This window comes from Capricornis sumatraensis, chromosome 11 (assembly GCF_032405125.1).
Source record: "Capricornis sumatraensis isolate serow.1 chromosome 11, serow.2, whole genome shotgun sequence".
In the NCBI taxonomy this organism is placed as follows: Eukaryota; Metazoa; Chordata; class Mammalia; order Artiodactyla; family Bovidae; genus Capricornis; species Capricornis sumatraensis.
In genome coordinates, this window is record NC_091079.1 from 17731050 (window position 1) to 18019407 (window position 288358).

Below are 288358 nucleotides of genomic sequence, written 5' to 3' on the forward strand. Positions count from 1 at the left end.
AAGTCACCTCACTTTTTTAAAACTTTATCAGCTGTATTGATTACTAATATTTCTCCAGTATTGATATCTCTATTTCAAATGTGTTAGATATGAAAACTATTGGTGTCTGATGTGCAACAGAAATCCAACATTTTCCTTATTTTTATTTTCTCAAATTTGGTATAAATATTTCAACATAATTTTTTAAATAATGCATTCATTCCCATTGATTTAGCTTGCTACTTTAACTGAAATAATATTTCTGAAATTTTCAGTCTATTCCAATCAGAATGTCAATTCCTTCTTTTTTTTTCCTTTTTTTTTTCTTTTCTTTAATGGCAACTTAGTTATCTTTGTATTGAAGGATGCTAGTTAAGTGGTATTTTTAATTCTAATCAGTTAATTCATATTTGCAATGATGGTGACAGTAAACATATCCTCAAAGGAGACAGATGCTACAAACACATAAATGAAACTATATAACACTTATTACATACTCGAGGTGATACAACACTCTTTCAATAAAATTGCTTTCTAATGGATTAAAATATTGTCATGTGACATTTAAAATTGTATTGGAAGAAAATATAAATGGATATTGATATAATTGAGAATGAAAATATCTTTAGAAATATGACAAAGGAAAAATAGAAAATACTAAGGAATCTGACTACATAGATTTATAAACATTCTGTGTATCAAGAAACAAACTAACTTTAAAAGCAAAAGAAAAATTAGAAATAATATGATTCATTTTCATAAATTAATAAAAGATTTAAATTGATAATAAAGCAATAACAAAACATGAATAATAACAAAAATTAGCAAAAGCATAAATATTTAAATGCTGGGAAACATAAGGAATATACTGAAAATATATCCAACAATAAGTGATTGGATGCATATGTGCAAATATATACAATGCTCAGTCATTCAGTTGTGTCTGACTCTTTGCAGCTCCAAGGACTGTAGCCCACCAGGATTCTCTGTCCATGAAGTTTTCCAAGCAAGAATACTAGAGTGGATCACCATTTCCTACTACAGATTTTTCCACCCAGGGATTGAACCTGCAACTCTCACATCTCCTGACTTGACCATCAGCTTCTTTACCACTATAGCAACCTGGGGAGTCCATAAGTATATATGTACACATGTGTGTATATGTGTGTACCTACATTTTTACATTGTGTTATACATTTAAGTATATAGTCAGGTGATATTGAATTATTGAATTTTTCTTTTTTTAATTATTTATTTATTTAATTTTACTTTACAACACTGTATCAGTTTTGTGATACATCAACATGAATCCACCATGGGTGTACACGAGTTCCCAGTTCTGAACCCCCCTCCCACCTCCCCCCGCTATACCATCTCTCTGGGTCATCCCAGGACACCAACCCCAAGCATCCTGTATCCTGCATCAAACCTAGACTGGTGATTCATTTCCTACATGATATTATACATGTTTCAATGCCATTCTTCCAAATCATCCCACCCTCTCCCTCTCCCACAGAATCCAAAAGACTGTTCTATACATCTGTGTCTCTTTTCTTTCTCAAATACAAGGTTATTATTACCATCTTTCTAAATTCCATATATATGTGTTAGTATACTGTATTGGTGTTTTTCTTTCCATCTTAATTCACTCAGTGAAATCAGCTCCAGTTTCATCCACCTCATGAGAACTGATTCAAATGTATTCTTTTTAATGGCTGAGTAATACTCTATTGTGTATATGTACCACAGCTTTCTTATCCATTCATCTGCTGATGGACATCTAGGTTGCTTCCATGTCCTGGCTATTATAAACAGTGCTGCGATGAACATTGGGGTACACGTGTCTCTTTCAATTCTGGTTTCCTTGATGTGTATGCCCAGCAGTGGGATTGCTGGGTTTTATGACAGTTCTATTTCCAGTTTTTTAAGGAATCTCCAGACTGTTCTCCGTAGTGGCTGTACTAGTTTGCATCCCCACCAAGAGTGTTAGAGGGTTCCCTTTTCTCCACACCCTCTCCCGTATCTATTGCTTGTAGACTTTTGGATAGCCACCATTTTGACTGGCGTAAAATGGTACCTCATTGTGGTTTTGATGTGCATTACTCTACTAATGAGTGATGTTGAGCATCTTTTCATGTGTACGTTAGCCATCCGCATGTCTTTTTTGGAGAAATGTCTGTTTAGTTCTTCAGCCCATTTTTTGATTGGGTCGTTTATTTTTCTGGAATTGAGCTGCAGAAGTTGCTTCTATATTTTTGAGATTAATTCTTTGTCAGTTGCTTCATTTGCTATTATTTTCTCCCATTCTGTAGGCTGTCTTTTCATCTTGCTTTTAGTTTCCTTTGTTGTGCAGAAGCATTTAATTTTAATTAGGTCCCATTTATTTATTTTTGCTTTTATTTCCAATATTCTGGGAGGTGGGTCATAGAGGATCCTACTGTGATTTATGTTGGAGATTGTTTTGCCTATGTTCTCCTCTGGGAGTTTTATAGTTTCTGGTCTTACCTTTTGATCTTTAACATCTTTTGAGTTTATTTTTGTGTATGATGTTAGAAAGTGTTCTAGTTTCATTCTTTTACAAGTGGTTGACCAGTTTTCCCAGCACCACTTGTTTAAGAGATTTTTTTTTTTTCCATTGTATATTCTTGTCTCCTTTGTCAAAGGCAAGGTGTCCATAGGTATGTGGATTTATCTCTAGGCCTTCTATTTTGTTCCATTGATTTATATTTCTGTCTTTATCCCAGTACCATACTCTCTTGATGACTGTGGCTTTGTAGGAAAGCCTGAAGTCAGGCAGGTTGATTCCTCCAGTTCCAATCTTCTTTCTCAAGATTGCTTTGGCTATTCGAGGTGTTTTTTTTTTTTTTTTCCATAGAAATTGTGAAATTATTTGTTCTAGCTCTGAAAAATACTGCTGGTATCTTGATAGTGGTTGTGTTGAATCTATAGATTGCTTTGAGTATTATCCTCATTTTCACTATATTGATTCTTCTGCTTCATGAACACTGTATATTTCTCCATCTATTACTGTCCTCTTTGATTTCTTTCACCAGTGTTTTATTGTTTTCTATATATAGGTCTTTTATTTCTTTGTAGATATATTCCTAAGTATTTTATTCTTTTCATTGCAATGTGAATGGAATTGTTCCGTCAATTTCTCTATTTTCTCATTATTAGTGTATAGGAATGCAAAGGATTTCTATGTGTTGATTTTACATTCTGCAACTTTACTATGTTCATTGATTAGCTCTAGTAATTTTCTGGTGGAGTCTTTAGGGTTTTCTATGCTTCCAAAACTATGCTGAATAGTAGTGGTGAGAATGGACACCCTTGTCTTGTTCCTCATTTTAGGGAAAATGCTTTCAAATTTTCACCATTGAGGATAATGTTTCCTGTGGGTTTGTCATGTATAGTTTTTATTATGCTGAGGTATGTTCCTTCTATTCCTGTTTTCTGGAGGGTTTTTATCATAAATGCATGTTGAATTCTGTCAAAAGTCTTCCCTGTATCTACTGAGATAATCATATGGCTTTTATTTTTCAATTGGTTAATGTGGTGTATTACATTGATTGATTTGTGGATATTGAAGAATCTTTGCATCCCTGGGATAAAGCCCACTGGTCATGATGTATGATATTTTTAATGTGTTGTTGGATTCTGTTTGCTAGAATTTTGTTAAGGATTTTTTCATCTATGTTCATCAGTGCTATTGGCCTGTAGTTTTCTTTTTTTGTGGCATCTCTGTCAGGTTTTGGTATCAGGATAATGGTGGCCTCGTAGAATGAGTTTGGAAGTTTACCTTCCTCTGCAATTTTCTGGAAGAGTTTGAGTAGTATAGGTGTTCACTCTTCTCTAAAATTTTGGTAGAATTCAGCTGTGAAGCCGTCTGGACCTGGGCTTTTGTTTGCTGGAAGATTTCTGATTACAGTTTCAATTTCTGTGCTTGTGATATGTCTGTTAAGATTTTCTATTTTCATGGTTCAGTTTTGGAAAGTTATACTTTTCTAAGCATTTGTCCATTATTTCCATGTTGTCCATTTTATTGGCATATAATTGCTGATAGTAGTCTCTTATGATACTTTGTATTTCCATGTTGTCTATTGTGATCTCTCCATTTCCATTTCTAGTTTTATTGATTTGATTTTTCTCCCTTTGTTTCTTGATGAGTCTGACTAATGGTTTGTCAATTTTATTTATCCTCTCAAAGAAGCAGCTTTTGGCTTTGTTGATTTTTGCTATGGTCTCTTTTGTTTCTTTTGCATTTATTTCTGCCCTAATTTTTAGGATTTCTTTCCTTCTGCTAAACCTGGGTTCTTCATGTCTTCCTTTTCTAGTTCCTTTATGTGCAGAGTTAGGTTCTTTATTTGACTTTTTCTTGTTTCTTGAGGTAGGCCTGTATTGCTAAGAACCTTCCCCTTAGCACTGTTTTTTACAGGGTCCCACAGGTTTTGGATTGTTGTATTTTCATTTTCCTTCGTTTCTATGCATATTTTGATTTCTTTTCTGATTTCTTCTGTGATTTGTTGTTTATTCAGCAGCGTGTTGTTCAGCCTCCATATGTTGGAATTTTTAATAGTTTTTCTCCTGTCAGTTCAGTCCAGTCGCTCAGCCGTGTCCGACTCTTTGCGACCCCATGAATCGTAGCACGCCAGGCCTCCCTGTCCATCCCCAACTCCCAGAGTTCACTCAGACTCACGTCCATCTAGTCAGTGATGCCATCCAGCCATCTGTCTTCTGTCATCCCCTTCTCCTTCTGCCCCCAATCCCTCCCAGCATCAGAGTCTTTTCCAATGAGTCAACTCTTCCCATGAGGTGGCCAAAGTACTGGAGTTTCAACTTTAGCATCATTCCTTCCCAAGAAATCCCAGGGCTGATTCCCTTCAGAATGGACTGTTTGGATGTCCTTGCAGTACAAGGGACTCTCAAGAGTCTTGTCCAACACCACAGTTCAAAAGGTTCACTTATTTGGCACCCGCCTTTCTTCACAGTCCAACTCTCACATCCATACATGACTAATGGAAAAAACATAGCCTTGACTAAATGGACCTTTGTTGGCAAAGTAATGTCTCTGCTTTTGAATATGCTATCTAGGTTGGTCATAACTTTTCTTCCAAGGAGTAAGCGTCTTTTAATTTCATGGCTGCAATCACCATCTGCAGTGATTTTGGAGCCCCCAAAATAAAGTCTGACACTGTTTCCACTGTTTCCCCATCTATTTCCCATGAAGTTATGGGATCGGATGCCATGACCTTCATTTTCTGAATGTTAAGCTAATCTTTCTGCATTGTGGTCAGAAAAGATGCTTGGAATGATTTCAAATTTTTTGAATTTACCAAGGTTAGATTTATGGCCCAGGATGTGATCTATCCTTGAGAAGGTTCCATGTGCGCTTGAGAAAAAAGGTAAAACACATTGTTTTGGGTTGAAATGACCTATAGATATCAATTAGGTCTAACTGGTCTATTGTATCATTTAAAGTTTGTGTTTTCTTGTTAATTTTCTGTTCAGTTGATCTATCCATAGGTGTGAGTAGGGTATTAAATTCTCCCACTATTATTGTGTTATTCTTAATTTCCCCTTTCATACTTCTTAGCATTTGTCTTACATATTATGGTGCTCCTATGTTGGGTGTATATATATATATATATATATATATATATATATATATATAGTATCTTCTTCTTGGATTGATCCTTCGATCATTATGTAGTGTCCCTCTTTGTCTCTTTTTATAGCCTTTGTTTTAAAGTCTCTTTTATCTGATATGAGTATTGCTCCTCCTGCTTTCTTTTGGTCTCTATTTCACTTTAAGTTTGTATGTGTCCCTTGTTTCAAGGTGGGCCTCCTGTAGACAACATATATAGGGGTCTTGTTTTTGTATCCATGCAGCCAGTCTTTGTCTTTTGGTTGGTGCATTCAACCCATTTACATTCAAGGTAATTATTGATAAGTGTGATCCTGTTGCCATTTACTTTATTGTTTTGGGTTCAAATTTATACACCATTTCTGTTTTTCCTGTCTAGAGAAAATCCTTTAGCATTTGTTGAAGAGCTGGTTTGGAAATGCTGAATTCTCTCTGCATTTGCTTGTCTGTAAAGCTTTTGATTTCTCTTTCATATTTGAATGAGACCCTTGCTGGGTACAATAATCTGGGCTGTAGGTTATTGTCTTTCATCACTTTAAGTATGTCTTGCCATTCCATCCTGGCCTGAAGAGTTTCTATTGAAAGATCAGCTGTTATCCCGATGGGAATCACCTTGTGTGTTATTTGTTGTTTTTCCCTTGCTGCTTTTAATATTTGCTCTTTGTGTTTGAGCCTTGTTAATTTGATTAATATGTGTCTTGGGGTGTTTCGCCTTGGGTTTATCCTGTTTGGGCCACTCTGGGTTTCTTGGACTTGGGTGAATATTTCCTTTCCCATTTTAGGGAAGTTTTCAACTATTATCTCAGGTATTTTCTCATGGTCTTTCTTTTTGTCTTCTTCTTCTTGGATTCTTATGCTTCAAATGTTGGGCATTTAACATTGATCCAGAGGTCTCTGAGGTTGTCCTCATTTCTTTTCTTTTTCTCTTTTTTCCTCTCTATTCCATTTATTTCTGCCATTCTATTTTCTACCTCACTTAATCTATCTACTGCCTCCGTTATTCTACTGTTGGTTCCCTCCAGAGTGTTTTTGATCTCATTTATTGCATTATTCATTATATATTGACTTTTTATTTCTTCTAGGTCCTTGTTAAACCTTTCTTGCATCTTCTCAATCTTTGTCTCCAGGCTATTTATCTGTAACTCCATTTTGTTTCAAAGATTTTGGATAATTTTCACTATCATTATTTGGAATTCTTTATCAGGTAGATTCCCAATCTCATCATCTTTTGTTTATTTTGGTGTGCATTCATCCTGTTCCTTTACCTGCTGGGTATTTCTCAGTCTCTACATCTTGTTTATATTGCTGTGTTTGAGGTGGCCTTTCTGTATTCTGGCAGTTTGTAGAGTTCTCTTTATTGTAGTTTCCTTGCTGTGGGTGGGTTTGGACAGGTGACTTGTAAAGGTTTCCTTATTAGGGAAGCTTATGTTGGTGTTCTGGTGGGTGGAGCTGGATTTCTTCTCTCTGGAGTGCAATGAAGTGTCCAGTAACGAGTTATGAGTTGTCAATGGATTTGGTGTGACTTTAGGCAGCCTGTATATTGAAGCTTAGGGCTATGTTTCTGTGTTGCTGGAGCATTTGCGTGGTTTGTCTTGCTTTGGAACTTGTTGGCCCTTGGGTGGTGTTTGGTTACAGTGTAGGTATGGAGGTATTTTATGAGCTCCTATGGATTAATGTTCCCTGGAGTCAGGAGTTCTCTGGTGTTCTCAGGATTTGGACTTAAGCCTCCTACCTCTGGTTTTCAGTCTTATTCTTGCAGTAGCCTCAAAACTTCTCCATCTATACAGTACTGATGGTAAAGCATCTAGGTTAAAGATGAAAAGTTTCTCCACAGTGAGGAACACCCAGAGAGGTTCACAGAGTTATATGGAGAAGAGAAGAGGGAGGAGGAAGATAGAAGTGACCAGAAGGAGAAGAGGTGGAATCAAAAGAAGAGAGAGCAAGCTAGCCATTAATCACTTCCCTATGTGCTCTCCACAGTCAGGACCACTCAGAGATGTTCATGTAGTTATACAGAGAAGAGAAGAGGGAGGAAGGAGGCAGAGGTGGCCAGGAGGATAAAGGAGGGAATCAACAGGTGATAGACAGATCCAGCCAGTAATCAGTTCCTTAAGTGTTCTCCACAGTCCAGAACACACAAAGAGAGTCACAGAGTTGGGTAGAGAAGAGAAGGGGGAGGGAGGAGATAGAGGCAACCAGGTGGACAAAAAGTAGAGTCCAAAGGGAGAGAGAGCAGTCAAACCAGTAATCTCATTCCTAAGTAAAAATGGTTATGAAGATTGGGTTTTTAAAGGTACAAAATTGATAACAAATACCAAAAAGCAAAGATTAAAAATCTAGAGTAGAGTTTGGATTCTCAAAAATACAATATTAAAAGGAAAAAAAGTCACAAAAATTGTTTTATATATATATATATATATGAAGTTTGCTTTAAAAAATAGGGCTGTGGTTTTGTTTTTTTTGTTTTTGTGTGTGTGTGTGTTTTTTTTTTTTTTTTGCAAAGTAATAGTAGGTTATAAAAATGAAAATTAAAAGGAGTAATAGAGAACAATTTTTTTTTAAATTTAAAAAATGATAATAGTAAAAATATATTTAGGACTTTCTCTGGTGTTGTTGTGGACAGTATGGGGTCAGTTGATTTTCAGATAGTTCCTTGATCTGGCTTATACTTCTCAAGGTCTATAGGCCCCTTCCAATGTAGTTGGTGCTAACAAAAGGGTTTTAATCTATTGCACCTGTCACTTTCAAGGCTGTTTCCCCTGTTTGTTTTAGCTTCTTCTGTTTGCTGGTCTCTTTAGTGTTTAATTTCCACTCTGACACAAGGGAGCAATGGTGGACACTTTTTAAGGCTCACTTGTTCAGTCATGCTGTGAGGAGGGAAGAACACTGCAAACAAATAACACTGGCGTGTGTTCTCAGTATCTTGGCCAGACTGGGTTTGCTCTCACTCACAGTGTGTGTGTTTTTCCTGTCTACACTGCTTAGGCTCTAGGTTGTTCTGCTGGGAACTGTCTGAGGCTGGCCCTGGGTTGTATGCACTTCCCAGGTCTAGGCTGCTCAGATTCATGTACTGGGGTACTCCTCAAAGGCACAAACTCAGATGGGTCTGCGTTTTGTGTCCTTCCCAGGTCTGAGCAGCTCAGGTGACAGGTGCTTGGGTAGCACAGTCTCTGTGACTTATCACCTCCCTCATCCCTGCCGCTCAATTTTCTGGGTGTACAACCAGCACACTTCCTTAGGTGTGCAGTGTGTCATTTCTGGGGAGCTGATTTCTGGCTGTGACCCTCCCGGCAGATGTCAACCATCCAGAATCCCAAGAAGTCTTGGTTAGCAAGGAAGCCTGCTTGCAGTTTGGTAGATGATGCCTCTCTGGGGCTGAGATTGCCAGCTTCGGGCTCTGGCTGCCCTCGCCTGCCTGTCTCCAGTGGGGGATAGACCCAGTCCTTACTCTACGTAATGCAGCCTGCATCTCCCTGCTCAGCCCCCTCTTGCTAGTGGCAAATGCAGGTGTCTGCACTGCTTCTCCCCTGGGAGTTACCGTTGGGCATGTAATCTCCTTTCAAAGACAATGGCTGCTTCTATGGGTGCCTAATGTCCTCTGCTGGCATTCAGAAGTTGTTTTATGGAATTCACTCAGCGTTCAAATGTTCTTTTGATGAATTTGTGGGGAAGAAAGTGGTCTCCCCATCCTATACCTCTGCCATCTTGGGACCATCCCCGAATTCTTGAGTCCTTGTGTACTTTTACTTTTCTCTATATTTTATAAAATAATGTATAATTGTTTATAAGAATATAAGATTATTTTTGAATTGATTTGATTAAAAGATGAATTTAGATGACAAGCTTCCCATATGCCTTTACATCTTTCAATTAAATTATTTGAAAATAAAATATATTTTTTATGATACAGTTTTAACAATGATAGCAATTAAAAATAACAGTTTTTATGACTAAGACATTTTGACAGATTCCTGGGAGGGAAAGCCATGGGTGCCAAAGAGGCAAGAATGACATAAACATTAGCAGGAAAAACACATAGAGTTGAAATCTAGTGCAGAGGCAGCTGCAATTTCAGCAATAATCAAAGCTTGGTGCTTATATGAAGAGAAAAGAACAGTCCAGGCCCAGGAAACTCCAGGCAGTTAAGACACAGTGCTCAAGCAGTCTAGCCCAACTTGCTCATTTTCTGATTAGAGAGTAGTGGTTCTCATCCCAGACAAAAACACCAGGACTATTCTGTAGAAACAGAATGATCAGCCTAGGAAGTCTTTTTAAACAGCAGTGGAGTCTGATATTTAAAGTACACTCAAAAAAAAAAAAAAAACCCTCTGGATTTACAAAATGGAGACTTAAGGGGAACATGAAAGAAAAGACAAGGTGATAAATAGTCAAAAGTGTTCTGTCTTACAGCAAACCACTTGTAATTTTAAAAGCTGGAAAATGGTATGCCCGCCACACTCTTCTCTCTGTATCCACTGAACCTAAATGAACTGTACCACACCATATTAGAAGCAATTTGAAGAAAATGTCCTTGTTAGGTCATGACCCCAGTGAACATCCTCATGCCACTGAAAGCTATGCGGCTGCCAACACTAATGGACAGGTCTTTACAACAAAAGTAAATGACAATCACATGCACAAATTTTGAAAAACCAAAACCATAGAATGGAAGACCCTAGTAAATAAGAGAGCTGGAACAAGAGGGAATATATGAAAGCTTATACCAAAATAAGTGCATGAAAGAAAATAGGTGCATTTTGATAATAAAGACATATTTTTTGTTGTTGTTGCTGTTTAGTCCCTAAGTTGTGTCCAAGTCTTTTGTAAGGCCAATGGACTGTAGCCTGCCAGGCTCCACTCTCCATGGGTTTTCCCAAGCAAAATACTGGAGTGAGTTGTCTTTCCTTCTCCAGGGTTCTTCTCAACCCAGGGGAAAAACAACAATAATCTCAGAAATGTAGATGGTATCACCCTTATGGAAGAAAGCAAAGAGGAATAAAAGAGTCTCTTGATGAAAATGAAAGAGAGTGAAAAAGCTGGCTTAAAATTAAACATTCAAAAAATGAAGATTATGGCATTCAGTCCCATCACTTCATGGCAAATAGATGGGGAAGCAATGGAAACAGTGACAAACTTTTTTTTTTTTTTTGGGGGGGGGGGCTCCAAAATCACTGTAGATGGTGACTGCAGTCAGGAAATTAAAAGACACTTGCTCCTTAGGAGAAAAAAAAAAAAAAAAAAAAAAGCTGTGACACATTTAGACAACATAATAAAAATCAGAGATATAACTTTGCTAACAAAGGTCCATAGGCTGATTCATGATGAGGTTTGACAGAAAACAGCAAAATTCTGTAAAGCAATCATCTTTCAATAAAAATAAAGTAAAAGCCTAAAAAAAAAAAAATCTATGGTTTTTCCAATAGCCATGTATGTATGTGAGAGTTGGGCCAAAAAGAACGCTGAGTGTCCAGGAATTGATGCTTTTGAACTGTGGTTTTGGAGAAGATTCTTGAGAGTCCCTTGAACTTGAAGAAGATCAAACCAGCCAATTCTATAAGAAATTAGTCCTGAATATTCTTTGGAAGGACTGCTGCTGAAGCTGAAACTCCAAAACTTTGGCCACCTGATGTGAAGAGCTGACTCTTTGGAAAAGATCCTGATGCTGGGAAAGACTGAAGGCAGGAGGAGAAAGAGACTTAAGAGGATGGGATGTTTGCATGGCATCACTGACTCAATGGATATGAGTTTGAGCAAACTCTGGGAGATGGTGAAGGACAAGGAAGTCTGGTGTACTGTAGTCCCTGGGGTTGCAAAAAGTCAGACAATATTGAGTGACTGAACAATAACAATGATAAACTAAAATCAATACTGAAATAGTAAAAACTGTGATGTAGACAAAGAGGAAGAAGGAAAATAAGTAGACTTAAATACATATAGTAGAATTTAACAATGAGTTAATATTTATGAATTAAAGTAAGCTAAAGGGAGAAAAGGGACAACAAATTAATTAAGAAATAAATGAAGGAGGCCTTAATCAAGACACAAACAGATATCAGTATTCTAGACTGCAGCGCCAGCAAGAAATAAAGTGACAAGAAAGTTATAGATTTGATCAACAAAACCACAATGTGGTTTGTTGAAGTTTCATGAAGTAAGCAAATAATTGGCAGTTTATAGAGAGGAAGATCACAATAAATATTAGGAATAAAAATGTGAATTTCACTATATAAATAGCAAAAAATTAAAATATAACTAGCATTTGCAAGTATATTACAAAAGTTTGAAAGATCTAGATGAAAGAATTATGTCTATATTGCTATGCAAGAGATATAGGGAAATAATATGTGAAGATGTTTGAAAAGCTGTTAAACAAAGTGGAGACATGGACTGAGATCTATTCTGGGGTCAGAGGGTGGAAACTACAGAGGGGAGTGTCTGCAAGCATTTACTGCCGGGTAAAATTTACACAGGCAAGTGTTCCATCAATGATTGGTTTTAGTAATTTGGAGTTACTTGAGTTGCGATATCTTATACCCATCTGTGTTCTCAGTAACTGTAGGTTTTTGAGTTATGTACAAACTCAAGTAGACTCCTGTGCTGTCTTGGAAGCAATTACCTACAATACATGGGGCCTAAGTGTTATTGCCTCTTTCATTTATCTCTTAATTCCCTTCCTTATAGAAAAGGAAGGGAATATATATATTCCTTTTATATATATATATTCTTTCTATATATATAAAGTCTTATATATATGTTATAATATATGTATTTGAATTATAATATGTAATACATATATATACAGCTATAAATATATAAAGCTGTATACCTACACAGCTTTCAATGCATGTTTTAAAAAAGAAAATAATTGCACAAAAGAAGCAATGTTCAATAATACCTCTTTTATTTATTTATTTTTTGATTACTATAGATTTATTATGAGTTTTATATCATAATACAAGATACTTCCCCCTGATTATTCACCTTTTAAAACATAAATTTTGTTAGCAAATTTCACTCATTTTTTCTTCCACCTAAGTTTTGTGTGTGTGTTTATTTTATTTTTATTTTTTTAATCACTTCACTGCTTTTTTTTTTTTTTTTTAAATTTATAATATTGTATTGGTTCTGTCACACATCGACATGAATCCACCACGGGCCTACATGTGTTCCCCATCCTGAACCCTCCCACCTCCCTCCCCATACCATCCCTCTGGGTCATCCCAATGCACCAGCCCCAAGCATCCTGTATTGAACCTGGACTGGTGATTCGTTTCTTTTATGATATTATACATGTTTCAGTGCCTCTTTTAAAAAATAGCAAACTAATTTATTTACACTACTAAATTAAAAGACACTTGCTCCTTGGAAGGAAAGCTATGACAAACCTAGACAGCATATTAAAAAGCAAAATCATTGCTTTACTGATGAAGTTTCATATAGCCAAAGCTGTGTTTTTCCAAGTACTCATGTATGAATGTGAGAGTTGGATCATAAAGAAGACTGAATGCCAAAGAACAGATGCTTTTGAATTGTACTGCTGAAGAAGACTCTTAAGAGGCCCTTGAACTGCAAGGAGATCAATCCAGTCAATCTTAAAGGAAACCGACACTGAATATTCCCTGGAGTACTCATGCTGAAGCTGAAACTCTAGTACTCATGCTGAAGCTGAAACTCTAAAACTTTAATCACCTGATGGGAACAGCTAATTCATTGGGAAAGACCCCAATGCTGGCAAAGATCGAAGGCAAGTGAGGAAGAGGATAACAGAGGATGAGATGGTTAGATAGTATCACCAACTCAATGGACATGAATTTGGGCAAACTCCAGGATATAGTGAAGGACAGGGAAGTCTGGCATGCTGAAGTTTATGAGGTCACAAAGATTTGAGCACGACTTACCTAACAAACAACAATTTCTTTACAGACTATTTTTTATTTGGTTTGTATCTACATCCACTTTGCATGTGAAATATGTTTATATGATTATTTCAAGAGCAACTCAAAGGAAAATATCCATAGAGTCTGGTCTAAAATAATATCACCAACTCTATTGCATATTTCCCTAATCCTTGTTGAGGATTTATTTATGAAACAATAAATATCAAATAATGCCCAAAAGACCAAGTTACAAGCAGTGATTCTTGTCATCTAAGGTTCAAACTTCATGTCAAGGAATCTAAGGACAAAACTATAGAAAATCAGTTTCTTAGCAAGAATAAACACACGTATTTATAAACATACAAGGCAGAGACTTACACTTTAAGACTACACAGTCATGCTAAAATTAGTTCATCTTTACTCCAATATTTTTAATTCCTTAAACTGGCTTTGCTCTCTTTGACCCTCACTTGGATCCACACACTTTTCTGTCAACTATAGCTGGTACCTCCCACCCTTCCTTCCTGACACAGCTTTGTATTTCCTTCAAGAAGTTTTCCTGAACATATTCAAAACAGTCTGGATATATTTTTTAGGTGATCCTGTCCTTTCGCTATAGCATTTATCACACTATTTTTGATCACCTGATTAGCCATGTAATAGGTCTATTTATCATCTCTAGACTCGCTACAACATAGGTAGGCGAACTATGGAGGCCAAACCCAGACAGACACTTTTTTTTTTTTTTTTGTATTGCTCATGAATAAGGGAAGTTGTTACAAAATTAAAAATTTAAAAACAAAATTTAAAAAGTCATATTTCATGGTACATGAAAATTATATGAACTTAAAATTTCAGTGTCTATGAATAGCTGTATAGGAGTACAACCATGCTCATTCATTTACATATTGGCCCAGGCTACTTTTGACAAAGAATGGCAGAATTCAGTGAAACAGAGACCATCTACAGAGTTAAGATATGTACAATCAGACTCACTAAGAAAATGTTTCTAAAATCTGTCTCCCAGTGTTAACCTACAATCATATCTCAAATCATAACAGCTTTCTCAACTACTGTTTTCACTCAGTACCCAGAGTATTGAGAATGTCTTTATTTTCCTGCTCATTGTCATGGGAAGTCAGATATCACTGCTGTCCTCTCTAATCCCTCAGTTCAGTTCAATTTAGTTCAGTCTCTCAGTCGAACCCGACTCTTTGTGACCCCATGAATCGCAGCATGCCAAGCCTCTCTGTCCATCACCAACTCCCTGAGTTCATTCAAACTTACATCCATTGAGTCAGTGATGCCTTCCAGCCATCTCATCCTCTGTCGCCCTCTTTTCCTCCTGCCCCCAATCCCTCCCAGCATCAGAGTCTTTTCCAATAAGTCAACTCTTAATGTTCCAAAAGTAATGTCCTAAATGATCATCACTGTGGTGAATATCATTGAAACCAACTGGTGTGGGAAAGGGGGCAATATTATAAGTGAGCTGACACCTTGGCCACCTCTTAGAAAGAGCTTAAAAAGCATAAGAAAAATAAATAATTCAGCTTTGAAATAATACCTATCTTGTTAACCAGTAGATCTTTCATCTTGAGTATGACAAGAAAGTAATGCAAGCTTTTATTTGCCTCTAGCAGAATTAGGTCTATTTGGCTGCAATAGTGAGTTTCTGGCATTGTCCTGGAGTACAGTAAACAAGCTATCAGATGATTCAAGGAAGCAGATAGACAAACAGTAGAGTCCAGCTAAGCTGGTCTGGTATTCCCAACTCGTTAAGAATTTTCCAGTTTGTTGTGATCCACACATTTTATGGTTATAAAATAACAAAATGAAATGGTTGTCTGAGGAGGCCTTACAAATAGCTGAAAAAAGAAGCAAAAGGCAAAGGAGAAAATGAAAGATAAACCCATGTGAATGCAGAGTACCAAAGAATACCAATGAGAGATAAGAAATAGATGAAAACAATAGAATGGGAAAGACTGGAGATCTCTTCAAGAAAATTAGATATACCAAGAGCATATTTCATGGAAAGATGGGCACAATAAAGGGCAGGAATAGTATGGGCATAACAGAAGCAGAAGATATTAAGATGAGGTGAGAAAAAGATCTTCATGACCCAGATATCCACGATATTGTGATCACTCACCTAGAGCCAGATATCCTGGAATTCAAAGTCAAGTGGGTCTTTCTTTTGTCTTCTTCTTCTGGGACTCCTATGATTCAAATGTTGGAGCACCTAATATTGTCCTGGAGGTCTCTGAGATTGTCCTCATATCTTTTAATTCATTTTTCTTTTTCTTCTCTGATTTATTTATTTCTACCATTCTATCTTCTAGTTCACTAATCCTATCTTCTGCCTCCACTATTCTACTATTTGTTGCCTCCAGAGTGTTTTTGATCTCATTTATTGCATTATTCATTATATATTGACTCTTTTTTAATTTCTTCTAGGTCCTTGTTAAACCTTTCTGGCATCTTCTCAATCCTTGTCTCCAAGCTATTTATCTGTGATTCCATTTTGATTTCAAGATTTTGGGTCATTTTCACTATCATTATTCAGAATTCTTTATCAGGTAGATTCCCTATCTCTTCCTCTTTTGTTTGGTTTGGTGGGCATTTATCCTGCTCCTTTACCTTCTGGATATTCCTCTGTCTCTTCATCTTGTTTATATTGCTGAGTTTGGGGTGGCCTTTCTGTATTCTGGAAGTTTGTGGAGTTTCCTCACTGTGGGTGGGGTTGTAAGGGTGGCTTGTCAAAGTTTCTTGTTTAGGGAAGCTTGTGTCAGTGTTCTGGTGGTTGGAGCTGGATTTCTTCTCTCTGGAGTGAAATGAAGTGTCCAGTAATGACTTATGAGATGTCAGTGGGTTTGGAGTAACTTTGGGCAAACTGTATATTGAAGCTCAGGGCTGTGTTCCTGTGTTTCTGGAGAATTTGCATGGTTTGTCTAGCTCTGGAACTTGTTGGCCCTTGAGTGGTGCTTGGTTTCAGAGTAGGTAGGGAGGTGTTTGATGAGCTCCTGTCAATTAATGTTCCCTGGAGTGAGGAATTCTCTAGTGTTCTCAGGATTTGGACTTAAGCCTCCTGCTTCTGGTTTTCAGTCTTATTTTTACAGTAGTCACAAGACTTCTTCTACACATCACCTATGATAAAACATCTAGTTTAAAGATGAAAAGTTTCTCCGCAGTGAGGGACACCCAGAGAGGTTCACAGAGTTATATGGAGAGGAGAAGAGGGAGGAGGGAGTTAGAGGTGATCTGAATGAAAAGAGGTGGAATCAAAAGAGAAAAGAATAAGCTAGCTAGTAATCACTTCCTCATGTGCACTCCACAGTCTGCACCACTCAGAGATGTTCACGGAGTTATACAGAGAAGAGAAGAAGGAGGAAGGAGACAGAAGTGGCCAGGAGGATAAAAGGGGGGAAATCAAGAGAGAGACAGATCCAGCCAGTAATCAGTTCCCTAAGTGTTCTCCACCATCTGGAACACATAGAGATTCACAGAGTTGGGTAGACGAGAGAAGGGGGAGGGAGGAGACAGAAGCCACCTGGTGGAGAAAAAGGAGAGTCCAAAGGGGGAAAGAGCAGTCAAGCCAGTAATCTCGCTCCCAAGTAAAAATGGGTACTGAAGATTGGGTTCTTAAGGGTACAAAGTTGATAACAAATACCAAAAAGCATAGATTAAAAATCTAGAGTAGAGGTTGGATTTTAAAAAATACAATATTAAAGAACAGGAGAAAAAAAAAGGAAAAAAGTCACAAAAATTATATATATATATATATATATATATATATATGAAGTCTGCTTAAAAAATAGGCTCTTTTTTTGCAAAGTAATAGTAGGTTATAAAAATGAAAATTAAAGGAGTAATAGAGGACTTAAAATTTAAAAACAAATAAAAGAAAAAAATGATCGTACAAATAGTAAAAATATATCTAGGACTTTCTCTAGTGTTGTTGTGGGCAATGTGGGGTCAGTTCATTTTCTGATAGTTCCTTGGTCCAGCTTATATTTCTCAAGACCTATAGGCCCCTTCCTGTGTAGTCAGTACTAACTACAGAGTTTTAATCTATTGCACCTGTCATTTCCAAGGTGTTTCCCTCTGTTTTAGCTTCTTCTGTTTGCTGGTCTCTTCAGTGTCTGATTTCCACCCTGACACAAGGGTGTTGTGGTGGACATCTTTTTAGGCTCACCTGTTCAGTCGCACTGTGTGGAGGGAGAGACACTGCAAACAAATAACACTGGCATGTTCTCACAGTGTCTCAGCCACACTGGGCCTGCCCCTGCTCACGGTGCGTGTGCCCTCCTGCCCACACTGCTCAGGCTCTGGATTGCTCCGCTGAGAACAGTCCGAGGCCTGCCCTGGGCTACCAGCACCTCGTAGGTCTAAGCAGCTCAGGTTCAGGCACTCGGGTAGTCCTGAGAGGTGCAGACTCCATCAGGCCTGCATTTTGTGCCCTTTAACAGACCCATCACAAGCACAGAAATTGGAACTGTATTCAGAAATCTTCCAGCAAACAAAAGCCCAGGTCCAGATGGCTTCACAGCTGAATTCAAACAAAAATTTAGTGAAGAGCTAACACCTATCTTACTAAAACTCTTCCAGAAAACTGCAGAGGAAGATAAACTTCCAAACTCATTCTATGAGGCCACCATCACCCTAATAGGAAAACCTGACAAAGATGCCTATATATATATATATATATATACACACACCAACATCACTGATGAACATAGATGCAAAAATCCTTAAAATCTTAGCAATCAGAATCCAACAACACATTAAAAAGATTATACACAGTGACCAAGTGGGCTTTATCCCAGGGATGCAAGGATTCTTCGATATCCACAAAGCAATCAATGTAATTCACCACATTAACAAATTGAAAAATAAAAGCCATATGATTATCTCAATAGAGGCAGAGAAAGCCTTTGACAAAATTTAACATACATTTATGATAAAAACTCTCCAGAAAGCAGGAATAGAAGGAATATACCTCAACATAATAAAAGCTACATATGACAAACCCACAGCAAACATTATCCTCAATGGTGAAATATTGAAAGCATTTCCCCTAAAGTGAGGCACAAGACAAGGGTGCCCACTCTCACCACTACTATTCAACATAATTTTGGAAGTTTGGCCACAGTAATCAGAGCCAAACTGGAATCCAAATTGGAATCCAAATTGGAAAAGAAGTAAAACTCTCACTGTTTGCAGATGACATGATCCTCTGCATAGAAAACACTCAAGACTCCACCAGAAAATTACTAGAGCTAATCAATGAATATAGTAAAGTTGCAGGATATAAAATCAACATACAGAAATCCCTTGCATTCCTATACACTAATAATGAGAAAATAGAGAAATTGAGGAAACAATTTAATTCACCATTGCAATGAAAAGAATAAAATACTTAAGAATATATCTACCTAAAGAAACTAAAGACCTATATATAGAAAATTATAAAACACTGGTGAAAGAAATCAAAGAGGACACTAATAGATGGAGAACTATACCATGCTCATGGGTCAGAAGAATCCATATAGTGAAAATTAGTATACTACCCAAAGCAATCTATAGATTCAATGCAATCCCTATCAAGCTACCAACATTATGTTTCACAGAGCTAGAACAAATAATTTCACAATTTTTATGGAAATACCAAAAAAAAAAAAAATTGAATAGCCAAAGCAATCTTGAGAAAGAAGAAGGGAACTGGAGGAATCAACCTGCCTGACTTCAGGCTCTACTACAAGGCCACAGTCATCAAGATAGTATGGTGCTGGCACAAAGACAGAAATATAGATCAATGGAACAAAATAGAAAGCCAAGAAATAAATCCATGTACCTATGGATACCTTCTCTTTGACAAAGGAAGCAAGAATATACAATGAAGAAAAGACAATCTCTTTAATAAGTGGTGCTGGGAAAACTGGTCAACCACTTGTAAAAGAATGAAACTAGAACACTGTAACACCAGTCACAAAATAAACTCAAAATGGGTTAAAGATCTAAACGCAGACCAGAAACTATAAACTCCTATAGGAGAACATAGGCAAAACACTCTCCAATATAAATCACAGCAGGATTCTCTATGACCCACCTCCCAGAATACTGGAAATAAAAGCAAAATAAAGAAATAGGACCTAATTAAAATTAAAAGCTTCTGCACAACAAAGGAAACGATAAGCAAGGTGAAAAGACAGCCTTCAGAATAGGAGAAATAATAGCAAATGAAGCAACTGACAAACAACTAATATAAAAAATACACAAGCAACTCCTGCAGATCAGTTCCAGGAAAATAAATGACCCAATTAAAAAATGGGCCAAATAACTAAATAGACATTTCTCCAAAGAAGACATACAGATGGCTAACAAACACATGAAAACTTCCTCAACATCACTCATTATCAGAGAAATGCAAATCAAAACCACAATGAGGTACCATTTCACACCAGTCAGAATGGTTGCTATCCAAAAGTCTACAAACAATAGATACTGGAGAGGGTGTGGAGAAAAGGGAACCCTCTTACACTGTTGGTGGGAATGCAAACTAGTTCAGCCACTATGGAGAACAGCGTGGAGATTCCTTAAAAAACTGGAAATGAAATTGCCCTATGACCTAGCAATCCCACTGTTGGGCATACACACCAAGGAAACCAGAATTGAAAGAGACATGTGTACCCCACTGTTTATAATATCCAGGACATGGAAGCAACCTAGAGGCCCATCAGCAGAGAAATGGATAAAAAAGCTGTGGTACATATAAACAATGGAGTATTACTCAGCCATTAAAAAGAATACATTTGAATCAGTTCTAATGAGGTGGATGAAAATGTAGCCTATTATACAGAGTGAAGTAAGCCAGAAAGAAAAACACCAATACAGTATATTAAAGCATATATATGGAATTTAGAAAGATGGTAATGATAACCCTATATGCAATATAGCAAAAGAGACACAGATGTATAGAACAGTCTTTTGGACTCTGAGGGAGAGGGAGAGGGTGGGATGATTTGGGAGAATAGCATTGAAATATATATAATATCATATAAGAAATGAATCACCAGTCCAGGTTTGATGCAGGATACAGGATGCTTGGGGCTGGTGCACTGGGATGACCCAGAGGGATGGTACGGGGAGGGATGTGGTGGTGGCAGGGGGCGATGGTTCAGGATGGGGAACATGTGTATACCCACGGTGGATTCATGTTGATGCATGGGAAAACCAATACAATATTGTAAAGCAAAAAAGAATAATAATATTAATAATAATAAATGGTTAAAAATAAATTATATAAGCAATTTGAAGAATTAAAGCTTTAAATAAAAATCAATGATTTTATGTAAAAAAACAAACAAACAAAGTCAAGTGGGCCTTTGCAAGCATCACTAAAACTAAGGCTAGTGGATGTGATTGAATTCTAGCTGAGTTTTTTTCAAATCCTCAAAAGTGATGCTAGGAAAGTGCTGCACTCAATATTTCAGCAAATTTAGAAAACTCAACAGTGGCCACAGGACTGGAAAAGATCACTTTTCACTCCAACCCCAAAGTAAGACAATTTCAAATAATATTCAAACCACCATGCAATCGAACTCATATCACATGCTAGCTAAGTGTGGTAAAAATTCTCCAAGCTAGGCTTCAACAGTACATGAACTGAGAACTTCCAGATGTTCACGCTCGTTTTAAAAAAGGCAGAGGAATCAGAGATCACGTAGCCAACATCCAGTAGATCATAAAGAAAGCAAGAGAGTTCCAGAGAAACTTCTACTTCATTGACTGTGCTAATCAAAACAAACTGTGGAAAATTCTTAAAGAGATGATAATATCACACCACCTTATCTGCTTCCTGAGAAAACTATATAAAAGTCAGGAAGCAACAGTTGGAAGCAGATGTGGAACAATGGACTGGTTCTAAATTGGGAAAGGAGTACTTCAAGGCTATATATTGTCACCTTGTTTATTTAATTTATATGCAGGATACATCATGCAAAACGCTAGACTGGATAAACATGAACTGGAATCAAGGTTGCCAGGAGAAATATCAATAACCTCAGATATGCAGATGACAGTACCCTTATGGCAAAAGTGAAGATGAACTAAAAAATCTTGATGAAGGTTAAAAAGGAAAGTGAAAAAGCTGTCTCAAAACTCAACATTCAAGAAGCAAAAGTCATGGCATCTGATCCCATCACTTCATAGCAAATAGGTGAGGAAACAACGGAAACAGTAACAGACTTTTCTTCTTGGGTGCCAAAATCACTGCAGATCATGACTGCAGCCATGAAATTAAAAGACCCTTGTTCTTTGGAAGAAATGCTATGACAAACCTAGACGGCATTTTAAAGAGCAGAAACATTCCCTTACAGAAAAAGATTGGCATAATGAAAGCTATTTTTCCCCCAGTAGTTATGTATGGATGTGAGAGTTGGACCATAAAGAAAACTGAGCACCAAAGAATTGACGATTTTGAACCATGGTGTTGGAGAAGACTCTTGAGAGTCCCTTGGCCTGCAAGGAAATCAAGCCAGTCAATCCTAAAGGAGATCAGTCATGCATATTCATTGGAAAGACAGATGCTGAAGCTGAAATTCTAATACTTTGGCCACCTGATGCAAAGAACTGACTCATTGGAAAAGACCCTGATGCTGGGAAAGATTGAAGGCTGGAGGAGAAGGGGATGGCAGAGAATGAGATGGTTGTATGGCATCAGTGACTCTATGGAAATTAGTTTGAACCAGCTCGAAGACTTGGTGATTGACAGAGAAGCCTGACAGTCCACATGCAGTCCACAGGAGTCCACAAAGAGTCAGACACGATTGTGCGACTGAACTAAACTGAGTTCAGTTCAAAGGCAGGTGGCAAGCACCTTTTCCGGGCATCATCAAGACTTACAGTGTTCTGCTGCCGTCAGTGTTGATAGCCAAGCTCAAAGAAAGAGAAAACAGAATGGTGGTTTTTAGGAGCTGGAGGGAGGAAGAATAAGGGAGATTGCTGTTCAACAGAGAATAGATATTTATCAATATTATGTAAGATGAATAGGTTCTACAGATCTGTACAACATTGTGCTTCTAGATAACAGTGCTGTATTGCATATTTAAAATTTTGTTTAAATGGAACTTCTCAACTGAAGTGTTTTTACAGCAAATTAAAAAAAATTAAATTGTTATTTTAATAATACTTCACAAACATGAATAATGGCAGGGAAGAAGATGAAATCATAAACAGTAGGTCCTTTGTAGGTAAGGGGTGATCTGGTAGTCAGCGCTTTGTTCATTAAGAGAATTTATGGGAAGTTAGCTTTCCTCAAGCTCCAAGACACCTCAGAGAGAAAGTTTTACTCCTGAACCTTTATAGCTTAAGGGCATATTTTATGGTTACATGTTCATTTAAAGACGTTTTTATTAATTTATAAAATAGCTACCTTGAAGTTATAATAAAACTTTACAATATGATGTAAGACATATTTAAGGAAAATGGTGATGCCTTAAGAAAGAATTCCTCACCAACAAATTTCTACAAAAAAAGGTAACTGACCTTTTTGGGGCTGGTGCACGGGGATGACCCAGAGAGATGTTATGGGGAGGGAGGTGGGAGGGGGGTTCATATTTGGGAACGCATGTACACCTGTGGAGGATTCATGTCAATGTATGACAAAATCAATACAGTATTGCAAAGTAAAATAAAGTAAAAATAAAAATTTAAAAAATAAATAAATAAATAAAAAGAAGTGTGGACTGTCAGATTCTAAGATGCCTCTTTATGACAGACCCAACATGGGATTTAGCAAGGACAGCAGCACTGAGGAAGCTTGGCACTGCTCAAAAGTGCTTCTGTAAAACCTGCTTAATGGAGAAAATAATTGCAAATGCTATGACTGATAAGGGATTAAATTCTAAAATATATAAACTGTGCTTACAACTTGACATAAAAAAAAAAAAAACACCCAAATGAATTTAAAAATCTGCAGAATAAGTAAATAGACATTTTTCCAAAAACAGACAGATGGCCAACAGGCACATGAAAAGATATTCAACATCACTGATCCTTAGGGAAATGCAAATCAAAACCACAATGAGACATCGCTTGGCACCTGTCAGAATGGCTACCATCAAAAAGACCACAAATTACAAATGTTGATGAGGATGTAGTGAAAAGAAACACTCCACCATTTCCACTCCTGGGTATTTATCTAAAGAAAACAAAAACACTGATTTGAAAAGATACATGCACTCCAATATTCACAGTAGCATTATTTATAGTTTCTAAGATATGGAAACAACTGATTTGCACACAAACAGATGAATCAATAAAGAAAATGTTGTATATAGATATACACTGGGATATTATTTGGTCATTAAAAATGAAAATTCACCATTTGCAACAACATGGATGGATTTGGGTGGAGTATTATGCTTAGTGAAGTAAATAAGACAGAGAAAGACAAATACTATATAATATCTCTCATATCTGGAATCTAAAAAATATAAAAAAAACTAATGAATACACAAAAATGAAGCAGACTCATAGAGAACAAACTAGTGGTTACTGCTGAGGAGATGGGGAGAGGGCAAGATAGTGGAAGGGGATTAAGTGGTACAAACTACTGTATATAAAATAAATAAGCTATAAAGCCATATTCTACAGCACAGGGAACACAGACAATATTTTATAATAGCTATAAATGGAGTTGTTCTGTTGCTGGGTTGTGTCTGACACTTCTGTGACCCAGTGGGCTGCAGCCCACCAGTCTCCTCTGTCCACGGAATTTTCCAGGCAAGAAAGCTGGAATAGGTTTCCATGTCCTCCTCCAAGGGGATCTTCCTGACCCAGGTATCGAACCCACATCCTCTGCATTGCAGGCAGATTCTTTATCACTGAGCCAGGGAAGACCCTATGAATGGAGTATAATCCTTTAAAAATGTGAATCACTATGCTGTATACCTGAAACATGCAATATTATATCAACTGTACATCAATGAAAGAAAATAATAAAATTAATAAAAATCATCACAAAAATAAATAAAGAAAAGGAGCATAGCCTACCATCAGCTCTGCTTCAAACATGCTAAGACACTCATAAAACAAAATTTAATGTCCACATTCCTGCACATTTCTCGTGGGTATCCCTTTTGCTAAATATATACATGAAGGCATTGCTATAAATCATTATGAGTATCATCTTTTTAATATATTATATTTTTTAAAATAATATTTTTTTCTAAAATTGTCACATTTTACTTATTTTTAATTAATTTATTTCAATTGGAGAATGATTTCTTTACAATATTGTGGTGGTTCTTGCTATACATTGACATGAGTCAACTACTGGTGCACATGTGTCTCATCATTCTGAACTACCCTTCTACCTCCCACTCTACCCCATCCCCCTGAGTTGTCCCAGAGCACTGGCTTTGAGTGCCTTGCTTCATGCATCAAACTTGCACTGGTCATCTATTTCACATATGGTAATATATATTTCAATGCTATTCACTCAAATCATCCCACCCTTCCTTCTCCCACATAGTCCGAAAGTCTGTTGTTTTCCTCTGTGTCTCTTTTGCTGCATTGCATAAAGGATCATAGTTCAGTTCAGTTCAGACGCTCAGTCCGACTCTTTCTGACCCCATGGAGTGCAGCATGCGAGTCTTCCCTGTCCATTGCCAACTACCAGAACTTGCTCAAATTCATGTCTATCTAGTCGGTGATGCCATCCAACCATCTCATCCACTGTCATCCTCTTCTCCTCCTGCCTTCAATCTTTCCCAGCATCAAGGTCTTCTCCAGTGAATCAGTTCTTCGAATCATGTGGACAAAATGGAGTTTCAGCCTCACCATCAGTCCTTTCAAAGAATATTCACAACTGATTTCCTTTTAGGATTGACTAACTTGATCTCCTTGAAGTCCAAGAGACTCACAAGAGTCTTCTCCAACACCACAGTTCAAAAACATCAATTGTTTGGTGCTCAACTTTCTTTATTCTTCAACTCTCACATCCATATATGAATACTGAAAAAAAAAAAAAAAGCTTTGACTATACACACCTTTTTCAGCTAAGTGATATCTCTGATTTTTAAAATGTTATTTAGGTCTGTCATAGCTTTTCTTCCAAGGATCAAGTGTAATTTAATACCATGGCTGCAGTCATGATCTGCATTGATTCTGGAGCCCAAGAAAATAAAATCTCCCACTATTTCCATTGTTTCCCATCTATTTGCCATGAAGTGAAGGATCATTGTTAGCATCTTCCTTAATTACATATATATATATGGAATAATTATACATATGTATGTATGTATATATATATATATATATATATGTGTGTGTGTGTGTGTTAATATACTGTATTGGTGTTTCTCTTTCTAAATTAATGCACTCTGTATAATAGGCTCCAGTTACATCTACCTCATTTGGACTGATTCAAATGTATTCTTTTTTATAGCTGAGTAATATTCCATAGTGTATATAACCACAACTTCCTTATCCATTTGTCTTCTGATGAACATCAAAATTGCTTCCATGTCCTATCTATTGTAAAGTGTACTACAATGAACATTGTGGTACTTGTGTCTCTTTCACTTCTGGTTTCCTCAGTATGCATGCCCAACAGTAGGGTTGCTGGGTCATATGGCAGTTCTATTTCCAGTTTTTAAAGGAATCCATAAGCCTGTTCTCCTTAGTGGTTGTGTCAGTTTGCATTCCCACCAAGAGTGAAAGAGGTTCCCTTTTCTTCACATCCTCTCCAACATTTATTATTTGTAGATTTTTGACGGTGGCCATTGTGACCAGCGTGAGATGATACCTCATTGTGGTTTTGATTTGCATTCTCTAACAATGAGTGAGGTTGAACATCTTTTCATATCTTTTCATGTGTTTATTAGCTGCCAGGAAGTCTTCTTTGGAGAAATGTCTGTTTAATCCTTTGATCAGTTTTTTGAGTGGGTTGTTCATTTTTTTTTCTGATATTGGGTTACATGAGCTGCTTGTATATTTTGGAGATTAATTCTTTGCCAGTTATTTTGTTTGCTATTATTTTCTCCCATTCTGAAGGCTGCCTTTTTGCCTGGCTTATAGATTCCTTCATTATGTAGAAGCTTTTAAGTTTAATAAGGTTCAAATTGTTCATTTTTGTTTTTATTTCCATTACTCTGGGAGGTGGGTCATAGAGAACCTTGATGTTATTTATGCATGAGAGTGTTCTGCCTAGGTTTTCCTCTAAGAGTTTTATAGACTCTGGCCTTACATTTAGATCTGTAATGCATTTTGAGTTTATTTTTGGGTATGGTGTTATAAAGTGTTCTAGTTTCATCCTTTTGCATGTGTTTGACAAGTTTCCCCAGCACCACTTGATAAAAAGATTGTCTTTTCTCCATTGTATGCTTTTGCCTCCTTTGCCAAAGATAATGTGTCATAGGTGCATGAATTTATCTCTGGTCTTTCCATTTTGTTCCACTCCTCTGTATTTCTGTCTTTGTGCCAGTACCATACTTTGTTGACGACTGCTTCTTTGTAGTATAATCTGAAGTCCGGTAGGTGGATTCCTACAGGTCCATTCTTCTTTCTCAAGATTGCTTTGGCTATTTGAGGTTTTATTTGTTTAAATACAAATTCTGAAATTATTTGTTCTAGTTCTGTGAAAAATACTGTCTGTATCTTGATAGGGATTGCACTGAATCTATAGATTGCTTTGGGTAGTGTATTCATTTTCAGTATATTGATTCTTCCAGTCCACAAACATGGTATGCTTCTCCATCTATTTGTGTCATCTTTGATTTTTTTATCAGTGTTTTATAGTTTTCTATATATAGGTCTTCTGTTTCTTTAAGTAGATTTATTCTTAAATATTTTATTATTTTCATTGCAATGCTGAATGAGACTGTTTCCTTAATTTCTTTTTCTGTTTTTTTTTTTTTTTTTCATTGTCAGTGTATAGAAATGCAAGGGATTTCTGTGTATTAGTTTTATATACTGGAACATTCCTATATTCATTGATTAGTTGTAGTAACTTTCTTGTGATATCTATAGGGTTTTCTATATGGAGGATCTATATTGAATCTATTTCTTGAATAAATTTCTATGTAGAGGATCTATATTGAATTTATTTCTCACTTCCACTGTATAATCATAAGGGACTTGATTTAGGTCATACCTAAATGGTCTAGTGGTTGTCTCTACTTTCTTCAATTTATGTCTGAATTTGGCAATAAAAAGTTCACGATCTGAGTCACAGTCAGATCCTGGTCTTGTTTTTCCTGACTGTTTAGAGCTTTTCCATTTTGGCTGCAAAAAGTATAATCAATCTGATTTCAGTGTTGACTATCTGGTGATGTCCATGTGCAGAGTCTTCTCTTGTGTTGTTGGAAGAGGGTGTTTGCAATGACCAATGCATTCTCTTGGCAAAAGTCAGCTAGCCTTTGACCTGCTTTATTTTATACTTCAAGGCCAAATTTGCCCATTACTTCAGGTATTTCTTGACTTCCTATTTTTGCATTCAAGTCCCCCATAATGAAAAGCACAGCATGGAATCAAGATTGCCTGGAGAAATATCAATAACCTCAGATATATAGATGACACCACCCTTATGGTAGAAAGCAAAGAACAACTAAAGAGCCTCTTGATGACACTGAAACAGGAGGGTGAAAAAGTTGGCTTAAAACTCAATATTCAGAAAACTAAGATCATGGCATCTGGTCCCATCACTTCATGGCAAATAGACAGGAAAATAGTGGAAACAGTGACAGACTTAATTTGGGGGGGGTGGGCTCCTAAATTACTGCAGATGGTGATTGCAGCCATGAAATTAAACTACGTGCAGTCCTTGGAACAAAAGTTGTAACCAACCAATATAGCATATAAAAAAGCAGAGACATTACTTTGCCAACAAAGGTCCATCTTGTCAAAGCTGTGGTTTATACAAGTAGTCATGTATAGGTGTGAGAGTTGGGCTAACAAGAAAGCTGAGCGCCAAAGAACTGATGCTTTTGAACTGTGATGTTGGAGAAGACTCTTGAGAGTCACTTGGACTGTAAGGAGATCCAACCAGGCCACCCTAAGGGAAATCAGTCCTGAATATTTCTTGGAAGGACTGGTGCTGAAGCTGAAACTCCAATACTTTGGCCACCTGATGCAAAGAAATAACTCATTTGAAAAGACCCTGATACTGGGAAAGATTGAAGGTGGGAGGAGAAGGGGATGACCGAAGATGAGATGGTTGGATGCCATCACCAACTCAATGGACATGAGTTTGAGTAAACTCCAGGAGTTCATGATGGATAGGGAGGCCTGGTTTGCTGCAGTTCAAGGGTCAGCAAAATGTTGGACACAACTGAGTGACTGAGCTGAACTGATATAGAGGATCATGCCATCTGCAAGCAGTGAGAGTATTACTTCTTTTCCAATCTGTATACCTTTTATGTATTGTGCTTCTCTGATTGCCCTGGCTAGGACTTCCAAAACTATTTTGAATAGCACTGGTGAGCAAGGGCACCCTTGTCTTGTTCCTGATTTTAGAGGAAATGATTTCAAGTATTTGCCATTGAGGATAATGTTTACTGTGGGTTTGTCATGTATAGCTTTAAGTATGTTGAGGTGTTTTTTTTTTGTTTGTTTGTTTTTTTAATGTGTGCTTTCCAGAGAGTTTTTATTAGAAATTAGTGTTTCATTTTGCCAAAAGCTTTCCTTGCATCTATTGAGATAAATATGTGGTTTTTATCTTTCATTTTGTCTCATGGTGTATCAGTTCAGTTCAGTTGAGTCTCTCACTCATGTCTGACTCTTTGCAACCCCATGAATCGCAGCACGCCAGGCCTCCCTGTCCATCACCAACTCCCAGAGTCCACTCAGATTCATGTCCATCGAGTCAGTGATGCCATCCAGCCTTCTCATATAACATTGATTAATTTGTGAATATTGAAGAATCCTTGCATCCCTGGTATAAAGCCCATGTGGTCATGATGTATGGTCTTTTTAATATGTTGTTGGATTATGTTTGCTAGAATTTTGTTGAAAACTTTTGAATCTATGTTCATCAGTGATATTGGCATGTAGATTTATTTTTCTTTTTTTGTATCTTTGTCTGGTATTAGTATTAGGATGAATGGTGGCCTCATAGAATGAGTTTGAGATATTTTTCTGCAATTTTCTGGAAGTGTTTGAGTGTGATAGGTGCTCAGCTCAGCTCAGTCACTCAATTGTCTCCGACTCTTTGCGACCCCATGAATCGCAGCACGCCAGGTCTCCCTGTTCATCACCATTTCCCAGGTTTCACTCAGACTTATGTCCATCTAGTCCATGATGCCATCCAGCCATCTCATCCTCTGTCGTCCCCTTCTCCTCCTGCCCCCAATCCCTCCCAGCATCAGAGTCTTTTCCAATGAGTCAACTCTTCTCATGAGTTGTCCGAAGTACTGGAGCTTCAGCTTTAGCATCATTCTTTCCAAAGAAATCCCAGGGTTGATCTCCTTCAGAAATTACTGGTCGGATCTCCTTGCAGTCCAAGGGACTCTCAAGAGTCTTCTTCAACACCACAGTTCAAACGCATCAATTCTTCAGCGCTCAGCCTTCTTCACAGTACAACTCTCACATCCATACATGACCACAGGAAAAACCATAGCCTTGAGTAGACGGACCTTAGTCAGCAAAGTAATGTCTCTGCTTTTGAATATACTATCTAGGTTGGTCATAACTCTTCCAAGGAGTAAGGGTCCTTTAATTTCATGGTTGCGGTCACCATCTGCAGTGATTTTGAAGCCCAAAAAATAATGTCTGACACTGTTCAAAGAAAGGCAATGCCAAAGAATGCTCAAACTACCTAACAATTGCACTCATCTCACACGCTAGTAAAGTAATGCTCAAAATTCTCCAAGCCAGACTTCAGCAATACGTGAACCGTGAACTCTCTGATGATCAAGCTGGTTTTAGAAAAGGCAGAGGAATCAGAGATCAAATTGCCAACATCTACTGGATCATGGAAAAAGCAAGATAGTTCCAGAAAAACATCTATTTCTGCTTTATTGACTATGCCAAAGCCTTTGACTGTGTGGATCACAAGAAACTGTGGAAAATTCTGAAAGAGAGGGGAATACTAGACGACCTGACGTGCCTCTTGAGAAATCTGTATGCAGGTCAGGAAGCAACAGTTAGAACTGGACATGGAACAACAGACTGGTTCCAAATAGGAACAGGAGTACATCAAGGCTGTATATTGTCACCCTGCTTATTTAACTTATATACAGAGTACATCATGAGAAACTCTGGACTGAAAGAAACACAAGCGGAATCAAGATTGCTGGGAGAAATATCAATAACCTCAGATATGCAGATGACACCACCCTTATGGCAGAAAGGGAAGAGGAGCTCAAAAGCCTCTTGATGAAAGTGAAAGAGGAGAGTGAAATAGTTGGCTTAAAGCTCAACATTCAGAAAACGAAGATCATGGCATCCGGTCCCATCACTTCATGGGAAATAGATGGGGAAACAGTAGAAACAGTGATAGGTGCTAGCTTTTCTGTAAATTTTCAGTGAAACTCATCTGTGAAGACATCTGGTCCTTTTGTTTGTTGGAAGATTCTTGATTACAATTTCAATTTCTCCGCTTATAATATGTTTGTAAATATTTATTTCCTCCTGGTTCAGTTTTGGTAGGTAATACTTTCCTGAAATTTGTCCGTTTCTTCCAAGTTGTCCATTTTATTGGCATAAAATTGCTCATAGTAGTCTCTTATGATGTTTTGTATTTCTGTGTTGTCTGTTGTGATATCTCCATTTTCATTTCTAATTTTATTGAATTGACACTTCTCCCTTTCTTTCTTGATGAGTCTGGCTAATGGCTTGCCTATTTTATTTATCTTCTCAAAGAATGACTTTTTAGTTTTGTTGCTCCCTTTTGTTTCTTTTTCAATTTTTTCTGCTCTCCTTTTTATGATTTCTTTCCTTCTACTAACTTTAGGGTTCTTCTATTCTTTTTTTCTTAGTTGCTTTAGGTATAAAGTTATGTTGTTTAATGTTTTTTTCTGTGTCTTGCATTACTATAAACCTCTCTCTTAGCACTACTTTTACTGAATCCCATAGGTTTGAATTTGTGTTTTAATTTTCATTTGTTGCTATGCATATTTTTATTTCCTTTTTGATTTCTTCTGTGATCTGTTGTTATTCAGGGGCATGTTAATTAACCTCCATATGTCTATGTTCTTTGTAATTTTTTTTTTTTTCTTCCTGTAGTTGAAATATAATCTTGCCACATTGTGGTCAGAATAGATGCTTGAAAATATTTATTTATTTATTTATTTATTTACTATTTAATTTACCAAGGCTAGATTTATGGCCTAGGATGTGATCTATGCTGGAGAATGTTCTGTGTGCACTTGAGAAAAAAGGGAAATCCACTGTTTCAGGGTGAAATTCCTTGTAGATATCATTTAGGTCTAACTGGCTCATTGTACACATTAAATCTTCTGTTTCCTTGTTAATTTTCTGTTTGGTTGATCTACCCATAGGTGTGATGGGGGAATTACAGACCCCCACTATTATTGTGTTACTGTTAATTTCACCTTTCATACTTGTTAGCATTTGCCTCATGTTTTGAGGTGCTCTTATGTTGGGTGCATATATAGTTATAATTCTTATATCTCCTTCTTGTATTGATACATTGATCATTATGTAGAGTCCTCCTTTTTATCTTATCACTATCTTTATTTCAAAGTCTATTATATCTGATATGAGTATTGGTACTCCTGCTGTCTCTTGGTCTCCATTTTCATGAAATATCTTTCTCCAGCCCCATATTTTAAGTCTGTAAGTGTCCCTAGGTTTGAGGTGTGTATCTTGTAGACAGCGCATATAGGGGTGTTGTTTTTCTATCCATTTGGCCAGTCTTTGTCTTTTGGTTGGAGCTTGTAACCCATTTATATTTAAGGTAATTATTGATAAATATTATTCCATTACTAATTATCTTGTTGTTTTGCGTTCATTTCTATAAACCTTTTCTGGGTTTTCTGACTAGAGAAGATCCTTTCAGTTCAGTTCAGTCACTCAGTCATGTTTGACTCTTTGCAACCCCATGAATAGTAGCATGCCAGGCCTCCCTGTCCATCACCAACATCCAGAGTTCACTCCATCGAGTCAGTGATGCCATTCAGGCATCTCATCCTCTGTCATCCCCTTCTCCTCCTGCCCCCAATCCCTCCCATATCAGAGTCTTTTCCAATGAGTCAACACTTCGCATGAGGTGGCCAAAGTACTGGAGTTTCAGCTTCAGCATCATTCCTTCCAAAGAAATCCTAGGGTTGATCTCCTTCAGAATGGACTGGTTGGATCTCCTTGTAGTCCAAGGGACTTTCAAGAGTCTTCTCCAACACCACAGTTCAAATGCATCAATTCTTCAGTGCTCAGCCTTCTTCACAGTCCAAATTTCACATCCATACATGACCACTGGAAAAACCATAGCCTTGAAAAGATGGACCTTTGTTGGCAAAGTAATCTCGCTGCTTATGAATATGCTATCTAAGTTGGTCATAACTTTTCTTCCAAGGAGTAAGTGTCTTTTAATTTCATGGCTACAGTCACCATCGGCAGTGATTTTGGAGCCCCCCAAAGTAAAGTCTGACACTGTTTCCACTGTTTCCTCATCTATTTCCCATGTAATGATGGGACCTGATGCCATGATCTTCATTTTCTGAATGTTGAGCTTTAAGCCAACTTTTGCACTTTCCTCTTTTACTTTCATCAATAGGCTTTTTAGTTTCTCTTCACTTTCTGCCATAAGGATGGTGTCATCTGCATATCTGAGGTTATTGATATTTCTCCCAGCAATCTTGATTCCAGCTTGTGTTTCTTCCAGTCCAGCATTTATCATGATGTACACCCCATACAAGTTAAATAAGTAGGGTGACAATATACAGCCCTGAGTACTCCTTTTCCTATTTGAAACCAGTCTGTTGTTCCATGTCCAGTTCTAACTGCTGCTTCCTGACCTGCATACAGATTTCTCAAGAGGCAGGTCAGGTAGTCTGGTACTCCCATCTTTTTCAGAATTTTCCACAGTTTATTGTGACCCACACAGTCAAAGGCGTTGGCATAGTCAATAAGGCAGAAATAGTTGTTTTTTCTGGAACTCTCTTGCTTTTTCCATGATTCAGCGGATGTTGGCAATTTGATCTCTGGTTCCTCTGACGTTTCTAAAACCAGCTTGAATATCTGGGAGTTCACAGTTCACGTATTGCTGAAGCCTAGCTTGGAGAATTTTGAGCATTACTTTACTATCATGTGAGATGAGTGCAATTCTGTGGTAGTTTGAGCATTCTTTGGCATTGCCTTTCTCTGGAATTGGAATGAAAACTGACATTTTCCAGTCCTGTGGCCACTGCTGAGTTTTCCAAATTTGCTGGCATATTGAGTGTAGCACTTTCATAGCATCATCTTTCAGGATTTGAAATAGCTCAACTGGAATTCCATCACCTCCACTAGCTTTGTTCATAGTAATGCTTTCTAAGGCCCACTTGATTTCACATTCCAGGATGTCTTGCTCTAGATGAGTGATCACACCATCGTGATTATCCGGGTCGTGAAGATCTTTTTTGTACAGTTTTTCTGGGTATTCTTGCCACCTCTTCTTAATATCTTCTGCTTCTGTTTGGTCTATACCATTTCTGTCCTTTATCAAGCCCATTTTTTGCATGAAATGTCCCCTTGGTATCTCTAATTTTCTTGAAGAGATCTCTAGTCTTTCTGATTCTGTTGTTTTCCTCTATTTCTTTGCATTGATTGCTGAAGAAGGCTTTCTTATCTCTTCTTGCTATTCTTTGGAATTCTGCATTCAGATGCTTATATCTTTCCTTTTCTCCTTTGCTTTTCGCTTCTCTTCTTTTCACAGCTATTTGTAAGGCTTCCTCAGACAGCCATTTTGCTTTTTTGCATTTCTTTTCCATGTGGATGGTCTTGATCCCTGTCTCCTATACAATGTCACAAACCTCATTCCATAGTTCATCAGGCAATCTATGTATCAGATCTAGGCCCTTAAATCTATTTCTTACTTCCACTGTATAATCATAAGGGATTTGATTTAGGTCATACCTGAATGGTCTAGAAGATCCTTTAGCATTTGTTGAAGAGCTGTTTTGGTGGTGCTGAATTTTTTGTTTGTTTGTTTTTTGCTTTTCTATAAGTTTTTGATTGTCTGTAAAGCTTTTGATTTCTCCTACATACCTGAGTAAGATCCTTGGCTGGATAGAGTAATCTTGGTTATAGTTTTGTTTTGTTTTCTTTGTTTTTTTCCTTTTCATCACTTTATGTCCTGCCATTCCCTTCAGATATAAAGAGTTTCCATTGAAAAATCAGCTGTTGTCCTTATGGGGCTCACCTTGTGCTTAATTTGTTGTTTTCCCCTTGCTTCTTTTAATATTTGTTCTTTATGTTTAATTTTGGTTAGTTTGATTAATATGTGTCCTGGTGTGTTTCACCTTGGGTTCATCCTGTTTGGGACTTTCTAGGTTTCTTGGACTTGGGAGGCTATTTTCTGCCTCATTTTAGGGAAGTTTTCAACTATTATCTCCTCAAGTAGTTTCTCATGCCCTTTCTTTTTGTCTTCTTCTGGGACACCTATCATTCAAATATTTATATATTTATCATTGTCCCAGAAGTCTCTGAGGTTGTCCTCATTTATTTTAATTATTTTTTCCTCTCTAGTGCATTTATTTCCACCATTCTATCTTCCACCTCACTTATCATCTCTTTTGCCTCAGTTATTCTACTGTCGGTTCCCTCTTTTAATATCAGTTATTGAATTGTTCATTATTAATTAACTCTTCTTTACTTCTAAGTTGTTAAACATTTCTTGCATCTTTTCAGTCCTTGTCTTTATATTTATCTGTCACTACATTTTTTTTGCCAAGACTTTGGATCACCTTTATTGTCATTATTCTGAATTATTTTTCATGTAGATTCCTTATCTCTTCCTCTTCTGTTCGGTTTGGTCGGTTTTTGTCATGTTCCTTCCCTTGCTCAATACTTTTCTGCCTTTACATATTGTTTAGATTGCTGTGTTTGAGATGCCCTTTCTACAGGCTGAAAGTTTGTGGTTTCTCTTAATTGTGAAGTCTGCTCCCTGTGTGTGGGATTGGAGCAGTGAGTTGTCAAGGTTTTCTGGTTGGGGGAACTTGTGTATATGACCTGGTGGATGGAGCAGAATCTCTTCTCTGGAGTGCAATGAAGTGTTCACTAGTGAGTTTTTCACTTGGCATGGCTTTGGGAAGCCTGTCTTTTAATGTTCAGGGTTGTGTTTCTGTTTTGCTGGAGAATTAGTTTGGTGTGTCTTGCACTGGAACTTGTGGGCTCTTTGGTGGAGTTTTGTTTCAGTGTAGGTATAGAGACTTGGATGAGCTCTTTTCTATTAATTTTCCCTGATGTCAGGAGTTCTCCAATGTTCTAAAGTTCTGAAGTTAAGCCTCCTGCCTCTGGGTTTCAATCTTTCTCTTACAGTAGCCTCAAGTGTTCTCCATCCATACAGCACAGAAGATAAAACCCCTAGGTTAATGTCAAAACAACTCTTTACAGCCAGGAACACCCAGAAATATTTATAGAGTTATATAGAGAAAAGAAGAGAAAGGAGGGAAATAAATGTGGCCAAGAGGAGCAAAGGGAGAGTTATGTTTTATTTTTAAGAAATACTTTGTATAATTTTAATGTGAACTGATCATAAAGTATTTTTAAATAATAGTCTACTCGTTATTCTGAGATATTCATATTGGCAATATATGAATCAAACATAATGTTTTAACACATTGTTGCCCTGATATTTTTTCATTTCTCTATATTACATTAAACTTTGTTCCATCTTAATAATGGCAGTATCACAAGGCTTCAACTATCACTTTACCCGTGAAAGAATGATTTTACCTTTACCTGATTTAGCAGTAAAATGTATTTGCAACTCATGTGAACATAAAATGTCTCTCTGATTACCTTAATATCATCTTATAACATTTCAAAATTTTCTTCAGTTTCTATGCATATCTTTGAATGATATTTAGATTAAAACAACTTTGACTAAATTTTAACTTTTCTGTCACTTAGCTGAACATATTCTTTTCCTCTAGGAATAAATTATTCCTCTGCCTGACTCAGTCATTCTAAAAAACAAACAAACAAACAAAAAAACTCAAAATAATAAAACACTAAATTTGTGCTCAAATGTATAAATTCTTAAACCTTATTATAACACAAAAATAAATATTTTTAAGTAGAGGGCAAATAAAAATGGATTGATAGGATAAGCACAATTAGTATTTTCTTGGATATCTTTTTATGGAAAAAAAAAGGGAAAGGAGGACAAAAGGAAAGGGAGGAAGGAAATATAGCATTAAATATCATAGTATCTCAAGTACTAAGACTGAGAAGGAGTGATGGGTTACATTATACCTTCTACCCTTCCTTATGGTTGTTCTTCAGTTACTCAGTTGGTTCCAACTTTTTGAGACCCCAGGACTGCAGCATAGCAGGCTCCCTGTCCTTCATCATCTCCAGGAGTTTGCTCAAAATCATTTCCATTGAGTAGAGTATGCCATCCAACCATTTCATCCTCTGTCGTCCTGTTCTCTTGCTTTCAATCTTTCCTGCATCAGGGTCTTTCCTAACAAGTTGGCTCTTCACATCAGTACGCCAAAATATTGGAGTTTCAGCTTCAGCATAGCCCTTCCAATGAATATTCAGGACTGATTTCTTTTAGAATTGACTGTTTTGACCTCCTTGCAGTCCAAGGGACTCTCAAGAATCTTCTCTAGCACCACAGTTCAAAAGCATCAATCTTGGACATTCAGCTTTCTTTATGGTCCACCTCTCATACCCATACATAATTACTAGAAAAGCCATTGCTTTGACTATATGGAACTTTGTCTGCAAAGCAATGTATCTCTTTTTTAATATGCTGTCTACATTTGTCATAGCTTTTCTTCCAAGGAGCAACCATATTTTAATTTCGTGGTTGCAGTCAGGATCTGCAAGATTTTGGAGATCAAGAAAATAAAGTCTGTCACTTTCATTGTTTCCTCATCTATTTGCCATGAAGTAATGAGACTGGAAGCTATGATCTTCATTTTTTGAATTTTGAGTTTTAAACCAGTTTTATCACTCTCCTCTTTGGTTTTTATCAAGAGGCTCCTTAGTTCCTCTTTTCTTTCTGCAAAAAGGGTGGTGTCATCTGCATATCTGAGGTTATTTATAATTCTCCTAGTAATCTTGATTCCATCTTGTGCCTCATCCAGCCCAGCACTTTACATGATGTACTCTGCATATACATTAATTATTTATACAGCCTTGATGTACTCCTTTCCTAATTTTGGACCAGTCTGTTGTTCCATGTCTGATTCTAACTCTTGCTTCTTGACCTACATGCAGATTTCACAGGAGGTAGGTAAAATGGTCTGGTATTCCCATGTCTTGAAGAGTCTATAGTTTGTTGTAATCCAATCTGTCAAAGGCTTTATCATAGTCAATGAAGCAGAAATAGATGTTTTTTGTTTCTGTTTTTTAAAATTATCTTGCTTTTTCTATGATCCAACAGATGTTGGCAATTTTATCTCTGGTTCCTCTACATTTTTTTATGCAGCTTGAACATCTGGAAGTTCTCAGTTCATGTACTGTTGAAGTGTAGTTTGGGAATTTTGAACATTATTTTGCTATCCTTTCTGAAATGCTTAATGCTGTGCAAGATATATGTATTATTTTGTATAAAATATATTTTTACGGAAAGTTAGAATTTCAAAACTTTTTTCTAAGCCTAGCTAATATGTCCTAGTTATCTGAAAATAGTGCCAACAGTTTAATAAAATACAACTGGAGGTATGATGACAAATGTTTTTGAAATTTATTAAATCTTAAATATACCCCCAAAGATATTTTTAAAAAATCCAATTTCAGTTTTAAAAATTTATACTTGTAAATTGTAATACTAAATCAAATATGTTGTCTCTTCAAAATAAAGAAACATTAAAGATTTGTTTAAAAATTACTATGGCAAACAAGTCAGTGTTTATTTCATAATGTGTTCTTTTTTAATATAATTTATTTATTTTAATTGGGGGTTAATTACTTTACAATATTGTATTGGTTTTGCCATACATCAACATGAATCTGCCACAAGTATACACGTGTTCCCCATCCTGAACCCCCCTCCCTCCTCCCTCCCCATACCATCCCTCTGGGTCGTCTCAGTGTACCAGTCTCAAGCATCAAGTATCATGCATCAAACCTGGACTGGCGATTCATTTCATATATGATATTATACATGTTTCAGTGCATTCTCTCAAATCATCCCACCCTCTCCCTCTCCCACAGAGTCCAAAAGACTGTTCTATACATCTGTGTCTCTTTTGCTGTCTCACATACAGGGTTATCATTACCATCTTTCTAAATTCCATATATATGCATTAGTATATTGTATTGGCGTTTTTCTTTTTGGCTTACTTCACTCTGTATAATAGACTCCAGTTTCATCGACCTCATTAAAACTGATTCAAATGTATTATTTTTAATGGCTGAGTAATACTCTATTGTGTATATGTACCTCAGCTTTCTTATCCATTCTTCTGTTGATGGACATCTAGATTGCTTCCATGTCCTGACTATTATAATAGTGCTGTGATGAACACTGGGGTACACATGTCTCTTTCAATTCTGGTTTCCTTGGTGTGTATGCCCAGCAGTGGGATTGCTGGGTCATAAGGCAGTTCTATTTCCAGTTTTTTTAAGGAATCTCCACACTGTTCTCCATAGTGGCTGAACTAGTTTGCATTCCGAACAACAGTGTAAGAGGGTTTCCTTTCCTCCCCACCTCTCCAGCATTTATTGCTCGTAGACTTTTGGATAGCAGCCATTCTGATTGGTGTGAAATCGTACCTCATTGTGGTTTTGATTTGCATTTCTCTGATAACGAGTGATGTTGAGCATCTTTTCATGTGTTTGTTAGCCATCTGTATGTCTTCTTTGGAGAAATGTCTATTTAGTTCTTTGGCCCATTTTCTATGTTCTTAATCCCTTTTTAGTGTTGGGCTTTACAATAAATTACTTTAAATGATTTTTTAAAAATATTCTTCTCCATTGAATTCATTTCTAATGTGATATTCCATAACTTGAAGATGGAAATGGCAACCCACTCCAATACTCTTGCCTGGAAAATCCCATGGATGGAGGAGCCTTGTGAACTACAGTCCATGAGGTCTCAAAGGGTCAGCCACGACTGAGCAACTTCACTTTCATGTTTCACTTTCACTTTCATGTTTCATTCATCCTTTGGAGAAGGAAATGGCCACCCACTCCAGTATTCTTGCCTGGAGAATCACAGGGACAGAGGAGCCTGGTGGGCTGCTGTCTATGGAGTTGCACAGGGTTGGACATGATTGAAGCAACTTAGCAGGAGCACTCCATAACTAATTTTCTGAAGTAAATTCCATTTCAGAACTAAAGCAACCAAACCCAAAGGAAACCAGATATAACCAAAAACAAGACACTGTAAATGCATGCTTCTTTTCAAGACAATAAAGCAGTGGTGTATAAAACAGTACAGTCACTCTTGCCTCCCCCCCCCCAAAAAAAAAAAAAAAAAGACTCAAGATACCAAATAAATTTGAGCAATTGTCTATGTAAGGAAAACTGTGTTTGTGTTTCTATGCATACATGCATATATCTGTATATGTGTATATGCACATGTGTGTATTGTAGGTGTTCATTCTCAAATGTATGAAAATAGCATATTTACCTTTGGAACCTACCCATGCACATATCTGCTTCTCTCAGCGTGGAGAAACAGGAAAAAATATAAGAAAAAAAAAAGAAAGAAAGGAAGAATCTTTTGGAGAGATTAATCATACCTTATTCTCATCCGAGGCAGTGGAATTGACCTCAATTCTCTATCATATAACTCTCATGCTGCCCTTTAGAAGAACGTTATAGGTAGTGAAGTCCTCTACAATGAGGAAATTTTTAGGGACCTCATGATTTAATTTCAGTCTTTGGTAGACAAATAATATGCATTGCAGAAACAAGTGAGTCTTTGCCTCCCAGAAATTACTGGATGAGGACTTTCATTAATTTCTTCCTTAAGAAATATCACCAGCCAATTATTACAATACTTACAAAAGCAAGTTTTACATTTTTGTACATGTGATTTGATAAATTAAATAAGAAATATGAGAAGGAGATATCAGGTATTTGCAGTATGTTACATCTGTGGTGATTTTTTCAATTTACTTTTAAGGCCTATATACAGTAATACTACCAATAACAGCATTAAAAACTAATTTTTTGTTAAGCACTTAATATATGCCAGTAATATATACCATTTCTTCTGATCTCTAAAAAAAATTATGAAGATCTAGATATTCTTATTCCCCCCTATTTAAATACGGAGAAATGTATGTGGAGAAATTGAGTCAGTCTCTGAAGACAAGGAAAGTTACATACAATTTTTTAAGTGATAACCAAACTTTGGGTTATCTTCAAACAGATTATTCTTTCCAACCTGACTGAGAAAGTAATCATCTATTCATTCCTCACTGCTCTGTCTTTTTTTTTTTTTCCTCTAAGCCTTAGATCTCTACCTTTCTGAATAAAATTGCAAGTTTGAAATGTAATAGTCTCAATTCACCTGTGCATAAAACTCTTAATTCAATTCAAGTAAAGTCAAGAAATCTCCAAATCCACTGATGGAAGGAAAATGTGACAGAAAATTGTTCAATCATTTCTTCCTCATTCCTGTCTCCTTTAGTAAAATATTCTCCAAAAAATCCTTCTTTTTCTTCTCCCTCTTTCCTCTCCTTGCAAGGTACATCAATGAGTTAAAGAGGATGACTGGTTCGGAGGAGTCCTTTACCCTTACTGGTATGCCCGATATGCTTTAACATGTCTGGTCTCACCAACTGCCTGGGTGTCAGCCTTTGACTTCACAGAGTTTCAACTCAAGCATGCAGTGCTAGTGTAACATGCAGCATTTTTTTTTTTTTGAGGGCGTGTTCCTGTAAATGCACTGCACCCTACAACTGCCAAGCCCCAATGAAAGACTGCTAATTTACTGAAATTCAAGACTGTTTCAAAAAACAGCTTCTTGTTTATCGTCTACAGCCTCTGCAGGACACACTGGCACTTTTTCTCAACCTCCTTTGCTGTGACAATAGGGAATATAGAGGTAGACTGGTTCTCTCCCCCTTTCTGCCTAAAACTGCACTGATGACATTCTGGTTCTAAGACAGCCTTAAGACAGAAGCTGTAATGTGAAGAGCAAACAAGTTGGAAGACCAACCATTCTGATATTACCACCCTGATTTTCTGGGGCTTAAGGAGTTTGTGATATAGGACTTTCAGTGCTAAAATCTGGATGGTTCACATTACATATAAGATAATATCTAAAAATCCTCACCAATCTGGAGTGTGCAGGAGAGACCAGGGCATGTGGTGTGCAGCAACAGAGAAAAAGTGTTCAGAAAGTTTGGATTTGGCATTCTGACAATCATGGGGTATTTTCACACACTATCTCCTTGGCATCCTCAGTGACAGTATGCAAATGTAGGTTAATAAAGAAAAGTGAACTCCAGTAAGATGTGCCGTGTGCTTTTGAGGATGTCGTTTGGATTCAATGTTATAAAAAGTTTTAAATATTACACGAAGGATTTAATTTACTTTGACTAATTTTGACTTTTTGAGTATGTTTACAAATGGATATCATCCATAGTAATTATATGTAGTATTTTATTATCTTAGTACATGCCACACTCCTCATTTTATGCAGTATTCAGTTAGCTTATTTTCAAGATATTTACTCTTAAAAGTTTTCAGTTCATTTCAGTTCAGTGGCTCAGTCATGCCTGACTCTTTGCGACCCTATGAATTGCAGCACGCCAGGCCTCCCTGTCCATCACCAATTCCCAGAATTCACTCAGACTTACGTCCATTGAGTCAGTAATGCCATACAGCCATCTCATCCTCTGTCGTCCCCTTCTCCTCCTGCCCCCAATCCCTCCCAGCATCAGTCTTTTCCAACGAGTCAATTCTCCACATGAGATGGCCAGCGTACTGGAGTTTCAGCTTCAGCATCATTCCTTCCAAAGAAATCGCAGGGCTGATCTCTTTCAGAAAGGACTGGTTGGATCTCCTTGCAGTCCAAGGGACTCTCAAGAGTCTTCTCCAACGCCACAGTTCAAAAGCATCAATTCTTCGGCTTTCAGCCTTCTTCACAGTCCAACTCTCACATCCATACATGGCCACAGGAAAAACCATAGCCTTGACTAGACGGACTTTGTTGGCAAAGTAATGTCTCTGCTTTTGAATATGCTATCTAGGTTTGTCATAACTTTTCTTCCAAGGAGTAAGCGTCTTTTAATTTCATTTTTACTCTTCATTAATTGTCAAAATTTGCTCTTGGTTGTTCCTATTAAAAATAACTCCCAAGTTTTTATCTCAATAATTTGTACATTATTAAATATTTACATCCTGTTTTATCTTTATTTTAAACACAGTTCTCTCTTTACCTGTGAAATGTCTTTAGAAACACTAGTTCATTTTTGCTCTCAATCGTTAAATTTTTCTGTCCTTGCAATGCAACTGATTATATGTTGAAGTGAGATAGTAGAAATGCTATAAAATTATTAGCATTACATGTCCTAAAATAAGATGACTCTTCGTATACATTTCGATTCACTTCACATTTTCATTATTTTCATTGCAACAGTAAGTGAAATGACAAGAAAAATATATTTGGGTAAAACTAAATAGATACAGTTGTCTTTACAGAGGTGTAAAAATAAAATATAAATTGCACTGAATAAAGATAGACTAATAGAAGTGATGAGAATTTGTTCATTATGACACTGAATCCACAAGATAATTACTCTATACAGTTATCAGTGAAAGATGTCATGTTTGAAGCAAAGATCCTTTTCCCAAATTCTTTCTATTTCTCAATATTTACCTATCTAATTGCAAATAGATTAATTTCTACCATAGATTGATGTAAGAACATTTCCCTCCTGTCTACACCAAATGGATTGTCTTCCTTTGCCCAAAATGCAATGCATTTAGTAAAATAGAAGTATACATAGCTCTATCACCCATTTTTTTCAAGCTCAGTGTACAGGAAAAAAGAGAAATCTGTGCAATAAAGTAATGGGATATCATGATTTTTGCTCCTTCCTGTCAGGGTACTGCAAAATCTGTACTGCCAGGGACAGAGAAACTGGGTCTGTGCCCTCATATCAGGGCAATAAAAGTAACTCCAACAGTGCATTTCTTCAAGCATATTAACATAAATATCAACTTTGCACAGATACTGTTTCCCTAGGTTACCACTGAGAGAGGAGTTATGGAATCTTTCCTCTGTCCTTGTTCTAATCAAAAGAACCAAACACTCAAGGGCCAGCTGCTCAAATATTAGTGACCCAACAATATTTTTGTTTTCAACTTACTGACAAAATCCAACCATACTCTTACATTTTGATATTAGCATTCATCCCTGCATAGTGGTCACTGAGGAAGTTGTGAGGATGTCCAGGCTTCCCCAAGGGGGCCCTGGTCTCCCTTAATAGAGCTAGAGCACAGAGTAAGCACAATGTTTGCACTAATCAAAGACCTTGTGAATAACTTTTCTAATAAATTACCTTCTATTTTTGAAATAATTACTCTATTAAATGAGAGAAAGGCCAGAACAGTTGGAGTTCAAAGACATGATATCCACTTAGTTATGGATTTTGTGAGACAATATATTATGCTCTATCTTTTATTCAGAAGATTGTTTTTGTTTTAATTTAAATTTACTGGGATAAAATCATCTGTGGAAGTGATGTATGCATTTTAAATAATACAAGATACTATAGTTATTGGACCAAAGTGTGTGTTCCAATATATAGTCTGGAGGGCAAGAGAGATAAGGAAAAATATATCTTAAGATAAATCCAAGACAGCACAGTGAGTGTTACAATAGAAGTTTTAACAAGATGTTGGGGATAAGAGGAGTGAAATTAGCCCAAGGTTCCTGAGGATCAAAAAAGTGGTGATTGTTTAAGGCAGAGCAGGACTTTTCTATTGAGAATAAAGGATCATCATGCTCTGACAGGTCATATCTTTCTTGGAAAGAGAATTTTATCCTTGTTGTTAGAGATGTGAGAAGCAGGAGATAAGGGTAGATGGTAGGTTGTGACAAGCTACATAGGAAATTCAAGGTTATCTTAATTTTTCTTCTATTCTATAAGTCAGATATTACTCTGATATGTGTGTGTGTGTCATATAAAGATCCGTGTAACATATTTTTTCTTTTTTATTTTCTTTCTTTCTTTTTTTTTTGATAAATTTATTTTATTTATTAATTTTATTGACGTATATTTGGTTTACAATTTTGTGGTAATTTCTGATGTATAGCAAAGTTATATGTATATGTACTTTTAAAAATTATTCTTTGCTATAATGGCTCTATAACTGATGCTTTTTTTTTTAATTTTAAAATCTTTAATTCTTACATGTGTTCCCAAACAAGAACCCCCCCTCCCACCTCCCTCCCCATAACATATCTGTGGGTCATCCCCATGCACCAGCCCCAAGCATGCTGTATCCTGCATCAGACATAGACTTTTTTTTTTTTTTACTTTACAATACCTTATTGGTTTTGCCATACATCAACAAGAATCCACCATGTTTTAAAGAAGTTTTAAATGAGCCTAAGCCATCACTGCAGATGGTGACTGCAGCCATGAAATTAAGACACTTGCTCCTTGGAAGAAAAGTTATGACCAAACTAGATAGCATATTCAAAAGCAGAGACATTACTTTGACAACAAATGTCCATCTAGTCAAGGCTATAGTATTTCCAGTGGTCATGTATGGATGTGAGAGTTGGACTGTGAAGAAAGCTGAGCACCGAAGAATTGACGCTTTTGAACTGTGGTGTTGGAGAAGACTCTTGAGAGTCCCTTGGACTGCAAGGAGATCCAACCAGTCCATTCTGAAGGAGATCAGCCCTGGGATTTCTTTGGAAGGAATGATGCTAAAGCTGAAACTCCAGTACTTTGCCCACCTCATATGAAGAGTTGACTCATTAGAAAAGACTCTGATGCTGGGAAGGATTGGTGGCAGGAAGAGAAGGGGACAATAGAGGATGAGATGGCTGGATGGCATCACCGACTGGATGGATGTGAGTTTGAGTGAACTCTGGGAGTTGGTGATGGACAGGGAGGCCTGGCGTGCTGCAATTCATAGGGTCGCAAAGAGTCAGACACGACTGAGCCACTGAACTGAACTGAACTGAAGCCAACCTGACTTTAAAAATGTTCCTTCCCCCAGGACACCTTCATCAAGAACTGTCACATCTATAGAAAAAACATTGGAGATCTATTTTCTAAACTCATATCTATTAATTTTGATAGTTATTTTCTATAGTTTTTTTCTATTATTTATCTCCTCAGATTTTCAGGATTTTTTTTTTTTCATACATCTACTTGTTGTTCATGTTTATATAAATATCAGTGAGCACCATCCAGGAATATTGATTCTGCTCTGGATAAAGGTGCTGCTTATAGTAGTTTCACACATAGGATATAAACCACAAAGCATTACAATGATGTTTCAAATCCAATGCAACTCTGTTTTCAACTAAAGACTAAAAACAAATTTGAAAAATATAATTGTCTGTGTCCTTACAAGCATAAATAATTATTTAAAGCATACACTTCATTAAAATAAATTTTGTAAATATGTTTGATACATTAACACACTTTAAATTTGTGGAAACAACATTAGATCTAAAGTATTTGGGAAAAGGCTCTGAAACAGTATAGCTTAAATTCTTCCTTGGTCCCATCTTTCATTCTTATTTTATGTGTATCTAATGATTAAAAAGAAAAGTTCTTATTTAAAAGTTTCAAATTGAAAATGAGTAAATGCTCACAAAGATCAATAAATTAAAAATAAAGTTTTGGTGCTCCTGAAGACTAAATATTGCATAAATGAAAGCTAAAAGCCAAAGGAACTTGGGACTGGTGCACTGGGATGACCCAGAGAGATGGTATGGGAAGGGAGGTGGGAGGGGGGTTCAGGATTGGGAACTCATGTACATCCATTGTGGATTGATGTTGATGTATGGCAAAACCAATACAGTATTGTAAAGTAAAATAAAGTAAAATTATATATATATATATATAATGTTTAATACCTGAAGATTTGGGGTCACTTTATGAGTCTATTATGGCAGAATACATGTTTAGATCTGTTTTGGGTAGAAAATAATATTTGTTTAATAATTTGCTAGAAAGATTTTCAAATAAAACAAGCCTCAGTTTAAATTTTATATTGGTATAAGTTTGAATGAAATTTTTTAACTTTTAAAAATTTTATAAGTACATAATATACTTATATAGATAACACAAAATAAACTTTATTTTGATGATTTGTTCTAGATTGCTATTTATAAAATCAGATTAATCCACCTTTATGCAGATACATTTTCAAATGTATAACGTTAGTGCTTATCTTTTATTTTTATTTTAATGAAGTTTTCTTTTGATGATAAATATTATGGTAAAAAAGCATTGAGCTATTTCAACTGCTACTTATTTTTACCACTATTTAGCTATTAGCGATATTCTTTTTGTTAACATTCTAAACTAGAAGCCATGGTTTTATCTGATAATTTTCTACTCTCAGTTTCAGTAATCTAATTACTTCTTAGATTTATAGCCACTACAATAATCTAGGAATTCATCATTCATCATCTGATACCTTAGAAACTGGTCTAGGAGTTTCAAGGTTTTTTGTTTTTTTTTTTAGTATAAATGTATTTATTTTAATTGGAGGTTAAATACTTTACAATCTTGTATTGGTTTTGCCATACACCAACATGAATCTGCCACAGGTATACAGTTCAGGCATGTTCCCCATCCTGAACTGCCCTCCCTCCTCCCTCCCCATACCATCCGTCTGGGTTGTCTCAATGCGCCAGCCCCAAGCATCCAGTATCATGCATTACTCCCTCTTTAGTTATATATTGAACTATCAAAAACATTTTCCAAAAGCACAGCTTTCAAAAAGGTATTCAAGTAATAAAATATTAAACCATTACAATGCATTTTTAAGATAAATGTTATGTTTATATAAAAAGTGTATAAAATGTTTATATAAAGAAATAAATGTTTATGCAGAATGTGGAGTTTTCCAAAGTAAAGCAAAAGACTCAGTGTTTCTTTCCTATAGTAAAATTAATCCCCAAATAGCATAATAGAATACAATTATATAATATTCTAAGAAAATATGAGTCAAATCACTCTAGTATTCAATCACTATCATTATTACAATTTTTTCTATGATGCATTAAGCATTAGACTTTTCTTTTCCTCAACTCCAGCATTTTATATACTCAGCAAAATGTGTGTGGAAGAGAGAAAAAGTGGATAAAGATACGATGTCTATAATTACGTTTCTTAGGGCAGATAACTTGGGTCCCTTGCATCTGCCATCATTGGTCATGAGACTTTGGGCACTTAACATTTTCTAGCTTCACTTACTTCTTTTATAAATAGCATGTATTTCAGTATTATTATTTGCAGACAGTAAAGTCCAATTATAGTAAGAAAAAAGGGATTTGTTAGAGGGTATCAGTTAGTTTGCAGAATTCCGAGGTAAACATTAAAAAAAAAAAAAAAACACAGATTGGTGTGGTATAAAAGGAAGGACAGAACCTGAAGAGAGTCTGACAATGACTTGATGGTCCCCATAGAATCCTCTTCCTGCGTAACATCTAAGCACCAAAGACCGGGTACAACTTCAAATTTGCTCAAATGTGCTTTCCAATTTTTTATGGTACATCTATGTAAAATAATACAGGTTCTTGTGCATACATGCTCAAACAGTTCAGTCATGTCTAACTATTTGTGACCTATGGATTGTAGCCAGCCAGGTGCCTCTGTCCATGGGATTCTCCAGGCAAGAATACTGGAGTGGATTGCCTTGCCATTCTCTAGGGGATCTTCCCACACAGGAATCAAACCCGTATCTCCTGCATTGCAGGCAGGTTCTTTTACCCACTGAGCCCCCTGGGAAGCCCCCAAATTTAGATTCCTGCACCACAGAATGTGTTGTTGTTGTTGAGTCACTAAGTAGTGTCCAACTATGAGATTCCATGGAGTATAGCCCACCAGTCTCCTCTGCCCATGGTGTTTCCCAGACAAGAATACTGGAGTGGGTTGCCAGTTCCTTCTCCGGGAGATATTCCTGACCCAGGGATCAAACTCATGTGTCCTGCATTGGCGGGTGGATTCTCTACCACTGAGCCACCAGGATAGTTTATAGAATCTGGTTTTAAACCTCTTCATTTTTTAACTAAGGAAGACATCCTACAATATTTGTTGAATGCCTATTGGGTCATTTTACTATAATAACAGCAAAATGACTGCTTATGATATTATAACCACTAAAGACTCGAGTATGTCATGTATATTTTACAGGCAGTAAGCTTTAAATATTAGGTTTTCATATATTAGCAAATAGATATTTTCACTTAACTATGCCTTGAACACGTGGGTCCTATTCAGACTTAAAAAAAAAAAAAGAAGAAGAAGTCAACTAGGCCTTTTACCTCCTTAGTTTTATTCCTAGATATTTTGTTCTCTTTGAAGCAATGATAAATGGGGTTGGTTCCTTAATTTCTCTTTGTGACAGTTTGTTCTTATTGTATAGAAATACAGTAGATTTCTGTATATTAATCTTGTATCCTACAAATTCATTAATGAGCTCTAGTAGCTTTTTGATGTTACCTTTAGGATGTTCTATGTATAGTGCTATGTCATCTGTATATAGTGACAGTTTTATTTATTTTTTCTTTCCAGATTGGGTTTCTTGTATTCCTTTTTCTTGTCTGATTGCTGTGGCTAAAAATTCCAATAAGATATATGTGTAGGTTATTTATCTGAGATTTTTCTGATTTCCTGAGGTAGACTTTTATTATAAATTGCTTCTTTAGAAATTATTTTACTACATCCCATAAATTTTGGATTATGTGCTTTCTTTTTCATTTATCTCCAGGTGGTTTTTTTTTTTTTTCATCTTATTTCTTCAGTGATTCATTGGTTGTTTAGTAAATTGTTGTAGTAAATTGTTTAGCCACACATTCTTGTTTCTTGGTGTGTGTGTGTGTGTGTGTGTGTGTGTGTGTGTGTGTGTTTTAGTTGATTTCTAATCTTATAGACAGCAGACAGAAAAGATGCTTGATATGATTCCAATTTTCTTAAATTTGCTGAGGTTTATTTTCTTACTGAGCAGGTGCTCTATCCTGGAGAATATTCTATGTGTACTTAAAAAAGAATGCATATTCAGCTGGTCTGGATAGAGTATGATATGTTTATTTGTTAAGTCCATTTGTTCTAATGCATTATTGGAAGACAGGTCATTTATAAATTTTCTAAGTTGATGACACATTCATTGATGTCAGCAGGTTGCTAGGTCCCTACTATTGTTGGCCATTTCTCCCTTTTTTGTCTCTTATTATTTGCTTCATATGTTTGAATGCTGTTGCTACCATCAATTTCTTCCTTTTTATCTGTTAATATTTGCTTTATGTATTTAAATGATCCCTTGGGTGAATATACATATATCCATATATATATATATATATATATATATATATATATATATATATTTACAATTGTTATATATTTTGCTTTGGTTTGAACCCTTGATCATTATGTAATGTCCTCTCTATCTCTTGTTATAGTCTTTGTTTTAAAGTTTATTTTGTCTGATACAAGTTTTACCCCTTCTGCACGGAATACCTTTTTCTATCCCTTGCCTTTAAATCTGTGTGTATTTATATCTAAATAAAAACCAGAAGAAAAGTATTTCTTCCAGGCAGTGTTTGGTCATATTTTTGTATCCATTCTCACTGTCAGTCTTATTACTGGAACATTTAACAATTTATATAAAGTGATTATGGGCTATATGTATTTGTTGCCATTTTGTTAGTTGTTTGAGGTTATTTTCAGTTCTTTTTAGTTTCTTTATTCGCTTTTTTTTTTTTTTCCTCTTCCCTTGCGATCTGATGACTATCTTTATTATGTTTGGATTCCTTTATCTTGCATACATATGTATATCTACTATAAATTTTTGTCTTTTCATTGCCATGAGATTTATATTTAGCAATCAATACATGATTATTTTAAGTTGTTGATTTCCTAATATCAAACATATTTCAATGTCCCTAAATTTTTAGTCCCTTCTCCCCACACTGTTTTTGCCATCATAATTTGCATAATTTTTGGTTTCTCTCTTAACTGCTTATTGCAGATATATATATATATATATATATATATATATATATATATATATATATATATGTCATGATGGTCATCATCAAAATGTCTACAAATCCTTTGATCATCCTTTACAATAGTTACTCTGAACACTTTTGTGGGAAGATTGCCTATCTCCACTTCACTTAGTTCTTTTAGGGTTTTAGCTTGTTCCTTCTTTTCAAACACATTCCTCTGTTGATTTATTTTTCCTAATTCTCTTGCTTTTATTTCCATATATCTGGTTTTTTTTTTTTGTTTGTTTATTTTTCTTAATCTTAGAGAAGTGGCCTTTTTTAGAGATATGCTATATGTTCCAACAATGCATTCCTATTTGGTCAACAGAGCCATATATTCTGGGGTATCCCTATATGGACTGCATGGGTCCTTCTGTTGTAGCAGCCTGACTACAGTGGTAACCTGGTAGTTGTGGCTACTCTTAGGTCTGGCTAATTGGCAGGACCAAGTTAAGAAGTGGCTGCTTTTGGAATTCCAGTGGCTCCTGGTGTTAGTACTGGCTCACTGGTGGACAGAAATGCATACTGGCATGGCTGGTTGCAGGGCTGTGGTTTCCAGATCTAGGTCAGATTGCTAGTGTACCAGGCTGGATTTTGTAATGGCTAGCTATTGTTTCTGGGCTTTTCAAAAACTGGGGCTTACCCTTGGTTTGTGGGATTTGATTCCAGGTTGATACATTTCCACCAGTAAATGAAGCCAGATTTTAAGCTAGTGCAGGCCCACTGGCAGGCATTCCAAGTCCTGGGGTCTCAGATTACAGGACCATGGTATCCCAGAGCTAGTTTTAAGGTGCTAATTGTGGGACCAAATATCTGGGATCCTTGAAACTGGTGTTGGCTTCCTGTTGGGTGGAGCTGGTTTCTGACACACTGGCTGCAGTATCCAGGGTATCAAAGAGACTGTGTTGGCCTGCTGATGGGCAGGATCAAGGTCCAGTGGGTTGGTATTTTAGGGTCTTCTTGCTTGTGTGTTGGCTGAGTCTTCTAACAACAGGCTAGTAGCTGAGGTAGTCCTGGGGTAATGCCAGCTAACTGATTTGCAGAGCTTGGTCCCAGGGTCTCTGGTTGCAGGGACCTGGTGATTCTGGAGTTTGTACAGGAGCCCATCAGTGGGTAAGACTGAGAAAGAGGACAGTGAAAGTGAACTGGTTTATGGAACCAGATCCTGGGCTCTCTGGTAGACCAAGCCACATCATGAAATGACTGTGAGCTAAGGAAGTCATATAGAAACCTATTGTTACTTGATGAGGCTATATATCCATCCCTATTTGTTTCAGATCAGTTCAGCTCAGACACTCAGCCATGTCTGATTCTCTGATACCCCGTGGCCTGCAGCACGCCAGGATTCTTTGTCATCACCAATTCAGGAGCTTGCTCAAACTCATATGCATTGAGATAATGATGCCATCTAACCAGCTCATTCACCATCATCCCCTTCACCTCCTGCCCCAATCTTTCCCAGCATCAGAGTCTTTTCCAATTCATCAGTTCTTTGAATCAGGTGGCCAAAGCATTGGAGTTTTGGCTTCAGCATCATCAGTCCTTTCAATGAATATTCATGACTGATTTCCTTTAGGATTGACTGGTTTGATTTCCTTGCAGTCCAAGTGACTCTCAACAGTCTTCTCCAACACCACAGTTCAAAAGCATCAGTTCTTCAGTGCTCAGTTTTCTTTAGGGTCCAACACTACTGGAGTTGACTACTGGAAAAAACATGACTTTGATTGACATAATTTTGTTGCCAAAGTAATATCTCTGCTTTTCAGTATGCTGTCTAAGTTGGTTATAACTTTTCTATCAAGGAGTAAACATCTTTTAATGTAATTACTGAAGTCACCATCTGCAGCAAAGTTGAAGTCCAAGAAAACCAATGTCTCACTGTTTTGAGGATTTCCTTTCTATTTACCATGAAGTGATGGGACTGGATGCCATGATCTTAGTTTTTCAAAAAATTTAAGCCAACTTTTTCACTCTCCTCTTTCAATTTCATCACGAGGTTCTTAATTCATCTTCCCTTTCAGTCATAAGAGTGGTGTCATATGCATGTCTGAGGTTATTTATATTTCTCCCAGTAGTCTTGATTCCAGCTTGTGATTTATCCAGCTCAGCATTTCACATGACGTACACTTATTTTAAGTTAAATAAGTAGGGTGACAATATACAGACTTGACATACTCCTTTTCTGATTTGGAACCAGTCCATGACTCCAATTCTGGCTCTAACTGTTGCTTCTTGACCTGAATACAGATTTCTCAGAAGGCAGATAAGGTGATCTCTTATTTCCATCTCTTGAAGACTTTTCCACTGTTAGCTGCCATCCACATAGTCAAAGGCTCTGGCATGTTCAATAAAGGAGAAGTAGATGTTTTTTTCTGGAAATTTCTTGCTTTTTCAATGACCCAACAGATGTTGGCATTTTGATCTCTAGTCCCTCTGTCTTTTCTAAATTCAGCTTGAATATCCTCTCAGTTCACATAATGTTGAAGCCTTGCTTGAAGAATTTTGAACATTCACTTGCTAGCGTGTACTATGAGTGCAATTGTGTGGTAGTTTGAACATTCTTTGTCATTGTCTTTCTTTGTGATTGGAATGAAAACTGAACTTTTCCAGTCCTGTGGCCACTGCTGAGTTTTCCAAATTTGCTGATATATTGAGTGCAGCATTTTCACAGCATCAACTCTTAGGATTTGAAATAGCTCAACTGGAATTCATTCACCTCCACTAGCTTTGTTCATAGTGATGCTTTCTAAGGCCCACTGGATTTCACACTCCAGAATGTCTAGTGCTAGGTGAGTGATCACACCATCGTGGTTATCTGGGTCATTAAGCTCTTTTTTCTATAGTTCTTCTGTATTTCCTTGCCACTTCTTCTTCATCTCTTCTGCTTCTGTTAGGTCTACACCATTTCTGTCCTTCATTGTGCCCATATTTGCATGAAATAGCTTCTTGGTATCTCTAAGTTTCTTCAAGAGATATATAGTATTTCCCATTCTATTGTTTTCCTCTGTTTCTTTGCATTGCATAGTTAATAAGGCTTTCTTATTGCTCCTTGCTTTTCTTTAGAATTCTGCATTCAGAAGGGTGTATCTTTCCTTTTCTCCTTTGCTTTTAGCTTCTCTTCTTTTCTAAACTATTTGCAAGCCCTCCTCCGACAAACACTTTGCCTTTTTACATTTATTTTTCTTAGGCATGGTCTTGACCACTGCCTCTTACACAATCATGATCCTACATCCATAGGTTTTCAGGCTCTCTGTCTATCAAACCTAATCCCTTGAATCTATCTGTCATTTCCACTGTATAATCATAAAGCATTTGGTTTAGATAATACCTGAATGGTCTAGCGGTTTTCCCGGCTTTCTTCAATTTAAATATGAATTTTTCAATAAAGAGTTTATTATCTGAGCCACAGTCAGCTCCCTGTCTTGCTTTTGCTTGCTGTATAGGGCTTCTCCATCTTCACCTGCAAAGAATATAGTCAATTCGATTTCAGTATTGACCATCTGGCGATGTCCATGTGTAGAGCCCTCTCTTGTGTTGTTGGATGAGGGTGCTTGCTATGACCAGTGCATTCTCTTGGCTAAACTCGATTAGCCTCTGGTGTGCATCATTTTGTACTCCAAGGCCTAAATTGCCTGTTACTCCAGCTATCTCTTGACTTAATAATTTTGGATTCCAGGCTTCTGTGTTGAAAAGGATAACTTTTTTGGTGTTAGCTCGAGAAGGTTTTTTAGGTTAACATAGAACCATTCAACCTCTTCAACTTTCAACCTCAAAGAACCATCCAGCTTCTTTTGCATTATGATAGGGGCATACACTTGGATTACTTAGATATTGTATGGTTTGCCTTTGAAATGAACAGAGATCATTCTGTCATTTTTGAGATTGCATCTAAGTACTGCATTTCAGTTAAAGGGCTGCACTCAACGGGCCAGAAAATTTAGAAAACTCAGCAGTGTCCACAGGACTGGAAAAAGTCAGTTTTCATTCCAGTCCCAAAGAAGCGCAATGTCAAAGAATGTTCAGACTACTGCACAGTTGCACTCATCATACATGCTAGCAAAGTAATTCTCAAAATTCTTCAGGCCAGGCTTCAAAAGTACATAAACTGTGAACTTGAAAATATTCAAGCCGGGTATAGAAAAGATAGTGGAATGAGAGATCACATTGCCAACATCTGTTGGATCACAAAAAAAGCAAGAGGTTTCCAGAAAAACATCTACTTCTGCTTTGTTGATTATGCCAATGCCTCTGACTGTGTAGATCACAATAAACTGTGGAAAATTGTACAAGAGATGAAAATACCAGGGCACCTGACTTTCTTTTTGTGAAATCTGTATGCAGGTCAAGAAATAACAGTTAGAATAGGACATGGAAAAACAGACTGGTTCCAAACAGGGAAAGGAGTACGACAAACCTATATATTGAAACCCTGCTTATTTAACTTATATACAAAGTACATCATGCAATATGCCGGGCTGGATGAAGCACAAGCTTGAATCAACATTTCCAGGAGAAACATCAATAACCTCGTATATTCAGACACCACTTTTATGGTAGAAAATGAAGAGTAACTAAAGAGCCTCTCGATGAAAGTGAAAGACGAGAGTGAAAAAGATGACTTAAAACTCAATATTCAAAAACTTAGATCATGGCATCTGGTCCCATCAGTTCAGTTCAGTTTAGTTCAGTTCATTCACTCAGTCGTGTCTGACTCTTTGCGACCCCGTGAATTGCAGCATGCCAGGCCTTCCTGTCCATCACCGATACCCAGAGTTCACTCAGACTCACGTCCATCGAGTCAGTGATGCCATCCAGCCATCTCATTCTCTGTTGTCCCCTTCTCCTCCGGCCCCCAACCCCCGCCCCCCCCCCCCCGCCCTCCAGCATCAGAGTACTTTCCAAAGAGTCAACTCTTCGCATGAGGTGGCCAAAGTACCAGAGCTTCAGCTTCACCATCATTCCCTCCAAAGAAATCCCAGGGCTGATCTCCTTCAGAATGGACTTATTGGATCTCCTTGCAGTCCAAGGGACTCTCAAGGGTCTTCTCCAACACCACAGTTCAAAAGCATCAATTCTTAGGCGCTCAGCTTTCTTCACAGTCCAACACTCACATCCATACATGACCACTGGAAAAATCATAGCCTTGACTAGATGGACCTTTGTTGGCAAAGTAATGTCTCTGCTTTTGAATATGCTATCTAGGTTGGTCATAACTTTTCTTCCAAGGAGTAAGAATTTCATTTTAATTTAATTTCATGGCTGCAATCAACATTTGTAGTGATTTTAGAGCCCCAAAAAATAGTCTGACACTGTTTCCACTGTTTCCCCATCTATTTTCCATGCAGTGATGGGACCAGATGCCATGATCTTCGTTTTCTGAATGTTGAGCTTTAAGCCAACTTTTTCACTCTCCTCTTTCACTTTCATTAAGAGGCTTTTTAGTTCCTCTTCACTTTCTGCCATAAGGGTGGTGTCATCTGCATATATAAGGTTATTGATATTTTTCCTGGCAATCTTGATTGCAGCTTGTGCTTCTTCCAACCCAGCATCACTTCATGGCAAATAAATGAGAAAACTGGATACAGTGGCAGACTTTACTTTCTTGGGCTCCAAAATCACTGCAGATGGTGACTGCAGCCATTGAATTAAAGGATGCTTGCCCCTTAGAAGAAAAGCTGTGACCAACCCAGATAGCATATTAAAAAATGGAGACATTACTTTGCCGACAAAGATCCATCCTTTAAAAGCTATGATTTTTCCAGTAGTCAGGTATGGATGTGAGAGTTGGACTGTGAAGAAAGCTGAGGGCCGAAGAATTGATGCTTTTGAACTGTGATGTTGGAGAAGACTCTTGAGAGTCCCTTGAACTGCAAGGGGATCAAAATAGTCAATCCTAAAAGAAATCAGTCCTGAATATTCATTGGCAGGACTGATGCTAAAGCTGAAACTCCAATGTTTCGGCCACATGTTATGAAGAACTGACTCAATGTAAAAAGGATTTCCCTGATGCTGGGAAAGATTGAAAGCAGGAAGAGAAGGGGACTTCAAAGTATGAGATGGTTGGATGGCATTACTGACTTGATGGACTTGAGTTTGAGCAAACTCCAGGAGTTGGTGACGGCCAGGGAAGCTCAGCATGCTACAGTCCAAGGGGTCACAAAGATGTGGGCTCGACTGAGCACCTGAACTGAACTGACTGCATTTCAGACTATTTTTTTTGATTGTGAGGAATACTCCATTTCATTTAAGGGATTTCTGCCCATAGTAGATATAATGGCCATCTGAATTAAATTCATCCATTCCAGTCCATTTTAATTCACTGATTCCTAAAATGTTGATGTTCACTCTTGTCATCTCCTGGTTGACCACTTCCAATTTGCTTTGATTCATGGACCAGCTTTCCAAGTTCCTATTCAATATTGTCCTTTACAGCACTGGACTTAATTTCCTTTACCAGTCACATCCACAACTGTGCACTGTTTTCTCTTTGGCTCCATCTCTTCATTCTTTCTGTAGTTATGTCTCCACTCTTCTCCAGTAGTATATTGGGCACCTAAATATCTGGGAAGTTCATCTTTCAGTGTAATATCTGTTTGCATTTTCATACTGTTCATTGGGTTCTCAAAGCAAGAGTATCAAAGTGGCTTGCTGTTTCCTTTGCCAGTGTACCACGTTTTGTCAGAACTCTCCACCATGTCCTATCCATATTGGGTGCCCTTACATGACATGCTTATAGTTTCATTTAGTTAGACAAGGCATGTAATCAGTTTTGTTAGTTTTTTGTGATGTGGTTTTTATACTGTCTGCTCTCTGATAGATAAGGATAAGAGGCTTAGGGAAGCTTCCTGTTGGGAGAGACTGACCGAAGGAGAAACTGGGTCTTATTCTGCTGGGCTTGCCATGCTCAGTAAATCTTTCATCAAATTTTCTGTTGATGGGTCGTGGTGTGTTCCCTCCCTGTTGTTTAGCCTAAGGGCAAACTATGGTAGGTGTTATTATGGTACTGGGTTTTAAAAGGACTAAAGCCTGCATTATTGAATTCAGTGCCCCTAACCCCACAGCAGGCCACTGTCAACCCATGCCTCTGCCAGGAACTCCTGGACACTCACAAGCAAGTCTGGCTGAATCTCTTATGGGGACACTGCCCCTTTCTCCTGGCTCCTGGTGTGCACAAAGTTTTGTTTGTGCCCTCCAAGATTCTGTTTCCCCAGTTTTGTGGTAATTCTGTAATCAAATCCCACTGGCCTCCAACATCAAATTCTCTCAGGGTTCTCAGTCCCTTTTCTGAATCCCCAGGTTGGGGAATCTGTTGTGAATCCTAGTTCTTAACTGTGCAAGAATTTCTTTTGTGTAATTGTTCTGCAGTTCATGCATTGTCTGCTCGATCACTTTATGTTTGGGCTAATGGTGACCTCCTCCAAGAGGGCTTATGCCACATGCTTCGTGTCCCACGTCGGCTGTGGCCTGAGCCCCTGTCCTCACAATGGGTCTGTTTGCTTAGCATGAGAGCTCCTAGTACTGGTGCTGCTAGGCAGAGTCAAGTCACAGTTATAGTAAATAAGGAGGACTCCAAAATGGTTCTTGCCTGCATGTGTTCGCATGGTAGAATGAGCTCGCAGAAACAGCTGTCCCAGTGTCTATGTCCTTAGGGTGAGCTCCAGTTGCCTCCTGCCTCTCCAGAAAACTCTTCAGGATCTGCAGGTAGGTCTGACTCAGTCTCCTTTCAAATGACTGCATCTGTACTGCATCTTGGAATGTGAGATTTTGTGAGTGCCCTTTAAGAGTGGAGTCTCTATTTCCAACAGACTTCTGTGTTTCATGAAATTTGGTCTTTCTGTTCTTCAAAGCCAAACATTCTGAGGGCTTGTCTTCCTGGTGCAAGATCCCCAGTCTGGAGAGCCTTTGCTCCTGTGGAGAATATCTGCAGTTGTAATTTTCTCATGACTTGTGATTTACCTAACTGAGGTGGTATTCTTGATTATGCCAATACTTCTCCTCTCCTACACAACACATAGAGGCTACTTCTTTATATCTTTAGTTGTAGAATATATTTTCTTCTAGACTTTGGTCTTTTGCATCAATAGCTGCTCTTTAAATATTTGTAATCTTGGTGTACCCATGGAAGGAAGTGAGCTCAGCATCTATATACACTGCCTAGAGTTTATTTTAAAATCTACTTTAATATGAATATTGCTACCCAATAATACAACAAGTTTTCTACTTGTTTGCATTTGCATGGAATATCTTTTTCTATCCCTTCACTTTCAGTCTATGTGTGCCTTTAAAATAAATCTCTTGTAAGCAGTATATAGATGAGTCTTTTTTTTTCTTTTTCCCAGTCCAATCAGCCACCCTGTGTTTGATAGGAGTTATTAGTTCATTGAAATTTAAATTTATTATTGATAGATATGTAATTGTCATTTTGTTACACGTTTTCATGTTTTTATAGTTCTTTTCTTCTTTTGTAGTCTCTTCCCTCATGCTTTGATAATTTTCTTTAGTAGTATACTTGACTTCCTTCCTCTCTAGTTTTTATGTAGTTACAGTAGGTTTTTGGCTTGTGGTTACCATGAGGTTAATATAAGTTGACCTGTAAATATATCCACTTGTTTTAAAGGATTTAAGCTAAAACACTTTCTAAGAGTTACACTTTTTGTTCTCCTCCTACATTTTTATGTGATTAATGTCTTATTTTGCATCTTAATATATATCCCTTTACTCTTTATTTTATTTATAACTGATTTTACAACTTTTGTCTTTCATGCTAGTTACTTAAGTGGCTTATCTACAGCCTTTACTATATATTTGTCCTTATTGGTGGTATTTTCCCTTTTGCTATATATTCTTGCTTCTTGTTGTAACCTATATTTTGTTCCACTGAAAAAAGGATGCAATAACACTTATAAGCTCAATATATTATTAATTAATTACTTTAGTTTTTGCTTGTCTCAGAACCTATCTCTCCTTTCACTCTAAATGATAATCTTGGTGGACAGAGTGTCTTAGGTTTCAGGTCCCCCCTGTACAGCCCACCCAGCACTTTATGTACATCATGTCAGTTCTTTTTGGCAAATTTTCAGCAGGAAAAATCAGCTTTTAACCTCATGGGGATTCTTTTATACATGGCTCTTTATGTCTTGCTAATCTTTAATATTATTACCTTAATTAAGATATATTTTGGTATGAGTCTGTTTAGATTCATTTTATTTGCAAACCTCTGTACTACCTGTACACAAGAGATAGAAGGAAGAGGGCAGGGCATAGCTGTCAAAAGAATAACACAACTATTAAGAACAGGATATAGCAAAATCGTTAGAACCAGCTAGGCCCAAAATGGTGAAAGAGTTGACTTCTGCTAAACTTTGAGCCTTGTTATATGCTTATTTTAACATTAATTAAATGACTCATCCACAAGCACCATGACAGTTCCAAGGCCTGCCATAAAAGACCAAAAAATGGGTTATGTCCCTGCTCCTGGAAATCCCCACCTCTTCTCTGAGATAATTGGAATAACTGTCCCACTCATTAGCCTATGAAATTTCCCAGTCCATAAAAACTAACCATCCCCACCCTTCAGGGCCTCTCTAACTTTCCAAAGAGATAATCCCATACACTGGGGTCATCTCTCTCACCTTCTGAGATGGCCCACAGTCTGTCTATGAAGTGTGTATCTGTCTAGATAAACCTGCTTTCACTTCACTATGACTTGGTTGAATTCTTTCCTGTATGATGCTAAGGAACCTCACTTGGTGGCTCATCCCAGACACTCACTGGAAAACTGTGACATGACCATTTTCTCATGACACATATTTTCCTACAACACATGGATATCTATTTTTTTTTTTCAGATTAGGGAAATCTTTAGCAGTAATTTTATCAAATACACTTTTCTATTCTTTTTTTTTTTTCCTTTTATCCTTCTAGAACTCTTATAATATGAATACTAGTAGGCTTGTTGTATATGATGTTGTATACCAATCCAGAGTACCTTAAACTAGCCTCATTTTCCAATTTTTTATTTTTGTTTTTGCTATTCTGATTGGTTGGCTTTCAGTATTCTATCTTCTAGATCATTTATTCATTCTGTATCACCTAATATGCTGCTAATTTTTCTAATGTGTTTTTCATTTCAGTTATTGTATCCTTCATCTCTGACTGGTTGTTTTTTATATTTTCAAGTTTTTTCTTAAAACTTTTTTATGGCAGAAGCCAACACAACATTGTAAAACAATTACCTTCTAAAAAAAAAAGAGAGAGAAAGAGAAGATTTTTCTCTGTTCATTTATTCTTTCTCCTAATTTAGTTATTATTCTTATTACAATTGCTTTGGGCTCTTTATCTCTTAAATTGCTTATCTCTCTTTCATTAGGGTTTTTTCAGGGATTCTTTTCCTTGTTCTTTCATTTGAAATAAATTACTCCAACTTTAATTTTTTTAACTTTTTTTTTTTTTTTCTGTGAATCTAAGTAAAACTGTTAGCTACCCCAGTCGTGCAGTGTACTTTTGTGGGAGTGTCCATGTACTGTCTATGTGTGCTCAGCAATTTTTATGGAAGATCTGGATCTGAAGTGAGCAGGGGACACATCTTCCCTCAGGGTGTCCTGTCAGCTATCACCTTGTTGTGAGGTGGGGCTGGAGATGGAGGGGCTGGAGCCATAGACAGGAGGGAGGTGGATTTCTCCTCTGCTCAGTGGACATCCCCACCGTGCTGGGGCAAGAGCAGAACCTAAGAGGCTGGAATAGAAGCCCTGAGACTGCAGAATTTCCTCTGTATGTATAATTGCAGAGTCTGCTTTCACTGGGTTAGTGGCAGAAGCCAGAAGTGTTGATGTTTCACCACTGAGATGGTTACACTCCTGCCAATAACATGAGCCTCTTCCCTGGAGCTACATTCACTCATTCCATGTGTGGACAGGGACTTGCATCCTGGCAAAGGCTATGTCTGCCTTTGTTAGGCAGGTCTAACTGTGTGCTCTCTCTCTGGCACCAGCAGCCTCCATCACAATGGAGAGCAGCATGAGGGGCTGGATCAGGTGCTTGGTATAGGTTGGGATGTGCATTGAGGTGATCTCAGCAAACAGGTCAGAATTCAACAAGCTTTCAATGTGCTGCCTTGGTTCTGTACCAGGAGTAAGTAAGCCTGTGTCTTCATTTCTTACTAATCTTTATTTCTTACAGCCTTACTATTGGTCTCATTTATTTTCAAAGCAGCTAAGGAGACTCACCTTCTTGGTATCAGACCCTAGGGCTAGGGTACCTACTATGTGGCCTGACCTTGATCCCCAGGGAAGGTTTCTAAGCTTGTAACACCCCCCTCCTCTTCTGTGTCCTTGCTAGGAGTATGGGTCTCAAACAAGTCACTTCTCCTGCTTTCTTAACCACTTCTGTGTGGCAGTTTCTTTACAGGATTTGTTGTAGAAGAACATTCTTTCCAGCTTGTTTTGGCAAAAGTTGCCCCACATGTAGATGTATTTTGATGTATTCATGGGGGCAACTGAGCTCAGCTTTGCCCTACTCTGTCATTTTCTCTGCACTGTATCCTTAATGCAATGGATTCTAAACTACTTATCTGGATAAGCATAAATAATTACTATGCGGATAACTTCAAAGAAAAGCAACACTCAACTGATAAAGTTCATCAGCAGGCATATAAAAGAGAAATTTAATCTGAGTGACATGAAATTATCACCCCTAGAATCATCAACTATTCTCTGTTTTTTATATACTCAGTAAAACATAATAAAGAAAATAAATCTAATTTGTGCAAATCCTAAAGCAGAATCCTGTGCAGATTCTGTCAGTGAGGTGACTTCCAATGATAGTCCTGGATAGGCTAAGTCTTCCTTCTGTTCACATGAATGACACAAAGATCATTGAGGATGATGAGGGATCCATCAGTGATTCAGAGATTAGAAAACCGTAAAATCAAAGGTGAGACCAGTGTAAGGGGATCAAAGGGAAGATACGGAGAAGAGAAGAAGGCTTCAGAATACTATTGGAATTGTAAAAAACAAACAAACAAACAAAAACATCATTCTCTGGAAAGTAAAGGTAGTTATATTCAGCCCAAGTCTTATCTCATTAAAGAGTAAAGAAAGATTATCCAGGATATAGAATAGATGACTCTGAGTATCAGGCGTTTTCACTGATCCTCACCAACAATCAAAAGATGGCTTATTTTTAACTCAGAAAATCGAAGCCATGTGTGTATTACTTTTGCTTTACCTGGGAGATAGTTAGAAATAGGCCAGCAGAGCAGCTGTAGAGAGAGAAAAATTATGTTCTCTAGGATGCTGCTTTGAGGAAGACAGCTCCAAGCGAGAGAGCTCTTGGCAGCCCTCCCATGTTTAGGACCAAACAGAGACCATGGCAGGATTAATCAGTCATAGAAAATTGTCCAAATTCTTACAAACTGTAAAAGAGCAGGGAATTGTACTACCATACCAAAGGGCATCAGGCAACCTTCAAGAAGATTCAGAGAATCAGAATGATGAACAAAGGATGAATCAACACAATTTATCCACATAAGAAGCATATTATTTTATATATATGATCTGGACAGATTTTATACACACACACACACACACACACACACACACATACACACACACACTACTGGATCTTGTAATAGAACTGATTAAAAAAATGCCTGAGAAGTATCCATGGAAACAGTATGATGGGTATAGGAAAGCTAATGGGCCTTAAAATTTTTAATGATATTCTTCCAACAATTGTTGTTTAAAAAAAAATATGTAAATGTATGATTGTACTATTTTATCGTTAGCATTTTAAAATATATCACAAATAGAATTTTTGAAATATGATAAATGAATGCTCTAATGTTTACTTCTAACACCCCAGGGGCTCCTGTTTTGTTCCCCTAAGGAACTACTTTAATCCTTGGGAGGCTGCTCCCAAGAATATATGTGAAACTTGCAATGAAATGGAATGAGATGATCAGATGCATATTCCTCTGCTTTCAGTTTAAGACATCAAATTTTATTCTCCCCCATTTAGAAATGTTTTTGAAATATATTCCCAACAGAACAAGCAAGATAATCACAGTATATATGCTTACCCTAAAACTGAGAATACTGTGAATTAAAAATTTGTCAATATATAATCTTCACCATATAAAAAAAAAAAAAAAGAAAAAGTGAAGTTTCTCTCTCATTAACTTTTTTTGTATAGTGGTGCATTTTTTTTTCTGGAACCCAATGACTAATAAGTTTTAAAACATTAGTTCTCAAGTGTGTGTGTCCAATGCATAGAGCATCTTCTTTTGGGGAGAAGAATGTGTTTTGAAACTTGTTAGAGGTGGAATTCACACATTGTTATGAATGTACTAAATGTCGTTTCAATGCACACTTCAAAATAATTCATTTTTTTACAAGTGGTTGACCAGTTTTCCCAGTACCACTTGTTAAAGAGATTATCTTTAATCCATTGTTAAATCTTGCTTCCTTTGTCAAAGATAAGGTATCCATAGGTATGTGGATTTATCTCTGGGCTTTCTATTTTGTTCCACTGGCCTATATTTCTGTCTTTGTGCCAGTACCATACTCTCTTGATGACTGTGGCTTTGTAGTAGAGCTGGAAGTCAGGCAGGTTGATTCCTCCAGTTCCATTCTTCTTTCTCAAGATTGCTTTGGCTATTCGAGGTTTTTTGTATTTCCATACAAACTATGGAATTATTTATTCTAGCTCTGTGAAAACTAGAACACTTTCTAACACCATACACAAAAATAAACTCAAAATGGATTAAAGATCTAAATGTAAGACCAGAAACTATAAAACTCCTAGAGGAGAACATAGGCAAAACACTCTCCAACATACATCACAGCAGGATCCTCTATGACTCACCTCCCAGAATATTGGAAATAAAAGCAAAAATAAATAAATGGGACCTAATTAAACTTAAAAGCTTCTGCACAACAAAGGAAACTATAAGCAAAGTGAAAAGACAGCCTTCAGAATGGGAAAAAAATAATAGCAAATGAAGCAACTGATAAACAACTAATCTCAAAAATATACAAGCAACTCTTGCAGCTTAACTCCAGAAAAATAAACGACCCAATCAAAAAATGGGCCAAAGAACTAAATAGACATTTCTGCAAAGCAGACATACAGATGGCTAACAAACACATGAAAAGATGCTCAACATCACTCATTATCAGAGAAATGCAAATTAAAACCACAATGAGGTACCATTTCACGCCAGTCAGAATGGCTGTGATCTGAAGTTTACAAGCAATAAATGCTGGAGAGGGTGTGGAGAAAAGGGAAACCTCTTACACTGTTGGTGGGAATGCAAACTAGTACAGCCACTATGGAGAACAGTGTGGAGATTCCTTAAAAAACTGGAAACAGAACTGCCTTATGACCCAGCAATCCCACTGCTGGGCATGCACACCAAGGAATCCAGAATTGAAAGAGACACGTGTACCCCAATGTTCATCGCAGCACTGTTTATAATATCCAGGACATGGAAGCAATCTAGATGTCCATCAGCAGACGAATGGATAAGAAAGCTGAGGTACATATACACAATGGAGTATTACTCAGCCATTAAAAAGAATACATTTGAATCAGTTATCATGAGGTGGAGGAAACTGGAGCTGATTATACAGAGTGAAGTAAGCCAGAAAGAAAAACACCAATACAGTATACTAACGCATATATATGGAACTTAGAAAGATGGTAACGATAACCCTGTATGCGAGACAGCAAAAGAGACACAGATGTATAGAACAATCTTTTGGACTCTGTGGGAGAGGGAGAGGGTGGGATGATTTGGGAGAATGGCATTGAAACATGTATATCATATATGAAATGAATCGCTAGTCCAGGTTCAATGCATCATACTGGATGCTTGAGGCTAGTGCACTGAGACAACCCAGAGGAATGGTATGGGGAGGGAGGAGGGAGGGGGGTTCAGGATGGGAAACACGTGTACACCCATGGTGGATTCATGTTGATGTATGGCAAAACCAATATAATATTGTAAGGTAACTAACCTCTAATTAAAATAAATAAATTTATATTTTAAAAAAAGAAAAAAAAATAGTTCATTTTCTGTTCAGATGAATTTTATCTCAATAAAAAATTAAAACACTATTGCTTAATCAAATAAATTCATTGTTTTGCTTTACACATCTTAAATTTCTATTCCCCTACTAACATCATAAATAGTTGATGTTGCATATTTTGACATATATTTACCTAATTTTTAAATCCCTATTTCCCCATTACTTTACTAATACCATGCATTTTATTCTTTCAGAACAACCATTGCAACACTTAAAGATTTTTTCCTAAAGTTTTAGGAAAATTAAGACTTTCTTTTAGAGATAATATGTAAGAAAGAAAGGATGAAACAATAATTTCCTTTTTAAAATTTTGTGAGTCTATTATGAAATATGATGAGTATATATCATCTTTGCATAAGGATAAGGAAGGGCAGTAGAATGATGCATGGCCTTCTGTTTCCTCTTATGTTGCATGTGAGAATATGATTTGTAGGAAAAAAAACAGAAATTTTCTAGTATCTATTTTGAATTTTTAACGGCAAAATTATATCTATTCCCAATAATTTGATAATATTGAACTGAAAATTCTTTCTGACAATACTGTTTAAGAGCCTCTAATATCAGTGTATAGTCAAATATACTTTTTAAATAATTCATATGATTAAAATAGTCATCTATTCAGATGATTAAATAGTCATCTATTCAGATGATTAAAATAGTCATCTATTATTTCTTTCTCTTATTGCTGCTGTTGTTGTTTAGTCACTAAGTCATATCTGATTCTTTGTGACCCCATGGACTGTAGCCTGCTAGGCTCCTCTGTCCATGGGATTTTCCAAGCAAAAATACTGGAGTGGGTTGTCATTTCGTTATTCATCTTTCCCACCTAGGAATCAAACCCATGTCTCCTTCTTGTCAGGTGAGTCTTTACCACTGAGCCACCTGGGAAGCCACAATTCTTTCTTTACTCTTCTTTTAATTTATAATAAATATATTTTCCAAGATAAAAATTTCTGGGTCATAATTTTTTTTCTTCCTCAAAGAACTGGTTTTTACTCATTTATATTTAAAACTAGTATAATTTTAGTCTTCATATATAGTGTTTGTCATTCAGCCATATCCAAGTCTTTGTGACTCCATGAACTTTAGCCCACCAGGCTCCTCTGTTCATCAAATTCTCCAGGCAAAAATATTGGAGTGGGTAGCTATACTCTTCTTCAGGAGACCTTTCTGACCTAGGGCTTGAACCTGGGTCTCCCTCACTGCAGGTAAATTATCTGCAATCTGAGCCACCAGGGAGGCCCTCTTCATATATAATGTATTTGCATTTTATACACATGTACATTTGATAATTGCCACCTCAATTTTAGCTCATTTTAATAAATTATTTTTGATAACTTATTCATTAATGTGCATGGTAGATTAGTTAGATTTTAATATACTTTCATAAATCCCAATACTGGTTTCATGCAAGCAGTGAATTCATTTTCTATCAACAGTGTTGTTTTGACTGTGAGCAATTTTAAGATCTATCCTAACAAACATCCAAAATAGCCCATATTAAGTAGGCAATACAATGTCTTGATTGTGTCACATATATATAGTCTTGGAAGATCTGATAAATGATGATAACTACAAAATGAATGGCAGGTGTTCCTCACTCCAAGTCATAGACAACTTGGGATTTAAATCTCTTTTAACTGGGAAATTCAGTTTATGAATTAGTGTGTGTGACTCTGATGGTTTTCAGCTCATTTTCTGATTTCTTTGCCAACTAGAGGAAAAAAAAAATAATAATTTGATGATGTTGCCAGATGACATGCTTAAGATTTTGTTGTTTCTGAAGCTCATTAAACAGTAGAATGTCTGTTTTATTTTTCTAAATGTTAGAAAATAAGATTCTTCATAACAGTTTCATCTGATCAAAGATAATTAAGCAATATTTCTTATCAGCATTTTCAGTCTATAAAGACATAAATATATGTCAACATGTACTAACAGAATTGTCTCTGCACTATAAAATTGTCTTAGAGTATAGATAGAAAATGATTTAATAGTGTTTGTATCTGTTAGCATGATGTAACAATAAGCAAAATATGATATCAACTACAGGGATATCAACTATGATATGATATCAAAATGTGATATCAACTATAGGGAGCAATATTTTGTTATCTTCTGTTCTTTTTTTCAGTTTATATTGTGCTTTGTTTACTTTGTTTTAAAATGAGAATGATTCTTCACTTATTTCCTGATTCTTCTTTATGATGATTCTAAACATTTCAGCCCTTATACTGTAGACAGAATTTGTAGATCAAATTTCCAGAGTAAAAAAATCAAGTAAATTCTCTAGAAAAATTGTTACTTAAACAATGACCAATTAACACTAGTGTTTTCCACAAATACGCCAAGCCATATACCTTGTGATCTCATGAGACTAAAATAACAATTCCTTTGAAAAACAGAATAAAAACAGACAATTTGATGTAGAGAACATACTAAAATATCAGTAGTTAAGAATGTCATGGACTATTTGAAAAATACTGAAGTTCAACAGCAACATTATCAAAATCTACAGTACACAGAAATAAGAAATTTATGTGGAAGATTTTTGCTTACATAATTTTACCAATTATGAAATTTGGTCAAAAGTAATCAAATTTCTTAAATTTAATCAAATAAAATTTAATCACAAATCAAAAAAGCACTTGTGTTGAACATGATGCATTTCATTTTTAGTCACTTGTGGTTTTGTAGACTTCCCTGGTGGCTCAGACGGTAAAGCGTCTGTCTACAAAGCAGGAGACCCGGGTTCGAGCCCTGGTTTGGGAAAATCCGCTGGAGAAGGAAATGGCAATCCATTCCAGTACTATTTCCTGGAAAATCTCATGGACAGAGAAGCCTGGTAGGCTACAGTCTGTGGGGTTGCAAAGAGTCAAACACGACTGATCAACTACACACTGTGGTTTTGTAGATTCCAAACTCAACTTGGAGTATGGGAAGCTTTGGCAAAACTGGAGAACTCTATGAATGTGATCCACCTCCTTGTGTGTGAATGAATTTATTTTCTCTGAGGTCCTGTAACTATCAAAAGGAGGTTTTCTGATTTTTTCCTAGTCTTTAGGGATGCCTTTTGCATCACACACTTAAAGTACGTTTTCTTTTTCCTTCTCATGAGAATCTCTAACATAAGCTCCTCAAGCAAATGTATAAATCAAAATTGAGGACTAGATGACTGCATTTAATCAATCCCAACCTCAGTCATTAGCTATAAGCTGCAAAGTATTCCTAACTTTGCCATGGGTAATGGAAGCCCTCAGGCTAGATCCAAGTCACTGGATAAAAAAGAAAAGGTAGGGTTTCCCTATTTGAAAATCATATGTAGCCAAAAAAATTAAGCACATTGCACACGTAATACTGCTAAATAGAATCCCATTCATTGGGATATAGTTCTAAAAACAAGATAAAAACTTCTAGTAGAGCTTATGAATTCTCTTTTGTATAAAATTTATATTAGAATTGACTATTTCTCATTAACACAATGTGCCTTGCTTGTAAGTCAGTAACAACAACAACAAAATAGATGTGATATAAGTTCTTTCTTAACAGCTTCTAAACATTTGGCTTTTAGCTGGATCCCCAAAGTTACTGTGTACGATAAACATAAAAGGGCTTCCCTGGTGTCTCAGCAGTAAAGAATCTGCCTGCAACACAAGAGAAAAGGAGGTGTAGATTTGATCCCTGGGCGTGGAAAATACCCTGGAGGAGAAAATGCCAATCCACTCCAGTATTCTAGCCTGCAAAATTCCATGCACAGAGGAAGAGAAAGTGCCCCAAAGCAAGTGAAAGATGACAACCAGAGTGAAGGCATAAACTTCCTGCTGCAGATGCATCTTATCTGCTCTGCTTAATTTTACTGGGATGTACGTTTAATTGCATCCCTAATGGACCTAACAGAAGCAGAAGATATTAAGAAGAGGTGGCAAGAATACACAGAAGAACTGTACAAAAAAGATGTTTATGACCCAGATAATAACGATGGTGTGATCACTCATCTAGAACCAGATATCTTGGAATGTGAAGTCAAGTGGGCCTTAGAAAGCATCACTATGAACAAAGCTAGTGGAGGTGATGGAATTCCAGTTGAGCTATTTCAAATCCTGAAAGATGATGCTGTCAAACTGCTGCACTCACTATGCCAGCAAATTTGGAAAACTCAGCAGTGGCCACAGGACTGGAAAAGGTCACTATTCATTCCAATCCCAAAGAAAGGCAATACAAAAGAATGCTCAAACTACTGCACAATTGCACTCATCTCACATGCTAGTAAAGCAATGCTCAAAATTCTCCAAGCCAGGCTTCAGGAACACGTGAACCGTGAACTCCCTGATGTTCAAGCTGGTTTTAGAAAAGGCAGAAGAACAAGAGATCAAATTGCCAACATCCGCTGGATCATGGAAAAAGCAAGATAATTCGAGAAAAACATCTATTTCTGCTTTATTGACTATGCCGAACCCTTTGACTGTGTGGATCACAATAAACTGTGGGAAATTCTGAGAGAGATGGGAATACCAGACCATCTGACCTTCCTCTTGAGAAATTTGTATGCCGGTCAGGAAGCAACTGTTAGAACTGTACATGGAACAACAGACTGGTTCCAAATAGGAAAAGGAGTATGTCAAGGCTATATATTGTCACCCTGCTTATTTAACTTCTATGCAGAGTACATCATGAGAAACGCTGGACTGGAAGAAACACAAGCTGGAATCAAGATAGCCAGAGAAATATCAATAACCTCAGATACGCAGATGACATCACCCTTATGGCAGAAAGTGAAGAGGAACTAAAAAGCCTCTTGATGAAAGTGAAAGTAGAGAGTACAAAAGTTGGCTTAAAGCTCAACATTCAGAAAACACAGATCACGGCATCCAGTCCCATCACTTCATGGGAAATAGATGGAGAAACAGTGGAAACAGTGTCAGACTTTATTTTAGGGGCTCCAAAATCACTGCACCATATCAATAACCTCAGATATGCAGATGACACCACTCTTATGGCAGAAAGTGAAGAGGAGCTAAAAAACCTCTTGATGAAAGTGAAACAGGAGAGCAAAAAAGTTGGCTTAAAGCTCAACATTCAGAAAACGAAGATCATGGCATCTGGTCCCATCACTTCATGGGAAATAGATGGGGAAACACTGGAAACAGTGTCAGACTTTATTTTTTGCAGCTCCAAAATCACTGCAGATGGTGATTGCAGCCATGAAATTAAAAGACGCTTACTCCTTGGAAGAGAAGTTATGAGCAACCTAGATAGTATATTCAAAAGCAGAGACATTACTTTGCCGACTAAGGTCTGTCTAGTCAAGGCTATGGTTTTTCCTGTGGTCATGTATGGATGTGAGAGTTGGACTGTGAAGAAGGCTGAGGTCCGAAGAATTGATGCTTTTGAACTGTGGTGTTGGAGAAGACTCTTGAGAGTCCCTCAGACTGCAAGGAGATCCAACCAGTCCATTCTGAAGGAGATCAACCCTGGGATTTCTTTGGAAGGAATGATGCTAAAGCTGAAACTCCAGTACTTTGGCCACTTCATGCGAAGAGTTGACTCACTGGAAAACACTCTGATGCTGGGAGGGATTGGGGGCAGGAGGAGAAGGGGACGACAGAGGATGAGATGGCTGGATGGCATCACTGACTCGATGGACGTGAGACTGAGTGAACTCCGGGTGTTGGTGATGGACAGGGAGGCCTGGCGTGCTGCAGTTCATGGGTCTGCAAAGAGTTGGACACAACTGAGCGACTGAACTGAACTGAACTGAACTGAAATAAAACTAAAAGAAAAATTAGAACTGAAAATAACTGACAGAAATGGTATTTTGCTCTGCTTTCATTGATCACCTGTTCCCAAAGATGAGCAGAATTTTAAATATTTAATGAGTGTTAAAAACACAAGCAAACTAATACTCCTTTGTCTTTTAAATTTCATGGCCCTAGACAAATTCTGAGTCTAAATGTCTAAGATAAGTCATTTTCTCTATTTTTCATTTTCTTATGTTGAAAGTATCATCTGACAAATAGTGTGAACTTTGTAGGGGCAAAACCACAACACATTCCAGACCAGAAAAATCATTATTAGACTTCCTCATAAATGTATTTCATTTAAATTTATTGTAGTTTCAGTAGCTTGACGCAGTTTCCAGCAATCATTTTCCCCGTATATAGTTTTCATTAGTCATAAAATGAGACTAAAAAGCATTACTTCTCATTTGATTTTTTTCATAATATCAACATTGCTTATATTTTTCCACTACAAAATAGATTATAGAGCTTTAAATGAGTTAGTCTAGTATCCAAACATTTGTGATAAACTACATTTTGGAACTTTTGAGAATTTGAGGGATGGTGATATATATTTTAAGGACTTTTATTGTACATAGTAACTGTTTAATACTATTCAGGACAGTAATCAAGGCATTATGTTAGAAAGCAAAGTTTCAGTTCCTTCTGGGTGTTGAAAAGTAGTAATTCTTCATGGAAACTTCTGGTAAGCAGCAATAGACTCAACTATTATACAAAGAAAACCTCTTTGAATACTTTGGTGGGTCAGCAATCTGGCAGATATTATCAGTTTTTAGGATACCTAGCTAGCATGAAAAAGGAATATAGAAAGGTGGAACTGATGATCCTATTTGAAGGACAGCAATGGAGACTCAAACATAGAAAAGAGACCTGTGGACACAGTAGGAGAAAGAGAGGGTGGGACAAAGAGAAAGAGTAACATTGAAACATATTGCTGTTGTTCAGCCACTCCGACTCTTTGACAACCCGTGGATTGCAGCATGCCAGGTTTCCCTGTCCTTCACCATCTCCCAGAGCTTGCTCAAACTAATGTTCATTGAGTCAGTGAGGCTATCCAACCATCCCATCCACTGCTGTCCACTTCTCCTTCTGTCTTCAATCTTCTCCAGCATCAGATGACCAAATTAGAGCTCCAGCATCAGATCTTCCAATGAATATTCAGGATTGACTTCCTTTCGAATGGACTGGGTTTTATCTCCTTGCAGTCCAAGGGACTGTCAAGAGTCTTCTCCAACACCACAGTTCAAAAGCATCAATTCTTCAGCACTCGGCCTTCTTTGTGGTCCAACTCTCACATCCATACTTGACTACTGGAAAAACAATTTCTTTGACTGTATGAACATTGGCAGGCAAAGTAATGTCTCTGCTTTTTAATATGCTGTCCAGCTTTGTTATAACTTTTCTTCCCAGGAGCAAGCATCTTCTAATTTCATGGCTGCAGTCACCATATGCAGTGATTTCGGAGTCCAAGAAAATAAAGTCTGTCACTGTTTCCTCTGTTTACCCATCAATTTTCCATGAAAAATGAGACTGGGTGTAATAATCTTAGTTTTTTTTAATGTTTAGCTTAAAGCCAGCTTTTTCACTCTCCTCTTTCACATTCATCAGAAGGCTCTTTATTTCCTCTTTGCTTTCTGCCATAAGGGTAATGTCATCTCCGTATCTGAGATTATTGACATTTCAACTGGAAATCTTGATTCTAGTTTGTGATTCATCCAGCCCAGTATTTTGCATCATGTACTCTGCATATAAGTTGCATCAGCAGGATGACAAAACAAAACCCTGATGTGCTTCTTTCCCAATTTGGAACCAGTCTATTGTTCCACTTCAGTTAAAACTGTTGTTTCATGACCTTCATACAGATTTCTCAGGATGTAAGTCAGGTGGTCTGGCACTCCCATCTCATAAAGAATTTTCCACAGTTTGTTGTGATTCACACAGTCAAAGACTTTAGTGTAGTCAAAAAAGCAAAAGTAGATGTTTTTTTTTTTTTTTTTCTGAAACTATCTTGCTTTTTCAATGATTCAACAAATGTTGGCAATTTGATCTCCAGTTCCTCTGCCTTTCATAAATCCAGTTTGAACATATGGAATTTCATGGTTCACATACTGTTGAAGCCTGGCTTGGAGAATTTTGAGCATTTCTTTGCTAGTATGTGAGATGAGTGCAATTGTGTGGTAGTTTGAGCATTCTTTGGTATTGTCTTTCTTTGTGATTGGAATGAAAACTGACAGTTTCCAGTCCCATGACCTCTGCTGTGTTTTCCAAATTTGCTGGCATAGTTAGTGTTGCACTTTCACAGCATCATCTCTTACAATTGAAATAGATCTGCTGGAATTCCATCACTTCCACTAGCTTTGTTCAAGTGAGTCTTCCTAAGGCCCACTTGACTTTGCACACCAGGATGTCTCGTTCTATTTGAGTGATAAAACCTTTGTGATTATTTGGGTCATTAAAATACTTTTTGTATAATTCTTCTGCCTATTCTTGCTACCTCTTCTTCATCTCTTCTGTTATGTCCATGCCATTCTTGTCCTTTATTGTACCCATCTTTGCATGAAATGTTCCCCTGGTATTTAAAATTTTCTTGAAGTGATCTCTAGTCTTTCCTATTCTATTGTTTTCCTCCATTTCTTTGCATTATTCACTTAGAAAAGCTTTCTTATCTCTCCTTGCTTTTCTTTGGAACTTTACATTCAGATGTGCATAACTTTCCTTTTATCCTCTGCCTTTTGCTCCTCTTTGCTTAGCTCTTTGTAAGGATCTTCTCAAGCCAAGTGAAAGGATGTTGTTGAATCACGATGCCGGGATTCTTGGCCCCTGAAGGAGAAGAATTCAATCCGGGGCCAAAGATGAGGCTTGATCACTCAGAGCTTTTGTGTAATAAAGTTTTATTAAAGTATAAAGGAGATAGAGAAAGCTTCTGACATAGGCATCAGAAGGGGGCAGAAAGAGTACCCCCCTGCTAGTCTTTAGCTGAATGCTATATAGTTATCAGCAGTCTGTTAATGAAAGAAAGGAATGTCTCAAAACTTAGAATGGCACCAGGCCCCTCACCCATAGGATGTATTTTGGGATAATCTTGGCTCCAAATGGTTCATCTTGGGCCATAAAAGGATTAACTTGAATCTTGAAGAAGGGCAGAGCACCATACAAATAGTGTTATTTACATAGATTAGAGGAACAATATTGGAGTATAACTTACTGGTTTATCAAGTAGATTCTGAGCCAAAAGGCGGAACCGACTTGAAGACAGAGTTTGGGGTAAATGCATAGTACATTAGCATAGCCTAAGATAAACATTTCCATAAGAAAAAGGCACTTCCGGTGAAACCAGGTGTCATGGCAACACAGAATTTTAAGAGAAACCTCCTTTTAAATTTGTATAGAGAAGTAAAAAATATTGATACTTTGTTTCCTCTTGCCCCTAAGAGAGATAAAAATGTCTGACACTTGCAGGCTATTTCCTCCATTTGGAGACCCCTGGCCGGCTTCATCAACAGGTGAATTGCGAACTTCCAGACATTCAAGCTGGTTTTAAAAAAGGCAGAGGAACAAGAGATCAAATTGCCAACATCTGCTGGATCATCAAAAAAGCAAGAGAGTTCCAGGAAAACATCTATTTCTGCTTTATTGACTATGCCAAAGCCTCTGACTATGTGGATCACAATAAGCTGTGGAAAATTTTGAAACAGATGGGGATACCAGACCACCTGACCTGCCTCTTGAGAAATCTGTATGCAGGTCAGGAAGCAACAGTAAGAACTGGAGATGGAACAACAGACTGATACCAAATTGGAAAAGGAGTACGTCAAGGCTGTATATTGTCACCCTGCTTATTTAACATATATGCAGAGTACAATATGAGAAACGCTGGGTTGGATGAAGCACAAGCTGGAATCAAGATTGCTGGCAGAAATATCAATAACCTCAGATATTCAGATGATACCACCCTTATGGCAGAAATGGAAGAAGAACTTATGAGCCTCTTGATGAAAATGAAAGAGGAGAGTGAAAAAAAAAAAAAAAAAGGGCTTCAAGCTCAACATTCAGAAAACTAAGATCATGGCATCTGGCACCAACACTTAATGGCAAATAGACTCAGAACCAATGGAAATAGTGTCAGACTTTACCTTCTTGGGCTACAAAATCTCTGCAGATGGTGACTGCAGCCATGAAATAAAAACACATTTACTCCTTGGAAGAAAAGTTTTTGCCAACCTAGAGAATATTAAAAAGCAGAGACACTACTTTGCCAACAGAGGTCCATCTAGTCAAGGCTATGGTTTTTCCAGTAGTCATGTATGGATGTGAGCGTTGTTCTGTAAAGAAGGCTCAGCACCAAATAATTGATATTTTTGAAGTGTAGTATTAGAGAAGACTCTTGAGAGTCTCTTGGACTTCAAGGAGATCCAACCAGTCCATTCTGAAGGAAATCAGTCTTGAGTATTCATTGGCAGGATAAATGTTGAGGCTGAAACGCCAATACTTTGGCCACCTGATGCGAAGAGCTGACTCACTTGAAAAGACCATGATGCTGGGAAATATTGAAGGCAGGAGGAGAAGGGGACAACAGAGGATGAAATGGTTGAATGGCATCACAGACTCAATGGACATGAATTTGAGTAAACTCTGAGAGTTTGTCATGGACAGGGAGGTCTGGTGTGCTGCTGTCCATGGGGTCGCAAAGAGTCAGACGCGACTGAGCAACTGAACTGAAATGAAATGAAGCGTCCCTCAGACAATCATTTTGCCTGTCTACATTTCTTTTTCTTGGGGATGGTTTTGATCTCTGCCTCCTGTACAGTGTTACTTATCTCATTCCATAGGTCTTTAGATACTCCATCAGACTAATCTTTTGAATCTATTTGTCACTTCCACTGTATATCCATAAGGGATGTGATTTAGGTCATACCTGAATGGCCTAATGGTTTTCCATACTTTCCTCAATTTAAGTCTGAATTTGCAACAAGTTGTTCATGATCTGAGTTCCAGTCTACTCTGGTTCTTGTTTTTACTGACTGTGTAAAGCTTCTCCGTCTCTGACTGGAAAGTATATAATAATCTGATTTCATTATTTACCATCTAATCATGTCCATTTAGAATCATCATTTGTCTTGTTGGAAGAGGGTGTTTGCTATGACCAGTGCATTCTCTTGGCAAATATCTGTTAGCATTTGCCCTGCTTCAGTTTGTACTCCAAGTCCAAATTTACCTGTTACTCCTATTATCTCTTGACTTCTGACTTCCCAGTTTTGCATTCCAGTCCCCTATGATGAAAAGGATATCTCTTTCAGTTGTTAGTTTTAGAAGCTCTTGTAGGTCATCATAGAACCATTAAACTTCAGCTTCCTCAGCATTAGTGGTTAGAGCATAGACTTGAATCAATATGCTCTTGAATAATTTTCCTTGGAGACAAACTGAGATCATTCTGTTGTTTTTGAGACTGCATCCAAGTACTGCATTCCAGACTCTTGTTGATTGTGAGGGCTATGCCACTTCTCCTAAGGGATTCTTGTCCACAGTAATAGATATAGTGGCCATCTGAATTAAATTCACCCATTCCTATCCATCTTGGTTCACTGATTCCTGAAATGTCAATATTCACTCTTGCCATCTCCTGTTTGACTATTTCCAATTTGTCTTGATTCACAGAAGTAGCATTGCAGGTTCCTATGCAGTTTTGTTCGTTACATCATCAGACTACTTTCACCACCAGACACATCTGCAGCTGGGTATTTTTCCACTTTGGCTCAGCCTCTTCCTTCCTTTTGGAGCTATTTCTCCTCTCTTCTCCATTAGCATATTAGGCACCTACTAACTGGGAGACTTCATCTTTCAGTGTCATATATTTTTGCCTTTTCATAATGTTTATGAGATTCTCAAGGCAAGAAGGCTAAAGTGTTTTGCCATTCCCATCCCAGTGTTCCACATTTTGTCAGAACTCTCCACTATGACCTGTCTTTCTTTTGTTGTCCTAAATGTCATGATTCATAATTGAAATGAGTTAGACAAATCTGTGATCCACGTGATCAGTTGTTCTGTAATTGTGGTTTTCATTGTTTGTTCTCTGACAGGGGAGGATAAAAGGCTTGTGGAAGCTTCCTGATGGGAGGGATTGTCTGTGGGAAAAACTGGGTCTTGCTCTGGTGGGCAAGGTCATGCTCAGTAGATCTTTAATCCAATTTTCTATTGATACCTGAGGCAAAACTACATTAATCTCTGATGGGTATCAGGTTCGATTTCAAAAGCAATTCCACCCCTCCTACCATCTTGTTGAGGTTTCTCCTTTGCCCTTGGATGTGGGGTATACATTACCAGATATTAAATAAATAGCCAGTGGGAATTTACTGTGTAACACTAGGAGCTCAACCTGATACTCTGTGATTATCTAAAGTGGGGGATGGGGTGGGAGATGGGGGAGGGTTCAAGAGAGAGGATCATATGTATACCTGTGACTGATTCATGTTGATGTATGGCAAAAACCAACACAATATTGTAAAGCAATTAAACTCCAAATTAAAAAAATCAAAGAACAAAACAAAAAATGAATAAAAAAGGAAAACATGAAATTTGCTCTCAAAAGATAATAGCTGTAGTAAAATTAAAACAAAATTTAAAAATTAAAACCAGGAAAAAAATTTCTAGCCAGATCTTTCAGATAATAATACATTTTTATATTAGCACCACATGCATTATTATATGTTGTCATGATAAGTATGTTCATCTTTGACCTTTATAGGAAAATCTATATCTCAGCCCTTAAAGTGTCTATCTTCTTTGGTTGAAATATGTGAACAGTTGCTCTTATGTTTGACCTTTCTTTCTCTCTTGTTTAGAATTAAATTTCTGTATTGAAAGTTCCTCTAAGAAATTTTATTTTTGTAATTTGAGTTAATAGATTTAGCTTTCAAAGACCACACATTGATTATTAAAAGGCTATTGAGATTTTACTGAAGTGATTGCTGTATGACTGACCCCTTCAACTTGAATAATGAGACAGACTATTTGGTTATTTGTAGCTATAGTAGGCCATCATTTCAAAGTGAAAATGCAAGCCACTGATTCAACAGTAGGGGAAACAAAATTGTTTTTAAACTTAACATAATAAAACAATTTTCCTTTTCCCCTAAATCTCTCTCTAAATTTGTCACAACGTTTTTCTTTTTTTCTTTTTTAATTTGTTTTTTTTTTTATTTAATTTTAAAATCTTTAATTCTTACATGTGTTCCCAAACATGAACCCCCCTCCCACCTCCCTCCCCATAACATCTCTGTGGGTCATCCCCATGCACCAGCCCCAAGCATGTTGTATCCTGCGTCAGACATAGACTGGTGATTCAATTCTTACATGATAGTATACATGATAGAATGCCATTCTCCCAAAGCATCCCACCCTCCCCCTCTCCCTCTGAGTCCAAAAGTCCGTTATACACCGCTGTGTCTTTTTTCCTGTCTTGCATACAGGGTCGTCATTGCTGTCTTTCTAAATTCCATATATATGTGTTAGTATACTGTATTGGTGTTTTTCTTTCTGGCTTACTTCACTCTGTATAATCGGCTCCAGTTTCATCCATCTCATCAGAACTGATTCAAATGAATTATTTTTAACGGCTGAGTAATACTCCATTGTGTACATGTACCACAGCTTTCTTATCCATTCATCTGCTGATGGACATCTAGGTTGTTTCCATGTCCTGGCTATTATAAACAGTGCTGCGATGAACATTGGGGTACATGTGTCTCTTTCAATTCTGGTTTCCTCGGTGTGTATGCCCAGCAGTGGGATTGCTGGGTCATAAGTTCTATTTGCAATTTTTTAAGGAATCTCCACACTGTTCTCCATAGTGGCTGTGCTAGTTTGCATTCCCACCAACAGTGTAGGAGGGTTCCCTTTTCTCCACACCCTCTCCAGCATTTATTGCTTGCAGATTTCTGGATATCAGCCATTCTGACTGGTGTGAAGTGGTACCTCATTGTGGTTTTGATTTGCATTTCTCTGATAATGAGTGATGTTGAGCATCTTTTCATGTGTTTGTTAGCCATCCATATGTCTTCTTTGGAGAAATGTCTATTTAGTTCTTTGGCCCATTTTTTGATTGGGTCGTTTATTTTTCTGGAATTGAGCTGCAGAAGTTGCTTGTATATTTTTGAGATTAGTTGTTTGTCAGTTGCTTCATTTGCTATTATTTTCTCCCATTCAGAAGGCTGTCTTTTCACCTTGCTTATATTTTCCTTTGTTGTGCAGAAACTTTTAATTTTAATTAGATCCAATTTGTTTATTTTTGCTTTTATTTCCAGAATTCTGGGAGGTGGATCATAGAGGATCCTGCTGTGATTTATGTCTGAGAGTGCTTTGCCTATGTTCTCCTCTAAGAGTTTTATGTTTTCTGGTCTTACATTTAGATCTTTAACCCATTTTGAGTTTATTTTTGTGTGTGGTGTTAGAAAGTGATCTAGTTTCATTCTTTTACAAGTGGTTGACCAGTTTTCCCAGCACCACTTGTTAAAGAGATTGTCTTTACTCCATTGAATATTCTTGCCTCCTTTGTCAAAGATAAGGTGTCCATATGTGTGTGGATTTATCTCTGGGCTTTCTATTTTGTTCCATTGATCTATATGTCTGTCTTTGTGCCAGTACCATACTGTTTTGATGACTGTGGCTTTGTAGTAGAGCCTGAAGACAGGCAAGTTGATTCCTCCAGCTCCATTCTTCTTTCTCAAGATTGCTTTGACAATTCGAGGTTTTTTGTATTTCCATACAAATCTTGAAATTATTTGTTCTAGTTCTGTGAAAAATATGGCTGGTAGCTTGATAGGGATTGCATTGAATTTGTAAATTGCTTTGGGTAGTATACTCATTTTCACTATATTGATTCTTCCAATCCATGAACATGGTATATTTCTCCATCTATTAGTGTCCTCTTTGATTTCTTTCATCAGTGTTTTATAGTTTTCTATATATAGGTCTTTAGTTTCTTTGGGTAGATATATTCCTAAGTATTTTATTCTTTTCGTTGCAATGGTGAATGGAATTGTTTCCTTAATTTCTTTTTCTACTTTCTCATTATTATTGTATAGGAATGCAAGGGATTTCTGTGTGTTGATTTTATATCCTGCAAATTTACTATATTCATTGATGAGCTCTAGTAATTTTCTGGTGGAGTCTTTAGGGTTTTCCATATAGAGGATCATGTCATCTGCAAACAGAGAGTGTTTTACTTCTTCTTTTCCAATTTGGATTCCTTTTATTTCTTTTTCTGCTCTGATTGCTGTGGCCAAAACTTCCAGAACTATGTTGAATAGTAGCGGTGAAAGTGGACACCCTTGTCTTGCTCCTGACTTTAGGGGAAATGCTTTCAATTTTTCACCATTGAGGATAATGTTTGCTGTGGGTTTGTCATATATAGCTTTTATTATGTTGAGGTATGCTCCTTCTATTCCTGCTTTCTGGAGAGTTTTTATCATAAATGGATGTTGAATTTTGTCAAAGGCCTTCTCTGCATCTATTGAGATAATCATATGGTTTTTATTTTTCAATCTGTTAATGTGGTGAATTACATTGATTGATTTGAGGATATTGAAGAATCCTTGCATCCCTGGGATAAAGCCCACTTGGTCATGGTGTGTGATCTTTTTAATGTGTTGTTGGATTCTGATTGCTAGAATTTTGTTGAGGATTTTTGCATCTATGTTCATCAGTGATATTGGCCTGTAGTTTTCTTTTTTTGTGACATCTTTGTCAGGTTTTGGTATTAGGGTGATGGTGGCCTCATAGAATGAGTTTGGAAGTTTACCTTCCTCGGCAATTTTCTGGAAGATTTTGAGTAAGATAGGTGTTAGCTCTTCTCGAAATTTTTGGTAGAATTCAGCTGTGAAGCCGTCTGGACCTGGGCTTTTGTTTGCTGGAAGATTTCTGATTACAGTTTCAATTTCCGTGCTGGTGACGGGTCTGTTAAGATTTTCTATTTCTTCCTGGTTCAGTTTTGGAAAATTGTACTTTTCTAAGAATTTGTCCATTTCTTCCACGTTGTCCATTTTATTGGCATACAACTGCTGATAGTAGTCTCTTATGATCCTTTGTATTTCTGTGTTGTCTGTTGTGATCTCTCCATTTTCATTTCTAATTTTATTGATTTGATTTTTCTCTCTTTGCTTCTTGATGAGTCTGGCTAGTAGTTTGTTAATTTTATTTATCCTTTCAAAGAACCAGCTTTTGGCCTTGTTGATTTTTGCTATGGTCTCTTTTGTTTCTTTAGCATTTATTTCTGCCCTAATTTTTAAGATTTCTTTCCTTCTACTAACTCTGGGGTTCTCCAATTCTTCCTTTTCTAGTTGTCACAACGTTTTTCAATTGCTAGTATTGTTTTTTAAAATAAAGAAAATTTAATATTTTTCACGTGTTAGCATGAATTTTACTATTGATTTTTACGTAATACAATGTTGATCTTAAATATATATTTTTTCACATTTGAGAATCTCCAAGTCTTCTCAGTAAATATTTCATTCTTACCAGAATAGTAGAAAGGCTATACAAGTAATTCTACTGTTTAGTTCATGTCTTGATCATATGTCCATGCTACCAATGTCTCTATTTTGGCATAATGAGTTCAGAAAGGAATAAAAGTGGAACTGTGACTTTCGGCATAGATGGTTGGCTAATACAGGGAAGTAACACAGATAAGAAAGGATGTGGCAGAGGTCCTTGATGATGCATGTTTCTTAAATCATCAAGGTGTCCTTCCTGAATGTACAGCAAGATTGGTTCAGATGCAAAGTGTGTCCCCCCGAGGTTGTCATGATTCTAGCACAGTTACTCAGTGGAGATGTAAAGGTTTTGAGCCTTGTTGAACTTCTACACACTGTAGGTCTGCAAAGATTGTACACTCACAGGTACGTGGGCATGCTGTACGCAAATGGAGTGGTCTGGCACATGGGCATACAGCACTGTCTTGTCAAACCTCAGACAAAACACAAATTCTAAGATATTAATAAAACCATCAATAATTCCAAGAGAGCAACAGTAGAAAATTAAGCCAAGTTCTGGACATGTTTTTCCCATGATTATTATATTATAAATACAATAAATTTTCCCCTCTACTAGATCAAAGAATGATTGCTACTTTGCTTAAAATTGACTGTTGAGTCATTTTATACATTATATTTTACCCATTAAAATTTGACCTTAAACCAATGTAGAATACATTGAACCTAGACTGGTTATTCATTTCATATATGATATTATACGTGTTTCAATGTCATTCTCTCAAATCACCCGAACCTCTCCCTCTCCCACAGAGTCCAAAAGACTGTTCTATATGTCTATTTCTATTTTGCTGTCTCTCATACAGGGTTATTGTTACCATATTTCTAAATTCCATATATATGCGTTAATATACTGTATTGGTGTTTTTCTTTCTGGCTTACTTCACTCTGTATAATTGGCTCCAGTTTCATCCACCTCATGATAACTGATTCAAATGTATTATTTTTAATGGCTGAGTAATACTCCATTGTGTATATGTACCTAAGCTTTCTTATCCATTCATCTGCTGATAGACATCTAGGTTGCTTCCATGTCCTGGCTGTTATAAACTGTACTGTGATGAATATTGGGGTACACGTGTCTCTTTCAATTCTGGTTTCCTCAGTGTGTATGCCCAGGAGTGGGATTGCTGGGTCATAAGGTAGTTCTATTTCCAGTTTTTTAAGGAATCTCTACACTGTTCTCCATAGTGGCTGTACTAGTTTGCATTCCCACCAACAGTGTAAGAGGGTTCCCTTTTCTCCACACCCTCTTCAGCATTTATTGCTTATAGACTTTTGGATCATTGCCATTCTGACTGGCGTGAAATGGTACCTCATTGTGGTTTTGATTTTCATTGGGTTGGTGCACTGAGATGACCCAGAGGGATGGTACAGGGAGGGAGGAGGGTGGGGGGTTCAGGTTGGGTAACACATCTATACCTGTGGCAGATTCATGTTGATGTATGGCAAAACTAATACAATATTGTAAAGTAATTAGCCTCCAATTAAAATAAATACATTTATATTAAAAAAAAGGAAACAAAGTAGAATACAGAGTGAAAAATCTCAAAAGTATTGAATTAGGAAGAGAGGGGTACTGATATCAACAATTTCTATTAGGCTGTTTTGGTAAAGCAATGAATTATATTTTTATGATGTTTTAAAATCTATAATTCCAGAAGATTGTTGTATCACTCTAGATTAATTTAAAATACATACCGTGATGATCCAGTCTGATTAATGTTAATAAATTGTCATATGCTCCATTCACTTAGATCCAAAGTGATGAATAAAAATAGAACATTATTACATTTTCCCTTCCCAACTTGAGATAGCATACAAAGCAAAAAATTTTTACAAATATGAGAAATACCAGACAATAAAAATCATGGTTTAGTCCCTAAGTCGTGTCTGACTCTTGTGACCTCATGGAATATAGCCTGCCAAGCTCCTCTCTCCATGGTATTCTCCAGGCAAGAATACTGGAGTAGGTTGCCATTTCCTTCTCCAGGGGATCTTCCTGACCCAGGAAACAAACTCAGGTTTCCTGCATTTCAGGAAGATTCTTTACCAACTGAGCTACAAGGGAAGACCATAAAACATCATAAGGTAATATAAAATGTTGAATTGTGCCCTGCAGTTTCCCAGAAAAGGACAATCGAAGATCGTCATAAAATTTCGACTTATAGGATTAATCAAAAACTGATTTTACGTTTCTTTGTGTTACCCCTTCACTCTTGTCAGTGCTTCCCTGGGTGCTCAGACAGTAAAAACCCTGCCTGCAATGCAGGGCTTCTGGGTTCAGTTCCTGGGTCTCGAAGATGTCCTTGGAGAAGGACATGAGTACTCACTCTAGTATTTTTGCCTGAACAATTCCATGATCAGAGGAGTCTGGGGGGCTACAAAACTGTAGAACATTTTCAGAGGCATTTACTGTGAATACTCATTAATCAGTAGGATAAACTGACAGAAGAAAAACATTGCAATTATATGAGAAAAACTTGAAAATTCCAGTAACTAATTTTTGAGCATACAGCTAAATATGAATACTAAATATAATTCATTTTTTATAGAACCACAAGACCAAGCAAGAAGTTTGACCATAGCTGAAACATAAAACTCTCATCAAGCCTTAAAGCAATCTAATTATAACCTTCTAAGACTTTGCCTCATGAAACATGATTCTTCTATATTTCTTAACTTCCACCCTAGCATTGAATAAGAAGTTTTATCTTTGTGTGATCTATCAATGTAAACTACATGTATTACAAAAATGATACCTGCAACTTCATAATAGCCAAATATATATATATATATATATATAGTACTCTATCCAAAATCACTGCAAATGATGATTGCAGCCATGAAATTAAAAGACACTTACTCCTTGGAAGTTATGACCAGCCTAGACAGCATATTAAAAAAAACAGAGACATTACTTTGCCAACAATGGTCCCTCTAGTCAAGATTATGGTTTTTCCAGTAGTCATGTATGGACGTGACAGTTGGAATATAAAAAAAAAAGCTAAGTACAGAAGAATTGATGATTTTTAACTGTGGTGTTGGAGAAGACTCTTGAGTCCCTTGGACTGCAAGGAGATCAAACCAGTCAGTCCTAAAGGAAATCATCGCTGAATATTCAGTGGAAGAACTGATGTTGAAGCTGAGACTCCAATACTTTGGCCACCTGATGTGAATAACTGACTAATTGGAAAAGATCCTGATGCTGAGAAGGATTGAAGGCAGGAGGAGAAAGGGATGACAGAGGAAGAGATGATTAGATGGCATCACCAGCTCAACGGACATGAGCTTGAGCAAATTCTGGAAGCTGGTGATGGACAGGGAACCCTGGCGTGCTGAAGTTCATGGGGTTGCACAGAGTTAGACACGACTGAGAGACTGAACTGAACTGAACTGAATCATCCTATTAATATACTTAAATTCATTTAAATAAACTTCTATGCAATGTTAGCATATGTTAGAGTAACATATAGAAATAATGAATAGCAATAAAGTAATAATCAATATAGAAATCTAATACATTTTTCCTTAGATTATATTTAATGAAATTGCCAGCCTATGTGAACACTCAAAGATACATTAAAATTTAGAAAAAATATATGGTCTTAGTTTGCTCAATGCTTCTGAAAAGGTACTAGTTATAACCATTCCTATTTGAACGTACCTCATCTCCAAATTGCACTCATTTGTAAACACTGAGACACACACACACTAGCAAAGTGATTTTTAGTTTGTTGTTATACAGTCGCTCATTCATATCTGACTACGATCCATAGACTGCAGCACTCCAAGCTTCCCTGTCCTTTACCATCACCCCGAGCTTGCTCAAAATCATGTCTGTTGAGTCAGTGATGCCATCTCACTGTCTCATCCTCTGTCATCCGCTTCTCCTCCCACTTTCAATCTTTCCCAGCATCAGGGTTTTCTACTGAGTCAACATTTTACATCAGGTTGCCAAAGTATTGGAGCTTCAGCTTCAGTGTCAATCCTTCCAATGAATATTCAGGATTGAATTCCTTTAGAATGGAGAAGTTTGACCACCTTGCAGTACAATGACTCTCTAGAGTCTTCTCCACACCACAGTTCAAAAACCTCAATTATTTAGTGTTCAGCCTTCTTTATGGTCCAACTCTCACATCCATGCATGACTACTGGAAAAGCCATAGCTTTAACTGTATGGATCTATGTCAGTTTTGTCTCTCCTTTTTAAAATGTTGTCTAGGTTTGTTATAGCTTTTCTTTCAAGGAGCAAGCATCTTTTACTTTCTTTGGTTTCAGTTATCATCTGCACTGATTTTGGAGCACAAGAAAATAAATTCTGTTACTGTTTCCATTGTTTCCCCATCTATTTGCCATGAAGTGGTGGGATCAAATGCCATTTTCTTAGTTTTCTGAATGTTGAGCTTTAAACCAACTTTTGACTCTCCTTTTACCTTCATCAAGAGACTCTTTAGTTGTCTTTGCTTTCTGCCATAAGGATAGTGTCATCTGCATATCTGAGATTATCGATATTTCTCCTGGCAATCTTGATTTCAGCTTGTGCTTCATCCAGCCTGGCATTTAGCCTGATGTATATAGGTTAAATAAACAGGGTGCAATATATAGCCTTGACATACTCCTTTGCTAATTTAGAAGCAGTCCATTGTTCCTTGTCCAGTTCTGTTGCTTCTTGTCCTGCATACAGGTTTTGCAAGAGGCAAGTAAGATGGTCTGGTATTCCCTTGTCTTGAAAATTTTTCCAGTTTGTTGTGAACCACACAATCGATGGCTTCATCATAGTCAAAAAAGCAGAAGTTGATGTTCTGGAATTATTTTGCCTTTTCTATAATCCAACAGATGTTGGCAATTTGATCTCTGGTTCTTCATCTTATCTAAATCCAGCTTGATCTTCTGGAATTTCTCAGTTCATGTACTGTTGAAGCCTAGTTTGGAAAATTTTGAGCATTGCTTTGCCAGCATGTGAAGTGAGTGTGTTTGTGTGGTAGTTTCTACATTCTTTGGCATTGCTCTTCTTTGGGATTGGAAAGAAAACTGACCTTTTCCAGTCCCATGGCCACTGCTGAGTTTTCCAAATTTGGTGGCATATTGAATGCAGCACTTTAACAGAATCATCTTTTAGGATTTGAAATAGATCAAAGCTGGAATTACACCAGTTCCACTAGCTTGTATATACTGATGTTTCCTAAGAGCCATTTGACTTTGCACTCCAAGATGTCTGGCTCTAGATTATTGATCACACAATATCTGGGTCATTGAGACCATTTTTTGTATAACTGTTCCATGTTTTTTTTTTTTTTCCTTATCACCTCTTACTATTTTCTACTCCTGTTAGATCCATATCTTTTCTGTCCTTTATTGTGTCCTTTGCATGAAATCCTCCCTTGATATCTCTAATTTTCTTGAAGAGATTTCTAGTCTTTCCCATTCTATTGTTTTCCTCTGTTTCTTTGCATTGTTCAGTTTGGAAGGCTTTCTTATCTCTCCTAGCTAGTCGTTGGAACTCTGCATTCAGATGGGGTATATCTTTCTTTTCTTTTTTTTTTTTTTCTTAGCCTTTCACTTCTCTTCTTTTCTTAGCTATTTGTAAGGCCTCCTAAGACAACCATTTCGTCTTTTTGATTTCTTTTCTTGGGGATGATTTGATTACCACCCCCTCTACATTGACATGAACTTCTGTTCACAGTTCCTCAGGCACTCAATCAGATCGAATCCCTTGACTCTATTTGTCACTTCCACTGTGTAATCATAATGGATTTGATTTAGGTCATAATTGAAAAGTTAATATTTATCTTGAGACAAAACTTACAAACATTGAAGTTAAATACTACAATTTTTTTTTGAAAATTTGTAAATGGACATTGAAAACATCTCATAAGACAAATGGTCACACATAGTGTATAACAATTTACAATAGGTTGTCTACACAAACATTCATATTTTCATTAAGTAGGTTAATTGAATTTACACTGGTCTTTGAAAATATATTAGTATTTCCAGGAATGAAAATACAGCCAAACACAGGCAAATGAGAATTATGTCTATTATATACATGAGATATCTATTTTTTCCTTTATAAACAAAAATTGCTAAGAAATACTTCAAGCAAAACTTCAGAGAAAGAAGTGTAAGAATCATATATTTTCTAGAGATAACTCACAGAAAAAGGGTGTGTTCTTGACATTGAAGGTCACAAAGTGTTTATTCTTTCTTCAAAAAGTTCTTCTTGAATGCTGTTACTTTATTGAGAAAATAATTTCTTTTTATGACTATCAGCATATCTACTGATTTTTTTTGCCCTAAATTATTTTTAATGTGGGCAGATGCTTAAAGATTGGATAAGAAGTAAAATAAATCACTATTACTAGAAAATGTGGTTTTCATCTTAGAATTTTCTTTATTTTATTGTTGTGCTAACTGCCACTATCCAAACATTGGCACATTTTGCTTTAAAGAAATATTTTCTCATTACCCTTAAAAATAATTGAGAATAAGTCATGTAATTTATATTCTTGTTATCTTTATGTCTTTTTTTTAAGAAATAGTTATCTTGTTCTTATAGAAAATTAGATTAGTTGATTAAATATTTTGACTCTCTATCTTCCAAGGTGAGTTTGTAACAACTTTACATTGAAAACAAGAAAGCAGAAGTAAATAGTCACTAAACATTAAATTGTCTGCTCCAAAGGAAGCCTTGGTTCTAAGTTAATATCAGATTTTAGAGTAAATGTTACCAAGAAGAAATTAGGATATTTAATAACGTGAATAATATCCAATTTTGGGGAGTTCTGATCTTGTTATTATTATCTATGTTATTGCCACAAATATGTATTGATATTCACAGAAGTATAGAAGAGACTTCCAAGCACAGATGTTCTTAATATTCTTTCCACTGCATCCTTTGGTATACTGAACCAAATGGAACTGAATAGAACAGAAGTTGTTTGTGTTCTATTTGCAGCGAGAAGAAAGTTAAGTAGGTAGATTCATAAAGAGAGAAATGATTTTAAAAAATTATATTATATCAAACATTTCTATAAAATAAAGAATTAATAGGAGATAATCAAAGAAAGTTTCTTGGAGAAAGAATTCAGGTAAACATTAAATGCAATGAAGGGAGAGGGACATTGACATATGTGGAAAATTTTAGAGCAAATACAAAAAAAAAAAACATATTATAAAAGCTTGAACAGAAAATAGCTAGCTCCATAACAGAATAAGGAAGCATATTTCTGCTATTTGTGGGAGGGGTGAATGTTTGCTGAGTCATAGTTTACTGTATATCACTAAAGTAAAATTTGTCCCACGATTCCTGGCTATGATGAAAGGGTGTTGCTTAGCAGAGCCACAGGGCATACTAGTAAGATACAAGCTAGAAGGGAGATGGGAAGTCACTTCTGAGACATCTTCCACCCAAATTAACTCCCTGAAATCTCTTTATCCATTCCAGTCCTCCTAGGCATTGCTTAGACCCAGTTCCTAACGTGAATATATTTTTGTAGATTTGGCTTTTGTTACTTTTCAACAGACATTAAAAAAAATCATTATTATATGTATTTATTTGGCTGCCTTGGGTCTTAGTTGCAGCATGGGAGATCTTTGATCTTTGTTGCAGCATGAGAACTCTTAGCTGTGACATGTGGATTCTAGTTCCCTGACCAGAGATTGAATCTGGGTTCTCTTCACTGAGGATGTGGTATCTTAGCTACTGAACCACTAAGGAAGTCCCCTCAACAGTCATCTTATGTCTATATTTAGAGATAATAAAATTCCTCACAGAAAGTGTTTGTTTTTTCATGCTCAGTCGTGTCCTATTCTTTGCAACCCCATTCTTTGCAACCCGACCAACTGTAGCCCACCAGGCTCCTCTGTCCATGGGATTTTCCAGAAAAAAAATACTGGCATAGGTGAATATTTCCTCCTCCAGGAGATTTCCCTGATCCAGGGATTGAACTGAAATCTCCTGTCTTCCTCACTGGCAGATGGATTCTTTGCCATTGCAATCCCTGGGAAAATTGCAGTGTTTGTAATCTTTCTTCTCCAAATTACTCAATCACACAATCTCCTTATCCAGTAATGGCAAGTATAAGCCATCCAGGTTAGGGACAGTCACTGTCCTTCTTTTCATTTCAAAAATCTAGGGACTTCCTTGGTGGTCCCTAGTGGTAAAGAGTGGTCCCTGGTGGTACAGAGTCCACTTGCCATTGCAGAGGACACATGTTCAATCCCTGGTTTGGGAAAATCCTACAGGCCTGAGAGCAACTAAACCCCTGTGCCACAACCACTGAGCCCTTGCTCTGGAGACTGCACTGCAACTGCTGAAGCCAATACACATAGAACCTATGTTCACAAAACAAGCCACAACAATAAGAAGCCTGCACACACAGTGAAGAGTAGCCCCCACTCACCACAATTGTAGTAAGCCCAAGCACAGCAATAGCGACCCAGTACAGCCAAAAGTAAATAAATAAATAAAAGAAATCTATGGACATGCACCTTTCTCATGGTTTTAGAACTTATCTGCAACATCATTCTTTCCTACCTCACCCCCTTGCCCACATGTTGGAAAAATCAGTCAATAACTTCCTCTCTTGCATTTTAATTCTCATGCTCCATTGATATTTCTTTTGAAATTATAAATATATTTAGAGCATTTCTTTATTTAGATAATAAATAATAAACAACAAATAATAAACAACAATAATAAAAAAGCTTTCTCTCCTCCCTAGTACAGTTTCCAGCATTGGTCTTATTTCTGTTTCTTTAACCAATAAAACTCCTAAGATACATCAATATGAATCAGCTTGGGGTGCACTAAACAAAATGAGAGTACTGAATATGAAAGTGAAAAGGTGAAACAAACCAAATAAAAGTAAAAGATCATCATATAGTCCATTAAAAAAAAAAAAAAAAGACTGCTCACTAGAAACACCTGAAGCTCTGAAGGAAAAAAGCAATACCTGAGTATTTGTATTTTTAAAAAAAATTCCAGAAAATTCTGATATGCATCTGAATAGTCAAAAGTGATTACAGGTTTTTTTATTAGATGCTAGTTTTGGCAATACAGAGTTCTATTATTTTTTTTGTTGTTGACTAATCATGGTACAATGATATTAAGTGAATAATAGTTACATAATCACAATAGTAAAAGATGCTTATCAGTTTTCACAATCAATAGTCAGACAAAAAAATAAAAGAATTGCGATTGCAAGTCATAATGGGAATATGACTAACTTAACTATATAAAATAATTACATACATGAGGGTGCAGGTCAAGCAGAGGGATGTGGTAACCGGAAGTGCATGCATGCATGTGTTATCATTCAGTCAGTCTATGTCTTTTGGTTGGTGCATTGAATCCATTTAACTTTAAGGTAATTACGTATCCTAATTTCTTAATTGTTTTTGGTTTATTTTCTGTGGGTCTTTTCCTTCTCTTGTGTTTCCTGCCTAGAGAAATTCCTTTAGTATTTGCTGTAAAGATTTTTTGGTAGTGCTGAATTCTCTTAATTTTTGCTTGTCTCAGAGTTTCTTATTTCTTCATCATATCTGGAGAGTCTTTTTAGGTAGAATATTCTTGGTTGTAGGTAATTCCCTTTCATCACATTAAATACATCATGCCATTCTCTTCTGGCTTATAGAGTTTCTGTTGAGAAATCAGCTGATAGCTTGATAGGAGTTCCCTTGGCTAGACGAAACTTTGTTGGCAAAGTAATGTCTCTGCTTTTTAATATGCTATCTAGGTTGGTCATAACTTTCTTTTCAAGGAGTAAGTATCTTTTAATTTCATGGCTGCAGTGAACAACTGCAGTGCTTTTAGAACCCTCCAAAAATAAAGTCAGCCACTGTTTCCACTGTTTCCCCATCTATTTCCCATGAAGTGATGGGACCAGATGCAATGATGGTATTTTTCTGAATGTTGAGCTTTAAGCCAACTTTTTCACTCTCCTCTTTCACTTTCATCAAGAAGCTCTTTAGTTCTTCTATCACTTTCTGCCATAAGAGTGGTGTCATCTGCATATCTGTGGTTATTAGTATTTCTCCCAGCAATCTTGATTCCAGCTTGTGCTTCTTCAAGCCTAGCGTTTCTCATGATGTACCCTGCATAAAAGTTATATATATATATATTAGTTCTAGTAGGTCTTTGGTAAGCATTTCCTGCATCTTCTCCATCTTTGCCTCCATTATTTTCCTGAGAAAAATGGTCTTGCTCTGGTGAGCAGGGCCTTGGTCAGTAAAGCTTTAATTAAATTATCTGTTGATGGGTGGGGCTGCACTCCCTCCCTTGAGCTGTTTAGCCTGAGGCAACACAGCCCTGGTGTTTACAGGCTCTCTGGCAGGATTAATGGTGACCTCCAAGAGGTTTATAGCAAGGGGAGCTTCCAGTGCCCCGTCCCTGTGGTAAGCTGCTCATGACCCATGCCTCCACAGAAGGCCCTGCAACACTAGCAGGTATTTTTGGTTCAGTCTCCTGTGGTGTCACTGCACTTTTGTCTGTGTCTTGGTGAATGCAAAATTGTGTTTGTGCCCTCCGAGGCTGGAGTCTTTATTTTCGCCAGTCCTCAGGAAGTTCTATAATCAAATCCTGCTGGCTCTCAAGGCCAGATTCTGTGGGAATTCATAGTTCCTTTGCTGAATCTTTAGGGTGGGAAGCCTGGGGTTCACAACCTTCACAATAGTGAGAGAACTTCTTTGGGATTATTGTTCTCCAGTGGGTGGGTCACCCCCCAGGCAGATATGGGGCTTGATTTTTTGGAGATTGTACCCCTCCTACCATTTTGTTGTAAATTCTTCTGTGTCTTTGAATGTGGGTTATTCTTTTTATGATGGGTTCCAGCATCATCTTGTCAATGTTGTTCAACAACTAGCTGCAATTTTGGTGCTCTCAAAGAAGGAGATGAATGCATGCCCTTCTATCAAGAGACTTTTTAAAATTTTGATTTGCCTTGTATTTTGATGAAACATGTTTCTTCATTAGTGTATGCCAGAGTCCTGCCCCGGTGGATACAGGGTAATTCGAAGGGGAGATGGTGTAGGCAAGGGAAATTTATTTATTTAGAAATATAAAGAGAGATTAGGAAAGAATAGTATAGTACGGAAATTTAGTGGAGAAAAGAGGCTGAATAATTTGGTTTACGTGGAGAACTAATAAAGTTCCAGACAAGGAACTTGCACCATCTACATTAGGCCACTGGCGTCCATTTGAACATCGAAGGGTGCCCTGCCTTGTGCTCCCTCTCTCATGGATCTTAGAAGCCAGGGCAAGTAAGTAGACGTGGTGAGCCTTCCCGCTCCAGATGAGAATTCAGCCAGAAAACAGAGTAAGAGAAGACACGGGGGAAACCAGTCCAGTGACTGACCCATCCTCTATTGTTGTAAAGGCTTTTTATACTTTTTTTTTTTTTGTACATAGAGATCAATGGATAATATAAAATTATGCAGCGTTAGCATCCCTGACTCTTATTGAGACCAGGTTTCTCTCTGTATACCTAATTGTATACACAAGTTTTAGGTGATTTACATCATCTTCTGACCAGAAGACCAATTAACATTTTGCGGACCTTTTCTGATAAGGGTTTGTCAACCAGAAGACTTATTTGTGTTGTTCTTCCCAAAGTCTGGTGCCACTCTCAGAAAGCACTAAATAAAGTTACATTCTTACATAGCAAGGATACAACAATTTATAACAAGGAAAAAGGAGTACAGTGATTTATAACAAAGAGAAAGTTCATTAACTCAAAAGTCTAGTATTGCTAACATCAAAACTACTATATTCCTATTTCTGCATCCCATTTACCTTGATTAATATCCTCCCAGGTGCCTAAAAGCTAAAGGATATGGAGGCCTGGTGGCAAACATTAACTCAACAGACTCTTCACCAACCTAATTCTTAATTCTAAAAGACTCTATACCTTTAAGATGTTTTGAGCTTCGTGCCTCTCACGGTTGGGGGCTGCAAACAATCCACAAATTGTAAAGTCGGGCAGACCAGTCAGATAAGTTAGAAAGCCATCAAAGGGGTTTAAGCCAAGACATTCTTTTTATATGCAGGAGAATGTTAACTGGAGCTCTGACTTGACTCTTTCCAGAGAAAAGGTGGTAATGTCAGAAGAGTATAGTATAGCAGACAGCAAACCGACAGATTTTGGTTTCGAGGTAGATGCTCAGGAAAACCTAGGGGGAACCCCTGAAGCCTGACTCACCTTGCCCATCAGGCCTCTCCACATGACCTTGTCATGGATGGGATCTCCCATGCTGGCTCCCAGCAAGTGTACCAATACTGTATAGTAACAAACATCAAAACTCAGGGGGCTCAGCTAGTATAGACTTGGTTCAGTTGGGTTTTTTTCCTAGCGGTGAATTGAGTTCCTCTGTTTTTCATTATTTTTATTTCTTCAAGCACCTGAGGTATCTTGCTCTTATGGAGAAAGAAGTGCCAAAGGCCAAATCAAATTGGAGAATATGTCAAGTTCTGCTCCCATAATTTGCACTACTATCCCCCCAGTGACATCAAGTCTTATGGCTAAAACCAACATCAATTGGACACCAAAACATGCTCCTCTTGTGGAAGAAAATAGGCATGGATATTTGCTAAGTGATAATCTAACCTACCATCCTTGGGTTTCATGACACTATACAGGCTTGTTTTGTTGCCCTGACTGCTCCATTTTGCAGATAAACTGTTTGTTTTGTTTTGTTTTTTACTTATTTCACAACATCTATGCCTCATATTTGTTTCAATAGACAGAAATCTATGCCTGCTCCACTATCAGGTCATTGTTTCAGTCTCTTCAGATTTGAAGAGATCCTGAGCTAAACTGCTGTTGAATTCAACTCATGGAAACTTTGTAAACAAAAATAGGCCTTACCTGCACATTTTTCCCCATTTTTATTTTTAGTGTTCTAAGATATACATACGGAGAAGGCAATGGCACCCCACTCCAGTACTCTTGCCTGGAAAATCCCATGGACGAAGGAGCCTGGTGGGCTGCAGTCAGTTCATGGGGTCACTAAGAGTCAGACACGACTGAGCGACTTCACTTTCACTTTTCACTTTCATTCACTGGAGAAGGAAATGGCAACCCACTCCAGTATTCTTGCCTAGGGAATCCCAGAGATGGGGGAGCCCAACGGGCTGCCATCTATGGGGTCGCACAGAGTTGGACACGACTGAAGTGACTAGTAGCAAGATATACATAACATAAAAAAATAGTACCTTAATTATTAAGTGTATTTAGTTCAGTGATATTTGGTGATTGTTTAGTTGCAGTCATGTCCAACACTTACAACCACATGGACTGTAGCCTGCCAGGCTACTCTGTTCATGGGATTCTCTAGACAAGAATACTGGAATGGGTTGCCATTTCACTCTCCAGGAGATCTTCCTGACCCAGGAATCGAACCTGGGTCTCCTGTATTGCAGGCAGATTCTTTACCAACTGAGCTACAAGGGAAGCCTCAACTGAGCTACCTCAGTGGTATTCAGTTCAGTTCAGTTCAGTTCAGTCGCTCAGTCATATCCGACTCTTTGCAACCCCATGAATCGCAGCATGCCAGGCCTCCCTGTCCATCACCAACTCCTGGAGTTCACTCAGATTCACGTCCATCGAGATAGTGATGCCATCCAGCCATCTCACCCTCGGTCGTCCCCTTCTCCTCCTGCCACCAATCCCTCCCAGCATCAGAATGTTTTCCAATGAGTCAACTCTTTGCATGAGGTGGCCAAAGTACTGGAGTTTCAGCTTTAGCATCATTCCTTCCAAAGAAATCCCAGAGCTGATCTCCTTCAGAATGCACTGGTTGGATCTCCTTGCAGACCAAGAGTCTCTCAAGAGTCTTCTCCAACACCACAGTTCAAAAGCATCAATTCTTCAGTGCTCAGCCTTCTTCACAGTCCAACTCTCACATCCACACATGACCGCAGGAAAAAACATAGCCTTGACTAGACAGACCTTTGTCGGCAAAGTAATGTCTCTGCTTTTGAATATAGTATCTAGGTTGGTCATAACTTTTCTTCCAAGGAGTAAATGTCTTTTAATTTCATGGCTGCAATCACCATCTGCAGTGATTTTGGAGCCCAAAGGCAGAGGAACCAGAGATCAAATTGCCAACATCCGCTGGATCATGGAAAAAGCAAGAGAGTTCCAATAAAACATATATTTCTGCTTTATTGACTATGCCGAACCCTTTGACTATGTGGATCACAATAAACTGTGGAAAATTCTGAAAGAGATGGGAATACCAGACCACCTGACCTGCCTCTTGAGAAACCTGTATGCAGGTCAGGAAGCAACAGTTAGAACTGGACATGGAACAATGGACTGGTTCCAAATAGGAAAAGGAGTACGTCAAGGCTGTATATTGTCATCCTGCTTATTTTACTTCTATGCAGAGTACATCATGAGAAACGCTGGACTGGAAGAAACACAAGCCAGAATCAAGATTGCCGGGAGAAATATCAATAACCTCAAATATGCAGGTGACACCACCCTTATGGCAGAAAGTGAAGAGGAACTAAAAAGCCTCTTGATGAAAGTGAAAGTGGAGAATGAAAAAGTTGGCCTAAAGCTCAACATTCAGAAAACGAAGATCTTGGCATTCAGTCCCATCACTTCATGGGAAATAGATGTGGAAACAGTGGTATTTAGTACATTCTTATTGTTGTCAAAACCATTGCCAGCATCCATGTCCAGAGCTCTTTTCATCTTGCGAAACTGAACCTCTATACTGATTACACAATAATTCCCCATTCATCTCTTCCCCTAGCCCTTAGTAATCATCCTTTTACTTTCTGTTTTTAGGAATCTGTGTACTCTAGACACCTCGAATAAATGTGATCATGCAATATCTTTCCTTTTGTGACTGACATTTCATTTAGCATAATTTACCCAAGGTTTTTCCATATTAAGCCATTTGTCAGAGTTGTCTTCGTTTTTAAGACTGAATAATATTTCAATATATGTATATACCATGTTCAGGTCATCTAGTCATCAGTCAATGGACACTTGGATTGCTTCTACACTTTGTTGTTTATTAATAATTCTATCAATACTATGAGCATGCATGTAAAAAATATCTGTTTGAGATCTTGCTGTCCATTTTTTTAACTATATACTCTGAAGTGGAATTGATGAATTTTATGGTAGCTGTATTTTTAATTATTTGAGGAAATGTTATACTCTTTTCCACATGGTAAGTCATTTCAGTCCCGTCTGACCCTTTGTGATCCCATGAACTGTATCCTGACAGGCTCCTCTGTTCATGGGATTCTCCAGACAAGAAGACTGCAGGGGGTTTCTATTTCCTTCTCCAGTGGCTGCTAATTTACATTCTCACAGATATCGTTCCATTTATGTCTCTAATTGCTTTCAGAAATGTTTTTAAGTTTTCTTTGTACAATATTTTATGTCATTATTAATAGCTATATTAATTTGTATTATATTAATTTCATGTATTTTGTAAATATTTTTTCTTATTTTACCTTTTTTTATTGCCTAGAAATGCAGCTGATTTTGTGAATTGATTTGTATCCTGCTACTTTACTGAATATATTAATTTCAGCAGTTTCTTAACTGGAATCTTTGAGATTTCTATACATAAGATCATATTATCTATGAACAAAGATTACTTCTTCCTTTCCAGTTTGGATGGCTTTAATTTCTATTTTACCTGCTCTGGCTAGGACTTCCAGCACTTTGTTGAATAAAAGTAAAAAATAGACATCTTGCTTTGCTCTTAATTTAGAGGAAAACTTTCAGTCCTTCACTCAGTATAATATACATCATGAGCTTTCCATAGTCAGCTACTATGTTGAGATAATTTCTGTTCCTAGTTGGTTGAAACCTTTTATTAGGAAACTATATTGATTTTTTATCAAATGCTTTCCCTGTTTCAACTGAGATAATCCTGTGTGTTTTATTTTATATTTTAATATACTGGGTCACACTAATCAAATCTTGCATGCTGAACCATCTTTACATTCCAAGAATACATTTCACTTGGTTATGACATATAATGTTTTCAATATGTTGCTGAAGTTGGTTTGTTACTGTTTTCTTAAGGATGTTGCATAAATATTCAGATGGGGTATCCATATATAGTTGTCTTTTCCTGAAATGTGTTTGCCTGGCTTTGGTTTCGAGGTAATTTCAGAGCACAGAATTACAGAATTCTTCATTTGTTTTTCGTAAAAATGTTTGAGATAGATTGGTTAGAATTTTCTCTAAATGTTTATTAGAGTTAATTGGTGGAATCATCAAAACTAGGGCTTTTCTTTTTTAGGGGATTTTTTAAGTTACTGATTCAATATCCTTACTATAGGTCTAGTCATATTTTCTGTTTCTTCATGGTTTAGTCTTAGTAAGTTTTGTGTTTCCAGAAATTTGTCCATTATATCTAGGTTATCCAATTTGTTAGTATACAATTGATCACAGTAGTCTATTACCAGTTCAGTTCATTCACTCAGTCATGTCTGACTCTTTGTGACCCCATGGACTGCAACACGCCAGGCCTCCCTGTCCATCACCAACTGCCGGAATTTACTCAAATTCATGCCCATTGAGTCAGCGATCCCATCCAACCATCTCATCCTCTGTCGTCTCCTTCTCCTCCTGCCTTCAATCTTTCCCAGCATCAAGGTCCTTTCCAATGAGTCAGTTCTTCACATCAGATGGCCAAAGTATTGGAGTTTTAGCTTCAACATCCGTCCTTCCAATGAACACCCAGGACTGATTTCCTTTAAGATGGACTGGTTGGATCTCCTTGCAGTCCAAGGGACTCTCAAGAGTCTTCTCCAATACCATAGTTCAAAAGCATCAATTCTTTGGCTATCAGCTTTCTTCACAGTCCAACTCCCACATCCATACATGACTACTGGATATACTATAGCTTTGACTAGATGGACCTTCATTGGCAAAGTAATGTTTCTGCTTTTTAATATGCTGTCTAGTTTGGTCATAACTTTCCTTTCAAGGAAGTCTTTTGATTTCATGGCTGCGGTCACCATCTGCAGTGATTTTGGAGCCCCCCAAAATAAAGTCTGTCACTGTTTCCACCTCTTCCCTATCCATTTGCCATGAAGTGATGGGACCAGATGCCATGATCTTAGTTTTCTGAATGTTGAGTTTTAAGCCAAATTTTTCACTCTCCTCTTTCACTGTTATCAAGAGGCCCTTTAATTATTCACTTTCTGCCATAAGAGTGGTGTCAACTGCATATCTGAAGTTATTGATTTTCACCTGGCAGTCTTGATTCCAGTTTGTTCTTCATCCATAATGTACTCTGCATATAAGTTAAATAAGCTAGGTGGCAATATACAGCCTTGACATACTCCTTTTCCTATTTGGAACCAGTCTGTTGTTCCATGCGCAGTTCTAACTGTTGCTTCCTGACCTGCATACAGGTTTCTCAAGAGGCAGGTCAGGTGGTCTGGTGTTCCCATCTCTTTCAGAATTTTCCAGTTTATTGTGATCCGCACAGTCAAAGGCTTTGGCATAGTCAATAAAGTAGAAGATTTTCTGGAAATATTTTGCTTTTTCGATGATCCAGCATATGTTGGCAATTTGATCTCTAGTTCCTCTGCCTTTTCTAAATCCAGCTTTAATATCTGGAAGTTCATGGTTCATGTACTGTTGAAGCTTGGCTTGGAGAATTTTGAGTATTTCTTTACAAGTGTGTGAGATGAGTGCAATCATGCAGTAGTTTGAGCATTATTTGGCATTGCCTATTATATTGCCTAAGTATATTATAATCCTTCTTATTTCATAGATCTGATAATAACATTCTCATTTTTATTTCTGATTTTAGTAATTTGAGTCTATTTTTCTTAGTCCAACTAGCTAGAGGCTTGTCAAACATCTGCTAGCTTTGGGTTTGGTTTATTTTATCTTTCTAGTTCTTGAAGTTTTAAAGTGTCCTTGCAATTTCTTGTTTAGTCCACTGGTTGCTTAAGAGTGTGTTCTTTAAGCTCCAAAACTGTATGTATTTTCCAATTTTCCTTCTGTTATTGATTTTTAACTTCATGTCATTGTGGTCAGATAAGATACTTTGTATAGCATTTATATGTTTAAATCTATTGACTTTTAATTTGTCTTAAAATATATGGCTTGTCTTGAAGAATGACCTATGTGTTCTTGAGAAGAATGTGTACCCAGTTGTTGTTGGGTAAAACGATCAACATATGTCTGTTGGATATAGTTGCTTATTTTTGTTGTTCAACCTCACTCACTCTGTCATTAAACTGATACTTTCATCTTTGCTTACAAGAATGCTGAGGTTTCTTTTTCCACCCTAATAAATACTCATGTAGTTGAGAACTCTAACACATTTAGAAAGGGAGCAGGTATCACCAATATAAATAATAAGTGACAAGTTTGCAGTTTAATGATAGGCTGATGAAAGAAAGTTGAGACGCATGAGAAAAATCATAATCTGCTGGATGGCTTATGGTTTTTCTGTATGCAAATAAGTGAAACAAATTTAAAACCTAATAAATGTTCAAGTGCCAGAATTTAGTGCTTTTAATAAAACGATAAAACTGGGAGTAATAATATCCATAAAACGTATAATTATGCAGTGCAAAAATATGTGTGTGTTTAAGAACAAATGCAGTATTTCTTATATGTATTTAATATGAGAGACCTAGTTTTCTAAGCAGCATATAAATACCTTGATCAAAAGCAAGCCTCAAATTATTTTTTAAAATTATTCAGATAAGAATTAAACAAACAAAACTCAACATATTTATTTAATATTATTTTTTTTTAATATTCTTAACCCTTTGGAGAGAATTTAAGTAACATCAGCATGCATCCCATCTCTTTGTGTTTACTTGGATCTTGGTGACAAATTCCTTTGCTTTTGCTGGAAAATAAGATTAGTGCAAATTATGCATGCTCAGTTGCATTTCTACTCTCTTTGAGGTTCTCTAAGTGTACTCTATTCATTGTTTATGAAATATTTCCTTTGTAAAGCTGTTCTGAAAGCCTGAAATGGAACATGTTGCTTATGTGGAACCCTCTCTTATAGATTTTGCTTTTCCTTCTAGAGGGATTCTATTTTAAATATTAATGTATTTCTGCTGAGATATCTTCCACGCCCTTCTTTAAATTTCAATACATCATCATCACTCATGTGAAACAAACATTTACTTGACTGAACAGAATCACAGCAAAAGAATTTTGCTGGGGTTGAATTAGTCAGGGCTGTATTCTTACATTTATCATAGAATAAAAGTGTCCTTCCCAGGGCATGTCCAATCTGGATCTGTTCTTCCCCTAGTTCAGCATTTTTGTACAAATACAGCATGGCTGAACTTAAAATAGTTTATAATAGCCAGGACATGGAAGCAACCTAGATGTACATCAGCAGATGAATGGATAAGAAAGCTGTGGTACATATACACAATGGAGTATTACTCAGCCATTAAAAATAACCCATTTGAATCAGTTCAAATGAGTTGGATGAAACTTGAGCCAATTATACAGAGTGAAGTAAACCAGAAAGAAAAACACCAATACAGTATACTAACATATATATATATATGGAATTTAGAAAGATGGTAATGATAACCCTGTAGGCGAGACAGCGAAAGAGACACAGATGTATAGAACAGTCTTTTGGAGTCTGTGGGAGAGGGAGAGGGTGGGATGATTTGGGAGAATAGCATTGAAACATGTATGATATCATATAAGAAATGAATCACCAGTCTAGGCTCGATGCAGGGTGCAGGATGCTTGGGGCTGTTGCACTGGGATGACCCAGAGAGATGGTATGGGGAGGGAAGTGAGAGGGGGGTTCAGGATTGGGAACATGTGTACGCCCATGGTGGATTCATGTTGATGTATGGCAAAACCAATACAGTATTGTAAAGTAAAATAAAGTAAATGATAATAATAATAATAATAATAATTTAAAAATAAATTTTAAAAAACTACACACACACACAAAATAGTTGTCTAATATCTATCTATAATTAGGTATGAGTCAAAGGCATGTATAGTTAAAAAAGTTACACAGACCATGTTTGCATAATTGAAAGATTAGGGAATGTTATTTGATTCAATAAATATGAACTCTAATGCAAGGGACTATGCAAAATACTAGGAATTCAAGGAATTAAATATGTGAAATACTTTGAATTCAATTATTTTTTTAGGCTCTCCATAGGCTCATTCATAAGGAATCAGATAAATTGTTAGTAGACGTTCGTCACGCATCAAAGTCACCAAATAATTTCTAAATCATTAAATTTGCCTGTTAAAGGATGGGAAAAATTGATTTAGGGTGAGGTTCAAAAAAAGGGGTGAGATTTGAATTGAGCTCTAGAAGATTAGTTGTATTTTGTCTGGCAGATAAAAAGATGGAAAGTAACTTATAAAGAAGGAGTAGAATGAGAGAAAGTCTTGGAAATTGCCAAGTCACAATATACATTAAAAATGTAAGAGACACCTCAAAACTGTAACATGAAGCATTGATGTTAAATGGAATTTGTTGAAATGGTTCAGTTTACATTACATCATGATACAGGAATTAAATTTTGTAGGCATTAGAGAGTATTTTAGGCATTGGAGGGTCGATTCAAGTGTATAAGCAAGGTGGCATCATGATTAATTTCACGTTTTATTTCCTCATATTGTTTTAATCACTTCCTTATTTTCTCTTCAAGTTTTTATATTCCTCCCCAGAGGAAAAAGATATGAAGTAAAATCTGGTGCCTGTTAACAATGATGGGGCCAGAAGAGAGTGCAGAGAAAGTGTAAAAAGATCACTCAGTTCACACAAAGAGACAGTATCAAAAACACCATTTGTTAAAATGTGATAACAGTCAATTTTTAAAAGTAATATTTAAATTTGAAAATTAAGGTACTTGATAGGTAAAATCTAATATGCTGCTAAGATATCAAACTGCAGATATAAAACTGGTAACTGAAAACCCACTTCTGTATTCTGGGGAATGGAGTCCTAGGCCAAGATACACCCTTTAAACTTTCCTTCCTAGAGCTAACAAAGAATAACTTGAGAACAAATGATATTGCAGGACAAAAATATAAAGAAAGAAGACATGCAAAAAGAAACTTTGGCAAATATAGTCAGTTCTCTACCACAGTAAGAGTCTGTGAAAGAGAAAGGAGAACTAGGAAAACCTACGAGAGTATTTTGTAGAAAAAATTAAAGGGAGAAAAGCCTTAAGACCAGAGATGGTTATGAGAAAGATGCTTTTCAAAGACCAGAAAACGTTAATAAGGTTGCAGTTGAAGTGTGTTGTTAATGAAATGTAGCTTTAGTGGACTGGTGAAGGTAAAATTCAGATTGAATGGAAACAAAATATAATGGCATGTGTGTGGATAATCAGGGCTGGAAGTGATGGTGAGTAGTGTCAATGGTAAGGAGAACCTCTCTTCCAGATTCCTAAGTGGCCGTTGTATAAAGTGGTCATTTTCCCAGTTTAACAATGGAAAGGGACAGCTAATGTCAAAATTCAAGTAAGAACATCTGGATTGACGAAGAGAAGACATGTAAAACTCTTAAAATATATATTTTTTAACCCTCAGGATATAAATCAGTGAGTAGTATAATATCAAAAAGGGAATTTTTTTATAAGTAAAATCTTATATATTTTTATCATCCTGAGCACTTATATGAGAAATTCCTCATGTAATATTAATATTGAAATTATTTTTTTTTCAAATTGGGATAAAGAAACATAAAAATAATTATAACAGAGTTACTTTTAGAAATGTATTTGTCACAAGGAATGAGTCAGATTTACTATTATATTGATAAAAATGGCAAGAACATGAAAATTCTTTGATTATTCAAATTCATTTTTTTTTTGTCTCTAGGAAGATCAGAGAACAGAATCTATAATGATTCATATTGTTATTTCTCTGAATAGGTCAGAAATAAATAAACCAATGAGATAAAAAGCTGCAGGGGATTGGACCCTCTTCTGATGGATGAGACAGAGTAGGGCTGATGGAAAATTTTAGGGAAACAACAATACGCCTGATGGCTTCTCCTTGGTGTGCGGGGTGCACAGCATTAATCAGAGGACAATACTTGATTACCCAGCTCTACCACAGTGACATTCTACTTGCATATAAGCTACTGTAGAAGAGGCCTTAATGTCAGTAAAATCCTAGTCTAACAGGGAACTGATTAATAACAACTCACTTATTGAAAGCCATTTTAGAAAGGATCTCACCTGTACAATTTTCTCATCTGGGACCACGAAAATGAGAAAGAAGAAGCTTATCAAGCTGCTATCTTCTCTTATATTTGTTATTATTTTTAAAAATTTATTTATTTTTTTTAATTGAAGGATAATTGCTTTAAAGAATTTTGTTGTTTTCTGCCAAACATCAACATGAATCTTATTATATCCAATAAATATATTATTTTCTTTTCTGTATTTTGGTTTGGTGGTGGGTTTTACTCTATTTTGTTTTGGTTATATGTCAGTGTTAAGATTATTAATTTTGTCAGCTTATTTGAGCATACTACAAAAGATTTTTTGATAAGTTGTTTTCTCAATAATTTATCAAAGAAAATTTCAAGCATCACTTTAAAATATTTCTACTTAAAAGTATTTTATTGTGTATAATATTTGTGTTCATTTCAATTTAACTTTTGTAAAATGGCCTCATGTCTTAAGTGTTTGTCTGATGATATAAAAATAAGATTTATATGTTAAATATATTGTGAATGTTTCTAACATATAGCTGAATAATTTGTAGTTTCCCCATTAATTATTAATGCTTTGTGCTAGCATATGAAGTTTCAAATGAAATCTGATTTTAAGATATAAACTATGTTTAACTGAAGAATAGGATTGTATGTCTTATCCTTTTTTATTACCACATAGACTTTGGTGGTTTAAACTGATATGTGAAATATATATTAGACCTTGTCTGTAAAATAAGAAAGCTGACATATTTCCACTTACACTCTGGACTTTCTGCTTAAAATTAAAAATCTACAGTTATGATAGAAGATCAAAAGCAATCTAAATTCTCCTTTACCAGCAATGCTAGTGTTTAAGGGAACAGAAACACTGTGCTAGTGTTTAAAGAAACAAAAATGGTCAAAATCATAAAGGCTCTGAGAGACTGGCAGAAAAAAGAAATAGAGCACAAAATCCTGAAGGAATTCTAAGATTAGAGAACTGGTTTCTGCCTAAGTTCAACTCCAATCTCCTAAATCAGTTCCTCAAGTTCACTGTTAAAACAGCACTAAATACATCCTGAAGCGAGGCTCTTTGCATTATGCATTTAGAACAAAAAATAGCAAGAACACTATGAGTGCCAAATAAATCCTCAGTGATTGATTCCTAAGTAGATGGGGGCTGGGAGAGGCAGAACCACCATCAGGTGATAAAGAAGTGGAATGCCACTCTAGCAGGACAGAGCTAGAGTGAGCAAGATTCTTGACCATAAACCCACTGCAGTGACTGGAATGAAATGGTTAAGTCTTATCAGGGCCAGAGAACTCACAAGGCAAGGCTATGACAAAATCTGTAAAAGGTTCACAAGTGGTCATCTAGCATTTCCTCAGAGTACAGAAGGGATAGTGAGCGAGCCCCATATCCAACATCTATGCTCAGACAAGCATAAAGCATCTCATCCTGCAAGAACATCTTCTAGGAGGAAGGCTGTTGATTTATAGGAAATTGGAAATTATATTAGACATAAAGGATAATGATACATAGATCAAAGATGTGCCATCAACATATGGAAGAGTTCTTGCATCAGCAAATAAAAGGGGTCAATAATGTGAAGAGAGCACACATCAGATTTACCAGAGGCTTTAATGCTCTGTGATTTGTGAATCATATGGATAGCAGTGATATTGGATAATATTCACAAATATGATGCAATAAAGATTATGAAAGCTTCTAGCAGTGCCACTTTTAGCTTCAGCTATTAACCTAAAATAACTCTAGGCACTTTGTATTTGACAAAGATGCACAGACATTCTTAATTTTTTGCAGATGGCCACACTAGTTTGATTCTACATTGAGTTTCTTATGGAAGAGTTTTAATATTTGGCTTATTTTTCTGTTTTGAATGCAGATGTGCCTGAAAAGAGTAATGAGTGAATGAGATTTAGCAAGTATGGCTCACAAGTCAGATGTCAAGGACATTATGGCACCAGGCCTGATTGATCGATTTCTTCTGGGAAAAGAGATTCCTCTTTTGAAATCATCAATTATGAACCTCTTACATTTTACTTTTTCCAAATTTTAATATAAGGAATATCTGCTACAAATATATTGATCTATAAAGTATTTAAAATGTGAAGGACATGTATGTTTTCAATGTAAAATTGAGATTTTTGCCCCTGTGATAACAATTCAGAATCTAACACTAGATGAACAATATCAATTACTGAAATGAAATGGGGAATCTGTTATTCAATTCATTTATTTTTTAAAAAAATTCATCACTTTTCAAATTTGCTTAAAATAACAGCAATCATAGTTGGTTTAAATGGCCAAAGAAAGACTAATTTAAATATGTGGTCAAAAGAGCTGCTAAAATATTGAAGTTAGCCTATTTCCTAGGGTTATTTTGGGAAGCGGTATTATTGAAATTTTCTTTCTCTTCCCAGATATGAGAAAATTTGGTTTTCCATTAAGAGATATTATATTATATGGTCTATGTATGTGCATGCTCAGTCACTTCAGTCATATCCAACTCTTTGCGACCCTATAGACTGTATCCCACCAGATTCCTCTATCCATAGGATAAGAATACTGGAGTGGGTTGTCATGCTCTCCTCTAAGGGATCTTCCCAACCCAGGGACAGAAAATGTCTTCTGCCACCTGTGTCTTATAGGCAGATTCTTTACTGCTGAGCCATCGGGGTAGCCCATATTGTATACTCTACAAGTATTTAAATCTAGCCCTGTCATCTTCAAAATGATAACTTTGAATAATTCAGAATTGCAAGCTTCTGTTTAGTTTTTCAAATTACTGAAAATAATTTTTTGTGTGTGATTGTGATAGAATATTGCCCTCGTTAGGTTTTTACTTGCTTTATCCCTGCTCTGCCTCTTTCTTTCATCAAACCTGCTAACACTCCTGTCTGTCTCTCATACTCTGCTGAGTTTGACTGTGAGAAATTAACTATGCATCAATTTAGCACACATTCAACTATGTTTTCTCATCTGTACATCCTGTGATTCTGATTTGTGAACTGTCAGATTTATCCCCTTTCTCATCAAAGTATCTTTTGACTTCACTATATACAGTCCAATCATCTGTCACACGGACAATCCTAATATATGCTCCCTCTTTTAGATCATCTCCATTGTTGAAAATGATGACCTCAAGGCTTTATGTCCTTTCCTATCTAAAGCAGATCTTTTTTTCCCCTCCACCAAAAACTGAAATCTTCAACTCCATTTCTATTCAACTATACTGTTTATTATGTTGAGACACTGACAACTCTTTTGACAATATTTTAGGTTCTCCCAGCTGCTGCTGCTGCTGCTGCTACATTGCTTCATTTGTGTACGATTCTGTGCAACACCATAGATGGAAGCCCACCAGACTTTCCTGTCCCGGGGTTCTCCAGGCAAGAATACTGGAGTGGGTTGCCATTTCCTTCTCCAATGCATGAAAGTGAAAAGTCAAAGTGAAGTCGCTCAGCGTGTCTGACTCTTAGCGACCTCATGGACTGCAGCATACCAGGCTTTTCCGCCCATGGGATTCTCCAGGCAAGAGTACTGGAGTGGGGTGCCATTTCCTTCTCCAAGGTTCTCCCTAAATCCGTGATTTTCTTTATGTGTGCAATATGCGTTACTCTGAAAACTGTGTGACATTTGATTAAACTGCATTTATTGGGTGTTAGACTCTGGGAAATATCTTCATCAAATCAATTTTGCTTTGAATCTTACCTCGTTCCAACTTAGAAACAAATGTAAGCCTTAGATACAATAGAACCAAAATGCAAACAAGCGACTAGAAAACTAAACCAAGATTGTGATCACTGCACAAACTTATTCTTATTAAAAAAAAAAAAAAACATTAAGTATGTTATAATTCCTAACTAAATCTCTAAAAGCACCCTCTTTTAAGATTAGAAAACTAATCTTCTTTCATAAATAGGAAAATTTTTAGGAGCATGGTTTATAATTTTCCCTCATTTTCATAAAGATTATGTGTCAAGTAGAACAAATTCATTTGAAAGAAGGTCATTGCCCCCTGGGAACGTAAGCCCTGTGAAGCTTCTCTGTGTGGGTAGACTATCTGGTCTGCTAGGGCATCAATCAGCGTTGGTCAAAGGATAGAATGAACATTCTCAGAGAATGTCTCATTCGCTGCTCTGAGACTTACCCCTCTTCCTCTTTAATCTAGAAATCCAAATCAAGATTTGATCCCTCATGTCCTTATTCTTTGTTTAGGCGTTACCTTTCCAGCAAGAACTTTTGTGACCACCCATTTAAAAGTGCAGCTTTTCCTGGAACCCATCTTACCCTAGAACCTCCCCCTGTCTTCCCTCATTCTCCTTTAACATTTATAGTTATGATGCTGCTGCTGCTGCTAAGTTGCTTCAGTCGTGTCCGACTCTGTGCAACCCCATAGACGGCAGCCCACCAGGCTCCTCCGCCCCTGGGATTCTCCAGGCAAGAACACTGGAGTGGGTGGCTATTTCCTTCTCCAATGCATGAAGTACAAAGAGAAAGTGAAGTCACTCAGTTGTGTCTGACTCTTAGCGAACCCATGGACTGCAGCCTACCAGGCTCCTCTGCCCATGGGATTTTTCAGGCAAGAGTACTGGAGTGGGGTGCCATTGCCTTCTACTATAGTTATGGTAGATTTTACTTATATGATTGTCCAGCTACCCTACAGAAATATAAGCTCCATAAGGACAGATGCTTGCATCTGTTTTGTCCTTGTTACTGTCTGTGGTACTAAATCAACTATGCTGAGGGCAGTACCTGCCACTCCATAGGCAATTGATAAGTAGTGATAAAATGAAAGGGTAAACTGGAATATTTCACTTACAGAATATTAGAATAATTTATTACATGTTCTTTAGTTTGCATAATGTGCTCTAAAAATGTACTTAATGATATGGAATAAGCTCTCCATATATTATTCATGTGCTCATAAATCATATACAAGTCTTTATACATTTAGGCACTTACATAGAATACAAAAATCATTTAAAAACTTATTTGTACAGATAGAAAATAGATTGATCAATAGACTGATGGAAATAAAGATGAATATAGATTGTGTGTGGGGCGAGGTACAGCTAGCCTTAATATACTGTTTTTCATTTTTTCCTCTCACTAATATGATCTTCTTCTGAAACCTATCCTTCTTTCCTAGCTGATTTTTCTTACTAAAAAAGTCATAACTACTCATGAAACAAAAACAATACATTTTTTTGAAAAGACCTCCATGAGACTGCAAGGAAATACAATTTGGCTGCAATGTAACTGTTTAATAAATTGCAAACTATTATTGCTATTACAGTTATGTTAAAATGTGTATGTTATATTGTAAATATATTAGGCTGTAGTAAGCAGAATAATGGCATTCCAAGAACATCCACATCCTCGTCTCAAAGTGTGTGAATCTGCAAAATGGACTTTGTGAATACAGATAGTTGAGGATCTCAGATGGGGAGAGTGCCAGGTTTTCATTATCCTTAAACTGTAAGATTCAGGACTCACATGAACAACAAATTTTAGTGAAACATAGAAAACTATTGGCGTAATTTGAGGGCAAATGAAGTTTGCCCAAAAGGCCCTTCCCTTCTTCCTAAGGTTTTTTCTCCAGAGGTTTCCTCTGTTCCTTTCCTGCTATACTATTCAAGGTAGTAATTGATGCTATAACATATGAATGCATTCAGATTTGAATGCATATTTAAATGAATCTCTTACATGAAGAAAACTTTTTATGCCCAGAAGCGTTATTTCTCTTAATGACATATGTTAAATGATGGATTTTTTAAATGAGAAATTCAAATGATATATCTTATCCATAGCCAATTTAAAAGGGATAACCCTAAAGAAGGTTTTGTTTAGAAAATATAATTTGGTACCCAATAACAATGTGCTCTCCTATTAGTAAGAACTATAAATGCTTAATAAAAATAGCTATAATAATAATCATAATACCTGCATTAGTTTTCTATTGTTGCCATAATAAATTGCCACAAGTTTTAAAATATCCCAAACATATTATGCCACAACTCAGGAGAAAGGAAGCTAGCTTGAATTCTTTCTTCAGCTTTTTACAAGTTCATAATCATAATGTCAGCTGACTAGGACATGTCTGCAGCAGCCTCTTCCAGTTTATCAACAGAATCCAATTTCTTACAGTTTTCTGGCTGAGCTTTCTACTTCCCTGCTGGCTGTTAGTCTGGGGCCTCCCTTAAAGCTTCCTTCATCCCATTTCACATCCCCCATCTAACTTCCAGTCATCAAGGGTGTGCCAGGTCCTTCTCTTGAACCTCTCTGGATTCTCCCACTACATCTCTCAGGCTCCAGTCTAAGGAAGGTCTCTTCTTTTAAGGGTTCCCATGGTTACACTGGACTCATCTGGATAATCCAGGGTACTCTCCCAATTTGAAGGTAGAAGAGTTAATTATCAATATATCTTCAAAGTCCATTTTTCCACATAGGAAAAGCTATTCCAGGGAAAGTATGTGGACACCTTTGGAGGTTATTCCACCTCCTACAGCATGTAATAGGCATTAAGTGTTATGAGGCACCATGGTCTGTGCTGAAGGCTCAGTGCACATCCTTTTCTTTAATTCTTAAATAGCTCTGTGAGATGGATACTTCTCATTTTCCTTCTTACAGAGAAGAAGCAGCAGTATTGGAGAGGTTTATGTTACCTGGTAAAGTTCAAGCTAGAGTCAATTCTGCTGTGAGGCATGTGTCTTCCTAAAAAGCACTACGTCAGGCAAAATCACACAATAAAAACCACTGGTCTGATGTGAAAGGTGTGGCAAATGGTGCAATATTCAACAGAATAGCATGGAGACATGTTAAAAAAGACAAACTGATAAAAAGTGGTAGTACAGTGATAGGAATATTAATTGATTAATCATATACATGATTAGTGTATAAAGTTTCATAAAATATGATCTTGAACATGAAAAAGGCCCTACGTTTTCTCTTGGAATTGGACACTGAAAGAGTTCTTGAGAAACACTGGCAGAAGTGTTACCTGATATCTGATAGATGATTGTGACTGCAGAGGTTCTTGGGCGAACTGAGATCTAGGAAGATGTTTGAGAGGGGTGTATGTGGGTCTCGGTTCTGCCAAGTGCAGTTTTTTGCATTCTCCTAAGGAGTACCTCAAGGCTGTATATTGTCACCCTGCTTATTTAACTTATATGCAGTGCACATCAGGAGAAACGATGGACCGGAAGAAACACAAGCTGGAATCAAGATTGCTGAGAAAAATATCAATAACCTCAGATATGCAGATGACACCACCCTTATAGCAGAAAGCGAAGAGGAACTAAAGAGCCTCTTGATGAAAGTGAAAGCGGAGAGTGAAAAAGTTGGCTTAAAGCTCAACATTCAGAAAATGAAGATCATAGCATCCAGTCCCATCACTTCATGGGAAATAGATGGGGAAACAGTGTCAGACTTTATTTTGGGGGGCTCCAAAATCACTGCAGATGGTGATTGCAGCCATGAAATTAAAAGATGCTTACTCCTTGGAAGAAAAGTTATGATCAACTTAGTATATTCAAAAGCAGAGACATTACTTTGCCGACTAAGATCCGTCTAGTCAAGGCTATGGTTTTTCCTGTGGTCATGTATGGATGTGAGAGTTGGACTGTGAAGAAGGCTGAGTGCCGAAGAATTGATGCTTTTGAAGTGTGGTGTTGGAGAAGACTCTTGAGAGTCCCTTGGACTGCAAGGAGATCCAACCAATCCATTCTGAAGGGGATCAACCCTGGGATTACTTTTGAAGGAATGATGCTAAAGCTGAAGCTCCAGTACTTTGGCCACCTCATGTGAAGAGTTGACTCATTGGAAAAGACTCTGATCCTGGGAGGGATTGGGGGCAGGAGGAGAAGGGAATTACAGAGGATGAGATGGCTGGATGGCATCAAGGACTCGATGGACGTGAGTCTGAGTGAACTCTGGGAGTTGATGATGGACAGGGAGGCCTGGCGTGCTGTGATTCATGGGGTCGCAAAGAGTCAGACATGACTGAGTGACTGAACTGAACTGAACTGAAGGATTTCTCAGAGAGGAAGACATGCATAAGTGAACACAAAATTCACTTTATCCTCAAATTGTTCTCTAATATGTTAGTTGTTGCTGTTGTTTACTTGCTAAGTCATATTTGATTCTTTTGCAACTCCATGGACTGTAGCCCACCAGGCTCCTCTGTCCATGGAATTTAACAGGCAAGAATACTGGAGTAGTTTGTCATTTCCTTCTCCAGGGGATCTTCCAGACCTTGGAATAGAATCAGTGTCTCCTGCATTGGCAAGCAGATTCTTTAACACTGAGCCACCTGGAAAGCGCCATTATATGAATTACATTGGAATCAATTTGTGTTTACAAAACAAGTGTTATAGCAGAACTGCCTGTATGACAGGCAGACGATCTCAGAGCTATAAACTTCCTGAGCTCATGAAATATGTACACATACCATGTGCATGCATCAAAGAAGTCAAATTAAAAGATAAATACAAAAACTTGTGAGGAATTTCCACTTTGAAATGAAATTTAATATATTGTATAATCCTTTCTCAAGATCTTTTGAGGTAGTGACTCTCAGAATATGGCCAGTAAATCACCACCCTACTGCAATTTCTGGCTTTGCTCTTCTTTCAACATAAGTGTGAAAATCCATAGCAAGAGAACCTTGGAATTCTGAGAAGAGTCGCATCCAGTTCCAGTTCAGTCGCTCAGTGGTGTCCGACTCTTTGCGACCCCATGAATTGCAGCACGCCAGGCCTCCCTGTCCATCACCATCTCCCGGAGTTCACTCAGACTCATGTCCATCGAGTCCATGATGCCATCCAGCCATCTCATCCTCGGTCGTCCCCTTCTCCTCCTTCCCCCAATTCCTCTCAGCATCAGAGTCTTTTCCAATGAGTCAACTCTTTGCATGAGGTGGCCAAAGTACTGGAGCTTCAGCTTTAGCATCATTCCTTTCAAAGAAATCCCAGGGTTGATCTCCTTCAGAATGGACTGGTTGGATCTCCTTGCAGTCCAAGGGACTCTCAAAAGTCTTCTCCAACACCACAGTTCAAAAGCATCAATTCTTCGGCGCTCAGCCTTCTTCACAGTCCAACTCTCACATCCATACGTGAGCATAGCCTTTTCTAAGAGTCTCATATCATAGCTTATCATCATTATTATTATTATTATTATTTATGGAAGGATAATTGCTTTACATAATTTTGTGGTTTTCTGTCAAACCTCAACATGAATCAGCCATAGGTATACATATGTCCACACACTTTTGGAACTCTCTCCCATTTCCCTCCCCATCCCACCCCTCTAGGTTGATACAGAGCCCCTGTTTGATTTTCCTGAGACACACAGCTTAGTTTTAAAGGGCATGCACTTCAATTGGTAATACTCTTTTTGAAGTCAACAGAAAGAACTGTATATTTCTTTAGTTAAAGTTTGTCTCGGTCACTTATACTTTAACACAGATATAAAAAAGGGGGTGGGGTGGAGATCAGATAAACATTTTCAGGGGCTTAATGAGTTCTAGACACCAAATACACAATCTACTTTTGTTCCCCCAACAACCGGAAGGAGATGACTTACTGAACTCATTATTTTATACATTATTAAAATGAATCCCAAGTGAGTCAAATAACCTTCCCCACATCACATATCAGTCAACCACAGAATGAGGATTTTAAGGTATGTCTGTCTATTGCTAATGAAGTCCATTTACTCCAAATTAAAGGTCTGACATAGTCAAAAACTAAAGTATATTTCCATCCCTATCTGAATTTGAAGCCTAAGTTCAATAAATATAAAGATGAACTTGCTATCATATCCCCCAAACTAGCTTTCCTCCTCTTTCTCTCATTAATATCAATATGCTCAGTAAGTTACTCAAGCCTATTATTTTCACCCACCCACCAAAATCAGTAATTTACCAGTTCTTAGTGATTTCTTTAAGCATTTCTAGAATCTATCCGAGGTTTTCTATTTCGTTAACCACCAATCTAATGCAGACTCTATAACTTCAAATCTATATTACTGAAATAATGCTAACTTTTCCACTTTAGAAAGACAATTTCCAGGTTCTACTTTTTAAAACTTATCTTCCAAAATATCAACAGATTTAACTTGCAGTTATGAAATCTGAGTAAATGAACACAATTAGACATCTCGAAATGGACCTTTAAAACAAAGAAAGTAGATAATCTTACATTTGGAATGTAATGCCTACATTCATGCATTTTGTACATTTTTCCCCCACCCCCTTGTTATTTTCACAGAATTTTGCCAAAGTAGAACTCCTTCCAACATCTCTGGAAAAGGAAGGACAGACAGGAAGGCCATTCTTAGCATAGAAATAAGTCTCACAGAGAACGTCATTTAACACACATTGTAGGTGGATAGTACTTAGATCTCACGGAGTCTCCCAGAAATCTCAAGGGCTTTGGTTTTGCTGGCTAGCTCATCTCATTTGCATCCTTGAACATAAGTAAACATATGTATGCAAAATGTAGGTCCATATTTATTTCTGTCTCCTATAGTCTCCAAGCTTCTGCTTCAAGCTGCTGGATTACATGTTTTCAGGAATCTGTACTAGGTGAATAAATAACAAACATCTAAACATATGAAGAAGACCTTCCCTTTTGAATAAGTAAGAGAATAGTAAATCTTTTACTTAAGACTCTATTCAAAAATTATGCCATTTAAAAATCGAGCTTGGGACACAATTTCACTTTCATGCCAGCGATGTCATAAAGAGAATTTTAAAAGCAGTCACATCCCTTGCAGACTACAGTTGATCATTATCCCAATCCAGACTTTGATTGAAAGGAGGTTGGGCTTGGTGAGGGACCAAGTTCAAAGTGAGCATTTTTCCTGCTCCTGCTGCAGTTATGGAAAGCAAGTTCTGAAACCCAAAAGGGAATTCTCCTCAATGTTTCAATTTGTTTGAAGGAATATTTGCTGCTTTGATTTTATATTCATTGCTCATAAAACTGGCATTTTAGGACATAAAGTTACTTTACAAAGTCATTTTAGGTACCCTCGTTTTCAAACTGCATTCCCCTTGGCTATTTTACACATCAAAAGATGGATGGGGACATGTGAGTGCTTGAACCTCATTTGGTTTGGTTTATGAATGTTTCCAGTATGTCAATGTTGTTGTGGATGCATTCAAAATGGCTTGTTCTAACAGTGGTTTTAATGTGTGGTTTTATGAATCTGATCCTTTGGAACACACTGTGCTGCACTACATTGCCTTGCAAAATTTGGCTCTGTTGTTACATAGTTACCTTCTGTTTCCCCATAGAGCCTATCCATTTCTTTTCCAGGACATTGATCCTGAAACACCTTAGCCTTTCCAGTCTTTGAAACGGGTTGTAAGAAAGATGAATAAATTGTTTGTTCAGACAATGTAATGGCACTAGTGGCATTAGTTATGTAATTTGCAACTTTATAGTATAAGAACACTTGCAGAGCCGGGGCTATTTTTGGATAAATTTCCCACAGGACTCAGAAATTTCACCAGGCTCATATTCTGTTTCTGGAATATTAATTTATAGATCTCTATATTTATCTAACTACTATAAAAAGTATTGCCTTAAAACTGCCTTTTTCATGTTCTCTTCCTGCTGTGTCCTAGTTTTTTCTCAATGTGAAATCCCTATCCCCATGCACCACTATGGAGAAGGAAATGGCAACCCACTTCAGTGTTCTTGCCTGGAGAATCCCAGGGATGGGGGAGCCTGGTGGGATGCCATCTCTGGGGTCACACAGAGTTGGACACGACTGAAGCGACTTAGCAGCAGTAGCAGCAGCATGCACCACTACAACCACCATCACTAGCCTTCTCCCCTTTATCATCACCACCATCAAATCATACTCTTATTGTTACTAAAGTTATCTTTCTAGAATAGATGCATCATATTAACACAACCCCCTTCTCTCCTTAATCAAGGTGTGCCATGATGTGTGTTTCACCTGCCCAGTGTACTTTGTATGCTATTGTTTCCATAGAACTCTACTTGAGCCAAATTAATTTTATGTTTTTTTTTTTTTTTTTTGCATCGCATCTACACACATCTTTTTTCTTTTTTTCTTTTTTTTTTTTTTACTTCATATTCAGTTCAGTTCAGTTCAGCTGCTCAGGCATGTCCGACTCTTTGCAAGCCCATGAATCTCAGCACGCCAAGCCTCCCTGTCCATCACCAACTCCCGGAGTTCACTCAAACTCACGTCCATCGAGTCAGTGATGCCATCCAGCCATCTCATCCTCTGTCGTCCCCTTCTCCTTCTGTCCCCAATCCCTCCCAGCATCAGAATGTTTTCCAACGAGTCAACTCTTCACATGAAGTGGCCAAAGTATTGGAGTTTCAGCTTTAGCATCAGTCCTTCCAGTGAGCACCCAGGACTAGTCTCCTTTAGGATGGACTGATTGGACCTCCTTGCCGTCCAAGGGACTCTCAAGAGTCTTCTCCAACACCACAGTTCAAAAGCATCAATTCTTTGGCACGCGGCTTTCTTCCCAGTACAACTCTCACATCCATACATGACCACTGGAAAAACCATAGCCTTGACTAGACGGACATTTGTTGGCAAAGTAATGTCTCTGCTTTTTAATATGCTATCTAGTTTGGTCATAACTTTTCTTCCAAGGAGTAAGTGCCTTTATATTTCATGGCTGAAATCACATCTGCAGTGATTTTGGAGCCCAAATGTATGTACACAATATTTTTCTTCATGTTATGGAGTAACATGTTCAGAATAATTGTTACATTTTTCTTCATGAGCTAAGCTGCTGCTGCTGCTAAGTTGCTTCAGTAGTGTCCGACTCTGTGCGACCCCATAGATGGCAGCCCACTAGGCTCCACCATCCCTGAGATTCTCCAGGCAAGAACACTGGAGTGGGTTGCCATTTCCAAAGTACTGTGCTCCAAATTAAGGGTTAAACATAAGTAAAACACAATAGAGTCTTTAAGCACCTCCATAAGACTTCTCTGGTAATCACCTCCCTGCCCTGACCTGACCATCTATCTATACTTAAACACAGAGGAAATATTCAGTCCAGCCTCTTCTCCCAATTTACTTTATCATTTTTATATTATCTTATACCTAGTATCATACTGTGTGCCAGAATATCCCCTTCATTAATTATTATAACTTTGGGTAAATATTTAGTATTTACCTTATTTTTAAATAATTAAACAGATAACTGAACTGATGTTTTGAAAAGTATTTTCAGCAACACAGCTCCATGCCAAACAGAATGTGTCTCGGTCATGGTCACAGTAGACACCTTTGACAAACTTAATAAGTTTACATTTTGACAAGTACATTATACACAAACCCATGAATTGCAATTATCTGATTATTTTTGTCTCCTTCTAGGGTCTAACTGACAAATTTTGACTCAGTGTAAGTAACAGTGTGCACACATATATGTGTCATAATGTATGAAATCAGGAGTTTAAAATAGAATGCTTTTTAAAAAAATTGTCCACTCTCTTTAATACCAAAGTGTTTTTCTAATTTCTGAAAATAGAGGTTCCTGAGTTTGGCTGTTAAAGATGATTTTTTTTTTTCTTTTTTGGCTTGAACCAGCTGTCTTGAAGCCTTTATCTATTTTCATGTAAATCAAAGACTGTGCAATCAAGTGTTGAAGTAGACAGTCTTTGTAATTATTAGTAATGGAGTGTCTAAATGAACAACTGGTTCAGGTATTGCAGAAATAAGATGAACTTGTCAGAAAATTGTATTTTCTACAGAAATCCCTGTATCTCCATCTTACAGTACAATATTTTTCAAGGCCATATATATTTTCTGTCCTTGGACATCAAGTCCACAAAATCCCTGTGTAACTTTCAGGTTTATTACAGGTGACAGCAACTATATTATTTCATAAAATGAAAACCTGGCTTTGCTTTTGAACTGTAAACCAAGTTATCCCAACCAAAACTCAAGCTAGCAGCTGCATAAATGTTCCATGGAAACATGGACAGCATGAAGTCAAAAACAATGTCCCCAACCATGCCTTGGAGGGAGCCTCTTGTAAGCAAGTGGGATTCTTTCTCATGCTGTACACTATCCTTTTTTCTAAATATCAATTGTCCTGTATTTCCTTGATGGGATAATACTGCTAGGTGACATACCTTAAGTTTAAATTCAGGGATCTCACATTTCCTTGATTGATAGTTTAAGCATAATTTGTTTATTTAATACTCCATTATTTATCATACTGAGTAAATAAGAGGTCCTTTGTGAACAATAAAGAATTATAAATGTCTTTATAAATTTCATGGCCACTGTGTCATATATATATAGATCTTTACTACTGTGCTCTGAAAGTGGCAAAATATGGGCTGCATCTTGAAACTCAGAAATTACGTGAAAGCTGTTCATTTCCCTATTCACTTTTGTTCAAATATCTCAAAATGTCTACTTTCTTTTTCAAAGACATTAAGATCTTTCTTTTTATATTTGAATTAGTCTTTACTAATTAGCCTTTACTAATTTATTTTGCTTTACTTTAAATTATCTTTATCAATTTAAATCAACTTAGTGTTTTATAACTTCTTGAAATAAGCACCAGTACCCATTATTCCCATTAATATAACAAAATATGCTGTATCAAATTTATTTATTTTTATAAAATCAGTGGGAGGAATATGGGAAGTTGTGAGTACTTACAAAATTTTATCTAATTTAACCTAGTTTTGTTTAAATTACCTAAAGGTTAGCATATTTCATGTAAAAATAATATTATGCAGGCTGTGGTTATAAAGAAGCAGAGCTTTCTAGGCATGAAGTATGCAATATTTCTCAATAAATTTTCTGTGCATAGAAAACGATAACGAAACAAAGAAAAGGAAAGTCACATGTGTGTTTGTGTGTGTCCATTTGGTTTAACTGAATACAGAGAAGAGGTGTTTAGGACTAGATACTAGGTAGCTTGAAAGTAAGTCACTCAGTCGTGTCTGACACTTTGTGACCCCATGGACTATACAGTCCATGGAATTCTCCAGGCCAGAATACTGGAGTGGGTAGCTGTTCCCTTCTCTAGAGGATCTTCCCAACCCAGCGGTGGAACCCAGGCCTCCCTCATTACAGGTGGATTCTTTATCAGCTGAGCCTGATGTTCACCACAGAGAAAAAATTCCTGAGCTGAAATTCTTGCCTACATTCAGCATCAGTTGGGATTTGGGAAAATTAATCAGTTTGTTACGGAATTTTCCACTTAAAGAAGAGAGATAACAACAATAAACATTTCATAGGCTTGTACTTAGAATTAAATGATATAATCCTCGTAAAGCCATTAAAATGGTGAGTGTATAGTAAGTTCTAAGCCAATACTTTGTGCACTTGATACGAAGAGCTGACACACTGGAAAAGAAAAGGCCTTGATTCTGAGAAAGACTGAGGGCAGGAGGAGAAGGAGTGGCAGAGGATGAAATAGTTGAATAGAACCAGTGACTCAATAGACATGGGTTTGAGTAAAGCCCAGGAGATAATGAAGGACAGGGAAGCCTGGAGTGCCACAGAGTAAGACACAACTGACTGACTGAACAACAACTAGGCCATGTTGGTAGCAATGACAGGATTTATAGCAGTGACAGGATTTTATTTAGATGAACCAAGACCTATTTCCACATAGTTGCTTCATTTTTCTCACATTCTAACTGCATCATTTATATACAATTCCAGGTTTGATTTTGATTATGCTTCATTAACTTCCACTTGCCTTTTACTCTCCAAAACACCCCTGCATGTTAATTCTGTCACTATGATATTTTTAAAATTGTCTTAGCATGTAATATAAACAATTCTTTAGAGAAGAATTCAGTATTTCAAAAATCATTGGCTCATTATTTCTCAGCAATTCTTGGTCTGGAAAGCTTCATTTCAATATGTTTTCTGAACAAATTCAAGTCTGGTTTACAAGGGATAAGAAACAAGTCAAAATAAAACCATGTTATCATTATACTATTAAAGTTATTAATTTGTGTAATAAGTAAATAGTAATGACTGCTCTGAAACTTTTGATTACCTTTTCACAGTCCTCCAGCATGAAACAGGTATTGAGGCCTTAAAGAAATCACATCACTTGAAACACACATATTATGTATGTATATATATATATATATATATATATATATATATATATATATATATACACACACACACACATTTACATAGAATGGAAATATATCAGAAATTTATAATATAAACCCATTTATTTTACATTCAGTTAACTTGTCATATTATATACTAATATATCTTTGTGCCTAAATCTAATTTTACATATTATACATGTAATAATAGTGTATATTTTCTATACTAAAGTTTTGCTTCTATGCATGAGCAAATGCAAAAGTACAAAGTGAAAGTTTTTGCATATTAAACAATCATTTTAAAAGTGAACTAAAAGCTCTTGTGAACAGTACCTGCTCTGAAATGAAATACCACGTGTAAAATATCTACATAATGATAAGATATGGATTTTTTTCAGCTTTACTGAGGTGTAATTGACAACACTGTCTGAGAAAAGCCCATCAGCAGATGAATGGGTGAAGAAGTTGTGGTACATATATACCATGGAATATTATTCGGCCACTAAAAGTAATGAATTTGAGTCAGTTGTAATGAACTGTATAAATCTGGGGCCTGTTATACAGAGTAAAGTCAGAAAGAGAAACAATTACTGTATATTAACAAATATATATCTAGAATCTAGAAAAATCATACTAAAACAACTATTTACAGAGAAGAAATGTGGACATAGGCAAATATAATGGACGGATGGACACAGCAGTGAAAGGAGAGGGAAGGACAACTTGAGAAAATAGCACTGACTTATATACATTATCCTGTGTAAAATAACCAGTGGGAAGCTGCTCTATAACACAGGGAACACAGTCTAACACTGTGATGACCTGGAAGGGTGAAATGGGGAGGAGAGGAGGGAGGCACAAGAGGAAGGGATATATATATATATGTATATATATATATGTATATATATAATGGCTATTAGAGTTGATGTACAGCAAACACCACTACAACACTGTAAAACAATTATCCTCCAATTAAAAAAAATAGCTTCCCATTCAGTCTTAATATAGAACTTAATTCTTGGTTGTGTCATTTTGTGTATATATATAAAAATTTATTCAGATATAGTAATAAAAATCAGTAAGATTTTAAAAGAAGATTATAACATGATTTGATATATATATTCATTGTGTATAAACATACTCATCAGGGATGCCTTCCCTGATGGCTAAGATGGTAAAAAATCTGCCCAGAATGAGGGAGATCCAAGGTCTGATCCCTGAATTCCGAAGATTCCATGGAAAAGGGAATGGCAACTCACTACAGTATTCTTACCTAGGAAATCCCATAGACAGAGGGGCCAGTGGGCTACAGACCATGGGGTTGCAAAGAGTCAGACACGACTGAGCCACTAAAACTCAGACACACACACACACACACACACATTCATTGTGGAACTATTTCCACCATTATTTATTCAACACATCCATTAAATTTGCATATACATATTTTGTTCAAAACATATATTAATAGGCACTGGAATGGTGTCTGTGCAGCACTGGAGTGTGTATGTGAGATGTCCCACATCCAAGGGCAAAGGAGAAGACCCAGCTAGAGGTAGGAGGGGTGAAATAATGTTTAGAATCAAATTTCATACCCGCCAGAGATGCTCAGGGGGCTCAAACAAACCTTGTGGGCACCAGGACCCAGACGTCCCACAGAGACTGAGACAGAACTGTGTTTGAGTGTCTCCTGCGGAGGTATGGGTCAGTGGTGGACTGTTGCAGGGGCAGGGGCTCTGGGTGCAACAGAAATAGGTATGGCATAAGCACTCTTGGAGGAAATTGCCGTTAACCTCAATGCAGAGCCACCAGAACTTACACAGGACTGGGGAAACAGACTCTTGGAGGGCACAAACAGAACCTGGTGCATGCCAGGACCCAGGAGAAAGGAGCAGTGACCCCAGAAGAGACTGACACAGACTTGTCCATGAGTGTCCAGAGGTCTCTGGCAGAGGGGTGGGTCAGCAGTGGCCTGCTAGATGGCTGGGCCATTGAGTATAGCAGTGCAAGTGAAGGACTATTTGAAGGAGGTCACAATTATCCTCATTAAATCCACCACAGTTTGGCCCCAGGTAAATAACAGGAAGGGCACACAGTCCCACCCATCAACAGAAAATTGGATTAAAGATTTAATTCTGGATATTCAAGCTGATTTTGGAAAAGGCAGAGGAACCAGAGATCAAAGTGCCAACATCCACTGGATCACTGAAAAAATAAGAGAATTCCAGAAAAAAATCTATTTCTGCATTATTGACTATGCCAAAGCTTTTGACTGTGTGGATCACAATAAAGTGTGGAAAATTCTTTAAGAGATGGGACTACTGGACCACCTGATGTGCCTCTTGAGAAATCTGTATTCAGGTCAGGAAGCAACAGGTAGAATTGAACATGGAACAACAGACTGGTTCCAAATAAGCAAAGGACTATGTCAAGCCTCTATATTGTCACCCTGCTTATTTAACTTATATGCAGAGTACATCATGAAAAACACTGGGCTGGATGAAGCACAGCTGGAATCAAGATTGCTGGGTGAAATATCAATAACCTCAGATGTGTAGATGATACCATCCTTATGGCTGAAAGTAAAGAAGAACTGAAGAGCCTCTTGATGAAAGTAAAAGAGGAGAGTGAAAAAGTTGGCTTAAAGCTCAACATTCTGAAAACTAAAATCATGGCTTCTGGTCCCATCATAGCAAACAGATGGCAAAACAGTGGAAACAGTGAAATATTTTATTTTGAGGGGCTGCAAAATCACTGCAGATGGTGACTGCAGTGAAATAAAAAGACACGTACTCCCTGGAAGAAAAGTTATGATCAGCCTAGACAGGATATCAAAAAGCAGAGACATCACTTTGCCAACAAAAATTCATCTAGTCAAAGCAATGGGTTTTCCAGTGGTCATGTATGGATGTGAGAGTTTGACTATAAAAAAGGCTGAGTGGGGAAAAATTGATGTTTTTGAACTGTGGTGTTGGAGAAGACTCTTGAGAGTCCCTTGGACTGCAAGGAGATCAAACCAGTCCATCCTAAAGGATATCTGTCCTAAGTGTTCATTGGAAGGACTGATGCTGAAGCTGAAACTCCAATATTTGGGCCACCTGATATGAAGAGTTGAGTCTGATGTTGGGAAAGATTGAAGGCAGGAGGAGTAGGGGATGACAGAGGATGAGATGGTTGGATGGCAACACTGATTCAACGGTCATGAGTTTGAGTAAACTCCGGGAGTTTTCAATGGACAGGGAGGTGTGGTGTGCTGCATTCGATGGGGTAACCAAAAGTCAGACATGAGTGATTGACTGAACTGAGCATGGCCTCTCCCATGAGAACAAGACCTAGTTTCCCCCTCAGTCAGTTTCTCTCATCAGGAAGCTTGTGTAAGCCTCTTATCCTTCTCCATCTGAGGACAGACAGATTGAAAACCATAATCACAAAAAAGACAAACCAATCTGATCACATGGACCACAGCCTTAGGCCCACCCAAGATAGATGGGTCATGTTGGTGAGTTCTGACAAAATGTGGTCCACTGGAGAAGGGAATGGCAAATCACTTCAGTATTCTTGCCTTGAGAACCTATGAACAGTATGAAAAGGCAAAAAGATATGACACTGAAGGATGTTCTCCCCAGGTCTTTAGGTGCCCAATATACTACTGGAGATCAGTGGATAAATAACTCCAGAAAGAATGAAGAGATGGGACCAAAGTAAAAACAATACCCAGTTGTGAATGTGACTGGTTATGGAAGTGAAGTCCAATGCTGTAAAGAGCAATAATGCATATGAACCTGGAATGTCATGTCCATGAATCAAGGCAAATTGGAAGTGGTCAAACAGGAGATGACAAGAGTAAACATTGACATTTTAGGAATCAGTGAACTAAAATGGGTTGGAATGGGTGAATTTAACTCAGAGGACTTTTATATCTACTACTATGGGTAAGAATCCCTTAGAAGAAAGGGAGTAGTCATCACAGTCAACAAAAAAGTCCAAAATGCACTACTTAGATGCAAAATTAAAAATGACAGAATGGTCTCTGTTCATTTTCAAGGAAAACCATTCAATATCACAGTAATACCAGTCTATACCCCTATCAGTAATCCTGAAGAAGCTGAAGTTGAATGGTTCTATGAAGACCTACAAGACCTTCTAGAACTAACAGCAAAAGAGACACAGATGTAAAGAACAGACTTTTGGACTCTGTGGGAGAGGGAGAGGGAGAGGGTGCGATGATTTGGGAGAATGGCATTGAAACATGTATACTATCTTGTAAGAAACAAATCACTAGTCTAGGTTCAATACAGGATACAGGATGCTTGGGGCTGGTGCACTGGGATGACCCAGAGAGATGATATGAAGAGGGTGGTGGGAGGGAGGTTCAGGGTTGGGAACTCATGTACACCTGTGGTGGATTCATGTCAATGTATGGCAAAACCAATACAGTATTGTAAAGTAAAAAAATAAAATTAAAAAAAAAAATCCCCACCCCCCAAAAAATGTACTTTTCATTATAGGGGACTGAAATGTGAAAGTAGGAAGTCAAGAACTACGTAGAGTACCAGGCAAATGTGGCCTTGGAAAACAGACTAAAGCAGGTCAAAGGCTAACAGAGTTTGCCAAGAGAAGGCACACGTCATAGCAAACACCCTCTTCCAAAAACACGAGACAACTCTACACGTGGACATCACCAGATGGTCAATACCGAAGAAAGACTGATCATATCCTTTGCAGCCAAAGATGGAGATGCTCCATACAGTAACCAAAAACAAGACCATGAGCTGACTGCAGCTCAGATCATGAACTTTTCATGGCCAAATTCAGACTTCAATTGAAGAAAGTAGGGAAAACCATTAGACCATTCAGGTATGACATAAATCAAATCCCTATGACTATACAGTGGGAGTGAGAAATAGATATAAGGGACTAGATCTGATAGACAGAGAGCCTGAAGAACTATGGACTGAGGTTCATGACATTGTAAAGGAGACAGGGATCAAGACCATCCCCAAGAAAAACAAAAAGGTAAAATGGCTGTCTGAAGAGGCCTTACAATTAGCTGTGATAAGAAGAGAAGCAAAAGGCAAAGTAGAAAAGGAAATTCAGTGCAGATTTAAATGCCGTTCAACCCACTTGAATGCAGAATTCCAAAGAATAGCGAAGAGAGATACAAAGCCTTCCTAAGTCATCAATGCAAAGAAATAGAGGAAAACAATAGAATGGGAAAGACTAGAGATCACTTCATGAAAATCTGAGATGCAAAGGGTATATTTCATGCCAAGATGGGCACAATAAAGGACAGAAATGGTATGGACCTAACAGAAGCAGAAGATATTGTGAAGAGGTAGAAAGAATACACAGAACTGTACAAAAAAGATCTTCATGATCCAGATAATCACGAAGAGGTGATCACTCACCTAGAGCCAGACATCCTGGAATGTGAAGTCAAGTGGGCCTTAGGAAGCATCACTGTGAACAAATCTAGTGGAGGTGATGGAATTCCAGTTGAGCTATTTCAAATTCTAAAAGATGATGCCATGAAAGTGCTGCACTCAATAAGCCAGCAAATTTGGTAAATGCAACAGTGGCCACAGGATTGTAAAAAATCAGTTTCAGTCCAATCCCAAGAAAGGCAATGCCAAAGAATACTAAAACTACCACACAATTGCATTCATCTCACATGCCTGTAAAGTAATGCCCAAATTCTCCAAGTCCTGCTTCAACAGTACTTGAACAGTGAACTTCCAGATATTCAAGTTGTATTTAGAAAAGGTGGAGGAACCAGAGGTTAAATTGCCATCATCTGTATCATTGAAAAAGCAAGAGAGTTCCAGAAAATCATGCACTTCTGCTTTATTGACTACGCCAAAGCCTTTGACTGTGTGGATCACAACAAACTGTGGAAAATTCTGAAAGAGTTGGGAATACCAGACAACCAGACAGGACCGAGCTACTGAAGTTAACTGATATATTAATAGTTTCTACTCTCTTAGCAAATGCCAATTATACTTTAAGGTTACATTACAGATCAACAATAGTCACCATGTCATACATTAGACCCTTGGCCTTATTCATTTTAAATTCCTTTTGTATATTTTTACTAGTCTTTATCTACCAGCCTCTTTCTCTATTCCCAACAATCACTTTTCTACTGTCTACTTCTATGAGTTCAACTTTATTTTGTTGTTGTTGTTTTATCTTTCAGATGTAAGTTAACCATACAATATTTTCATTTATTTGTGTGGTTTATATCATGACTTAGCATAGTGCCTCCAAGATTATCCATGTTATCTCAACATGAGAATTTCCTTCTTTTTTAAGGCTAAATAATATTACTGTATTTATTTTTATTTATGCATTTATATGCATTTCACATTTTCTCCATCCATTTACTCACTGGTGGACACAAGGTGGCTCTTGTAAATAGTGCTGAAGTAAACACAGAAGCACACACATATCTTCAATATCTTTTTCTTATTTCCTTTAGATATATGCCCTGGAGTGGGACTGCTGGATCAAATGGTTGTCTATTTTTAGTTTTTTGAGCAAGCTTCATATTTGTTTCCATAATTGCTGTACCAATTACATTTCCATCAGTAGTGAACAAAGATCTATTTTCTTCACATCCTCACCTCCACTTATTACCTCTTGCCTTGTTGAGTATAGCCATCCTAAATAGTGTGAATTGATATCTCATTGTGGTTTTGATTTGAATTTCCTTATTGTTTGGTTGAACACTTTTTCATATATCTATTGGCCATCCATACGTCTTCTTTGGAAAACATCTCTTCAGGTACTTTGCCCATTTTTAAATTGTATTATTTGTTTGTTTTGAGTTCTGTGAGTTCTTTTATATATTATGTGTATCAACATCTTATCAGAAATTTGGTTTGTAAGTATTTTCTCCTATTTAAGACAGACTTTTTCCTTTCCTTTTATTTTTTTTGTCTTTGATGGTTTCCTTTGCTGAGGATAAGCTTTTTAGTTTGTTGTAGTCTCATTTATTTTTTGTTCTTTTTGGTTTTGTTTTGGTGTCAGTCAAATCCAAAAAATCATGTCCAAGACAAATGTCTTATCAACTATGCTTCTTTCTAGGAGTTTTATGGTTTTTGGTTTATTTTCAAGATTTTAGTCCATTCAGGTACAGCGTAAGATAGTGGATTTGATTTTTGATCCATTTACTTGTTAGCTGACCAAACTTGGGTTAATTACTCAATTTTTCTGTATCTAAGATTTTCCACTGTACAATGAGATTGTCAACACTAGATGAAGGAAATAATTGTGTTCCCTTTTATAAGATATATTTGTTAGCATATTTCCTTTCCCCTCATTTTCAAATGAAAATATATACTTTTGGAAGCATATGTCCTACAATATATTTATATTTTATTAGTTCTTCATATTTTTAATGAATTGAACAGTCTAACAATGGGTGTAACAATTATGAAAATATTTAATAATAAACCACACAATAGATTCCTAGATTGTTAGTTTAAGAGCACATGCACACACAGATGTACACACAACACACACACACACACACACAGATAGTAGGTTAAAAATATATTTTTGAAATTAACCTAAAGAAAATGCCACCAGCAAGATTACTAGTTTGTAGTCACTCATGACATTAATTTTCAAGGTGTGAAATTAAAATGAATGGTCTATATTATTAAGGATTAGCTCACATTTTAATAAGAACAATATTTTACTGCATCCTACCCCTCTAGGACAAATTTTCATACCTGACATCTGGCATATTCACTGGACCTAGCTTCTTATCTTTTATTTCAAAGGTCTACATAATTTATGTCTAATGATGACATTATTCCCTTCATTGTTTCAGGAACAACTAGAGGTTATTTAGGGGAAATGATCTTATTTTCCTAACATAGGTATACATATGGGCAAAGATATTGTGTTTAAAGTAATTAGATAGCTTAATGAATATAAATTATCTATATAAAAATTTAAATGTGGATAAATTTACAGATTTATAAAATGGGAAGAGGAAAACAAAATGAAAATATTTATATGAAGAAGACAGAAATGTCATCTAACTAGATATAAATAAAATGCTCAGAATGAATTCCCCCAACTGCTATTTTCAAGTTTAGAATGTAACTGATATTTAGATGCTGCAGGTTATTTTTAAAATATTTTTGCATATTAATCAAGAAAAAGTTTGCAGAGTTTGATTTCTGAAAACACTGTGACCATTAAAATTTCTTTTATAATGAATAATGTTATGGATTTCATATTTTCATTTGTAAAAATGTTATTAAAAAGTGCATATTCATTAGGAAAAACAAATTCAATAAGGAAAAGAAACATAACAAAGAAATATTCTAACATTCAAGCATAATTGTGGTTGGCATTTGGTCATTACTTTTCCAGATATATGTTTAAATATTATTATCTATATTTCCTGAATTGTGCAAAGACAACTTGTTGAATAGCTTATTGCTCTGAGTGTATGACTAATCTTCAGCCTCTACATGAATTAACTAACACAGCATTTAAAATAAACATGACATAGCAACAACTATGAAAAGTCTGTGTTTTCATCTTTCTTGCAAGGTTGAAAGTTAGACTTCCACAGTTTCATAAATGCTGGCAGAATATTCTCTGGGCAATGTTTAGCACATTTGTGAGCAACTACTTCATAAAATACTCCTTCAAAATTTTAATGTTTCCAGCTGTGTTGAAAACCTACTGCACGCACACCACTCATATAGAATGTTCTTCACTGGGTCATGGATTTGAGAGACTGGGAGTTAGAACAAACCTGAATTTCATAATTTCTGCTGTGCCAGGAGAAAGCAAGTCCACTGGCTCTGATTCAGATGTCCATGGTATTCATTTCCTGCTTCCTACCATTCCACAAAACTCAGATATGAACTTTACCCTGGAGAAAGACAAACATCCTTGTAAAGATAGTTTGGGACAAAAGTCATCAATGCCTCTGTGCACATGGCATGGAGAAGTTGTCTACCAGCACAGTGATGTAGTTTTAACAAAGTGGTATCTGAGGATCAGATACTGTTCCTCAGAAGTTGGAAACTGGGAGTAAGAGGATTAAGTTATTCAGATATAATTTATTTAATAAAATAAACAAACAAAATAGAGAGCTTTAATTGTCCACATTTATCTTTATATGTTGAAATAAGCCAAATATCAGAATAAGCTGTTTGGGATAGAACAGCCTTCACAGTAAACACATTACACTTCATTGTTGAGTATAACACTAACATTTGCTGGTACATTTTTGCACATTTGTTCATTTTTCAAATGAGATTTCAAGGGAAAATCTGGGTTTACAAGATCTGAGAGCCCCCATGTCTTCAGGCCAGCACTCCTTGTGCTTGCAGCTTGTACTTGACATGTGTTGACTAGACCCAATGGGAATTTGAATTTGGGTTTCTTGAATAGAACTTCCTCAGTTATGCCTCTGTGTGCTCCTCCTAGATTTCCCAAGCTTTTTGCTTTATATATTTCTATTTTTTGTAATTCCATACATTAGAGTTCATGAGATGCCTCACAATATTTTATAATCTGTTTTATTTAATAATTAAACTTCACTTTCTATTGTATTCAGCAGAGGAAATGTGAGCTGCTTTAACAGAGAGGCCAAAATAATTTAACCAAAAGAATGTAAATGATTTTCTATCATAAACATGTTTTGGTCATCTGATATTTAAACCTTGCAGAGCATCTCTGCCTTATGAAATCATCCAATCGCTGCTCTCTCATTCTGTCCTTTTTTTTTTTTTTTTAACAATCATGTTATTGCTGCCAAATCCAGGAGTTACAGTAGATATTTTACCTGCTAGCTTCAGAAGTAAAATCATGCCCCAAATAAATTATATCTTCACCTATCCAAGATTGACTGCACTAAAGATTTGGAAATTATAATCTACTTATAATATTAAAATTAAATTCATTAACATTGAAAAGGTATAGATATATTGAAATTCAGCAATCAACGCAAAGAAATAGAGGAAAACAATAGAATGGGAAAAACTAGACATCTCTTCAAGAAAATTACAGATACCAAGGGAAGATTTCATGCAAAGATGGGATCAATCAAGGACAGAAATGGTATGGACCTAACAGAAGCAGAAGATATTAAGAAGAGGTGGCTAGAACACACGGAAGAACTGCACAAAAAAGATCTTCATGACACAGTTAATCACGATGGTGTGATCACTGAGGTAGAGACAGACATCTTTGAATGTGAAGTCCAGTGGGCCTTAGGAAGCATCACTACAAACAAAGCTAGCGGAGGTGATGGAATTCCAGTTGAGCTCTTTCAAATCCTAAAGGATGATGGTGTGAAAGTGCTGCACTCAATATGCCAGCAAATTTGGAAAACTCAGCAGTGGCCACAGGACTGGAAAAGGTCAGTTTTCATTCCAGTCATAAAGAAAGGCAATAGCAAAGAATGCTCAAACTATCGCACAATTGCACTCATCTCATATGCTAGTAAAGTAATGCTCAAAATTCTCCAAGCCAGGCTTCAGCAATACATGATCTGCAAATTTCCAGATGTTCAAGCTGGATTTAGAAAAGGCAGAGGAACCAGACACCAAATTGCCAACATCCGTTGGATCATCGAAAAAGCAAGAGAGTTCCAGAAAAACTTCTATTTCTGCTTTATTGACTATGCCAAAGCCTTTGACTGTGTGGATCACAATCAACTATAGAAAATTCTGAAAGAGATGGGAATATCAAACAACCTGGCCTGCCTCTTGAGGAACCTATATGCATGTCAGAAAGCAAAAGTTAGACCTGGACAAGGAACAACAGACTGGTTCCATATAGGAAAAGGAGTACGTCAAGGCTGTATAATGTCACCCTGCTTATTTAACCTATATGCAGAGTACATCATGAGAAATGCTGGGCTGGAAGAAGCACAAGCTGGAATCAAGACTGCTGGGTGAAATATCAATAACCTCAGATATGCAGATGACATCACCCTTTTGGCAGAAAGTGAAGAGGAACTAAAGAGCCTCTTGATGAAAGTGAAAGAGGAGAGTGAAAAAGTTGGCTTAAAGCTCAGCATTCAGAAAAATAAGATCATGGTGTCTGGTCCCATCACTTAGTGGCGAATAGATGGGGAAACAGTGGAAACAGTGGCTGACTTAATTTTTTGTGCTCCAAAATTACTGCAGATGGTAATTCCAGCCATGAAATTATAAGACGCTTATTCCTTGGAAGGAAGGATATGATTAAATTAGACAGCATATTAATAAACAGAAACATTACATAGTCAAGGCTATGGTTTTCCCATGGTTATGTATGGATATGAGAGTTGGACTATGAAGAAAGTTGAGCACCGGAAAATTGATGCTTTTGTGCTGTGGTGTTGGAGAAGGCTCATGAGAGTCCCTTGGACTGAAAAGATATCCAACCAGTCCATCCTAAGGGAGATCAGTCTTGGGTGCTCATTGGAAGGATTGATGCTGAAGCTGAAACTCCAATACTTTGGCCACCTCATGCTAAGAACTGACTCATTTGAAAACATCCTGATGCTGGGAAAGATTGAGGGCAGGATGAGAAGGAGACGACAGAGGATGAGATAATTGGATGGCATCACCAACTAAAGGTCATGGGTTTGAGTGGACTCTGGGAGTTGATGTTGGACAGGGAGGCCTGGTGTGCTGTGGTTCATGGGGTCGCAAAGAGACAGATACAACTGAGCAACTGAACTGAACTGAAAGATATGTGTGATTTTAATAAAGATAAATTTCAACTTCTTCAAAATATATTTTTTAAAGGTTTTCAACATTAGTATATACATTTAAGCTCCATTGTCCAAATGACTGCAGTGTGTTACAATGATAATATTTCAGAATTTTGCTGCCACAAATAATTTTTTCAGTGAATAACCTTGTGTAATGTTGGAGCTATATCCATGGGATTCCTTTCCAAAGGTAAAATTATTTAGGCAATTGAGTAAACTTCGAGGCATATTAAATCACATTGTGTATTGTTACTTAAAAGAATATACACCAGTGTTTACTATTCCTCATACTCTGTTCAGGAAAAGATAAGATAATTAATTACCACTTGTTTTCTTCTGCCTCCTCACAACCAACTAATTAGCTACATTATGTTTTGCTTCATTTTTCATTCAATGTTGATATCCACCTATACATTTAAAATGTGATGTTTTAATGATTTTTTTCATAATTTATAGCATACATAATAATAATTACATGTATTACCACAATTTGCAGATTCAGTTCAGTTCAGTCGCTCAGTCACGTCCAACTCTTTGTAACCCCATGAATCGCAGCACGCCAAGCCTCCCTGTCCATCACCAACTCCTGGAGTTAACTCAGACTCGTGTTCATCGAGTCAGTGATGCCATCCAGCCATCTCATCCTCGGTCGTCCCCTTCTTCTCCTGCCCCCAATCCCTCCCAGCACCAAAGTCTTTTCCAATGAGTCAGTTCATCACATGAGGTGGCCAAAGTACTGGAGTTTCAGCTTTAGCATCATTCCTTCAAAAGAAATTCCAGGGGTGATCTCCTTCAGAATGGACTGGTTGGATCTCCTTGCAGTCCAAGGGACTCTCAAGAGTCTTCTCCAATACCACAGTTCAAAAGCATCAATTCTTCAGCGCTCAGCCTTCTTCACAGTCCAAATCTCACATCCATACATGACTACTGGAAAAACTATAGCCTTGACTAGATGGACCTTTGTTGGCAAATTAATGTCTCTGCTTTTGAATATGCTATCTAGGTTGGTCATAACTTTTCTTCCAAGGAGTAAGTGTCTATTAATTTCATGGCTGCAATCACCATCTGCAGTGATTTTGGAGCCCAAAAAAATAAAGTCTGACACTGTTTCCACTGTTTCCCCATCTATTTCCCATGGAGTGATGGGACCGGATGCCATGATCTTCGTTTTCTGAATGTTGAGCTTTAAGCCAACTTTTTCACTCTCCTCTTTTACTTTCATCAAGAGGCGTTTTAGTTCCTCTTTACTTTGCAGGTTATATATTTAAATTAATCACTAATAATTGCAGGACTTTGACCATGAGGATTCCCTATTCATAAACGTGAAAGAGCAGAGTGAAAAAGTTGGCTTAAAACTCAACATTCAGAAAACTAAGATCACGGCATCCAGTCCCATAACTTTATGGCAAATAGATGGGAAAACAATGGAAACAGTGACATACTTTATTTTCTGGGGCTCCAAAATCACAGCAGATTGTGCCTGCAGCCATGAAATTAAAAGACTCTTACTCCTTGGAAGAAAACTTATGACCAACCTAGATAGCATATCAAAAAGCAGAGACATTACTTTGCCAACAAAGATCCATTTAGTCAAAGCTATGGCTTTTCCAGTAGTCATGTATGGATGTGAGAGTTGGACTATAAAGAAAGCTGAGCTCTGATGAATTGATGCTTTTGAATTGTGGTGTTGGAGAAGACTTTTGAGTCTCCCTTGGACTGGAAGGACAGCAAACCAATCAATCCTAAAGGAAATCAGTCCTGAATATTCATTGGAAGGACTGATACTGAAGCTGAAACTCCAATACTTTGGTCACCTGATGGGAAGAACTGACTCATTGGAAAAGACCCTGATGCTGGGAAAGATTGAAGGCAGAGGAGAAAGGGACGGCAGAGGATGAGATGGTTGGATGACATCACATGTGATGGACATGAGTATGAATAAACTCCGGAAGTTGGTGATGGACAGGGAGACCTGGTGTGCTGCAGTCCATGGGGATGTAAAGAATCAGACACGACTGAGTGACTAAACTGAACGAACTAAAATGTTCTCCTTATAACAATCTAGTGATTAGCTAAATTATATATTCAACTATAATTTGATAGAATGATGCAGGTGTTATAGTTCCAAAATCTTTATGTGTTTGAGATACTTTCCAATTCTTTTTTGGAAAGAAAAGCAATGTTCAGTCAAACTTGTTTACCCTTAAGTATAGGAAAATTTCTTTTTTTTTTTTTCCCCCACATATGTTCTCCATTGTAGTAGGAATGCTGGGTTAAATAAGGGGAAAAGGCTTTACATGATTTAATATATGTCTTCTATCTCATTGGCATATTTAATGTGCAGAGTAGGTAGAAGTTGCAGTCAGTTTTTCTAGCCTTGTGTGATCAAACATTCCTCTTCTCTTGCTTCTCCAAAAAAGAGACATTTATGAAGCTTTCAGTATCTCCTCTGCTGCTTCATAACAACATCATATTGCATTTCAAATTAATAAGTTTTATGTTTTCTCCTTTAGTGCTTTTTCAGAGTGGTTCAAATTGAATTTTATACAATAGATACTATTTAAAAATAAATGTGGCAATTTTAAGCACATATTAAATTTTCTTCCTTTTGTTGAGTTTTCAGAACCAATATGCTCTCAAAGTGGCATGTTTCTGATAGTACATGAAATAAATTCATGGAACTTTTATCATTATAAAAATGCTCAAGAGAAGGGATTTATTTAATTGAAATAATGATACATATCAGATTAGTTCAATTCAGTCCAGTCATTCAGTCGTGTCTGGCTCTTTCCGACCCCATGAATCGCAGCATGCCAGGCCTCTCTGTCCATCACAAACTCCTGGAATTCACTCAGACTTGCGTCCATCAAGTCAGTGATGCCATCCAGCCATCTCATCCTCTGTCATCCCCTTCTCTTCCTGCCCCCAATCCCTCCCAGCATCAGAGTCTTTTCCGATGAGTCAACTCTTCACATGAGATGGCCAAAGTCCTGGAGTTTCAGCTTTAGCATCATTCCTTCAAAAGAAATCCTGGGGCTGATCTCCTTCAGAATGGACTGGTTGGATCTCCTTGCAGTCCAAGGGACTCTCAAGAGTCTTCTCCAACACCACAGTTCAAAAGCATCAATTATTCGGCACTCAGCCTTCTTCACAGTCCAACTCTCACATCCATACATGACCACTGGAAAAACCATAGCCTTGACTAGATGGACCTTTGTTGGCAAAGTGATGTCTCTGCTTTTCAATATGCTATCTAGGTTGGTCATAACTTTTCTTGCAAGGAGTAAACGTCTTTTAATTTCATGGCTGCAGTCAATATCTGCAGTGATTTTGGAGCCCCAAAAAATAAAAAGTCTGGCACTGTTTCCACTGTTTCCCCATCTATTCACCATGAAGTGATGGGACCAGATGCCATGATCTTCGTTTTCTGAATGTTGAGCTTTATGCCAACTTTTTCACACTCCACTTTCACTTTCATCAAGAAGCTATTTAGTTCCTCTTCACTTTCTTCCATAAGGGTGGTGTCATCTGCATATCTGAAGTTAAGGATATTTCTCCCAGAAATCTTGATTCTAGCTTGTGCTTCTTCCAGCCCAGCGTTTCTCATGATGCACTCTGCATATAAGTTAGATAAGCTGGATGACAATATACAGCCTTGACGTACTCCTTTTCCTATTTGGAACCAGTCTGTTGTTCCATGTCCAGTTCTAACTGTTGCTTTCTGACCTGCATACAGATCAGAGGCAGATCTGTATGGTCTGGTATTCTCATCTCTTTCAGAATTTTCCACAGTTTATGTGATCTACACAGTAAAAGGTTTGGCATAGTCAATAAAGCAGAAAGAGATGTTTTTCTGGAACTCTTTTGCTTTTTCCATGATCCAGCGGATGTTGGCAATTTAATCTGCGGTTCCTCTGCCTTTTCTAAAACCAGCTTGACCATCAGGAAGCTCACGGTTCACGTATTGCTGAAGACTGGCTTGAAGAATTTTGAGCATTACTTTACTAGTGTGTGAGATGAGTGCAATTGTGGGGTAGTTTGAGCATTCTTTGGCATTGCCTTTCTTTGAGATTGGAATGAAAACTGACCTTTTCCAGTCCTGCGGCCACTGATGAGCTTTCCAAATTTGCTGGCATATTGAGTGCAGCACTTTCACAGCATCATCTTTCAGGATTTGAAAGAGCTCAACTGGAATTCCATCACCTCCTCTAGCTTTGTTCGTATTGATGCTTTCTAAGGGCCACTTGACTTCGCAATCTAGGATGTCTGGCTTTAGGTGAGTGATCACACCATCATGATATCTTGGTCATGAAGATCTTTTTTTATAGTTCTTCTGTGTATTCTTGAAACCTCTTCTTAATATCTTCTGCTTCTGTTAAGTCCATACCATTTCTGTCCTTTATCGAACCCATCTTTGCATGAAATGATCCCTTGGTGTCTCTAATTTTCTTGAAGAGATCTCTAGTCTTTTCCATTCTGTTGTTTTCTTCTATTTCTTTGCATTGATTGCTGAGGAAGGCTTTCTTATCTCTTCTTGCTATTCTTTGGCACTCTGCATTCAGATGCTTGTATCTCCTTTTCTCCTTTGCTTTTTGCTTTTCTTCTTTTCACAGCTATTTGTAAGGCCTCCTCAGACAGCCATTTTGCTTTTTTGCATTTCTTTTCCATGCAGATGGCCTTGATCCCTGTCTCCTTTACAATGTCACAAACCTGTGTCCATAGTTCATCAGGCACTCTATCTATCAGATCTAGGCCCTTAAATCTATTTCTCACTTCCACTGTATAATCATAAGGGATTTGATTTAGGTCATACCTGAGTGGTCTAGTGGTTTTCCCTACTTTCTTCAATTTGAGTCTGAATTTGGTAATAAGGAGTTCATGATCTGAGCCACAGTCAGCTCCTGGTCTTGTTTTTGTTGACTGTATAGAGCTTCTCCATCTTTGGCTGCAAAGAATATAATCAATCTGATTTTGGTGTTAACCATCTGGTGATGTCCATGTGTAGAGTCTTCTCTTGTGTTATTGGAAGAGGGTGTTTGCTATGACCAGTGCATTTTCTTGTCAAAACTCTATTAGTCTTTGCCCTACTTCATTCTACATTCCAAGGCCAAATTTGCCTGTTACTCCAGGTGTTTCTTGACTTCCTACTTTTGCATTCCAGTCCCCTGTAATGAAAAGGACATCTTTTTTTGGGTGTTAGCTCTAAAAGGTCTTGTAGGTCTTCATAGAACCACTGAACTTCAGCTTCTTTAGAGTTGCTGGTTGGGGCATAGACTTGGATAACTGTGAATTGTTTGCCTTGGAAACAAATAGAGATCATTTTGTCATTTTTGAGATTGCATCCAAGTACTGCATATCAGACTTTTTTGCTGACCATGATGGCTACTCCATTTCTTCTAAGGGATCCTGCCTGCAGTAGTAGATATAATGGTCATCTGAGTTAAATTCAGCCATTCCAGTCCATTTTAGTTTATCATACATATAAACATAGCTAAATGTTATTTTATTAGTATATTTGTATATATAGTACCAAAATAAGTAATATCTAGATTTGCCACATTTTTCAGATGTTGATGTTTATTAATATATTTTATTTCTAATGTGTAAATGTTGTTAAATATGAAAAACTTAATGACATTAAACTTTTTGTTCAAATTAAACTTTAATAAACAAAATCCATTATCAAAAATTTTTAAAACGCTTAGCTTTTTAAAATTTCATATTTAAAATAATTTCCTTCTAAGGTGTGTGTTGGAAGAGACTTTTTTGTGGATTCCTCAAGTGTTTGCAAATCTTGCCAACTGACTCCCTTTGCCTTTTCTAGAATGTAGACAGAGTGTCTCTCTCAGGAAAGAAGAACCACTTTGTTTACTGTTCAGTGTAATAAGAAAATGCCACCATTAGGGCAGCCATAAGGCAGTTTTACAGGCCTCACACAAGACCGGCACTTCCAAGCACAGGGTTCCTGCCTCACCACAAACCCACTCACATGAGGTCTACCCCACTGACTCACTCCACATCTTCCAGAGGGACTAGCAGGGGAAGAAAAATATGAAGCCCACAGGGCCTGCTGAGACTTGGGTACCCAAGATCTTTTTTTTTTTTTATCCTCATCTTTTTTTTAAAAATTTTATATAAATTTATTTATTTTAATTGAAGGTTAATTACTTTACAATATTGTATTGGTTTTGCTATACATTAACATGAATCTGCCACGGACGTACACATGTTCCCCATCCTGAACCCCTCTCCCACTTTCCTCCGCATACCATCCCTCTGGGTCATCCCAGTGCACCAGCCCTGAGCATCCTGTATCATGCATCAAACCTGGACTGGTATTCATTTAACATATGATATTATACATGTTTCAATGCCATTCTCCCAAATTATCCCACTCTCGCCCTCTCCCACAAAGTCCAAAAGATTGGTCTATACATCTGTGTCTCCTTTACTGTCTCACATACAAGGTTATCATTACCACCTTTCTAAATTCCATATATATGCGTTAGTACACTGTATTGGTGTTTTTCTTTCTGGCTTACTTCACTCTGTATAATAGGTTCCAGTTCCATCGACCTCATTAGAACTTATTCAAATGTATTATTTTTAATGGCTGAGTAATACTCCATTGTGTATATGTACCTCAGCTTTCTTATCCATTCATCTGCTGATGGACATCTAGGTTGCTTCCATGTCCTGGCCATTGTAAACAATGTTGCGATGAACATTGAGATACAGGTGTTTCTTTCAATTCTGGTTTCCTTGGTGTGTATGCCCAGCAGTGGGATTGCTGGGTTGTATGGTGGTTCTACAGAGAAGTCAATGGCACCTTACTCCAGTACTCTTGCCTGGAAAATCCCAGGGATGGCAGAGCCTGGTGGGCTGCCGTCTATAGGGTCACAGAGAGTCGGACACGACTGAAGCAACTTAGCAGCAGCAGCAGCAGCAGCAGCATGGCAGTTCTCTTTCCAGTTTTTTAAGGAATCTCCACACTATTCTCCAGAGTGACTGTACTAGTTTGCATTCCCACAAACAGTGTAAGAGGGTTTCCTTTTCTCCACACCCTCTCCAGCATTTATTGCTTGTAGACTTTTGGATAGCAGCCATTCTGACAGGCGTGAAGTGGCACCTCATTGTGGTTTTGATTTGCATTTCTCTGATAATGAGTGATGTAGAGCATCTTTTCATGTGTTTGTTAGCCATCTGTATATCTTCTTTGGAGAAATGTCTGTTTAGTTTTTCTGCCCGTTTTTTGATTGGGTCCTTTATTTTTCTGGAATTGAGCTGCAGGAGTTGCTTGTATATTTTTGAGATTAACCCTTTGTCAGTTGCTTCATTTGCTGTTATTTTCTCCCATTCTGAAGGCTGTCTTTTCACCTTGCTTATAGTTTCCTTTATTGTGTGCAGAAGCTTTTAATTTTAATTAGGTCCCATTTGTTTATTTTTGCTTTTATTTCCAATATTCTGAGTGGTGGGTCATAGAGAAATCTGCTGTGATTTATGTCGGAGAGTGTTTCGCTTATGTTCTCCTCTAGGAGTTTTATAGTTTCTGGTCCTACATTTAGATTTTTAATCCATTTTGAGTTTATTTTTGTGTATGGTGTTAGAAAGTGTTTTAGTTTCATCATTTTGCAAGTGGTTGACAAGTTTTCCCAGCTCCATTTGTTAAAGAGATTGTCTTCTCCATTCTTCTGCTTTCCTGCCAGAGACTTGGAATGTTGGCAACTTAGCTTGTGAGCAGAGCAAAGTTTCAGAAACTCCATAGTTATTAAGCACAGGATTATTTAATCATATATTTCATACTAATGAATAGTAATATGTTTTCTTCTCCCTATTTTATCTATCAGTAAGTTTTTTTTTTTTTTTTTCCCCTCAAGCCTTGCTTAAAGCACTGCTTTAGTCATTAAGGATTTTCCTACACCCTGAAGCATTTTATTCTCCATGGAACTGATTAGTAATTCTTCAAATATTTCTTTACAGAAATACTTGAAACTATGTTTTTAAATATTTATGTACACAGTACAGTGTAGGGCATTAAATATTTAATAAACCAAATAAATAAGTGAATAGCAAATGTCCTTTCTGACGCCTTTGTATGGCCCTTAATAATATAAATTTGAATGAGCAGAGAATTTAACAATAAGGTCTTTGGAAAGGGTTATAGCATGGAAATACTTGCAGTGTTCCTGATGGTGGTACCTTTTTCCCATATCTGTTTAAATATCTCACTTAAATATCTGATTGACCTTTTTATCTCTGAAATGATTACCTAAATTGATCAATTTAAGTATGTGTGTGCATGTGTGTTTATACATATGCTATACATTTATATCTATACATACATATATTTTCAAAATTTTAAAGTTAGCTGCTAATGTGCACTCCATTATCAAATTAATTGTTAGATATACCAAATCAAATTAAACAAAATTGAACATTGTAGTTTTGAAAGATAAATCAGCTATTCACATCTGTTTTTATTTTAATATTCAGCTACTATCATTTAACTTTCTGACAGAATAAGCCATTTTCTACAGAAAAAAATCATGTCAGAACATGATTTCATACTTTGCTTAATTGATGCTATAAAATTGTAAGGTGTTTAAACAATTATGAAGCTTCTATTCAAGTCTTCTCCCCATTAAAAAAAAATTGTCTTTTTATCATTTAGGAAATATATAGATAAAATTCTAGGTATAATCTTTGTCTTAGGGTTGTTTTTAAAATTTTCCCATCTGTATCTTTTCTATCCATTTTATATACTATTCATTTTGATGAAAAGGATATTTTAATTTTATAGTCATTTCTTGATTTGTTTAGATTTAATGTATATGCTATTCACTAAATATAAAGAAGATTTGCCAATCATCAGGTCATGAAGACTTTTTTTTTTTATCATTTCCATTAGGAAATTCATCTTTAGGTTTATAAAATTTTAATTTAATTTTTATATGACATGAATTAAAATTATTCAAAGTTCATTTTTTCCCCTATCATAATATTCACTTGTACCAGTACAATTTACTGACAAGGCTTTATATTACTGTTGAATTACTTTGGCACCCTTACAAAACAAAGAAACAAATATAAAGCTCAATTGACCTATGGTAGATTTATTTATGGTCTTTGTGTTGCCTTAGTCTATTTCTCTTTCTTTATTGCATCTCATTATATTTATGATAGTATAAAATCTAAAATAAATCTTAAATTACTCAATGTATTTCCTCCAATATTACAATAAATTTTCAAAAGCAGTTTGCTTTTTCACATAAATTTTAGAATTTGCTTTTCAGTTTCCATTTTTAATGCTTAAAGTAATATCAGAATATGTTGAATATCTAAGTCAATCTTAAAATTTGAAGCCTTCCAATTAATCAATATGGTAAAATTTCTCATTTATTTAGATTTTTCAAAGACACTTTTAGCAGCATTCTGTAGTTTCCAGCATATAATTGTTTCACTTTTTTTTTTCTAAAATCAATTCTTATTTATTTTAAGGATTTTAAAAGTTTGACTTAAATATATTTTTCCTAAGTTTTATTGTCACACGTTTATATATATATATATATATATATATGAATTAAAATGAATTATATGTGTGGGAACTATACCTTGAAAAATTACTAAGCTTATGTATGATTTTTCATAGTTCTATAAATTTCAAAGCACTTCTATAAATAATTTTTGTTCTCCATGAATAGAGACTTTGATTTTTTTTTCTATCCAAAATTCATGGTTTATACCAACTAAAACCAGTAAAATGTTAAATAAATACAGAAAGTGGGTATCCTTTTCTTGTTCTTTATCTTAAGAGGCATGTTTTCTAATATTTCACTATGAATTATGTCACTATGCAAAACAGCATGTAGGTTTCCCAAAAAGTTAGAACTCTCATCTGATCTATTAATCACACTTCTAGATGCATATTGATAGTGATTGAACTCAGGAGCTCAAAGAGATATCTGCAATTCCATGTTTACCACATAAATATTTCCAGTGCCAAGACATGAAAGCAACCCAAATATCCATCAATGGATGACTGAATAAAGAAAATGTTGTACATGCATACAAAAAATAGCATTCAGTCTTTAAAAAAAAGAAAAACTCTTGCTCTTCAGCAACATGTATGGAACTGAAGGACATAATGCTAAATGAAATAAGCCATATATAGAAAGACAAGTAGTACAAAATACCATTTTTCTGAGGAATTTGAAATAGTCAAACTTAAGGCTTCCCTGGTGGCTCAGACGGTAAAGCGTCTGCCTACAATGTGGGAGACCTGGGTTCGATCCCTGGGGTTGGGAAAATCCTCTGGAGAAGGCAATGGCAACCCACTCCAGTACTCTTGCCTGGAAAATCCCATGGACCGAGCCTGGTAGGCTACAGTCTATGGGGTCGCAAAGAGTCGAACACGACTGAATGACTTAACTTTCACTTTCATAGAAGCCAAGCGTACAAAGGTGGTATCCAGGAGCTGATGAGGGGAGGAAGCAGAGGGACGTTAGTTAAAGAGCACAAAGTTTCAATTATACAAAAGAAGTTATAGAGACATGTAGTATGGAATAATATTTGTAGCTAATAATATAGATAGTTTAGCCCATGTATTTATGTCATTATTGAATTTTCAAGTGTGCTTAAAAATACTTAAAAGCAAATTTTATTTATGAGTGTTGATTTGATTCTCTATTTTTAGGTGCATTTATGCCTAGGATTGTTATCTCATCCTGATACATTGTTGATTACGTTATTTTGAAATCCTTTACCTCTAGTCATACTCCTTATACTGAAGTGCTTTTGCCGGATATTAATATAGCAACTTCCATTTTTCCACTTTTGCTTTCAACTCATCTGTGTCTTTAGAGTTCAAGTGCATCTCTTTATTAGGCTATAGTTGGACATTATTTTTATCTATCTTGATAATTTTCTGCCTTTAGGTTGGATTTAGGTTTACTATTTTATTAGTTTTTTTTTTTTTAATTCAATCTGATTTTGATCTCTTTTCATCTTCAGTTCATGGAGGGTTTTAATATATCAGTTTAATTTTTTATCAACTGTATCTCTGCACTACATTTTTATTGTTTCTCTAGTGAGTGAATTGCTAATGCATTCCACTCTACCTAAAATTAATATTGTAACACCATACATAAAAATGTAAAAATCTTGTCATACTGCTATCAGACTTCTGTGCTATTGCTCTTATATAGACATAATATGTATATATATCCAAGAACAAATCTTTATAATTTTTGATTAAAGAATCATGTAGTTTAAGAAAAGAATAAAGTTTTTATATTTGTGTACATATTTGCCTTAAGCAATGCTTTTTGCTCTTAATTATATTAAACTTCTAAAAAATTGTTTCCTCAGCTGATATATTTTCAACCATTTATAGTACTGTAGTACTAATGGCAATGTTATGCTATCTTTTATCCAAAATATTTTACTTAACCATTATTTTTTAAGAATATTTTTGGCAGATAAACAAAACAGTGGAATTTTACCCTCAGGAAGTGGATATCTCATTCAGTGCAGTTATCTTTTTTCAAAGCTGAATCTCCTCAATTTTCTGTATGTTTTTGGTCATCCCCAATGCCTTCAAACAGTTATGTTTTTATATTTTATCCAGATTTTAAAATTTTTATCTGAAAGAGAATTGTTCTGATATAAACCACTGTGTTTATGCCTAAAGCAGTCACATTTGAGGTTTTCTCTGAAGCCAATGCCCCAGGCTCTTCTCTTTGTAGCTGCCTCGTTTCCTGGTTCTCTCCAGTGAGCAACTGTCCTCACATCTGATCTCCTGCTCTCGTACATGTATTTCCAAGTGCTTACTTCCAAAATGTCCATTGTTTCCAAGATTGCCCTTAGGATTCAACTTTCCCCATACTGTTTTAATAAAACTAGTTCTTTAGAAAGAGGGCCACCTCTATGCTTGGGCAAACTTCCTAGCCACTTCTCTGGGTCCTAGGTAAAGATGATCACCTATGGTTTTCTCTGAATGCAGAAACTGCACCCTATGAGTAAGCTGGGACTAGGGTAATCTGGCTTCCCATATTCTTAGCTTGCTGCAACAAGTGTGAAATTTCTTTCTTGGGAGTGGCATAAGATAAATCATAGATTTATTTTTTTTTTAATGTGACATTGGAAATAAGCTCAACAAACCTAACTTGCATCAACTTCATAAGAATGATTCATAAATAAATAGTTATTTCAAGTAAGTATGCCTATTTCATGTATTTAGTGGGGCAATTTTTAAGCACAAAGAGGCAAGATATTCAAAGGCCAGATGTATTGAAATGGCACAGTGGCCAGTCTGAATGAAATCAATCATTAAATATCTTATAATGTGGATGTCAAAAAGAATAATGACTATAAATGATTATCAAACAGTAAAGATAAAAATCAATAAGCTCCTGGTTTCTCTAAAAAAAAAAGAAAGAAAAATCATTTACTACCATTGAAAAGTGAAAGAGAAAGTCACTCAGTCGTGTCCAACTCTTTGTGACCCCGTGGACTATACAATGCATGGAATTCTCCCGGCCAGAATACTGGAATAAGTAACCTTTCCCTTATCCAGGGGATCTTCCCAACCCAGGGATTGAACCCAGGTTTCCCATACTATAGGCAGATTCTTTATCAGCTGAAAATAATGATTGTTACTTCAACTCCTCATTCTTAATATTGGTAATGAAAAGGAAGGAATTAATCATTTACTTTGCCTTTATAAGAGAAACAGTAGCTCATCCTCAGTTGATTAGAGGAAAAAAAATCATTTTATTATGACAAAATTTGAATGGAATTGAATAGAGAGCCAAGAAATAAACCTACACACCTATGGCCAATTAATGTACAAAAAGGAGGTGAAACTACACAAAAAAAGACAGTGTCTACACAGGAAATTAAATGAAATGTCCTGTGATAAACCATAATGAAAAAAAATATGAAAATAATGCATGTATATGTGTAATTGAATAAATTTCCTACAAGAAGAAATTAACACAACATTGTAAATCAACTATACTGCAATAAAAAATAGAAATGGTAAAAAGAAAATAGTTTCTTCAACAAGAGATATTACATGTAGCTGCTTGTAAATCATTGAAATTAGAATACTCCCTCTCAACACATAGACAAATAAGGTCAAAATGGTTTAAAGAGCTAAATATAATCCATGAATCCATAGCACTCCAAGAAGAAAACATAGGCAAAATGTCCTCTGACATAACTTGTAGCAATATTTTCTTAAATCTGCCTCCCAAGGCAAAATAAATAGCAGCAAAACTAAGCAAAGCTAAAACCTAATAAAACGTAAAAGCTTTTGCACAGCAAAGGAAATCATAAGTAAAACAGAAAGACACCCTGCAGGATAGGAGAAAATATTTTCAAATAATGTAATAGACAAATGTGTGTATGAGTATGTGTGTCTGTGTGTGTATAGTCATTTGCAACAACATGAGTGAACTTACGGAGTATCATACTTTGTGAAGTAAGTCAGACAAAGGATATTATATGAAACCACTTGTATGTGGAATCTGAAAAAAAAATAGTACAAACACATCTATATATGAAACAGAAATAGACTCTCAAACATAGAAAATAAACATGTTTATCAAAGGGGAAAAAGAAAATCGGAAGGGATAAATTAAGAGTATGGGAGTAACAGATACAAACTACATAAAATAAACAACAAGGATTTGCTGTCTAGCACAGGGTAGTGTAACCAATAACTTGTGATAACCTGTAGTGGAAAAAAAAAATCTGAAAATATATGATTCATTTTGCTGCACATTTGGAACTAAAGCAATATGTATATCAACTATACTTAGATTTTAAAAATTATTAATTTACTAATTCTGATAAATTAATTGATTTCTCAAGACCCCTCAGTGGTTGTGAAAATCTTTAGAAGAGTTTTCTCACACTGTAAAAGTCTCACCCATCACATATTTTCTAATTGCAAGTGGGTTTAACAAACTATAGTTTATGAGAAAGATTGGGAGGTCACTATCTGAAGCAATCAGTCAAATTTGGCTTGAATATTTGTAAGACACCTGATACATTATGTGATAAACATCTGAGCCACTAGGGAAGCCTAATAAACATTTGTAATCAAAGCTGACTAACATGATTAATTTGGCCTTTAAATCTAATTATGATTCAGTGAAAATACAGTTTAGAAAAATTAAGTTAGCAACAAGTAATTACATAATATTGGACATTTTATGAAGCTACTTGTGATTTAAAAAACTGAGGCCATTTTATTTTATTTTTATTATAAATTTATTTATTTTAATTGGAGGTTAATTACTTTACAATATTGTATTGGTTTTCCCATACATCAACATGAATCCACCACAGGTATACACATGTTCCCCATCCTGAACTCCCCTTCCTCTTCCCTCCCTGTACCATCCCTCTAAAGGAGGAAGAACATTTCTAATAATCAAATACAATGCATACAAATTGATTGCATCTTGATTAAAGTAAGAAAAAACTAAAAAAAAAAAAAAAGCCAGTTATGAAGTATAGCAAAGAAATAACTGGGAGAATTTGAATAAATATGAGAGTTTTTATAATTTTCTTAAGTATGAAAATTGTCCAGATAACATGCAGACTATCTTGATTTTTAAGAGATGTATGTCAGGAGTATTTAAGGATAAAGTGTCAAATTTTCTCTAACTGATTTTGAAAATTCTCGGAAAGTATGCATTTGGACATTAACATACATATGCAAAAGATACATAGCAAAATGTTGACAATTATTAAACCTTGTGGTGGGTTTACTGATACATATTGTGCTATTTCTCCAGCTGTCAATATATTGGAAATTATTTGCACACAATATTAAAGGTTTAAAATGTAAATAATTTTAATCATTTTAAAGTGAATTAATAAATGTAGATATAAATAAGCCATCATTCATTAACTACTTTGAAGGTGTGATACATATAACTTAGTTATTTTAATATGAGTTTAACTCCTGTATGAGTAAAAGTCCCATTTTTTTTAGGTAAAGGGACTGAGGGAATTAAGTCATTTAATAACATTCCAAATAAATATTGAAAAGTAATAATATTGTAGGTAAGGAATTAAGTAGAATAAGTTGAGAAATTTGTAATTAATTCCATAAACTCCTCTAGAAAAGATTCCAGTCATGGAAATATGATCAGAATCTCAGTTTAGAAAGAGATTTTGTTGCATTTAATAAGAATTGAAGTCTAGGAGAAGACAGTAGAAGACATAGATAATTTTCTAGTGAACATGTCCAGATAATTTAGAAGTACCTGGAGTAGGAGTATAAGGGAAAGGATAGACGTTCATGATATTTTGCCTGCAGACTATACATGACTTGGAAGCTGATTAAAATGTAAGATTAGAGGAAATGTGTCAAAAGGCTTGAGGTTTAAATCCACATTACTTAAAAAAAATGGTGTTGTTATTCATTAAATGCTTACATAAGATATAGGGATTTTCTTGGGAAGAAAACAATAAACTTATTTGTGGCTATGTTGATTTTGACACGTTGGAGGTAAGTATGTTATTGAGAATTTGAACATATGTCAGATCCTAGACTGGGACTGGGGACGGTGATTCATTACTATAGCAAAAAAGAGAGAAAAAGAATGAAGATATTTCCATAGTAAAGCTAATGGTGAAATCGAATTTGGGGAAAAGCTTAAAGTGATAACATTAATACCTTTTATTTTTTCAAGAAAAATATATATATTATAATGCATTGCACAACATAAATATAGTATATATGTGCGTATTTATGTTTGTGTGTTTGCCAGAAATGGTAGAGACATAACAGATAACAAGAAAGAAAACTATCAAAGGAGATTTCTGTGGAAAAGAGAGAAAGAACAAGATTAACCAAGAATGGTCTACTCTTTAAACAACTAAGAATTTTCTTTTTTATATTTAAAATAATATTTTATACTGAAATAATAATAAATCATAAATATGAGATGAAGAATTTGGGATAAAGAGCATCCTATATGTCTTCAAGGTGCTTAACCTTCTTCTGTTTCTAAAAACTCCATGAACTGACATTTAATTTTTAGATGAAGATAGAGAACTTTGATTTTACTGACAGTAAGTGTGCTTTCTCTATATAGCAGAGAGATCAAACTTATTAAATAAAGTTCTTAAATTCCTTCCCATCATTTAAGAAAAAAAATGAACACACAGTGCCAAATTGAAATATTAGTGAATAAAGTCTAAAAGAAAGAGAGATGTTTTATCTTCACAGAGTAACTGCTGAACAATTCTCTGCATGATATACAACTGCCGCCTGTGAAAAACATCAAGTGGCCCAAGGATATTTGCAGCACAGCTCTTCTCTGCCAAAAAAAGACATAGATAAATTAATGATACCATTCAAAATAGATTTTAAATATCTATTGAAGTTCATAGGCATCTATGCAACTTGTATAGAAGATTAGTCTTGTGAAAAATGTCACCAGCATATGTGTGAGTGTGTGTGTGTGTGTGTGTGTGTGTGTGTGTGTGTGTGTGTGTGTGTGTGTGTACGGCTTTTGATATTTGACATATATGGGCTTATTCACTGTTGCCTTACTGGTAAAACACATTTAACTTATTAAATTGCAGCAAGATCCAGAATATATATTTTTACTTAAATTACATGTTAATTTCATTAAAAACCAATGAATAGGTCTATATTTATCTGTCACCTTTTTCTAATGTTAATCCTATTTTTGCAGCATCTTATCAATGAGATTTTAGGGGTTGGCAGAAAGGTCAGTTCAGTTCAGTCAGTCACTCAGTCCTGTCCGACTCTCTATGATTCCATGGACTGCAAAATACCAGGCTTCCCTGCCCATCACCAACTCCAGGAATTTACTCAAACTCATGTCCATCCAGTTGATAATGCCATCCAACCATCTCATCCTCTGTCGTCCCTTTCTCCTCCCATATTCAACCTTTCCCAGAATCAGAATCTTTTCCAATGAGTCAGTTCTTCATATCAGGCGGCCAAAGTATTGGAGTTTCAGCTTCGGCATCAATCCTTCCAGTGAATATTCAGGATTGATTTCCTTTAGGATGGACTGGTTGGATCTCCTTGCAGTCCAAGGGACTCTCAAGAGTCTCCTCCAACACCATAGTTCAAAAGCATCAATTCTTTGGCACTCAGCTTTCTTGATAGCCCAACTCTCACATCCATACATGACTACTGCAAAAAACCATAGCTTTGACTAGATGGAACTTTATTGACAAAATAGTCTGCTCTTTAATATGCTGTCTAGGATGGTTATATCTTTTCTTCCAAGGAGCAAATGTCTTTTAATTTCATGGCTGAAATTACCATCTGCAGTGATTTTGGAGCACCCCAAAATAAAGCCTCTCACTGTTTCTATATTTTCCCTGTCTATTTGCTAGGAAGTGATGGGACTGGATGACATGATCTTAGTTTTCTGAATGCTGAGTTATAGGATAACTTTTTCACTCTCCTCTTTCACTTTCATCAAGAGGTTCTTTAGTTCTTCTTTGTTTTCTGCCATAAGGGTAGTGCCATCTGCATTTCTGAGATTATTGATATTTCTCCTGGCAATCTTGATTCCAGCTTGTGCTTCATCCAGTCTGGCATTTCACATGATGTGCTCTGCATATAATATACATTCTTTCTGCTAAAAAGCAAAGACATCACTTTTCCAACAAAGGTCCATGAAGTCAAACTATGGCTTTTCCAGTAGCCATGTAAGGATATGAGAGTTGGACCATAAAAAAAAGCTGAGCACCGAAGAATTGATGCTTTCAAATGGTGGTACTTGAGAAGACTCTCTCAGTTCAATTCAGTTCAGTTCCATCGCTCAGTCGTGTCAAACTCTGCGACCCCATGAATCACAGCATGCCAGGCCTCCCTGTCCATCACCATCTCCCAGAGTTTGCTCAAACTCACGTCCATCGAGTCAGTGATGCCATTCAACCATCTCATCCTCTGTCATCCCCTTCTCCTCCTGCCTCCAATCCCTCCCAGCATCAGAGTCTTTTTGAATGAGTCAACTCTTCGCATGAAGTGGCCAAAGTACTGGAGTTTCAGCTTTAGCATCATTCCTTCCAAAGAACATCCAGAGCTGATCTCCTTTAGAATGAACTGGTTGGATCTCCTTGCAGTCCAAGGGACTCTCAAGAGTCTTCTCCAACACCACAATTCAAAAGCATCAATTCTTTGGCACTCAGCCTTCTTCACAGTCCAACTTTCACATACATACATGACCAATGGAAAAACCATAGCCTTGACTAGACGGACCTTTGTTGGCAAAGTAATTTCTCTGCTTTTCAATATGCTAGAGTCCCTTAAAATGCAAAGAGATCAAACCAGTCATTCCTAAAGGAAATCAGCTCTAAATATTCATTTGAAAGACTGGCTGAAGCTCCAATACTTTGGATACCTGATGCAAAGACCCAACTTATGAGAAAAGACAGTGATACCGGGGATGATTGAAGGCAAATGGAAAAGGGGTTGGTGAAAGATGAGATGATTGGATGGCATCACTGATTCAATGGACATAAATTTGAGCAAACTCTAGGAGATAGTGGAGGACAGAAGAACATGCTGCAGTCAATGAAATTGCAAAGAGCTGAACATGACTTTATGATTGGACAACAAAAAATCAGGCATCATTAAAACTAGCATTGAAATTAATGTCATGAAAATTGTTTCCTCTGATTGTTTCTGAATTAATTAGCAAATACACATCTAGGAGATATCAATTTATTTGTACAGATCTTTAGGAGAGTGTTTTATTGTGAATAGTGCAAATAAGTATAAGCTTAATTCACTCTAATCATCAGTAATAGTATTTCCTTGTTAGAGACATTTTCTTGTTAAAGGCAAAATATTTAGACAATGACTTTACAAACTTCTCTTGCTCCTGGCAGGAGTACAGCAAAGTTTCAAATAATTTTGCAGTCATGGCACCAGATACTTTATTAAGAACAGAGAATTAGATAATTCAAATAGAAATTGAACTTGTTGCTTCTTAGCACCTGTTCACAAGATGAAGGAGTTAGGATTATCATAAATCAATTATAATGTGCTGCCCTATGGTCAACATATCTTTCATTTGAAATACTTCCCAGCATAGTCATTGTTTCAGTGATTTATTTGTCTGGGATACTTGTAAAATATTTATCAGTTTAGTGGTTGAGATGGGCCTGTAGGAATCTGTCAGGATAATGGTATATGTAATAATATCCTGAATCTGAAATCCTGTCATTAAAGTTTGGTTTTGCAGAAATGATTGAAACACATGTTTCATGTTTCTGATTTATACAAATAAGAATGAAATTGATTCTTAAGGTACTATCCCCAATATATCTTTAAGCAAAATACCAAATATAAAGATAAAAGCCCTGCAGAAGTTGAAAATGAATATTTCTCAATTTTAATGTCATGTGTCTGTAACTTTTTCTAAATATGAAAGCCTTTCTTTCAACTAACTTTAGAATACTGGCAATATTCTATTTCCCTGTGAGGGCTACAGGATAGGAAGAGTATAGTAAACAGTGTTAAGTCATTTATCTACTTTTTAGCCATTAGTTCAATTTCAGTCAGAGAAGCTAATGTTTTTTTATTGTTTTTTTTGTTTGTTTTTTTTCTTGTTGTCAGGAAGAGTCACAAAGAGAAATTTAATACTTATAGCTTCTATCTAGTGTGCAGTTACTGAATTCAAAAACCATGGTACATAAGTTTCAGAAAAGCTATTTAGTTAAGTTGTATAAGGTCTTGGGAATCCAAAATGATTGTGGAAAGTGAACAGTGAGAGTATAAGCATTGAAATTATATATTTTAGAGGAATTTAAATTAATATGTGTGTCATACAATATCTCATCATACAGAATAATAAAAAGTGAATGTCACTCTGCTATTTCTTTTATGCCTCCCTTGAATATTTGAAAAGGCTTGAGGGAGGTTCAGATTCCATTATGCCTAAATTAGAATCCTAGTCTAGGAGAAAAGGCAGAAAGTTTAATTTTCAAAGTCATCATGGCATACAGAGTGCATGGCAGGAAAAAAAGCAAAGACCTCAGATTTTGTGTTGTTCTTATTTAGTCACTAACTATGTCCGAATCTTCTGCAACCCCATGGACTACAGCTTCCCTTGGATTCCAGGCTTCCCTTTCTTTCATTATCTCCCCGAGCTTGCTCAAACTCATGTCCATTGAGTCAGTGATGCCATCCAACAATCTCATCCTCTGTCACCCCATTCTCCTCTTGCCCTCATTTTTTCCCAGCATCAGGGTCTTTTCCAATAAGTTGGTTCTTCACATCAGGTAACCAATGTATTGGAGCTTCAACTTCAGCATCAATCCTTTCAATGAATCTTCAGGGTTGATTTCCTTTAGGATTGGCTGGTTTGATCTCCTTGCAGTCCAAGGGACTCTCAAGAGTCTTCTCCAACACCACAATCCAAAAGCATCAATTCACTGGCATTCTGCCTTTTTTATGGTCCAACTCTCACATCCATAAATGACTACTGGACAAACCATAGCTCTGACTGTATGGACCTTTTGGCCAAGTGATGTCTCTTCTTTTTAATATGTTGTCTAGTTTATCATAGCTTTTTTTTCCAAAGAGAAAGTGTTGTTTAATTTCAAGGCTGCAGTTAGCATCCACAGTGATTTGGGAGCACAAGAATATAAAATTTGCCACTCTTTTCACTTTTTCTCAAGCTATTTACCATGAAGTGATGGGGTTGGATGCCATGCTGTTATAGACAAATACAAATGAAACCTGGAAGGTTGCCATCTGTGGATGCTATTGCATTACTGCTAAGTAGGAGGTTATGTTAAAGGGACAAATACCAGGAAATGTAAACAAGGACTTGAGCACCAGTTATATAGGGAAGATGGTTCAAAAGTAAAATCTAAAAAAAATATGCATTAAAAACCTCTCGAATTAGCCTCCAATTAAAATAAATAAATTTATATTTAAAAAAAACCCTCTGGAAGATAAGGTTACAAAACAGCTTCCCTTCAAAGGGCTCTAGACATAACCTAAAAACAGAGTAATTATATTACTGAACACCATATTTATTTACTTTCTTCTAAGAATTCAAATTCAAACTCAGTGATCAGTGCAAAGAAATAGAGGAAAACAATAGAATGGGAAAGACTAGAGATCTCTTATAGAAAATTAGAGATACCAAGGGAACATTTCAGGCAAAGATGAGTATAATAAAGGACAGAAATGGTATGCAACTAGCAGAAGCAGAAGATATTAAGAAGGAGTGGCAAGAACACACAGAAGAACTGTACAAAAAAGATCTTCACAACCCAGTTAATCATGATGGTGTGATCACTCACTTAGAGAAAGACATCCTGGAGTGTGAAGTCAAGTGGGCCTTAGGAAGCATCACTACAAACAAAGCTAGTGGAGGTGATGGAATTCCAGTTGAGCTCATTCAAATCCTAAAGGATGATGCTGTGAAAGTGCTGCACTTAATATGCCAGCAAATTTGGAAAACTCAGCAGTGGCCACAGGACTGGAAAAGGTCAGTTTTCATTTCAAACCCTAAGAAAGGCAATGCCAAAGAATGTTCAAACTACCAAACAGTTGCACTCATCTCACACACTGGTAAAGTAATGCTCAAAATTCTCCAAGCAAAGCTTCAGTAGTATGTGAACTGTGAACTTCCATATGTTAATGCTGAATTTAGAAACGTCAGAGGAACCAGAGATTAAATTGCCAATATTTGCTGGATCATGGAAAAAGCAAGAGAGTACCAGAAAAACATATATTTCTGCTTTATTGACTATGCCAAACCCTTTGACTGTGTGGATCACCACAAACTCTGGAAAATTTTGAAAGAAGTAGAATACCAGACCACCTGACCTGCGTTTTAAGAAATCTGTATGCAGGTCAGGAAGCAACAGCTAGAACTGGACATGGAACAACAGACTGGTTCCCAATAGGAAAAGGAGTATATCAAGGCTGTATATTGTCACCCTGCTTATTTAACTTATATGCTGAGTACATCATGAAAAATGCTGGACTGGAAGAAACACAAGCTGGAATCAAGATCGACAAGAGAAATATCAATAACCTCAGATATGCAGATGACACCACCTTTATGGCAGAAAGTTTCTTGATGAAAGTGAAAGAGGAGAGTTAAAAAGTTTGACTACAACTCAGCATTCAGAAAACTAAGATCATGATATCCAGTCCAATCACTTCATGGCAAATAAGAGGAAACAATGGAAACAGTGGCAAACTTTGTTTTCTTGGGCTTCAAAATCACTGCAGATTGTGACTGCAGCCATGAAATTAAAAGACGCTTACTCCTTTAAAGAAAAATTATGACCAACCTAGACAACATATTAAACAGCAGAGACATTACTTTGCCAACAAAAGCCCATCTAGTCAAGGATATGGTTTTTCCAGTCCTCATGTATGGATGTGAGATTTGGACTATAAGTAAAGCTGAGCACCGAGGAATTGATGCTTTTGAACTGTGGTGTTGGAGAAGACTCTTTAGAGCCCCTTGGCCTCCAAGGAGATCCAACCAGTCCATTTTAAAAGAAATCAGTCCTGAATCTTCATTGGAAGGACTGATGGTGAAACTGAAGCTCCAATACTTTGGCCACCTGATGCGAAGAACTGACTCATTAGAAAAGTCTCTGATGCGGGGAAAGATTGAAGGTGGAAGGAGAAGGAGACGAAAGAGGATGAGATGGTTGGATGGTGTCACCGACTCAATGGACATGAGTTTGAGAAAACTATGGGAATTTGTGATGGACAGGGAGGCCTGGCTTACTGCAGTCCATAGGTCTCAAAAAGACAGACATGACTGAAAGACTGAACTAAACTGAACTGAATAATTCAAATAATTTTCCTTAATTTGAAGACACATAATTTCTCCTTGATAGATATATACATATGAATATAAATCACAGTGGTGAGGTGTTCTCCTAAATTATTTATATTATTATATTCCTATCAACCTACTGCCCCCAATGCATTTCCACACATGCACCTAGCAAAGAAAATATGTATTTTCTAAACACTGGTTATAAAAATACTAGTATTCATATAGTTATGTGGTGGACAGCCTCACTTGTGAAGTTATTGGTAAAATGTTTTCCTTTATGATCATGATGTACATCTGAAAAGACTTGAGATAATGTTTGACACAAATGTCAAATGTAAATTTGATGTTATTATCATTACTAAAATATATAATCTGTTTACAGAGTGAATTAAATACAATGGATGAACCAGATTGAAGTTCTTTCCTCATACCTAAAAAGAGAGCCCTGCAAACTGTTTTCAAAAAGATAGTGTAACCCCTTATTTTTCTCAAATTTCCTCCATGGAAAGAAGTAAACAAATTTTTTCAGGTTTAGAGCTAAAAATAAGAGTGTATTTGGGAAATTTCCGGGCCTGAGCAGATGGAGGCAGAGGATTTTTCTTTTTCTTTTTTTCTTTTTTCTGAGATAGTGAGAAGTAGCAGTCTTGGGTGTTTTGAGCACTGCCCAAGACTGCAAGGGCCAGAGTCCAAGGCCCCACCTTTACTGATCATTAGGGAAGGCGAACAAAGGGATGCTGCTGGTGAAGGAGTGAAATCACTGTGAGTGATAGCCCTGAACTTACCTGAGACAGCAGCTTTTGAGAAAAGTAGTATAAGTCTGAACTCTGAGAACATAAATGTTGCATCACATCTGAAACATGTACTTATATCTGTCCCCAGTTTTATGGCATCACCAAACCCAAGATTCTTGGATGATCTTACAAAAATAAATGAGGGATAGTGTTTAGATGAAGCAAGATTGAATTTCCTGCTGGATGGTCAGCTGGAAGCTCAGAAGACATTAAATTTGGTGTGGAAAAATAAGGGAATATACCATTTATCATGTTGAAGTCAAACATATAAAGCTATGTGCATAAAAATAGCAAAATGATCAAATTTAATAGTGCAGCCTGTGAATTTTTGTTGTTATTTTCAACTTTTTATTTCTGCGTATTTACTTATTGGCTACATTGTGTTGTCAAAGCAAGAGCATCACTGGAGAAAGGCAGGGAAGACTTCATTCAAAGAGAGACCAGAATTCAGCCTCTATTCAACTCCTCTGATACTTAAGGCAGGACATTTCTGCACAGCTGGGGAAGGGAAATCCTGGACTTTTCCCAGAGGGAAAGTAAGTTTTCTTCCTGATAGGAAGTCCTTGACTGTATGGGGCAGGCAAAGCCTTAGTTAAGGATACTGGTCTCCCAGAGACCAAGAGATGAATCTCTATATTCCTTGATGATTCCATTTCAAAGGATAGATCCCAGATCCTTGAAAAAGGCATTCCTAGTTGTACAACTGGCAAGAGGTTTTAAAAATTTACATACCTAAGGGACAAACAAAGTTTTAACAAAGACGAGTTTTCTAAAGTAAGCAAATAAGCTCTCTGGGAAAAGGGAGGCCAGGGTCCCTGAGTCAGGAGGAAGTATGTTTAAAGTTTAGTTCAGTAGCAGGGAATGTTGAGGTTGTCTTGGTCAGTGTGCAGAGTCAAATACCAAAAGATTAAATAACATTTTATGTATCTATTTCAGCATAAGTACCATTTATTCCTATTAGTTTGCAATCCTGATTTTGAAGATGTTTTTCACTCCTACTCCCAAAATTCTGAAAGCGGGTCTAACCAGGATAAAAGATGTATTTTAAAAAAATTACATATGCCCTTATAAATCCCTAGGACCAAGTGACCAAGGCTCTTCAGAGAACTGCATTTATTTAAGTAAGGACCAGTGCTCATACTTAATTAAAAAGGAATTGCAATCCTTAATTGTGTCTCTAAAAGAACATTAAGGGAGATCCATTTCATTACACACAAAATCACATCATAATTTTTTTTTCTCCTCCTCTCCAGTTCTTTCTCTCATTGTAATTGTACAGAACCCTTCAGTCTATGAATTCCGCATACCCCCAGGCTTTTTCCCTCTTTTCTCATATTTCTGCCTCTGAAACCTTGTCTCTCCATATTGAATAATAAATGTCATGCTTCTCAAATAAAGAAAATATTCTCTACAAATTATGCCTATTCAAGCTTCTTAAGTCCCTTTGCAATTTGTAGAGTCTCAGACTAATCTGTTAAATAAAATCAGATTGCTACATAGGCAATGAAGTGAAGTGAAGTGACAATTGCTCAGTCATGTCCAGCTCTTTGCAATCCCATGGACTATAGCATCCATAGAATCCTCTAGAATCCACCAGAATACTGGAGTGAGTAGCTGTTCCTTCTCCAGGGAATCTTCCAAACCTAGGGATTGAACCCAGGTCTCCTGCATTACAGGCAGGTTCTTTACCAGTTAAGCCATGAGGGAAGCCCACATAGGCAATACCTATGTATTACATCTGCTACTATTTCTAATCCCATTTGGCAAGGCTCAATCACTGTGACTTCAAACTGAAATAAGCCAATTCAATTCACTTTGCTTTCTAAAAAATGAAATAAAATAAGGAAGGTTTTGCTAAAATATGAGAGTTTACATTTTGCTGCTCAGTTCAGTTCAGTCGCTCAGTTGTGTACAACTCTTTGCAACCCCATGGACTGCAGCATGCCCGACTTCCCTGTCCACCACAAACTCCCAGAATTTACTCAAACTCATGTCCCTCCAGTCGGTGATGCCATCCAACCGTCTCATCCTCATTGTCCCCTTCTCCTGCTACCTTCAATCTTTCCCAGCATCAGGGTCTTTTCCAATGAGTCAGTTCTTCACATCAGGTGCAGTTTCAGCTTCAGCATCGGCCCTTCCAATGAATATTCAGGACTAATTTCCTTTAGGATAGACTGGTTGGATATCTTTGCAATCCAAGGGACTTTCAAGAGTTTTCTCCAACACCACAGTTCAAGACCATCAGTTTTTTGGTGCTCAGCTTTCTTTACAGTCCAATCAATACAAGACTACTTTAGTAGTCTTTATAGTCTCGCATCCATACAAGACAACTTGAAAAAACATGGCTTTGACTAGACAGACATTTGTCGGCAAAGTAATGTCTCTACTTTTTAATATGCTGTCTAGGTTGGTCTTAATTTTTCTTCAAAGGAGCAAGCATCATTTCATTTCATGGCTGTAGTCACTATCTGCCGTGATTTGGGAGCCCCCAAATATAAAGTATCTCACTTTTCATATTGTTTCCTCATCTATTTGATATAGTCTTCTGAAAGTTGAGTTTTAAGCCAGCCTTTTTACTCTCCTCTTTCACTTTCATCAAGAGGCTCTTTAGTTCTTTGCTTTCTGCCACAAGGGTGGTACCATCTGCATATCTGAGGTTATTGATATTTCTCTCTGAAAACTTGATTCCAGTTTGTGCTTAATCCAGTCCAGCATTTTGCATGATGTACTCTGTTCAAAAAAGATCTTCACGATCCAGATAATCACAATGGTGTGATCACTCACCTAGAGCCAGATATCCGGGAATGTGAAGTTAAATGGGCCTTAGAAAGCATCACTACCAGCAAAGCTAGTGGAGGTGATGGAATTCCAGTTGATCTCTTTCTAATCCTGAAAGATGATGGTGTGAAAGTGCTGCACTCAATATGCAAGCAAATTTGGAAAACTCGGCAGTGGCCACAGGACTGGAAATGGTCAGTTTTCATTCCAATCCCAAAGAAAGGCAATGCCAAAGAATGCTTAAACTACCACACAATTGCACTCATCTCACATGCTAGTAAAGTCATGCTCAAAATTCTCCAAGCCAGGCTTCAGCAATATGTGAACCATGAACTTCCTGATGTTCAAGCCGGTTTTAGAAAAGGCAGAGGAACCAGAGATCAAATTGCCAACAACCGCTGGATCATGGAAAAAGCAAGAGAGTTCCAGAAAAACATCTACTTCTGCTTTATTGACTATGCAAAAACCTTTGACTGTGTGCATCACAATAAACTGTGGAAAATTCTGAAAGAGATGAGAATACCAGACCACCTGACCTGCCTCTTGAGAAACCTATATACAGGTCAGGAAGCAACAATTAGAACTGAATATGGAACAACAGACTGGTTCCAAATAGGAAAAAGAGTATGTCAAGGCTGTGTATTGTCACCCTGCTTATTTAACTTCTATGCAGAGTACATCATGAGAAATGCTGGTGTGGAAGAAGCACAAGCTAGAATCAAGATTGCTGGGAATAATATCAATAACCTGAGATATGCAGATGACATCACCCTTATGGCAGAAAGTGAAGAGGAACAAAAAAGCCTCTTGATGAAAGTGAAAGAGGAGAGTGAAAAAGTGGGCTTAAAGGTCAACATTCAGAAAACGAAGATCATGGCATCTGGTCCCATCACTTCATGCCAAATAGACGGGGAAACAGTAGAAACAGTGTCAGACTTTATTTTGGGGGGCTCCAAAATCACTGTAGATGGTGACTGCAGCCATGAAATTAAAAGACGCTTACTCCTTGGAAGGAAAGTTATGACCAGCCTAGATAGTATATTGAAAAGCAGAAACATTACTTTGCCAACAAAGGTCCATCTAGTCAAGGCTATGGTTTTTCCAGTAGTCATGTATGGATGTGAGAGTTGGACTGTGAGGAAAGCTGAGCACTGAAGAATTGATGCTTTTGAACTGTGGTGTTGGAGAAGACTCTTGAGAGTCCCTTGGACTGCAAAGAGATCCAGCCAGTCCATTCTGAAGCAGAACAGTCCTGGGATTTCTTTGGATGTAATGATGCTAAAGCTGAACTCCAATACTTTGGCCACCTCATGGGAATAATTGACTCATTGGAAAAGACTCTGATGCTGGGAGGGATTGGGGGCAGGAGGAGAAGGGGACGACAGAGGATGAGATGGCTGGATGGCATCACTGAATCGATAGACATTGAGTCTGAGTGAACTCTGGGAGTTGGTGATGGACAGGGAGGCCTGATGTTCTGCAATTCATGGGGTCACAGAGTCAAACACAACCATGCGACTGAACTGAACTGAACTGAAGTGGCTCTGCATATAAGTTAAATAAGCAGGGTGACAGCCTTGATGTACTCCTTTCCCAATTTGGTACCAGTCTGTTATTCCATGTCCAGTTCTACCTGTTGCTTCCTGTCCTGCATACAGCTTTTTTCAGGAGGCAGCTCAGGTTGTCTGTTATTCCTATCTCCAAAAGAGTTTTCCACAGTTTACTGTGATCCACACAGTCAAAGGCTTTTTGCTAACTACAGGCAAATAATGAGTTTCTTTAATTTATTTGAGAGAAAGTGACATTTGTTTACTGTTTTTGATATCCCCAGAGTATAACGTAATGTATGCAACATGATAAAAATAGTTGTCGAATTGAAGGCAAGGTAGGATTTTAATATCATTATAAAATTATGTTCTTAGTTCATTTGTTTATTTATTTATTCCAGAATGTTATAAGAAGATTATGTGTGAAAAAAAAAAAAAAATTGACCAAGTGCTGTGAAGAATATTGAGTTAGTATGAAATAATTCCATCCATAGAGAAGTTACAATACTGAGTGAGGTGTAGAAAAGAAAAAATAATTTTTCATCTACTGTTTTAAGTTCTTGCTAGAGATATCCACTGTGATGAAAGACAGATTAATAGAAGAAGCAAGTTTAATAGCATGCATTCTTCCTATATGGGGCTTTCCAGGGGACTTAATGTTAAAGAACCCTCCTGCCAAGCAGGAGACATGGTTTTGAGCCCTAGGTCAGAAATATCCTCTGGAGAAGGAAATGGCAACCCACTACAGTATTCTTGCTGGGAAATCCCATGAACAGTGGACGCTGGTAGGCTACAATCCATGGGGTCACATAAGAATTGGATAAAACTTAGCCACTAAACAATAATTTTTGTGTACATGGGAGAGACCCTGTAAAACCTGATAACTCTCCTAAATGGCCCATGCCACCCCCTTATATACCATCTTAAGCTATAGGCAAAATAAAGATGTTGGGGGCAAGCCTGTTAATGAGCTATTACCAGGGAAACACATTAAACATACAACAGGGTGAGGTTGTTATGCAGATCTAAGTCATAACTTCTTCACTTTCTCAAGTGTTTCTAGAGATTAGTCATCCTTCTCTTAGTGGTACAGAGGGAGAGACACCCTGACAAATTTAGATTTCCATTATGAATGTAAATGTCTCTTACAAAAGGGTAACTTCTACTCAGTTTTCAGAGCTTTCCCTGTGTCAGCTGTGTTTTAAAAATCATCACCTTAAAATAATGTTTATTCTAAAGGGGTGTATTTGGGGTGGCAAATTCTGTTCCCCTTCAGTGAGGAGCAGGTCATGGGGAATCATAGGTGAGGACTATGGGGCAGAGACAAGCTTTTGTGCATATATATATATATATATATATATATATATATATATATATATATATACACATATATATATATATATGTATGTATGTATATATACTCACAACCACATATATGCATATACATAATCAATCACAATATGCAAAGAAAAAGTAATTTTCTTCCAAGTAGAATAAATTGGGAATAATATGGTGGCCAGAGTGGCTATTGAGTTCAAAATAATTAGGGTTCTAGCTAGAGGACTAGATGGGCTGTGCTAATGCCATAAAGAGGGACTGAAATATGGTGCATTGTGCCACATAAAAGTGCTTTAAATGAACAAATATAAGCACTTAGAATAAATACTTATTTTGACCTCTCCCTACATTTATACTCTAGGGGACCTTTTTATGAAATACATTTTGAAAGTAATTAGCAGTGTTTTGTACTTTTACAGCAAGCAATATATTCTTATTATGACACATTCTGTTTTAATCTACACTTTTCACAAATGTGTTTTATTTTCATCATTAAATACTTATTATTTTGTTTTAGTCTTTTCATGTGATACCATTAAAATAATTGCTATTCTAATGTAGAGTTTATTAACATTGCTATCTATTAACCATGTTTGTGGAATCCAGATTGCTTTCAGAAAGATCTTTCTAGACGTTCTATGAACAATTTTACTTTAAAAAGTAATTCTCAAAATATGGCTCCTAGAGCAGCACCATCAGTCTTACTTGAGAACTTGTTACAAATGCAAATTATTATAAGCAACCCTACAGCTACTCAGTGAAAAATTTGGAAGAACAGCAAGCTGTATTTCAATAAGCCCTTCAGGTGTTGTGATCATGCTAAACTCTGAGATCCAATAACTTAAAGTATTTACCTTCAAAAAGGAAGTTCAATCTAATTAGTTGTATATATGGAGTCTCTTATATCCTCAGCCTTCTTTTAGGGCATTTTTCATTACTGAATCTTTGTATCTGCATTTATTCACTGATGTATGAAGAATAAAATAACCATAAAACTTATTCAGTACAAGTAAAAATCTTAAAATATTTAAATTATCTTTTAGTTTCAATGTTTCTACAAAATGTAGTACTTTAACATTCCTGAGTCTACACTTAATATATTCATAGTACCTGAAACTATAATATTCCTCCCAAAATGAAAGAAACTAATGCTACTCAGATAAACTGAAAATAACAATATTAATAACATAAAAGCTAGTTTCAAAATGTTATAATAGGGAAAAAAAAAAGAAATTCATGAATTTTTACGTGAACTTTTAAATACCTGCTGCACCAATATCTTTCAAAGAAATCCAAACATAGTTTGAAAGAGATAACAATGCATATATATATATTTCCTCCAAATCTGAAAGGAGACCTGGGTGGCATTTATACACTCTACCCACAAAGTCACCAGATGGGGTTTTGCCATTTCCACATCATGGGAAGGCCCTAAGTATCTGGTGTCTTCGGTAATCAAGAATTCTGGTAGAGAAATTTTAAAGTCAAAATTTATGTACAAATGAATGATATTAATTATTGGAAATGGGCATTTGTTAAATTCACAGTTCCTTTAAACATTCTTGGCTTCCCAGGTGGTGCTAGTGGTAAGAAACCTGCCTGCCAATTCAGGAGACATAAGATATGTGGATTCAGTGCCTGGGTCAGGAAGATCCTCTGGAGGAGGTTATGGAAAGCCACTCCAGTATTCTTGCCTGGAAAACGCCATGAACAGAGGAGCCTAGTGAGCTACAGTTCATAGAGTTGCAAAGAGTCAGACACGATTGAAGTGATTTAGCATGCAATTTACATATTCTAATAAGCAAAGACTCCTGAATGACAACATAAGAACATATTTTCCAACTGATGAATATCCTGAACTCACCTAGATTTCTCTGATACTTTTGCAGAGACACAGTGAATGGGATTATTTACCCCTTCACCTTAAATGCTGCTGAACAGTGATAACATTTTTCTCTCTGATCATTGATCTTTAGGAAGTCAAATCAATGCAAAACAAAACCTAGAATCTAGCAAATTAAAGCTACAATAATGTTAACTTTACTCAGATGAATGGATAACTTCATATTTTTTCATGCTGGATCCTTTTCCTCTCAGAGAATATTTTAGTTACTCTACTGATACTAAATATTTAGGAAATGTTTAACAGTTGTCAAAAGTCAAACCATCCAGTTATTAAAGATATCTCTACACTTTTTAAATTTCTTATGTAAGTGGAATATGACTTTCTACAGTATTTAACTTTTTATTGGAAAGTTTGATTTACCTGAACTTATTTGGACACAAGTCTAAGGATTAGCTTTATAGTAAAACTAATATAATGCTTCAATACGTACTCTATCCTGATTCACCACCACTTTAAAGACACCTAAACTGTGTAGTGCACAAGAACTAGAAAAATATTTAAGTGTTTTTTTTTTATGCATATAAATTAAGAGTACTCATGCTCACAATGCTTTTACCCTCTGCAGTCAACGTGTTTACTCACTGTCCTTTAGCAAAGGGGAAAAAATTGATGAGTCATTTTAGGAAGAGTAACCTGGATATGCTACAGAAAATGTATTAGAAGTGAGTAGTAAGAGGAACCACTGAACTGTCCTAGCCTGGAGTGAAGTACTGAAGTCTACTCTAGAGTGGTAACCTTTCAAAGTGAGATTCTGTTGAGCTCTTAACACAACACACTGTACAAGAAAAATTGACTTGATTTAGTTATGTTGTTGTTCAGTCACTAAGTGGTGTCCAATTCTTTGTGACCCCATGAACTGCAGCCCAGCAGGCTTCCCTGTCCTTCACTATCTCCAGGAGTTTGTTCAAACTTATATTCATTGAATCAATGATGCCATCTACCCTTCTCATCTTGTATTGCCCCTTTCACCTCTTGCCCTCAAACTTTTCCAGCATCAGGCTTTTTTTCCAAAGAGCTGTCTCTTTGCATCAGGTGGCCAAAAGTATTGGAGCTTCAGTTTCAGCATCAGTCCTTCCAATGAATATTCAGGGTTGATTTCCTTTAGAATTAACTGGCTTCATCTCTTTTCTGTCCAAGCAACTCTCAAGAATCTTCTCCAGCACTACACTATGAAAGGATCAATTCTTATACAGAATAAAAGAGACATTTTTTGACAGAATCTTTATATTACAGAAACTTGTACACTAGGAAGAATAGAGATTTGAAAATGATGAAATGTGAAAAATATGTGGACTAACTGTATATGTTGCTGAGGAAAATAAATATTCCTCTACACTCCTGAGTTCTTCTGAGTTCTTGTTGGTTTAGAATTATTAATAAATTGACATGCAACAGGTTAAAAATTTCCAGGAGTCAGCGTGAGGAATCCCACCCATGACAAGGTCATGTGGCAGATATGATGGGCAAGGCGAGTTAGATCTCAGGGTGTCCCCCTGGTATTTCCTGAGCATGTACACCAAAAACCAAAAATCTGCCAGCCTTTGTACTCTGCTTTTCCACTCTTCTGTCACACTCTGGAAAAAGTCAACCCAGGGCTTTAGTCTTCTGCATTTGAATGGGATGTTTCAGTTAAACCCCCTCTGATAGCTCTCTAGCTTGCCTAACAGGTTCCCCCGGATCTCTTACAGCTTGTGAATTGCTTACAGCCCCCCAACCTCGAGAGGCACAAAGCTTGAAAGCATCTTAAAGATACAGAGCCTTTTCTAAAGAGCTAAAAATCATATTGGTGACGGGTTTTCACTGTTGACTCAATGATTGCCGCTAGGCCTCCATATTCTTTATATTTTAGGCACCTGGGAGGATGTTAATCAATGTAAATGGGATATGGAAAAAGACATATAGTAGTTTTGATGTTAGCAACACTAGACTTTTGAGTTAATTACTTTTCTTTTGTTATAAATCACTGTACTCCTTTTACTTGTTATAAATTGCTGTATCTTTGCAATGTAAGAATGTAACTATTTAGTGCTTTCTGAGAGTGGCACCAGACTTTGAGAAGAACAACACAAATAAGTCTTCTGGTTGACAAACCCTTATCAGAAAAAAGGCTGTAAAATGTTAATTGGCCCTTTTGGCCAGAAGATGATGTAAATCACCTAAGGCTTGTGTTTACAGTTAGGTATGCAGAGAGAAAGCCTGGTTTTGATAAGAGTCTGGGCTGCTAAAGCTGCATAACTTTGTACTACCCATTGATCTCTATGCACGATCAAAAAGGTATAAAAGGCCTTTTTAGACAATAGAGTCTGGGCAAGTCATTGGAAGGACTGGTTTCCCCCGTGTCTCCTCTTTACTCTAATTTCAGGCTGAATTCCCCTCTGGGGCATGGAGGCTTGCCATGTCTACTTACTTGTCCTGGCTTCTAAGATCCGTAAGAGAGAGAGCCCAAGGGGCGACACTCTCTGATATTCAAACGGATGCTGGTGGCCTAACGTAGATGGTGCAAGCTCCTTGTCTGGAACTTTATTGGCTTTCCACGTAAACCAAGTTATTCAGCCTCTTTTCTCCACTCATTTTCCTACTACACTATTTCTTCCTAATTTAATCTTATATTTATAAATAAATAAGATTTTTCCTCACCTATGCCGTCCACGCTTCGAATTTCCCTGGATCCACTGGGGCTGGACCCCGGCAAAAAATCAATTCGATTTCATGTGTAGGGAGGATCATGAAAATATTGCTCAGTAAGTGGCCAAAAGCAGGTAGCTTTTATAACGTTTTAAATAAAAAAAACTATAAAATGCAGAGGTTTTCACAGACAAAGAAGCTTAGGTTTGAATTCTTAACTAGTAAGGAAATTAAGCAAAGTTTACATTTGGGTAATAAGTTAGTGATGAATTATAAGGTTTGTTTACACAGGCTTTCTTGTCTCTGCTGTTAAGAACGTCTGTCCTTAGTCTCCTGTTACAGAGAAGACATCCTTTACAAGGTAAGTTGTTTCCTATATTCAGAAAACAAAGGAGACTCAAAGAATTCTCATACAAGCTGTTTTTCAAGTAACTTTGCGTTGAAATAATCAATATGCCATTGAGGCATATTTTGAAGAGGGCTGCCCTGAGACCAAGAATTCCTCCCTCTGAAACATTTCTAGACATTTCACACGCTCACAGCTGAGCTGAATGATTCTTCCATTTCATTGAAATAGTCTCTTAGTCTTCAGAATATATCAGTTTAGTTTAATTCATTTCTGGCAGTGGTGATTGAAAACATGGCTCTAAGAATGAAATCTAAACTAGCCTTGGTTCAGTTCAGTTCAGTTCAGTTGCTCAGTCGTGTCCAACTCTTTGCCACCCCATGAATTGCAGCACACCAGGCCTCCCTGTCCATCACCAACTCCCAGAGTTCATCCAAACTCATGTCCATCAAGTCGATGATGCCATTCAGCATTGTGCCTTTCTCATCCTGCCCCCAATCCCTCCCAGCATCAAAGTCTTTTCAAATGTGTCAACCCTTCACATGAGGTGGCCAAAGTATTGGAGTTTCAGCTTTAGCATCAGTCTTTCCAATGAACACTCAGGACTGATCTCCTTCAGAATGGACTGGTTGGATCTCCTTGTAGTCCAAGGGACTCTCAAGAGTCTTCTCCAACATCACAGTTCAAAAGCATCAATTCTCCCGTGCTCAGCTTTCTTCACAGTCCAACTCTCACATCCATACATGACCACTGGAAAAACCATAACCTTAAGCAGACGGATCTTTGTTGGCATGGTAATGTCTCTGCTTTTGAATATGCTATCTAGGTTGATCATAAGTTTCCTTCTAAGGAGTAGGCGTCTTTTAATTTCATGGCTGCAATCACGATCTGCAGTGATTTTGGAGCCCAAAAAAATAAAATCTGACACTGTTTCCGAACTGTGGTGTTGGAGAAGACTCTTGAGGGTTCCTTGGACTGCAAGCAGATCCAACCAGTCCATTGTGAAGGAGATCAGTCCTGGGTGTTCTTTGGAAGGAATGATGCTAAAGCTGAAGCTCCAGTACTTTGGACACCTCATGCGAAGAGTTGACTCATTGGAAAAGACTCTGATGCTGGGAGAGATTGGGGGCAGGAGGAGAAGGGGACCACCCAGGATGAGACAGCTGGATGGCATCACAGACTCGATGGACGTGAGTCTTAGTGAACTCTGGGAGGTGGTGACGGACAGGGAGGCCTGGCGTGCTGCAATTCATGGGGTCGCAAAGAGTCAGACACGACTGAGCGATTGAACTGAACTGAACTGACTCCACTGTTTCCCCATCTATTCCCCGTGAAGTGATGGGACCAGATGCCATAATCTTCATTTTCTTAATGTTGAGCTTTAAGCCAACGTTTTCACTCTCCTCTTTCACTTTCATCAAGAGGCTTTTTAGTTCTTCTTCACTTTCTGCCATAAGGGTGGTGTCATCTGCATATCTCAGGTTATTGATAATTCTCTCGGCAATCTTGATTCCAGCTTGTGCTTCTTCCAGTCCAGCGTTTCTCATGATGTACTCTGCATACAAGTTAAATAAGCAGGGTGACAATATACAGCTTTGAGACATTCCTTTTCCTATTTGAAACCAGTCTGTTGTTCCATGTCTAGTTCTAACTGTTGCTTCCTGATCTGCGTATAGGTTTCTCAAGAAGCAGGTAAGGTGGTCTGGTATTCCCATCTCTTTCAGAATTTTCCAGTTTATTGTGATCCACACAGTTAAAAGCTTTGGTATAGTCAGAAAGCAGAAATAGATGTTTTTCTGGAACTCTCTTGCTTTTTCCATGATCCAGCAGATGTTAGTAATTTGATCTCTGGTTCCTCTGCCTTTTCTAAAATCAGCTTGAACATCTGGAAGTTCATGGTTCACATATTGCTGAAGCCTGTCTTGGAGAATTTGGGCCTTACTTTACTAGGGTGTGAGATGATTGAGTCTTAATTACTGTTGTTTTAATGACCAGAAACTTTGGTAATGAGATTTGTACTATACATAAATTGACATGAGTAATTTTCCTTTGTGGAAATTATTTTAAACATATCTTCAAAGACATGACATAAATATAAACATGAGACCATTGGTTAGTCAAAAACTAGGTGACTGATAAAATGCAATTTATTATTCTACTTTGAAAAATGCATCATGGCAGCTTAGCCTACTGAATCAGTAAATTGAAAATTATGAAAGCATGTTAAAAATATCGACAGAAAAGAAATACAGAACTGAAGATTCTAATATTATTATTAATATCTTTTCTCATTATTAAAACAATCATGTTAAGTGTAACATTTTAAAAGTTTTTTTCTGTGGCTGTTGTTGTTCTTATTTCAATATATGTATCTACATCTTGATAAAGGCTGATAATTTATAGAAAAACAACAAATAAAAGTTGAAACTTGAATCATAAACTCCTATCACTAAATCACCAATTTTAATATATTGATGTATTTCTCTTGAGGATTTTTTCTTCATATTCACTTTCTATTTTTTTGAAAAGATACATTTGAAGGAAATACAGTTTGGGACATTATCCTATATTAAATATATTTTCAAAAATATTATTTCAGGTGACTGCTTTTGTGCTTTCAAAGAATCTTCCATATCACACTGTCAATTTGTTTAAGTCACTTTTATCTTTTATCACTATTAATAACACTGGGATAATTTTCTTTGTTTATATATCTTTGTTTTTCAATCTTAGTATCTTATTCTGGTATATGTCCAAAGGAGGAGTGTTTCACTTAAGTAAAGTAAGTTTTTTAAAGAATTTTTGTTTAAAGATTTTTGTTAAATCACTGTCTTGAATGGTCATAGTTGTTAACACTTCATCAGAATGAAGACAGTTTATGAGTGTTGTTGTTGCTTAGTGCCTAAGTTGTGTCTGACTCTTTTGTTAACCCAGGGACTGTAGCCTGCCAGGCTCCTCTGTCTATGGGATTTCCCAGGCAAGAATACTGGAGTGGATTGGCATGCACTCCTCCAGGGGATTTTTCTGACCCAGATCCAAACAGCATCTCCTGCATTGGCAGGCGGAATCTTTACCTTTGAGCCACCATGGAAGCCCGTGTGCTTAAGATTAGCTTATGTATAAGTAATGGCCATGCTCTGGCTCACTTAATCTTTATCAAATGATGGATAAACTAAAACAAGAGACCTCACAGCCAGTAAGAGTGGGGCATATCCAGAGCTATTGATGAAGAACCCTGCACTTGTATTCAACATAATCCTATTTTTCTTTTATTCCAGTACGTTTTTAGTACAAAACCTTGACAATGTGATAGTTAGAAGGAAGAGGAGAGAGAAAAAGCACCCTATCCCAGGCCCACAATATATCTGATTGCTGTTTTATGGTGTATGACTTCAAGCATATTCATTTGCCTCCTACTTGTACTGTTCTTTTTTTTTTATTATTAAATTTTAAAATCTTTAATTCTTACATGTGTTCCCAAACATGAAACCCCCTCCCACCTCCCTCCCCATACCATCTCTGTGGGTGATCCCCATGCACCAGCCCCAAGCATGCTGTATCCTGCGTCAGACATAGACTGGCGATTCAATTCTTACATGATAGTATACATGATAGAATGCCATTCTCCCAAATCATCCCGCCCTCTCCCTCTCTCTCTGAGTCCAAAAGTCCGTTATACACAGCTGTGTCTTTTTTCCTGTCTTGCATACAGGGTCGTCATTGCCATCTTTCTAAATTTCATATATATGTGTTAGTATACTGTACTGGTGTTTTTCTTTCTGGCTTACTTCACTCTGTATAATCGGCTCCAGTTTCATCCATCTCATCAGAACTGATTCAAATGAATTCTTTTTAACAGCTGAGTAATACTCCATTGTGTACATGTACCAAAGCTTTCTTATCCATTCATCTGCTGATGGACATCTAGGTTGTTTCCATGTCCTGGCTATTATAAACAGTGCTGCGATGAACATTGGGGTACATGTGTCTCTTTCAATTCTGGTTTCCTTGGTGTGTATACCCAGCAGTGGGATTGCTGGGTCATAAGGTAGTTCTATTTGCAATTTTTTAAGGAATCTCCACACTGTTCTCCATAGTGGCTGTACTAGTTTGCATTCCCACCAACAATGTAGGAGGGTTCCCTTTTCTCCACACCCTCTCCAGCATTTATTGCTTGCAGATTTTTGGATCGCAGCCATTCTGACTGGTGTGAAGTGGTACCTCATTGTGGTTTTGATTTGCATTTCTCTGATAATGAGTGATGTTGAGCATCTTTTCATGTGTTTGTTAGCCATCCGTATGTCTTCTTTGGAGAAATGTCTATTTAGTTCTTTGGCCCATTTTTTGATTGGGTCGTTTATTTTTCTGGAATTGAGCTGCATAAGTTGCTTGTATATTTTTGAGATTAGTTGTTTGTCAGTTGCTTCATTGGCTATTATTTTCTCCCATTACGGCTTCACAGCTGAATTCTACCAAAAATTTCGAGAAGAGCTAACACCCATCCTACTCAAACTCTTCCAGAAAATTGCAGAGGAAGGTAAACTTCCAAACTCATTCTATGAGGCCACCATCACCCTAATACCAAAACCTGACAAAGATGTCACAAAAAAAGAAAACTACAGGCCAATATCACTGATGAACATAGATGCAAAAATCCTCAACAAAATTCTAGCAATCAGAATCCAACAACATATTAAAAAGATCATACACCATGACCAAGTGGGCTTTATCCCAGGGATGCAAGGATTCTTCAATATCCGCAAATCAATCAATGTAATTCACCACATTAACAAATTGAAAAATAAAAACCATATGAGTATCTCAATAGATGCAGAGAAGGCCTTTGACAAAATTCAACATCCATTTATGATAAAAACTCTCCAGAAAGCAGGAATAGAAGGAACATACCTCAACATAATAAAAGCTATATATGACAAACCCACAGCAAACATTATCCTTAATGGTGAAAAATTGAAAGCATTTCCCCTAAAGTCAGGAACAAGACAAGGGTGTCCACTTTCACCGCTACTATTCAACATAGTTCTGGAAGTTTTGGCCACAGCAATCAGAGCAGAAAAAGAAATAAAAGGAATCCAAATTGGAAAAGAAGAAGTAAAACTCTCACTGTTTGCAGATGGCATGATCCTCTACATGGAAAACCCTAAAGACTCCACCAGAAAATTACTAGAGCTCATCAATGAATATAGTAAAGTTGCAGGATATAAAATCAACACACAGAAATCCCTTGCATTCCTATACACTAATAATGAGAAAGTAGAAAAAGAAATTAAGGAAACAATTCCATTCACCATTGCAACGAAAAGAATAAAATACTTAGGAATATATCTACCCAAAGAAACTAAAGACCTATATATAGAAAACTATAAAACACTGATGAAAGAAATCAAAGAGGACACTAATAGATGGAGAAATATACCATGTTCATGGGTTGGAAGAATCAATATAGTGAAAATGAGTATACTACCCAAAGCAATTTACAAATTCAACGCAATCCCTATCAAGCTACCAGCCATATTTTTCACAGAACTAGAACAAATAATTTCAAGATTTGTATGGAAATACAAAAAACCTCGAATAGCCAAAGCAATCTTGAGAAAGAAGAATGGAACTGGAGGAATCAACTTGCCTGACTTCAGGCTCTACTACAAAGCCACAGTCATCAAAACAGTATGGTACTGGCACAAAGACAGACATATAGATCAATGGAACAAAATAGAAAGCCCAGAGATAAATCCACACACATATGGACACCTTATCTTTGACAAAGGAGGCAAGAATATACAATGGAGTAAAGACAATCTCTGTACTGTTCTTTCAATGAAATTTCCATGTTTTTCTGGATGGTCTAAGGATTAAATAGACAGGAGACAGAATAACAAAAAAATTAAACAAAAACTTAAAGACATGTATATATGGGAGATTCCAGGGTCCAGCCTCGGTGGATCCAGGGAATTTGAAGGTGGGGATGGCGTTGGCGTCCTTGGAAAAATACATATTTAATCACAGATATATAGAGAGATTAGAAACAGATAGTGTAGTAGGAAGATTAGTGGAGAAAAAGAGGCTGAATAACTTGGTCTACGTGGAATAGCATCCATGCTCCAGATGGGAATTCAGCCAGAAAAACGGGGAGCAAGAAAGAAAGGACATGGGGGAATCAGTCTTTCTGGAAACTGATCCAATTTCTTTATTTTTGGGTTTGCTTATATACATTTTGTTACATATAGGGATAAATACAGAGTCACGCGGGGGTCAGCAGTCCTGACCTTTATCAAAATCAGGTGCTTCACATAAAAAGGTCTTAGGGATTTTATGATCCTTTCTTTCTGATAACTGAAAACTTGTTTATTCCAAGGGTGTTTTTTCTTAAACCAGGCATCACCCTCCAAATAAAGTTACATTCCTATAGGGTCAGGGTGTAGTGAGTTACAATCAAGAAAGGAATTTATTTAACCCAACGTTAACATGATTAATCTGAAAGATTAATACTTATTTCTCCTATATGCTTAAAGGTTAATGCTTATTTCTCCTATATGCTAGTTATATTCATTATAAGGGCAGGGAATATGGAGATTTAGCAGCAAACATCAGCCCAACAAATGAAAATCCTTTCACCAATGTTCCGATTAAGATCTATTTAATCTTAAGATAGTGACAAAGTTACATTTTTACATAGCAAGTACACAGTGATTTGTAACAAAGCACAGTGATCTATTACAAAAGAGAAAATCCATTAACTCAAAAAGTCTAGTATTGCTAACATCAAAAACTACTATATTTCCTTTTCTATATTCCAAATACATTGATTAATATATTCCCAGGTGCCTAAGGATATGGAGGCCTGGCGGCAATCATTGACTCAACAAGAAGAAAAAGCCCTATGCTAACTAAGACTCTCAAAATACTCCAAAACTCTCTGTGCTGTTTATGGTTGAGAGGTAGTAAACAATCATTTGGCAGGAGTATGGATAATCCTGTCACACAAGCTAGTCTGTCAGCAGAGAGGTTTGACCTGAAATACCCTTGTCACACCCAGGGTAGGGAATTAGCAGCAATTATTGGCACAACAAATGAAAAACCCTTCACCAATATAATTCCTAACCAATCCACTATACTAATTATTTCCAACTCTCCAAAAGAATTTGCCTTTAGTAAGTCTAAAACATCTCATGCCTCTCAGGTTGGGAGGCTGTAAACAATCACATGTGGCCGGAAGAACCTATACAGGCAGGTTAGATAACCTTCAGAGGAGTCCTTAAGCTGAAACACTCTTGTCACGCCCAGGAATTTTTATTGACTTGGAGCTGCAAGTTAACTCCTTCTCCGAGAGAAATGATTATGGGGGAGAGCCCCCTGTAAAGTCAGAGGTATAGGTGAGAGCATAAAACAGACTCTGGTTTGGGGGTAGATGCTCGGGAACAGGGGGTTTCCTGAGGCTTGATCACACCTTTGCATATGCCAAGCCTCCTTCCTCATGACCTTTTTCATGGGTGGAGTTCCTCATGCTGGCCCCCAGCAGGGAGACACCCAGGAGAACTGAGTACCTCCCTCAAATGTCCCAAGTCCTTACTTAAGCACTATCTTCAGCTAAAGAGAAAACAGGATGTTGAGTATGGGTTGAGTCAGTTATGAGAGATGACCAATAAAAGCAATCCATGGGAAATAGATGGAGAAATAGTGGAAACAGTGTCAGACTTTATTTTGGGGGGCTCCAAAATCACTGCAGATGGTGACTGCAGCCATGAAATTAAAAGATGCTTACTCCTTGGAAGAAAAGTTATGACCAATCTAGATAGCATATTCAAAAGCAGAGACATTACTTTGCCAACTAAGGTCCGTCTAGTCAAGGCTATGGTTTTTCCTGTGGTCGTGTACGGATGTGAGAGTTGGACTGTGAAGAAGGCTGAGTGCCGAAGAATCGATGCTTTTGAACTGTGGTGTTGGAGAAGACTCTTGAGAGTCCCCTGGACTGCAAGGAGATCCAACCAGTCCATTCTGAAGGAGATCAACCCTGGGATTTCTTTGGAAGGAATGATGCTAAAGTTGAAGCTCCAGTACTTTGGCAACCTCATGCGAAGAGTTGACTCATTGGAAAAGACTCTGATGCTGGGAGGGATTGGGGGCAGGAGAAGAAGGGGACGACCGAGGATGAGATGGCTGGATGGCATCACTGACTCGATGGACATGAGTCTGAGTGAACTCTGGGAGATGGTGATGGACAGGGAGACCTGGCGTGCTGTGATTCATGGGGTCGCAAAGAGTCGGACACAACTGAGCAACTGAACTGAACTGAACGGAACTGAAACAAGGGTAAAACTCTTACACAGATTTAATTCGTTGTTTTTCCACTGAGTTTCTAAAGATTTGGTCCCCCATTTCCACCTGGGGCAGAAAAGGGAGACAGCCAAAAAAAGGAGACTTCCTTTACAAATGCCATGTTCTTTGAGAAAATAAATAAATAAATAACTCCTTTTTGTTTTCAGGTATTTTCACGTATCTGGTGTTTCTTAGAAAATAACAAGTTTTACTGGAAATAGAACTGCCATATAACCCAGCAATCCCACTGCTGGGTATACACACAGAGAAAAGCAGAACTGAAAGAGACACAATACCCCAACGTACATTTCAGCACTGTTTACAATAGCATGGACATGGAAGCAACCTAAACGTCCATTGATAGGTGAGTGGATAAGGAAGTTGTGGTACATATACACTACAGGAATATTACTCAGTTATTAAAAAATAAAAATAAAAAAAATAACTCACATTTTGGTCAATTCCTAATGAGGCAGACAAAACTGGAGCCTATTATACAGAGTGAAGTAAGTCAGAAAGAGAAACATAAATATAAGGAATTTAGAAAGATGCTAAAAACAATCCTATGTTCAAGACAGCAAAAGAAATACAGATGTAAAGAACAGATTTTTGGACTGTGTGGGAGAAGATAAGGATGGGATGATTTGAGAGAATAGCACTGAAACATGTATATCATCATATGTGAAACAGATGACCAGTACAAGCTCGATGAATGAAGGAAGACACTCAAAGCCAGTGCTCTAGGACAACTCAGAAGGATGGGGTGGGGAGGGAGGAAAGAGAGGGGTTCAGGATGGGCAGACATATGTATACCCGTGGCTAATTCATGTTGATGTATGGCAAAAACCGCCACCATATTGTAAAGTAATTTTCCTCCAATTAAAATAAATTTGTTTTTTAAAGGAAAATAACTAGTTTTAAACAATATGCCAAAGAGACATATTTCGTGGTGGAAAACCTCTCCTCAAACATTTATTCTTTTTTTTTTTTTTTTTTTAGCATCTCAGATGCCAGGTGGGCTCGTTTCTGGGACTCATGATTTATTTTCTTCATTAGCATCCAGAAATCAACAACCACAAATCGTGTGTGGTGACTGGGAGATACATTTCTTTTTAAATCTTTGACATCTAAGGACATCCATATTACTTACTATCGTACTTGACTGTGCTTTTCCATTTTGAGAAACATTTCCCCCAGGATATTGGGAAAAAAAAAACACGACTATGTTTCAATTATTTGACACCCTTTATTTTCCGAAACGTTTAGTATTTTCTTCTATACAGAACACAGATTTTGGAACTTTTATAATGATCTATTTTAGTGTAGGTCTTTTGCTGATTTATTGTACTGGTGATTTATGGTTACTGTTAGTCTATAACAATACAGTAGAAAGAGGAAACATTTTCAAAAATTCTGAAAATAATATTCAGAAAAATATAATTAACAGTCTTAAGAAAATAATATGAATGGAGTATCAAAATAAAATGCTTTGAATAGTTTGAAGTTTACTACCTTTGGAAGTAAGTTGGGAGAGTGTAAGTTAAGAGAATTTTTCATATAACAGCCACTTTCCACTACATATAACTTGGTCTAGAGCACATAAAATATGGAAGTTTCCTGATGTTTTGATACTATCTATTTTGGAAATCAAAATACGAATGTGTATGACAAAAAGTAATTATAAATGTAAAATTTTAAATAATCAAGTTTAATTGCATGTAAAAATGTATTATGATAAAGGAAATTAAATATAGAATGATGATATGGAAACCTAGAATACAAAATAAAATTAAATATATATACATTTATTATTTCTAAATATAGAAAATAGTACAGCAAAACTTTCCCTGCTTTAATAAACTTAATAGTGTTTCTCAATCTATAGAAGTAAAATATAATTTTTTTTTTCTGTATGCTGTCAACAGCATTATCTACTAGAACTTCTAGTAATATTAATCAAGGTAGACAGAAATAAATTAGGAAGAAAAGCAAATTGAAAAAGGATCATATATAGAGTTTCTTTTCATAACTAAATAAACTAAGTAGTCCTTCAGTATTTTTTTAATATCTTGTCCTTAATCCTAAATGATGTCTTTGTTTTTTTTATTTTTATTTTTTTAGTTGTATAAGAAAGACTTTATTTTTTCTTCCAGTTTTGTTGAGATATAATTGACATACAATATGGAATGAACTTAGAATTTATGGCAAAATGATTATCCATCACTTCATATAGATACAAAATTAAAGAAAAAAAATTTCCATATGATGAGAAGTCATTATTGACTCTCAAAAACTTTCATATGTAGCATATAAGCTGCATTAATTATATTAATCATGTTTTATATTTTATCCCTGGTAGTTATTTGTCTTATAACTGTATTTTTTGTACCTTTCCACCAGCTTCATCACCATAGAATGATATTACAGTCATAACTATTTCATATGCTGTAAATTTCATTCCCTTGCTCATTTATTTTGTAACTGGATATTTGTACCTCTTAAACTCCCTCACTTATTTCACTTACCCTCCTCCTCCTACTGGCAGACACTTGTTTCTTCTCTGCATCTATGACTCTGTTTTATTACATATTTTTCTTTCTTTAGTCATTTCTTTCAACTTTTAGACTCAATATATAAATGTTTTTATCTTTATCTGTCACACTTCTTTTGTTTAACATAATATACTAGGTCCACCCATGCTTAAAAGCATCACTAGGAACGAAGCTAGTGGAGGTGATGGAATTCCAGTTGAGCTGTTTCAAATCCTGAAAGATGATGCTGTGAAAGTGCTGCAGTCAATATGCCAGCAAATTTGGAAAACTCAGCAGTGGCCACAGGACTGGAAAAAGTCAGTTTTATTCCAATTCCAAAGAAAGGCAATGCCAAAGAATGCTCAAACTACTGCACAATTGCACTCATCTCACATGCTAGTAAAGTAATGCTCAAAATTCTCCAAGCCAGGCTTCAGCAATACATGAACCGTGAACTCCCTGATGTTTAAGCTGGTTTTAGAAAAGGCAGAGGAACCAGAGATCAAATTGCCAACACCCGCTGGATCATGGAGAATGCAAGAGAGTTCCGGAAAACCATATATTTCTGCTTTATTGACTATGCCAAAGCCTTTGACTGTGTGGATCACAATAAACTATGGAAAATTCTGAATGAGATGGGATACCAGACCACCTAACCTGCCTCTTGAGAAATCTGTATGCAGATCAGGAAGCACCAGTTAGAACTGGACATGGAACAACAGACTGGTTCCAAATAGGAAAAGGAGTTCATCAAGGCTGTATATTTTCACCCTGCTTATTTAACTTATATGCAGAGTACATAATGAGAAACTCTGGACTGGAAGAAGCACAAGCTGGAATCAAGACAGACAGGAGAAATATCAATAACCTGAGATATGAAGATGACATCACCCTTATGGCAGAAAGTGAAGAGGAGCTTAAAAGCCTCTTGATGAAAGTGGAAGAGGAGAGTGAAAAAGTTAGCTTAAAGGTCAACATTCAGAAAACAAAGATCACGGCATCCAGTCCCATCACTTCATGGGAAATCGATGGGGAAACAGTAGATACAGTGTCAGACTTTATTTTTTTGGGCTTCGAAATCACTGCAGATGGTGACTGCAGCCAAGAAATTAAAAGGTGCATACTCCTTGGAAGAAAAGTTATTATCAACTTAGATAGCATATTCAAAAGCAGAGACATTACTTTGCCAACTAAGTTCCATCTAGTCGAGGCTATGGTTTTTCCTGTGGTAATGTATGGATGTGAGAGTTGGACTGTGAAGAAGGCTGAGCACCGAAGAATTGGTGCTTTTGAAGTGTGGTGTTGGAGAAGACTCTTGAGAGTCCCTTGGACTGCAAGGAGATCCAACCAGTCCTTTCTGAAGGAGATCAACCCTGAGATTTCTTTGAAAGGAATGATGCTAAAGCTGAAGCTCCAGTACTTTGGCCACCTCATGCGAAGAGTTGAATCATTGGAAAAGACTCTGATGCTGGGAGGGATTGGGGGCAGGAGGAGAAGGGGACGACAGACGATGAGGCGGCTGGATGGCATCACTGACTCGATGAACGTGAGTCTGAGTGAACTCTGGGAAATAGTGATGGACAGGGAGGCCTGGCGTGCTGTGATTCATGGGGACCCAAAGAGTCAGACATGACTGAGCGGCTGAACTGAACTGACCCATGTTTGTTATAGCAAATGACAAGATTTAATTTCCTTTATTCCATTATATTTTATCCATTCATCTGTTGATGGATTCTTAGGTTGTTTCCTTGTCTTAGCTACTGCAAATAATGCTGCAATTAACATAAGAATGTATATATCTTTTATAAATATTGTTTTTGTTTTTGTTGTAGTAGATTTTTCCCTTTCAGAACTTTAAATATTTCCTGCCATGTCCTTCGGGCCAGCAGAGTTTCTCCTGAAAGATCAGCTGTTAAATATACGGGATTTCCCTAGTATGTTCAGTTCAGTTCAGTTCAGTCGCTCAGTCGTGTCCTACTCTTTGCAACTCCATGAATCGCAGCATACCAGGCCTCTCTGTCCATCACCAACTGCCGGAGTTCACTCAGACTCATGGCCGTCGAGTCAGTGGTGCCATCCAGCCATCTCATCCTCTGCCGTCCCCTTCTCCTCCTGCCCCCAATCCCTCCCAGCATCAGAGTCTTTTCCAATGAGTCAACTCTTCACATGAGATGGTCAAAGTACTGGAGTTTCAGCTTTAGCATCATTCCTTCCAAAGAAATCCCAGGCCGGATCTCCTTCAGAATGGACTGGTTGGATCTCCTTGCAGTCCAGGGGACTCTCAAGAGTCTTCTCCAACACCACAGTTCAAAAGCATCAATTCTTCAGCACTCAGCCTTCTTCACAGTCCCACTCTCACATCCATACATGACCAATGGAAAAACCATAGCCTTGACTAGATGGACCTTAGTCGGCAAAGTAATGTCTCTGCTTTTGAATATGCTATCTAGGTTGGTCATAACTTTTCTTCCAAGGAGTAAGCGTCTCTTAATTTCATGGCTGCAATCAAATTCTGCAGTGATTTTGGAGCCCAAAAAATAAAGTCTGACACTGTTTCTACTGTTTCCCCATCTATTCCCCATGAAGTGATGGGACCGGATGCCATGATCTTCATTTTCTGAGTGTTGAGCTTTAAGCCAACTATTTCACTCTCAACTTTCACTTTCATCAAGAGGCTTTTTAGCTCCTCTTCACTTTCTGCCATAAGGGTGGTGTCATCTGCATGTCTGAGGTTATTGATATTTCTCCTGGCAATCTAGATTCCAGCTTGTGCTTCTTCCAGTCCAGCGTTTCTCATGATATACTCTGCATATAAGTTAAATAAGCAGGGTGAAAATATACAGCCTTAATGTACTCCTTTTCCTATTTGGAACCAGTCTGTTATTCCATGTCCAGTTCTAACTGGTGCTTCCTGATCTGCATATAGGTTTCTCAAGAGGCAGGTCAGGTGGTCTGGTATTCCCATCTCTTTCAGAATTTTCCACAGTTTATTGTGATCCACACAGTCAAAGGCTTTGGCATAGTCAATAAAGCAGAAATATATGGTTTTCCGGAACTCTCTTGTGTTTTCCATGATTCAGTGGATGTTGGCAATTTGATCTCTGGTTCCTCTGCCTTTTCTAAAACCAGCTTAACATCAGGAAGTAAACGGTTCATGTATTGCTGAAGCCTGGCTTGGAGAATTTTGAGCATTACTTTACTAGCATGTGAGACTTGTATGTTCCTTAATGCTTTTCTCGTTGTTAGCTTGATAGTATGTGTCTTGACATGTTTTTATCCTTGGTTTTACCTATAAGGGACTGCTTGTGCCTTTGGACTTTATTGACCTTTTCCTTTTCTATGTTGGAGAAATTTTCAACTATAGTCTCTTCAAAAATTTTCTCATACACTTTCTTTTTCTCTTCTTCTTCTGGGGCCCTTAGAAATGAATATTTTTGCATTTTATATTGTCCCAGAGGTCTCTGAGAGTATCCTCAGTTTTTTTTTTTTTCATTTTTTTAATTTTATTCTGTTCTTCAGAAGTTATTTCCACCATTTTATCTTCCAGCTCACTGATTCTTTCTTCTGCTTCAGATATTCTTCTATTGACTCCCTCTAGAGTATATTTAATTTCTTTAATGGTGTTGCTTGTCTCTATATCTTTATTGTTTAATTTTTCTAAGATTTTATTGATTCCTGCATTTTCTCCATTATGTTTTCAAGATTTTCATCACCTTTACTATCATTGTTGCAGAAAGGAGGACCTTCCAGGGCCTGAAATGGGGCTCTTGTCTAACAGTCAGAAATGAATTGTCCGAGGAGACACATGTGCTGACAAAGCAAGAGATTTTATTGGGAAAGGGCACCCAGGTGGAGAGCAGTAGGGTAAGGAAACCCAAGAGAACTTCTCTGTCGCGTGGCTTGCAATGTCAGGTTTTATGGTGATGGGATTAGTTTCCGGGTGGTCTTTGACCAATCATTCTAATTCAGGGTCTTTACTGGTGGTGCACACATTGCTAGCCAAGGTGGATGCTAGCGAGAGGGATTCTAGGAAGTGGACAGACATGCAGTGTCTCCTTTAGACCTTTCCAAAACTCTTCTGACTGGTGGTGGCTTATTTGTTCCGTATTCCTTATCAGGATCTCCTGTCATAAAACAACTCATGCAAATGGTTACTATGATACCTGGCCAGGGTGGGCGGTTTCAATCAGTGTGCTTCCCCCAACAACTTCCCCCTGAGTGACTTCATACTCAAGATACTTCTTGGGAATTGGGGAGGAGGTCTCTTTCTTCTGTAACTTTTTCCTGCTGTGCATGGGTGCAGGCCTGCCTAGCAGAGCAGAAGTCTCTCTCTACCTGACCTAAGTTGGGGTGTTCCACATCTGAAAACAGCTTCTACCCTTGTAGTAACAGCAATTTCGTTGGCCCCTCTCAGAGATGAAATAGACAACAACCAACAGGATGGTCATCTCTGGTCCCTGGAAACAGAAGGCAACATTTGGGATGAGGGTTGCAGGGTTTGTGACCCTTTTTGATTGGTTGGTGGTGAGGCAACAGAGCTGTGCTCCAGGAATCTTGTGTTCAGTCTGAAGTTCCCATCCTGCACCTGGGTGGGGGCTCAAAGACAGTGTTATGCATATTTCTTTGAGTAGGAACCAGGACTCTGTCTGGAGGCTGTACCAACCATTGATTGTTTCTCCTGTTTCTGTGTCCCCTCCCTTCCCTGATTAGCAATTGTTTGAATCCATGGTTTGGAACTCAGGGAAGGTCAAGGAGGCTGAATGAAGCCTATATCCTACAGATAAGAAATGGAAAACGCAGAGCAGATCTGTACTTCAGAGCCCTACAGAGTCTCGCTCAGTTTTAATTTTGGGAACTGGGCAATTCTGACTGTGATAACTTCCTGTCAAAATGGGGCATAGGGCTGTCTCAGCTTGGAGTAGAGACACTGAATTGGAAGTATTTCTGAGTTCCAAGTTCTAGAGCAGAGTCTTGTATGATTAAAATCCTAATCCCTTGGTCTGCCATTTTGGTGTAACAGACCCAATTAGAAGTAGTTGGAGGAGTGATAACTGGAATTTAGTAGACAAAATAAATCTCATTTCCTTTTAGAAGAATAGGCCTGAAACCCAGTCTGGACCTGGCACTTCAGGGAGACTTGTAGCCAGGTATCCAGTTACCTAGTTTTATAAAAAGGTTACTAGCTTCCAGCAGACATTTTTTGAGAATGGTGGCATTCAAGCCTGACACAACTCAGAAAACTCAAGTGTTTAGCAATACGAGGTCTAATCTGAAAATACACCCATATCATCACCTAGTTATTTCCCAGGATATCTGAACCATAGCTACTCTATTTTGAGTTTTAATTGTAAACTTTTCCTTAATAGCCAAAAGCAGATTTCACTGTTAATGACATCAGTGTTTCTCTAGTTTTGAGAAGATGCAAGAATTGGGACTCATAAAATTATCATAAGATCTAACTATCTGAAGGCCTATTCTGCCAGTTTTTCCCAGAGCACAGAGTGCCTCATTACTGATTTTCACTCTGAACTCCTTTCAGGGGCATTGACAGTCAGCAGTTGCAGTGGCCATGATTTAATCTTTGTAGATGTAGATGGCAAGTGTCAGTCTTCAGTTGGCAGAGCCCCTTTTTGCTCATAAACTTGACCATGATTTTGAGGGGGGCATTTCATGACCATTTTATCCCATGGTGCTGAGAATGTCCATTCTCAGGTTTGACAAAGATTTTGTTGACAGGTCACTCAATGTGCTGTTACTGGACTAGGCCATACAACAGCAGCCAAAATTCTCTGGGCCACTTGTCTTCCTAGCCTCTTGGTCCAGGAAAGTATTCCCTCTTGTTGCTTCTTCCCATATCTAGAGTTACACTGTTACCATCATCGATCTCATATGGGACTATATATTATTCTATTAGAGGCCTCACACACACATTTGATGGTGTAAGAAACAGTAATTTTGTAAAACAGGTGAAATGCAAATAACATAGCGAGCAGTATTAGTAAAGTCACAAGTAAGAATTAAGAGCTTCCATTAGATGTAGCTCAGTATATCTCAGGTCACCTGACTTAGTCTGCCCTGTAGAATCTTTATCTTCCAGGGAAATTATATATTGGCATCATCTATAAGGCACATAGTCCAGTTTTTTCGTGTTACTAGACTGATTGTCCTTAGTATGATTTAATTTTTTCCAACACAGAGGAGACTTTAAACCTAAATTACCATTGCCTGGTGTTATCCAAATAAATCCATCCCATAATTCTTGGAGATTTTTCCTCCTTTGCTGAAACTTTTCCAGTTGCTCTGACTGAGCTTGAGTAATAGGAAAAAGCTCAAATTTATGGCCAGAGTCAGAGCAGGCATTATTAACTGGCCTGGTGAGGGGATCCTATCTAGTAATATCACAGTGACCTGAATATGCCTATAATTTTTTTTTAAGTTAATTTTCTCAGGGCCAACCAGCTAGAGTCTTGTAGTAGAGAAATTTACCAAGGTAACCCAGAACTAGACACAGGTAATTGGCCACAAACCCAACAATTGAATTGATTTCTAAAACTAGCATAGAATCAGGCCTATGATAGAAAATCATTTGATTTATATGCAATGGTATAAGAAGTCAAGAAAACATAAATGATCATAAGAATCAGGTCCTGCATCTTGGGGAAGCTGTCTATCCCTGAGGTCGTTATCTTCTCATCCTGGTGTAGTGTAGGTTCTCCTGATAAAAAAGAGTCCTTCCATCCAGGTTGGAGACAGTCCCTTAAATTATGTCTTTTTCCAGTCCTGGTTGCAGGTCATGAGACATCTGATCTTCATCCAAAGATAGATTACTGAGATGAGCTTCAGAAACAAACCTAGGGTGTTCTTTAAGAATTCAATTAAATTTTACAGTAATATCACATAACCGCAAAGAACTATCTAAGAGATGACTCTTACTAGATGAAGACTTCCATTAACAAACTGAGATTTAACATTTTTTAAAATATCTTTTTCTCCCTAGATTTACCCTCATTTTTATCAAGTATAACCAAATTAAGGCTAGTTTGTTTGCAAAATAGGTCTGTTCTCACTAATTTTGGTCTGATGATTTATATAACCATAATTGAATATTAGACTTTTTATTTTGCTAAAACATTTATAGAGTCTCAGACTGAACTTTTAAAATAAAACATAGCTATGAAACCCACACCAAAGGCTTATCACAGATTTTTCCTTACAAATCTAGGTGAATTCTCCCATTTTAAGGTGTCAAAAATTTAACCTGTGAGATAACCTTCCTAACTCATCTGATAAACTTACTGGAAACCTAAGAATTTTCAATTTTTGGAGGAGTCAAATAGAAGGAAAATATAATTGCTTTGTTTATAACGTTTAATTTTACCAAAGTATTGTCACAATGGGCGTAAATACCAAGGCTCAAGGTCTAGTGAAAGTCAGCTCCCCCATCTTGGACCTAATTGGCTCTAACCAGTTTTCTTATGTCTGTCATTCCTAACAAAATCAATGTATCTAACTAATCGTAATCCAATTTTAGAAAATCCTGATCATGAATAACTCTTTTTAGTATTTTTCATATGGTTTTTGTTTGTTTGTTTTTACTGAAAACACACTTTCTACTTTCCTTTAGCAACCAAGAACTAAATTTTATATTAGCATTTTATAGATTGGTGAGCATAAATACCAGTGATAATTTCTAAAACCCTTGCTTTCTTAGAACATTTTAGGATGGCATCAAACATCATTCATTTATAGTCCCAAATCTCTTTAGTTTCTCTGTAAAAGGAAATTAGTGTTTAGTAGTCAATGTTTCAAAATCTTATTTTATTTGGAAATGACCTAATTACTCAATAGACTTCCAACACTTAGCACACTTAGCACAACCCTTAGAAATTTAAGTTATGCCAATCTGGAGAGACTATTTTAGACAGATATTTCTAAAGAATAAGTATTCTTAATAGAGTTTATATTAAAGTTCATATCTCATTTACATTTTTAGAAGTTTCTTTGCTTGAGGTAATTTCCTTGTTGACAAACTTGTAACAAATATAATATTTAACTTATATTAAACCTAGGTACAATGAAAATATTCTACTTAATGTTAATTACTCTAAGACATGTCTATATTAGATAAGTCAACAAACAAACATTAATATCAGGTATTTAATATTAAATATTCCCCAGTTCACATGTACATGGGATTTGTTGTTTAATTTAGAATTACTTGATTTGTAAGTGTTTACCTTTTTTAAGCCAAATGAATAGAGCTCATTTACAAATTAACCTCAAAAATATTACCCAGAGACAAAGACATACCAAGACATATTTAGACAGACGCAGTGCAAGATCTAGCTTTAAGCCTTTTTTTTCGTTTTTTCCTCAGTGCCAGTGGCAAATGCATCACTCAGCCAAGGTGAATGCTAGAGAGAGGGATTCTGGGAAGTGGACGGACATGCAGTGTCTCCTTTAGGCCTTTCCGAACTCTTCCGGTTGGTGGTGGCTTATTAGGTCCATATTCATTATCAGGATCTCCTGTCATAAAATAACTCATGCAAATGGTTACTATGGTACCTGGCCAGGGTGGGCGGTTTCAATCAGTGTGCTTCCCCTAATATCATTACTCTACATTCTTTATCAGGTAGTTTGCCTATTTCCTCTTTATTTATTTGGACTTCTGTTTTTTTTTTTTTTGTTTTTTTTTTAGGTTGTCCCTTCATTTGTGTAAAATTTCTTTGCCTTTTCATTATCATTTTTTTTTAATGTATTGTGTTTGAGGTCTCATTTTCCCAGGTATCAAGTTTGAATTCTTTCTTCCTTTTGATTTAGGCCCTCTTAAAGTTGATCCAGTGGTTTGTGTAAACTTCATAAAGAGTGAGATTTGTGCTGAATTTTTGTTTGTGTGATTGTTTGTTTGTTTTTCCTCTCATAGGCAAGGCTGAGTGAGGTGACAATCTTGTCTGCTGGTGATTGGGTTTGTATTTTTATTTTGTTTGTTGTTTAGATGAGACATCCTGCACAGGATGCTACTGGTGGTTGAGTGATGCTGAGTCTTGTATTCAAGTGGTTTCATTTGTGTGAGTCCTCACTATTTGATACTTCCCAGGCTTAGTTCTTTGGTAGTCTAGGGTCTTGGAGTCAGTGCTCCCACTCCAAAGGCTCAGGGCTTCATCTCCGGTCAGGAATGAAGATTCCACAAGTGGTTTGTTATGGCACTAAATGAGATTAAAACTGTACCTAAAAACGAGAAACCAAAGTTGAACTCCAGATAAATGGTAGTTAGAAAACCAGGCAAGCACTAATGAAAATAACACATATATATACACCCATGAGTAAAGTCAAAGCAACCCAACAAAAATAAAGTACAGTAGATTGACCCAGGAAACAAAGATATATATATATATATATATATATATATATATATATATATATATATATATATATATATATATATATATATATATATATATATATATGTATATGTTTACCAGTTAAGAACATAACTAACTAAAGCACAAACTGGAAAACAAAACTAAAGCAAGGAGCTAAGTGGGGAATAGAGCAATGAAAAAAATAAATAAATAAAAAGACTAACAAATATGTTGAGAGGAAAAGAAAGAAAGAAAAGAACAACAGAATAAATATAAACAATACTAAAGATTAACTGCAAGGGGAAAAAAACAAAAGAATAAAATAGAAAAAAAAAATCCTAGGTTTAAAAACATTGAAAATTAAAATATATAAAAGAGAAAAAAAAAAGAATTAAAAAAGAAAAAAAATAAAAAAGGAAAACTTCTCAGAACTTCAAAATCTCAATGTAGAGGCAGAGGTTTATAACAACACTAAACAGTGTGAATGAATATATGTGATTACATATACACCCATATGCAAAATCAAAATAGTCCAACAAAAATAAAGTACAATAGATTGACCTGGAGAACAAAGGAAATCAAACATTATATCTGCCAGAACAAAACTAACCATAACACAAACTAGAAAACCAAACAAAAGCAAGATGCCAAATGGGAAATAAAGCAATCCAAATAAAACTAGCGAATATGTTGAGAGGAAAGGAGAGAAAGGAAAGAATGAATAGATATGCAAAGTTAAATAAAGGTAGATAAAAAAGATTTATGTACATTAAAGATTCATTGCAAGTAGAAAAGAACAGTAGGAAAAGCAAACACAGAAATAAATGTAGCAAAAGTAATAGGTTTAATAAATTAAAAATTAAAATTATAAAAAGAGAAAGAAAAAAAAAAAAAAAAAAGGAAAGCTACACAAAATGGAAAAAGCCCAAAGTAGAGAAAGAGGTTCATAACAACAACAAAAAATGTGACTGAGTGGGAAAAAATGCTCAAAAGCTTAACTGGATTTCATAGTGCCAATAAAATTGACAACTACAACAGAAGGGGAAAAATAGGAAAAAGAAAAAGAAAAAAAATCAAAAAAATCTACAGAACAAATCAAAACATAAGAAAAATAAATGTTTTTCTTGAGTCACTGATGTCAGATTCCTTTCCTTCGCTGGGCGTCACAGTACACTTCACCACCCTAGGATGTCCTCCAGTGCTGTGCTGACCTCTGGACCTGCTGTGGGGGCAGCTTAGATTTTAATCTGATCCTACTCCTGTGTGTTCTTGCCTCCAATATCTATAGCTATCAGAACAAGTGCATTTTCTTTTGTGGGAGCTCTCAATGTTCTTTTATATATTCCATAGACACAGAGTCTAACTAGTCGATCAAGTGGGCTTAATCTGCAGCTGGTACAGCTGGTGGGAAGGTTTTGAGTCTTCTTCCTTAGCTACAGTGTCTCTGGGTTTCATTTATGGTTTAATTTCCACCTCTGTATGTGGGTCGTTCACTGGGGTTTGCTCTTGAGGCTGCCCTGGAGGGCTTGGGTCTGCCCCTGAGAAGGCCAGGTGTGGAGGTGGTGCAACTGCTTGGGTCGTAGGGGTTCTGGCAGCACCAGGTACTCAAAGGAGTACCTGGCTAGGGCAGCAAGAAATATAATGCTCTAGAAGAGTATGATAACCAGTATTTGCCAATATGCTCCAGTATTCTTGCCTGGAGATTACCCCTGACAGAAAAGGCTAGCAGGCCACAGTCAACAGGGTCACAAAGAGTTGGAAATGACTGAAGCAACCTTGCGTGCATAGACATAAGACTCTTTTGATGTGGCAGCTCTGACCCACTGAGCGTTGAGCATGAAGATGGTATAGCTGGTTGGCTTGCACAGACCCTGGCTGCCCCAAGTGTGCAGGGACACAGACTGCCTTAGCTGCAAGTGCTGTGGCCCTCTCAGAGTCTTTTTTCGAGCCTCTTGTAGCTGGCGACCAGAAGGACTCTTTGGCCAGTTTTTATCCATAGCTCTGCCCATTCACAAACTTATAGGGCTTCCTTGCTTGTGGGTCTTTTCTGTAGTTCAGCACATCAGTTACTTAAACGACACCTTGGGTGGGTTCCTACTCTGCTGTTCAGTGTGTCAGTCATTTGATGGGCCAGCCTCTCTATTATTCAGCTGCTGATGCAGGCTTGTGGGCAGAGAGAGGCTATAGTGATGTCTCCACCCACTATGCATTATCACCTTGCTTCCATGGCTGCATAACTTTCCTGCAAAGGCATTCCTCACCATAATCTCCTCCCTCACATCCCCTCAATCTATCTTTCTGCAGTCCACAGCAGCTCTCGCCCTGGGATTGCTCCACAATCTCTAAACTCCAGCTCCCAGCTTCTGTGCCTTGCAAGGGACCTGCATCCCTGTCCAGGGTATGTATGGTTGTGGCAAGGACTGTCTGATTCTCATTCCATTTAAGTTGCCACAGATCATTTGTTTCACCCTCAGCCTTAAAAGTTTCTCCTCTGACTCAGACAATTGCCCTGCTATGGGATCAGACCCCTTGCTTCAGTTCCCCCACCAGCCAAGGGCAGGTCTAGTCCTAATAACACACCTGTTTTCCCCCACTAGTTCCTTCATCCTACTGAGTTTTGGGTGTTTCTATATATTCTTTTCCACTGGTTGGGTACTCCTTTTCACTCTCACCTGGTGTTCTGCATGTACTTCTGTGTCTGAAGGTGTATTCCTGATGCATCCATAGACAGACAGAGATACTCCACGTCCACCTACTCTTCCACCATTTTATTCTCCTGTTTTTGTTTTCTTTGTAAAAATATCCAAAAGTAGAGTTATTAGATCCTACAGTATTTCTAGTTTTAATTTCTTGGGAAATTTCCATACTGTTTTCCATAGTGGTTGTACAAACTTACATCCCCACTAACAGGACACAAGGATTCCCTTTTCTCCACATCCTTTCCAACACTTCTTATTTTTGTCTTTTTGAATATAGAAATTCTGACAGGCAAAACGTGCTATCTCAATTATGTTTCAATGTTCATCTCCCTGGTAGCAATGCTGTTGTTTGTGTGTGTGTGCATGCTCAGTCATGTCTGAATCTTTGTGAACTCAAAGACTGTAGCCCCCAGGCTCCTCTGTCTATGCAATCTTCCAGGAAAAAATACTGGAATGAGATGCCATGGTTAGTGATGATATTTCTGTGTCTGTTGGCCATCTATCGCTATTTCTTCTTTGGAAAAATGTCCATTTAGTTCATCTGGGCATTTTTAATTGATTTTCTTGTTTTTTGAAAGTCAAGTTATATGGATTCTTTGTCTATTTTAGATATTACGCCTTAATAGATATATTATTTGCAAATAAATGTGCTTTTTAAAAATTTTTCTTTCTATTTACCAGTTATACACGTCTTAGTAGTTGCAGTTGAGACACTAAAATCTGTTTGATCTGTGCTACTCTTTGGGACCCAGTCAGGAGCAAAAAGTAATTCTCTAGCTTGTAGAAGCCCCATCCCGACCCCTGCGGGGGGGGGTGGGGTGGGGAAAGACAGAAAAAGAGAACACTGTTCTGAGGTAAGCAGTATATGAATAGGATTAAGTGACAAGGATCTGGATCTCTTTTTCTCTTTCTGTCTCCCCTGAATAGAGTACACACATTCTCTATACTTACCTTATAAAATTCCAACAGTGGAAAAATAGAAAGATGGGAAGGATATGGGAAAAACAGTTATGCCCCAGAGTGAATCTGTAGCACTATGTGATGGATAATATTAATACATCCTGACTCATGATGTTAAATAATCTGTAATAAATTAAGCTTAAATATATGTAAATCAATTTGCAAAGCAAATTCACATGTATTTGTAAATCCATGTCAGGGAATCCAGTTTGTAGCCTTTGTACTTCCATTCATTGATTGTAACTCAGCTAATCTAGAAAGATGGATTTGCAGAATAGATTACTGAAGTAACAAAAAGCTGATTTCTCAGTAGGGAGACATCATAAATCTTTCTTCTGAGAGGGAGTGATTCCAAATCTTGGATTGGGAAAGATAAAATGTCATTGATGAAAATTAGAATGGAGAAATAGGAAATTGAAGAGAATGTTAAAAGTTTAATATATCCTAGGAAAGAAGGTAGTGATAGTAATATTTAGAATATGGCAAAGTTTTGAGAAACATTTTAGACATCTTCAAAGGACTTGACCCAATAGAGTGAAATAAGAATAATCCTTTAATATACCTTATTGAATAGATGGAAACAGGTTGTGAGAAGTGGGGATAACAGTTTGATGTATTGTGTCTGTAGACCATCTAAGAGGGAATAATTAAGTGAAAACTCAACATTCAGGTTATGACCTGGATAAGAATGGTGTGCTCACTCACCTAGAGCCAGAAATCCTGGAATGTGAAGTCAATTAGCTCTTAGGAAGCATCACTACAAACAAAGCTAGTGGAGACAATGGAATTCCTGTTGAGCTATTTAAAATCTTTATATATATTTTAAAAAGATGCTATTAAAGTGATGCATTCAATATGCCAGCAAACTTAGAAAATTCAGCAGTGGCCACAGGACTAGAAAAGGTCAGTTTTAATTCCAATTTCAAATAAGGGCAAAGCAATAAAGTGTTCAAACTACTACACAATTGCACTCATTTCACATGATAGCAAGGTAATGTTCAAAATCCTTCAAGCTAAGTTTAAACAGTACATGAATCAAGAATTTCCAGATGCACAAGCTGGATTTAAAAGGGTAGAGGAGCCAGGAATCAAATTGCAAATATCTGTTGGATCACTGAATAAGCAAGGGAATTAAAAAAAAAAAAATTCTAGTTCTTCTTCATCGACCATGCTTAAGTTTTTAACCCTGTGGATTACAAGGACTGGAAAATTCTTAAAGAGAGTAACAAACCACCTTACCTGCTTCCTGAGAAACGTGTTTGCAGGTCAAGAAGCAACAGTGAGAACCAGATATGGAATAACAGAATGGTTCAAAATTGGGAAAGGAGTATGTCATGGTTGTATATTATCATCCTGCTTATTTAACTTATATACAGAATGCATCATGTGAAATCCCATATTGAATAAAGCTCAAGTCCAATCAGGACTTCAGGGAGAAATAGCAATAACCTCATATATGCAGATGACACAACTCTAATGTCAGAGAGAGAGAGCAAAGAGGAATTAAACAGCCTATTGATGAAGATGAAAGACAAGAGTGAAAAAGCTGGTTTAAAACTCAACATTCAAAAAATGAAGATCATGACATCCAGTCCCATCATTTCATGGCAAATAAATGGGGAAAAAAATTAAAACTGTAATAGAGTTTATTTTCGTGGGCTCCAAAATCACTGTAGATGGTGACTGCAGCCATGAAATTAAAAGACACTTGCTCCTTGGAAATAAAACTATGACAAACTCAGATGGCATATTAAAAGGCAGAAACATTATTGACAATAAGGGTCCATATAGTCAAATCTGTGGTTTGCCCAGTAGTCATGTATCTATGCAAAAGTGGGACCCTAAAAAAGGCTGTGTGCAGAACTGATACTTTTGAATTATGGTGCTAGAGAAGACCCTTGAGAGTTCTTGTAGAGTAAGGATATCAAAAGAGTCAATCCTAAAGATATCAACCCTGAATATTCATTGGTTGGACTGATGATGAAACTGAACATCCAATAATTTGGACACCTAATGTGAAGAGCCGACTCATTGCAAAAGACCCTGATGCTGGGAAAGACTGAACGGGGCAACAGTGAATGAGATGGTTAGATGGCATCACTGATTCAATGGACGAGTTTGAGCAAACTCTGGGAAATTGTGAAGGACAGGGAAACCTGGTATACTGCAGTCCAGTGGGTCGCAGAGTTGGACATGACTGAATGACTGAACAATAACAACATTCAGATCTAATTTAATGAGAGCAATGTGGAGTTATTGTCATGATGATGATAAATGACATTTATCTGGAGGTGATAAGACTGGCAAGAATTTAAGGAAATTAAAAAGACGATAGACCTTAAAGCTGAAATGAAAGAAATTGAAACAGTGAAAGAAAAGAAACAAGTAGTAAAAGAATAACATAGAATGTCTTGGATGCTAAAGTAGAATCAAATTTCTGGGGAGAATGATTTATTTCATTAAACCTCAAGAAGAAATCAGGATTTAAAGACAGTTTTGACTGTTTTTGTAATCATTGCATTTGGTTATTTCATGAAAGCAGTTTAAGCATTACAAGTGCAAATGATTGTCAAGATTCAACATCAACTTGGAAATTACAAATAGAAACAAATGAGTAAGGCTTTATTGATTAAGGGTAGTAAGTAGAGGGTCAGGGTACTCTCTTTAGAATGAAAAGCCTGGATATGTGATATATTAATAAATATGGAAAGATCAGTGGTCTAGTTTTAGGAAACATTATGAGCATAGCTCCCTGTGTAAAGCAAGGTCTGAGATCAGGAGTAGCGAAGAGAAAAGTGTTCTTAGATGTAAAAATGGGTGATGACAATTGGGTAAACTTAAGCAAGAAGATGGGCTTCCCAGGTGGCTCAGAGGTTAAAGCATCTGCCTGCAATGCGGGAGACTTGGGTTCGATCCCTGGGTTGGGAAGATACCCTGGAGAAGGAAATGGCAACCCACTCCAGTATGCTTGCCTAGAGAATTCCATGGGCAGAGGAGCCTGGTGGGCTACAGTTCACGGGGTTGCAAAGAGACACAACTGAGCGACTTCACTTTCACTTTCACTTTCAAGCAAGAAGATATAAAGTATAATATTTATGTCAGTGAAATAATGATTTCCAAGTTCTGTTACTATTTTATACACATATTTAATTAACAAATCAATTCACTTTAAACCAAAACATTTCAAATATGTGTACTTTTAGAATAATAATAATTTTGAAATATCAGAAAACCTGAGAATAACATTGATAGTAACTAAGGCTATTTCTTTCCCTTAAAATTTTATACAAAACCTGGAACTTAGAATATACTGTAAAGGAAAAATATATCCTCATTGAGCCAAGAAAACCTAAATTTGATTTTGATTGCTGAGGCTAGAAATCCAATTGTGGATAAATCTCTTTTGCAAACCACTTACTATAATTTAATTGTTTTGCTTTTACCATCTCTCCCTCTTTTATTTTTTTCTCAGTTTATTATTTTATTCACAAGTCTTTTTTTTCTGTTTTATTAAAATGATATTCCCAAGTTTAAAAATTAGTTATTTGAAACTCTCAAAAGCAGTGTTGTATGAATTCCAGAACATTATTAAATGGACAGTTTCAGAAACATTTGAATGTGCTTTCATGAAGACTCTAAAACTCTATATAATATTTATCACAGATGTGTCATGTTCATATTATTCTATATATATCATCTTATATATATACATTATTTATATAAGAATAAATATTATATGTATATGTATTCACACACACATACACAGTTATATATAAAGTTAAATTTTTCATATGTATCTTTTCACAGACTCAGATAAAAACAGGGATAGAAATAGATTTTAGAAATAAATATATATGTTCACTTTGTTTTATGCTGTTATTCTCATTGGTTTTTGTTGTTTGTTTGCTTGGATTTGAGGATGTGTGGATGTGAGAGTGAGGATGATTACAGAAGAGAGTAGTCCTGGTGGACCTTTGATGGATGTATTTCATAAGCAAGAAATAAGACCTTGTGGCTTTCAACTGCCTGAGATTTGTTCAAGCAGCCTACATTAGTCTACCATGCCCCTTCAAAAAAATGTTAACTGATCAATTTATGATGTTGCCACATGACATAATATCCAACTAAATACTCCCTTACTCAGACTTTTATATGACTTAATGAGAATTAAATCTTAGAAATTCTCCCTTATCAGTGATGTTGCATCTCATCAGAATATACTGTTTTACAAGCATATATAATCACTACTAAATTTTAGTATATTTTGAAGTTTTGCCAAAATAAATTTAGTAACATTAAGAGATATGATTCCATTATTTCTTTAGGGAAATTATCAATTTTTCAAGCTTTATTTGATTCTTTAAAAAAATTAAAACATATTTGACATTCTTAAGTAAAGACTATTTTTCTGGCCTGGATGTGCACAGTTCTCTGGTAGTTGTGTGTCTAGCTGGAAGTAATCTTTTTTCCTCCTTGCCTTAGAGGCTGCACTTTGCTGGAGCAGCTTTGAAGAGCTACACCACGTCCAAGGTAAGAGAAACCCAAGTAAGATGGTAGGTGTTGTGAGAGGGCATCAGAGGGCAGACACACTGAAACCATAATCACAGAAAACTAGCCAAACTGATCACACGGACCACAGCCTTGTCTAATTCAATGAAACGAAGCCATGCCATGTGGGGCCAACAAAGACGGGCAGGTCATGGTGGAGAGGTCTGACAGAAAGTGGTCCACTGGAGAGGGGAATGGCAAACCACTTCAGTACTCTTGCCTTGGGAACCCCATGAATACTGTGGAAAGGCCAAAAGGTAGGATACTGAAAGGGGAACTCGCCGGGTCAGTAGGTGCCCAATATGCTACTGGAGATCAGTGGAAAAATAACTCCAGAAAGAAGAAGGGATGGAGTCAAAGCAAAAACAACACCCAGTTGTGGATGTGACTGGTGATAGAAGCAAGGTCCGATTTTGTAAAGAGCAATATTGCATAGGAACCTGAAATGTAGGTCCATGAATCAAGGCCAATTAGAAGTGGTCAAACAGGAGACTGCAAGAGTGAACATCTACATTCTAGGAATCATTGAACTAATATGGACTGGAATGGGTGAATTTAACTCAGATGACCATTATACCTACTACTGTGAGCAGGAATCCTTTAGAAGAAACAGAGTAGACATTATGGTCAACAAAAGAGTCCAAAATGCAGTACTTGGATGCAATTTCAAAAACCACAGAATGATCTCTATTCATTTCCAAGGCAAACCATTCAATATCACATTAACCCAGGCCTATGCCCCAACCAGTAACACTGAAGAAGCAGAAGTACAACGGATCTATGAAGACCTACAAGACCTTTTAGAACTATCACTCAAAAAAAAAGATGTCCTTTTCTTTATAGGAGACTGGAATGCAAAAGTAGGAAGTCAAGAAAAACCTGGAGTAACAGGCAAATTTGGCCTTGGAATATGGAATGAAGCAGGCCAAAGGCTAATGGTGTTTTGCAAAGAGAACACACTGGTCATAGCAAACACCCTCTTAGAACAACACAAGAGAAGACTCTACACATGGACATAACCAGATGGTCAGCGGTGAAATCAGATTGATAAATTATTCACAGCCAAAGATGGAAAAGCTCTATACAGTCAGCAAAAACAAGACTGGGAGATCACTGTGGCTCAGATCATGAACTCCTATTGATAAATTCAGATTTAAATTGAAGAAAGTGGGGGAAACCACTAGACGATTCAGGTATGGCCTAAATCAAATCCCTTATGATTATACAGTGAAAGTGAGAAGTAGATTTAAGGCACTGGATCTGATAGAGTGCCTGATGAATTATGGACGGAGGTTCCTGACATTGTACAGGACACAGGGATCAAGACCATCCCCACGGAAAAGAAATGCAAAAAAGCAACATGGCTGTCTGAGGAGGCCTTATAAATAGCTGTGAAAAGAAAATAAGCAAAAAGCAAAGGAGAAAAGGAAAGATATAAGCATCTGAATGCAGAGTTCCAAAGAATAGCAAGGAGAGATAAGAAAGCCTTCCTCAGCAATGAATGCAAAAAAAATAGAGGAAAACAACAGAATGAGAAAGACTAGAGATCTCTTCAAGAAAATAAAAGCTATCAAGGGAACATTTCATGCCAAGATGGGCCCAATTGAGGATAGAAACAGCATGGACCTAACAGAAGCAGAAGATATTGAGAAGAGGTGGCAAGAATACATCGAACTGTATAATAAAAAGCTTCATGACCAAGATAATCACTTTGGTGTGATCACTCACTTACAGCTAGACATCCTGGAATGTGAAATCAAGTGGGCCTTAGGAAGCATCACCATGAACAAAGCTAGTGGAAGTGATGGGATTTCAGTTGAGCTATTTCAAATCCTAAAAGATGATGCTGTGAAAGTCCTGCAGTCAATATGCCAGCAAATTTGGAAAACTCAGCAGTGGCCACAGGACTGGAAAAGGTCAGTTTTCATTCCAATCCCAAAGAAAGACAATGCCAAAGAATGCTCAAACTACCACACAATTGCACTCATCTCACATGCTAGCAAAGTAATGCTCAAAATTCTCCAAGCCAGGCTTCAGCAATATGTGAATCACAAACTTCCAGATCTTCAAGCTGGTTTTAGAAAAGGCAGAGGAACCAGAGATCAAATTGCCAACATCTGCTGGGTCATGGAAAAAGCAAGAGAGTTCCAGAAAAAATATCTATTTCTGCTTTATTGACTATGCCAAAGCCTTTGACTGTGTGGATCACAATAAACTGTGGAAAATTCTGAAAGAGATGAGAATACCAGATCACTTGACGTGTCTCTTGAGAAACTTATATGCAGGTCAGGAAGCAACAGTTAGAACTGGACTTGGACCAACAGACTGGTTCCAAATAATCAAAGAAATACATCAAGGCTGTATATTGTCACCCTGCTTATTTAACTTCTATGCAGAGTACTTCATGGTAAACCCTGGGCTAAGATCATGGCATCTGGTCTCATCACTTCATGGGAAATAAATGGAGAAACAGTGAAAACAGTGTCAAACTCTATTTTGGGGGGTTCCAAAATCACTGCAGATAGTGATTGCAGCCATGAAATTAAAAGACACTTACTCCTTGAAGGAAAGCAGTGACTATTCTAGATAGCATATTGAAAAGCAGAGATATTACTTTGCCAACAAAGGTCCATCTAGTCAAAGCTATGGTTTTTCCAGTAGTCATGTATGGATGTGAGAGTTGTACTGTGAAGAAAACTGATCGCAGGAGAATTAATGCTTTTGAACTGTGGTGTTGGGGAAGACTCTTGAGAGTCCCTTGGACTGCAAGGAGAGCCAACTAATCCATTCTAAAGGAGATCAGTCCTGGGTGTTCATTGGAAGGACTGATGCTGAAGCTGAAACTCCAATACTTTGGCCACCTCATGCGAATATTTGACTCATTGGAAAAGATCCTGATGGGGGGCAGGAGAAGAAGGGGATAATAGAGGATGAGATGGCTGGATGGCATCACCAACTTGATGGACATGAGTTTGAGTGAATTCCGGGAGTAGGTGATGGACAGGGAGGCCTGGCTTGCTGCAATTCATGGGGTGGCAAAGAGTAGGATAAGACTGAGCGACTGAACTGGACTGAATATTTGTTCCTATCAGAAAATGTTTAGAGCACATAGCTATACTCAAAACATGGAGGAGGTTCTCAAGCCAGACTACTTTGGGTATGAATTCAAATTCCTTATATATCAAGTGTGTGACCCTTGGCAAATTACTCATCCTTATTAAAATTGTTTTCATTTGTAAAATAAAAATAAGAATAACACCTCTTTCTGTGCACTATTCTGTGAATTAAATTTGATAATATATACAGAGGAGTAAATATGTGCCACAGACTAATTATAGTTTAAAAGTAAATGTAGGTTTGTCATGCAGATGAAATAAACAAGTATACATTATTTCATTAAATTCACTAATTAATGAAAGCACCTATCATGAAGATGATGACTAGTTCACAGAGCATTTGAAAAGACATGTATTTCTTGGAAGCTAATAAAGGCATTTGAGTTAATATTAGATTAGATACAAATTAAGTTACTGTCCAAAAAAACAATAAATAATAAAACTTTGAAGGTATTTTCTGTTTTCAATGAACAGAAAATACTTGCATCTTTACTGGACAAAAGTTTACATACCACCTAGATCTGTGATTTTTTGTTAATACTCTTAATGGATACAAGGAATTTAACTCACTCTATAGGATGCTGTTGGGGTCCCCCTCACACACAATGATGCTTCCACTTCAACTTGCAATAGCGTATCTGGCTTGCCTGCATTTTTATCTAAGAGACTGAGGGCTTTCAGAAACTTCCTCCCTGAAAGGCAGAACGGAAATTCTGGAGGATTAACACTCTTCCCCTTCTCAGCATCTCCCCAATCCATCATGATGCTCATGACAACAACTGATATGATATTGGGTGTAAACACTTTATCTTTCTCACCCCATCAGGTGGGGTATTCTTGAAATGTATTCTTCAAGGTTAACTAGAGTTTTACCAGGGAAGAAATCCTATTCCCCCACTTTAATAATTAATCTAATAATCAAAATGTAATTTCTTGTATTCTCTTCCCTCCATCAACTTACTCAACTTTAGATGTATTCTACATCTCCCAAAAAAATTACTTCCAGTAAACTCAGGAGCTATTTCCAAAGTATCCTGATCAAAACCTCCAAACTCTGCAAAAATCCTCAGGGCCTATCATATCTTCCATCAACCAGTCCACTTTGCAGGGCCAGCTGACTAAGCACCTGTGTGTCTGAGCAAAACCTGCTGTTCCAGGGTGATTGATCCCCTGCTCACTCTCCAATGAACAGGCATAGGGAAACATCTCCCCATTTCCCACCACACACATGTTAGGTCTTATCTTCCATTAGACACCTTCACAGATTGTGCTGGCAATTATTGTTTTGTGTGAGTTCTGTTTTTCTCTTCTTATTTGATTATAGCCTCTGCTAGGATAATGTCTGTTCTATTCATCATTGTAGAGAATTTAGCACAGTGTCTCATACATAATAAGTAATTGACAAATATTATTTGGATATTGTCCAGTAAATAAACAAGAGGAAATAGAAGCAAATACAACAGTAGTGCTATCAAGGTGTCAAAGAGCTAAAGACAAACTTAGACTTCTGACCACACAATTTTATGAACCATCATCTAATTTCCATGTACAAATTTTTTATACAGATTATATCTTTCATCATATATATATATATATATATATATATATATATATATATATATATATTTTAAAATAAAGTAGAAGCCAACTGACAGAGATTTTGAAGAAGCAAATTAAGTTGATCATTAACATTTTTATTTTTCAATTTAAGTTGTGAAAAACAGAACAGATATTCCCATAGCCCTGGATTGGCAAATCATATTCCTAGAATCTCTGTGCAGAGGTCATCTTGAGTTAAATACACAATCTAGGTATTCTCAAGGTGTCAAGTCCCTGATTATTCTTTTCTATTTTATGGGCAGATAATATGTCAGCAAAATTGGAAAACTCAACAGTGGCCACAGAACTGGAGAAAGTCAGTTTTCATTCCAATCCCAAAGAAAGGCAATGCCAAAGAATGCTCAAATTACTGCACAATTGCACTCATCTCACATGCTAGTAAAGTAATGTTCAAAATTCTTCAAGTCAGGCTTCAGCAATACGTGAACCGTGAACTTCCAGATGTTCAAGCTGGTTTTAGAAAAGGCAGAGGAACCAGACATTAAATAGCGAACATCTGCTGTATCATCAAAAAACCGAGGGAGTTCCAGAAAAAAAATCTATTTCTCCTTTATTGAACATGCCAAAGCCTTTGACTGTGTGTATCATAAAAACACTGTGTTTTCATTTTCATTAGTTTCTATGCATATTTTGATTTCTTTTTTGATTTCTTCTGTGATTTGTTGGTTATTCAGAAGTGTGTTATTCAACCTCCATATGTTGGAATTTTTAGTAGTTTTTCTCCTGTAATTGAGATCTAATCTTAATGCATTATGGTCAGAAAAGATGCTTGGAAAGATTTCGATTTTTTTTGAATTTATCAAGTTTAGATTTATGGCCCAGGATGTGATCTATCCTGGAGAAGGTTCCATGAGCACTTGAAAAAAAGATGAAATTCATTGTTTTGGGGTGAAATGTCCTATAGATATCAATTAGGTCTAATTGATCTAATGTATCATTTAAAGTTTGCGTTTCTTTGTTAATTTTCTGTTTAGTTGATCTGTCCATAGGTGTGAGTGGGGTATTAAAGTCTCCCACTATTATTGTCTTATTGTTGATTTCCCCTTTCATACTTGTTAGCATTTGTCTTACATATTGTGGTGCTCCTATATGGGTGCATATATATTTATAATTGTTATATCTTCTTCTTGGATAGATCCTTTGATCATTATGTAATCGCCTTCTTTGTCTCTTTGCACAGCCTTTGTTATAAAGTCTATTTTATCAGATATGAGTATTGCCACTCCTGCTTTCTTTTGGTCTCTATTTGCGTGGTATATCTTTTTCCAGCCCTTCACTTTCAGTCTGTATGTGTCCCTTGTTTTGAGGTGGGTCTCTTGTAAGCAGCATATAGAGGGGTCTTGTTTTTGTATCCATTCGGCCAGTCTTTGCCTTTTGGTTGGGGCATTCAACCCATTTAAGTTTAAGGTAATTATTGATAAGTATGATCCAGTTACCATTTACTTTATTGTTTTGGGTTCGGGTTTATACACCCTTTTCATGTTTAAAAATTAGGGCAGAAATAAATGCTAAAGAAACAAAAGAGACCATAGCAAAAATCAACAAGGCCAAAAGCTGGTTCTTTGAAAGGATAAATAAAATTGACAAACCACTAGCCAGACTCATCAAGAAGCAAAGAGAGAAAAATCAAATCAATAAAATTAGAAAGGAAAATGGAGAGATCACAACAGACAACACAGAAATACAAAGGATCATAAGAGACTACTATCAGCAGTTGTATGTCAATAAAATGGACAACGTGGAATAAATGGACAAATTCTTAGAAAAGTACAATTTTCCAAAACTGAACCAGGAAGAAATAGAAAATCTTAACAGACCCATCACAAGCACGGAAATTGAAACTGTAATCAGAAATCTTCCAGCAAACAAAAGCCCAGGTCCAGACGGCTTCACAGCTGAATTCTACCAAAAATTTAGAAAAGAGCTAACACCTATCCTACTCAAACTCTTCCAGAAAATTGCAGAGGAAGGTAAACTTCCAAACTCATTCTATGAGGCCACCATCACCCTAATACCAAAACCTGACAAAGATGTCACAAAAAAAGAAAACTACAGGCCAATATCACTGATGAACATAGATGCAAAAATCCTCAACAAAATTCTAGCAATCAGAATCCAACAACACATTAAAAAGATCATACATCATGACCAAGTGGGCTTTATCCCAGGGATGCAAGGATTCTTCAATATCCACAAATCAATCAATGTAATTCACCACATTAACAAATTGAAAAATAAAAACCATATGAGTATCTCAATAGATGCAGAGAAGGCCTTTGACAAAATTCAACATCCATTTATGATAAAAACTCTCCAGAAAGCAGGAATAGAAGGAACATACCTCAACATAATAAAAGCTATATATGACAAACCCACAGCAAACATTATCCTCAATGGTGAAAAATTGAAAGCATTTCCCCTAAAGTCAGGAACAAGACAAGGGTGCCCACTTTCACCGCTACTATTCAACATAGTTCTGGAAGTTTTGGCCACAGCAATCAGAGCAGAAAAAGAAATAAAAGGAATCCAAATTGGAAAAGAAGAAGTAAAACTCTCACTGTTTGCAGATGGCATGATCCTCTACATGGAAAACCCTAAAGACTCCACCAGAAAATTACTAGAGCTCATCAATGAATATAGTAAAGTTGCAGGATATAAAATCAACACACAGAAATCCCTTGCATTCCTATACACTAATAATGAGAAAGTAGAAAAAGAAATTAAGGAAACAATTCCATTCACCATTGCAACGAAAAGAATAAAATACTTAGAATATATCTATCTAAAGAAACTAAAGACCTATATATAGAAAACTATAAAACACTGATGAAAGAAATCAAAGAGGACACTAATAGATGGAGAAATATACCATGTTCATGGATCGGAAGAATCAATATAGTGAAAATGAGTATACTACCCAAAGCAATTTACAAATTCAATGCAATCCCTATCAAGCTACCAGCCATATTTTTCACAAAACTAGAACAAATAATTTCAAGATTTGTATGGAAACACAAAAAACCTCGAATTGCCAAAGCAATCTTGAGAAAGAAGAATGGAACTGGAGAAATCAACTTGCCTGACTTCAGGCTCTACTACAAAGCCACAGTCATCAAAACAGTATGGTACTGGCACAAAGACAGACATATAGATCAATGGAACAAAATAGAAAGCCCAGAGATAAATCCACACACATATGGACACCTTATCTTTGACAAAGGAGGCAAGAATATACAATGGAGTAAAGACAATCTCTTTAACTAGTGGTGCTGGGAAAACTGGTCAACCACTTGTAAAAGAATGAAACTAGATCACTTTCTAACACCGCACACAAAAATAAACTCAAAATGGGTTAAAGATCTAAATGTAAGACCAGAAACTATAACACTCCTAGAGGAGAACATAGGCAAAACACTCTCAGACATAAATCACAGCAGGATCCTCTATGATCCACCTCCCAGAATTCTGGAAATAAAAGCAAAAATAAACAAATTGGATCTAATTAAAATTAAAAGCTTCTGCACAACAAAGGAAAATATAAGCAAGGTGAAAAGACAGCCTTCTGAATGGGAGAAAATAATAGCAAATGAAGCAACTGACAAACAACTAATCTCAAAAATATACAAGCAACTAATGCAGCTCTATTCCAGAAAAATAAACGACCCAATCAAAAAATGGGCCAAAGAACTAAATAGACATTTCTCCAAAGAAGACACACGGATGGCTAACAAACACATGAAAAGATGCTCAACATCACTCATTATCAGAGAAATGCAAATCAAAACCACAATGAGGTACCACTTCACACCAGTCAGAATGGCTGCGATCCAAAAATCTGCAAGCAATAAATGCTGGAGAGGGTGTGGAGAAAAGGGAACCCTCCTACACTGTTGGTGGGAATGCAAACTAGTACAGCCACTATGGAGAACAGTGTGGAGATTCCTTAAAAAATTGCAAATAGAACTACCTTATGACCCAGCAATCCCACTGCTGGGCATACACACCGAGGAATCCAGAATTGAAAGAGACACATGTACCCCAATGTTCATCGCAGCACTGTTTATAATAGCCAGGACATGGAAACAACCTAGATGTCCATCAGCAGATGAATGGATAAGAAACCTGTGGTACATGTACATAATGGAGTATTACTCAGCCGTTAAAATGAATTCATTTGAATCAGTTCTGATGAGATGGATGAAACTGGAGCCGATTATACAGAGTGAAGTAAGCCAGAAAGAAAAACACCAATACAGTATACTAACACATATATATGGAATTTAGAAAGATGGCAATGACGACCCTGTATGCAAGACAGGAAAAAAGACACAGCAGTGTATAATGGACTTTTGGACTCAGAGGGAGAGGGAGAGGGTGGGATGATTTGGGAGAATGGCATTCTATCATGTATACTATCATGTAAGAATTGAATCGCCAGTCTATGTCTGACGCAGGATACAGCATGCTTGGGGCTGGTGCATGGGGATGACCCACAGAGATGTTATGGGGACGGAGGTGGGAGGGGGGTCCATGTTTGGGAATACATGTAAGAATTAAAGATTTTAAAACTAATAAATAAAAATAAAAATAAATTAAAAAAAATATTAAAAAAAAATACTGGAAAATTCTGAAAGACGTGGCAATACCAGATCACCTGACCTGCCTCTTGAGAAACCTATATGCAGATCAGGAAGCAACAGTTAGAGCTGGACATGGAACAACAGACTGGTTTCAAAGGAGTACGTCAAGGCTGTATATTGCCACCCTGCTTATTTAACATCTATGTAGAGTACATCATGAGAAACGCTGGGCTGGAAGAAGCACAAGCTGGAATCAAGATCGACAGGAGAAATATCAATAACCTCAGATATGCAGATGACACCACTCTTATGGCAGAAAGTGAAGAGGAGCTAAAAAGCCTCTTGATGAAAGTGAAAGAGGAGAGTGAAAAAGTTGGCTTAAAGCTCAGCATTCAGAAAACGAAGATCGTGGCAGCTGGTCCCATCACTTCATGGGAAATAGATGGGGAAACAATGGAAACCAGTGTCAGATTTTATTTTGGGGGGCTCCAAAATCACTGCAGATGGTGACTGTAGCCATGAAATTAAAAGACGCTTACTCCTTGGAAGGAAAGTTATGACTAACCTAGATAGCGTATTCGAAAGTAGAGACATTACTTTCCCAACAAAGGTCCATCTAGTCAAGGCTACTTTTTTTCCAGTAGTCATGTATGGATGTGAGAGTTGGACTGTGAAGAAAGCTGAGCACTGAAGTCCCATCACTTCATGGGAAATAGATGGGGAAACAGTAGAAACAGTATCAGACTATTTTTTGGGGCTCCAAAATCACTGCAGATGGTGACTGTTGCCATGAAATTAAGAGACGCTTACTCTTTGGAAGAAAAGTTATGACCAACCTAGATAGTATATTCAAAAGCAGAGACATTACTTTGCCAACTAAGGTCCATCTAATCAAGGCTATGTTTTTTCCTGTGGTCATGTATGGATGTGAGAGGTGGACTGTGAAGAAGGCTGAGAGCCGAAGAATTGATACTTTTGAACTGTGGTGTTGGAGAAGACTCTTGAGAGTACCTTGGACTGCAGGGAGATCCAACCAGTCCATTCTGAAGGAGATCAACCCTGGGATTGCTTTGGAAGGAATGATGCTAAAGCTGAAGCTCCAGTACTTTGGCCACCTCATGCGAAGAGTTGACTCATTGGAAAAGACTCTGATGCTGGGAGAGATCGGGGGCAGGAGAAGAAGGGGACGACTAAGGATGAGATGGCTGGATGGCATCATTGACTCAATGGCCATGAGTCTGAGTGAACTCCTGGAGATGGTGATGGACAGGGAGGCCTGGCTTGCTGCAATTCATGGGGTCACAAAGAGTCGGACACGACTGAGCGACTGAACTGAACTGAACTGTATGAATGTATTACTTCAGTGCAGGGGATTCCTAAACATTGTTTTTGCTTTTTTCTCCAAAAATGTTCATAGAATTTTAATTAAGATATATTCATTTTATAACTGAAAAGTTTATTCTACTTGAGGCTTATATAAAATGAAAATAGCAAAAAATATATTTGTATAATGCTAAAAATTAACCTCAATTTTTAAAATCACAATAGTGATCAAGAATTTATGTATAATACAAATATCTGAAAATGAGAACTTTCATAAAGTTTCTGAAAATGGCTCTTAGTCACCTTCTAAGACCTGCCTTAAAGTTTTGTTGGCATGTTTAAATTCTATTTCAAAATACATGTCTTTGCTTTTCATTCATTGAGTATATACATAGCATTTTTTCATCTGGGTATTTTCCAGGGATAGACTTCTTTAGATTTACAGATAGAAAGCAATGTGTCTCCCTTAAATTTATATGGTGAAGTGTTAATCTTTGGAATGCGACTGCATTTGAAGATAAGACATTTAAAGCAGTAATTAAGGTAAAATGAGATCATATGAGTGAAACCTAATGCAATATGACTGATGTCTTTACAAGCAGAGGAGCCGAGGACACAGAAGCAAGATCACATGAAGATACTGGAAGAGGACAGCTTAGTACAAGCCAATGAGAGAGTCCTCAGAAGAAATCAACCCTGTTGACACCTTTGCCTTGAACATCTAGATTCCAGAATTGTGTGGAAATGGATTTTTGTATTTTAAGCCACACCATCTGCGTTACTTTTGTTAGCTCTGGCAAACAATATGGGCAGGCCAAAAATGTGAACAAGAAAAGAAAATTCTGGAAGCTACCAAGGCACTGATAAAAACATAAAATCATTTAAGACAAATTAGTGGACTTAATACGTTGGTAATAAGACAACATTAAATGGCACTTGGTAGGGAACTAAGAACACTTGTATCATGTTCTTAACATCCCTAAAAATTCAAGAGCGAAAGATGTGTTCAGAGAAAATTGTTTGAAAAAAATGAGCTTAATTTACTTTGAGGCTATGGCTTTAAACTTCCACCCCCAATACAAAGTATTTAATGGCAGAAGGTGTCAAGGAATATGTTTTGGGCCCAAGGTAAAGATAGTCTAAAAAACATACAGGCTGTATAGCCTGCTCCTTCTAAGGATCTCTCAAATGTGAAAGTTAAAGAGAACATGAAAATTGGAGGGAATTTCCTCGAGGCCTGGCAGAAACTGCTTCTTGTGGAGGAAGAGTAGCCAGTTACATGATATTTAACAGATTGTAATAATTATAATTAAAACAGGAAATATTAATTGAGTTTAATGAATACCTAAGTTTTCTAATTTCTGCATTTTGTTATAAACCCACAGTTGACATTCTCACTATTTCAGATATAATAGAGAATCTGGTTAGAACTTCTGTAGATACACAACATGTAGCTGTCTATAAATAAATTATATTTCAAAAAGAAGCAGACTGTGCTAGAATTTTGTCCCTAAATGTGTATTTGCATTAACATTTGTTAAGCACTTACACATATTGTGTTCTCAGAGCAAACTGTACTCAATATTAGAAATAAAAATGGAAACATAATGCAGTTATTTCATGGCAAAGAGGTTTATAGAATTCATGACATAGTTCTTGCTACCCATCTTTTGGATCAATGTGACTGTAATATGAAAATCAGTTTCTGTAATTGGAGCACGGGTTTGTTCTTTCTCCACTCAGTTTTCTAATAATTTAAGTACAAACTAGAAAGAAATGTACAGTTTGGTAAATAGGTCGAAGTCAGAATAGCTAATCAGCATTTTAATAAGTCTAATAGAAGCCTAGATTCCCTGGGAGAAATAAGTTATCTGGCTATCAACAATCCTAAATGTATGTCTTAAAGTTCGACTTATGTAGTGATTTATTAATTATGAGATGATTTAGGCTGATGAGTGGCCAGTTATATTTAATTCACTTTTATTACATCATGGAAAATTATAGAATTATCTATGTCTTATGTTGGAGAATCCCCACCATATTGGCTTTATCATTAATAGCAACAAGGTTACTCACAATTAAAATCATTTCAAAAATTTCTATTCCATACTGAACTAGAATATACAAATATAATCAAATATTACCTTAAAATTAAAGTAAACTCCATAAATAAAAAAATAACAGTTATTGAGAGAGAAATATATGTTATACATTTCCATTTCTCTGCTCTGCCTTGTAGTAAGATGAAAAAAATGCCATGATTCAGACTTTGTAATTTGGTTTAATCATATGAATAAAAACAAATAAATTAAAGAAGTACAATAATTTTCAAAATATATTATATACCATTAATTAAGTATAAGTGATCTCTTTTCCCCTTCAGTATTTGTTATTTAGTGCTAATCTTTCAAATTTTGCTGCTGTAGGAATGTGTTGAAATTTAAAAAGTCCCTTTGAATATTAATCCCATCTCTAACATACCTCTATTAAATACCATATTGAGGAATCAGGAATCCATCCCTTGACAACTTGCAAAAAAGATAATATAAATACAAAGGAAATTAACTTAAGAAGATAAAAAATAAAATAAAATAAAAATCTAACCATAAGATATGGGATCCCTTGAAATTCACCACATTTCTGTTGGGGAAATGCTTCAATCACACTCTATGTCTGTGGAGATTGAACAGAGTTAGGTTGCTTAAAATTGAAGAAGAGAAATTCAATAAGAAAATCAATAACAGGACCATTTAAATGATAGTCTTTTATATATGAAAGATTAAGAGAGACATTTGGAAATCTGAGGAAACTTTAATTTCATTAAAATATTTTTAGTCAAAGGAGAAATAAATGATTCAATAAGACAATATGGTGTATGTTGAGGATGAGGGCATGACAGAAACCACAAAACATCATTTTTAAAGTGTTTCTGTGAGAGCTCAGATAAACTTTTGGAATATATATATTTTAATGTTTAAAATAAATATTTTTTTTTCACCATTTAAAGTAAACTCCTGGTCCCCTTTAAACTTGGCTTTGTTTTATATTGCGTAACCTCCTGAGAACCTTCATTTAATGTATATATATGGCTCCCCAGGTGGCACTAGTGGTAAAGAATTTGCACACCAATGCAGGAGACACAAGAGACACCAGTACAACCCCTGACTTAGGAAGAACTCCTAGAGAAGGGAATGGCAACCCACTACAGTATTCTTGCTTGGGAAATTCTGTGGAGAGACGAGCCTGGTGGGCTACAGTAAATGGGGTCACAAAGGGTCAGACATGACTAAGCACACACACACACACACACACACACACACACACACACACATATAAAGTTCAGTTGCTTAGTCATGTCCGACCCTTTGCAACCCCATGGACTGCAGCATGCCAGGCCTCCCTGTCCATCACCAACTCCCAGAGCTTGCTCAAACTCATGTCCATCAAGTCAGTGATGACATCCAACCATCTTATCCTCTGTCATCCCCTTCTACTGCTTTCAATCTTTCCCAGTATCAGGATATTTTCCAATAGGTCAGTCCTTCACATTAGGTAGCCAATGTATTGGAGTTTCAGCTTCAACATCAGCCCTTCCAATGAATATTCAGGACTGACTTCCTTTAGGATTGACTAGTTTGATCTCTTTGCAGTCCAAGGAATTCTCGAAAGTCTTCTCCAACACCATAGTTGAAACATCAATTCTTCGGCGCTCAGATATCTTTATGTTCCAACTGTCACATTCATACATGACTACTGGAAAAACCATAGCTTTGACTAGACAGATTTTTTGTTGGCAAAGTAATGCCTCTGCTTTTTAATATGCTGTCTAGGTTGGTCATAGATTTTCTTCCAAGGAACAAGTGTCTTTTAATTTCATGGCTGCAGTCACCATCTACAGTGATTTTAGAGCCCCCCCAAAATAAAATATGTCACTGTTTCCATCATTTCCCTATCTATTTACCATGAAGGGATGTGATTGGATTCCATGATCTTGGTTTTTTTGAATGTTGAGTTTTAAGCTTGCTTTTTCACTCCCCCTTTTCACCTTTATCAGGAGGCTCCTTAGTTCTTCTTTGCTTTCTGCCATAAGGCTGATGTTATTTACCTATCTGAGGTTATTGATATTTCCCCCAGAAATCTTGATTCCAACTTGTGCTTCATCCAGCCTAGCCGTTCTCATGATGTACTCTGCATATAAGTTAAATAAGCAGGGTGACAATATACAGCCTTGATGTACTCCTTTCCCAATTTGGAACCAGTCCCTTTTTCCATGTTCAGTTCTAACTGTTGCTTCTTGACATGCATACAAGTTTCTCAGGAGGCAGGTAAGGTGATCTCATATTCTCACCTGTTTAAGAATTTTCCACAGCTTGTGTAATCCACACAGTCAACGGCTTTAGCATAGTCAATAAAGAAGAAGTACATGTTCTTCTGGATGTTCTTGCTTTTTCTACGATCCAATGGATGTTGCTAATTTGATCTCTGATTTCTTTGACTTTTCTAAATCCAGCTTGAACATCTGGAAGTTCTTGGTTCATATACGGTTGAAGCCTAGCTTGGAGAATTCTGAGCATTATTTTGCTAGCATGTGAAATTAGTGCAACTGTGCAGTAGACTGTGTAAAAAGGGTCATGCTTCCAGCTTTACACGATTCGCTAGAGTCAGATATAACTGAGTGACTAAGCATGCATGCATGCAATTTGCCAGTGCCATGACCTTAGAGATGTAACTGGTGAATACATTCTCAGTGTATTAACTATTATAAAAGTTATTATCCAAAACTATAAAATGTTCCAAACCCTGCATTATTTTATACTTTTTCACCAGCATTACCCAGACTACCCTCACACATTATACATCAGTCATTATAACTATTTGCAATAATGTAGGCACTCAGTAAAGATGTAACTCTCATGAACACTACTCTTTAATCAATGTTTGTAGATCCTTTATAAGTTCTTGGACAATGGATTGACAATTGACATCTAAGGGTCTTGTATAATATAACCCTAATGAAAAGAATAAAAAGGAATTATATGAGCAGACACATATAATAATGTCAATTTCTATATTAGTTTCCTAGGGATTATGTAACAAATTATCCAAGTTGGGTGGCTTAAAACAACAGAAATTTATTTAGTGATAGCTGTGGAGATCAGAAATCTAAAATCAAGGTGTCAGCAAGGCCACACCCTCTGGATGAGGTAAAGACATTAGTATAAACAATGCATTCTACATATACACATGTATATGTACATTATATATATATATATGAGTGTGTGTATGTGTATATATATATATATATATATATATATATATATATATATATATATATATATATATATATATATATATATATATATATACATACAAAAAGTGAAAATGTTAGCTGCTCAGTCATGTCCTACTGTTTGTGAGCCCATGGACTGTAGCCTGCAAGTCTCCTCTGTCTATGGAATTCTCCAGGCAAGAATACTGGGGTGAGGAGGAGCTTATATCTTTACTTGAAAACCAAATTTAGATTTCTTATCTTTGGCTTTTTATAATTTAAACTCAGCAGTTTCATGTAAATATGGTGCCCAATGTACAACAGTTTGACTTAAAGATTTTTTCATCATGCAAAAGTCATACACATTCAATAGAAACCACACTCAAAGTTTTAATATTGATCTTTTCCCATATGGGACTGGACTTCCCAGGTAGCCTAGTGGTAAAGAAAACTCTGCAGTGCTGCAGACTGAGGAGAGGTGGGTTCAGTCACTTAGTGAGGAAGATCCCCTGGAGAAGGAAATGACTACCCACTCCAGTAATCTTGACTGGGAAAGCTCGTAGATACAGGAGACTGGCAGGCTACAGTCCATGGGGTCACAAAGAGTCAGACATGACTGAGCGCCTGACTATGAATGCACATATATGGGACTATCCATGTGGGGTACATAAACTCTCATGGTGAGCAGTGGCAGTGAGCATAAATATACATTATATATATATATATATGTATATTTCTATATATATTACAGATGTGTGTGTGTGTGTATATAGCTTTTGTGTGTGTGTGTGTATAGCTTTTTGAAAGATCTTCCATGTTGCAAGTATTCCATTCAGTAAATATGTAACTGTCATTAACATTGAATATTTCATGTATTATTACATATACATTTTATGTATATATATTTAACAATCCTACTCTTATAGCTCCCAAAAGCTCTTTGCACTCCCTGGCTTGGGGCTGTGTGGGAACAAACATAGCCTTCTTTTCTGTATTCCTGTGGCTCCTCTTTCTAAGGACATTTGACTTTGGATTTAGGAGGACCTTACCCAATAAATTGACTGTGAAGTCATCTCAAGACCCTTAACTTGCAAAGACCTTTTTGTCCAAATATGGCCATATTCACAGGCACCGAGTGATAGAAGTTAGGCACCCAGTTTTGGGGCCACAGGTCACCCCTTTATATCCTCTCAAAGGAGATTCACAGCTACATGTGTTTGGAGCTCTGAAAATACATCTGAATGAGAGATTTCCAAGGTGAAGGGTGATACTTCTATCAAACCAAGGATGAACACAAGCAGTATTTTAAATATTCTATTAAATTCTATATCATTTTCAATTACATGCTTAATTAAAAATAAATTTTTAATAAATTAATGTAAATATGATCAGGGGATAAATGAGATCATTAAGCAATCATTATATAATTAAATATTTGTGAAATAACTGTATATAATTATCAAACTTGCCCCTATCTTTACAAGTTTACTGACAGTGTTCTAATCAACTTTAGTCAATGTTTTATATAGTACATGCACAGGTATTTTAATAGTACATATACGTATGCATGCATGCAAATATAGATATATTCCAAGCTATTGATACATATGTTTAAAGTAGAATGGAAACAGTAAAATCTACAGTGACTTCAGATCGATGATACTTGAATCTTTGTTTTCCCACTTTCTTTGTGGTGGTTGTTATTCTTAAATCACTTGGCTTTTATTTCACAGAAAATGCTGATAGTGAGTGAAATAAGTGAAGTCGTTCAGTCATGTCCTACACTTTGCGACCCCGTGGACTGTAACCTACTAGGCTCCTCTGTCCATGGGATTCTCCAGGCATGAATACTGGAGTGGGTTGCCATTTCCTTCTTCAGGGGGTCTTCCCGACCCAGGGATTGAACCCAAGTCTCCCGCATTGGAGGCAGATGCTTTAACCTCTGAGCCACCGTGGAAGAACTCGAAAATGCTGATAGATATACATTAAATTAACACATAAATCAATTATCAGTTCAGTTCAGTTCATTTCAGTCGCTCAGTCATGTCTGACTCTTGTAACCCCATGAATTACAGCACGCCAGGCCTCCCTGTAAATCACCAACTCCTGGAGTTTACTCAAACTCATGTCCATCGAGTCGGTGATGCCATCCAGCTATCTCATCCTCTGTGGTCCCCTTCTCCTCCTGTCCGTCAATCCCTCCCAGAATCAGAGTCTTTTCCAATGAGTCAACTCTTTGCATGAGGTGGCCTAAGTATTGGAGCTTCAGCTTTAGCATTACTCCTTCCAATGAATACCCAGTTGGTTAATGTGGTGTATTACATTGATTGATTCGCGGACATTGAAGTATCCTTGCATCCCTGGGATAAAGCCCACTTGGTCATGATGTATGATCTTTTAAATGCATTGTTGGATTCTAATTGCTAGAATTTTGTTAGGGATTTTTACATCTATGTTCATCAGTGATATTGGCCTGTAGTTTTCTTTTTTGTGTGGCATCTTTGTCTGGTTTTGGTATTAGGGTGATGGTGGCCTCATGGAATGAGTTTGGAAGTTTACCTTCCTCTGCAGTTTTCTGAAAGAGTTTGCAGGATAGGTGTTAGCTCTTCTCTAAATTTTTGGTTGAATTCAATTGTGAAGCCGTCTAGACCTTGGCTTTTGTTTGCTGGAAGATTTCTGATTACAGTTTGAATTTCCATGCTTGTGATGGGTCTGTTAAGATTTTCTATTGCTTCCTCGTTCAGTTTTGGAAAGTTGTACTTTTCTAAGAATTTGTCCATTCCTTCCATGTTGTGCATTTTATTGTCATATAGTTGCTGATAGTAGTCGCATGATCCTTTGTGTTTCTGTGTTGTCTGTTGTGATCCCTCCATTTTCATTTCTAATTTTATTGATTTGATTTTTCTCCCTTTGTTTCTTGATGAGTTGGCTAATGGTTTGTCAATTTTATTTATTCTCTCAAAGAACCAGCTTTTGGCTTTGTTGATTTTTGCTATGGTCTCTTTTGTTTATTTTGCATTTATTTCTGCCCCAGTTTTTAAAATTTATTTCCTTCTAACCCTGGGGTTCTTCATTTCTTCCTTTTCAAGTTGCTTTAGGTGTACAGTTAGGTTATTTAGTTGACTTTTTTCTTGTTTCTTGAGGTATGCCTGTATTGCTATGAACCTTCCCCTTAGCACTGCTTTTACATTGTCCCACAGGTTTTGGATTGTTGTGTTTTCATTTTCATTCATTTCTATGCATATTTTTATTTCTTTTTTGATTTCTTCTGTGATTTGTTGGTTATTTAGCACTGTGTTGTTCAACATCCATATGGTGGAATTTTTAATAGTTTTTCTCCTGTAATTGAGATCTAATCTTATTGCATTATGGTCAGAAAAGATGCTTGGAATGATTTCTTTTTTTTTTTTTTTTTTTTAATTTCCCAAGGCTAGATTTATGGCCCAGGATGTGATCCATTCTGGAGAAAGTTCCGTGTGCGCTTGAGAAAAAGGTGAAATTCATTGTTTTGGAGTGAAATGTCCTATAGATATCAATTAGGTTTAACTGGTCTATCGTATCATTTAAAGTTTGTGTTTCCTTGTTAATTTTGTTTAGTTGAGCTATCCATAGGTGTGAGTGGGATATTAAAGTCTCCCACTATTATGTTATTGTTAATCTCCCCTTTCATTATTGTTAGCATTTGTCTTACATATTTCAGTGCTCCTATGTTGGGTGTATATATATATTTATAATTATTAAATCTTCTTCTTGGATTGATCCTTTGATCATTATGTAGTGTCCTTCTTTATCTCTTTTCACAGCCTTTGTTTTAAAGTCAATTTTATCTGACATGAGTATTGCTACTCCTGCTTTCTTTTGGTCTCTATTTGTGTGGAATATCTTTTTCCAGCCCTTCACTTGCAGTCTGTATGTGTCCCCTGTTTTGAGGTGGGTCTCTTGTATATAACATATATAGGGATCTTGTTTTTGCATCCTTTCAGCCCGTCTTTGTCTTTTGGTTGGAGCATTCAACCCATATACGTTTAAGGTAATTATTTATGTGACCCCATTGCCTTTTACTTTATTGTTTTGGGTTCCAGTATATACACCCTTTTTGTGTTCCTGTCTAGAGAAGATCCTTTAGCATTTGTTGGAGAGCTGGTTTGGTGGTGCTGAATTCTCTCAGCTTGTGCTTGTCTGTAAAGCTCTTGATTTCTCCTTCATATTTGAATGAGATCCTTGTTGGGTACAGTAATCTGGGCTGTCGGTTATTTTCTTTCATCACTTTTAATATGACCTGCCATTCCCTCCCGGCTTGAAGAGTATCTATTGAAAGATCAGCTGTTATCTTTACAGGAATCCCCTTGTGTGTTATTTGTTGTTTTTTCCTTGTTGCTTTTAATATTTGCTCTTTATGTTTGATCCTTGTTAATTTTATAAATATGTGTTTTGGGGTTTATCCTTTTTGGGACTCTCTGGGTTTCTTGGACTTGGATGATTATTTTCTTCCCCATTTTAGGGAAGTTTTCAACTATTATCTCCTGAAGTATTTTCTCATGGTCTTTCTTTTTGTCTTCTTATTCTGGGACTCCTATGTTTCAAATGTTGTGGCATTTAATATTGTCCCAGAGGTCTCTGACATTGTCCTCATTTCTTTTAATTTGTTTTTCTCTTTTTCTCTCTAATTCATTTATTTCTACCATTCTATCTTCTACCTCACTAATCCTATCTTTTTCCTCCATTATTCTACTATTTGTTCCCTCCAGAGTGTTTTTGATATCATTTATAGCATTATTCTGGAGAAGGAAAATGGCAGTCTACTCCAGTACTCTTGACTGAATAATTCCATGGAGGGAGGAGCCTGGTAGGCTATAGTCCATGGGGTCACAAAGTGTCGGACACAACTGAGCAACTTTACTTTCATTGCATTATTTGTTATATATTGACTCTTTTATTTCTTCTAGGTCCTTGTTAACTATTTCTTGCATCTTCTCAATGCTTGTCTCCAGGTTATTTATTTGTGATTCCATTTTGTTTTCAAGATTTTGGATCATTTTCACGATGATTATTTGGAATTCTTTATCTCTTCTTTTGTTTGGTTTGGTGGGCATTTATCCTGTTCCTTTACCTGCTGGTATTCCTCTGTCTCTTCATCTTGTTTATATTGCTGTGTTTGGGGTGGCCTTTCTGTATTCTGGCAGTTTGTGGAGTTCTCTTTATTGTAGAGTTTCCTCGCTCCAGGTGGGGCTGTACACGTGGCTTGTCATGGTTTCTTGCTTAAGGAAGCTTGTGTCAGTCTTCTGGTGGGTGGAGCTGGATTTCTTCTCTGGAGTGCAATTAAGTGTCCAGTAATGAGTTTTGAGATGTCAGTGGATGTGGTGTGACTTTGGGCAGCCTGTGTATTGAAGTTCAGGGCTATGATCCTGGGTTGCTGGAGAATTTGCATGGTATGTCTTGCTCTGGAACTTGTTGGCCATGAGTTTCAGTGTAGGTATGGAGGTGTTTGATAAGCTCCTGTCAATTAGTGTTCCCTGGAGTCAGGAGTTCTCTGGTGTTCTCAGGATTTGGACTTAAGCCTCCTGCTTCTGGTTTTCAGTCTTATTTTTACACTAGTCTCAAGACTTCTCCATCTATTCAGCACCATTGATAAAACATCTAGGTTAAAGATGAAAAGTTTCTCCACAGTGAGGGACACCCAGAGAGGTTCATAGTTACATGGAGAAGAGAAGAGGGAGGAGGGAGATAGAGAGGACCAGGATGAGATGAGGTAGAATCAAAAGAGGAGAGAGCAAGCTAGCCAGTAATTACTTCCTTATGTGTGCACCACAGTCTGGACCGCTCAGAGATGTTTATGGAGTTGGGAGGAAGGGGACAAAAGTGGCCAGGAGGATAAAGGGAAGGATCAAAAGAAAAGAAACAGATCCAGCCAGTAATCAGTTCCCTAAGTGTTTTCCACTGTCCAGGACACACAAAGAGATTCACAGAGTTGGGTAGAGAAGAGAAGGGGGAGGGAGGAGATAGAGGCGATCTGGTGGAGAAAAAGGAGAGTCCAAAGATAAAGAGAGCAATCAGTCCAATGCTCTCACTCCTAAGTAAAAATGGGTACTGAAAATTGGGTTCTTAAAGGTACAAAATTGATAACAAATACCGAAAAGCAAAGATTAAAAATCTAGAGTAGAGGTTGGATTTTCAAAATTCCAATATTAAAGAAAAAAAAGGTCACAAAAATTATAATATATATATATGAAGTTTGCTTTAAAAAATGGGGCCTCTCTCTCTCTCTTTTTTTTTTTTTTTTTTGCAAAATAATGGTTATAAAAATGAAAATTAAAGGAGTAATAGAAGGCTTAAAAATTAAAAATTAAAGAATGCTAGTAAAAATAGTAAAAATATATCTAGGACTTTCTCTGGTGTTGTTGTGGGCAGTGTATGTTCAGTTCATTTTCGGATAGTTCCTTGATCCGGCTTGTTTCTCAAGATCTATAGGCCCCTTGCTATGTAGTCAGTACTAACTACAGGGTTTTAATCTATTGCACCTGTCACTTCCAAAGAGGTTCCCTCTGTTTTAGCTTCTTCTGTTTGCTAGTCTCTTCAGTGTCTAATTTCCACCCTGACACAAGGGGGGAGGTGGTGGACACTTTTTTAGGCTCACTTGTTCAGTTGTGCTGTGGGGAGGGAGGGACGCTGCAAACAAATAACACCGGCGTGTGTTCACAGTGTCTCAGCCACACTGGGTTTACACCCACTCACAGCGTGTGTGCTATCCCTGTCTACACTGTTTAGGCTCTAGGTTGCTCTGCTGGGAACTGTCTGAGGCTGGCCCTGGGTTCTATGCACTTCCCAGGTCTAAGCCACTCAGGTTCAGGTACACAGGCAGTCCTCAGAGGCGCAGACTCAGTTGGGCCTGTGTTTTGTCCCCTTCCCAGATCTGAGAAGCTCAGGTGACCAGGTGATTAGCGAGCACGGTCACTGCAACTTATTGCCTCCCCCGTCCCTGCTGCTCGGTTTTCTGGGTGTACAACCAGTGCACTTTCTCAGGTGGATGTTGACCATCCAGAATCCCAAGAAGTTTTGGTTAGCAACGAATCCTACTTGCAGTTTGATAGATAATGCCTCCCTGGGGCCACAGTTGTCCCTTTCCAACTCTGGCTGCCCTCGTCTGCCTATCACCGGAGGGGGATGGGCCTTTCTTCAGCTGGATAGCTCTGCTCAGTCCTTTGTTCTGTGAGTGGGCCTGACAGTGTCTTAGGTTAGGGCTTTTCGCATAGCTCTAGTCATTCCTTTGTTCTGTGAGCAGGCCTGGAGGTGTTTTAGGTGAGGGCTTTTCATGCGGTAGCTATCCCAGTTCAGTTTGCTATCCCAAGTTAGTTCCCTCAGATTGACTTTGGGGCATTCAGGCAGGGTCCTTACTCTAAGCAATGCAGCCTGCACCTCCCTGTCCAGCCCCTGCTTGATAGTGGCAGATTCATGCATCTATGCTGTTTCTCTGCTGGGGAAGTTACTGTTGGGCACATAATCTGTGGGTTTTAATTATTCATTTATTTTTCCTCCCAGTTATGTTGCCCTCTATGGTTCCAAGGCTCGCCACAGACTCGGCAGTATGAGTGTTCCCTGGTGTTTGGAAACTTCTCTTTTTTAAGATTCCTTTCCCAGGGTGGAGCTCCATCCTTACCTCTTTTGTCTCTCTTTTTGTCTTTTATATTTTGTCCTACCTCCTTTCGAAGACAATGGGCTGCTTTTCTGGGTGCCTGATGTCCTCTGCCGGCATTCAGAAGTTGTTTTGTGGGATTTACTCAGGGTTCAAATGTTCTTTCAATGAATTTGTGGGCGAGAAAGTGGTCTCCCCATCCTATTCCACTGCCATCTTAGGACAACTCAGTAATTTTAAACAACGTAGTTTTCTTAATTTCCCTTTCTGATAGTTTGTCATCAGTATATAGAAGTAAAAGACATTTCTATACGTAAATGTTGTATCCTGCAATTTGCTGAATTTATTTACTAGTTCTAATAGCTTTATGGTGGCATCTTTGGGATTTATGATATATATATAGTATCATATTTGCAAACACCAACAATTTTGCTCTTGCTCTCTGACTCAGATTATTTATTTCTTTTATTTTTGTCTGATTGCTGTACCTTGGATTTCCAACAACATGTTGAATAAAAGTGGTGAAAGTGGTCATCCTTGTTTCATTTCTGACCTTGGAGGAAGAAAATGCTTTCAGCTTTTTAATGTTGGTATGATGTTGACTCTATATTTGTCATATATGGATATAGTATGTTGAGGATTATTCCCCTATACACAGTTTATAAGGATTTTTATCATAAATGGATGCTGGATTTCATTGAAAGTGTTTTCAGTTATATATTCAGTTGATTATATGATTTAACTCTTCAGTTAGTTAATGTAATATTGACTTAATAGCAAATACTGACTGATTTGCATATATTAAACCATCTTTGGATCCCTGTGTTCAATCCCACTTTATTATAGTGTAGAATCATTGTAATATATTGTTGAATTCAGGTCGCTACTATGTTGTTGAAGATTTTAACATCCTTATTCATTAGTAATATTGGCCTATAATCTTCTTTTTTTTTTCATCTCATTTTGGTATTAGTGTGACCCCACAGACTGAGTTTGAAAGAGTTCTTTCCTCTTCAATTTGTTGGCAAAATTTAAGAACGGTAAACATTAACTCTTCTCTGGATGTTTGGTAGAATTCACTTATGAAGCTATCTAGTCCTGAACATGTTTGTAGGGAGTTTTGTTTTCATTTTTGTCTTACATTATTGATTCAATTTCATTACTAATGATCAATCTTCATATTTTATCTTTATTACTGATTTATTTGGGGGTTATTGCAATGTTTTAGGCGTTTATCCCTTTCTTCTAGGTTGTCCATTTCATAGGCATATAAATGTACCATCTCTTCTCTAATTTTTGATTTTATTTATTTAAGCCCTCTTTCTATTTTTATTGATAAGCCTGGCTGAAAGTGCATCAGTTCAGTTCAGTTCAGTTCAGTTCAGTTCAGTCGCTCAGTCCTGTCCGACCCTTTGTGACCCCATGAATTGCAGCACACCAGGGCTCCCTGTCCATCACCAACTCCCAGAGTTCACCCAAACTCATGTCCATCAAGTCAGTGATGCCATCCAGCCATCTCATGCTTGGTCGTCCCCTTCTCTTCCTGCCCCCAATTCCTCCCAGCATCAGAGTCTTTTCCAATGAGTCAACTCTTCACATGAGGTGGCCAAAGTATTGGAGTTTCAGCTTTAGCATCATTCCCTCAATTTTATTTATTTTTTTCAACGAAGAAGCTCTTAGTTTCATTGATATTGTGTTTTTTTTAATGTTAGATTATGTTGTTTATTTGATTTTTCTTGTTTCCTTTGGTAGATTTGTATTGCTATAAAATTCCTTCTTAGAACTACTTTTACTCAGTTGCATAGACTTTGGATCCTGTGTTTTTATTTTCATTTGTCTCCAGGTACTTTTTTAAAAATTTCCTTTTTTTATTTCTTTGGTGATCCATTGATTGTTTAGGCATACTGTTTAGGCTCTATGTGTCTGTTTTTTTCAGTTTTTTTCCCCTTTATAGGGAATTTCTTCTTTCATAGTATTATGATCAGTAAAAAGGATGCTCAATACAATTTTAATCTTTTTAAAATTACTAAGGCTTGTTTTGTGGCTTAGTATGTGATCTATCCTAGAGACTACTCCATGTGTACTTGAAAATATTGTGTATTCTCCTGTTTTGGGATGAAATATTCTACAGTCTATTTGATCTGATATGTTGTTTCAGGCCAGCATTTTCTTGTTGCTTTTCTGTCTGTATGATGTCAATTGTTATCAATGGGTGTTAAAATACCCTAATATTATTGTGTAACTTAATTTATTTCTTTATATTTTCTAAATATCTGTTTTATGTATTTAGCAAATATTTGTATTTGTTTATGTATTTGCTCCTTATTTGAGTCCATATAGAGTTACAACTGGTATATCTTTTATTTTATTATTATGTAATGTTTTTCTCTGTCTCATTTTAGTGTTTATTTTGTCTGATATAAATGCAGTTACCTCATGTTTCCTTTACTTTCCATTTACATTGAATACCTTTTTCTCATCCCCTTACTTTCAGTCCATGTGTGACTTTAGATCAAAAGTGAATCTCTAGCAAACAGCGTACATATGGGTTTAGTATTCTTTACAATCAGTCACTCCACATTTGATTGGATCATTGTTTATTTATATTTAAAATAATTATTTAAAAGTATATACCTATTTCCATTTTGCCCTTTTTTCCCTTTCTTCATTCGCTCTCTTCCCTTAGATTTGATCACTATCTTTAACGCTGTCTTTGGGTAACTTTCTGTTATTTTTGTGCATATATCTATTACAGACTTTTGATTGTGGACACCATGATTTGTATGTATAGCAACCCAAACAAATACATGGTTATTTTTGGTTGATGATATCTTAATTTCCAACACATTCTAACACCCTACATTTTTACTCCCTCCCCTAACATTTAATGTTTTTATATCATATTTTGCATCCTTTTTAACATATTTCTTAACTACTAATTGAGGGTACAGTTTTACTTTTTATGTTTTAAACTTTCTATAGATTTGTAAATGTTAATCTACTATTGTTACTATATATTTGCATTTATGAATGAGATTTTTTCCTTTTGTAATTTTTGTATTTAGAATTATTACCTTCCCTTTTTCACTTACAGAACTCCCTTTCACATTTCTTATACAGCCAGTTTAGTGATGCTTAACAGTTTTAATTCTTACTTGCCTATAAAACTCTATCTCTTCTCCAAATATGAATGTTAGCCTTGATGGGTAGAATATTCTTGCTTGGAAGTTGTACCCTTTAATCATTTTAACAACCTGGCAACATATTTTCTATTTCTTTTTTTTTTATGGCCTACAAAGTTTCAGCTGAGCAATCAACTTAAAGTTTGCTTGTTGGAAACTAATTGTTTTAGGCTTGCTTCTTTTGATATTCTTTCTTTATATATATATATATATATATTTTTTTTTCCCACTTTAGTTGTAACATGCCTTGATATGGAGATTTTAAAATTTATCTTGTTTGGGACTTTCTGTAGTTCTTGGACCTGAATATTCACTTCTTTCCCAGATGAGGGACAGTTTCAGGTATTATTTGCTCAAATAAATTATCTGCCCTTATTTCTCTCTATATTCTTTTTTCTGTGATCCCTATTATGTAATTGTTAGCATGCTTCATAGTGTCCCATAGGGCTCTTAACCTATCCTCATTGCTTCTAATATTTTTTTTTTCTTTTTTATATTCAGTTTGGGTGACTCTCGCTACTCTTCAACCACTGATCCATTCCTCTGTATCCTGGAATATACTATTGATTCCTTCTAGTGCAGTTTTATTTCAATTACTGTAGTTTTAGGCTGTTCCATTCTTCATACATTTCTAACACTTTACTGAACATCTCACTGCGTTCATTTTTTCTTCTCCCAAGTTCATCAGACAACTTTATGATCATAACCTTGGGCTCTTCACTGGGTAGATTTCTTATTCTACTTCATTTAGGTTTTTTCTAGAAGATTTTATCTTATTTGTTTCGAAGATATTTCTGTTTCTTACTCTTTTACCTAATTCCTTGAGTTTATTTCTATGTTATTTATTTTGATTTGTTCCCAATCTTTGGAGAAGTGATTCTATGTAGACTTCATCCTATGAGGTCCAGCAGCATGCTACCCTCTGATAAGTAGAACCGTATGCCCTAAGGCTGCCCTCTGTTTGGTCTTTGTACCATCTTCTATTGTGATGGACCAAGATCTTGGGGTTGTTAATAGATAGGTTAGATCTTGATCCAGTTAGCTGTGAGGCTCTGCTTTATTTGGTGCTTGCAGGGCCACTGGAGGGCAATGACAAGTCTCTACACAGTTGTTGTATAGATCGAGGGACTGCAGGCTTGGTGATAGTCCTTTGTTGGATGAGGCTGTGTCCCTATCCAGGTGGCTGTATGGACTGGTGTCAGGGGCACATGACTGGTGTTGGTCACTGCTCAGTGGATCTATGTCTCTGAATGGCTGGTTGTATGGGCCAAAGTGTTGGGGATCACAGAGGTGCCAGCCCAGAGGCAGGATACAAGCCCTGGATATTGATAGGGTAGTGGAATGTTTCCAAAATGGTACTTGCCAGAGCTTGTGTCATATGATAGAATGATTCTCAATTCTCAAAAATGACTACTGCTAACATCTCAGCCACTTAGGGGAGCCCCAGCTGTCTCCTGTCTCTCTGAGAGATTCAACAAGATCAGCAAGTGGGTCTGACTCAAGCTTTTCTCAGACTAAAGCCTCTGTACTGGGATTCAGAGCATGTGAGATTTTGTACATACACTTGGAGAACACAATCTTTGTTCCCACACCTCTCTGGGTTTCCCATACTTAATTAAGCCCTGCTGACTTTTAAAGCTGGACACTCTAGGGACAGATAAGTACAGGATGATCAAGTACAGGATGATCAAGTACAGGATGTCTGAGCTGGAGAACTCAATATGCTGTATGTATGTTTTGCTGTTTGGGAACAATCTCTGCAATTGTAATATTACTCCTGTGTGGAGGATTTAATGGCTCTGGGTCTTCAGTTCAGTTCAGTCGCTCAGTCGTGTCTGATTCTTTGTGACCCCATGAATCACAGCACGCCAGGTCTCCCTGTCCATCACCAACTCCCAGAGTTCACTCAGACTCATGTCCATCAAGTAAGTGATGCCATCCAGCCATCTCATCCTCTGTCGTCCCCTTCTCCTCATGCCCCCAATCCCTCCCAGCATCAGAGTCTTTTCCAATGAGTCAACTCTTCACATGAGGTTGCCAAAGTACAGGAGTTTCAGCTTCACCATCATTCCTTCCGAAGACATCCAGGGCTGATCTCCTTCAGAATGGACTGGTTGGATCTCCTTGCAGTCCAAGGGACTCTCAAGAGTCTTCTCCAACACCACAGTTCAAAAGCATCAATTCTTCGGTGCTCAGCTTTCTTCACAGTCCAACTCTCACATCCATACATGACCACAGGAAAAACCATAGCCTTGACTAGACGGACCTTTGTTGGCAAAGTAATGTCTCTGCTTTTGAATATGCTATGTAGGTTGGTCATAACTTTTCTTCCAAGGAGTAAGCTTCTTTTAATTTCATGGCCACAGTCACCATCTGCAGTGATTTTGGAGCAAAAAAAGAAAAAAAAAAAAAAAAGTCTAACACTGTTTCCACTGTTTCCTCATCTATTTCCCGTGACATGATGGGATCAGATGCCATAATCTTCATTTTCTGAGTGTTGAGCTTTAAGCCAGCTTTTTCACTCTCCTCTTTCACTTTCATCAAGAGGCTTTTTAGTTCCTCTTCACTTTCTGCCATAAGGGTGGTGTCATCTGCATATATGAGGTTATTGATATTTCTCCCAGCAATCTTGATTCCAGCTAGTGCTTCTTCCAGCCCAACGTTTCTCATGATGTGCTCTACATATAAGTTAAGTAAGCAGAGTGGCAATATACAGCCTTGATGTACTCCTTTTCCTGTTTGGAACCAGTCTGTTGTTCCATGTCCAGCTCTGACTGTTGCTTCCTGACTTGCATATAGGTTTCTCAAGAGGCAGGTCAGGTGGCTCTGGGTCTTAATATACTGTATATCCACTCCTCCTATCCCTATCTTTCTAGTTCCTCATTTATGTTTTTAATCATGGAAAGAATTTTCAGCTAGGCTTCAAGTAGCTCTCATAGTTAGTAATTTTGATGCCTATGGGAAGAGGTGAGTTCAAGTTCTTCCTTTTCTGCCACCTTGGTCACAACTTTGACAAAACAGATTTTGGAAATAGTTATGGGAAATGAATAGGACTATAGAAAAAATTGCTTTACAGATTTTCCTCTCCCTTCTCCAACTGATCTTGAAAGTAAAAGAAATATAAAGAAATAAAACTCATCAGTTCAATCAGTTCAGTCCCTCAGTCATGTCTGATTCTTTGCAATCCCATGGACTGCAGCACAGCAGGCTTCCCTGTCCACCACAAACTCCCAGAGTTTACTCAAACTCATGTCTATCCAATCAGCGATGCAATCCAACCATCTCATCCTCTGCTGACCCCTTCTGCTCCTGCCTTCAATCTTTCCCAGCTTCAGGATTTTTTATTTTTTTTTCAAATGAGTCAGTTCTTTTCATCAGGTGGCCAAAGTACTGAAGCTTCAGCTTCAGCATCAATCCTTCCAATGAGTATGCAGGACTGATTTCCTTAAATATGGACTAGTTGGATCTCCTTGCAGTCTAAGGGACTCAAGAGTCTTCTCGAACATCACAGTTCAAAAGCATCAATTCTTTGGCACTCAGCTTTCTTTATGGTCCAACTCTCACATCCAAAGAAGACTACTGAAAAAAAAAAAAAAAAAAAAACAGAGCTTTGACTAGACAGACCTTTCTTGGTAAAGCAATGTCTCTGCTTTTTAATATGCTGTCTAGGTTGATCATACATTTTCTTCCAAGCAGGAAACACCTTTTAATTCTGTAGCTGCACTCATCATCTGCAGTGATTTTACAGCAAGAAAATAAAGTATCTTGCTGTTTCCATTTGTTTCCCCTTCTATTTGCCATGAAGTGATGGGACCAGATGCTACCATCTTTTTTTTTTATGTTGACTTTTAAGCCAGCCTTTTCACTATCCCCTTTTACTGTCATCAAGAGGTTCTTTAGTTCATCTTCAATTTCTGCTATAAGGATGGTATCATCTGTGTATCTAAGATTATTAATATTTTTCCAGGCAATCTTGATTACAGCTTGTGCTTCATCCAGCCTGGCATTTTGCAAGATGTACTCTGAATATAAGTTAAATATGCAGGGTGACAATATACAGCCTTGACGTACTCCTTTCCCAATTTGAAATCAGTCCATTGTTTCATGTCGGGTTCTAACTGTTGCTTCTTGACCTGCAACAGATTTCTCAGGAGGTATGTAAGATGGTCTGGTATTCCCATCTCTTTAAGAATTTTCCACAGCTTGTTGGAATCTACACAGTCAAAGGCTTTGGTATAATCAGTAAAACAGAAATAGATGTTTTCCAGGTATTCTCTTGCTTTTTCTATCATTCAATGGATTCTGGCAATTTGATCTCTGACTCCTTCACTTTTCGAAATCCAGCTTGAACATCTGGATTTTCATGGTTCACGTACTTTTGAAGCCTGGCTTGGATAATTTTGAACATTGCTTGATAGTGTGTGAAATGAGTGAAATTGTGTGGTAGCTTGAAAATTCTTTGGCATTGTTTTTCTTTGGAATTGGAATGAAAGCTGACCTTTTCCAGTCGTGTAGTCACGCTGAGTTTTCCAAATTTGCTGGCATATTGAGTGCAGCACATTCACAGCATCATCTTGTAGGATTTGAAATAGTTCAACTGCAGTTCCATCACCTCTACTAGCTTTGTTCATAGCAATGTTTCCTAAGGCCCACTTGACTTCACATTCCAGGATGGCTGGCTCTAGATTAGTGATCACACCCTTGTGGTTATCTGTGTCATGAAGATATTTTTGTATAGTTCTGTGTATTCTTGCCACCTCTTCTTAAAAGCTTCTGTTCATTCTATACTATTTTTGTCCTTTTTTTGTGCCCATCTTTGCATGAAATGTTCCCTTGGTATCTCTAATTTTCTCTAAGAGATCTCTATTCTTTCCCATTCTATTGTTTTGCTCTATTTCTTTGCATTGATCACTGAGGAAGGCTTTCTTATCTCTTCTTGCTATTCTTTGGAACTCTTCATTCAAACAGCTATACTTTTCCTTTTCTCCTTTTTCTTTCACTTCTTTTCTTTTCTCAGCTATTTGTAAGGCCTCCTCAGACAACCATTTTGACTTTTGCATTTCTTTTTCTTGGAGATAATCTTGATCACTGCCTCCTGTACAATGTCACAATCCTCTGTCCATAGTTCCTCAGGCACTTTGTCTATCAGATCTAATCCCTTGAATCTATTTACCACTTTCACTGTATAATCGTAAGAAATTTGATTTATGTCATACCTGAATGGTCTAGTGGTCTTCCCTAGTTTCTTCAATTTCAGTCTGAATTTGGCAATAAGGAGTTCATGATCTGAGCCACTGTCCGCTCCCAGTCTTGTTTTTGCTGACTGTATAGAGCTTCTCCATCTTTTGCTGCAAAGAATAAAATCAGTCTGATTTTTGTATTGACTATCTGATGATCTTTACTATCTTTCAGAGCACAAACTATAAAACTTATGTTTTAACTTTGGTTATCATTGTTCAGTTTTTTTGTTTGTTTGTTTGTTTTTCAGTTCTTAAAATATTAACCATTATAGTGTTAAGGTCCTTAAGTGCAGGCGGCTGTGAGGCAGCTCACTAAGCACAGCCGAGAGGAGCTACCCCAGGTCTGAGGTTAGGGCAGCGGCCTAGAGTGCCAGGCTCCAATGGCGCAGGAACGGCTGAGAGGAGCTACCCTGCATCCGAGGTCAGTGGCGGGGGCTGGAAGGAGATACCTCACGTCTGAGGTCAGTGGCAGCTGGGAGGAGACACCCCATGCCCGAGGTCAGGGTGGTGGCCAGGAGGAGCTACCTCGCATCTGAGGCCAGTGGCGGCCGGGAGGAGACACCCCACATCCGAGATCAGGGGTAGCCAGGAGAAGCCACCTTGTGCCCGAGGCCAGGGGTGGTGACCTTGAGGAGCCACCCTGAGCCCGAGGCCAGGGGCGGCAGCTGGGAGGAGCCACCCACACCCAATGCCAGGGCCAGCGGCCGGGAGGAGCAGCCCGAGGAGTGGTGGCTGCACAGGCACAGGAGGGCCTAGAGGAGCTATCCCACATTGAAGGTCAGGAATGGCGGCAGTGAGGAGATACTCCTCATCCAAGGTAAGGAACAGCAGCTGTGCTTTGCTGGAGCAACCATGAAGAGATACCCTATGCCCAAGGTAAGAGAAACCCAAGTAAGATGGTAAGTGTTGCAAGAGGGCATGAGAGGGCAGACACACTGAAACCATACTCACAGAAAACTAGTCAATCTATTCACACTAGGACCACAGACTCGTCTAACTTAATGAAACCAATCCATGCCTGCGGGGCAACCCAAGATGGGCGGGTCATGGTGGAGAGGCCTGACAGAATGTGGTCCACTGGAGAAGGGAATGGCAAGCCACTTCAGTATTCTTGCCGTGAGAACCCCATGAACAGTATGAAAAGGCAAAATGATAGGATACCAAAAGAGGAACTCCCCAGGTCGGTAGGTGCCCAATATGCTACTGGAGATCAGAGGAGAAATAACTACATAAAGAATGAAGGGATGGAGCCAAAGCAAAAACAATGCCCAGTTGTGGATGTGACTGGTGATAGAAGCAAGATCTGATGCTGTAAAGAGCATTATTGCATAGGAACCTGGAATGTCAGGTCCATGAATCAAGGCAAATTGGAAGTGGTCAAACAAGAGATGGCAAAGGTGAACATCAACGTTCTAGGAATCCACAAATAAAATGGACTGGAATGGGTGAATTTAATGCAGATGATCATTACATCTACTACTGCGGGCAGGAATCCCTCAGAAGAAATGGAGTAGCCATAATGGTCAACAAAAGAGTCTGAAATGCAGTACTTGGATCCAATCTCAAAAACGACAGAATGATCTCTGTTCGTCTCCAAGGCAAACCATTCAATATCACAGTTATCCAAGTCTATGCTCCAACCAGTAACGCTGAAGAAACTGAAGTTGAACGGTTTTATGAAGACTTAAAAGATCTTTTAGAGCTACACCCAAAAAAAGATGTCCTTTTCATTATAGGGGACTGGAATGCAAAAGTAGGAAGTCAAGAAACACCTGGAGTAACAGGCAGATTTGGCCTAGGAATGTGAAATGAAGCAGGGCAAAGACTGATAGAGTTTTGCCAAGAAAATGCACTGGTCATAGCAAACATCCTCTTCCAACAACACAAGAGAAGACTCTACACATGGACATCACCAGATGGTCAACACCAAAATCAGACTGATTACATTATTTGCAGCCAAAGATGGAGAAGCTCTATACAGTCAACAAAAACAAGACCGGGAGCTGACTGTGCCTCAGATCATGAACTCCTTATTACCAAATTCAGACTGAAATTGAAGAAAGAAGGGAAAACCACTAGAACACTCAGGTATGACCTAAATCAAATCCCTTATGACTATACAGTGAAAGTGAGAAATAGATTTAAGGGTCTAGATCTGATAGATAGAATGCCTGATGAACTATGGACTGAGGTTTGTGACATTGTAGAGGAGACAGAGATCAAGACCATCCCCATGGAAAAGAAATTCAAAAAAGCAAAATGGCTGTCAGGGGAGGCCTTACAAATAGCTGTGAAAAGAAGAGAGGTGAAAAGCCAAGGAGAAAAGGAAAGATATAAGCATCTGAATGCAGAGTTCCAAAGAATAGCAAGAAGAGATAAGAAAGCCTTCAGTGATCAATGCAAAGAAATAGAGGAAAACAACAGAACGGGATAGACTAGAGATCTCTTCAAGAAAAAGAGACTCTAAGGGAACATTTCATGCAAAGATGGGCTCGATAAAGGACAGAAATGGTATGGACCTCACAGAAGCAGAAGATATTAAGAAGAGGTGGCAAGAATACACAGAAGAACTCTACAAAAAATATTTTCACGACACAGATAATCATGATGATGTGATCACTAATCTAGAGGTAGACATCTTGGAATGTGAAGTCAAGTGGGCCTTAGAAAGCATCACTACGAACAAAGCTAGTGGAGGTGATGGAATTCCAGTGGAGCTGTTTCAAATCCTGAAAGATGATGGTGTGAAAGTGCTGCACTCAATATGCCAGCAAGTTTGGAAAACTCAGCAGTGGCCACAGGACTGGAAAAGGTGAGTTTTCATTCCAATCCCAAAGAAAAGCAATGCAAAAGAATGCTCAAACTACCACACAATTGCACTCATCTCACATGCTAGTAAAGTCATGCTCAAAATTCTCCAAGCCAGGCTTCAGCAATACATGAACCATGAACTCCCTGATGTTCAAGCTGGTTTTAGAAAAGGCAGAGGAACCAGAGATCAAATTGCCAACATCCGCTGGATCATGGAAAAAGCAAGAGAGAGTTCCAGAAAAACATCTATTTCTGCTTTATTGACTATGCCAAAGCCTTTGACTGTGTGGATCACAATAAACTGTGAAAAATTCTTTAAGAGATGGGAATACCAGACCACCTAACTTGCCTCTTGAGAAATCTGTATGCAGGTCAGGAAGCAAAAGTTAGAACTGGACTTGGAACAACAGACTGGTTCCAAATAGGAAAAGGAGTATGTCGAGGCTGTATATTGTCACCCTGCTTATTTAACTTCTATGCAGAGTACATCATGAGAAATGCTGGGCTGGAAGAAGCACTAGCTGGAATCAAGATTGCTGGGAGAAATATCAATAACCTCAGATATGCAGATGACACCAGCCTTATGGTAGAAAGTGAAGAGGAACTAAAAAGCCTCTTGATGAAAGTGAAAGAGGAGGGTGAAAGAGCTGGCTTAAAGCTCAACATGCAGAAAACGAAGATCATGGCATCTGGTCCCATCACTTCATGGGAAATAGATAGGGAAACACTAGAAACAGTGTCAGACTTTGTTTTTTTGGGCTCCAAAATCACTGCTGATGGTGACTGCAGCCATGAAATTAAAAGACACTTACTCCTTGGAAGAAAAATTACAACTAACCTAGATTGCATATTCAAAAGCAGAGATATTACTTTGCCGACTAATGTCCGCCTAGTCAAGGCTATGGTTTTTCCTGTGGTCATGTATGGATGTGAGAATTGGACTGTGAAGAAGGCTGAGCGCCCAAGAATTGATATGTTTGAACTGCGGTGTTGGAGAAGACTCTTGTGGGTCCCTTGGACTGTAAGGAGATCCAAGCAGTCCATTCCGAAGGAGATCAGCCCTGGGATTTCTTTGGAACGAATGATGCTAAAGCTGAAGCTCCAGTACTTTGGACACCTCATGGAAAGAGTTGACTAATTGGAAAAGACTCTGATGCTGGGAGAGATTGAGGGCAGGAGGTGAAGGGGACGACCCAGGGTGAGATGGCTGGATGGCATCATGGACTCGATGGACGTGAGTCTGAGTGAACTCCGGGAGATGGTGATGGACAGGGAGGCCTGGCGTGCTGCGATTCATGGTGTAGGAAAGAGTCGGACACGACTGAGTGACTGAACTGAACTGAACTGAACTGATAATTGCAAAATTTATACCCTATCTGAATCTCTACTTGCTAATTTCTCTGTCTGTTCACATTTTGTTGTTTTTCAGTATGCCTTGTATTCTTATAGTTATAACCACACATGATGTGGATAAAAATTGCAGAAAAAGAGGTGTTTAGTATGAGACTTTTTATTTTTGTCTGACTAGGAATAATACCATGTTTACTATTTATCTAGCTATGGGTGCCGGAGGCTAAAAGATCTCCTGATTTCCTTGTTTTCTCTCCCCTGTAATCAATGGATTTCCTTAAAGACCTTTACAGTAGATATGAGCCATGCCAATCTTTCCATTGTAGTCCTGGTTACTATAAGGGAGCCCTACTGAAGAGGGTGAAATGTGAGAGACAAGGTCTCAGCACTTCAGGAAGTCTGTGCCTCATCTGAGGTATGACATTCACATGTGCTTCTCGGTCTCTACTTCTCTTAGATATGACAAGAAAGCTCCAGGAGGCTGGAGTTGGGTATATTGATTAACACTCTGGCCAAATAATTCCCCTTGAGTTCAAGTCTTGCTAAGGAGAACAGAATAACCTGGGTGTACTTCAGAATGGCTATTCAGGTGGAGCTCAGGAGGTAAAACTTAATGAAAATATGGGTGATACCTTAATATCTGCCCCTCTACCCTAGAATGTTTTGGAGAAGGCAATGGCAACCCACTCCAGTACTCTTGCCTGGAAAATCCCATGGATGGAGGAGCCTGGTAGGCTGCAGTCCATGGAGTCGCTGAGTTGGGCACAACTGAGCGACTTCACTTTCACTTTTCACTTCCATGCATTGGAGAAGGAAATGAAAACCCACTCCAGTGTTCTTGCCTGGGGAATCCCAGGGACAGAGGAGCCTGGTGGGCTACCGTCTATGGGGTCGCACAGAGTCAGACACGACTGAAGTGACTTAACTGCAACCATGGAGTGTTTAACTCTCCAGCTTGTCCACACTGAATCCCCAGTGTTTTGTCAATTATATTTTGTTTTCTTGCCCTGGTACTGGCTCCGGCAGTGGTTTCTGCTCTTGAATATCTGTTCTACTGTGATTCTGTTTCTGCCTTTGTCTATCAGACTTTGATTCTGTCTGCTTTATCTGTCAAAATTTGTTTGTCAAATTTTGGAGGAAGCAGTTTGCCCTGTGATCTTAGTTGTATCACAAATCTAAGAAAGTCTGTTGTTTTTGGCTTATCTAGATTTTTATATTTATGAAGAGGGGAGTGATGACCTTTAAACTTCTTACATGTGTTTGTTTGCTCAGTTGTATCCAACTCTTTGCAACCCCATGGACTCTTTGTGACCCACTAGCTGTCCCAGGATTCTGTGCATGGGATTCTTCAGGGGAAAAAATGGTTCAGTTCAGTTCAGTTGCTCAGTCGTGTCCGACTCTTTGCGACCCCATGAATCACAGCATGCCAGGCCTCCCTGTCCATCACCAACTCCCGGAGTTCACTCAGACTCACGTCCATCAAGTCTGTTCATCTCTAGGGTGGAGCCCAAGTTGGCTGGGGCAGCTGGTCGACCCGGCCTCCAGGGCCCACAGATCTTCCCTACCCAGGGATCAAACCCTGGTTTCCTATAATGCAGGATAATTCTTTACCACCTGAGCCACCAGGGAAGCCCAAGCTTCTTATATTCTGGACCAGAAACCAGAAAAAGTATTGTGATTATTTTAAGTGTGAAAGGAAAAATGAATATATTTAATAAGGAAATAGGTGATTTATCCTCCATTCATGAAATTCAATATGTCTTTAAGAAAATTGATTTCCTTATTCTAATTAGACTTCTCATGTTTCTCACCTCAAATGATTTTTTTTTTTTTCAGAGTTGCTTGAGATATTCATGGAATTGTTTAAAAGATGTCAAATTATCTGGTAATCAGATTCTTCACTGCAATGTACAAAAAAGAAAATAATTATAAATTACCTTCTACACAGAAGTATAACAGCTGATATAATAGCATATATAACCTGCTAAATATAACCAGTTGTTGGGAATATACAGGCACTGAATTTTTTATTATACCTTGAAACAGCAATATTCAAAACAGAATCATTCAGCCTCTTACTGAAATAATTTGTAGCAATTATCTTCACATTAAGTCTGTTTATGGTAACCTCAACTTCCCTCTAAAATCACTTTTCAAATATACCTTCAGAAAGATGTTATTTTTTAAATAACTTTTCTATCTAACCTAGTTTTTAAACTCTAAATACATACATTGTCATATAAAAATGCTAACTCAGCTGCATGTTTATGAGGTTAGAGAAAATTAATATCACTGCATTTAATGTTAATATTACTACAATTAATGATTGATAATAAAGAGTAACTTGAGAAGTGAACAAGTTCTGTTATTTTTATTTCTGAGAATTAATTTTTGGCATATAATATTAAAGACATAAACTCTCAATTTTCTTAATGTTTAGAGCTGTGACCATCTCTAAGTTAATAATTAGTGTTAATTATTCTTTTCAGCAGACTTGATGGTAAAAGTGACTCAAAGCACTAAAGTACTTACAATGCGCTGAAATTCAAATGCTCTATAAAATAATTTAAGTGACAGAGCACAATTTATTGAATGTCCTAGATTGTTTGCTAAAAAATTCAAGACAAATTATCTCCTTTTTAGTTTGATCGCCATGGCTCTTCTCTTTCTCAGTAAATGCATTTCTACCAAACAATGTAGATACATACATTAACTGATGATTGTCATTTGGCCATGCTTATTGAATTTTACAAAATGATGGCAGTCAGTAAAACAGTTAATTGCATTTTTATAATTAAACATAGGCCTTCATGTATTATAGAAACTATTCTATTAAAATTTGGGGAAATTACTTTCTGAATGAGAAAAATGCTCTGAGTTTTACAGCAATATAGTCTAGTTTTTTTTTTTTTTTTTTTTTTTTTTAATGCCATCTTCTAAACAGACTTAAAGAACAAGACAGACCATTGGGTTTTATGTTTGTTTATGGTTCTAGTGTTCATTTATCACGACATAAATTGATGAATGTTGTTAATAAATATTTACAATTGTTTGTTCTGTTCAAGATGCCCTGACTTATTAAATAATTAAAGTTTATTGTCTCTGTATAGAAAGTATATAAGCAAAAGCACAACTCTTAGCTAAATTCGATCATTTCTTTTTTTAAAGAAGGATGTTTATTGCTTTTGACATTTATTCATATTTGAGCTCAGGGTATTGATATTTTAGATCAGTCAAGCACATCCTTTGGACACTCACCATAACAAAGTATTTCTAAATCATATGAAGAAAAATATGAACATGCTCTGTTCTTACAATCAAGTTAAGGAAAAGGGGACAGGTCCATAAACAAATGAATTCACAGAAAAACAGCAACAATATTCCTTTAAGGAAAAACGTGGTGCTTTTCTTTAACATGCGTTAAGCATATTCTCTATAAAGAGCACTATGCCAGACCCTCAAAATAATATAAACATGAATTAATTTCCATTTCTCACCAAAGAGTGCTTTCAGCTAAGTGGAGTAGACAAGTGCATAGGGGATAATAAGAAAGTGCAGAAATGGGTTCATGCAGGAAACTGTTTTACCAAGGGAAATAAAAACATTAACTGGGACACTGTTTGTGGTTTTGATATTAAAAGTAATAAGGTAATTTTCAAGTCTGAGTAAAGTACGCATTAGAAGAGCTTTTTCAAGGGATGAAGAATATGGCTACTCCCCACCCACCCCCTCACCCCCACCAACAAGGGTTAGAAACAAATCTCTAAAAGTGCCAAGATTTACTCTACCTACTCAACTTGGAAGTTGCCCAGAGGTATTGCTCAGCTCTGCTAATGAAAACGTGAAGTGTGCGATAGTTAGAACAAAGGCTCATCTGCTTCTCAGGACTGGTTTGGTTTCAGGAAGGCAGACCCCTTCCAGGGCCAGAAACTGGGCTCTTGTCTAACACTCAGAAATGAATTGTCTGAGGAGACACATGTGCTGACAAAGCAAGAGATTTTATTGGGAAAGGGCACCCGGGTGGAGAGCAGTAGGGTAAGGAAACCCAGGAGAACTGCTCTGCTGCATGGCTCACAATGTCGGGTTTTATGGTGATGGGATTAGTTTCTGGGTGGTCTTTGACCAATCATTCTAATTCAGAGTCTTTCCTGGTGGCGCACGCAGCACTCAGCCAAGATGGATGCTAGCGAGAGGGATTCTGGGAAGTGGACAGACACGCAGTGTCTCCTTTAGACCTTTCCAAAACTCTTCTGGTTTGTGGCGGCTTATTAGTTCCGTATTCGTTATCAGGATTTCCTGTCATAAAACAACTCATGCAAATGGTTACTATGGTACCTGGCCAGGGTGGGCGGTTTCAATCAGTGTGCTTCCCGGAACAACTACCCCCTGAGAGACTTCATACTCAAGATACTTCTTGGGAATTGGGGAGGAGGTCTCTTTCTTCTGTAACTTTTTCCTGCTGTGCATGGGCACAGGCCTGCCTAGCAGAGCAGAAGTCTCTCTCTGCCTGACCTAAGTTGGGGTGTTCCACATCTGAAACCAGCTTCTACCCTTGTAGTAACAGCAATTTCGTTGGCCCCTCTCAGAGATGAAATAGACAACAACCAAACAGGAGACCTAACAGGATGGTCATCTTTGGTCCCCGGAAACAGAAGGAAACATTTGGGATGAGGGTTGCAGGGTTTGTGACCCTTTTTGATTGGTTGGTGGTGAGGCAACAGAGCTGTGCTCCAGGAATCTTGTGTTCAGTCTGAAGTTTCCATCCTGCACCTGGGTAGGGGCTCAAAGACAGTGTTATGCATATTTCTTTGAGTAGGAACCAGGACTCTGTCTGGAGGCTGTACCAACCTTTGATTGTTTCTCTTGTTTCTGTATCCCCTCCCTTCCCTGATTAGCAATTGTTTGAATCCACGGTTTGGAACTCAGGGAAGGTCAAGGAGGCTGAATGAAGCCTATATCCTACAGATAAGAAATGGAGAACACAGAGCAGATCTGTACTTCAGAGCCCTACAGAGTCTCGCTCAGTTTTAATTTAGGGAACTGGGCAATTCTGACTGTGATAACTTCCTGTCAAAATGGGGCATAGGGCTGCCTCAGCTTGGAGTAGAGACACTGAATTGGAAGTATTTCTGAGTTCCAAGTTCTAGAGCAGAGTCTTGTATGATTAAAATCCTAATCCCTTGGTCTGCCATTTTGGTGTAACAGACCCAGTTAGAAGTAGTTGGAGGAGTGATAACTGGAATTTAGTAGACAAAATAAATCTCATTTCTTTTTAGAAGAATAGGCCTGAAACCCAGTCTGGACCTGGCACTTCAGGGAGACTTGTAGCCAGGTAGCCAGTTGCCTAGTTTTATAAAAAGTTTACTAGCTTCCAGCAGACATTTTTTTGAGAATGGTGGCATTCAAGCCTGACACAACTCAGAAAACTCAAGTGTTTAGCAATACGAGGTCTAATCTGAAAATACACCCATAGCATCACCTAGTTATTTCCCAGGATATCTGAACCATAGCTACTCTATTTTGAGTTTTAATTGTAAACTTTTCCTTAATAGCCAAAAGCAGATTTCACTATTAATGACATCAGTGTTTCTCTAGTTTTGAGAAGATGCAAGAATTGGGACTCATAAAATCTTCTCCTGAAAAGATCTAACTATCTGAAGGCCTGTTCTTCCAGTTTTTCCCAGAGCACAGAGTGCCTCTTTCCTGATTTTCTCTCTGAACTCCTGTCAGGGGCGTTGACAGTCAGCAGTTGCAGTGGCCATGATTTAATCTTTGTAGATGTAGATGGCAAGTGTCAGTCTTCAGTTGGCAGAGCCCCTTTTTGCTCATAAACTTGACCACGATTTTGAGGGGGGGCATTTCATGACCATTTTATCCCATGGTGGGTGCTGAGAATGTCCATTCTCAGGTTTGACAAAGATTTTGTTGACAGGTCACTCAATGTGCTGTTACTGGACTAGGCCATATAACAGCATCCAAAATTCTCTGGACCACCTGTCTTACTAGCCTCTTGGTCCAGGAAAATATTCCCTCTTGTTGCTTCTTCCCATATCTAGAGTTACACTGTTACCATCATCGATCTCATATGGGACTATATATTATTCTATTAGAGACCTCACACACACATTTGATGGTGTAAGAAACAGTAATTTTGTAAAACAGGTGAAATACAAATAACATAGCCAGCAGTATTAGTAAAGTCACAAGTAAGGCTTATGTTAAGAACTTCCATTAGATGTAGCCCGGTATATCTCAGATCACCTGACTTAGTCTGCCCTGTAGAATCTTTATCTTCCAGGGAAATTATATATTGGCACCATCTGTAAGGCACATAGCCCAGTTTTTTTGTGTTACTAGACTGATTATCCTTAGTATAATTTAATTGTTTCCAACACAGAGGAGACTTTAAACCTAAATTACTATAGCCTAGGTGTTATCTATATAAATCCATCCCATAATTGTGGGAGATTTTCCCCGCCTTTGTGGGAACCTTTCTTGTTCTGATAGAGTTTGGGTAATAGAAAAAAGCTCAAATTTATGGCCAGAGTCAGAGCAGGCATTATTAGTTGGCCTGGTGAGGGGATCCCATCTAGTAATATCACAGTGACCTGAATATGCCTATATTTTTTTTTAAGTTAATTTTCTCAGGGCTAACCAGTTAGAGTCTTGCAGTAGAGAAATTTACCAAGGTAATCCAGAACTAGACACAGGTAATAGACCACAAACACAACAACTGAATTGATTTATAAAACTAGCATAGGATCAGGCCTATGATAGAAAAGCATTTGATTTATATACAATGGTCTAAGAAGCCAAGAAAACATAAATGATCATACGAATCAGGTCCAGCATCTTGGGGAAGCTGTCTACCTCTGATGTCGTCATCTTCTCATCCTGGTGTAGTGTAGTTTCACCTGATAAAAAAAAGTCCTTCCATCCAGGTTGGAGACAGTCTCTTAAAGTATGTCTTTTTCCAGTCCTGGTTGCAGGTCAAGAGGCATTTGATCTTCATCCAAAGATAGATTACTAAAATAAGCTTCAGAAACAAACTTAGGTTGTTCTTTAAGAATTCAATTAAATTTTACAGTAATATCACATAACAGCAAAGAACTATCTAAGAGATGAGTTTTACTAGATGAAGATCTCCATTAACCAACTGGAATGTAACACTTTTGAAATATCTTTTTCTCCTTAAAGTTACCTTTATTTTTATTAAATATAACCAAATTACGGCTAGTTTGTTTGCAAAATAGGTCTGTTCTCACTAATTTTGGTCTGATGATTTATATAATCATAATTGATTACAGACTTTTTATTTTGCTGTAACATTTACAGAGTCTCGGACTAAACTTTTAAATAAAACAGGGCTGGGAAACACACCAAAGGCTTATCACAGATTTTGCCTAACAAATTTAGGTGAATTCTTCCCTTTTTAAGGTCTCAAAAATTTCTTGAGATTTTTGTACCCATGAGATAACCTTCCTAACTCATTTGATAAATTTACTGGCTACCTAAGAACTTCCAATTTTTGGAGGAGTCAGATAGAAGATATAATTGTTTTGTTTATAATGTTTAATTTTACCAAAGTATTGTCATAATTAGTTTGAAAGGAAGATTTTCCCTACTCCCTGAAAACATAAGATTCAAACACATAATTTTTCAGATAGAAACCATAAAAGTTATAAGCATATTTGCTGGTTCATTCAGTCCTTTTGTTAACTTTTGTGAAGTCATCAGGTTTTCCATTAGAATACCAGGACATATCAGAATGTTAAAAACTCCATGTAATTTCTAGGATATCTGTATTAGTAATTTTACCATATTTTATAACATGAGTGGATTTATTATGCATTTGATAATCTTTTCCATGTAATTTAACCAACCAAATAAACACAGTTTAATATCTCTCTTTGGGATATTCCAGGGGCCTCTGAAGCACCCCCAAAGTTAGCTAGAGATCAAAAGAACTTCAAAAGAGTTCTATTTAGGAAGTTTTATTAAAAAGATCAATTAAAAGGGTTTAGAACATTTGGTCAGATTTAGTCAATGTTGATGGGTGTATCATTTAGCTTTTTGATATGTCAGTAGGCCTAAATACCAAGGCTCAATGTCTAGTGAAAGTCAGCTCCGCCATCTTGGACCTAGTTGACTCTAACCAATTTTTTTGTGGCCATGTCATTCTTAACAAAATCCATTTATCTAACTAATTGTAATCCAATTTTAGAAAATCCTGATCATCCATAACTCTTTGTAGTATTTTTCCATACTTTTTTTTAACTGTAAACATACTTCCTACTTTCCTTTAGCAACCAAGATCTTTTATATTAGCATTTTATAGATTGGTGAGCATAAATACCAGTGATAATTTCTAAAACCCTTGCTTTCTTAGAACATTTTAGGATGGCATCAAACATTATTCATTTATAATCCCAAATCTCTTTAGTTTCTCTGTAAAAGGAAATTAGTGTTTAGTAGTCAATGTTTCAAAATCTTATTTTATTTGGAAATGACCTAACTATTCAATAGACTTCCAACACTTAGCACACTTAGCACAACCCTTAGAAATTTAAGTTATGCCAATCTGGAGAGACTATTTTAGACAGATATTTCTAAAGAATAGTTATTCTTAATAGAGTTTATATAAAAGCTCATATCTCATTTGCATTTTTTAGAAGTTTCTTCACTTGAGGAAATTTCCTTGTTGACAAACTTGTAACACATATAATATTTAACTCATATTAAACCTAGATACAATGAAAATATTCTACTTAACATTAATTACTCTAAGATATGTCTATATTAGATAGGTCAACAAACAAACATCAATATCAGGTATTTAACATTGAATATTTCCCAGTTCACATGAACCTGGAATTTATTGTTTAATTTAGAATTACTTGATTTGTAAGAGCTTACCTTTTTTTAAGCCAAATAAATAGATCTCATTTACAAATTAACCTCAAAAATATTACCCAGAGACAAAGACATACCAAGACATATATAGACAGACACAGTGCAAAATCTAGCTTCAAATCTTTTTTTCCCCTTTTTCCTCAGTGTCAGGAGTTAGAGATGGTCTAGATAAGTGTTCCTGAGAGCCCTGGAAAAGAAAATCAAGTTCTAACAAAATGGTGGCAGGTCTAAACCAAATGGTGGCCAGACAAAGCAAAATGGCCATCAAAACTAACACAGAACACAGAATTAAAACACACACACGTATAAACCTGGCAGTCCTCATCAAAGTGAAAGTGAAAGTGAAGTCTCTCAGTTGTGTCCGACTGTTTGCTACCCGTGTTACTGTAGTCCACCAAGCCTCTCCATCCATGGGATTCTCTAGGCAAGAATACTGGAGTGGGTTGCCATTTCCTTCTCCAGGGGATCTTCTCAATCCAGGAATTGAACCCAGGTCTCACACATTGCTGGCAAATGCTTTAACCTTGGCTCCACCAGGGAAGCCCTTAAATAAAAGAAGAAAGTCTCTCAGAAAACCTCCTATAGAGACACAGAACTTCAGATATAAGTACTAACATCAAAGATTTCGAGGAAGGAAAGGAAGCCAGGTTGAAAGAAGAAGGGGGAGGAGGCAGGAGAAGGGGGCAAAAAGGGTGGCCTTACAGATGTCTCCTGCCACCTACAGATACCCCGGCATTATGGGACTTTTCTCTGGGCCTCCAGAGAAGGGAGGACTGGAACTTGGCCCTACCAGAACCAGAATTCGAGTTCTTTGCCAAAAGGAGGTGATCGGTCTCCAATCCTCAGCTCAGGCTGAGGGCCCTTCGGCCAGATTCCTGCATGCAGGACCAGTGGACTAGAAAAACCAGGAAGGATAGGAAGGGTTAAGGAGAGGAAAGAGAGGAGAAAGGGGAGAGAGGTCAATAAAGTCTCTTGTTCCTTATCGGTCGGGGCACTCTGGCCAGTTGTCCGCTTCAGGAGAAGACCAGGGACAAAAGGGTCCCAGCTACTGCTGCTGGGGCTGGGGCTGGTCCATTGGCAGGTAAGCTGGCCCCTGCATAACTCAAGTGGTCAGGATGTCAGTCTCAGTGAAGAATAGTCCTGCCCGAGTTGCCATTTGTGGCAGGAAGGCGGACCCCTTCCAGGGCCTGAAACTGGGCACTTGTCTAACACTCAGAAATGAATTGTCCGAGGAGACACATGTGCTGACAAAGCAAGAGATTTTATTGGGAAAGGGCACCCAGGTGGAGAGCAGTAAGGTAAGGAAACCCAGGAGAACTGCTCTGCTGCATGGCTCACAATGTCGGGTTTTATGGTGATGGGATTAGTTTCTGGGTGGTCTTTGACCAATCATTCTAATTCAGAGTCTTTCCTGGTGGTGCACGCAGCACTCAGCCAAGATGGATGCTAGTGAGAGGGATTCTGGGAAGTGGACAGACACACAGTGTCTCCTTTAGACCTTTCCCGAACTCTTCTGGTTGGTGGTGGCTTATTAGTTCCGTATTCCTTATCAGGATCTCCTGTCATAAAACAACTCATGCAAATGGCTACTGTGGTACCTGGCCAGGGTGGGTGGTTTCAATCAGTGTGCTTCCCCTAACAGTTTCACCACAAGCATATTTCATCCCTGTCTGAATGTGTTCTAAGAATTCTAACCAACACAGTAACTTTATCTTTTGTAACCCAAAGGGTGTGATGATATTGGAGAAGGAAGAAAGGTACAAATTTAAACAAACCTTAGCAAAGAGGAACTCCTCTGTAATATGTAAATATAGTTTATAATGGGCAAATATAGTTCAATAATTTCAGAAGCAGGCTATTGAAAACAGCACTTTTTCCCTGTACTTTATATAACAGATCTATGGTGCAGCCATTATATACAACTTAAATGTCTTTCAAAAAGTTTTTTTATTGGCAAATGCCATGTTGTAAAATGGTGACTATCCCCTGAGCTACTTAGATGTCATTAGTAATAGTTGTCCACTTTTCTTCTTTATGTGTCTATTTCTTGTATAAACAGGGTTCATAGAGTAACGTTCATATTTGATAGAAATTTAAAATATTCTTGCTCTTGTACATTACCTCAATGGAGAATTGACTTAATATTCTAGACTTCATTTAAATAGAAACTCGAGCTGAGTTCTCTGAGCTGAGGCTTGGAGAACTTTAGTCTCCATATCTATAGCATAAAGGTACAGATGAGTTAACTGCTGAATCATATCCAAGAGGACATTGTTAGTCCTTTGGAAAGGTGGGAACAGAAAGTTAAATGACCACATTTATAGGTTGGCATTCTTTCCTCTGAAACTTACCTTTTATACGTTTATTATTAGGGTAAGCATCACTATGTCATATTCTTAGGGGTAGAGGCAAAATATATTTAAACTACTTTCCAAAAATAAAAGCATAGGCCAGATTCCAAAGCCCATTCCATAGCCGTCCCTACTATTGCCATCCCACATGAGACGGATGTATTTGTCATAATTGATGAGCAACATTATCAACTAAGGCTTATAATTTACATAACTATTCACCCTCAGTGTTTGCATTTTATGTGTTTTGACAAACAAATACTAAAATGCATCTCCCATTATAGTTTCATATATATTTTCACTGCTCTAAAATTCTCTGTGATCCAACTATTTATTCACACCCCCTTCTCCTTTAACTCCTGGAAATCATTGTTTTTTTACATTGTATTTTATTAAAAAAAAAAAAAAGTTTAGTCTCTTCAGATTAATTTAGTAATATTCATTTATGGAGAGGGAGTTGGGCGGGGGGATCAGGATGGGGAACAATCCATTAAATCCATTATTTGTGTGGCTAAAAGTTTAATGTATGATCCTACTCTCCCTTCCCCTCCCCTTCTCTTTTCTCATCATTCTAGCTTGCTTCTCTCCCAATAAACTCCATGTGGACAAGAACCATACACATCTAGTTTATTTCTATTTTCCACGTTGATTACACATAATAGATTCTAAATAAGTATTCATTTTATCAAATAAACAAGAACATGGATAAGACTGTAAATATTTGGGGTTTAATTAATCATGCAATAAATTTACAATATAGAGGCTTTTGGATACAGTGCCATACACAATCAAATATATCATTAATCTCTTTCTAAAATAGTGGTTAACATGATTTAAAATATCTCTTGAGCCACAAGCTATCATGAAAAGAAGTTATTATTTGTGAAGCATTAACTATTTGCCAGGCTAAGTGTTTTAGGTGCATTATCTCATTTAATGTTTAATACAAACTTGTATCACAAGAATTATAGTTGTCCTTACTGTGCAAATGAGGAAACAGATTCAGAAAGTTTGAAACACTTATCCAGAGGTGGAAAATGTTAGAATTGCATCTGTTTATTAAATACCAATCCTATACTCATAAACACTTTGTCAGAGAGATTTTATTCTGCATTCAACTCTAGTTCTGATTTTTTTTTTTCATTCAAGCTTTGCTCAAATTTCTGTCAAAAACAGTCTACACTATAAAAGACTTGACTCATACCATTCCTACAAAAATTCTCTTATAGGTTTACACCAAAATTTCTTATGTCATATGATTCTTATGTTCCAACAAATGGAACTGTGCATTTTACATCTGCCAGTTGATTCTATAAATAATTAAATGCAGGCTAGGCAGCAAGAGGACATTTGATAACACACATCTACTGCATTTCTTTGATGACAAAACCAATTTCTATTTATTTGCTTTTTCTGGCATTGCCGTTGAGAAGCAGCAGAATTTTAGTGCATCCCTTGGGGCCTGGGAGTCTTTTATTATTTATATTCAAAGCACCTGGTTTAACATTTTTTCTTAATTAAAAATAAATGAAACTAAGAAAAGTGTGGCTCTACAGGGAAAAACAAGACCTGTTGCTTATCCCTCTCCATGTGGTGCAGGGGTTGTGAGGTTCAACCCACTATGTTTATTGAATTTGACTTATTTTAGGTATTAGATGGTATCCTTGTACCACAGTGCTGATTTGTTTTGTCTTACTTTGTGTAGCTGTTTTCATGTCATTTGCATTTGCACTTCCAAGTAAAGTGAGGCTTGTAGGCAATGGCTCAGAACTTGAAGATCAACTTCAAAACATTCTAACTGTATTCTAACTGTATGCCCAATCATCTTCAATCCAAAGAGAAAGCTAATGTGTCTTGTCAAAGTATGTTAGAGAAAACAGATAAATGTGTTAGTGTTAAGAAGGTATCTTGTTCAATGTTTTAACATGAAGATTTCACCCTTGTGTTTTAAAGGTAAAGTGTAAAATTATCAGTATTTCAAGGAATCATTGATGCTTGTCATGGACAGAACTGTGGCTATTTTGGTCGGTGTAAAATGGCAACACAGTTGAAGAAAGAGATAAATAAATGATATTTATTAGTTAATGAGTTTTGATAGAGTTATATATACATGATGTTGTGGATATCAAAAGAAAAATACAGAGCCCCAAACTTGATTTGATTACATTGGCTCAAGAAGTTCAGGATGGCAACACGTGCACACCTGTGGCAGATTCATATCAATGTACGACAAAACCAATACAATATTGTAAAGGAGTTAGCCTCCAATTAAAATAAATAAATTTATAATTTTAAAAAAAGAAGTTTTCCAATAAGAAAAAAAGCCTGAATGACAAAGGTGACTATAAGTTGCCCTCAAAGGACCGGTAGGAAAGTTTGCAAGTTGTTTACAAACAATGTACACGGAAAGATGTGAGGGTGTATTATTTTTTAAACAATATTACAATTTTCTGGAAGAGTTTGAGTAGGATAGGTGTTAGCTCTTCTCTAAATTTTTGGTAGAATTCAGCTGTGAAGCCGTCTGGACCTGGGCTTTTGTTTGCTGGAAGATTTCTGATTACAGTTTCAATTTCTGTACTTGTGATGGGTCTGTTAAGACTTTCTATTTCTTCCTGGTTCAGTTTTGCAAGGTTGTACTTTTCTAAGGATTTGTACATTTCTTCCATGTTGTGCATTTTATTGGCATATAATAGCTAATAGTAGTCTCTTATGATCCTTTGTATTTCTGTGTTGTCTGTTGTGATCTCTCCATTTTCATTTTTCATTTTATTGATTTGATTTTTCTACCTTCGTTTCTTGATGAGTTTGGCTAATGGTTTGTCCCTTTTATTTATCCTCTCAAAGAACCAGCTTTGGCTTTGTTGATTTTTGCTATGGTCTCTTTTGTTTATTTTGCATTTATTTCTGCCCTAATTTTTTTAACTTTATTTTACTTTACAATACTGTATTGATTTTGCCATACATTGACATGAATCCGCCACTGGTGTACATGAGTTCCCAATTCTGAACCCCCCTCCCACCTCCCACCCCATGTCATCTCTCTGGATCATCCCCATGCACCAGCCCCAAGCATCCTGTATCCTGTATCGAACATAGACTGTCTGCCCTAATTTTTAAGATTTATTTCCTTCTACTAACCCTGGGTTCTTCATTTCTTCATTTTCTAGTTGCTTTAGGTGTAGATTTAGGTTATTTATTTGACTCTTTTCTTGTTTCTTGAGGTATGCTTGTATTGCTATGAACTTTCCCCTTAGCACTGCTTTTACAGTATCTCACAGGTTTTGGGTTATTGTGTTTTGATTTTCATTCATTTCTATGTATATTTTGATTTTTTTTTTAATTTCTTCTGTGATTTGTTGGTTATTCAGCAGCGTGTTTTTCAGCCTCCATATATTGCAATTTTTAATGGTTTTTCTCTTGTAATTGAGATCAAATCTTACTGCATTGTGGTCAGAAAAGATGCTTGGAATGATTTCAAATTCTTGAATTTACCAAGGCTAGATTTATGGCCTAGGATGTGATCTATCCTGAAGAAGGTTCCCTGTGTGCTTGAGAAAAAGGTGAAATTCATTGTTTTGGGGTGAAATGTCCTATACATATCAATTAGGTCTAGCTGGTCTATTGCATCATTCAAAGTTTGTGTTTTCTTGTTAATTTTCTGTTTAGTTGATCTATCCATAGGTGTGAGTAGGGTATTAAAGTCTCCCACTATCATTGTGTTATTGTTAATTTCCCCTTTCATACTTGTAAGCATTTGTCTTACATATTGTGGTGCTCCTATGATAAAGTGAAAGTGAAGTCGCTCAGTCGTGTCTGACTCTTTGCGACCACGAAGACTATAACCTACCAGGCTCCTCTGTCCATGGGATTCTCCAGGCAAGAATACTGGAGTGGGTTGCAGTTTCCTTCTTCAGGGGATCTTCCAAATCCAGGGATTGAACCCAGGTCTCCCGCCTTGCAAGCAAACACTATAATCTCTGAGCCACCAGGGAAGGGTGCATATATATTTATAATTGTTTTATCTTCTTCTTGGATTGATCCTTTGACCATTATGTAGTCTTCTTTGTCTCTTTTCACAGCCTTTGTTTTGAAGTCTATTTTATCTGATATGAGTATCACTACTCCTACTTTTTTTTTTTTTGGTCTCTATTTGTGTGGAATATCTTTTTCCAGCCCTTCAATTTCAGTTTGTACGTGTCCCTTGTTTTGAGGTGGGCCTCTTGTAGACAACATATATAGGGGTCTTGTTTTTGTATCCATTCAGCCAGTCTTTGTCTTTTGGTTGGGACATTCAAGGTAAACTTCCAAACTCATTCTATGAGGCCACCATCACCCTAATACCAAAACCAGACAAAGATGCCACACAAAAAAGAAAACTACAGGCCAATAGCACTGATGAACATAGATGAAAAAATCCTTAACAAAATTATAGCAATCAGAATCCAACAACGTATTAAAAAGATCATACACCATGATCAAGTGGGCTTTATCCCAGGGATGCAAGGATGCTTCAATATCCGCAAATCAGTCAATGTAATACACCACATTAATCAATTGAAAAATAAAAGCCATATGATTATCTCAATAGATGCAGAGAAGGCCTTTGACAAAATTCAACATCTGTTTATGATAAAAACTCTCCATAAAGCCAGAATAGAAGGAACATACCTCAACATAATAAAAGCTATATATGGCAAGCCCACAGCAAATGGTATCCTCAATGGTGAAAAATTAAAATCATTTCCCCTGAAGTCAGGAGCAAGACAAGGGTGCCCACTTTCACCACTACCATTCAACATAATTTTGGAAGTTTTGGCCACAGCAATCAGAACAGAAAAAGAAATAAAAGGAATCCTAATTGGAAAAAAGAAGTAAAACTCTCACTGTTTGCTGATTATATAATTCTCTACATAGAAAACACTAAAGACTCCACCAGAAAATTACTAGAGCTAGTCAATGAATATAGTAAAGTTGCAGGGTATAAAATCAATACACAGAAATCCCTTGCATTCCTGTACACTAATAATGAGAAAGTAGAAAAAGAAATTAAGGAAACAATTCCATTCACCATTGTAATGAAAAGAATAAAATACTTAGGAATATATCTACCTAAAGAAACTAAAGACCTATATATAGAAAACTATAAAACACTGGTGAAAGATATCAAAGAGGACACTAATAGACGGAGAAATATACCATGTTCATGATTCAGAAGAATCAATATAGTGAAAATGAGTATACTACCCAAAGCAATCTATAGAATCAATGCAATCCCTATCAAGCTACCAACGGTATTTTTCACAGAGCGAGAACAAATAATTTCACAATTTGTATGGAAATACAAAAAACCTCAAATAGTCAAAGCAATCTTGAGAAAGAAGAAGGGAACTGGAGTAATCAACCTGCTTGACTTCAGGCTCTACTACAAAGCCACAGTCATCAAGACAGTATGGTGCTGACACAAAGACAGAAATATAGATCAATGGAACAAAACAGAAAGCCCAGAGATAAATCCACACACATATGGACACCTTATCTTTGACAAAGGAGGCAAGAATATACAATGGAGAAAAGATAATCTCTTTAACAAGTGGTGCTGGGAAAACTGGTCAACCACTTGTAAAAGAATGAAACTAGAACACTTTCTAACACCATACACAAAAATAAACTCAAAATGGATTAAAGATGTAAATGTAAGACCAGAAACTCTAAAACTCTTAGAGGAGAACATAGGCAAAACCCTCTCCGACATAAATCACAACAGGATCCTCTATGACCCACCTCCCAGAATACTGGAAATAAAAGCAAAAATAAACAAATGGGACCTAATTAAACTTAAAAGCTCTGCACAACAAAGGAAACTATAAGCAAGGTGAAAAGACAGTCTTCAGAATGGGAGAAAATAGTAGCAAATGAAGCAACTGACAAGCAACTAATCTCAAAAATATACAAGCAACACCTGCAGATCAATTCCAGGAAAATAAATGACCCAATCAAAAAATAGGCCAAAGATATAAACAGACATTTCTCCAAAGAAGACATACAGATGGCTAACAAACACATGAAAAGATGCTCAACATCACTCATTATCAGAGAAATGCAAATCAAAACCACAATGAGGTACCATTTCACGCCAGTCAGAATGGCTGAGATCCAAAAGTCTACAAGCAATCATTGTTGGAGAGGGTGTGGAGAAAAGGGAACCCTCTTACACTGTTGGTGGGAATGCAAACCAGTACAGCCAGTATGGAGAACAGTATGGAAATTCCTTAAAAAACTTGAAATAGAACTGCCTTATGACCCAGCAATCCCACTGCTGGGCATACACACCAAGGAAACCAGAATTGAAAGAGACACGTGTACCCCAATGTTCATCACAGCCCTGTTTATAATAGCCAGGACATGGAAGCAACCTAGATGCCCATCAGCAGACAAATGGATAAGAAAGCTGTGGTACATATACACAATCAAGTATTACTCAGCCATTAAAAATAATACATTTGAATCAGTTCTCATGAGGTGGATGAAACTGGAACCTATTATACAGAGTGAAGTAAGCCAGAAAGAAAAACACCAATACAGTATACTAACACATATATATTGAATTTGGAGAGATGGTAATGATAGCCCTGTATGCGAGACAGCAAAAGAGACACAAATGTATGGAACAGTCTTTTGGACTCTGTGGGAGAGGACAAGGGTGGGATGATTTGGGGGAATGTCATGGAAACATGTATAGTATCATACAAGAAACGAATCGCTAGTCCAGGTTCTATACAGGATGCTTGGGGCTGGTACACTGGGATGACCCAGAGGGATGGTATGGGGAGCGAGGAGGGAGGGGGGTTCAGGATGGGGAACACATGTACACCTGTGGTGGATTCATATTGATGTGTGGCAGAACCAATACAATATTGTAAAATAATTAACCTCCAAATTAAATAAATTTAAATTAAAAAACACAACAACAACAACAAAATTACACATATTGTAGCTCTTCTTAAAAACTTGATTAACAGAATTACTTGGAAATGTAATTTAAGTTTAAATTAAATCAAAATGAAAATAAAAAGCATTCCTAAAAATGAAATGTAAAAAAGTAAAAAAAAAAAAAAGAAGAAACAGCTATAACACAGGTTATTAAGAAGTAAATGGCCTAATGTGTAAGTAAATAAGGATTATAAGAATTCAGAGAATGAAAACATCATTTTTATGGAATGAATTAAGAAATGAATCATGAAATTATCATCTTTTCTCATGAACAAGAGTTGAATACACTGTAACTAAGGAAAAATTATCTAAATTGCATAGGCATATAGTGGTAAGTAAAATTTCTACTTGCCAGCTTTCAAATGACCTTTGGGAAATCCTAGGTGTTCACATTGGGTGAACCTACAGTATCTGCTAGTTTCATCTATTTCTCTTGAAATATGGGTTAGCTCAGGGCATTTAACTTCTGAGATATTTTGGTGGTTCTTTCGCTTATACATACTTAGGTACGTGAATCAGATGTCAGATTCTAGGACTGATGATTCATAGACAGGTGGCTCTGGGAAATATTTAACTTGCTTGATTTAAATGTGGGAAGGATTTGAAAACCACAACTTAGAGGATGCTATTGGTATTAAGAACGGTCTTCCCTGGTTGTTCAATGGAAAAGAATCTGGCTGCCATTGCAGGAGACATGGTTTCTTTCTTGAGTCAGGAAGATCCTCTGGAGAACGAAATGGCAACATATTCTAGTGTTCTTGCCTGGGAAATCCCAGGGACAGAGGAGCCTGGAATGCTACAGTCCACGGGGTTGCAAAAGAATTGAACATGACTTAGTGACTAAACAACAAACATTGGTATTAGGAATTCAGAGATTTCATTGTATCAGTCACACTGATTATTTGCACCTGTAGTAATTATGATAGTTATTACATGATTCTGATATTGAGGCTGAAAAAGTAGATTTCCCATACTGCTGTGGTAAATTAAATCAAACACAAACTATTTAAATTTAAATACAATGCTATTTCTAAGGTGAGCTCTGCCACAGTTAAGTCTATAACTTTAAAATTCAAACTACTTCATCTTTTGAAGTTCAGTATTTATGAGTTAATGTGTAAGAAAGCCATCAGCACATCTTGATTGCAATCACAGAGATGAAGAACAGTTTCATGTACCTGAGTGTGTTTACTGTGGAAGGTTGAAATACACTATTCACTTAAAATTTGTAGGTATTCTATTCACATGGGGTCTTCCCAAGGGACACTAGTTGTAAAGAATCTGCCTGCCACTGAAAGAGACCCAAGAGATGCAGGTTGGGTCCCAGGGCTGAGAATTTACTCTGGAGTAGAAAATGGCAAATCACTCCAATGTTCTTGCCTGAAAGTTCCATGGAGAGAGGAGCCTGGCAGGCCACAGCCCACAGGGTCACAAACAGTAAGACACAACTGAGCTGACATACACTATTTATGTGCATCTTCTATCAAAATGTAATATGCTTGTTGCTATATGGACAGTTATATTTCTAAAAATTGGTCTAAACTTTTTCTTTCTTATGCAAAAAGAGTAGAAACATATTCAGAGCAAATTTATTCTAAAGGCAGTTTAATCCAAACTTTCTATAACTCAAAGAAATTTTAAAAACTTGTTTTTATGTACAAGTACATTTTCCAGTACAGAAAAAAAAGTCTAAGTATTTCATTATAAACATATTAGAAATATATTATTTATGTACCTTGTTCTGAGTAATTTGTATGCATAATTAACTTTCAAATATTTAATTTCTAAATTTCTTTCATTTAGTATTTACAAAGTGAGTATTAAATTATGAATCCATTGTACCATGAACGTTTTTCAGTCACCTGTGAACTTGGTGGAAACCAAGTGATATGAAGATCTTGTCCTGAGACTCTAGTTCAGCATTTATAATCAATTTGTGTTGATTAGATCAAATAGTCTTTGTCTTCAATTCATTAAAACTGTTATTCTTATCTTCCAATCCAACATGAAGCAGCCTTACTTAGCCCAAGACAACAATCTCCCTGAGAGCACCCCTTACTGACCTATAAGAGTTTTTGGAAGAGAACATGTTGGTTATAGCAAATACCTTCATCCAACAAGGGAAAAAGAATGTAAAAGCAGGAAGTCAAGATACATGGAGTAACAGGCAAGGTTGGCTTTGGAGTACAAAATGAGGCAGGTCAAAGGCTAACAGAGTTTTACAGTGAATGCACTGTTCATATAAAACACCCTCTTCCAACAACACAAGAGACAACTCAACAGACAGACACCACCAACGGTCAATACCAAAATCAGATTGATTATATTCTTTGCAGCCAAAGATGGAGAAGCTCTATACAGTCAGAAAAACAAGACCAGGAGCTGACTGTGACTCAGATTATGAACACCTTATTGCCAAATTCTGACTTAAATTGAAGAAAGTAGGGAAAACCACTAGGCCTTTCAGTTCAGTAGCTCAGTCGTGTCTGACTCTTTGTTACCCCATCGACTGCAGCACACCAGGCTTCCCTGTCCATCAGCAACTGCCAGAGCTTGCTCAAATTCATGTCAATTGAGCTGGTGATGCCATCCAACCATCTCATACTCTGTATCCCCATCTCCTCCTGCCTTTAATCTTTCCCAGAATCAGGGACTTTTCCAATGAGTCAGTTTTTTTGCATCAGGTGGCCAAAGTATTGGAGCTTCAGCTTCGGCATCAGCCTTTCCAATGAATATTCAGGATTGATTTCCTTTAGGATTGGCTTATTTCATCTCTTTCCAGTTCAAGGAACTCTCAAGAGTGTTCTCCAACACCACATTTCAAAAGCATCAGTTCTTTGGTGCTCAGCTTTCTTTATAGTCCACCTGTAACATCCATACATGACTACTGCAAATTCAGGTATGCCTAAATCAAATCCTTTACAATTATAAAGTGGAAGTGACAAATAGATTCAAGGTATTCAATCTGATAGACAGGAATTCCTGAAGGACTATGGATGGAGATTGATAACATTATACAGAAGGTGTTTATAAAAACCATGCCTAAGAAAAGTAAACACAAAAAGCAAAAATGGTTATCTGGGTAGGCCATACAAAGAGCTGAAAAAAGAAGAGAAGTGAAAGGCAAAGGAGAAAAGAAAAAATGTACCCATCTGAATGCAATGTCCCAAAGACTAGCAAAGAGAGATAAGAAAGCCTTCTTAAGTTAGCAATGAAAAGAAATAGAGAAAAACAACAGAATGGGAAAGACTAGAGGTCTCTTCAAGAAAACCAGAGATACCAAGGGAACATTTCATGCAAAGATGGACACAATAAAGGACAGAAATTGTATGGACCTAACAAAAGCAGAAGAGATGAAGAGGAGGCAAGATTTCACAGAACTATATTTTAAAAATCTTCATGACACAGGTAATCATGATGGTGTGATCGCTCACCTAGAGCCAGACATCCTGGAGTGTGAAGCCAAGTGGGCCTTAGGAAGCATTACTACAAAGCTAGTGGAGGTGATGGAATTCCAGTTGAGCTATTTCAAATCCTAAAAGATGATGCTGTGAAAGTGCTGCACCCAATATGACAGCAAATTTGGAAAACTCAGCAGTGGCCACAGGACTGGAAAAGGTCAGTTTCCATTGCAATCCCAAAGAAAGGCAATGCCAAACAATGTTCAAACTACTGGACAATTGCACTCATTTCAATGAATAATAATCAAAATCATTCATGCAAGGCTTCAATAGTATGTGAACCAAGAGCTTCCAGATGGACAAGCAGGATTAAAAATGGCAGAGGATTCAGAGCTCAAATTGCCAATATCCATTGGATCAAATAAAATCAAGCGAATTCCAGAGAAACATCTACTTCTGCTTCACTGACAATGTGAAGGTCTTTGACTGTGTAGATCACAATAAACTGTGGAAAATACTTAGAGAGACAGAAATACCAAACCACCTTATCTGCCTTCTAAGAAACCTGTATGCTGGTCAAGAAGCAACAGTTAGAACCGGACATGAAACAATGGACTTGTTCCAAATTGGAAAAGGAATATATCAAGACTGTGTATCATCACTCTGCTTATTTAACTTATATGCAAAGTACATCCTGCTAAATGCTTGGCTGGAGGAAGCTCAAGATTGAATCAAGATTGCTGGGAGAAACATCAATAAACTCAGATATGCAGATGACACAGCCTTTATGGCAGAAAGTGAAGAGGAGCTAAAGAGCTTCTTGATGAAGCTGAAAGAGGAGAGTGAAAAAGTTGGCTTAAAACTCAACGTTCAAAAATGGAGATCATGGCATCCAGTCCCATCACCCCATGGCAAATAGATGGAGAAACAATGGAAACAGTGACAGACTATTTTCTTGGGCTCCAAAATCACTGTAGATGGTTACTGCATGAAATTAAAAGACACTCACTCCTTGGAAGTAAATCTATATTAAACATAGAAAGCATATTAAAGAGCAGAGACTTCAGTTTGCTGACACATGTCTGTATAGTCAAAGTTAGGCTTTTTCCAGTAGTATTTATGGGTGTGGGAGTTGAACCATAAAGAAGGCTGAGTGCCGAAGAATTGAGGATTTCAAACTGTGGAGTTCGAGAAGATTCTTGAGAGTCCCTTGGATGGACTGCAAGGAGATAAAACCATTCAATCCTAAAGGAAATCAAACCTGAATATTCATTGGAAAGACTGATGCTGAAGCTGAAACTCCAATATTTGGCCATCTGATGTGACTCATTGGAAAAGACCCTGATGCTGGGAAAGATTGAAGGCAGGAGGAAAAGGGGATGAGATAGGACAAGATGGTTGGATGGCATTATGAACTCAATGGATTTGAGTTTCAGCAAACTCCTGGAGATGATGAAGGACAGGGAAGCCTGGCCTGTACTCCGTGGTGTTGCAAAGAGTTGGGCATGACCGATTGACTGAACAACAACAGGAAATCTCACACACAGAACCAGATATAGGGACTATTTTCACTCTTAAAAAGCTATATAATACAGGGAGTTCCAAATATGTCAAACAATTATCACAGTAAGACAGCTAATACTTAAGATCTTCCCAATATTTTATGAAAACACAATAGTGGTGTACTGTGGACCCTTGACCACAGCAACATATGTTTAAACTGCATAATCTACTTACACAGGGAAGTTTTTTGTTGTATTTTATTTATTTATTTATTTATTTAGTAGTAAATGCTATAGCATTACGTGCTCTGCAGTTTGTTGGATCAGAGGATACAGAACCCCTGAAAAAGAGAAATTGATAAACAGATTTTTGACTGTGTGGAAGGCCCGAACCCCAAACCCCAACATTGTTCAAGGGTCAACTCTATTAAAAAAAAAAATAAAATTAAGGAACTCAAGAAAACCTAATGAGAGAATATTTTAAAGAGACTACTGAACTGAACAACAACAACAAAAAAAAAATTGCTCTCTAGATTACCTGGGTTAAAGGTGGGAATATGTGGCAAAAACGGAATTTAGGATGGAAAACAATGTAAGTGAAAATGGAGTTAGCCTAACATACATGAAAAGATGGTAAGATATGATAATAAGTTTTGAGAAATGACAGTGGCTTTGTGTGCTAAGCTAAATTGTGTTTGCTTTTTCCTAGGAAGAGGAGTAATTCACTGATGATTTTCACATGCTGAGGAATGACTTGCTCAGAGCTTATTTTAAAAGATGACTGGCACACATTCCACCAGAACAGGAGGCAATGACATTGTCTGTCCTTCTGCCAACAGTTACTCCCCTCTAGAATTTGCTGTGTTCAGTTGCTCAGTTGTGTCTGATTCTTTGCAATCCTATGCACTGGGGCCTGCCAGGCTCTTCTGTCCATGGGATTCTCTAGGCAAGAATACTGGAGTGGATTGCCATTTTCTCCTCCACTAGGACTTGCTGAACACCCATAAAACTCACTCAAAGTTCTATTGTTTTTAGTACCCAAAGCCCAGGAATTACCTCACACATGCGTAAATGTGATGGAAAGAATGCTAAGTGACTTTAAACTTATTCAACTTTTCAGTTCTTAAAATCAAAGAATTTACCCATTCTTCATAGCTCATCTCTGTTTAGCAGCAGCAAGTATTCTTCAACAAGAGATTCTTGGAGAGGGAGAAATTATTTTTCTCAAGTAAAGAAGACTCAATGGGAAGGTAAAATAGTACCAGCTGTACTTTTTCATCTGTAGCTTCTGGTCTCAAGACAAACTATTCACTAGGTTCAGACCCTTATTTCTCAGAGAAAACTTCACCACCCCAACCCCTTTTATTCAAGACTAGTATCTACTGAACTCTATTTGGCTGCTTATGTTTCTTTTTACATAAGACATGTGAAGGATCATTTGTGTTTCAAACATCTAATATACAAGTTGTGGGTAGACATATTTTGCAAGAATAACTGCTTAATGTAGGGAGACAATTCTGAAAACGTTGTTATTATTATTTTTAATATATTTATTTAATAAACACTAATTGCCAAGCCTCCAAACAACACTGTGCTGAGAAAAGTTTGGGTGGAACAGAACACCACCTAGTGGTGCTCGTAGCATACCAGAAAACACACAGTGATCAAGGCATATGAAAGTAAAATTTAAACTGCACTTAGTATTCTTGCCTGGAGAATCTGTGGACAGAGGAGCCTGGTGGGCTGCCATCTATGGGGTCACACAGAGTCGGACACGACTGAAGCAACTTAGCAGCAGCATCAGAGTTTTTAAGGAAAAGAATAAGCCGCAATGAGAGAAAATTGAAACAGATGACAGAGAAGATCTCTCTAAGGAGGGCACACAGATTACAATCTGATGAATAGAAGAAAACATCCAAGGTAAGAGTGAGAGTTGGACATGCTGTCGGGAGTGTTAACACATCCATTACAAGTCATAGGGGAGAAAAAACTTTGTCTAATACGAGGTAGTAAAAACAGACAAAAGAACCTTAACTCATGAATGGAAATATATTTTAAAAATTTTAATAGAGAGATGTGATCATATTTAGAGGCTTAAAACATCCTTCCTATTCTGTATAGAAGGGACTGGAAGGGTGTCAAAAGTATGAATGAAGATATCAAATAGGCTATTGCATTTATTTCATGAAAGATAATGATGTCTTGACCTATCGTTTTAGCAAATCAAACTGATAGTTAAGACTATATTTTAAATATACTATAGAAAATTATCAAGACACACCATTAAACAACAGAATGAGGGCGATACATTTCCTGAGTAGAAAGAATCATTACAGGAATATGTTAGAACAAACTGTTCAACACATAGCACTGTAATTGTTAAATATTAAGTCCCCATGAAATATTAAAATAATGATGCTAAACAAGTCATTGGTTATAAAGAACGTACTGAAAGATTATGAAGAGGAGATATAGTTTGGGGATGCATCAATACACAGATAGCCATATATATATATATATTTTTTTTTTTTTTTTGAACAGATGGAAGTGTGTTAGAGGAAAATGCAGGGGAAATAAAAGGATAAAAGATTGAAGATAAAGCTCCAAGGAATTACAGAAAAGCCAGAATAAAGAGAATAATTCAAGATAGGAAATAGGAGTAGCAAAAGAGGTAGGAAGTATGGGAGAAACCAAGTGTTTCAGAAAATAATGCTCAGTTCAGTTAAATATTGTTGAAAATTTCAATAAAATGAAGACCTCAAACTGTGCTTTGAATTTAATAGCATGATTGTATTTCTGAGAATTTACAGTAACATTTTTAGTGATATGATGACATGATAGCTGGATTTAAATGGCTAGAAGAAAGAATGGAATGTGTGAGATTTGGCAAATATCTCTCTCAAATTGTGTGTCTAGAAAGCGGAACGTGAAGAGAGAAGTACTTAGATAATGATGTCTCTTCAAAAAAATGTTACTTTTAGTGTTTTCCAATGAAAATTTCAGTCCAGTTCAGTCAGTTCAGTCGCTCAGTCATGTCCGACTCTTTGCCACCCCATGAATAGCAGCATGCCAGGCCTCCTTGTCCATTACCAACTCCTGGAGTTCACTCAGACTCACGTCCACCGAGTCAGTGATGCCATCCAGCCATCTCATCCTTTGTCGTCCCTTTCTCCTCCTGCCCCCAATCCCTCTCAGCATCAGACTATTTTCCAATGAGTCAACTCTTCGCATGAGGTGGCCAAAGTACTGGAGTTTCAGCTTTAGCATCATTCCCTCCAAAGACATCCCAGGGCTGATCTCCTTCAGAATGGACTGGTTGGATCTCTTTGCGGTTCAAGGGACTCTCAAGAGTCTTCTCCAACACCACAGTTCAAAAGCATCAATTCTTCCATGATCAGCTTTCTTCACAGTCCAACTCTCACATCCATACATGACCACAGGGAAAACCATAGCCTTGACTAGACAGACCTTAGTCGTCAGAGTAATGTCTCTGCTTTTGAATATACTATCTAGGTTGGTCATAACTTTTCTTCCAAGGAATAAGTGTCTTTTAATTTCATGGCTGTAGTCAACATCTGCAGTGATTTTGGAGTCCAGAAAAATAAAGTCTGACACTGTTTCCACTGTTTCCCCATCTATTTCCCATGAAGTGATGGGACCGAATGCCATGATCTTCGTTTTCTGAATGTTGAGCTTTCTAACTCCAAAATATGTAACTATATACCAGAGATCATTCTAACTCTGGCCATTAAAGGGAAAGGGGGACAAAAGCAGTCTGCTGCATAGAGAAATGATTATTTTACTGGTAAAGACAAACAAATTGTCATATAATTAACAATTCAGATTAGGATATGGGCTATATATATTGATTTGATTTTATGTAGAAATTGTTTTTTTTAAGTGAGAAATAAAAATGTTTAACCCAGTGGTATAAGTATGCATGTGCATACTAAGTCACTTTAATCATGTCCAACTCTTTGAAACTCTATAGACTATAGCCCAGAAGTATGTGAATATTACATACTTTACACCAAAGTATTCTTAACCCTTGATCTCTAATCATTAAGACAGTATTTTTTATTGTTATGGGTGAATCATATCAATCTTCAGAATGTCATCCTTGCTTTCAGCTTGACACCCACTTTACCTTCCATTTCCCAGTCACATTAGATAACTGACTCTTATCCTCTATAGGACAGCAACACTGAATAAGTTAGTGTCTTAACCAGGAAAAAAAAAGAAAGAAAGAAATAGGAATCACCACTAGCATTTATAATAGAGGGAACTAATTGCAGAGATGAGGAAAGAGCTGAGAGATCCAACAAGAAGATAGTGAGATAAGCAGAGATTAGCCACAACATGAAGCCATTGCATGCAGGATGGGAAAGGCAGGGCCCATGGGAACAGGATGTCTGGGGGATGGAGGCATGGGAGGGGCAGGCATGGTATCTGAGTCACCACTTGCACAAAGGAGAGGCATGGAGATGTCTTCAGTTTCTCTCTTCCTCCTACCCTCTCCTAGGACCTTGGTACCTCCCCTGGGTAGAACCCAGCTGATTAGCAAGCCAGGAAGCTCAGCCTGCAGTGGGCTGGACTCCTCACAAAGCCTGAGAGGGGAGTGGGGAGAAAGGGATCACAAAGCACAAAGGCCCAGGATTGACTCAAACAAAAATTACAAAACCCACCACCTGGTAGCCCTAACATGCCAACTAGCAGGGTGAGCACATCTCCAGAACTGGATTGTACCCATGTCTTGGTGTTTACTGTGTTGAGGTTGGTGGGACAATGCATTAGTTTTCCATGGCTACAGAACAAATTATTACAAATTCAGTGACTCAAGACAACTTCCATCTAGCAGCTGTAGCTCTGTAGGTCAGTTGTCAGCCTGAGATCAGTTTATTGGCTGGGTTAAGTTCTTCTCCAAAGACTGGGTCAAAATCTAATTCCAGGCCCATTTTCTGCCATTAAGAGCATTCAGTTCAGTGATGCCTGCTGGCTAGTTGTAAGTTTGAGGACCCATGTCCAGGCTGACTTACTTAGCAACTTATTTGCTTCGTTACTTTATCTTGGATCCTCTACTTGTTATTTTCTTTACATAAAGAAATGATAGAAGAACTTAATACAATACAAATAATCTAATTGCTTTTTCTGATTATCAAAAACATATTTCATTTTAATAAGGCAAATATTACCCAGAGTAAATTTTCAAATAGCAACAAGCTGCAAATGGGTAAACCTAGTGTTATACTCTGGGGAAATTAGTATATATAAGCAGGCTGCCATCATGAGTGTGTGATCTGTGAGTTGCAGAAGACTCTGTCATTAAAAGAACCCACCCCTGCCCCCCCCCCACAGACAATTCAATGTTCTATTGCTGCTGATTTACATACTTGATAATTTCCTCAACAAGGGAATTTATATTTTTATTTGCACTGATGTCCATAAATTCTATATACAATTTGCTATGCAAACAGTGACATATTAATAATATGTATTTCAATAGTTTTGAGAAATTTTAAGCTATTATTTTAGTAAGCTTTAAAAAGTAAATTTGGTCCACCAATTCTGATGAAAGTGGATTAATCTACAGAGTTAACTGATACAGAACTGATTGTGACCGCTGGAATTGTTGTAGTTTGTTATATTACATACTCATCATTTTAAGTAGAAAATAAGAATGGAGCACATTACATTGTCAAGTGTAAAATTTGGGCTGCAATGCTTGGACTGCAAAATCAAGTCAATCAATCCTAAAGGAGATCAACCTGGAATATTCATTGGAAGCACTGAAGCTGAAGCTCCAATACTTTGGCCACCTAATGGGAAGAGCTGACACACTAGAAGAGACTGATGTTGAGAAAGACTGAAGGCACAAGAAGAAGGGGATGGCAGAAGATGAGATGATTAGATAGCATCACTGACTCAATGTGCATGAATTTGAGCAAACTCTGGGAAACAGTGAAGGAGAGGAGTGCCTGGCCTGCTGCAGTCCATGGGGTAACAAAGAGTCAGACATGACTTAGGGACTGAACAGCAACAAAAACAAGGAATGAAAAATGACCCACTGGATTGTAAACTCACTTCAGTAATATGCAGTTTCGCCCAGGTTCTTAAAACATGTTTGTGATCCTTAAATTTAATTGAGAATGCTGTTTGTTAAACAGTCTGAGTAGAAGAATGTTTTTATTTTTTTAATCTAAAAAAATCAGCTATACAGTAGAACCTTTCATAGCAAATGTTGAGAATGTGACAGGAGGCAACAATACAGGGTAGTGATTGTGAGCATGGGTTATGGCTCGTCACTGCCTACGTATGAATCCTGGCTATGTGAATCTCTCACTTTATGACTAGCAAGAGTTAGGAGAAGGGCTACTGTCTCTTTCAAATCATACTTTCTTAATTAACAGAAATGATCTGAGAGTAATTCCGCCTTAGGAGAGGCAATTATTTCCAGTTTCCTACTGTACCTCCATATTTAGATAGCTAATAAATTACTCAAATTTATAGTATTTAAATAGAAACCTCCATTTCCTAAATAGTTTCCACCAGTGTTCCTCAAATTAGTAGGTGGCACCTCTACTCAGCTTTTTAAAAAGAACAGAAACCTAGGAATAATTTATGAACCCTCTTCTCACTCATGACATCCACATATTAGCATATCGTACAGGTTCTGCTTCCCAAGTTTCTCCTGAAAATACCCTTACTGTCTAACATTACTTTCACTTCAAGCCAGTCTATTTCCTTCTCTCACCAAGACTACCACCAGCTCCACCAGGTACCTCAGCCTCCATTCTTTCCCTGCTCCAAGCTCCCTTAGAATATAATATCTATGTAGCATTAACATAATCTTTTTATAAGTCAAACTATATCCTGCTTCTACTCTAAATATTAAATTTCCCAATGGTTTCCCATCACTTTCAGAATTAATTGCAAATTTAGAACAAATAAACTAATAAATGATCCTGAACAATCTTTCTCCTAGCTATGTGGATGACTCGAATTCCATACACCAATGGCCTTTCCTTCTCCTGTTACCTATACTCCCATCTTGCTGTTGCTCAAATATGCAAGTTTGTTTCTGTCTTAGGGTGTTACTTTCACCTTGAATACTCTTTCCTGAGATATTTACTGATGCATTAATTCAGATCCTTGATCAAAGGACACTTCCCTGATCACTAGACCAAAACATCCTCCCTGTTTTTCCTTGTTGTTTATCTGGTGAAATATTGTGTTTCAATCAATCATTACTATTAACAGTTTATGTTAATTAACTAATTCTGATTCTTTTACTAAAATACAAGCTATGTGACAGGATAAACTTTGCCAGTCTTGTTGACCAGCTCATTCTCAGCACTTAAAAAGGTCATTGGCACTTAGAAATTGACCAATAAGTATTTGTTGAGCAAAGACTAGAGAGCTACCCAATGTCCATTAAAGTGTTGATAACCATATTCTCATAAAGCTTTAGTTCAAAAAGTCCTGTTTCCAAGTTTTCCTTAAATATAGGTTCAGAAATTTTAAAAAACATATTTTTTAAAGTCATGAAATTTTATAGAAATGATGATCATCTTGATACTTATTTGTTGTTCAGTCACCCAGTTGTGTCCGACTTTTTGTGACTCCATGGACTGAAGCACAACAGGCTTCCATGTCCATCACCAAGACCTGGAGCCTCCTCAAACTCATGTTCATGGAGTCAGCGATGCCATCCAATAATCTCATCCTCTGTCATCCTCTTGTGTTCCAGCTTTCAATCTTCCCCATCATCAGGGTCTTTTCCAATAAGTCAGATTCTTCACATCAGGTGGCCAAAGTATTGAGCTTCAGCTTCAGCATAAATCCTTCAAATGGATATTTAGGATTGATATTCTTTAGGATTGATTGGTTCAAATTTCCTTGTGGTCCAAGGAACTCTCAAGAGTCTTCTCCAACACCACAGTTTGAAAGCATCAATTCTTAGGTGTTCAGCCTTCTTTACAGTTCAACTCTCACATCTATACATGACCACTGGAAAAACCATAGCTTTGACTACACAGACCTTTGTCAGCAAAGTAATGTCTCTGCTTTATAATATGCTGTCTAGGTTTGTCATAGCTTTTCTTCCAAGGAACAAGTGTCTTTTAATTTCATGGCTGCAGTTACCATCTGCAGTGACTTTGGAGCCCAAGAAAATAAAGTCTGTCACTGTTTCATTGTTTCCCCATTTATTTGGCATGAAATGATGGGACCAGATCCCATGATCTTCATTTTTTTAATGCAGAGTTTTAAACCTGCATTTTTAACAGGTTTTAAACCTGTTTTTTCACTCTCCTCCTTCAGTTTCATCAAAAGACTCTTTAGTTCCTCTTTGCTTTCCTGCCTTTAGAGTGGTGCCATCTGCATATCTGAGGTTACTGATATTTCTCCCTAAAATTTTGATTCCAGCTGGTGCTTCCTCTAGCCCAGCATTTTGCACAATTTACTCTGCATATAAGTTAAATAAGCAGGTAACAATATATAGCCTTGATGTACTCCTTTTCCAATTTGGTGTCTGGGACTCAGTCAGTAAAGGGTCTGCACACAATGTGGAAGACCCAGGTTCAACCTCTGGGTCAGGAAGATTCCCCTGGAGAAGGAAGTGGTAACCCACTCCAGTATTCTTGCCTAGAGAATTCCATGGATGGAGGAGCCTGGTGAGGTACAGTCCATGGGGTCACAAAGAGTCTGACATGAGAAACTAACACACTCTTCAATTTGGAAGAAGTCCATTGGTCCATGTCCAGTTCTAACTGTTTCTTCTTGACCTGCATGCAGGTTTCTCAGGAGGCAGGTAAGGTGGTCTTGTATCCCCATCTCTTTAAGAATTTTCCTCAGTTTGTTATGATCTACACAGTCAAAGACTTTAGTGTAGTTAATTAAGAAGAAATATATGTTTTTCTGGAATTCTCTTCCTTTTTCTACAATCCAATGGATGCTAGCAATTTGATCTCTGGTTCCTCTACCTTTTCTAAAACCAGCTTGAACATACAAAAGTTCTCAGTTCATGCGCTGTTGAAGCCTAGCTTGAAGAATTTTGAGCATTACTTTGCTAGCGTGTGAGATGAGTGCAATTATGAGGTAGTTTGAACACTCTTTAACTTTGCCTTTCTTTGGAATTGGAATGAAAATTGACCTTTTCCAGTCTTGTGGCCACCGCTGAGTTTTAGAAATTTACTGGCATATTGAGTGCAACATTTTACCATCATCTTTTAGGATTTGAAATAGCTCAGCTAGAATTCAATCCCCTCCACTAGCTTTGTTGGTAGTTATGCTTCCTAAGTCCAACTTGGCTTCACATTCCAGGATGTCTGGCTCTAGGTGAGTGAGCACACCATCATGTTTATCTGGATCATTAAGATCTCTTTTACATCACTCTTCTGTGTAATCCTGCCCCCTGTTCTTAATATCTTCTGCTTCTGAAACATATTAAGTTTCAATAAAAATCAGTGAATGAAACAAACAATGTTAAGCACTCAATGCACGTTTAATAGATGAATGAAATAGTGAATGAAACTGTATTGGCAAAATAAGCTACTATGGTACCATGAAGTTAAGAAAGAAATACACAGAATTAAAGGCTTACTGAATCAGAGCACAGCTAAATATTTGAAACGCTATATCTTTCATTGTAATCAGTTATGGAAATAGAAATGTTCAATCATTTATGAGTTGATTTTTAAATTTAATTTTCTGGTAGCTAATAAAGAATATTTTCAGAAAGACCAGATGAGACAACACTTGATGTATTAAAGATGAAAATTGTAAATGCTATAACAATAAGCTCCAAAATTTTTCTAGATTAATATAATGTACATGTATTTTCAATTCACATGAAGATATTCAGATGTTCTCCTTTAAAGAGGTCCTTAGGATCTTGGGCTGCTTCATTTTTGTGACTCCTATCTTTAATCTGTGTTTTCAGAGGTCAACGCAAAGTGGGAGAGGCTGGAGAATCACACATGGTACATTCACACTTCCTTCGTTAGAAATAAGCTACAGGATCCCACAAAGCCACAGACTGATGAAGACATATAATCAAAGAGGAAGAGAAAATAGATTTAATGAACATGTAATGAGCTTCCCTACAAAGTTTCAGATTTAACTAAGGAAAATATGGAAGTTTCTCTAAGACAAATCATGTTGGCAAGTGTGTATGTATTGTGTGTATAAACAGAGAGGAAGTTCAAGCAATTAAAATCTATTTATAAGAACATTGAAATATGATTTTTAAAGTTGCTATTATTAACACTTGGAAATATAAGAGAATGGTTCCTATCAAGCTGGGAATTGGGAAAGTAAATTTAGCTTTGAGAGTTAAACTTTAAAAACAGTACCAGGGTTAGTAGAAGGACACAAATGTATAGAACAGTCTTTTGGTCTCTGTGGGAGAGGGAGAGGGTGGGATGATTTGGGAGAATGGCATTGAAACATGTATAATATCATATATGAAACAAATCACCAGTCCAGGTCCGATGCATGATACTGGATGCTTGGGTCTGGTGCACTGAGATGACCCAGAGGGATGGTACAGGGAGGGAAGAGGGAGAGGGGTTCAGGATGGGAAACACGTGTATACCTGTGGTGGATTCATGTTGATGTATGGCAAAACTAATACAATATTTAAAGTAATTAACCTCCAATTAAGAAAAATAAATTTATTTTAAGAGGGCAGAAATAAATGCAAAATAAACAAAAGAGACCATAGCAAAAATCAACAAAGCCAAAGCTGGTTCTTTGAGAGGATAAATAAAATTGACAAACGATTAGTCAGACTCATCAAGAAACAAAGGGAGAAAAATTAAATCAATAAAATTAGAAATGAAATTGGAAAGATTACAACAGACAACATAGAAATACAAAGGATCATAAGAGACTACTATCAGCAATTATATGCCAATAAAATGGACAACCTGGAAGAAATGGACAAATTTTTGGAAACGTACAACTTTCCAAAACTGATCTAGGAAGAAATAGAAAATCTTAACAGACCCATCACAGGTATGGAAATTTAAACTGCAATTAGAAATCTTCCAGCAAACAAAAGCCCAGGTCCAGACTCCTTCACAGCTGAATTCAACCAAAAATTTAGAGAAGAGCTAACACCTATCCTACAAACTCTTTCAGAAAACTGCAGAGGAAGGTAAACTTCCAAACTCATTCTATGAGGCCACCATCACCCTAATACCAAAACCTGACAAAGATGCCACAGAAAAAGAAAATTACAGGTCAATATCACTGATGAACATAGATGCAAAAATCCTTAACAAAATTCTAGCAATCAAAATCCAACAATACATAAAAAAGATCATACACCATGACCAAGTAGGCTTTATCCCAAGGATGCAAGGATTCTTCAATATCTGTAAATCAATCAATGTAATACACCACAATAACCAATTGAAAAATAAAAGCCATATGATTATCTCAATAGATGCAGAGAAAGGCTTTGACAAAATTCAACATCCATTTATGATAAAAACTCTCCAGAAAGCAGGAATAGAAGGAAGATACCTCAACATAATAAAAGCTATATATGACAAGCCCACAGCAAATGGTATCCTCAATGGTGAAAAATTGAAAGCATTTCCCCTACAGTCAGAAACAAGACAAGGGTGCCCACTTTCACCACTACTATTCAACATAGTTTTGGAAATTTTGGCCACAGCAATCAGAGCAGAGAAAGAAATGAAAGGAATCAAAATTGGAAAAGAAGAATTAAAACTCTCACTGTTTGCAAATGACATGATCCTCTACATAGAAAATCCTAAAGACTCTACCAGAAAAATACTAGAACTAATTAATGAATATAGTAAAGTTGCAGGATATAAAATCAACACACAGAAATTGCTAGCATTCCTATACACTAATAATGAGAAAATAGAGAGAGAAATTAAGGAAAGAACTCCATTTACCATTGCAATGAAAAGAATAAAATACTTAATAATATATCTACCTAAAGAAACTAAAAACCTATATATAGAAAACTATAAAACACTGGTGAAAGAAATCAAAGAGGACACTAATAGATGGAGAAATATACCATGTTCATGGATCGGAGGAATCAATATAGTGAAAATGAGTATACTACTCAAAGCAGTCTATAGACTCAATGCCTATCAAGCTACCAACGGTAATTTTCAGAGCTAGAACAAATAATTTCACAATTTGTATGGAAACACAAAACACCTCGAATAGCCAAAACAACCTTGAGAAAGAAGAATGGAACTGGAGGAATCAACCTGCCTGACTTTAGGCTCTACTACAAAGCCACAGCCATTAAGAGACTATGGTACTGGCACAAAGACAGATATATAGATCAATGGAAGAAAACAGAGATAAAACCACACACCTATGGACACCTTATCTTTGACAAAGGAGACAAGAATGTACAATGGATTAACAGGATCCTCTATGACCCACCTCCCAGAATATTGGAAACAAAAGCAAAAATAAACAAATGGGACCCAATTAAACTTAAAAGCTCTGCACAACAAAGGAAACTATAAGCAAGGTGAAAAGACAGCCTTCAGAATGGGAGAAAATAATAGCCAATAAAGCAACTGACAAACAACTAATCTCAAAAATATACAAGCAACTCCTGCAGCTCTATTCCAGAAAAATAAATGACCCAATCAAAAAATGGGTCAAAGAACTAAATAGGCATTTCTCCAAAGAAGACATACAGATGGCTAACAAACACATGAAAAGATGCTCAACATCACTAATTATCAGAGAAATGCACATGAAAACCACAATGAGGTACCATTTCACGCCAGTCAGAATGGCTGCAATCCAAAAGTCTACAAGCAATAAATGCTGGAGAGGGTGTGGAGAAAAGGGAACCCTCTTACACTGTTAGTGGGAATGCAAACTAATGCAGCCAGTATGGAGAACAGTGTGGAGATTCCTTAAAAAAGTGGAAATAGAACTGCCTTATGACCCAGCAAATCCACTGCTGGGCATACACACTGAGGAAAACAGAATTGAAAGAGACACGTGTACCCCAATGTTCCTTGCAGCACTGTTTATAATAGTCAGGACATGGAAGCAACCTAGATGTCCATCAGCAGAGAAATGGATAAGAAAGCTGTGGTACATATGTATACACAATTGAGTATTACTCAGCCATTAAAAAGAATACATTTGAATCACTTCTAAAGAGGTGGATGAAACTGGAGCTTATTACTGGAGAGTGAAGTAAGCCAGAAAGAAAAATACCAATAGTATACTAACACATATATATGGAATTTAGAAAGATGTTAATAATAACCCTGTATGCGAGACAACAAAAGAGACACAGATGTATACAACAGTCTCTTGGACTCTGCGGGAGAGGGAGAGGGTGGGATGATTTGGGAGAAAGGCAGTGAAACATGTATAATATCATATAAGAAACTGATCACCTGTCCAGGTTCGGTGCAGGATACAGGATGCTTGGGGCTGGTGCACTGGGATAACCTGGAGGGAGGTGAGAGGAGGGTTCAGGATGGGGAACACGTGTACACCCATGGTGAATTCATGTTGATTTATGGCAAAACCAATACAATATAGTAAAGTAATTAGCCTCCAATTAAAATAAAGAAATTTAAATTAAAAATAAATACATAAATAAAAACAGTACGATGTGGATGTGAGTTTAAGAATGCAACATAAGAAAAAGGAACCATGGCTTCCTGGCCATTAGACCTATTTATTCCCTGGAAGATGAATGTATTAACAAATCAACAAGGTAATAGCCAACACTATTAGAGAACATATGAGAAACATACAGGTAAAAGTCGATGTACCAGTGTTAAGTTGTCTAATAGGTAGATAACTTAAGAATACTTATATCAGTGAACATCAACTATTCAAGATGATTCTTCTGGTAATTTCTTAGTCTGATGTTATTAAGCATTCAAAAACCTAGTTTAACATGTTTCAATCTGTTGCATATCAAGGAAACCTGTGATTCTTGGGAAAATCTGCTGACATGGAAAGAACTTGTTGATCACAAGGCCTTTGAGGATCTTTAATCCTGCGGTGGTGATTTCTCAAGTTAGTTAATTATAGCTTCTGATTGTGATTCAGGAAGGGAAAGCTGACCATGACTGTGCACATATTTATGAGCTGTGCAACAGCTAGGTTTTCACTGAAAGCTAACATATTGGCATTCAGGTTTTTTATCCTAGTTTTATGTGCATTTTCATGAATTTGTGAAGTCCTTCTAGAGCTTGCTTCTTAACCTTGAGCAGAGAAAATGATAATCTCTTGATCTTGAAAGTTTAGGATCATAATATGGTTTTCTTATTGTTTCTTCAATCACTTTTAGCTTCACTTTTTACTATTTTCTACATGTTAGATTTTTAAGGTAGTTGTATAACTCTGATCTTTGACCTTTATATACTTCAATGTATGAGTTAAAAGTGTATACAGAATACATAACTGTGAAGCAAACAAAAAATGATAACTAAAACAAAATTCATATTTTGAACAAATTAGACACAATGCTGGAGAAATACTGGAGCAAGAAAATAGGGCTACCTACGAATGTCTTTAGTGTTAGGAAATAGGCATTTATTTCCCCCAAATCAAAATAGTATATTCAAATAATATAACTACTTTTTAAGTAATTTTAAAGGAGAATCTCTGATCAATTTACACTTGTTTATGCATGTAGAGCAACACTCTCTCCTATGAGCTAAAAAATGATTTACTTATATGTAAATTATTTTATAAGTATATGGCAGAAATATTCTATTCAGCCAGAAATATTCTATTCAGAAACTAAGAAAAGGAACTTTGCTTATATTGTAACCAAATTCAGATTAAAAGGATTCAGAAAAACAAAAGAAAAAATCTTCAAATTATCTACTGTACATAGTGTGCTTTATATTTATTTCCAACTAAATTTGACATTTAGAGCAGAAAAGTTTAGAATATGTAACAGAGATTTTATTTCCATAATGAGTATCATACATAACAGATTCCTCGTTGGAAAAACATATCCTCAAAACAAATGGAAAGTAGTATTTTAAAGGAATCTAGAACTATATTTAAGCATTTAGCTGAGCAGAAAATTTGAAGAATTGAATTAATTTTGAAACATACAAAAATTTTGATGTAGAGATTCCATTTTCTACACAATAAGGTGATGATTTGAGCAAATTAACATAAGAACACAAATGGATCACAAAACTAACAACAATTCTCATGGACAAATAAACTATGAGCTTGACTATGGCCATTGTCATTTGCAGACCTTCTCCATTGGGATTCTTTGTGGTAATGAGATACAGAGAATCATCTGTTTGCCTCCCAGCTCTCAAAGAACAGAGGCCACTTCCACATGAACATACCCAGAGCCCACTTCAGTAGTTCCCACCTGCCAGGGCTACTCACCTCTGGACCTTAATTAACACCTCTCCAGCTGGTCAAGGTAAATAGATGAGAGTAAGGTAGATGGTAGTTTGAATTTGAAAAAGTTATGTATTGAAACATATTCTCTGACTTATTTCAATATTTATTTTTCTAAAGACACGTGACTTTTCAGAGCTGTATACTTCTCTTAGAATTCTTGTTGATTATGAGTCATGTTTTAAGTTTTTAAAATATTGGTAGCCTTTGCAAATAAATACTGTTTCTGAAACAGTGCAAAAATGTTATTTAATGTTCCTTATTTTGATATTTTGGTAGATAAGTGGACCCCAGTTCCACCTCATTTTGACTTACCTGTCAGTAAAACGTATTTAAAAGGCCTATACTACTTGCCTCATTATGATTTTATTTAACATTCTCTGATTTATTATATGCAAACTTATATTCCTATCAATTTATCATAAACACTCCATTTTTAAAAATGCATTTTTCCTATTGTAAGTATTTTGACATTTCATTTAATTTAGAAAATTAAATGATGCCATATTGTAAATAGTATATTGCATGTTTACTTCCAAAGTGTTTCTTGAAACTCAGGATAATTAGAATGAGAATTATAGTCTTTAAAAAGATATTATTTGCTTAAAAATAGTGTTTAAAGCCTATTGGAAATGAAAAGCATATAGGTAAACCACATCATATTTTCTCAGTATAATGTCTGTTTTTTAGAGAATTATTTTGAAATATCTAATAGAAAATATATTTTGCCTACTTAGAAAATAAAATCAAATTTCTAACTCACTAGCTGAAATACTCTTTTTTTCTCAAAAACAAAGACTTTCATTTTTATACATCAAAGGTGTCCTTTCAGTTCAGTTCAGTTTAGTCATTCAGTCATGTCTGACTCTGTGAGATCCCATGAACCGCAGCACACCAGGCCTCCCTGTCTATCACAAGTGCCCAGAGTCTACCCAAACCCATGTCCATTGAGTCAGTGATGCCATCCAGCCATCTCATCCTCTGTCGTCCTCTTCTCCTCCTGCCTTCAATCTTTCCCAGAGTCTTTTCACATGAGTCTGCTCTTCACATAAGGTGCCAAAGTATTGGATTTTCAGCTTCAACATCAGTCCTTCCAATGAACACCCAGGACTGATCTCATTTAGGGTGCACTATTTGGATCTCCTTGCAGTCCAAGGGACTCTCAAGAATCTTCTCCAATATGACAGTTTAAAAGCATCAATTCTTTGGTACTCAGCTTTCTTTACAGTCCAACTCTCACATCTATACATGACCACTGGAAAAACCATAGCTTGACTAGACGGACCTTTGTTGGCACAGTAACGTCTCTGCTTTTTAATATGCTGTCTAGGTTGGTCATTGATGCTTTTGAACTGTGGTGTTGAAGAAGACTCTTAAGAGTTCCTTGGACTGCAAGAAGATCCAACTAGTCCATTCTAAAGGAGATCAGTCCTGCGTGTTCTTTGGAAGGAATGATGGTGAAGCTGAAACTCCAATACTTTGGCCACCTCATGCGAAGAGTTGGCTCATTGGAAAAGACTCTGATGCTGGGAGGGATTAGGGGCTGGAGAAGAAAGGGAAAACAGAAGATGAGATGGCTGGAGGGCATCACTGACTCAATGGACGTAAGTTTGAGTGAACTCCGGGAGTTGGTGATGGACAAGGAGGCCTGGTGTGCTCCAATTCATGGGGTCACAAAGAGTCAGACACAACTGAGCAACTGAACTGAACTGAACTGAGGTTGGTCATAACTTTCCTTCCAAGGAGTAAGCGTCATTTAATTTCATGGCTGCAATCACCATCTGCAGTGATTTTGGAGCCCAGAAAAATAAAGTCTGACATTGTTTCCACTGTTTCCCCATCTCTTTACCATGAAGTGATGGACCGGATGCCATGATCTTATTTTTCTGAATGTTGAGCCTCAAGCCAACTTTTTCACTCTCCTCTTCACTTTCATCAAGAGTCCCTTTAGTTCTTCTTCACTTTCTGCCATAAGGGTGGTGTCATCTGCACATATCAGGTTATTGATATTTCTCCTGACAATGTTGATTCCAGCTTGTGCATCCTCCAGTCCAGCGTTTCTCATGATGTGGTGTTGGAGAAGACTCTTGAGAGTCCCTTGGACTGCAAGGAGATCCAACCAGTCCATTCTGAAGGAAATTAGCCCTGGGATTTCTTTGGAAGGAATGATGCTAAAGCTGAAACTCCAGTACTTTGGCCACCTCATGTGAAAAGTTGACTCATTGGAAAAGTCTCTGATGCTGGGAGTGATTGGTGGCAGGAGGAGAAGGGGACGACCCAGGATGAGATGGCTGGATGGCATCACTGACTCTATTGACGTGGGTCTGGGTGAACTCTGGGAGTTGATGATGGACAGGGAGGCTTGGCATGCTGCGATTCATGGGGTCACAAAGAATCAGACACGACTGAGCGACTGAACTGAACTGAACTGAACTGAACTCTGCTTATAAGTTAAATAAGCAGGGTGACAATATACAGCCTTGATGTACTCTTTTTCCTATTTGGAACCAGTCTGTTGTTCCATGTCCAGTTCTAACTGTTGCTTCCTGACCTGCATACAGGTTTCTCAAGAAGCAGGTCAGGTGGTCTGGTATTCCCATCTCTTGAAGAATTTTCCACAGTTTATTGTGATCCACACAGTCAAAGGTTTTGGCATAGTTAATAAAGCAAAAATACATGTTAGTTTGGAACAAATCTGTCATTCTAAAGAACACCATCTCTTCTGATTGTGATCACTCTTAGGGGTGGGAATAATAGGACTCTGCATATATTTTGTGCAGCTGCTAAGGCTCTTCATACACTTGTATTAGAAATATTGTTTACAGAGGTATGTTTGTCTGCAAATGTGCTTCCTGGGTGGCTCAGTGGGTAAAGAACCCACCCACAATGCAGGAAACACATGAGATGCAGGTTTGGTTTCTGGATCAGGAAGCCCCTGCCCTCCCACGGCAACCCACTCGGGTATTCTTGCCTAGAGAATCCCATGGAATGAGGAGCCTGGCGGGCTACAATCCAAAGGGTGGCAAACAGTCAGACACGACTGAACTAAGCACACTGCACACATTTGTCTGCATATACATAATGGGTATAATAAGGTGGCAGTTGTAATTTGCAGAAGTTTCAGCCCAGGACTTAATTCATTTTCTTTTTCATTTCTTCTCTCTCTTTTCCCGTCTCTTTCTTCTTTCCCTTCTTTCCTTCCTTCCTTTTCCTCTCTGAAGGTCCAAAACAGACAAGCATTTTCTTCCATGATATTCTCCCAACTGCTGGATTGGCAGCATTAAGTATAGGCACATCCTCAGAAAGCTATTTACTCGAATATTTTATTTCCACTGGAGAGCTTTCAGCAAAACACTGTCTTCCTTTTCCCGCAGATGTCTCCTCTTCTCAGTTTCTGAATTTTGGTGTTTAGGACCCAGCACAAATTGTCAGGTGCAAAACGTCTGTATCACGTATGCCCATCCGAAAACAGGTGGGTGAACCTGGACTGTTTGCCTGATAGGGAAGAGAGTGCCCTTTTTATAGTCTCTTCCTTTAAAGGCTGATTTTATTTTTCCTACACAATCTTTATTATTTGTGAGCTCCCAGACTGCTGCCTTGTCGGCTACCACAATGAGTTCAGTAATTAGTGGCATTCCTGGGGCTGATGTTGAGTTAAACAGACACTCATTACTCTCCCATGGATTCCTGCTCAGAACCTCCTTCACAAGTGCACCTCCAGTCGTCTCTCCTGGGACTCAAGAGGATACTGAAGAATATTCAGCTGTTTCGTTAACTTCAAGAAGAGAGTCCTGGAGACCGCTGAGCTCCTCAAAGTCTCGCATTTTCCCTGCTAAGTTAATTGCATCCAAACAGGTAGTCGTCTTAAGCTCATCAGCTTTGCACACATTCACCACGTGAGCCTCCACTCCCAGCAAAGATCAGGCTTTCACCATCCAGCAACGAGAGACTCACAAACATCAAACCACAGGCTGCTGATTCTCTAAGTGAATTAAGCAAACATGTGGAACATGCTCTGTGACTGAAATAAAATCCTCTCATGAATTCTCAGATCAAGTTTTGCATAGCAAACAGTCCCACTTTTATGAGACATTCTGGATGAATTCAGCGGTATTAGCCAGCTGGTTCACACTAATGGGAACTCAGGCTATCACTTCTGGGCATTTGTTTCCTTCTGTTGCTGAAATAACTCCTTCAGTGGCAATCACAGAGCTGTCATCTTTATTTCCTTCTAAACAGAGTATAGAAAGAAGAATTTTACTCTCACCCATAGAAGAATATGTTACCCTATCCAGTAATTTGGATGTTAATTTATGTTTGAATAAGACGTGTTCACTCATCATGCCTTCCCAAACTGTCCCTTCAGACCTGATGAATCCTGATTTGACTTTAAAACTGACTACTGATGATCCTTCAGTGTCAGAAAACATTTTAAAACTATTGAAAATAGGATGGTGTGGTATAACTTTGGGTCCCACTGAAATGCTAAATCAAGAAAAGTTATTCAACCTGCAAGAGCATGAAGGGTCTTATACCAACTTCAAACCTCACACAAGGGACAGTTCTCTAGATTTTGAAATCAACTTAGAAAGTCATCCTGAATCTATGCATTCAAATGACCTCAAAAAACAACTTGCCACCACACGTAGACTCTACGTCTGATTTTTTTTCAGAAATAACCTCTCCTGTAATATTTTCTACAGCAACTCAGTCACTTCCAATACCGACTTCTGTTTCCAAGTCTGAACTTATGCCAGATTGGAAGTATTTTACAGGTTATCTGACCTTCACATCTGATTTGAAAGAAGAAGCCATACCTTCTTCAGAATGGTCCAGATGGGAGCTACAGCCTAGTGAGAATGGTCAGGATTCTCCTGCAATAAGCCGGAGGCTTTCTATCACCACATCTCTTACTTGCTCTTCCCCGGAGTCTGTTCCAGCACCTCATCAACTGAGGATCTCTGGTGAGTTTCTCAGTTTTAGTTAGTAAACTTTCAGAAATGACTTTCTTTTCTACAGAGAAGAAAGACCCTGTTGTGATCACAGGTGCTCTAAACAGCCTGTTGTAATCAGGGAAGCAGCCAGTTCAGGAGAGATGGCCCCTGCTGTTGTATCTGTCACGGGTGGTTATTCTTAACTTACTGCCACAAAAGCTCCCAGATCAATGCAGGGGTATGTTGGAGATGGCTATACCACTGGCAAGCAATCACAAACTGAACTAGTTCAATTCTTTACAATGGATCTTTCAAAGTTTAGAAATAACTCTTATTATTCTCATTTCTTGAAATGGCTTCTTTGTTGGACTGAACACAATATAACGTACACTTTCAAACATTTTCTTCAGTGCTGGTATTTTTTTTTTTTTTAAACTGGAAAGATGGAAAAAAATCAAGGGAACTTTATTGGGTTTTCCCATCCTATATAATTTTTAATGCAAAACTGTGATACTTTCATTGTACAAATAATTCATAATATAAATTAATTTTACATCCTTAAATGAAAATATCATAGAGTGATTGAAAGAAGATAGTATTTCATATGGGAATTTGAATTCAGAGTTTTGAAATTTTAATGAAAAGCCACTTTTCATAGATAACTGTTCTTAGTTCAAAGTACTTTTAGAAATTACTAATGTCTACCTTTGTAAGTTACTATGAAGCTGAAATGGGAAGCATGCAAAAATAAGTTTGAAAAGTCGTATTTATAAGAAAGGATTTATTATTATTATTTTTTAAAAAAGTTCTATCTTATGGAATTTCAAGTGTAATCATGGCAGTTAATTTTCCTTCAGTGAGAAATTTATTGGTTTTGTGTGTACATATGTATGGGTTTGTGTGTATGCTTCAGAAGAAATGCATACTGTATCAATATTTTAAAGCTTTTAGGTATGTACATTATGGCTGGCAACTCAGAAATATGAATGACCAAATCATTATATTTGTTATGTCCAATATGATATGATTTTCTTTACAACTTTCTAAAAATAACGTGTTTAATTATGAATTTAAATATAGCATCTTCCTTGTACTTTTACAAGATGGTAAGTGGTTGTATAGCTTATGGCTCATTGACAAAGTCTAACACCATTTCTCACATACAAGGTTCTTAGTAAATGTAGCTGAGTTACACCTCCTCTCTGCAATACCCAATGTGACCTCTGATTAGCTCGACAATCAGGATACAAATTCCACATTTCCAGGAAATCAAATCCTAGGTTTGTTCTTTACCAGCAAAATATTTTCATGGTCTATTTTGCTCATTGATTCTATCTGCACATATTCTGTGATGGCTTTGACCTCCTCCATTCCCCTAGCTTCTGTCTAGTTTCTTTCACTTCCCTAATCATTTTGGACATGATAATCAATCATTTCCAAGGCATGCTGACATTTTCCAATATGTTACCCATTGTATTGGTCATGGTCAATTAAGGGAAAAGTTAGCACACTCCAATTTAGTACTTGGGGAGTGTTTAATAAAAACATTAAAAATGAGTACTTGGGGAGAGTTTAATGAAAAGATTATTTACAAATGCATAGGTAGAATTTAAGGAAACAATAAGGAATAGTATGGTTTAGAGGGAGTAGTATTAATAGAATGCCATCACTGCCCATAGGCCTGAATGGGAAAGGAGTGCACAGCTGCCACAACCCAGAAACTATGGAGCATAGCTGTCAGTTTAGAGCTATGTCCCATAGGAAGAGAAGACAGGCAGGCCAAGCCAAACTAGTAGGGAAGCCCAGAAGGTGTAGACACAAGCTCAAGCTTCTCTTGTCTCTGTTAATCAAACCCACTAAGGTTCTGGAAACGATCTTTAAAACCACATCTGGTCTAATATTTTCATGTAAAGAAATGATGAGTGGGCCATAGTAGAATAGCCTGCAGTGCTAAAACCTTGGATAGGTTTTATGACACCGCCAGAGTATGGAAGGACTGTAGCTGATGCTGGGGGAATTCCTTGTATGTTTTTAAGTGAGCCATTGGGTACTGCTGTTTCCTCCCTTCCATGCTATTTCCATACTAGAAAGTATAAAAGGCAGAGAGCCTGTAATTCTGGGTTCCCTTGCTCTGTTGGATTGCTCACATTTCACTGGGTTGCTGAGACAAAAAAGAAGATGTGCCAAGCACCTTCTTGTGATCAGCAAAATATCAAGACACACTCTCTACTAATGTGCTTCCTAAAATGTGGTGTGACTTTTGATATGTGCGGTTGCTGTTCTGCAATCCAGTGACAGTTCTGTTATGCTGAATGAATGATGTGTTCAGCCATCCCCTAAACAAATCCAGTCTTTGTGGTTTGGTCTAACTCATGAAGAAAATGAAGTTTAAGAGAAAAAAAAAAAAAAGAACATTTTCTACCAGTTGGGAAGAATGTAAATAAGAGCAACCAGAGCTGATTCAAATATTCTCTGAAACCACTGACTAACCAAAATAGCGCAACATGAAAAGTTTATGTGAATTCCATTTGTCCCATTCATACTTGTAACATTTCAAGTTAAAAAATCCAGTGCAGTGTTAATAAAATTCTAGAAAATGGCAAAAAAAAAAAGATGTTTTTCTCCAGGAATAAAAGGATGAGTCAGATTAAGGCATTTAATCATATAATTTACCACATTATTAAGTATGAAGAAATTGACACCCAATTTAAACTTTACTGAGAAAGTTTACTTTTCTTTTTATTTTTCTGTTCTATTATGTAAAGATCTTTTTGGTGTATGTTATTATTAACAAACATAATAAATAGCTCACAACAATATTTATGCCCATTCTTAAAGTTGAAACATAAGAAGTAGTTCCATTAAACTTGTAAACTAATGAAAATGCCTTATATGCACATATTTCTTATGTTATTTAGAAAATCTAATAGGAAAATTAATTATTTAAATAACCCCCAAATCAAACTATTGCTGCTTATTACTATAGAGAAGTTTAAAAGGTGAAATTTGTTGAATAACTTACAAGTAGATAAATGAAGAAATAATATCTTTATTTGAGGACTCAGAAGTGTGAGAACTTAATACCACGTAGACACTATATTTTAAAAGTATAAAGTAGTTTCAGACAAATTCAAATAGGATAATCATTGGAACTTGATCAAGTCATTTTTTAAGTGGAGGAGAGTAGGAAGAGAAATGTTGAAAAAAAAAAAACGACAATGAGAGAACTTGTTTATAATGTATAAAAATAAATGATAATTTTATTATGCTATTACAGGGATTCAGATAAAAAGAAATCAAAGTCCAGATATTTATACTAGCTATAGACATATAAAAAGGAGGTATTTTAATCAGTAAAGATTTTAATACTTTGTTGAATTTAAATTTGTTGATATGTTCTGTTATATTGAAAATTCTTCCTCTGTATCTTACATGGAAATAAATTCTATGAATATTAATTAGATACAATTACAAAATAAAAAATTAAATAATCTAAATAAAACAATATTTCTTTGATCTCTAACTTAAAATTTTTAATCTCAAGGAAAAAATAGAAAACTATAAATAAAATGTTGATAGTAAGTATATTCATAATAGGGGCTTCCCTGGTAGCTCAGCTGGTAAAGAATCTGCCTGCAGTGCAGGAGACCTGGGTTTGATCCCCGGGTTGGGAAGGTCCTCTGGAGAAGGGAATGGCTACCCACTCCAATTTTCTTTCTTGAAGAATTCCATGGACTGTATAGTTCATAGGGTTGCAAAGAGTCGGACATGACTGAGCAAATAGAATACTCTTCTAAGTCAAAAATGGTCATAAACATAGTTAAAGCAGATATGTGCAAAACCACGTTACCTGCTAAGATAGACCTAGGACTATAAAACACTTTGCCAAATTAAAGTGAAGAAACTGACCATCTGAATAGTAAAATAATTTGCTATAAAAAATAATATAAATATATTTCAAAATCAGAAGCAATTGAAGACAGCAAATTTAGAATGAAACAAATGTTGTCTGTTTGCCATTTTTATATTTATTTTTCATTGTAATACTCTGATTAGTGAAGATTCTCTACTCTTTTGGGGGAAGTAAATGTGTACCATCTTTTCAGAGGATTACTTGCCACCAGAAATGCTTAAGTTTTAAAATACCAATTGCAAATTTAGAAAGTTATTATTGCTGTTGTTTTTCAGTTGCTTAGTTGTATTTGACTCTTTGCGACAATATGGACTGTAGCACACGAGGCTTCCCTGTCCTTCACCATCTCCTGGAGTTTGCTCAAACTCATGTCCACTGAGGCAGTGATGCCATCCAACAATCTCATTCTCTGTTGTCACTTCTCTTTCTGCCTTCAATCTTTTCCAACATCAGGGTCTTTTCCAGTAAGTTGGCTGTTCACATCAGGTAGCCAAAGTATTGGAGCTTCAGCTTCAGCATCAGTCCTTCAAATGGATATTCAGGGTTAATTTCCTTTAGGATTGACTGACCATTGACCTCCTTGCTGACCAAGAGTCTTCACCAGCACCACAGGTAGAAAGCATACATTCTTCTGTGCTCAGCCTTCTCTACGGTTCAACTCTCATATCCGGACATGACTACTAAAAAACCATAGCCTTGACTATATGGACCTTTGTCAGCAAAGTGATGTCTCTGCTTTTTAATATGCTGTGTAAGTTTGTGATAGCTTTTCTTCCAAGGAGTAAGTGACTTTTAATTTCATGGCTGCAGTCACCATCTTCAGTGGTTTTGGAGCCCAAGAAATTAAAATCTGTCACTGTTTCCTCCCTGCAACCCATTTGCCATAAAATGATGGGACTGGATGCCATGATCTTAATTTTTCAAATGTTGAATTTTAAGCCAGCTTTTTATTCTCCCCTTTCACCTTCATCAAGAGGCTCCAGTTCCTCTTCACTCTCTGCCATTATGGTGGTGTCTCTGCTTATCTGAGGTTACTGATAATTCTTTTGGCAATCTTGATTACAGCTTATGCTTCATCCAGTCTATTGTTTCCTGTGATGTACTCTGGATAGACGTTAAACAGGGTGACAATATGCAGCGTTGACATACTCCTTCCCAATTTTGAACCAGTCCTTTGTTCCATGTTTGGTTCTAACTGTTGCTTTTTGACCTGCATATAGGTTTTATAGGAGGCAGGTAAGTGGTCTGGTGCCCTGACCTCTTAATTTTCCACAGTTTGTTGTGATCCAAAAAATCAAAGGCTTTAGTGTAGTCAATGAAGCAGAAGTAGATGTTTTTTCTGGAATTCTCTTGCTTTTTCTATTATCCAATGGATGTTAGAAATTTGATTTCTCATTCCCTTGTCTTTTCTAAATCCAGCTTGTATATCTGGAAGTTCTTCTGTTGAAGCCTAGCTTGAAGGATTTTGAGCATTACCTTTCTAGGACCTGAAATGAGTGCAATTGTGCAGTAGTTTGAATATTCTTTGACCCTGTCTTTCTTTGGGACTGGAATGAAAACTGACCTTTTCCAGTCCTGTGGCCACCCCTGAGTTTTCCAAATTTGCTGGGATATTGAGTTATTATTGATATACCCAAATTTTGTTATTAAAATCTTGTTAAAATTATAAATATTTGAAAACAGCTGTGTCCTGAAGAACGGATTCCCAGGTGGCTCAGTGGAAAAGAATCCATTTGCCAGTGTAAGAGATTCAGGAGATGTGGGTTTGATCCCTAGGTCAGGAAGATCCCCTGGAGAAGTAAATACCACCAACTCCAGTATTCTTGCCTGGAGAATCCCATGGTCAGAAGAGATTGCGGGCTACAGTTCTTGGGGACACAACTGAGTGACTGCATGCACTGAGCATGCATGTATGCACCTATCCTAAAGTGGTGGTTGTACTAAATATATGTTGACATAAAAATCTGCTTCACTTATACTCTTGAGTGGAAGTGATAAGACTACATATACAATATATTTGCAAAGATGTGTAGCCCAGACATGCTACACATGTACAGGCATTATATTCTTTCAAATATTAATGTTGCTTTTAATATGGCTTTTATTTTCTGAAAATTTTACACATATATTTTATACTCATGATAAAATGTTTTTGCAAATGTTTGTGTATAGTGAGTTAAAATAACATTATAGAAAATATATTTAATTACTTCATTCACATTAGATTAAAATGATTAATTTTTATAAGAAGCATGAGGGAAATATTTATGGAAAAAATAATTGTTTATTAACATTATTAGAGTGACAATAGAGTCAACTGAAAAAAAATTGTCATATATACCTCTGAAATAGCATATGAATATTATGTATTCATAATATTCAAACATGCCTTGCACTTCTTAAGCTAAATTACCATGTATAGGTTGAAACTATAAGTCACATGGCTGCTACATTCTATACATTTTAGTGAAATTGGGAAAAAAAATGAAATAGTCTTAATCACATGGTTTTATTGAATATTCAGATGTTTACTGATTGATTACTTTGTGACAGGTATCAGATACTGCTATATTTTTTTATCTGTTTATCTATTTGACACAGAAGTGCTCAGGCATGAATTACACCTTTAAAATTTTTTTTATTGGAATATGATTAGTTTACAATGCTGCATTAGTTTCTGTTGTACAATGAAGTGAATATCTATATGAATACATATATACCTCCCTCCCTCCCTTCATTCTCCTTCTAGGTCATTGCAGAGCACTGAACTGAATTCCCTGCTCTATTCAGCAGCTTCCCACTAGCTATCTCCTTTACACATGGTAGTGTATATATGTCAGTCCTAATCTTCCAATTTGTGCAACCTCCCCTTCCTCCTGTGTCCGCATGTCCAATCCCTATGTCTGTGTCCCCATTCTTGCTTTGGAAATGGGTTCATCTGTACCATTTTTTATAGATTCCACGTATGCACTTGAAAATATGGTATTTGTTATTCTCTTTCAGAAGTGCTCAGATGTGAATTACACCTTTTAAAACTTTTGTTAACTGTTTCTCCTTTCTATTTCTTGGCAAATTTTAAATCACGTTTTTAATATAGGGTTTGCAAATAACTCATTATTTTGTTGACATTTCTTAAGCCAGCAAATTTAGAGGCAGAAGCTTTCCTTTGGTGAAAACTATGAGGCTTCCCTGGTGACTCAGATGGTAAAGTGTCTGCAGTGAGAGAGACCCGGGTTCAATCCCTGGGTCAGGAATATCCCCTGGAGGAAGAAATGGCAACCCACTCCAGTACTCTTGCCTGGAGAATTCTATGGACAGAGGAGCCTGGTGGGCTACAGTCCATGGGGTTGCAAAGAGTCGGACACGACTGAGCGACTTCACTTCTCTTCACTTCTTCACGTAAATGTGCAACTGACAGGTTAAACCTTCTACTGAACCTACCCAGTTGCCACTGTAGGGGAGACCTCAGTCCTGGGAGCTGGGAAGCATTTACACAGAGAGAGAAGTTTTTGTTGCAGTTTCTAATAGTCACTTTTGTTCTAATTTACTTGCAATTTATAAAACAAATTTCATCTAGAACTCACCCTGTAAGTAACTCACCTCTGGTTTTCCTCCAGGTTAAACTATATCTGCTGAAACCCAGCAGGTTTCAGTAATAAATTCAGGGTAGTAATAAATTCAGAAGTAACATTCTGACATTTTCTTCCTTGTGCATCTCCCATCATCTTCCACAAATAAATGCCCTTTTTTTTCTTGTGTTATGCTGGTTTGCAGCTTTCACGTGCATTCATTGTTTGCATGTTATTCCCACTAGTCATTACCATAAATTGTACCATTGACACCAAATACAAAATATAGTAGAGTGAATATAGCAATTTAATAATACATTTTTTCATGCCTGTTACAGTTCTTTGGTTTCAAAACACTTTCATCTTTATTGTTGAATACCATCTCAGCATCATGTAGAAAATTTATTGCATAGAACAGAGATTGAAAGTATGGCTTGCAGGTCAAACTTGGCCAGGCCCACTGTTTTTATAATGAGTTTTGCTGGAACATAGTCTTACTCATTTGTTATATTCCAAGGCTGGTTTTGTACTGTGGTAGGCCTCAGCTTCCAAAGTGCTGTTAGAATATGCATCTTCTAAGGCATGTAATAAAAGCAGTTGAGTTAGTTTGCTTCAGTTTTCAGAGTTAACTAATAATAAGAACAAAACATTGGCTTCCCAGGGGTCACTAGTGGTAAAGAACTCAATGAAGGAGACATAAGAGACACGAAGATCCCCTGGAGGAGAACATGGAAACCCACTCCCATGTTCTTGCCTGTAGAATCCCATAGACAGAGGAGACTTGTGGGCTACAGTCCAAATTGTTGCAAAGAGTCAGACACAAATGAAGTGACTTAGCATGCATACATGCAAGGACAAAGTGAACATACTAGCTCTGAAATATAAGGTGTGCAATTTTAATGATGTCACTAAATAGTTAAATCCCTTGTATTGTATTTAAACTGGCATTGCACAAGTTAAAGACGAATGGTCAAAGTTTAGCTAAAAATTGAAAATTTTCTTGGAATGACATTAAACAGCAAGTGAAAAATACTGTGAAAAGATGTGAAAGACCACAGAAAACAAGGGAAAAGTTCTATATTTTAGTACTTCAGTGGGACTTTTTTTTTTTTTTTTTAAACAAATGACCCCATATTTTCATTTTGTACTTGGTTCGTAAGTGCAGCCCTGCCCATGCTGCCACTGTTCTGGAATTTTCTTCCCACCTCCTCCAGGCCTGTTTCATGTAGTTCTTCAGTTAAATCCTCCAGGGTGTATTCTTACATGTTTCCACCATCTCTTTCCTCCTTTTTGCACACCCTTTAGACTCCTGGCAATTCTCATTAGTTTATTAAAATTTTTCTTTGAAAGTACAGTGCCTACATTCATGGCTTCAAACACATGCAACGGTATAAATACTCTTTTTTTTTTTTTTAACTGATCAGTCCCTCAAAAACTTAAAATCTTTATCTCCCCAAAACTGCAACCTCCATCTCCCTACCCATACTTTTCTCCCCTTACTCATACCTTGGACATGAAATTTATATCCATCTAGATTTCCAAACTTCAGGGTTAACTTTAATTTATCAAAACCATTATGGATTCTATCTACAAATTTGTCTCCAGCAGTTTTTCATCTCATTTCTCTGCAGACAGTCCAGTTTAAACTCGTCACCTCCTTTGAGCTTCTTCGGTTCTCTCTAAAATTGGGTAGACATTGTAGTCTTCATTCTCCTGATCCCTGTTCTGTTACTTTCAGAGTGACTTTTATTCTTTATCTTCTTATGTTATTTTTTAATTCCTCTGCTTAAAAACTACAGCAAATCTTCATTTCCAGTAAGAAAAAGTTTAAAGTTCTAAGCATTCCAGCTACAATATTCAACCTTGATTTTATCACCTGAAGCTTTTCTTTGCCACCTATCTCCACCCTATTTATGCCTAACTCTCTTCAATCCCATCACAGTTTTACAGCTCTGCTGCTTAGAGTCCATATTCCCAATAAAAGCTACGTTTGTTTGTTTGTTTTTTCCCAGTAGTCATATATACATGTGAGAGTTGGGCCATAAAAAAGGCTGAGCACCAAAGAATTGACCTTTTCAAATTGTGGTGCTGGAGAAGACTGTTGAGAGTCCCTTGGACAGAAAGGAGGTTAAACCAGTCAACGCTAAAGGAAATCAACCCTGAATATTCATTGGAAGGACTAATGCTGAAGCTGAAGCTCTAATACTTTGGTCACCTGATGGCAAACAACTGATTCACAGGAAAAGACTCTGATGCTGGAAAATGTTGAAGACAGGAAAATGAGACAACAGAGGATGAGATGGTTGGATGACATCACTGGCTCAATGGCCACAAGTTTGAGCAAACTCTGGGAGATGATGAAGGACAGGGAAGCCTGGTGTACTACAGTCCATGATGTTGCAAAGAGTTGGACATGACTTAGAGAGTGAACAACTAAATCTCTCCATATGGGTGCCCTCTCTTGCATAGTTTGTGAGAATATCTGTATTCAGAAATGAAACATATAATATATAATATACTTACTTTTTCATATTCTTTTCCACTATGGTTCATTACAGGATATTGAATATAGCTCCCTGTGCTGTACAGTGGGGCTTCCCTGTTGGCTCAGATGGTAAAGACTCTGCCTGTAATGCAGGAAACCCGTGTTCATTCTTGTTTATTCATTTTACATATACTAGTTTTCACCTCGGAGAAGGCAATGGCAACCCACTCCAGTACTTTTGCCTGAAAAATCCCATGGACAGAGGAGCCTAGTAGGCTGCAGTCCATGGGGTCACTAAGAGTCAGACACGACTGAGTAACTTCACTTTCACTTTTCACTTTCATGCATTGGAGAAGGAAATGGGAACCCACTCCAGTGTTCTTGCCTGGAGAATCCCAGGGATGGTGGAGCCTGGTGGGCTGCCGTCTATGGGGTCGCACAGAGTCAGACAAGACTGAAGCAACTTAGCAGCAGCAGCAGTTTTCACCTGCTTAGTCACAAAGTCCCAACCCAACTCTCTCCCCAACCCAACTTTGGCAACTACAAGTCTGTTATCTATATCTGTGAGTTGTTTATTGTAAAACATCTATCTTAAAGTTGGTCACAAAGACTGTCATCAACTTATTGAAAGTTAGGGACTCTTAGCTGGGAAGGCTGCTATGACCAGAGTCATATAAACTGGATGTTCAGAAACTGGGGGATGGGAAAGTACCCTAAAATGCCCTAAGCATGGATGAAGTGTCTGACCCCCTAAGGAAGAAGATTAATAGCTCTGTATACAATAATCTCAGGGAATTATGAATGTATCTGATCATCATGCCTTTAGTTATCAAGTGACTTGACACCATGAGATGCTAGGCTGCTGGTGAGACAAGTAAAGATGGGGAAGTCATGTCTGTCTCTGAGCTTGATTCTAGGAAGTGCTGCTGATTCCTTGATTAATGAAGTGCTCTTCCCCTAGGGAACAGCTATCTCTTGTTAGGCAGGGATTCAGCACAGCTGGAGTTTGAGGCAGAAGTCAGCTCCACAACTAGAGTTGAATGAGTATGGCACTTGATATTCCAAGTGGAGGACCTAAATAACTAGGTCCTGTTATAAAATAAATAATAACTCAGTCCTGTGACCTAGGTCTGCGTTATAAGACATTCAGGGACCAGTCACAGGGAGGAAATGATTTGGCCAAGAAAGCACACTCAGTGGACACTTCTGGATATTATGGGAATGAAGATGAAACACCTGGTCTCAAGGATAATTTTACAACAGCATCTGCCATTTATTCAATACTTGCTTAGTAACTGAGAGCAACCTAGTCCCCTCCCAACTTTGCAGATGAGAACCAGGTGGAGACTGCCCTTGCTCAGGTCCCTCAGCAAGTAAGCAGCATCTCATAAGCATTGCAACTGGAGTTGGCAATTCCCAGCTCTAACTCCAATGAACTGTAAGGACAAGAGACCAATTCAGCGAAGACAGTGAGTCTCTTTTCATTCTTCATGCCTCGACTGCCTTCCTTTCTAGTATATATCTTTGCAGGGCCATCTGGGGAATGCCATCCCTTCTCTGTGGGGGCTGGAATGCGGGGTAACAAGGTTGAAAACTGCTGTAGGGACCTGCAACTCATAGGCTTCTGCCCATAGGTAGGGCTAGCATGCCTTCTTCTTTCATCAAAACCTTTCCCAAAAGAAAGAAGCATGTGGCCAGTGAGATAGATGTGGTGGTGATTTCTGGACTCCCTGTTCTAGAGCATCTTGGAGACTGCACCTAACTATAACACTTGCCTCTTCACAGGTGCAGATTTTCCCATTCGGTGTGCTATTGTCAGCCATTTGTACATAGGAAATGGATAAAAATCTTTTTCTGTTACCTCCCAAATCTATTTATACTTGAAGCACATGGTGCAGAATGACAAGTTGTCACTTTATAAACATCAGTCAATAGTATTTTGAGATGTTATTTAATGTCAATACAGGAGCCCCTGGTGGCTCAGGTGGTAAAGAGTCTACCTGCAGTGCAGCAGACCTGGGTTCAATCCCTGGGTTGGAAAATCCCCTATAGAAGGAAATGGAAACCCACTCCAGTATTCTTGCCTGGAGAATCTCATGGATGGAGGAGCCTGGAAGACTACATACAGTTCATGGTGTCACAAAGATTCAGACATGACTGAGTGGCCTCACTGTCATTTAATATCTATAGTTAACGTATTATTTAAACCCCTAGACAGTGTCCTCATCTGAGTGTAACAGAGATTAGTGTAACTTGCGTTCTTCCTGAATAACCATGTTTCACTTCCAACACATCTAAGTGAGGATGTCCTCATCTGTGTGGTTTGGGTGACACACTGCTGAACAGAATGTGTCTCCTGTCCTCCCAGAGCTTAAACTTCAGTAGAGAGAGACAGATAGTAAAGACTAAATATAGCAAACATGTATTTCTCTGCAACATGTTACATACAATAAAATTTATGTTGTGTGCCCAGTTGATAAAGTGTGTCTGACTCTTTGTGACTGCATAGCCTGTAAGTCTCCTCTGTCCATTGGATTCTCCAGGCAAGAATACTGGTGTGAGTTACCAATGCCTTTTGCTTGACATTGTCTAAGAACATAAGGGAAACTGTGTTGTGGAGCAAGTGAGCAAGAGGAAGACTTGTAGAGGATGAAGTCAGGTGAATAAAAGGCAAGAGGGAAAAAGCCATATTCCAACAACTTTAGGTTAATAGAAGGGCTTGTGTTGTGAGTGAAACAGAAAATCTTGCCAGAGGTTTCAGTAAGACAGTGACAGGATCTGAGGGATCATTCTGGCTGTACTGCTGAGTATTGATTAGTGAGTGGGGTGGGATGGACTTAGGCAGGGTACCAGTTAGGAGGCTAATGCACTCATCTAGGTGACAGATGACCTTTGGCTCAATATAGGCAGTGAAATCAGAGAAATGGTCAGCTTCTGAATCTGTTTTGAACTTTGACCCAGCAGTATTTGCTGATAAATTGGCTTACTTTTATTTGTTTTGGTAATCAGATTTTTTTTTAAGCAGAGAAAAATGTCTTAAGATACCTCTGAAGATAAAGGAAAAACTAGGCAAACCAATTTTTCCAGACATGCTAAAAATAGGTATATCTGCCATTTTATCAACTCTAAATGATGCCTAACAATATCTCTATTACAATGTAAAAGTCTGATACATTTATAATGACATTCTTGATGATGGCCCTGAGGCACAGAAAGACACTTTGACTCCTGCATTGGTCATGCATTAACAAACCACGTTTGACATGAAATATGAATTTGGTGCTCTGCACTAATGCTTATCTTGTATATTTATGTGTGAGTTTGTGTTGAATGGAGGCACTATCTGCTAATTATATTTAATAATTCAAGCCATATGTGCCCTATGTGATAGTATAACTAGAATAGTACATATATGCATATATGTATATGCATGTATGTTTATAGACTTGGGTATGTGATTGTGTGTTTGTATATAGCAAGAAGTCCATATGAAGTAGACAGACCTAAGAATATAATGTTAACTATTAAGAGAACAGATGCCAGAATTAGAAAATATGGAAAGGGAAGAAGACAGATGCCAGGATGAGATTTGATAATACTGACTGAAATTTTGCAAATGTGATACAAAGTCTAGAATTACAAATATATTTTGATGAACAAGCTATTAATTTCCTAGGGCTGCCACAACAAAAGATGATTTGTGCTTTCTTCAAATCACCTGAAAAATACTGGGTGATTCGAAACACCAGAAATTTGTTGTGTCACAGTCCTTGACCCTAGAGGTCTGAAAACAAGGTGTTGGTAGGGCCACACTCTTATTCTGATACCTCAGCTGAGTCCTCCCTTGCTCACCTGTTTCTGGAGGGGCTGTCAACCACTGATGC

At 37.2% G+C, this 288358-nt stretch overlaps 1 non-coding gene across 1 annotated transcript; it reads left to right on the forward strand.

Annotated features, from left to right (window-relative positions):
• Positions 1-68616: 68616 nt before the first annotated feature.
• On the forward strand, positions 68617-68688 carry TRNAC-ACA (transfer RNA cysteine (anticodon ACA)). The gene has a single exon. It is a non-coding gene; the product is annotated as a tRNA-Cys (tRNA).
• Positions 68689-288358: the final 219670 nt, after the last annotated feature.